This window comes from Poecilia mexicana, unplaced genomic scaffold (assembly GCF_051168715.1).
Source record: "Poecilia mexicana isolate PSO_F unplaced genomic scaffold, ASM5116871v1 scaffold_13, whole genome shotgun sequence".
Taxonomy (NCBI): domain Eukaryota; kingdom Metazoa; phylum Chordata; class Actinopteri; order Cyprinodontiformes; family Poeciliidae; genus Poecilia; species Poecilia mexicana.
In genome coordinates, this window is record NW_028263382.1 from 9,505,551 (window position 1) to 9,793,908 (window position 288,358).

General features: G+C 39.8%; 2 protein-coding genes across 3 annotated transcripts in view; one reads left to right on the forward strand and one right to left on the reverse strand.

Annotated features, from left to right (window-relative positions):
* Positions 1-90,307: 90,307 nt before the first annotated feature.
* nectin1b (nectin cell adhesion molecule 1b) lies at positions 90,308-201,231 on the reverse strand. 2 transcript variants are annotated; one of them, XM_014982723.2, is made up of 7 exons: positions 200,074-201,231; positions 126,930-127,298; positions 123,040-123,339; positions 122,097-122,214; positions 114,201-114,352; positions 98,008-98,037; positions 90,308-96,761 (listed from the first exon to the last, which is right to left on the reverse strand). In XM_014982723.2, the coding sequence occupies exons 1-7, from the start codon at positions 200,123-200,125 to the stop codon at positions 96,256-96,258; spliced, it is 1,527 nt and encodes a 508-aa protein (XP_014838209.2). In that variant the 5' UTR covers positions 200,126-201,231; the 3' UTR covers positions 90,308-96,255. The 2 variants fall into 2 exon arrangements, with proteins under 2 accessions (XP_014838209.2, XP_014838210.2); XM_014982724.2 differs by lacking the exon at positions 98,008-98,037 and having other exon boundaries at positions 200,074-201,227.
* An 85,290-nt stretch (positions 201,232-286,521) lies between these two features.
* Positions 286,522-288,358, forward strand: part of ttc36 (tetratricopeptide repeat domain 36) — a 2,909-nt gene continuing 1,072 nt past the window's right edge. The window contains exons 1-2 of the mRNA XM_014982725.2: positions 286,522-286,695; positions 286,907-287,095. Coding sequence (XP_014838211.2) covers positions 286,590-286,695; positions 286,907-287,095 — 295 coding nt within the window. The 5' untranslated portion in view covers positions 286,522-286,589. The remainder of the gene's footprint in view (positions 286,696-286,906; positions 287,096-288,358) is intronic.

The window sequence follows — 288,358 nt, forward strand, 5'->3', positions numbered from 1 at the left end:
AAAATTGATGTGGTTTCACGTTTTCCAATGGCTTACCCAATAACGTAGCAATAAGGAGTGCAGTGTTGTCTGCAACATCTGTGGTATAAAAATAGATAATAATAATACAAAAACGGATGCAGATGATTTTATAGGTGGCTTGATTGTTTGTAATTAGCCCTAATCTATCTTGGAGAAGGTTCAGTTTGAAGTTGCAGGTTGTAAATAAATAAATCTGTTCCATGTAAACCTGCTGACTGACATGTTTTCTTGATGTTGTGCTTTTTTATTACTTAAAAGCAGCTCAGAGAGACGATTCTATTCTTGTTCTTCATGCACGTCGAATAATTTTTAAATGATCTCACTTTTGTTTTGGCGTTTCATTATTGACAGAGCAGAGAGGAAGTTTGAATCAGTGACTCACATGGCAAGTCATTTCTGTAAGCAGAAAACAAAGCGTCTCCTGGCAACCAAATACCGTCTTCAAGGAGAACAACTCTATTCTTTTGCAATTGTTTTTCTCTTTTTGTAGAGGAGAATTAGATGCAGGTAAGTATCAGATTTCAAACCACAAGGCTGGAGGACCCGTCATGCTGTGGGCCTGTCCCCCCCCAAGGTCCTAACTTTGTTGGACAGCATAGTTTGATAAATTCTTTGAAATTCCACTTTAAAATGGAATTCTTTAAAAACAAAAATCTGGTGGATTTCACCTGCACAATGAAAATGCGTTGCCCCTCGGTATTTTTCACAAGGTAACAGCAACAAAAATATATGGACAAGTCGATACAGAAATGCCTCACTGGACACAAAATTACACTTCCATGACCATTTCAAACCACACACCTAAATCCAGAAGAAAACCTGCAGAGTTTTGGCTTTTTCATTGCAGCAGTGAAATCTCAGCAGAAAACGTCCCACCTTAGGAGTTAACAAAATCCCCTGTGGCACATTTGTTGGATCTATCAGTACCAGTACAGTAATCCATGACTTCCTTTTTCCACAGGGTAAAATATGGAATTACTCTGAGAGCAATTTCTCCAAGCCTTTCTTCAAAATGGGAAAGAGAAAAGAACATGCCATCCAAGTTTATCTTCAGATGTCAGAAAAATACCTGCTTAACTGTGCTTATTGACACTTTAAACGTGACGTCACTCGCTTCAAAACTCGGCTCGCTCCGCCATGACGGAAACAACCGACATGGCGGTTGTAAAGCCCTTCAACAAAACGACCATGTGGTGGCCTAATAACACTTTTATTAAGTTGATTTTTCAGTAAAACTGGTCTTGGGGCGCTGCATGGTGAGCTGCACGAACAGACAAGGATAGAAAACCAAGCTGTGATTTTACTGCGTGACTTTTAACGAGGAAAGATGGAAAGCATCCGTCAATCATCATGACTGGCAGCACACAGTGACCACGGATCTGCAGCGAACTCTTTTTACAAGGTAGGAAGACTAACGTTCATATACTTCATAAGTATTATTAGAAAGATATTAAATATTGCATTATCGAGAAGGTGCGTGTCTAATTATTACTAACCATGGAGACGATGCCGCACTGTCATGTAGCCGGAGAAAACCTGGTTAGCATCTCAGTTTTTTTAAACCTTTTTAATGCTCCTCTGGCCCAAAGGGAAATGCCGTTTATGACAGTGATATAAATAATGTGGTGTGAATTCAGGCAAAGTTGATAATTTGATGAACACGTCAGGAGGGTCGGTTTCTAAGCTAGCTGTTTCTAGCTTCTGTACCGCCGTCTATGAGCCCCAACCAGGTGTGTTACGTTCAAAGGCAAAATAAAATGACTGGAACATGTAGAAGCCATGAATAAACCGACAAAAACAACTTCAGAAGCTCAGTTCACTTCATGGCGCTTCGACTGAATAATGACGGAGTTACAAAGGGTCAATAGCTGTTGCCAGTTTACTGTTAGGCAATCATTTCAGTTTAAAACAGGAACCTTGTTAGCATGCTTGCTTAGCATCATTAACTCTTTAGGTTATTTCAACAGGATGAAGAATCTGACCAATGCAACATAAAAAGGTTCTCTGATGGCCGTCACAGTCATCGGACCTGAATCCAACAGAGAACCTGAAGAGAAGAGAGCAAAAAAGTGTTTCCAGGTCTATAAAATCTCAGGAACAGTCAAAGACCTTCATGGTTAAATACTCCAACCCAGTGAAACGTTCTGCCCAATTTCCAAAAGGGTTTAAAATTATTGGCTGCATGTTTGTCATTCATGATTCTGATAAAAAAAATAAATGAATACAAAAATAAAAATAATTGGAAAAATAAAAATAAATAAAATTAATAGCTTGGTGTGAAATGCTCTTTTGCTTCTAAAAACATGGACAAAACTGGAATTATTATTTTTTTTACATTATATATATGTCAATGTGATTATGCTTCTAAAATAAAAGTTGGATTTATTTTAAGACTTTTTACACATCTATGCTACAAATATGAAAACAAGTGGGAGGATGGTGTAACAGATCATCATGGTTGACAATGTTAGGCGTCTCAAAATGTATCTCCTGACTCGGTCTAATTCCTGATGAGTTTTAATATGGTTTGTTTTTTTGCATAAAAACCTGCCAATAATCTCAACAGTAAACTGTGTAACTTTATAGGTGAAGCGGCTGGACGCACTAACAGATCAACATAGTTTTAAAAAAACTCATGAAGATTTTTTTTTTCTTTTGTCATCCTGATGTAATCCTGTTATGTTCAGTATGATTTTATTTTTATTTGGAATACATAAAAAAATTAAATCTCAAAATATTTTACTCCTTTTGTTAATTTCTTGATTTATTTCATCTTGCTGCTCCGGTTTGCTTCATAAATAAACCAAATTTTTATGATTCTGTACTGATTCATGCATCAGTAGTTAGTCTGTTTGTACAAAACAAGCCTCTCTAGTTATATTTTGAAGCTTGGTTCCTATGTGTATTCTTTTTTTAAATCTACAAATGGGAAACATCTCCGCTCCAAACACTTGACTGGTTGCCATAGAAACCAGGGAAACAGGTCTAGCAACAGGATCCTTTGCACTGCTTTACTTCCCTCTTCTGCTGCATGTTTGTGAAGATGTGAAGTGATGCTGAGGAGCAGGTTCACGCTCGGCTCTCTCCTGTGGGGTTCAGATGACATATCAGGGCATAATCGCGTAGATGAGGGCATGTTTTGCTCCATTACTAATCAGGGTTCACAAGAGGTCCAATCACTTGAGGAACACGTTTAAAATATTAGTGACTGTTCAGATAAACACTGTTTTACATTAAGTATCTTCAGTGTGAAATATGTTTGTTAGTGCAGCGACTAGTCAGACACGCAAAAACAAAACAAGTATTTTTGGTTTAGTTTACAGTTTAAATATCTCAGTACACTTGAAATGAGACAAAACTTATTTTAAGCAAATATTTCCTTAATATTTAGAAAAAAATACTTGTTCTATTGGCAGATTTTTCCACTTATAAGCAATGGAACTAGAACTTTTTCATTAATAAAGGAATTATTGACTTAGAATAACCTCCTAAATCTTGCTGAACAGTTACTTGTAAGTTAGTTTTGTCTCATTTCAAGTGTTTTAAGACTTTTTTCTCTATAAATCTGTAGTGATGGACTTTGACTTGAACCTTCAGAGCCACATAAAGACAGTTACAAAGTCGGCCTTCTGTCACCTGAAGAACATTTCCAGAAGAGGACAAACGTCTCAGCGAGATCTATATAAACTCATCCAGGCATTTATCTTCAGTCGCATCGATTACTGCAACAGTGTCTTTATAGAACTGCCTAATGCTGCTGCTGATCCAGAACGCTGCTGCTGCCGTTCTGACTAAAACCAGGAAGTTAGAGCACATCAGCCATATCTAAAGTTCCTGTAGCTCAGAGAATAGACTTTAAAATACTGTTAGTTTATAAATCACTGATTGGTTTAGCACCACAATACATTAATGATCAGTTGCTGTTGTCATAGCAACCTTCCAGACCTTTCAGGTCGTCTGGTTCTGGTTCTGCTCTGCATCCCCAGAACCAGAACCAAACGGGGAGATGCAGCATTCAGTTTCTATGCACCACAAATCTGGAACAAACTCACATAAAACTGCAAAACAGCCGAAACACAGAGTTCCTTTAAATCTAAACTAAACCTGCTTAGAGTTGCTTTTGGACCAAAATAAATGAAACATTAATCAACATATTCAAGGCACAAGGACGATTCTAACAAAATGTAATGTTTAAACAAATGTTGACTATATGATGTTTAGTTCACTGCAAAAACACAAAAGTTTGTAGTTTTAGTTTCTAGTGCAAATATCTTAGTAAACTTGAAACATGACAAGCTAACTTAAAGGTAACTTTTCAACAAGACATATTGACTTGATTTAGGTAAATAATTCCTTTATATTAATTAAAGACCTTGTTCCTTGGCAGGATGTTTCATTTATTACAAGACATTTTTCCCATGTTATATCTGCCAATGGACCTAGTGCTTTTTCATCAATATTAAGGAATTATTTACTTAAAATGAGATTCTATAAAAGTTACTTTTAAGTTAGTTGCCCATATTTCCAGTGTACTAAGATATTTGTAATAGAAACTGGACCAAAAATACTTGGCATGATTTTGTGGTTTTGCAGTTCATGCTATGTGCTACACAAACAAACTGATTGATTTATTTTCAAGCTTTATTAAAACTCCTCCTTGTTTCTGCATAAATGGGGAGAAACATTCAAGGTGTGAGGAACCTGCATGGATTAGTGGACAACCTAGCGTCAATAAAACACATGGAAACAGTTAATTAAGAGGCGCAGGGCAGATTAGGATGCAGATATTTCATTATCAACCATCTTCAGAGATCATGTTGAGCCAAACTGCTGTAAACCCCCCCCAAAAAAAACACACGGTCTCTTTGATTCAACGCGATACTTCATATAGAACTGCTGCATCACCCACAGGTTTGGATCTGCAGCCAAGCTTATAATAAGCCTAATCCTACCTGTTAGCCTCGCTATGTGTGCACCTGCAGTACAGACGGCACAATCACAATCATTTCAGTTAATGCCAGAGGGGAGAAGAAGGAGGAAAACACATCTCTCAGCACGCAGGCTGTTCATGTAAGCTAAAGTAGTCTGACTTTGGATGGTACATGACTTTTCTGTTCCTTTTACTGGGTTTTATGATCCAACCAGCACAAAGTGGTTGTAATTGTGAAAAGGAACTGGAAAGTATATGTGATCTTTATGAAAGAGTGGCGAGAAGAAAGCCATTGTTGCTTAAACATTGTAATAAGCCATGGAGGAGACGCAGCGGATGTGGAAACAGGTGATCAGGTCAGACATGACTGAAGTCAAACATTTAGGTTCTCATTGAAAAACACTTCCTGTGGCAGAAATACTCCACCTCGCTTTGAACATGGTGTCCCTACTGGTGAAACAACATGTCTGCATTATGATGGTCTCTTTTTGGCTGACAAAGAAATGCTGTTAGGAAGGGAAGATGGAGGGAGCTAAATATCGGGTAATACTGGAAGAAAATCTGGTAGAGGCTTCAAAAAACCTGAAACTGTTCATTTTCCAGCAGGATAATGAACTGTGTACAAGTAAGAAAGTTTTTGACAATTCTTGAGAAAAAAATGCGATAAACTCCCAATTATTAGCACAAAAAAGCGTGGGTATTTCCACAATAATTGTCAAGAAACTGGAGGGACTGATTGATATAATTTGGCAGTAAACAGATAAAAAGTGCATTGGTTTGATTGACAATATAGTATTTAAGGTAACTTAGTGTTTAGTCTAGACTCTAGAGGGCCACAGAAAAAGCTCTAGGTGGACCGGATTTGGCCCACGAGCCTCGGGTTTGACACATGTGATCTAAATGATTGAAGTGCTCGTTATGCCTTTGCCATTTAAGCTCCACACTGTCATTCACACATATGATTCACATCTTTCTACTGCTGTTCCTTTATGTTTTATAACAGCCTGACAAAAAAAAAATATATCGGCTTCAATCAAACTTTCTGCACAGCAGCAAGAGGGTAAATCAAAAGGCGACCAAGACCAAAGAGGAAAGCAGAAAAGGGAACCTTGTGGATCACATAAAGGGGAGTCAGTGCAAGTGAAAGAGGGCACGAACGGAGGGTTGGAGTGCGTCAGTCTGTGTACCTGGAGGCCAAAGTCTGAGGGGGAAAGGCCTATAATGGCATGCGCTAGTGTGAGCTAGGCTGGATGGTTGCATACTCGACAAGGTCCCCCGGGCCAGTTTGAGCAGAGCTTCGTGGGCTGGGAGACGAGGCCAAAGCTGCAGTATCCAGCTCCGCATACTGGACATCGCAGTCCTTGTGGCCAGAGTTCTGGAGACAAGAGAGGTGAAAGGTGTGTGAGGAGTGAGGCAGCCAAATAACGACAGAGTGAGAGAGACAGACACCCTGACAGAGAGCAATGTTGACTCAAGGTGGGAGTGGGGAATTTCGAAATGTGCCGGCGTGGAACTTATACGAGAAAAGATGTCTGAAAGTTATCAAAAGTGACAAGCCAAGAAGAAGATGGAGACATCACAGAGAAAACATAGCACACAAATCAAAATGGCGTGATAAACAAAAGGGTTAGAGACGGAATAGGCTCTTTGTGCTCAATGACAATGTTGGATTTATGCTCTATGTTTTCCTAGAAAGAAAACAGAAAAGAGATGTTTCAATTAAAGTGTTTTCATAAACGCATAGAGCTGCGTCTGCAGCCTAATGTGCATTTCTCAGGATGTATGCAGTGTTTAAAGTTGATGGCCATGTAAACAACATAAAAGAAAAAAAAAAAATAAACCCTGGAACTAAACAAATGAAACAGACACTGGGTGCATGCAGCTTGAATGATTGAATTATGGTGAATGCATGTCCGCACAATCTTTCAAACCACAAGGACTGTAATTTATGCGATCGCTACAGAATCCAAGAGACCGAGGCTGCTGTGCAAAACATGGAGACATGCCCAGAGGCAATTTAATGGACAGGCTGCTTCCTTTGATATTCTGCAATATCAGCATGCATGTAGACACTTCGAGCAGCTTCTAATCACTGATTGCTAAAAACGAGCTGGATGATTGATTAACAGAGTGAGCTTATGAACATCTGGTCACTGTGCAACAATAAAACAGTTACTCAGATCACTGGTTTATAGAAAAGATGCTTACAAGCAAAATGATGCCATTTCTAAAGGATGGAGCGTTTCTTCATTGCAGTAGCTGTGTGAAATGACACAGCATGTCAAAACACAAATGTTGGGAATCGAGATAAATTTGTGTTTCTTGAGATAAAAGTTTACTGGTGAAACTGGAGGCTCTTTTAGGGGTGCACTGATTTATCAGCGCCGATTCCCTTAACTTTGGGAGATCGGTGATCGGCTGATACTTATGAAGCCGATCGTATCCACTGATCTCATCTAAAAATTAACCTGTGACCTCGTCTGTCAGTCAGTCAGAGGTTTGACTGACAGACCGGCCCACCAGGTCAGGTCTGCACATTTGCACTTAACAAAAGTCGCCCCGCTGTTGCCCACTAAGCGACTCTCTTGCTATACTTGGCAAATTTTCAGACAAAAAAAAAGGTATCAGCCAGAATCAGTCAGGCTTTTTAAAGATCGGTAATCGGTGCACCACTAGTGTCTCTTTGTTGCCTTTTTTCTGAGATCCACCTTTAATAAAACCTTAATCAGGTGAAAGTGACGCGGTACATCTCTCTGAACACACCACCTCTAACGTGGCGGCAGCAGCATCATGCTGTGGGAACTGGGAATCTTCTCAGAGTTCACTGGTTCCAGGACAAGCCTGGAAGAAAAGAGCCATAAGCTGCACAACAACAGAGACCAGCATGACAATTCATCTTCCAGAGGATTATCGCTCTAAACAGCCACAAGTAAAAAAAATGGTTTAGATAATAAAATCAAAGTACCTTCATCCAGCCAGGCTACATGTCTGTTACCAGTAAGAGTAAACATAAATGAACAGATGAAGAAGATAAAACTTAAACTTTCTATCATTATTAATCCTGGATATTGTTTTTTTTTTGTCTGTATAAGCAAAAACAACAACACAAATTTCCTCCATGTTGAAGAAACAACCTTAAACATGCAGCTGGAGCTACAGTGGAATAATTTAGACTAAAACAAATGTTTTAAAATAGCAGTAAACATCTTGGCTAAAGTTATGTTTCTATAGCCAACAGGGGTTATAAATACATTTATATCATTATTACATATTTACATTTTTGTTTTAGACCAAATAATTTAGTTCAGATTTAATTAAGTCCCAAATGGGCAATTAAAATTAAGAGACCACTTAAAATGATAAGTTTCTCTGATTTCACTCTCTATCAGTAAATGTTTGAGTAAAATGAACATTGTTCTTTTAGTCTATAAACTACTGACAACATGTTTCTGAAATTCAAAGCAAAAATTTAGTATTTATCTGCAGAAAATGGGAAATGGTCAAAATACCGAAAAAGATGCAGAGCTTTCAGACCTCAAATAATCCAAAGAAAACAAGTTCATATTCATTCAGAAACAACAATACTAATGTTTTAACTCAGGAAGAGTTCAGAAATCAGTATCTGGTGGAAGAACCAGGAGGTTTTCAACGGGTTCACTGCAGTGGGTTTTTTTCTAGAGCTGTATATGAAAAACTAAGAGAGAAACTATGAAAAAGTAAAAGAGTAAAAGACAATAAGTGTGCCAAAACAATCATCAGATCTAAATCGATACATGGTAGGAAGAGTGCAGCAGTGTGTGTGTGTAATACACAAATCCATATTAAAGCATAATGCTGCAAAATGACATATGCATTATGCATTTTTGGGACCCAAATGTGGACGTAAGGTTTTTCATGTGAGATCCAGTAAAGTTTTTCTCCTCACACTCGTGTGTGTGCGTGCGTGTGTGTGCGTGCGTGTGTGTGCGTGTGTGTGTGCGTGTGTGTGTGCGTGTGTGTGCGCTGCATGTGGAAACTGGCGTTCACTCCTGCTCAGCCAAAGAACATTTTCTCCCAGCGTGTGACAGACTCTGTGAGAGGATAAGTTCTAATGCAGGACATATTTTTGAACCCCAAACTATTAATTCATAATGTATAGAACTACCCAGATTGTTTATGTGCCTCAGGCCTTTTTAACAGCAGCAAATGCACAAACACAGTGTGGGTTGTGTGTGTGTGTTTTGACTTATCCTCCACTCCAAACCCGTTTTAGATGAGACCTGAACACACCTTAGCTTGGCAGGATAACTTTAAGACTGCAGTGTGTGTAGCTTACAGTGTGTGAGAGAGTTTTATCAACAGGTATTTACACTGACAGGATGCACTACTCACAAAAAGTTGGGGATGTTTGGCTTCAGGGTGGATATTCAAGATGAAACTGAAATGCACTTTGACCTTTAACAGTAAACTTAAAGTGACTTTCTCTAAACTTTTGAATTCACATGTCCACCTTTTTCCACAACTCTTTCTTTTCTTTATGTGTCGTCGTCTCAGGCTTTGAAAATCAGCCAACAATTTTAAAACCGTGCCGTGTGAACCAGACTTCATGCATAATTCACAACTTGCCTTTGAACCCTTAACTGGAAAACTGCTCAACATATTTGATTATAAACTTGCTTGGATATTTTGATTATGTCGCTGGACAAAATGTTCCATAATTAGTTTCTGTATTATGTTTTTATGGTGTAAAGCACTTTGAACTGCCTTGTTGCTGAAATGTTGCTGCTGGTTCAATCAGAATAGGTGTATAAACAGTTCTTTAATGCTGCAATATTTAAAAAATATAAAATAATAATGTAATAAAATACTAGAACGCATTTTGCAATATTTTCTGCTGCATATGTAATAAAATTGTTAGATTTTGCGCAAATTATTGCAAAATACAGAGATTACTTTTTTTAACGTAACAATGTTACTTTTTTATGTAACATTGTTACATAATAACATTGTTATTATGTAACAATGTTAGATTATTTTAAGATTGTTACAATAATGTAACAATTAATGTTACATTGTTACATTAACGTAGCCTTCATTTAGAGGAACTCAGCGTTTCGGCTGTTTTGCAGTTTTCTGAGACGTCGTTGTCAAGCTGTAATTGATGCTAAACGTTAAATGGTATTGAGCTTTTTGCTGTGGCATACCCACCACTGATGTTGACTTTTGTTTGACATTAGTCATAAGATAATATCATTGTAGCATGATTTGTTTTTGCTTCATTTTCCATAAATTTGACCAGAGAGTCAAATATTCTGAACTTTTTGTGAGTAGTGTCAGGCCTCCTAAACTAACCAAGCACACCTGCAGATATATATGCACTCAGTCCTATGTTTATAAAACTTTACTGTAGCAGTTCATGACTGTATTATTGTTTCTAACTAGGCTGTGAAGAGTTTTTATTTAAAAAGATGTAAAATTTGAGGGATTAATGTGTTTTCCATAATTTAAAAGCCAGAAAAGTACGCACAGGGTAATTTTTAAAAATTAATTTACTGCATATTTGCTTTGATTTTTCATTTAGGAGATGCTCAAAAGTCTCTTGAGTCGCCTATTTCGACAACAATGTCACGTGATTTAACAGATTTACTTTAGCAACTTGTACTCATTTGAGTAGAGGTAGGCCTGATTTAAATTAATGAATTTTGTGAATCCATTGATCCGGACAACACAATTACAGTTACACCCAAAAAAATAATAATGCACACTTAAGTTATAAATTATAAACTCATAAATTATGCATGAGCAGATGTTTGAAAAGCACCAACAGATGCATGTTTACTTGAGTCTGCAGAGGCCTGTCGGCTGCAAAAGGAGAGTTCTGCCTGCTCAGCTGAACTTTTTCAGTGAAACTTAGTTCTTATGAAAAGAAAATTACAGTGACAGTAACTGAGAGGACCACTCTGGAGCTCTACAGAAGAGCAACACGGACCTGTAGCAACACCAAGGCTAACTGGAACACAGAACGGTTTTGAACATTCAGTGTTTCGTGGAGCATAAAGGTTTTTGAAATGTTGACGGCCTTTTCAAATTCTCTAAATCGAGGAGGTGATCATGTGCTGCTGCTACAGCCATGCTCATCACTAATAAAAAGCTTATCTAGTATCTTATGTGATTTATTTTTGTTCTATAAGAAACTCCCACTTTATTGAGCTATCCACCCATCAGGCTGACACCAGCATAATGCCGTCGCTGAAGGAGAAACAGGTTATCAGAGGTTACATTCCAGTAACACTGTTGCTGGGTACAAAGGCCTTCAGACCATTTCACCAAAATTTTAAAATTGAAGCTTTTTTATGAGGTTCCAGACTCTCTCTGTATTTAGATTTAACAGCTTTACATTTATTGTGTAAATAGCAGCATAGCTGACTGTAGGTTTACCGTTTATCTCCGACTGAAAAGTTTTGAGTTAGTTACATGTTTGTCCAACTTAATTTATTTTACATTTGTTTAACATGACAACTGAATAAATTTAATATATTTACTCTATAAACTTAATTTGATTACTTGGAACAAATGAACTATTTATCTTTTTTAAGTTGGATCACGTTTCGATTTTTTCAGTGTGCACCCCCTTCATGTTTCAGGTTGTGTGTCGTCGGCGTCATTCGGTGAGAGGAATGTTGTTTAAGTCAAAGTGTTCTGGATCAGGAAATATCACAATTCATATTTTATCTTAAAGGAAAACATTGTTTTAATTTTGAATATAGACCTACTAGATGGCTGAAACGCATCCATCTGTGTTTAAACAAGGGCGTTGCTTCATTTGTTGTTTTTAAATTGAGGTTTGCCCTTCAAAATAACAGCAGAAAATAAATTGGGTTTGTTGCTTCGAGGAGAAGTTTATGATTGAACTAATTAATCAGATTAACTGATGAATTAGTATAAGATCTGAGTGGAAACTCTACACTGGATGTGTAAATATGCTGAATGTTTATTTATCATACATTCACCTGAATTTCCAAACTGTTGGACAGTGAAGGATATTTTTATTCAATTTTATTTTATAAAACACGTCATCCATTTAGTTTTTCGCATTCGCCTTAATTTATACAAAATCAAGTAATCTCTGACTTTTTTTTGGTGGAATATATAATTGTGAGTTTATTGCAACTTTTGCATAGAAAAACCAAAACGTTGGGTTTATGTGACTTCCAACTCCCACCTGCAGGTGGCAGTATTTCTTACTTTTACTCCACTGCTGCCTCAGCCTTTCTTATGTGACCAGCAGCAAACCTTAGCTACTTGGGCTAAATTTGAAGAATAAAAATGTTTGTGTCCAGTCTGTGTTTAGGTTTTTCCCATCTTTTTACTTATTTTTATGAAAGGATATTGTAAAATTCCTTGCAAATTTTTCTAAAGCAGCCCCACAAAACCAGTGAATTTGACTGCGAAAACTCACAGAAACAAACAAGAAACCCTGCAAGGACTGATGGCAGTTGTAGTACTAAACTCACTCGGATATTCTCAGGAAAATGAACCGGACGTGAGCTGAAACCATCCGAGCATCACGTAAAAAACATAAAAATGAACGGATGTACGTGCAGAGTTGTACAGCAGATAACAAATCTTCACAGACATTAACTGGTTAAAAATGGAAAACAGTTTTAGGAATGTAATTTTTCTATTTAAAAAATAAAGCCTCTGTTTAGAAATGAACAAAAACTCAGAGGTTAGAAGAACGCTCATTTCAAAAGCAGAAGCCGTCCAGCCTATATGCAAAATATTCTGCAGATAGGCCAGTGGAGAGGAACTCCACTGTTATGGTACCTGTTGTATTCCCATTTGCACTGATAGGTTTTTATTTTCATCTGAGAACAAATTACATGGAAATGATCGAAGCTATTGCAGAATGTTATCTTAATAATTTAAATCTACTTTCCAATCTCACTCTTGCATATTTCCTCTGCACCAACACTCGGCACGCGCCAGGTTTTTAAATATATGGAATATTTGTCATGACGAGAGTGCAATCAGGGGGAAAATTACAGCCACATCGCCTTCAAAACTCTCAGACAGTGTTTTCCCCCCCGAGAGAAAATCATCATTAGTAACACTTGAAGCTCAGCAGTCAATGCGTGTCCCTCACAAATAGCGTTTTAAGAACTTCACTGATATCCTATTCATCTTAAGTGCAGCCCTAAACTACACTTTGAGTGGAATGTTATAGGTGATAAGGAATTAATCTGAGGAAAATCTACCCTCGGTTCCTACGGATTACCTGAACTAAACACCTGCTCCCTCTGAGCGCTGAAAATGAAGACGAGTACTGTACACAGAAAATCAAAACCCACTTGCTCAAGAAAAAAAAAGTTCCTGATTTATTCTTGAGTGTTTTTTATAAAGCATCATCGGGGGGAAAGTGAAATATTTGCACGTTGTAGGTGCAGAAAGCTCGGTCGATGCAGAATGCATTTTTTTATTTTTCTAAGCTGATGTTCAAAAGCTTGATTAAAGGAAATACATTTTGCTGAAACACAAGCAATCAGGTTAAATAATTTATAATGTATTTCAAAAATAACACAAACGGATAAAACAGCGTCACCTTTACTTAAATGAACTTGCAAACCTGAGAGGCAAAGCTGCAGGATAATTAAAATAAATGGTTCAAGGTTCGAGATTAAAGACTCAGTTTAAGAGTCATTATGCAGCTCAGTAAAAATTACACCCACAACTATTTATACATGAATGAATAAATAATCAAGTCCAAGAATAAAACTTTTTTTTTTTTTACGGTGGAGAGTGGAGGATGAGTTCATTCTCACAGCCGGAGGGAAGAAGCTGCTCCTACGTTTGTCAATACAGCAGCAGCAGCAGCAGCAGAATGAGCAAGCTGTGCCTGGAAAGTCTTTATTCTATTAGCATCCACTGTGTTTTTCACAAACGCCTCCATCCACTCACTGGTATTACTGATTTTCCTCCAGGGGAAGCGTTGCATGTTAAATTTTAAAGTTTCACAGACGGAGTTGCTGCTCAACTTCCAGTGTTACTTACTTCATGGTTTCTATTTCTTTTATCCAAGAGAGAAATGCACAAAACATGGCCGCTCCACGTTCAAGCAACTTGGCGATTTGTCGTATTGACTGCAACTACAACACCAGGCAGGAAGATTTAAGCTGATGCCCAGCAACAGATATTTCTAATCCTTTACGTTTTGACCTAAAAACATGCATTAAAAAAGGAAAAAAGGAAAAAAAAAATTATTGGTGGAGAAAGGCTCTAAAAAGAAAGGAGTACAGAGGAAAACTGACTCAAACAGGATATTCCATAGCTGATCAAACATTTATGAAGATTTGACCTAAAAAGTTCAAAAACTACTTAGAAATCTAAAAGTCTTAGATTCAGAACGCCTTAAAGGCTGCTTTGACTTTGAAAGCTGCTGGCTGTTGGGCTGCAGACGCAGGGCCTCTCTCAATGCGTCATTGCTGCTATGGGCGGATAGCAGCAGGAAGACAGTCACCTTACATTTCTGAAGGTATCCTAAAGGTTTGGTGAACAAAAAGTTGGAGATTCAAAAGATTTTTACTTGCCCTGAACTGAAGGATCTAAGGGTGAAATTCTCACCAGTTCTCTTCGCTTTAGTCAAACTCCAGTTCATTTGTTCTTTGATTCTCATGCAGACCACATAAACAAACTCTGGCCTGCCCACAAATCTAGGTCTTGGTTTGGTTGAAGTGAAATCTGGTCGGTTTGAATTCATATGTGAACGGCAAAAGCAGGAAGACTGCGGCATTCTGGGTAATTACAACAAAACAGACATCCTGCAACCGCTAACATTCGACGCCACTCCATTTTTGTTTACATTTTGAGAAGAGGGAAGTTGCCTTTTCTGCAGAGGTTTTTGTGTCGTTTCCTTCAGTGGTTATTGATGCAGCGCCCCCACAGGTGAGAAGGGGAACAGGTTTTTTAAAGGGCTTGGTTTGTTTGACACAGAGCAGTTTGAAAGCGAGCCACAGCAGCTGAAAATGTAACAAATGTAGCAACTTAGGTGAAAACAACCTGAGAGACTGATCAGGAAGAAACCCTCACTGCAGAAACTCTTTCCCATTTTGACTTTCCAACAAAGCACCAAACATTGGACAAAGAAAAATGGCAGAAAGTGATAAGAAAAAAGATTAATCTCGACCCAGTCAATGGGTTTTGACTAGGCCTGTCACGATAACAAATTTTACTGGACGCTAAATTGTCCACAGAAGTTATTGCAATAAATGATAATATTGTTTTGAGACCTTTTTCAAGTCATCTAATGGTAATAACATGATAATAACAATGATAATAATAATAATAATTCAAGAACACATTTAACTGGAACTAGAAAACATTTTAAATATCTAAAATACATAAACAAAACAACAGAAATAACAAATGAAATGAATAATAAAGTCTCTATAAACAAAACTGTCCGTCAAAATAAGGGCTGGTTGAGACCAAAGCACCAGACTGGAGACTTTTGTCTCCCAGTTTGTGGTGGAAAGAGAGAGAAAAAAGAAATTAATTGATTTATTGCGACAGGCCTAGTTTTTACATGACTGTTGACTCTGCATGCTGTCGTGTTAAACGTGTAGGAGGAACAGCATTTTCTCATGGCATCATGTCTCCAGTGCTACTAAACTAAGGCTGATGCGCAATACTTAATCCATAAAACCTGTATTTGCATTTCTTTATTTCTCCAAACTGATATTCCATAAATACAAATTCATCGCCTAGTACAAGTAATTACGCAACTACTCCAACTTGAAATATGTTTGTTTATCTCTCTGGTGCCCTAAACTGACTTGTACTGTAAACAGATACTTTGATAAATTAACTAAATTGAATATTCACCTCAAAACATGAAACAACTTTTATTCAAAGCTTTGTGTTTATGCCCACTTTCTTCCAGATTCAGTTTTAAATTCACTTACCGGAGCCTGGGTTATTTTTACAGATGTGTTGTGAAAAGATTAAAAATTAAGAAGTCACACAGAATATAATCAGATTTGAAAAAAAAGAGAAAAACTGGAGGCATAAAACGAAACGCAGTTGAGAGCTCGGATTTCTTTTAAATTATTGATTTTGCTTTCGCGTTTCTTTTTTAAAATCATTATGCGACTTTAAAACTCAGGCTTGAAAAGAAAGATTCTCGTTTAGCCTGAAAGGGGGGGAAGTATCCGACGTTGCATGAATGATTTAGGGGAACCAACACTGCCATGATTTCTGAATTCACATCCACAAAGACAATTTTACCCGTTTTGCTCCCGCACTTGAGTGGATTTCATTAGTATGTAAGGTGGTTTGCTTTCAGCATCAGTATTCTATAGTTTTACAAACTGATGATTTTTTAATGACAGGCAATCGGTGCATTCCTGTTTCAAGCTGTGGAATACAATAAGACGTTTAAAAAGGGAGATTCTTGAGTTTTAAACTTGTCTGTAACTTAAAGTCCTGCTTTTTTTTCTTGCAAATTTATTCCCAATCCTTGGACTTTTTTTTTTAAACATTTTGTCACGATAAAAAAAACACACACAAGCTTTAATGCATTTTGTTGGGATATTTTGTTAAAAACCAACACAAAGAAGTGACAATTTGTGACCGTTTAATGCACATCAGAGTAAATGTAAACATAGGGATGTCAAACACATGACCCGTGGGCCAAATCCGGCCCGCCGAAGCTTTTTATGGGCCCTCTAGATTCATTAAGTGCGCTTAAATATTATGTTTCAATCAAATCAATGCAGTTTTTATTCGTTTAGTGCTAAATTATATCATTCAGTCCCTCCAGTTTCTTGAGAATTATCGTGGAAATTCATGGAAAATTATCAAATCCCCAAACCTTTTTGCGCTAATAATTGGGAGTTTATTAGTGAGTTCTCTCAAAAACTCTTACTTGCACTAAACAGCGGACTCAGCCTCTATTGGATAGTCCATGATCGAAACAACGAGTCGCGTTTACCGTCATAAATAAGTGCAAATATTGCAAATATTTCCAAATTAGTACCACAAACACTTTGATTGTTATTGCAAAAAAAAAATAAAAAAGAAACACAAAATCCTGGAGGAACTGAAAAGATGTTCAATAATATTATTTAATTTAATTTTTGAACAGGTTTTTATCAATACATTCTGGCACAACTGGCCCTTTAAGAGCATTTGATCTCATGATTGGCCCAAAACGAAAATGAGTTTGTCGCCCTGATCTAAACCGTTTCTCGGATTAATTAATACGATGGACGACATGGACTCTGTTTTCTAATTACGTGAGTCATAAAAGCAGCTGGTTGTGGCAACAGGGAAACATTGAGGCAACTTTTACGCAACATTTTAATTTTTTTTGTTTTGTAAAAAAAGTTTAGAAAATATGTTTAGTTTTCCTTCCACCGCACAGTTGAGTGCAGCTTTTTATTGATGCATCTCGTAAAATTCCCCCAGAATATATTAAATCGCGTAACACGGAAAAATGTGCAAAAGTTTAAGAGATAGAAACTGTGGGGACAATTTCATGTCAAAATGCAGTTTTAGAACATCTGACAATTCATATGACATCTGGGTCTTATTACCTTCAGTTTATGTATAAGGAATTCATACATTCCCATCCACTGCAACAGCAGATGTTTGTTGGCATTATGACATCTCTACAGCCAGAATCGGTAATTATAATTCAAAGAAAGAGGCTTGTGTTAACTACCATATGTTTGCTCCAGAAAGCATCCACAAAAAAGCTCTCAGCAAGCAGACGCAGGCCTGAACAGACATGAAGCAAAGCAAGAAAATGTTCTTCATCTGATCCACTGAGGAAGATTCACTCAAGTCTGCAGAAGCACACAAACGAAGCCAAACAATTAATAATGGAGGTGACTGCACACAGACTGCCATTCTGCAGCGAATCTGCACATGCTAGCAAGGCAAAACCCACAGGTAATTACAGGGGATTACATGGTGTGAAGGAGAGGTGAGGCAGGAGGTTCAGAGCAGCGAGGTCAGAACAAAAGATGATGCAGAGAGAGGAAGAAATGAGGCTGCCACGTTTACGTCGAAGATGAGAGAAGCTGATGGAGAAGATGAGGTAAGAAGCTTAGACGAAACCCCCTGCGGATTCACCGGCCAGCGTTCGCTTTTAACACCAAGCAAGCAAAAAAATAAATACAAGCTCCTTAGTGACTTTGTAGAGGCTTTTAACATCGTAAACCAATTACCAACTCCAAGCATAATGACGACAAAAGGTCACCCTTTTGTCTAAAATCGACACCTAATGGCAACAGCCCAGCGGTTCCTGTGGAAATCAGCTCTCACCGGTTTATCAGTGAAGGGGGTCGACTCGGAGGGCGCCATGTCGTAGTACGGGGGCTGCAGAGGCAGCTTCTGCATTTCCTCATCTTTGTCAAGATGAACCACCTGCAAAAAAACAGCAAGAGGTCAGCATGACAAGAGCTCCTCACGCAATTAGCCCTGCAACTTTTTACTGGATGTACAGTAGCTGAAAGAAACAAGACAGCAAGAAAAGATCACGTTAAATTAACCGGTTCTGACTTATTTTGCTCACATGCAGCTTTTTGTGGTTCTAATGAGAAGAAACTGGCACCGTTAATTTAAGATCTGACGAGGATTGCAGCTTGACAGTATATTAAACTTTCGGGTTGCAGTGCTGAACTCTTGCACCAGTTATTTTGTCAAATTAATGACTTCCATATCAGAGAAACGCATGATGCAAATATCTGAAATAGCAGAGCAGCAACGTAAAAGCTGAAAGCAAACGGCACAACATAGCTACAGGGATTTTGTTTCATGCCTTAAGGTGGGATTCGATTGGCAAGCACAGATAGAAACAACTGACCGTTGGCTGACACAGTTTATATCGCTTTGTAAAAGTATTTAAGCCTCTTGCACCGTAATATTTCATCATGTTACAACCACAAACCTCAAACAAAATCTACGCTTTTCAAAAATGTTGGATCTCCAAAGTCTTGTTTGGAGCCATTTGGAGACACAAGAAGAAGAAAAACAAGAAGGTCCTCCTGTCAAATGAGATCAAGATGCACCTTTTTGGACTGCAAATGTTTGCTAGAAGCTGGATATTAATCTAAAAAAAAAACAGTGTCAGCATCATGATGTGGGAAGTTAAACTGGAGGAAAACTTGGTGGAAGTTGCAACCAAGGATTTAACCAACCAGTCAAATTCAGTGTGAATTATTTTGCAGAGAAGAATGGGCCATTTGGCTAAAACTGAATAATCAGAACATGTTTCATATTTTATTTATAAGAAAGAAAGAGTGCAAACCATCCTTCTGTTTCACAACTACTACCTTTATTGTGTTGGTCTGTCACATAAACACCCCAAATATTCACCCCACGTTGTGGTTGTAATGCGAAAGAATGGGAATTAAATATTTTTGCTCGTCACTGTTCCACCTCTAACTAATAAGCTAATCTTTTTAACTTTGAAACAATAAATATAAACTGTTTTCAATTGGGTGTTAAAACAGCAATGTTTAGCGTGTATCGCTTTTCCTGAAACATTTTATTTTTTCAGGAAAAATAAAAAGAAACAGCAGTTAAGAGGAATATGCATGTATCCCAAGGATTGGTTTTCCCTGCTAAGCTTGTAAAATGATGACCCATTTAGTAAAAAAAGCTGTACGTATCTACAGCTAACGAGAAGCATAATGTCTGTCTATACTAACGACCCCGCTGTGTGTTTCTAATGGATAAATATCCACCTGCAGGGTGAAGGCCTCTGGCAGAGACGGGCTTTTAAGGATGTTTGCTCACATTACGTACTCAACACACAGAGATATTAACTGATTTTTGTTTCACTTTCCAATAAAAAGTAAAAAAAAAGTGATTGAAAGTCATCAAAGTAGCCAAAAACAATGAAAAGTGTTTGGTCTCTGCAACAATGTGCTGTTCAATTTAAGGGATCAAAAGGCTGCCCACTGCCGTTTTCCTTCCAGTCAGCAGAAGCAGTTGAACTCCAGTCAATACACTCTTGGGCACTGTGAACCTATTTATGTCAAAAGGTGAAGAATTTAATGCCTCAGTGGACATACAGAGAGCTGAGCACCGGACTTTAGATGTAATAAAATGGTAGAAAGACTTATTCGAACAAAAAGAAGAAGAAGAAAAAAAAATGCTCCAGCCTTGTCGATGGTTGTTCTCTATTTGGCTCTCAGAGCAACAGACATCCAGGCTGGCTGGACGGTTCCTGTGCCTGGTATACATATTTCATTTAGGGCCAGCTGCACAGAAGGCTCTGGTGCTGCAGCATGTTGTCTTCCTAGCATATCTGTGGTATTATTAAGGCACTGCAGAGGTGAGAAAAAGAGCTTTCGTCGATGCACTTTATCTCCTCCTGCATGCTTTGTCTAGTCTGTTTTTCCTGAATGGTTGGTTTTGCCAGCGGCGCAGTAGTTGTTGCGTTTAGTCTGCTTGATCATAAATGTTTGAGCTGCTTCCAGTCGGCTGCAGAGGGACTCTGGGGACATTTAGCAGAAAAATCGTCTCACATGCCTCACAGTTGAGCAAATGCAAAAAAAAAAAAAGGGAAAAAAACGACTTTATAAACATTTTCGTCATCTGTTGAATACAGAGACTTTAACTGCCCAACTTTTAGTTTTTAAACATTTGCACAGCAAAAATACTAAATCTTACCAAGTATTTTTGGTCTAGTTTCTAAAGCTAATATCTTAGTACATTAGAAATAAGACAAAACTCAAGAACAAGTAACATTTCCCCAAGATGTAAGAGGTAGTTTTAAGTAAATATTTCTTCATTTTTTCCATGTCAGAAGTGAAATAATCTGCAAGTGGAACCAGCACTTTTACCAACACTCAAGAATTACTGACTTAAAACAAGCTAGTTTATGTTGCTGTAAAGTTATTTTTGCGTTAGTTTTGTCTTCTTTTGCATTAGAGAAACAACTTCAACTAAATTCAACATGTTTTAATTCAATTTTAGACGTTCAGCAACAAACTACACATTAATCTGATTTTTGTTGAGAATTGATCAGTAATTTATGAAAAAAAAAGTCACACTTCCTAAAAGAAAAGCATATAATTCCTAAATTTTCATCCTCAACAAGAAGAACAGCATATGGCTCACTCTTTCTCCAAAAAGGCTAGCTGGATCTTATGAACTGCCTGTGTTGGTTGTTCATATTCGTCCCTTTTTGAATTGCTGTCAGGGGCCACAGAAAATCCTTCCTAGAGCTACAAATGGCCCCCGGGGCAGCAGTTTAGACGCTGCTGCTCTAAAGCTTTCAGTTTCATATTTTAGAAAATACAGCAGAAGACGGTTTTTCTTCCTTTCTTTTTAAAAAGAAATTCCCCGAGTCCCAGCAACATTAACACATTAAGACACACGACAGCTGAAGGGAATAATCTTGGCTCCCCACATTTACATGGATTCTGTTTTGACGTCTACCCGCCCACGTGAAGCATTGTTGTCTGCCACTTCCTGAAAACACTTTGCTGTGACTCGGTAGTGACTCCTGGTAACGGAGCCATGCGAGCACAGACTGTCTGGAAAGGTGGGGATACGAGAAAATCTTGCTTTATTGCTGCATCCTAAAAAAGATATAAATTACAGTGAATTACTTGATAAAGTTTTGCTAAGGCAAAACCTCTAGAAGTTCAAAAAGTAGAGAGTAATAATTAGAGCTGTGTCATTACAAGCTGCCTGGTGGCTGTGCTGATTATCTCTGTGTCATTTAAGGAGACTGCTCATCATGATGACTGACAGGCTTTCAGGCAGGAACTCGCCAGCTAAGTGGATGAACACACGAATGAAGATAGAGTCATGATTTAGAGTTCAAATTCAAATAATCCCTAAATATTTTGGGACGGCGTGAAATCGACGTTTTCTATGATAAAATCGGGCCCCTGCTACTTTGTGAGACGCTGCTGTGCAGAATCAGTTCTCAGGAAAAAGCAGCACCTGGATTTATTGTAGATTTTCTTGCAAGCATGACAATTGAAAACTTAAAAATATGCATAAACTGCATAATCATTTGGTTAATTTAAATGTTTTTAAAAGGACTTTGTGGAGGGTTTTCCAATTGTTAAGGATGAATTGTTTCCAAAAATAACTGACGTGTGTTTTAGATTTGACCACAACAAATTTAAATAATGATGCAGAATTTTATTTCCTTAATTTTGGGAGTTCTGCGATCGGCTGATTTTATCAACCTCAGAAAAGGTTTGAAAATGAACTGCTGGTTTGACGGACAGACCGGCCCTGCAGGTCACGTCTGCACGTTGGCAGTTTACAACAAGCACCCCCATATTGCCAATTCAGAAACTTTCTTGCTCTGTTGAGCAACATTTCAGCCAACGAAAATTGGAATCGGCCAAAATCGGAACCGGCAGGTCAGGTTTTTTACAGATCGGTAATTGGCCAGACAACTGCAATCAGTGCATCCCTAAATTTAAATAAGCTTGGCATCAAAATGAGGAAATAATTGAACTAATTAGATGAGATGTTTTGGTGCAAGAACACACCTAAAACATGCAGACCACCAACTTTTTAGGACTGGAATTAGCTGCTGCTGGTTTTGTTTCAGTAATGTAATGTCATGATGCTGCCACTTTGCTGCCACCCGAGTCAAACAATGAGGTCATCTGAAGGACTTTGCAGAACCTGGCCTGCTACTGAGGATGTGATTCACTCATTTGGTAAAAATGCTTTGGACCTGGATCCCGTCTGAAAGTTGCTTGAAGCCTGGATTTGAAGAGCCGTGGTTTAGATCAAAGCAAATCCATGTTTCAAACTGGCCCATTGAAAATTGAAAATCTGTGGCAAGACTTCAAAACTCACAGTTCAGACATTGTCTTCTCAGTTTAACTGTGGTTGAGTTATTGTGTAAAGAAATGTCAGAATAAATATCCATCTCCAGATGTGCACAGCTGGTAGAAACAGCTATACATGAACATATTTTCCATTTTCAAGTTATGGCCTTCTTTGTGTTGGTCTGTAAAACATATTGAAGGTGCTGTAGGTTTCTCAAAGTGGGGTCCCGTTTCACCGGGGAACATTTTAAGCACCAGCCTGTGAGGATTTGAACAAAGGGCACTTTGAGAAAACTTCAGGGGAAATTTCGGGTAACCCTGGGAAATGGGATTCAGCTGAAGCCCAGTTGATGCATATTAAAACCTTTTTCAAGAAAATACAAAAGGCAGAGGCTCAACGCTACTTCAGTTTATTCTCACGTAAAGATAAATGCCTCGTTTTTAAAACGGGTCCAGGCTGCAAATGTTCATTTTAAAGTTGGGCAGATAATTAAAAGTCTTACCTGGATGTCGTCGGAGGTCAAGTGTCCCTTCATGTCGCTGTTCTTCTTTTTGGGAGGCGGGGGAGCTGGTTTGTGGGCGGGTGGGAGGTCAGTCCTGTTAAGAGATTGAAAAGACAACATGACACTCAGCACAGTCAGGGTGGGCTGCTCTTCACGTCCCTCACCTTCTACAGCACTCTATAATGAGAAGTCCTGCCTGCACTTGCCTTTTTCACTCTTTCCTTGGATTTTGATAGATCTCGTGTTGGTGGCTTTGTTGCAGCCGCAGCCATCCCTGCCCTTGCAAAGGCTCTCGCTGGAGAGACACTGTGCTAATGAGAGTGGGCTGTAATTGGACACTGAGGTGAGGAGATAGGGATGGAGGGGGTGTAGAGGGCAGGGAGAAGGGCATGTGTGAGTCAGGTCCTCAGGGTTGGACTGAACCTCATCCAGAGTGCCACGTGGACAAACACCCTGCCTACTGTGCAGTGACCATTTGTTTGACATGCCGTTCAGAGCTGGGACACAAAGAGCTCAGCGGGCGCTTTTACCTGAATCACCGGCACCAACACCCTTCATCCTAATGCACTCAACCCTGCCCTCCGAGGCCACACCGGGGAAAACAAACCCGCAACGACTCAAAGCTACATCTGGAGCAAAATATTTACATACAACATGTTGTTTCTCACTGTCTGGCCAAACAAAACAGTTCCTGCTTTAGGTCAGTTAAGATCACCAAATTATTTTCCAGCCACATGGTGCCATATTAAAGCACAGTCTAGTAACTATGCTTCCTTCAGTTGTTATAAATATGCTGCATGTATCAAACACAACATAAAAGAAAGCTAACACCTTGAAAATGGGCTTCTGTGTCTTTCCGACACGCCGCCTTAAGCACATCATCACAGGAATCCTCCTCTATTGACCCTTTATCTTCGTTCTGAGGAGTGAAAAGTAGTTTCTACAGTGGCGTCTGCCAACTGTTGCTGCTGCTAGTCTGAAGGAGCTGAGTGGGGGAGTCGGTGCTTGGCTGCCACTACAGGATTACTCAAATATGAATGGAAGAAAACCAGAGCAACACTCCAGAATGATGCAAAGTTAAAAATATTTTGATTTCACACAATACTGCCCGTCTAAACGCCAAACTAATTAGATATTTTCTTTCTTAAAATTCAAAGTGTTGAAAAAATTTCTTTAGTTTTTGGTGAAACTCTGTTTTTAGTTTTTTTTCCCCACAGTTTCCTCTGGTTTGCTGGGAATGTGGCTTATTCCTCTAGACAGAACTGGTGCAAATGTTTAGGTTTGCCGACGGTCATTAGAGTTGGGACATCTGGACATTTTGTACCCAACTATGAAAAAGGCTTCTGGAGGTTTGTTTGAGTTCCTTTGGATTTCCCATGATGCCACACAAGGAATCAATTTTTTTGAGGTTCTACCATCAAATTCTCAATAACAACAACAACTGTGTCTCAACAGATTGCTTATAGTAATCATAGCGTATGAGATACTAAAACTTATCCCTTCATTTTTCTGGCCTTTAGGTTTGTAATCCTGACAGACAAAGCAGGAAAAGTTTAGTTTGATTCAGAAATGAAAACACGGTTCCATCTCTTTTTAGGCTCCATGTGTAAGCATCTTGTTTAACGCTGTAGGTCACATCCTCTTAAAGTAAATCAACAATAAAAATGTCGTGTCGTGATCTAATAGAAAATTAGATTTGTGGACCTGATGGGCAGCCGTAATTGAAAGCTTTATGTTGAACTGATCTGATGTGAATTTGGATAATTATTTCCGACAGAAAGGTTTGCCGCCATGCAACAGTTACAAAGAAAACCTCTTCCCTCCAACATGCCGGCAGTCAGATGTCATCTGTCGTACTCTGACATGATATCAGCAGTGATCAAAGATAATGAAGTGCAGCACGGATACTAAGCTGTGTACCTACACGCATTATCTCCACCTCCTCCCGCCTCCCATTCGCACTGGTTCACGTCCTTATTGAATAACATGACCTTTCCGCAAGGCCATGCTGGCGTTTTAATGTGCAGAAAATTTGTGCATGAGTGCACCTCTTAACTCTTTCTTTCACGCTCATTATTTCCGGTCCGTATCACCTTGTCTCCAGACGGGGCTGCAGTGCCCCTGCCAGATTCATGTGGCACCATACTCAGCCTGCCTGCCTGCCTGCAGCACTGAGGCACAGCTATCACACAGAAAGGCAGCATTCAGCGTGTTACCTCCTCGACAAGCCAGAACCTACAATTTTCTCTGAGATAGATAAATATCAGGCTTACAGAAATCCATTCTGCACAGATACAGCACCGTGCTCATTAAAAGTATTTTATGTCACTGCTTATGACAGACTGCATATCAGTACCAGGGAGAATTCAAGATGGTTTCACGGCGAACGCCGTAATGATGTTTCGAATAATGCATTTCAACCCCTCTCTCTGTGCAAGCTAACGCTGCGCTTCTGTTACAAATGTGCGCAAAACGTTGTCGATGTGCAGCTAATGGCGCAAAAATACAATTTTGTAATTGCTGTGTTTCCGTTGAATAAGAAATGCAGTTAAACAGAAGCTGCACCATCATCCTCCTACTACTTCCTGTCATCTTCTTCGTGTTTTCCGCTAGTAGTAACATCTGGTTATTGATCACGGCTGGGTTTCTACTGCAGTTTTGTAAAATACACAAATTTTGTTACAGTTGAAAAGCCAAATGATCCTACAGCCAAAATATTTTATCAAAAAAAAGAAAAAACTTTTTTTTTTTCAAAATTGGCATGTTCCCATTAAAAAAAAATATTTTCATAATTCCAGTTTGCACAATAATATGCACAATAGAAATGACAGAGAATATAGATGTTTCACTAATCTTGACACAGTTTTTTTGTATTTTCACACCAGAACCAGAGGTTGGGAGCAACCCACGTTATCCACATATCCAAAAATATCAATAAAAATAAACATATAAATAAACTTCTATGTAAAAACTGGAATAAAAGATGGAATGACAAAGGTTTCACCCTTTATTATTCCGTCTTTTTACATAGATGTAAAGTTATCCGCATATCTAAAAACGTCAATACAAGTAGGTTTATAAATAAACCTCTATGTAAAAAGCCTGAATAAAAGTGTTGAAAAGTAGGTGCAAAAATGCAGAGAAAGCCAAGAAAATTGTGAAAACCTGTCAGCTTTTGAAAGCAATTGTGCCTACCTTCATTAGGGCAAATAAATGCTGTCTGGCCTCATCCTAATTAAAGGCCTATAAAAAGATTTCTTGATACCAAGGGATAATAAAAGAAGCATCTAATGATAAGTAAAGAGCCCTCTCAAGACGATATTGTTGATGCTGTTTGCAGATGTATGTCTGAACTTCTGAACGGTAAAGTTTGAAATAATCTGAAAATGGAAAAATGATTATTTACCACAAATCAGCGATGGACTGATGCTCCTGACAGGGCAGAGGAGTAAAAATAAAACCAAGGACCACACTTCAGCAAGACCTTGAATTAGCAGGTATAATTTATTAAAGGCAAATGACAAGTAATGCACTCAACTGTCAGCCGAAGAAACTCTTAACTGGTTTCAGAGGAAGAAAATAAATCTGATCCAGCCAACCGTATGAGTAAAAATCTATGCAAAAAACCTGAGAGCAAAGAAGAGGCTCCAAGATTTAATCACAGTTTGAATGAAAAGATATAAAAATAAAAATGATCAACAAAGGATTGTATTGTAATAAATGAACAACACGTTATTCTATTGTATTACTCATAACTTGAGTTGTGGACACAGTTGTGTTGATCTTTTTCAAAGTGCTGATTACTTGGGTTGTTAACGACATCTGCTGTGAATCGCATGGAAATACCCTCAGCAGAAATACGGTGGCTGAGAAAAACATCGATCGGTTCCATACCGCTCTCCCCTGCTGTAAACTCAAGACGTGCCGTCTCTCTAATCCAGACACATTTCTCACTCCGACTCGTGAAAAAGTAAAACCGCGGTGTCCGCAGGTGTGGACAAATTCATTCAAACAAGGTGAATCCTGCAATGTTTATGAACGTAAATTTCCATTTCAGCCTGCAATTTTTCGCACTGCAAAAATTGCAGGCTGATCCGATACCTACATCGGATCTTGTGGAAACTCCGGCAATTGCGTTTCATTGCAAGGGAGTCAGGACAAATATGCAGTTTGCAGGGGGCCCCCACATGCAGAGTGGTTTATTAAATTTGACCAAACACAAGGATATTGACTCATCTCATGGCTGCATCCCTACAGCGGTCACGTCGGCCGCGACATACCTCCCATTCTCGATTGAATCCTGCAACATTTGTTATCATGTTACACACAAGCAGCAGCAGCAGTAGTGCGTAGCACAGGATGCTGCTCCCGTTTGACACGTTGCTTGGGAGGAGGGAGCAGAAAGCAGCGTTTGATGAAGTGGTGTGTGTGCTGAGAGTACAAATACATAGTAAGACTGGAGCACAGGCGAGCAGATGCCAAGACAAACACACAGCCTCTGTTTGCTATGCAAGTAAACTTCAAGTTTCTACATGTACGCTGCTTGATTACCTTAACGTATTTGTATAACCAATACAGCCATAGGAAAAGAGACATGAAGCAAAGCAAACTGCGTTTTAGGAAACATTGTGTTTTCTTTCAAAAGTTTTTTTTTAAACCAAAGTTCATCTACTGCATGTTTATACATATTCATCAAACTTCGAGCATGTTTCACAAAGCAAAGTGTCTTTTAAAAAATTAGTGGAAGTGTTAACATTGACTTTCCGTTATCATTATCCACAGTATTCATCAAATAAATGAAATCATATCTTAGCATAATTTTACGCCGTTTGTTGTCTCAGTCTTTGATTGGCTCATTAATAATCTGCAGTTTATTGAGTAAATTAAAGCCATGTCAGTAAAACAAAGTTGAAATAATAGTTGAAACTATTGTTTAATAAAATCAGGGTCTTCATCAAGTCACTGGCTTAACTTAACTTCTGATATGTGTTTATATTACTTACAGCAAGAAGTGCAATATAAATATGATGATAACACAACAAGCACATCCTTTTTCATGTACAAAATTTATAAAACAGAATTTAGACATTGTCTCATTAATCTAACAAATCTGGGTATTTTTTATTCTTTGCTATGATGTTCACAGATAAAGAACATCATAGCTGCAGTGACCGTCTGTCAGTGACAAATGTCTTTAACGTCAGCTGACACTGCAGTCAGTAAACATTATGATGTTTGAGGCAAAGAGGTACGTTTATGAATGTTTTCTGTAGGTTTTGTTCACACATGATTAACTAGGTCTGCTTTGAAACAATCAATCAAATTATCAATGAGTCCTATTAAAACATAAACATGCTAGCTTAGCCTAGCCGTTTACCAAACTTCTCCACATGAAAACATCAGCAGATTGGATTTGTTGAAATTTAACAGCATGTTTGGAAAATGCTATGAATGTTTTTGGTGATGTCAGAACATAATGACTTTCTTAATGTAGCAACATTTCTTACAGAAACTCCAGTTTCGACAGTTAAAAAGATTGGAGACGTCATTGTCCTGAAAGTTAGCGGTCAGTTTTTTGTATCTGCTCAACCCCCAGTCGGTCATGACAGATGGCCTCTCGTACCTCTCCATGACCTGCTGGAGATTTTTTTCTATTAAAAGGGGAGTTTTTCCTTTCCACTGTCGCTACAGGCATCCTCGGTATGAGGGATTGCTGTAAAGTCAAACAATTGCCTGTTGTTGCTCTGTGCTTGTTCAGGAAGAGGGAATGCTGAAAGCTAAGCTAATTTAAATGTTTAACTGAACCTAATGCTCTGTTTGATAGAAAAGATAAATTAGCATGTACTTATGACTGAATAAAAATTACTTTTTTGTAGTTTACCTTTACATGACATTGTGAATTAATGCATTATAAATAATTCAAACTGTATTGAATTTAACATCTACAAATGTTTCTAAGTGACTCACATTGGTATCAGTAATAAGAGGTTAGCATACAGTAGTGAATTTTCACACATGATACAACATATGCAAACTGTGAATTGAGAAAATGTGCATATGTGAACACAGAAATAATTACAGCAGGTCTTACAGGTATACATTTTTACCCATTAATTACTTGCTTTAGAGGGTAAAAAAGCTTAGCAGAGTGCATTTATTAAGTTACTTAGAAAATGCTTGCTTCACAGGCAGTCCCCCATAAAAGGTATAATAGGTACATTGTGTTGGTAGCTGCAGCATAGGGGCTTTAAAATAGTGAGATTTCTCAGAGGAAGTAGATTAAGCTTTAATTTAAGTAACCTGGTTTCATATATCTGCATAATTTCATGTCTTGCCACCAGAAATAATTGAACCACACTCTCTGTTAAACTGGACATAATTTCTTACTTTTGGATTTTTATACAATTAGCTTTGAATAACTTATATATATATATATATATATATATATATATATATATATATATATATATATATATATATATATATATATATATATATATAAAAACAATTGCTAGATTTGTTTTTCCCTTTAAACCCAAACGGTTTGTTTAATGTTTGGCCCCCAATTCTAAGTTACAAAGAGATCCACAATTTGTTCAACATGTTGGCCTAAATATGTTGTAATTTTCCAATGAACTAAAAAACATTTTGGGAGGTCGCCATTTTATTTTATTTTTTTAATCTGCGCAATCCATGCTGGGTTGATGACGCATTTTCGCGCGTCATGTACTGAAACGAACAGATTAAACGCAGGAAGACCAACTTTAACAGAGTTGTTGTTTATTATATTGCGTTTGACTGGTGCAAAATTGTATCGCTGTTGGTTGTAATAAAAAATAATCATATTAATATTGCACAGTGGGCGATGAACACAAATTCCGAAGGAACTACAGTTGCGATCTCAACTCCAGACGAGGGAGCCATTTTGACGAGCGAAACTGATGAAGGACCTAACGGATGGTCGCTAGCCCCGCAAGCTAAAAACAAATCCCGTACCGACAATTTTTATCCACAAAGCGCCAAACCCTGCCGCCGGCTAGCAAGTGAAAGACTATTGCTAATCAGAACATCCGGTACAGAGTGTTAACAGGACCGGACACACAGCACGTCAACTACTTACCGGATCACACAGTCCGAGGAGCGGTAGGTGTTATTGATGGTTTAATTTATAAAGCTGAAGTTAGCAGCAGCAGAAAAACACCAGCGTCTTCGGTCAACTCTTTCCTCTTCCTTCAGTTTGGTTATCCTCATCTTCATTTACCCTCGTGATTTCTACATTACCATCCATTTCAATACGCTATGGTTCAAATTGAAAAGGCTTTTAATGACGTTACTCATCGTCGCATAAATCATTTACCCAGAATGCACTGCAGCGTAAACAACATGGCGACGTCCATGTGAGAATATTTTAATTTATAAATGCGTAACAGCCTACAGTATAGTTTTTACATCTAAAATATTTCTCAAAGTCTATTGTTACAACTAATTGTGGATCCTTTTAAGAGATAGGACTATAAGAATTTCATCGCTGTTCACACACTGCCATCTTGAGTTACACATCAGCCCGATGAGAACATTCTCCACTGGATGAAATAAGAAACATTAAGGTCATAGATATATAGCTGTATAATACTATACATGTCAGATTTTTGTGTTAATTACTTATTTAGATTAGTTATCATTAGCTTTTTACCTGCTACGTTGTTAGCACAAACAAGTTATAACTATGTTAAACTTTGAACCAAGATACAGGTCATAAAGACAGGCAATATTCATGTTAAATGATTAATGTCATTTTAAAATCTAAATTCAGTTATTTATCAGCATTTTGTTAATATAAAGTTGTTTTATTCTGTTAATCCTGATTGAAAATAAGTAATGTAAGCTTTACTTATTTGGTGTTTGAGTCCATGGCCTGTTCTTTTTCTCTTTGGCATCTCTTGATGTTTATTTTAAAAACATAACCCCTGTTTGCTGTGTCAAATCTGTAACCCAACCCAGTTTTGTTAAGTTCACCCATGGGGTTAGTCCATATTTGACCCAAAACTGGATTAACAACACAACTGGGATGTTTCCTGGGCTGCAGTTGGTAGCTCTGGAGCAAAAGGGTTTGAATCCCAGCCTGGGATCTTTACGTGTGGAGTTTTCATGTTCACACCATGCATGCATTAATTTTCTCTGGGTCTTCCTCCCACATTTCAGAAGCATGGTCACTCTAAATTTCTTCGTGTGAGTTTGTGCGTGTTGGTTGTTTGTCCTTTGTGACTCATGTCATGCGACGGACTGGCAACTATAATAGCTTGATGAGTTGTTTTATACCCAACTGGCAATTTGAAGGTACAACTTTATTCATAGGGGAAAAAAGATACAAGAGTTTTTTTTTTTTATGTAAAGTATTGTGCTTTTATATATGAGAACTTCAATATTCTAATAATATATTAGAATTTAGATTCCAATTTAACAGTGACTTTTCAAATAATTAAAGTAGCTCTTTTATCTTGAAAACTATGCAGGCCATTAGTAATGTCATGCTGGTATGTATGTGACGCCTGATGGATGCAGAGACCATCACGATGTGATGAGAAGTCGGCTTCTCACCAACAGACTTCATCATGTATTAGTGGTTTTTCTTCAGGACTCCAGAAGGTTCTACAATTTATCTTGGCTAGGCTTTGAAAGTGCTGTGTGCATCTGGACAAACAGTTCTGGTGTCATTTCCTGAAAGTGCTCGAGTTGCTCTCGCAGTTTGGAAATCACAATTCAGTTTATGTCATTTACCAAAGGCACTGCATGTCACCTTCACTTTCCACACGTTTGCTATTTCTTCCAAATAGGTATATTTGGAGTGGCCTGTGTTACTTTTTCTTCCCATTGCTGTTTTCTACTGTCACCACCTGTTCTGCAGTTTATTTACCACAACGTCCAATTAGTTGGCCATCACTACCTTAACCCAGTGTTAATAGTCTGTAAGTCTCAGGACCTTTAATGTGGAAAAATCCCAGTTTTTCCAGTTAAAACAAGAAATCGAGAACATAACCAGTGAGCTTTGACAGATTGATGGTGTTGCTACAGATATTTATGTGGTTTCTACTGTGACTTGGGGTTTCTTGGAATGAAAATGTATCCAAATGCAAAACCGAATTTCTTAATCCCAACTGCAGATTTCCCCTTTTGGCATTTTAAGCTAATGTAAACATTTTATTTGCATATATTTGTGTGCAATTACTGATTATTACTTTTTTATATTTAGCAGAAAACATAACATCACAAATAAGAAACTATTAATAGAAGCTTCTTCTATGTTCATACTCTAAATAACTATTTGGACTGTTCTCAGTAGAAACATCTCACGGATGACATTTTTAGCCCGACACATTTCTCTCTCCAACGGTTTCATTACACCAATCATGTTTAAGCTCATGTGTCTGTTTGTTCATGACGTTGGCTCTGTCAGTCATTAGTCAGAAACAATGATGCTCTCCTCGGCTTGATCACCTCATGTGCATCTCAGCTGTGTGATCGCGCAGGCTTCTTCAGAGCCCAACGCGATGCTGGCAGCATGGGGGCGTCGGCTGTGTGAGACGCAGACACAAACTAGAGCTGACAGGCGCTGCAAGCCTAAGGGGAGCAGAAAGCAGTGGGCAGAGAACCATAAGCTACTCTCTGGCTTTGCACTTTGTTTCCTACTCAGATATCCACCTTGAAGACCTCGCTCCTCCTCGCTCGGTTGGCTACAAAAGGCTCAGGGCAGCTTAAGGGGAGATTTGAAGGGGATAGCAATGAGAAAACATAACTAATCCTTAAACTGAGAGGAAAGATTTACAGCAAAGGAAACAACTTTTTACAGTGCAATCAGAAAAAAGTGACTTTCCTATTAGAAGTTGTTGTGCTGGTGAGACTCATTTTTTGTGTTCAATCAGGGTTAAGATGTCCCTCAGCTTTACAGTAAGAAAACACTCTTCCCCTCTTCAGTTTGGTGAGAGATTGTAAAGTGTTGCATCCCCAGAAGCATTTGGATTAAGGAGCCGCCTAAAAACTGCAGCCCAACCCGCAGAAAACAACCTGAAGTGCTGGAGCTGATCCTTGGCACTCCTATTGATTTCTGTTGATCACAATCTTATTTGGCAATTTAAATGCTAATGATACTTTTAATTGCAAGACGGGATAAATGTGATTTGATCTTTAGGAGGCAATTACTTTCATGCTTTGTCTAGCTCCAATCTTTTTCAGAAGGCGGACAACAATTACTCTGCACAACTCAGATTTCCTTCTTTGCTTGCAAAAGAAGAAAGAGGGGGAAAGAATGAAACAAGCAAAGTGTTTCTTTTGTGTTCTTTGACAAGTTTATCAAAAAATTTTCTTTTGCTGAGGAGAGAAGCTTAGCTTCCAAAAACACTTTACAGCCATACATCCACTCGGTTCCAGTGTGTTTTCAACATAAGACATTGTACACATACGTACTCCGATATACAAAAAAAAAAGACGAGGATTGCCCTAGACACTTGAAACGCATGTAGCACATTCTATACAGCAAAAACAAAGCACCAGTTTTATTTACTGACATTAGAAATAAAAGTTTTCAGTTGACACCCAGTACATTAACAATTCAAAGACTCACATGAGAGACAATCCTACTTTGGTTACAGCTTAAAGCAAGAGGATGTGCAACAATAATTGACCATTTAGCACATTTAAAAGGTCTTCACATAGTAAAGATGACCATCTTACAAATCAAAATGTACACAAGAACAAGTTATATCTCTTGGATTTACTTCTTCCAGAATTATATGTTTTTAAAGGTACTGCTAAATAACACAACTACTGTCCATCAGTGACTTCAAATGCCTTCCAAAATAATAGCAATGCTCTATAACCCTTTAGTTATTTTCATTGTGGTTGAATGTACTTAATACCTCCCGTCACACTATTGCATATCTGCCTTATACTGTTGTCAGTATGCCATCTGATACCATAGAGTACATAATTTGATTTCCAGTTAAACTCTCAGATTATTTACTAAACATAGGCACCACTGGTACTAAATTTAAGTAAATGCTACACAAATATAGTAGCAGTCTTTTGATAACTAGAACTAAACTCATTATAAGCCACGCAGATGCTCTGTCTGCGCTGGTGAACATTCACTCAACTAACTTGGCCCTGTCTTCTGAGGCATTATTTAAGCCACTGAGAACTGTAATATTAGACAATCTTGTGACGGTAATATTGTCACTAATTATTGTGATGATGATATTAGTTGCATGGGCCACATAGGGGAACGTTGCCTTGCAGGGAAAAAGGGATTTTTTTCCATAAAGTTTGCAGTTAAACTCCATCAAACAAACTGAAATGTGAATTGGTGAAACTTGGTAATGATAGCCAATGACGCTGCATCTAAACAATATTGTCTGATATTAATATTGCACCAATTGATATCATGGTTATGATATATTAGTGAGATATCATGCAGCTTTACTGCAGGCAAATCTGGATAAAGCACTGAACTTTAATCTCAATAGGGTCTGTAGAGTTTGGTGGATTAATTCAAGACATTGATAATATTGATACCAGGTCAGTATCAGATTGATATTAGCATGGTACTTTAGTTTCAGATTCCCTCAACTCTACCTCAGAAAATAAATTTTGATTTGTTCTCTGATAATGTTTTGCATTTGTTTGTGTGGGGAAAATGCACAAAAACCATTTTAATATGGTATTAAAGTATTTTGTAGATACTTATAAACTTTGTTCAATTTCTGTTGAAGGTTTGAACAAAAAAGTAAAAAGGAAAAACCACAAGAATACCTAAAGGTCAGAGGCTTGATGATATACTTAAATAATTAAAAGTATCAGTATCGGTATCGTTGGACTTACTTGGTGTTGAATTGATACAAAAATGTGCGATACTGCACAAGAAAGCAGAAAAAAAATGATAAAGTGACTCCACGCCAAAAAACCCCCCACTAAGTTTTCTGCCCTTCATCTGTATGCCAGCATATGTAGCAAGATAAGAAACAGTGTGACAGTAGCTTTATGGTTTTACTCTTACGCAGTTGACAGCATGGTGGAGGTTGGCATCAAAGTAGTTTATACCAGCGAGTATTTACAACAACAAGGAACCAAGCTGTACATCATTTTTTACCCACTTTGCTATAATTGGCTGTGCTTTTCGGCATTTTGGAGGTCATACATCAAGCTCCGGCAAAACGGAGCGATGAACACATTATTGGGAGAACATCGCCTCTGACAGTGCCTATCTATTTTGATAATCAGTTGACTATTGTGCCAGTGTAGCCTCTAAAAGGAGCCCGGTGATTTATTAGGATTGACCAATTTTGAGTCACATCATGTGCTTCTTTGTGAGGGCAAACAGAGGCGTGACTGGCGGTGCAGTCAGGCATGTTATCAAATGCCCAAGCTTGATTAACAGCTCATCAACATGCAGAATTAAACAGTCTGGCTAAACGCTTCCCCTATACCCCGACATTACACACTCGCATAAAACTATGAATCTCTTTACAGTGATCCTGCAGCTAAACAAACGCAACGCAGTCCCTTCCTGCACCTTATCAGCATTTATATCATTAGATATTTCAATTAGAAGAAGTGAACAGGTTTCTAATATGACACTGAACACGACTGACAACAACACACACAGAGCGTTTCACCACATTTCACTACATGAAGCAATCCATGCCAAAATTAGTGAGACACAGCAACGGTCACAGTACTGAGAAAACGATAAATCTTGTCATGCAGATTCGATGGGAGTCGTGCACACAAAACGGGAGAAAAACGAGCAGGAGGCAGAGGGAAAAGGTGGACAGTTAAGGATAATATTGTGTCTTATCTTATGTGTCACAAAGCTTTAAAGAGACAGTTCACATATTCCATTTTTTGCATAATATCAACAATAGTTCCCAAACCTGCAGTAGAAACATGTAATATCGCAGTGAGTTTGTTGGGAGAAATGTTTAGGCTAACAGACTGACTCCTATTTAGCTAATTTAAGCTACTTTAAACAGCTCAAACTAAAAGTATTTGCTATCAAAGTATACAGCCTACAATATTAAACATCTGCATGTTTGGAAAGACGGTTGTCCATCAGTGGACTGATAATTAGCAGTTAATAAGAACTGTTCATCCTTTTTCCTCTAAACTAAACTGTCTGCGCTTGGTAACTTAGACCTTGTTCAGCTGAGGTTTTATTTTATATTTTAAGATCCTAAATTACAGAGATTGTTACTTTGAAAACATTCCATTCAACTGATACAAATTTTCCATGGTATGATGCAAATTAGCAACATTAGGCATAGCTGTAGTACCTAAACAAATTCAGCAGTTTTATGCTGTCTATGCTTTGAATTTGTATTACAACATACGTTTATGTTCAAACCTTTTCCATTGCATCTTAGTACTCAAAATCGCAAGCTGATACAGTTTCTACTCTGACTGCTAGATGGCAGTAAAAGGCTTCAAATACAGTTCTCTCTATGTGCAGGATCTCCATTAGCATGCACCTTAGTATCAAATTTTCAACAATATTCTGCTTGGGGCCATTTTCATGTGATCTTATTAGATATAAAGTATTTTGTAAAAGAATGAATGCTTAACGTCTGTATCCAACGCATGAAATCAAATCAGCTTGAGGTTTGAGACCAAAATTAGCCAAAATGTGAAATCTGTCTTTCTTTTCTTTTCAACAGAGGTACTGCGATATGTCACGTTTCTAGTACAGGTACCTCACTTTAAAATACAAGCTGTCCCTTTAAAGTCTCAACTTTGATTAAGAATTTTACATCTACTTTAAAATCTCCACTCATCCTGTTTGTTCCTATTCAGCTCCGTGAATCTGATCAAGTGGAGCTGGACGCTTCATCTTTTTAATTTTGATGAGGTTTAATTAATCTTGGAGCTGCTTTTAATCAAGCTTCATTTTCTTGCATAATTGTTTATCAAAAGGCATTGCCGTTATTTCATGGAGCTGTATATTTTCTGTTTTTTCCTTTCTCCTGCGTCAAATGGAGACGCATGAGTTCAGAAGTCTTTATAGATGCATCAAAACAAATCTCTTATTAACACATCAAGTCCAGTGCTTCTGAGTCGTGATCGATGAAAGTTTGCAGCTTTCAGCGCTCACAATGGCGTGCTCAAATACGTCACTTGCAGACCGCCGTTACATGCAGGCAGCAGAATAGAGGATCCAGGAGGGCAGGGGTCGGCAGGGGACAGACTGGGGTCAGGTGCCTCTACTTTCCTTGTGGGGGACTCTGGCTTCTCTGGAGCCTGTGTCACACAACTATCAGCAACAGCAGCAACAGCAATGCTGAGGGAGTGGAGTGGGAAACAAAGAGCAGTTACTTCAGCGTCAGAGCGAGACAGAAAGATAGATTAGCAAGGAGGGAGAAAGAGACAGAAAGCAATGGGGGCGGTAAGAGTCTGTGTGATTCATCTCTCTTGAAAAAAAAAAGAGCTGCTGAGAGGTAGAGAAGTGGGGTTTCTGGGTCATTGTGGGTTCAGAGTTGGACATGCAGCCTTTTTGGTCTCCAGGTTTCAGGTGGAAACCAAAAAGCTGCCAGAGTGGCTTGTGACTGCCAGGACGGCTTCTAATATTCTCCACAATCTCGACTTCCAGGCTCATAAAGGCTCTCCTGTCCCCTCAGCTCGGTGCTGCACCGCCCCAATCGTGAAGCTTAGGCAATTTTACCAGTCCATTCCCACATCAGAGTAATTTTCAAGGGAACTGGGTTTGCATCTTGAAAATGCACTATTTGCCCAAGTGCATCATGAAAAAAACTTGGCAACCTCTAAGCTATCGGTCTTGCTTGTGCATCTCTTTCTTTCTTCAGCTAGTCGTTCCCAGGGTTTACACACTTTGAGATAACTGAAAAAGTTAATTTAGATTTTTGCAGCTCTGTTGCTCGTTGTTCTCTCTGTTGCACCCAGTGGTCTGTTTTCCTCCCCCCTGTGGACGGGCAGCAGCTGGCAATGTTCAAAACTGTCATGGCCCCTTGGTTTGCAGGCACAACAAAATTACCTAGCTGGCTGGAGGTGGAATTGCAGAAGTAAACAACAGTGTTCCCTCAATCTGCCTTCAACAGCAGTTTCATAAGAGTAATTGATTCTGCAAAGGAAATCAGTTTTTCTTTCCTTTTCTGCAGAAAATGTAAACTTTTACAACATTTAATTTACTGGGTTGGGTCAAATCAATATTTAAATCGGTATGCACCGCATCGTTGGTAATGCTAACAGCATGGATTTTATCCATGCTCGTTTTCAGATCGCTCATCTGCTGAAATAGATTTCAAATAAAATTTATTTGCAAAATGTAATGATGTGCATGCAGATAAAATTTACTCCCAGTCCAGCAATAAACTAAAAAGCTATGAGAAGTCAGCTTGTCGTGTGATGGTATAATAAGCATCCGATGCAAGCTAACCTCTCTTAAGAAGAGACTGCAGAGTCTGTTACTGCAATCAGTCCTGATTAAAACAATGGTGTTTCAGGCCCACATTATAATCAGGAAGCTTCTTAGAAGATATGATCATTGATTCTATCTGCCCTTGAAAATGAAAATGATTTTTTTTTCACTCGTTTCTGAGCACGACTGTAATTACATTACGTTTCACCCCGAGATGCAAAGGAAATGAGATTATTGACTTCTAGAATAAATGAGACAGAGGCGGGGAAACGCATTGGAATCATGTTCTGTCTGACAATAGTTCAGATGAAAAGGAGTTTTACCTTCGTCACCCGACAAAGAGTGCCCACCTAATCTTACAACCTGTCCGGCGTAACCCCCCCAACCCCCTCCCAGTAATATTCTCCAGTTCTGGCTTTGGTACTCACAGGTCATTATCTGTCTCTGTGCGGGTCTTCTGCTGCCGCCGATGGACCATGAAAACAGTAACAGCCACACCAATGATGAGTCCAATGGCAACAACACCTCCAAGGATCCCGATAACACCACCTGGGGGACCCTGAGGCATTGGCTTCTCTGCAGACAAGAGAAGAAATGACAGTGTCAGCCTGGGTGTTCTTTGAGTAATTGATGGTGCTAGGTTGTACTTGGCAGAAAGGAGGCAGGAAAAGAAGCTGGCGGTGGGGAGGAAGTGGTGGGATTAATGCCACATACTGCGCCTTGCAAAAGTATTCACATCCTTTTAGATGAGGAGTGTCCAAAGTGTAGCACCTGGACCGTTGCTGAAGTAAAGAAACTGTTGGGTACAACAAAAATATAACATTTTTTAAACCAGGTTTCTGCATTTATTTTAGTTTTCTAGTAAATAGAACCACAGAGGGGCCATTATCCCATTATTGTTGCTGAGCTAAAATTGGAAAAGGAAAATAAATCAACGTCAAAATGTCAGAAATTGTGTATCACTTTAAACAGTTGTGAAATACAGATACAATTTTACAAATAACTTTTCTACAAAAATCGATTTTATTCATTTCAATGCTGCTGTTGAGCAGATAAAATAGAATTTTAACTTTATTATAGAAAAAATATGGTTTTCAACTTAATTTTGGGCACTACTCCTTTATATATTTGAACAATTGGAAGTGGAAGAAAATTCATGGTTTCATATATTTTTTTTTTCCATTAAAAATCTGAACAGTGTGATGTACATTTGTGTCTAAATTTGACTCCAGTGAAGTTAAATGAGTTCAGATTTTTAGAAAGAAGTAAACAGCCATTCTGAAACACCTGAACACCTGTGCAATGCCATAGACCTTGAAGGATATTTTACAAAAAACATTTTTTATAGAATTTCAGCCCTGCAAACCTGTTGAAACCATGTCAACATGGAAACAGAAGTGCATTTTAAAAGAACGAAACAATGGCGTGTCCCGAAAGGAAAATCTCTCTGCAAGCCATTTGACACAGCTTTTTCCGGCTTCAGTCTTTGTGTCATGAAAACACATCCAAATACTATTTTCAGACAATTATTTCAGTGTGAAAACCATTGTCCTGCCTTTCCCTGGCGTTGCATGAATACCACATAGCTGTGGTCATTCAGCAGCTGCTGTCGCTGCTGCATTTTTAATGCGCGCTCCATCAACTGTTCCAAAGAAGCCTGAATTGGCTCAGGCTTGACAGTGAACCCAAAATGGACTCTTAAGTGCATCACAAAGCTATTATATTTTGAACTTCCTGCCATCCCTGAGGTACAAATGCAACATGTATTTCCAGCATTGCACTTGAACAATGGGCCTCATTCTGCTGAATGAGAAACATGTAAATGTTGGACTGTCACTTTAGCTGATTGATGGGGGAGGCAGAGGGGTCCAAACCAATGTGGTAAACATTGCAGATTGTTGATGTTGCTCTGCGCACCTTGTTTCCCGTGTTTGTACTGTTGATAAAGTAGAACATATTCATTTTGGCACAGGAACTGCAATTATACTCCAAAGATTGATGCAGTTTGTTTTGCAGAAGCTGAGCTCGTCCAGGACTTCATCTTCACATTACATTTTGATGTATAAAGGTTTCTAAAGAGCCTATCAAACTTAATGACCCACATTAGGGTTGGGAAATATTAGAACATGTTGACATTCTAATCCTGTGTAACATGAAACTGTACTCTCATGGCTATTTACAGTCACTGGATCTTAATCATGTTTAGCTTTCTAGGATGTGGTGGAAGATTGAAATCAAACCTGCACAGTGTAACAAGATCATATCACACAAGATCTCAAGATATTAAAATACCAGAATGTTTCTCATTGAAGTGACTGCGATCTTGTGAGCACTAGCATGCCTTTGATTGATGAAATTGAAATAGAAAATGCCAGAACTACTCTTAAATAGCTTGTTTGCCACCATTTTGGGTTTGCAGTAAACAACAACAAAGTGACAGAAAAGACACAAATGCTATGCTGCGTTCACACCAAACCCATCCGACGCTTCATGTTTGACACGTGTGCACTCTGAATGCAAACCTTGACATTTTGCTCTACACCCCATGTTTCGCACATCTGGTTTACATTCATAGTCGATGTGGAGGCGTGTCGCGGGCACGTCAGGCACGCTCCATTCAGAAATCGCTCTCGCCGTTGTTTTCCGCTGCTGGCCTATTTGTTGGACGCTCCAGATCGCATATATATCCTACATATATTCTTCACTAAGAGCTATGCTTTAACATAAAGAAGCATCAGTTCAGCTGTTATTGTGATTTTATACAAAATGCTGGAAAGATCTGGAAAATGTTGGTAGTTGTTTCAACTAACTATGCAGGAAGAAATTGCACAAAACACTGTTGATTTCACCAACTCAAGTGCTATAACTCCAAATAGTGATGAATGTGATTAGCACAAATATTAAAAAAAGAAGATCTGTTGTCTCTTCGATAAAAGGCTAAATTACAGAAGGCCTCGCGGGAATCTCTGTTGTTTTTCAGCCGATGTCAGGTGCTACAAAAATAGAACAGTCGTCGCCTCTTAGAGCCATAATTAATTTTCTTTCCTTCAGGAAAACAGCTCTGGTGTCTGTTTTCTTTGACAAGAGCAGTTGAAGCTGCCAGGGAACAATCATCGGCTCGGAGAAAATTCTCACTATCCTCCAATTTGAAGAGGAAAGCCTATCTGCTGCCCTCATGATGTCTCCATTATTAGCTGCACGCCCCTCCCCGTAGCGACAGGACAAGGCCTCGCTCCCAGGGGGCCTCTTCTCGACGGCCTCCGCTCGGTTGATTCACCACTCATAATGATGGATACACAGAGGACTACTTCACACACAGCCGAACAATGGCAGGCGCGTTAGCCCACCTTGTATCCAGCAGCACTCACTGCCACAGCCAGTGACTATATATCATGTCTATCAGATTGTCATGCTACGGTTGCCTTGGCTGATCTAATTTTCTGTCATATTGTTCCTGAAAGGAACATCATGTCAAACCTTGCAGTGGAAGAAAGTAAATAGTTATTTTTGTAGCTACAAAAATACAAAAAAAAACTTTTTTCTTTAGTTATTTCAGTAAAAAGAAAAGGCAGTGGAGTGATTTGGAAGAGCGAGTGTGAATGTGATGTTGCAGCAAGGGAACAGATAAGCCAGAACTCCCACTGTTGTCTCATCGCGCTACATCATGAAAGCCAGTGGGCTGAATTTCATGCCACTAATGCAAATGCCAGACACAATAGTGTGTTGTATAACACTAATACACAGAGGAGAGGACTGGATCAGAATGCAATTTCCCTCGTTGTGGCGCCGTAGGCACGGGATTTACACTGTCACCTCCTTACACATGAAGTTGGGGGAGCCATCTGCTGCACAGCCTGAGCTCCTTGGCTGCTTCCTATGTAGCTGGAGAAACATCAAAAATTCAAGCTTTTATTTTCTGGACATGAATTCCACATTAAAGCATCTCACTCATCAAGGTTTCTTTTGTTATTTTTTTCACGTTTGACCACCAACTAACTAAATGTCACAGCTTTAGGTGTGGATAGTGAAAGATTTGTGTGCAGGAGTAAACATGAGAGCGCATGCACCACTGCGGCGCTACTGAACCTGATTGTTCCATAGAGTACAGCTTCCTTATAAAATGACAGCCAAAAGTTTGCATACACAGTTTCCAATAATGAAAGTTACATTTGTGCTTCTCATTTTACATTTGAGCTAAAATATTTTTATGGTGGACTGATGGTGAAAATATATTCAAGATATGAGATTTGAGTACACAAGTTTAGTTTTTCAGTGTGATACTCTGGAGTTAAGTGATAGAAAACACAAAAATAAACAGAAATTGATTTTCCAATATGATTGCAAACATACATCTGAACTTACGTTGGAATATTTCAAGCATGCTAATAAAGTTGCATTCACAGCTGAACTCAATTTGATTGGTTTTTTTTTTTTTTTTTTTTTTTTTGCAAAATTTGTTACATTTTTAGCTGGTGCAGTTCGCTTAAAACTTAAAAAAGCTATATATATATATATATATATATATATATATATAAAAACACACCAAAACCGTTTGAAAATCCTGTTTACTCCTTCACCTGTGGTGGCGCTGCACCAAAAATGGAACCAAAAGCAAAAACCACTGAAGAAGACACTGAGCGCAACTTCCTGCAACGCAAACAGAGATGGAGTGGATTTTGGTGGTACATTTTTCAGACTTTTGATTTGAGCTTCACACAGAATACTAAAAAATATACTAAATTTTATTTTGTAATTTGAAAATATTTAATGGAGACTCTTTTTTCTGCTATTGATAAGAAAGTGAATTTAGGAAAACAAGAGCTACGGTACGCATTTTGTCAAATCAAAGTTGTAAAATCAAACACAACTTTGACAGTCTTGAATTTTGAAAGTTGTCAACTTCCATAAAATCTGACCAAAACATTGTTTAAAGGCAGCTCTTCAAATGCTGAATGTCTCACGGCTGCCACTGAAAGGCTGCTATTGATTTACAATAAGTGTAAAGCACCCGTCCATGGAGCCACTCTCTCCCTCTCTCTCTCTCCCTGTGTGTGTGCCGCCTGTCCAGCACTGTGTCAAATCTAAGATGACAAACCTGACCTTGGGTTTTTGTAGCTCCAGCTCCCTCTGATGTGGTGGCAACCTTCATTGTCACTTCTACTCCCCAGTGTTCATTCAGCTGTACCAGATGTATGTGCTTTGTTGTTTTTTTCCCCGCTGCTCCGCAGGATTCAGACTCAGAGTAGCGTCACCGGCCTTCATGCGGTCCTTTGTCAGCTCCCATAGCCTTTGTAGTATCCGACTCACATCAGCTGGTGGCTAACGAGGAATCAGATTTCCCTGACTATTCATCAAGACAACATCAGGTGTGCTTCCAGTCTGTGATTTTCTGTCAAGATTTTTTATTCTGACTATAAATATGTTGTCCTGCGAAGCAAGTTCTGCTCCTTCATTTTTATATTTCATCACGTCATAATTGGAGTAGAATGTAGTGAATTATTGTGAAGGGAAACAAAAGTGACACGTGGTTTTCAGAACTGCTTACAAATGAATATCTTATAGAGTTTGTATAAACATGCAGCTCAGGAAAAAAAATGATCAGCTTCTCTGATTTTACTCTTTATAGGTAAATGTTTGAGTAAAATGAACATTGTTCTTTTATTTTATATGAACTACCGACAACATGTCTTCAAAATGCCAAGCAAAAATTTAGGATTTATTTGCAGAAAATGAGAAATGGTCAAAATACCGAAACAGATGCAGTGCTTTCAGACCTCAAATAATACAAAGAAACTAAGTTCATATTCATTCAGAAACAACACAACTAATGTTTTAACTCAGGAACAGTTCAGAAATCAGTATCTGGTGGAAGAACCAGGAGGTTTTCAATGGGTTCAGTGCAGCAGCCTCTTCATTTCTTCCAGAGTTGTATTTTGAAAGAGCTTCTATAAAAAAAAAAAACAACTTAAAAACCTTGGATTTAGATTTGGACCATTTTAACACAAATATTCCAGTTTTTCTACTGTAGGTTTAATAACTCAAGCAGGTTTTTCTCCAGCATTGTCCTGCATTTACTGACATCCATTCATCTGATCATCTAAGAAAAGCCTCCTCACAGCAGGATTTGCTGCCCCCTGGTGGTGGGGACTAATGTGCTACTGTGCCAATAGCTGAGCTAATTTTTCATTTAGCATTTTGCTAACTTTGAAAATGTTCAGCACACTTTGCTTCCCTAAGTAATTTGTTTCCAGATAAACTCAAAAGTGTCGATTTACTTTGAATAAGCTGCTTGTAAACACCCACTTCAAAATAAGAGCAGGAATATAAACAGTTAACTACTTGTTGATAAACCAGAACTTCAATTGAAAGTTTACAAAACGGCCAAATAAATTAGCGTTTTAGCTTTTATCTGAATATATAAATTTAAGGGAAGCTAACTGCATTAAAGATTTTCAAAGTTGGAAAAAATGCTAAAATACCAAGCAAACAATTATGTCCACTGCTAACGCATTAGCGGATTAGTGGAAGTGTTACTACCACTGGGTGTCACATCAGAGGGCTTTCAGATTCTTATTTTAAAGAACCATGTGTAATTTTCCTTTCACTTCATCAGTACGCACTTCTTTGTGTCAGTCGGTCGAACAAAATTGTGCAAAAATAAATTTGTGTTTTGTACGTGAAAAACATCCAGGGTTATAAACACTTTTGATGTTTTTCATTCCCCAGCAGTGATTATAAACTGTGATGCAGATCACAATCTCAGTTACGGACCTTTTTAAGTAAACGTGCTCCACATGCAGTCTGACGCAGAGATCCGCTGTCACGGCCGTCCACGAGTTAAATCACAAGCAAACTGAGAGGCAGATAAAACACGTGTGCTCTCTTTTTACCAGCTCTCCATAGGACATGTTAGTCACACATTCCAAAGCAGGAAGAGTTGAGGTGGGAGGTCAAAGGTTGGGCCCCTTCCAGCTGGAGGACGCCAGAGCAGCTCCAAGCCCGATCTGCCACAGAACGCGCCGTCGCGGGGGCTAAATGGAAGCAGCTTTATTGTAAGGCGTCTCTGCCACATACCTGCTGTGGCGCAATGTGCTTCATCAAGCCCTGCTCAGTGAAGACAATTCACAGCCTAATCACGTCATTAAATGTAAAGTGACCCCTGGCAATCAGGTAGACGACAGTAAAAAGGCAGCGTGTTATATTTGAGACGCCGCACTGATGGTATTAGGAGGACATTTGTACGGTGGAGTTTTGCTAAAATGTTCCAGGCATAAATCTGATCATATTCCAGGAATGTGCTGTGGCTCCTGGCGCTTTTCGCCGATCCCATCAGAAATTGTAATTGCCATGTCCTCCACGGGGAGCAGAAAACTTTCCAGCAATACTGGGGACTTTTCAAGTGGACAGATTGAGAGTCTGGCTTCTAACCTTTGCCAGCTTCACACCGGCAAAGCCAGTCTGAGACGACCACCTGCTCCCAGCGACCACACCGACTGGTTGCCAGTAAACCAGCAAAGTGTAAGAGTCAAGCTCGCCTTTATCTCTCAGCCCGTCATTGTTGCAGCCACCTTATGCAGAAGCAAATCCCCAAGCTGTTAGTAATTTAACAGGAAGTTTTTCCACTTTGGGTAAAATCAGCAGACTTAATAAAGAGAAAGAAATGTGGTTTATGGGAGTTCATAAATCCGTATTTCATGCTGGTAACTCCAAGCGGGGCATGCTGCTTCGTCTCCTTTTCCTCCCCCACGCTGAGCTGGTAATCTCGTTAAAGTTCAGCGTTTTCAGAGCTCTCCCCTGTGGGAGCGGCCGATCTTGATGTCGCCTTCGTTTCCCAAGCAGGTTGCCGTCGTCGTTTGCCTGAATTCACACCGACAGTCTGCCGCTTCAGAAGTCCTGGACAAACCGGGCCGAGGCTGATGGGGGTTCGAAGTCTCCCCACAGAGGGCAGCACTTCATTAAACACAAATTGTCAACACATGCGTGTCTAAAGATGGAAGCAGACTCTTTCCACTGTGCGCCTGCTGTGCTGCCTGGAAAACATGTGACCTCGCAGCCATTTTTATTTTACTCCACGTTATGCTTTAGTTTTACATTTCCTAATTGACACTTGGCGCAGTAATGGATGGATACTGCTGTCATGGCTGAATACGTGTCTGCTGAGGCATTCTGCCTCTTTATAGCCACTTCCATTTCTGTGTAAACATGTTGTGACTCGGTGATACATCAGGCCAATCTGGGGAAGTAATCACCAGCCTTCAATAATTAAGAAAAAAATCACTTAGCTCGCTCCTATGCTGATGGCTGGTGCACCGCCGCGTCCGGCGAGGCAGACGAATCGACGGCAAGCGAACACCAAAGCCCTGCCATCAGTGAATATGAGATTGCAGGATGCCACGCTGGTGCTGATGCTGACACTGTCATGAGGTATTACCTCTTGTGACAGCCCAAATAACAACAGCTCTAATTAAAGGATGATTGGAAGGGGTGGACCACTACCTCCTAAAGGGGGAATAAACTGCAACATTGCTGCAGGAAGTGAATTGCAATCTTTTATTAACTCCAGGATGCCTGTAGCCATGTCAGGAGGTAATAGCTTATTTTTAAAGCTGCATAACTTTTCATTCTTCCTGCTCAATGGCCTGTACACTCAAGCATTTTAATTAGAAGCATATATAAACATATAGCAATTATTACATTGTCCGAGAGGTGGCTGGTTTTGTAGACATGAGTAGATTTGGTGTGTTCATGAAATGAAGGGATTCCTTCAGTTCCCACAATCAGAATGAAAACTAATAAGAACGAGCTGGACGTCCAGACTCGTTTCTTCTCCATCAGTCACCACAAGACAACAGCAAGTTTGATGAGCCAACAGGGCGCCGAGCCGCGTCTCTTCTGCACCGCTCACCTGTTAGTGCAACACAATGGGGGAGTCTGGCCGATGTTTGTCCTTGGAAATGGTTTCTCTGATTCTAAATCTTATCAGCTGGATCGAATGCAACAGTTTGATGTGGACACCAATCATAAAAATGTGTTTTGCGCGCTTTTGCCTCGCAGACATCCGTATATGTCAACTTCCGCGCAGTGAAGTACGTCTGAGTATGTGGAGGCCTTTAGAGTTTACAACCTGTATTTATGTAGCCGACATGTTTGAGACTCTTATTCTGAAGTAATAGAGGAAGTGAAAGATGTTCTGTTGTATTGGCAGAGCTTGCTAAAAAAGAAAACCTGACAGAGTGACAGATGAGCTACTAACGATTTGTAAATACAGTAAAAATACCTGTTAGCCACTAATGCTGCTAACATAATCTTCCCATTGAGTTGATGCATGTATAGTTTAAAATTAATAAAACAAATATGTGGTCCTGTGTTAAGCCGATAAAGGGAGAGAAATTTGTTTTTTTAGCACTGAGAGAAGTACAAAATAGAGAAATAGAATATTCTTCCCTGCTTACAGGTGAAAATATAGTTTATTTGTAGATTTTTTTTGCTATGAGAAAATTTCTCCCCAAATAGTTGCCAAAATCAACAACACTCAAAACATTTTGCATCGACTCATCTCATGAGATAGATGTATATTTACGCCCCAGCTGATCTGAGACTGCTTTCCAGCATCACTAAAAGAAGAGAGCTAAGAGCTGCTGATGCAGTTTGCTAGTGGCCACTCTCATGCTTCTCAGCTCTTTCATCCCCCAGCTGAGCTCCTGTATGAGCTGAATGATAATTTACTGACTGGTCGCCGGTCCAAACTGGAGGATCTGCACCGTATCCCTGCGCTTCTTTTCCCTGCAAGCGCCATGAGGTCACGGCTGTGATTTCCCTCGCCTAATTAAAAGCTGACAGAGCAACGAACTCACTCCGTCTGGATGTTTTCAAAAGTCGGCTTTCAATTTAACTAATACATCGTCTGGGGACTCTGTAGATCGCGTCCCGCTGGCTGTTCTCTTTTAACCGCCCCGGCTGCAAAGAGGGTGTTTCAGCTCACCGTAAATGTAGTCAGATTATCACTGATACACTGTATCTGTGGTCCAACACTCCACTGTTTGTTTTCTCCTTGGAAAATGATCAATGATGCCTGATGCACAGTGGCAGACGTCAGGATTTCAGATTTTTCAGCTCGCTTCTCTCTGACATTTCAAGCTTTTATGCTCACACCACCAAATCTTTCGGCTTCAGTGCAGCGGTCATCAGCTTTTATGTTTTTAACTTTTTTTAATGATTTTCTTTTCCAGGAGTTTCATTGAAAATATTAACAAAATACAGAAAAAGGAACTACATGCAAAGCATTTGATTTATTTTTCCCTGTCTGCAAAACTGACACCTAAAAAAAGAGAAACAGATTAAAATAACTAAAAAAAAAAAACTGCCGTTTATGCTGAAAAAAATGGAGCTTTCGCATTTAATTACATTAAATATTAATCATGTAAAATAATGAATTGGCTGCTCTGGATGCAGATTATAACGCACTGATACTGAGAATAGTTGCTCATGAAACTGACATTAGGCTGATTCTCTTCGTAACGCGGGCAGATGAGTGGTTGCTAAGGTTATTAACACATAAAAACAATCCACTTCATTACTCAAAATCATTATCCTTCTCATAATTAAACATTACCTTAATTGATTTACATATAAATGTTGAATCGCGTTGGTCACACTGTCACTGATGTCACTTTGTAAACTGTATCCCATTTGATTTTACTGGGATTTTATTTGACGGATCTACTGGAAGAAAATGTCTTTGGATGCTTTTACTATTATGTTGCTGTTCTAGTTTCATGCTTTTGGACATTGTTGCTCTCGAAGGTGAGCCTCTACGCAGGTCTCAGGTGTTTGGCATCAGTGGGTTTTCTTTCAGTATTGATCTGAATTTTGTTGCATCCACCTCTCCACTTAGGAAGCATGTAAATGATTTTATTGAAGGGTACAAGATGGAGGTGATGAAGTTTAAAATCCCCCAAACATGTCTGTGCGATCAGAAATGTTAATTTTATTACTATTTTTTCACTATATGTACAATGAGGGCATCAATAAATACCAGTAAATTAGAAAATAAATGTGGTTACTGTGTTCAAGTTAGTGATATAAATCATACAGATGCAATGTTTCTGAAGAGCAGTCACAGTCGTAAATATCATTATGACAATAGTACCACAAAATATTGCGATAAAATTTTAAGTTCCACCTTTAGTAACAGAGTAAAGTATAAATATCCGGCCTAAAAGAAGGACTCTAGTTGTAAAACAGTAAATAAACATCATTCTGGGACACATTTTAAGCTTTGCCGTAGAGAGGAGAAAGTCTGCAAATGTTGCTTCCATATTTAAACAAACTTATCTCCACCAAAGTGAGGTCCAAACAACAACACGCCTCAGGACTCTTCCACAGCTTTCAAACAAAACAGAAGCTTCTTGGAAAACCACTCCAGAGATGACCATCCCACAGATAACCATCTTGTCTATCTTTGTAAGTTTAGAGTTGAAACACAAACAGAAAAGAAAAAAAAAGGTACGAGGAGACCTCTCTGCTTGTTTGGTTTGGAAGTGGAGGGAACATATTTGGAACGGATTCTTCCTCGACTCAAATTGAAGTTTTGATCTTCAATTTAAGAGCGAAAATAGCATCTTTCACCCGAGCTCATAAAGGCTCTGGAGGCGTCACATGACACGAAGTGTAACATATTTCCTGAATTATTCACAGGCTAACACATTAATGATGTTGCCCTGGAAAGATTCCCCTCCAATTCTATTTATAGGAGTTTTACATTTTCTGTTATCTGTGCAGAAGCTTATCTCATTGCAAAAGATCTTTATCCACCTGAAAGCCGGAAAATAAGTGAAATTCACTCATTAATTTACTGACGTCTTTAGAAGCCACACATTTATTGAAGAAGGCATTTTAATTTGTCTGTCTGGTGGGAAAATACCATTTGCAATGGCAGGAAAATGAATGTAAATTTTGTTGGAAGTTAGTTTGCTTGTTGCTGCATTTTCTCTAATGGTGACCTAAAAATGTCTGTCAGATCAAATGTGGTAAATATGAAACCATCTGCTCGCGCTAATTATGATCAGCAAAATTTTCAGAGTTACTGATGGAATTAAAAAAATATGCATGTGTATAGAAGAGAAAATACTGATTGAGATGATGAAATAAAAGTATATATAACTCAAATTTGGTTCTACCAATATCTGCCTCTTCTTTGTTTTCTTCTCTTTGTGCCTCTTTTCTACATCTGTGCCCCTCTGGAGCCTAATTTAACATTTTCTGCTAAGATGTCAGTGCAGCGTTTGTCAAAGTTTGGTTTTCCACTGCAGGAACCTGCTCTGTTGTATCCAAAGGATCCTGGGCCAAATCAGATTACCAGGGAATCTGCCCCCAACAACAACGATAGGTTGGTGGCGTTTTAGTTTGGCTTTATGGGAAGAAGGTAAACACTTCCTAACGGTTGATTGTTCCCTGTGCTATGTTTCACTTAGCATAAATTAATATTTTATGCTATATTTAAAATGTGACATTTTAGCTTTAAACATGGTTTCCTCTAATAAGAATTAGCTGTTAACATTCCTAAATTCGGCTAACTTTGGAGGAAATATGAAAACAATCAAAGTTGAATCTTGCAGTTTCAGTTGTCAATGGAGGAGATAATAAATACACAACAATTTAACAATTTTTAAAGCCTTTTCTCTTTCTCACCATGTATCCTGGCCTGAACAGGAGGAGATAAAAATTCTGTGTAAAACTGAGTTTTGTGACATCTTTGAAGCATGTCACCATTCTGAATAGTGCGTCTATATCAGTTTCACTGTTTTCTACTATAATGATTAAATTTACATCCTCATTGTGTTTATGTTTTTATTTTTCACATTTAGACATGATATATGCAGAAAATTAATTTAAATTAGTGTTTCAAAGAAATTAGTGTTGCCAGATTAATCACAGGCCAAGCTGTCAGTTTCACCATTAGCTTCCACCGTTGAGTAGCTAGCAGGGTACCAAAGCTCCTTTTCTCTGCTCTGCAGAACTTTGCATCACCTACATTTATTCTGAGTTTGTTACGCCTTTTCATAAAGTTTGCAGTTAGCTTTCAGTCTAAATCATTGATTATAGTTTTATTTCACAACGGTAACATTTGTCTCATTCTCTGTTACACATTAAGTGGATGAAAAAGACGTTTTGGTTCCAAAATAGCTAAATTCCTGTGCTAAAAGGTGCAAATTAAACGGTTTCAGGAAAGTCTGGAGCTATAAAGCAAATTAGGTTACATAATTAATATGTTTAGCGCCACTTTTTGAACAGAAGTTTTACCATCGATAAAAAACAAAAAACCAAAATCATCCTGGCTCCACAGGAATCTGTACTGCAAGTGCCAGCAGACTGTAATGCAGAAGTACAGGTTTAGAAATTTATGTCCAGCAGTCCTAGCAAGAGAGTAAGATGAGATTTGCCTTCATGAAGTCTGTAGAAAGAAGTCGGTCATGCTCACACGCAAGTCAAAAATAAAAACGGGGAGTTTGTAGCAAGAGATTCTCAAAAGTAAGAGCTGAAGATTAAAGGCAATCCATCTGTATGCATAAAAAAACATGCACAATCAATTTGCAGGCTAAATATTGAACCGCAATAATTCCTCCTGTACATAGAGACTCCCTGCTGTTTGATGGGGATGCAGCTTCTGCAAACTGGCACTAATGTGGAGCTCATTTTGGGTTATGCAAAGCCAGGTTGCTAGAAGGACGCCACGGTGGGCTGTTTCCACCGCACTTGATATTTCGGTGGAAACACGATGTGGCACTGTTAGTGGAAGGGGCAATCAATACGCTGATGAAATGCCTTCATCCTGGATCCCATGCTCTATAGAGAGAATAATACATCATGTGGGGGCGCAATGATTTCTCAGGCAATAAAAGAAAATAAATCAAACTTGAACAACAGCGGGGGAAAAGAAAAATGTGTTGCCAATAAGTTTTTTATTATCTTCCACCTCCAACTCTGAGAAAGCTGCCGTGTTTATAAAGAAATGAGAAAAGCAACACAAGTGAATCTGACAGGTTGGAGCAGTGGAGCAAAGCCAGTTACAGACATTTAAAAACTCTGCTGACACAGCAAAGAGTGACCATTGAGACATTAGCATTAGCCATCACCGCAAACCACGATTTTATGGCTTAAATGTTCAATGAAGAGGAGAGCTATTCGCGAAGATTTCTGCCATGAAGGGCGGCCAAATAAGGTCACTCACTCAACTTAACCGGGGATTCAGGTTTCCAAGTTTTCCTTTTATTTAAAATTAAAGAGGCATCCGTTTTTCCACGATTGTTTGACGGCTTGTGGTGAATGCGAGGATAAACGTAACCTTCCTTCTGACGTTTGCCACAGGGTCTGGAGTTAAAAGGAGGCGGTGTATCCTCTTCACCACATATATAGGAGAAAATTCCCTTAGAGAAGCCGCCTGACCTCAGATCTGCCACAGACCATGTAACAGGGGTGACTATTGTGATTCTGCACGCATACCATCACCCACTCAACAAAGTCGGAGGCAGCTTTGCTTCCGTAGCTGCAGCAGCTCGGACTGACAGCCGACTTTCAAAGGCTGCTGCTCTCATCGAGCTGCTGAAACTAGTTACAGTGCGTCCACCGCTAAATACTGCAGGGGAATCTCAGGACTCTGCTGTGGCCACTGAAAATGATGTGCGGTGGGGCGATCAGAGCAGGGGAAGAGAGCGAGGTGGAGGGGGAGCAGAAGGGGACGAGGAAAATTAGACCGTGCCCCACGATCAAGGTTGTGCAAGTTCTTGGAAGGAAGGGAAGCGGAGTCCAAGGAAAATCATCGTTGCAAGAACTCCTACCTCAAGCTGAGCTGAAATTAAAGAATGCTACAGGGGTTAGAGGAGGTATTGTTTTGGCATAGATGCAGTTAAATTTAGAAAATAAGCAGAATCATGTGCACACATTTGGAGAAACTACCAGGTTTAAACATTTACATATTTGCATTCTTTGAGCGCAGTTTGTTGCTCTTGGAAACCGCCAACTTGCGGCAGGAGGAGAGAGGAGAGAAGGGGGGAAAGGAAAAGATGTCAGCAAGGCCCCAGTAAAAACATACTTCATTATTCTCCGAGCGCCACCGACTCATGCAGCTCGTCCCCGAATCCAAAACAAACACGTCTAACTTTATCCCCAACCTGATAGCAGAGGAGTCGTTCTATGACTTATGACTCCTCTCATCCTATTGTGCATTTAGATAAACTGATCCTCTACTGTTATTAACAAAACATTTTGATAGTTACTTTACATGTTGGGACTTCAAGTTTGCATGGGGCTGAAACCAGGATTTGATTTGTGGGCCCATTTACCAGCAGGCGCCTCACAGCCACTAACATCTGCAGAAAATTATGCAAAACTGTCTGTTCTCACTTTGTGTTCAATTAACACATTAAAAGATTAATACGAATTTCTAAAATTTTCTGCTTTCAGGAATATGATTAAAACATTTCAATCTGTTTCACAGTGGGGAATAAATTGTGCAAATGTTTTTTCTTTTTTTTTAATCTAACTTGCTAACAGTCAGTCAATCTAAAACTGAAAGGTTCAAGAAAAACAGTTAAAGGTTGTGTTCACAATGAATATGGTAAAGTTTCCAGTTATGTCCCTAGATTTATTTATGCTACATTTAGCAAGCTAATTGCTAATTTAATATTTAAATTAATCAACAATTCTCTTGAATTTGCTTTTCAGACAACATAAAATGATTATAAAGTAGGCTTCTTCTTAATTAACCTGATCATAAATATGAAGTCTTGAGATTAATCTTGTGAAGGGCGTAAGCCTTTTCGGGGCCCCTTGCTGGCCCACTTAATCTTTGGACCGGCCCTGGCTTTGTCTGCATCTGGGAAGTAAAACAGATCAGAACAACTTGGATTACATCTTTACTCTGAAAAGAAAGAGTACTTCATTCTGATAGCGAACTAATTATCCAAAGTAGGAGCAATCAGACATCTCTGGAGAAAAGAAGTGAACGTGTGCTCTAATTTCATAAGACTTGAGACTGAATTAATTACAGATCAAAGTGCTGCCAGTCAGCATCACATCACACTGTGAGAGGAGATGATGAACACAACTGCTACAGTGGGCCTTTGACTTGTTACCATGCGAGAATCAGGGGGTAACTGATCTGGAGACAACTTGCTAAAAGACCCCATCCGCAAAACTGCTTCCATGTGGCGGTTTCCAGCGCCATTTACGACCAAATGTTTCTTTGTTCAGTTCCAGTGGAGCTGCAATAGTGTAATTTCAAGGAGCATTGGAGGCAAAGACCCGGGTGGGCAGCTAGTTTCTTAAAAACCAGATGCACACATTATCCGTTCATTTCGGAGGAATATTTAGTTTGAGCTTGTGAGATTTCAGATTTGTTTTCGTAACGGTTCTATAAATAGTTGAAATCAAGCACAAAGAAATGCTGTTTTCACACTTTGAGTTGGATGATTCATCTCTGCGTTTTTGAGTTTAAACAGACCCAAATGTCTGATTTGCATGCTGCAACATGCAACAATACTTCTTAAAGCAGTGCAACAATTCAGAATCAATACAATTTATCACATTGCGTCTCACAAAGAGAGTTGCTTGTGCCAAATGGCAGTTTTCATATCGACTTGTGTTATGACTGAGTGTGTGCTTTTGGCAGCAGTTTGTTTGGATTGTTGATAGTTGGTTTATTATGCCCCAGAGCCTGAAAGCTTCATTGTGTTATTGGCTGAACAAATCTATGTTACAGACATTTGAGGCTTAAGCAAAACCAAATTATTTTCCTCACTCCTCTGTCATGTCTGTAGCGTCTGGTCAATTTTACAAATTTTAATCTTCAGCGATCTCAGAAAATCAGATCGCTGCGGCAGTCCTGGAGCTTTTGTGTCCACAAGCCTCTTTCATGAAAAACATTACACAAAAATCAAACCTCAGAAAGCTCTCAAAGAAATGCTTTTTTTTTTTGTTCAGTAGAAGGTTTTTCTTTTGTGTGTGCAGCACATTTATGGGTTTTCCAGATGTGGTGGCATTCATCACCTGGTATGCCTGAATAAAAAAAGAGTCTCTCAAAGGGGACATGTGTTGGCGTGTTGGCTGCTTTTAGGGGGGCCTGGTTTACAGTAAACCAACATGTTTTCAAAACCTTACCAACAATCAAAACCCAATCCCAAGCAAATGGTTAGTGAAACTGAAAAGAGACATCTGAAAACCGCAGAAAAGTTTAAACTCACACAGAGAGATAGGCTTTTATGGCTTAAAGAAGCATGATACTTTCCCATTTTGAAATGGGATACAAAAGGAATTCAGCAAACATATGAATTTCTGAATATCTGAGCACAAAATCTGAAAAATCAAAGCCATTATGTGCATTTGTGGTCATTTTAACATTTCTGATCAGACATGTCAAAAAAACATGGAAAGGTTGACAGAAATCTGGGTGTTAGGACCAATAATTGGTAGACTTTCTACCATTATTTCACCTAATTTTCAGTCATGTCGCTTTGCATTTACTATGTAGGAAAAACCATGACACAAAAACAATATTGTCCAAGGTACTCAGTCCCTTCTGCAGAAATCTCTCAAAAAACACCATCAGTTCTCCCATCAGCGCTGAATGCAGAAGGAATCACACAGCCTGAACCCAAATCTGTGTGCTCTTGATTGATTACTGTGAGTTTGCCCGACCACAACATTCCCTGCACTTCCTGTTTGATCAGTTTGTTGCCTGTTTAGGTCAATTCCCTTCTGTTGACAGGCAGCGATCATTTTCTTCTCATTGCTTCCAGTGACTTTTGGGTCAGTGCCGGTATCGACACCATCCTGAACAAACCTTTGCATTCCGAACATATTTTACGCTAAAACTGACTTTACTCAACACGTTTCTTTTCTGTTTTCATTTTTGTCTTTTCAAAATAACATATTTGCTGTGCGCTACCAATACTAATGTCAAAACTCTTAGTTTACATGTTGTTTTTTTAAGCTGATACTTGAAAACTTTCCACTGCTCCTCCTGGCTATACAACTCAAGGGACTGCTGACTTTCAGAGTGCACCTTGCAGATTAATCCCATCAACAAAAGGAAAGATAGAGGAGCTACAGTATGTTCCAATTAGCTTCACCGCTCAGTGTCTACTGATCTCTTCCAAACAACTTGACTGCTCCACCTGGATTATCTGCTGGATGTTAGACTGCGTGAGCTTGATTGTGTGAACCTGCGTGCACAATGTGCATGCAAGTGTGTGATTTAATTAAAGTTTGAGGCAGAGTGGGAAAAGTTTGATTCAGCATTGGCAGAGTGAAAAATTGTCTCGTTTTCTTGTCTTGGTTTCTGTGTCGGCTCTTATCGCCCTTTAAGCTCGGCCACTGCACAGGTTATCTCCAAATTACAAACAGAACTCATTTATTCTTCAATTGAATTAGGTCCTGGAGAGAGGACTTGCACTACCATCTCTTCTTTATGAAATAGCCCCAACAACGCTGGCTTTCCACCGACACAATGATTAAACCGCAGCGCAGCCTGGATCAAATACCTCAATCAGAAAGTGCTGCTTGTTCTCTTCCTTTGTCTCACTAACAATTCCCCTTCCCCTTGGTCTCTCTTCCCTCTTAAATCCCAGCAACAATGACACGAGGCTTCTGCAGAATGTATGCCTGGCAACACAAAGCACAGCTTAACCGAAACACCACCAGGTGTAAAAAATAAAACATGCACCTCCTACCATATCAAATTCAACAACCCACAAAATTAATTAAAAAGTTTTCTGTAATTGTTCCAAAGCTTCATGGGAATGATTGCAAATACAACATCACCACCTGACACCTTAACTTTTTACTAATTGTAAAAATTATTCTACTCTATTCTGAGTGATTTATTTACTACACACAGTAGCACTGTTCCCAGTTTTGAGTCAAAACAGTTTTCTTTGGGAAGGAATATTGTAGTTCTATTGCTAAAATGTTGCTAATCCAGTGTTTTATGAGTATTCAATCCCATGGTTGAAGTTACCCTGGCAACAATCACAACCTCTTGTAAGGTTGGGTACCACAAGCTTTGCTTGTCTGTTTTTGTCTCCCACTCCTCAAACGTTAATTTATTGGTACTTTTAATCCAGACTGACGTCTAATCTCATTTTAGCTGAGCACTTTGGGTTAGGATTATGTTAAATGACAAATCATCATCCTACTGTTAGCGTGTCTTCAGTCAGAGGGCTCTTCAGCTCAATCGTTGCATGACTGACTGCTACAGGACATTCTTCCTGTCTACAGCGTCCACAACTCTTCAGACGTTTGGATAATATGATATGACACCATTTAACTTTCCTTTGGGATCAGTTAATTAGTTTTTAATTGAATTAAACTGAAATCTGTCTCATAATAAGTTTCTAATGAATAACAATGTAGGCACTGTGTAAAGCTTAAAATTCCCAAGAAGTTAGTCTCTTACTTGCAAAATGAAAGATGTTTGAAAGACAAAACTGATATAAAAAACTAGATTTCACTTTCTAGACACAAATGCAGCTCACATCGTGTCAATCATTCTTCCTGAGCAGACATCTTGATTAAAACATTAAAGAGCAAATAAAAATCTGTCCTTTCCTGAGATTTATAAAAGCATTTTAGAGGACATAAATAATTCTGGATCACATTTCTGGCTGCTGTAGTATTAATGTTTGATGTTTCTCGTATACCTCTAAATGCAAGTGGAACTGAACAGTCTTGTTTTCCTACAATGCTGAAACATCTGGTTCCCCACTGCACTCACACACGTTACAAATGCAGATATGCTACGCTGTAGCATCCATCCGTTTGTGAAAAACAAAACAAAAATAAAAACATTGATTATCAGGTTCTCTCTTCATTCTCTTAGAAAACTGAAAGCCACAGCTGTGACAGATTTCTAAGTTTGACAAAGCTGTGGAAAAAAATCGGCGAGTTGCAAGTTCAAGCCCTCGGATCTAGAGGGTGATTGTATGAGAAGATGTAAGTGAAAGAGGAATGATCACAAAAGATGACGCCAAGTTAATTTGGATTCAGAAAGGGCATTTTCTGGTATTGCGGTTGTTGGAGCAGAAACAAAAATGACAGCAATTAACTAAAAACGAAACACAGAAGCACTAAACTGTCTTGAAATATTAGTGAATACTTTCCTTCGGCTCTTTTTTTAATCTATTCATTACTATTTAAGAAAAACATATTTTCTTCCTTTCTGTACTTCTTGTATCGTTACATTCGCACGTGATAAAATCTTAAATGGTGGAGAGCTGCAGGTGATATTATGGTGATTATTTGCTCCTATCAAACTGTTGTGTGTTTGCTGTACATTTTTATTGCACACAAAGACAGGCCAATGTAAGTAACTAGGGCACAACATTGTTTCTGAAAGACACAATCTTTTGGGCACTTGTTGAAAAACTGCCATACTGGAGTAACAGTGTTGACAGTGGTAGGGTTGCTGGTTTGAATTCCCATTTTATCTGTCTCAGTCGTTGTCTTTGGTGCATGGTAGCTATCAAACTGCCCCAGGGAAGCCATGGCTACAGCGTAGTAGCATTCCCTTAAAATACTTTTATAAATCACTGAATGTCTGAGCAGCAAAGTCCGTTAAAGACCCGTTGTTGTTGTATCCACCTTCCAGACCAATCAGGCCATCTGTTTCAGAACCAAACACACAGAAGCAGCATTCAGTTGTATACTACTGTAATCTGGAACCAAGTTCCAGAAAAATGCAAAAATGCTGAAACACTGAGCTGCCTTCAATGAATAAGAACTGAAAAATCATAAACTGTAGTCTCTCTTTCAACCTGCTATTGTTTCCTCTTACAGTGTGATATCTATTTCTTGCTTGTTATTTTGTTTTCCTTGCTATACAAATAAAACTGCCTTGCCTAACCTTGATGTTCTACAAAATGTGATTAATTTCCTCGTGTTTAGTGCTACGTGACGCACAACTATTTGGAATGAATCCCAACGCGTGCAGCATCTTTAGATCCAGTAGTGACTCATATAGATTAGCAGCAAAATCATAAGTAAACACAAAGTGTCAAACCAATGAGAAGAATGAGAAGCTGCAACCCTATAACCCTCTAAATTTTCACAATTTTAGTAAGAAACCAAGCTTACTAAGACTGAGACTAATAGGATACTTAAACAGTTATCCTCCATTGTCCTTTTGTTGTTCTTGGAGCTGAAATAATGAAGTCAAACCAACATTAACAGCAGAAGCGACAGAACAGAGAGACTGAGGCACAAACAGCTTGCATGGTGTTACATGAAATAAAAAACTCCTCTAGCATAGAGGATTCTACACTGAATCTGCTTTTAGAGAATGAAGAAATGATCACCATAGGAGTTGCATCAAAGCAGAAAAAGAGGAAAATATGAAGCAGGACTTGATCCAGAGGTGTGAAGGACAGTTTGAGAGAGCGTCCCCAGCCAAGGCCAACGCCCTTTTGCACAATTTCAAATGGATCTGGATCAGCAGTCAAATTTTAAATGCTATTTCAAACTCTGCAGCAAATCTCCATTTTTCAGCCGTCCTCACTGCACTTTACTGAACTTGGACTTGAGACGTGATGCTTTCCTTAATGTAATACACAGTTGCACTTTACCCATCTGCTGGCTCAGCAACTGGCTGAAAGAAAGAATACACTTTCCACTGACTACCAAAAAGACATTTTGGTTGTTCAGAAATATTTTCTGGTCTCAAAAATAGACTTTAATTAGGATGTTTCTCAATAATCAGCCAAATGTAGCCTGACTATCTGCATGAAGGGGCCAACTAATTAACCTTTTAGCAACTTTTAAAAAAATACTATTAAATTTAAAGAGTCTCCTGTGGTTAATTGTACTAAAATAAAAATAAACTTGAACTTCAAGCAGTTTTAAGCCTGACCTTTCCCCATCCATCCATCCATCCATCCATCCATCCATCCATCCATCCATCCATCCATCCATCCATCCATCCATCCATCCATCCATCCATCCATCCATCCATCCATCCATCCATCCATCCATCCATCCATCCATCCATCCATGCAAATTAAAATATTTTGACCACTAAAGGCTCATTTTTCACCATCTGAATAGTAACTTTAAGTTCTGTTTTATTCTGTACTATTCACTGAGGAAAGTATTTTCCATCCCTTTGGAAATGTTGTTTTCTTCACCATCTTGTCATTCACATTTCGTCTTTCTGCTCTTCTGCACACAGCAGGTAGCCTGGTTGCGGTTTTATTAGGATCAGGCTGGAGGATCCTGTTATTTGGGGCAACTGGAAGTGCTGCTGTTAAAATCAGTTTGAAGGCAACAGAAAATGAAAAGCAAAGCAAAACTCCCCCACACTTCCCTTTTCTTGAACTCGCCATTTTTGTTTTTTTTTGCCACATTTTCTCCCTCACCAGTATGAAAACGACAAAGCAAAGACATTCGGAACCTCAAGATCCCAGTGGCGAAATGCTGCAGAGTCAAAGTTGCAACATGGAAAGATAAATCTTTGTGGGTTCATCAGCTTAAGCAATCCCATCCACATTAACGCATTGTCGTCTTGCCAATAAGGCAAACATCGCTTCACCTCCTCCCATGTAATTATAATATTAGGGGAGCTTTAACGCAACTTGGCTTGTTAGCCAGAAAAGCTGCGGTTCCCGAGCCCGGCCCACTGTGGTTTAGCTCAACCAATAATGCTGTTTGTGCCTCACAAGAAATGTTTGTGCAGTTGAAAACCCCGCTGACCTGATTGTTCAATGTGGAGCATATACTGCTTTTATAAATATTGCTTTAGATTTATTCCTACAGCACTTCTTGCTTAAGAGACCTCTTGTCTTTGATGACTGCCTCGCTCCCCTCCTCGGCTCTCTCCCTCTGCTCCTACATCTGCTTTCATTTTTCTCGCAGTGTATGACAAACAGCAAAGAAATTTCAGGCTGTGGTCATCCTAAGCCAGTCGCCCCTCCTCCTGCTTTCTCTTGGCAGGATGGCTCGTGTCTCACATTTAATCATGAATGCTTCGCCAGGCAGCTGGGCCTGAGGGAGACTCAGAGGGGGAACGGTGGAAACCTGATCTGGTAAAGCAGGCCGTGTACAGTGAAACCTTTTCATAAAGACTCAGGACTCGGGCCCTAACACAGCCATTATTGGAGTTTTATCAGGGACCAAAAAAAAAACAACCAAAAACGAATGTCCAACATGTTTCAAGTCAAACTGGCAAATGGTGGCAACGGAAAAAGCACAAGGTTTAAGCAAAGCAGCCGGACCACATTAAATAGCAAATTAATTGAACAGATGGAAAAATGAAATCCCCCTCTCTGGGCATGCAGTTCCCATTTTTTGCTTTATTTCTTGCATCAGGAAAGTGACTCTTTTCCACCGAATGAAAATAAAAACATTGCCAGGACATATGGCATCTATTTAGCTTTCCAAATTGAAAGTGCCACCAGTGGCCAGCCCCACATCACAGTGTCAAACATTTTCATTCTCATCCATCCCTGTATAATTTCATCCTCAAAGAAAAAGCTTTAAGGGAAGAGATAATTGAGTGGCACATGAACCTAATCTTTTCTGCAGAGTCTCCTGAGGGCCCTGGGAGTGACAAAACTCTTCATCTCGCAAGTCTCAAAGGAGGAAAATTCTCTTAATCTCACACTGGACTCAAATCAGAACACTGGCGGATAAAATCTACCTTCATTTGGTCCATTTGCTCTCTGACAAGAGCAAATTACCCCAACGGTGCTTCTAAAGTCAAAACCATATGGTTGAAATGGTTTGAAGGTTGCAATGAACCCTTCTGTATCATTGTAACATTGATAGATGCAAGAGAAAAATTAAGTCCATATTTAGTCAAGAGAGATGAAGTACACAGCTAATGAAGTTAGATATATTTAATTAGAACACCTTCCAAGCAGCTTTCACAAAGTTAAATCATAGCAAGTTAGAAAAAAGTGATTACAAAATACAGTCCAGTAAAGTCAAATAAGGTACACCAATCGTCTTCTGCTGCTTCTTAAACAAATCCATTGACTCCACAGTGTTTTAAATTCAAGGACAAAAAATTGAGAGTGCCATGTCTCCGTCACCTTTAGCTTTAGCATTGATTCCAGGACAGATAAAAAAAAGAAATCCCAAAGCAGCTGACCCCAGGGTCCTGACGATGACTTACAGCTGTAGAAGTTCAAAAATGTATAAAGGTTCACGACCAAGAAAAGCCAAACCAGAACCTTTAACTGTATTCTGTTCTCAGCAGGGAGCTCAGAGCAATCACTATTGATGTGCTACGGTAGCGCTTGGAGGATCAAATCAAAAGGCTGCTTTTAGGACGGGCTGTGCACAATTTGGGGAAGTTTTACTGAGGCAAGTAGAAGAGAATCACAGTCATTTTTGGGAATGGAAAAAAGAAAAGGATGAGCAACTATTTCAGTTTCAATATGCAGGATTGCAGCGCTCAATCTTCTAATAGTTCTCAACAGATAAAATTAGATCAAATATTATCCCTTCAGAAATCAGTTTCAGTGCTCCACAATCTGAAAGACCAAAGTCGTCAGCAGCCGTTCAACTGGATGAAATTACCAGGCAGGTTTAAGCATTTCAAACTGCACTGACATAGTAAAAAAGTTGAAAATCATCAGCACTGCAGAGATGAAAGAAATGATTGAAAAATTCTAAAAGGAAAGCAAATGAAACACAAATAAATGAGGGCTAAGGTGACAACTCGCTAGAACTGCATGGTTAAATTATTATTTAACCATGCAGTTAAATAATAATTTTAAATTATGCTGAAGCCTGAAAGTGTGCCTTTTCCAATCCAAAACCATAAAACGGCCTTTCACCAAAGGCCATAGAAGACATAAAACACAAAACGTCTCCATTGAAAGGAAAATATAATAATTACTGCCCAATGTGTTCAATCACCAGGGGGACGACAGCTCAAGAGGAGGTGGATTGGGCCTGTAACCAATCGATTAGAGCCACATGTACTTGATGCTAACGTCCTAGCAAAGGCGTATTTTTATAGCATTTTGGACAATACACATCAACAATAACGTTATCAGGTCTCGGAATGATCAAAAAAATAATCGAGCAAACAGATCTGAGAGTATTAAAGACTTTACATATGTTCTATATTGGTTATTGTATATATTCGTCCCATTTCTTCCAATGTCTCTTACCAAATTCCCCCTGCAGTCGTAGACTAAAAGTGATACGTTCCATCAGTTTAATGGAACGGAGATAATGAGGCTCATGGTGGGAGGGTCTTTGCACAGCCAGCATTTTGTTATGGTCTTTTTAGCAGACAGTAGGCAAATGTTCAAGAGAAAAGTAGTGAGATGGTCTGGAAGATAGCCCAAAAACATTGATGTGAATGAGTAGTCGATGTTAAAGGCTAATATTTCATAGATTATTTTCTTTACTGCCACCCAGAAGGGTCGTGTAGATGGACAGGTCCAGTAGCACTGAATTTAGACTTTTGTTTCAGTATTATGAAGAAGCAGATGATGATCTTCCAACCGGAGAGATGTTAGTTGATGTTGGAGTTAGAACGGTGTTGTATGCAACTCTGAGCTCAAACGGTTGAGCATTTCATGGATGCATATCAGCCAAACTACTACTTTGTGCTGCACTGACAGGTGTGTGGAAGCTGCCCTGGCAGAAAGGAAACACTTCTAAGTGCCCAGCTAGCTCATTAAACTTGCTAGTAACCATTCAGGTTGTGGGAAATTAAGAAATTTGCATTAAGAAATGTAGGCAATCAGTTCACTCGACTGGGAAATGTGGGAGTCTTTACTCGTCTCGCCTGGTGACCGTGCAGCTTACCACAATCAGCTTGTGAATGTGTGAATGAATTGTAGTGCAATAAGCTTTGGAGTCCTCTGACTTGATTAATCGCCATGTTGTTACAATAAGCATCAAAGTATCCATCGAAAAGATTTCTCCCAATATAGCTTTGGTTGAATTACGCATCGCAAAAGCATGCGACAGGGTATAATCCTTTACATTTTCATTTTTGCTGGTTCTTACCATTTACAGCCACAAATTTCTTGGAATTATTTTTCTCAAATTCAGCACCCTGTGTCATTCAGGCTGCAGAAATTCAAATTGAGCCTTGTCCAGTGAAACTAATTGCCACCGCTGGGCTCTAATGTTTGCCTGTCATGACTTAGAAGAGACATCTGTAGTAAGTATGTCATTACGCGCTCCTACACCCACAGCTGACAAAACCATTCCACGGGAGACCTCTGAGCAGACGCTGTGTGTGGGAATCATGCCGGCCCGACCCGGTTCAAGGTAAGGCTTTTATTCTTTCAAATATTTTCAGGCAGGTACAGAAAGCTGCGCCGATGAAGGACAAGGTGTGATCCACATTTCAGCATCAGTCTAATAAGACAGCAACCAGAAACGCAGGCTGCCATCATCATGAAGGACCTTCATAATTACAGTGAAGTGTAAAGTTTTAATAAAGAGAAAGCCTGAGAAAGATAAGCATGTGGCTGATAAAAGAAATATCTGGAGGCAAAAAAATAAAAAATAAAAAAATGCACAGAGCAGAATCAATACATACTTGTGAGGAGGATCATTAATTCTCTGAAGCTCTCTGATAGATTCAAGTACTGCTATCATGCTCCTGTGCTCACTATACAGCTAAACATCCACTTTAAGGACGGATGAACAGCTCATTGTAAAAGTGATGAGAGTTTATTTTGACTTTTCGAGATGTTACAAGTTTGTTGCATGTTTTTCGTTTTACGTGTGTAACCCATCTGTGTTCGGCTCTGGTCCAGTAGGCTGACTTCACGACAAACACATTCAAGCTCAAAAGAGGAAATCGAGCCGCTTCTGCCCCAAAACATTAAATAAGTTACAATAAATAACCCTAAACAAACCACAAAGCAACGGATCCCAATGAGCAGTTGTACAATTAAACGTAGCTAAAATGAGTAACGCTAATAATGATAACAGTTTAAAAACATAAAACTACTCATGAAACACTGCATATGATCAAATTTGTCTAAATATAATATTTGTGAACGCAGAGCTGATTCTGATACAGACCACAGTTACCGACGGCAACTGAAAGGGTGGGATGGGGGGAGCTGTCAGTTACCGGTTGCTACGGTAACCACCAACTGTCAAGAGCAGAGTAACCAAACTGGAAACACCAATAAATGTTTGGAGAAACAGCTGGTTGACTGAACAAAATAAACTCAAAGAACAAACAAACTTCGCGTCTATAATATTGTTAAAATATTATATTTTACATATCTTAAACGTGTAGTGTGGATATTTCTACAGCATTTCTGAGTCAATATTCAGTAGATCCACAGATTTATCTTGGGGTATTTTATCAGCTTCACACATCTGGAACATGAGCCTTTAAAGTTTTGTCCAGTATCCTTCGAACTCAGGCAGATTGGATGGAAAACATCTGCGGACGGCAATTCTGAGGTCTTGCCACTGATTCTCAGTTGGGTTTAGAGCTATACTTTGCCTGGACGATTCCAACGCATAAAGGTGCATTGATCTATGCAGCTGAATTTTAGCTCTGGCTGTATGTTTGGGGTCGTTGTCCTGCTGAAAAATGAGCCATGAGCCTTAAGTGTTTTAAAGGTTTTCTGCTCTGCATCCCCAGAACCAGAACCAAACATGGAGAAGCAGCATTCAGCTTCTATGCACCACAAATCTGGACAAAACTTGGAGTTGGCTTTGATTAGTGATAGGTGAAACATTGATGAACATTTTTATGTGTATTTGCTTCAAGATTCTGATGATGGCATTTGACAAAATGTTATGTTTACTGCTTGTTTCATAATTAATGAATGTGTTATTTTTTTTAGGAGACAATAGCGAGACACTGACTTTCTCACTATTGCTCTCTAACAAACCCCTGAGTTGTATTTTTAATAATTAAATGGCTTCAATTAAATCTATTTTAGCCATTACAGTAAAATATGGGGAATATAAACGCATGACACACTTTTATTAATTTTTAATGAAACATTCGGAAAACTATCAATCACTTTCATTCCCCTTCTTAGCTCACAACTTTCTTGTTGCTCTGTCATGGAAAATATTAATAAAACAAGCTAAAGGTTATTTCTAATGTGGCAAAAATGTTTAATGTTTCAGGGGGAAAACGCTCCTCCAGCAGCAGCTGAACAGAAAAAAATCACTGGTCTTTTAATTAAAAAAAAGAAAAAAAATCAATTATTCAATCAGTAAACAGGTTGTGATGAAAACAGCCAAACAGCAGGAATAAACACATTGTTCTGATTAGAGAAAGGGACTTTCCCCTGTGTGTTTAGATGCATAAAAATACTTTTTGTTTGTGCTTTTTTTTAAAGAAATAATTCTGTCAGCTGCAGAGAGAGAGAGAGAAAAAAATCTAGTTTTAACATCAGTTTCTTTTTTGTACTTTTTTCTCCTGAAACAAATGGGCATTGTGCAGGAATGACTCAACTGGGCAAGATTTCCACCAAATGATTGCTGCTCTCCTTCATTCTGCACTCTCTAAACTGAGCGTGCTCTTTATTTATGCTTTGTCTGAGCACTCCCAGCCTGATGAACACAGGCACTGAGTGACAATGCCAACAAATTAAGAAATACAAACCCCTTCTCCCAGTTGCTCTGCTCCCTTTAAAGCAAAAACTGTATTCTCGTTCCCCCACCGCAACCCATCTCATCAATCAGAGGGAGCATCGGGCGAAACGTTCGAACCCAATCCAGCTCCTGCTCTCTGCTGTTTCCACAGCCTGCTGACACTTTACCAGATCTGGGAAAGACTGCCCTCTTCCTCTGCAACTCCTCCTAATACATTTAGGAATATTAATCTGGAGTTGCTTAAACAACTGCAATCAAAAGGGCCATTGTGCCCTTAAAAGAAAGACACAATTATTTTAGCTGGAATCAAATTTCCTCATAGTTTTATTTCTTACCGGGCTCCATTTCCATCTTAGATTTATTTTCCAATCATTGGAAAAGACCAAATAATGTGAGCATAGTCTTTTGTTTTTGCCCGAATCGCTCAAGCAGAACATGATCTGCGGAGAATAATCAGGAGAGAATATTGATATAATAGAAATGCTGTAAAAGCCAGGTCTCTGTCCCACAGGATCACCTCATTCTGACATATAAACCTGCAGCAAAATCATTATGAAGCAAAGGCCCTTGTCTTCCATCACGGCTCTCCCGCGTCAGGCCGTAATGTACCCTGCAAACTTTCAATACCTTTGTAGCATCTGCTTTTTTTTTTTCTTCTTCTCTTTTTGTGGCAAGTCATGAATTCAATAGAGAAAGGTCTCTCTCTAACACAATGCATCACCTGATTGATGGCCATTTCTGAAAGAACTGCCAGAACAAAACAAGACCCTCAACTCCAATTCCCTCTGAGGCGATGAGTTTTGTCGGGTGTCAAAATGAACAAAAATAGCGAGCAGAAGCTGATTCATTCTGACCTGAAAATAGATGATGGATGAAAACCGCAGGAGAAACACAGAGCGGCACTGCCTTGTGAGGATGAAAAAAATATCACCTGGCAGACGAACAGGTACTTAATTATGAGGTACACAAAGTCGCATCAAGCTGCTTGACAATAATGTTTCCCCGAAACACTAATAGAACTGTCTTAGCTCAAATAGGCTCTTCTACTCTGATACAACATTGTGTCACTCAGATGATAAAATGGCAAATGAGACCAATAATATGTAAATTTATTACAGAGACAGACAAATTTGGGGGCACCTCTCAAAAATCCTTAGAATAAATGCATCTTTTAATGCAATAACATAAATAAATATAAAAGAAAAAACTTATTTTGAGTACATTTATTCGTCCATTCATCTATTGTCTCTACCCGTATTTCCGTACAGGGTCACAAAGGAGCTGATGCTCCTTTCGGTCATTGGTCGAAAGGCAGGATACACCCTGGACAACCATGCACACACTCTCATGCCTAAAGGTAATATGGAGACACCAGTTTATCTAGCAGTCATGACTTTTGGACTGCAAAGTTTATGCAGAAAGATCCCAGGCTGGGATTTGACCATCTTGCTGCAAGGCAAGCATGCTACCAACCGCACCAATGTGAAGTCTGAAAAATTTCACTTATTAAAAAAATAAACTTTGTATTTTTGCCAAAAAACAACTCTACGTCCAAGGATTAGGAGCAAGGAGTCCTTACAATCCTTTCCAGTCACAAAAGCTAGTTAAGATACCATAAGTTAGCGCTTTTGCTAACTTTGAAAACGTTTGGTGCACTTAGCTTCCCCTAAATCAATTTGTCTAGATAAATTCTAAAGTAATAATTTACTTTCCTGTTTGCAAACTTTTGATTACTAAGAATTCTTATTGTCCTCTTAATTTAGAACATGTGAAGATTGTTTACACACCAATTCTGTTTCCTCTCTTCTCTTTCTCTCTTTTTGTCCCCAATAATTTATTTTACATAAGAAATACACAGGAACAAAATTAAACACAAAACGTAAAAGAACAAAACAAAAGCATGAAGTCAATACCTAAGAGGACAATAGAACATGTTAACTATAATGTCAAAATGTAATTGGTGCTCAAGGGTTAGCGCTTTAGCATTAGCTTCCAGTGAATATCCTGTTGGTGTAGCGCTTTAGCATTAGCTTCCAGTGAATACCCTGTTGGTGTAACCCCTTAGCATTAGCTTCCAGTGAATACCCTGTTGGTGTAGCGCTTTAGCATTAGCTTCCAGTGAATACCCTGTTGGTGTCGCGCTTTAGCATTAGCTTCCAGTGAATACCCTGTTGGTATAGTGCTTTAGCATTAGCTTCCAGTGAATGCCCTGTTGGTGTAGCGCTTTAGTATTAGCTTCCAGTGAATACCCTGTTGGTGTAGCGCTTTAGCATTAGCTTCCAGTGAATATCCTGTTGGTGTAGCGCTTTAGCATTAGCTTCCAGTGAATACCCTGTTGGTGTAGCGCTTTAGCATTAGCTTCCAGTGAATACCCTGTTGGTGTAGCGCTTTAGCATTAGCTTCCAGTGAATACCCTGTTGGTGTAGCGCTTTAGCATTAGCTTCCAGTGAATACCCTGTTGGTGTAGCGCTTTAGCATTAGCTTCCAGTGAATACCCTGTTGGTGTAGCGCTTTAGCATTAGCTTCCAGTGAATACCCTGTTGGTGTACCCCTTAGCATTAGCTTCCAGTGAATACCCTGTTGGTGTCGCGTTTAGCATTAGCTTCCAGTGAATACCCTGTTGGTGTAGCGCTTTAGCATTAGCTTCCAGTGAATACCCTGTTGGTGTAGCGCTTTAGCATTAGCTTCCAGTGAATACCCTGTTGGTGTAACCCCTTAGCATTAGCTTCCAGTGAATACCCTGTTGGTGTAGCGCTTTAGCATTAGCTTCCAGTGAATACCCTGTTGGTGTACCCCTTAGCATTAGCTTCCAGTGAATACCCTGTTGGTGTCGCGCTTTAGCATTAGCTTCCAGTGAATACCCTGTTGGTGTAGCGCTTTAGCATTAGCTTCCAGTGAATACCCTGTTGGTGTACCCCTTAGCATTAGCTTCCAGTGAATACCCTGTTGGTGTAACCCCTTAGCATTAGCTTCCAGTGAATACCCTGTTGGTGTAGCGCTTTAGCATTAGCTTCCAGTGAATACCCTGTTGGTGTACCCCTTAGCATTAGCTTCCAGTGAATACCCTGTTGGTGTCGCGCTTTAGCATTAGCTTCCAGTGAATACCCTCTTGGGGTAGCACTTTACTGCTACTTAGCAAAAATAGATGGTTAAGAGCCAAAAAACCTTAAAGACAGTTTAAGAAGATAGCTCAAGTTTTATGAGCAAACTGGAATGTTTGTTATTAAAATGCTCATCTGAGAAAACCTCACAGTTCTACATGTTTAGGTATGTGAGAACAAGACATTTTTTTTCTTTTTTTTTCTCTTGCATTCCTCCCAAACAACTTCTAGGCTTGTATTTTGTGTTTAATGGCCTTTATGGTGAGTTAGAAAACCCAAGATGCTGCTGTTGCAGTTTTTCAATAGTTAGGGATGGAAAATTATACCCTCATTTTTCATAATCATTAAAAAATTACAACAATTACTCATCCTGTTACAAGGCAGCTGTGATAAGCTACTTTTTATTGTTACCTGTCATGTTACTCATGTTACTTGCCACTGCAATGAACAAAGACATGGAATTAAATCTTTAGTCAATTTCACCCATCACTGCAAACGGTGAGTTTTGCAGAGTTTAAATCATCCTCCACACTGTGAGGTGGCGAAATAAATGTGGTCTCTGAACAAACAGCTTTGTGGCCGGTGGCAAAAAAAAATGTACCTGTGTCTTGCAGATCTTCAATCAGCTTTAATGGCAAAGAAACCTGAGCAAATGCAAAACTACTTTCCCCCCCAAATTTAAGACTAAAAAAAGCAATAAACCAACATTCCCCCTAACCTTCATACTTCAGTGCCCCACCTTTGGTAGCAACAAATGCTATCAAGCGCTTACAATACTCTTTTGTTTACTCTGCAGCATTGTCTAAATTTCAGCCACACTGGATGAATTTTCAGCATGGCTGTCATGTTCATGCTGCAGAATCAATGAGATTTAAGTACAGGCTTTGATTTGGCCACTCAAAACTGGGGGAGCACTGATCGTCCCCAGTTACGCCAATTCTGGGTGATCAGCAATCCACCAATACTTAAATGTGAAAATAATCTTATCCAGATTTATTTCATCTACCTTTGCAAAGAGCCAAAATCAGCCACGTTCTCCTTTTGCTCTGCTGTGGTAGAGGACTGACTGTGCCAGGAAAAAAACAAAAATCGGTATCAACAGGCCAGCTTTTTAAAGATCGGTGATCGGCCAGAAAACTGCAGTTGGTGCACTCCTAATCAAAACCTTATTTGTTTGAGTCACTAAGAGGTGAACTTGCTGGTGTTTTATGAGTCAATAGCCTGGTATTTGTTTGAGCTAAAGGTCACGACCTCATGGTCAAGGTTCACTCAATAACCTGAGGTGTTCCAGGTTGCAAAGCAGACCCAGAAAACTTTCTGTTCACATAGTGTGAAAAAAATTGTATGTTGTGAATACAAGGGGAATTCAGAAATCAGACAGGACCGTACTGAACGAGCTTTCTAAAGAGGTGCACCCAAAAGAGAAGAGATTATAGGTTACACAAATATTAATTTAACCACTTCAAACAAAAGAAACAGCAGAAGAGGAGAGTAAGTGCTGCAGCAGTCAAAGTACAGGCTTCAGAAACGGCATGGAGGGCAAAGTGAAGTTGATCCTGAAGTAAATACGGTTTTTATTCTATATGTTTGCCCTTGAACATGTCGAAGGAATAATTTATTAACACAGACTTTGATCTGATTTTCAAATTATCTTCCCTCAGGGGTTGAACAAATAAAAGTTTACTAAAACATGTTCCAAGTCAGGTTAGCCACAAAGAATTTACCTGAACTCCATCTCCAACAAGTCAAAACACCATTTTTACTGCTGCCCTGAAGGGTATAGTTATGGAGTCACACCATCTGTGAGGAGGTTGTTTAGCTGATGCACTGTTGTGTCCCACCACTTTTTTGTGTCTGTGAGAATGGACATTTATTGAACACAACAATTTATCTGTCATTGCAGGGTGCAAGCCTCCTTCCATGTTTTCTTTTCGAGATAAAACCGCAAAAGTAGACAGCCCTTCTTGAAACTATGGGCTTCTTTGAAAAAGCTTGAATAGCAAATGAAAAGAATGTTCTCTGCTTTAAAACATGCAATTTGTTGCTTTAGATGAAATAAGTAAAGATGGCGGTTTGGAGTGACTCAAACATGAGTCAGTGGAATCTAAATTGTTTACGGGGAGCAGAAACAAGAAGCACGTGTTTGGTACGATGCACAAACCTGCACAAAGTCCAGAAGCAACCCGGAGAATTCAGAAACTAACGGAAGCAAAAAGGACACACTGTACTTCTGTTTTTACATATTGAACAGTGTAAAGGGTATTTATTATTTTCCATGTAAACTTATCCTGTTCTAATAGTGTATACACGTATTATAAAACACTTATTATCTCCATTATTTCCCATGTTAGTGGGTGGGAAGTAGCTTTGGACTGCAAGTGAAGATGTCCTCAGAGTTGATGTGTTAGAAGGAGAAAAATTCAGCTTAAGAAACTGAGTGAGTTTGACAAGAGTCAAATTGTGATGGCTAGAAGACTGGATCAGAGTCTTGTGGGATGTTTCCCGTCTTAAATGGGGGATATTTTGTAAAGTCAACCTTTTCTAAGTTTTACCTCATGTTATAATGTTATTCCCTCATCAAAACCAGACATGGGGTGTTTGATGTTTTTCAGCCATGTTTGAGAAATCCTTAAATAATCAGGGATGCCTAAATGCTTTGTCCCATAAAGCTCGGAGCTGCAGTTTCCAGCTGAGTTTCTGAATCTCTCAGCTCCTCTAGACTAGCGGCAGCAGCAATTTGCAAACACCTTGAGGAAATGCAAGACTGCTGAGCTCATTATACAAACTATTTCCCAGTCCAACGTTCTTACAACCTAAGAACAGTTGTAGACGACATAATGATGTAAGGTTGTCATTTCCTGCTGAAAGCGGTGTGCCAGAAAGCAGGAGCTTCTTAAAGAGACAGAGACTAATTTCTAGGAGTCAAATTGCAAAGTAAACTTATTTTGGATATGTATATATATATATATAGCATTTTTACATCAACTGAAGGTAACATAGTCACTGGATTATCCTGTAAAAATACATAATATTGCCCCTTTAAATAGCCAGTACAGTATTTATCAAAGTCATCCAACAAAGGGAAAGTTCAGAACTCAGCTGGACTGTGTGGTTTGATGTAACAGATGAGCTTCTGTAGCTCAGATTGTTGTTGGACCAGTCGGGGTTCACATCCTGACCCTGTTTCAATTCATTTTGCTGTTCCAGAGGCCAATAAAGAAGGTGGCCTGGTCTAATCAGTCACATTGCTTATCTAAGGAACTCACAGCAGCAGGATGCTCTGCAGAGGAACGGCAGCATCACGCTGCCTCCACCAGCGTGATGCTTGAGGCAATGTTGTGCTGGGAAACGAAGGTCCTGCCATCCAAGTAGATATTACTTTGACACATCCCACCTGCTGGAGCATCGTTGCAGATAATGAACGTCCTTTCATGGACAGGCTGCAGCCTCTTCTGGTTGGATAATTTGCCCGGCTACAAAGCGAAAATGCTAAGCTTGTTAGAGGATTGCATTGCCCTTATAAATAGGACAATAATAATAGTCTTGCTCTCCGAATCCCAAAGCACTGAATCAAATCAAGATATTTTCAGAAATGAAGTTTGCCACAAATGTATTTTAAGAATATATTTGAAACACAGAGTATGGCTCTTTAAGATGTTATTTCATTTCTATGAGATTCTGTTTTTTTAAGACATTGTAAATATTGGTGAGCATGAACCTGGTTTATTTTTGAAAAGAAAATGAAAAGCAAACCCACATGAGTTGCGTTTTGGGATGCTTTTCATACACAGCAGACAGATGCGTTGCAGTGATTGTTCTGTAATGTATTTTACTGGCGCTACAACCACCTGCAATGCTGCAGTTTGGGGCCCCAGGGCCACTTACAGGAAAACACCTTTCAAACCTCTCATTGAAATGGTTCCAGATGAACAGCGATGCAGTGTGGCCTCTAAACTCTTCCTATAAACAATGCAAGACACACAGTTAATTGATTTTACTACAAAAGTGCTGTAAAAGATTACATATTGTCACACTTAAATGTTTCATATTATCAAACAAATCAGACTCAGATAAGAAGAAATACAAAAAAAAAGGTTTTTAAATGATGGGTTTTGATTGTTGGACACAAATTATACCAGAATCACATCTAAAGTCTCACTGAACTCCAGGACTTTTGGGAGAATTGTCTTTTTCAAGGTGTCCAGTTAAAACTGACAGCAATTCAGAAAAAAACACAGTCAAACATGGTGGTGGTAGTATGGTGATCTGGGGGTCTTTTACTTTACTATTCTGCTTTCTACTACAAAATCCTTCAGGAGACGGGCTGGCTATTGGTTTGTTATTCTGCAGGACAATGATTCAAAGAACAGCAACAAGTCCACAAAATGAAGGTTATGGAGTGGCCCAGTCAAAGTCTTGACATGAATCAGATTCAAATTTTGCAATGTGACAAAAATAAAGAACAGACCAAAGGGTGGCACAAGCAGGTATTGGGTTTCATTTATTTTTTTAGGTAGAACATGTTCGTTTGCATAACACATTAATTAAATTCTCTTAGAAAACTGAAGGCTAATTTTATTCAGTTTAGTTTTTCTCTAATTACAGTGTAGTTTAATGCAGGTATTATACACAATTCTGTATTTTTGAGCTTTATTCCATGGTATGATGTTACAGAAACATACCTGGAGTGTTTCATTCATTCATACATGTTTGTAAAACCCTTGAACCTGATGGAGGCCATGGAGAAGCATTGTGAGATCGGAGGTTCTTAAAGAGACAGAGTCCAATTTCCAGGCGTCAGGTACGGATATTATGAAGTCAAATCTCTTTTAAGTAATTTTTGATATGTACAATATTTCCATGACAACTTGAAGTTACTTGAATGTGCTACAAAACTGCACTAAAAATACACAATACAACAAAACAACAGCAGGAGATAAAACAAAATCTACAAATACTTTTTCACAGAATTTTACGTCATCTTATTAATGAAAGAAAGTAAAAGTACAAGAAATGCCTGACAAAGATGGTAGTGGAAAAGGAAACCTGATCCGTAGGTAAGGACTTGGCATAGCTGACATTTCTTTTATGTTCAAAGTGGGAGTTTGCTTTTCTTTAGCATGTTCTTGTCAAAGAACAATTGCTTGTGAAGCAATCAGCCGAACTGCTGCTGAATGCCGACTATTCAAACAGGAAGCTTTTACCCCACAGGTCCATTCATTAGAAGAAGGAAAACCTGTTAAATCAACACAATTGTCTCATGTTACCTATTGACAAGACACTTCAAGGCAGGAAGTCTTTCTGTCGATAGGTTGAGTGAGTCATTCTTATCTTTTTGTTCTGCTTTTAGACGGCTTCGGGACGGACATGCAAGACCGCGCACCAAAGTTTCCGAGTGTCACTGGGCTTACTGTGATTAAACGAGCTTTTCAATGCCATCTATAATTATATCAACACAAATATGTGTGGGAAATGCGCACGGAAATAAGTGTTATTGTGAGCTGATGAGAGATTTCCAATTAGCCACGTTTACAGGAACAAACTCAAACCTCTAAGTTCCCTGATGGTCTTAAACCGTTCATGTTGTGGCAAAGTACAAAGGCTGTGAAAGTAATCTGATGAAACTTCAGAGAGTGTGGATAATACAACACAGACACCACAATCCACTCATTTCCAAGTTATAAATAAATAGCGACAAGAAGGAAAATTAATCAGAACTTCTCTTTAAGGCTGCGTCTTTGGCCGGCGTCTCAGCAAAACAAGATGTCAAAGCCTTTTGGAGAAAGGCTCAAGCGATTATCAGCCTTTATGACTGTCATGGAAAGACAGACATGAAGGAATATGTCATCAGACATGGTTAGCATTTAATTATGCTGAAGCGGATCTGACTTTGATCGGCAAATTAAATCTTAAAACAATAAATGAAAATCCAATCCGTCATAAACCACAAACACGAAAAACAACAAATGCTTGGTAATTATTTCTATTTTAGGAAATTACTTTGCAAAGCCAAACTACTTTCTAAAATACTTATATTCTCTCTGATGCTTTTAAAATGACTTGGCGACGTAGATTCACCAACTTTAACGCACATCGCCTCTTTAAAGTATTTACAGCCCATACATTTTCCCTTATTTCACCAACTTGTAGCTTTAATGTATTTTTCTGGTATTTTATAAGACAGAGCAACACAGCATGCTTTTGGTGATTTTCAACATTTATTTAAAACAAAAGTCTAAAAAGTTTTAATTTGACCCTTTTTACGGTACTGCCCAATTTGCAGTACTGTAACTCTGCGACATTATCTGAAAAATCCTAACAGTTTCTGAAAGGTTGCGCTTTCCAACCAATATTAGGTTATTACGGTAATTTCACTTCCAGTACAGCAGGGATTGAAATTAATCTGAGGGGAAGTCTTTTAATAGACGGTAAATTGGGAGAATAACTGCTAGATATTGAAAATGCTGGTTGTTATGGATAAATGGGAACATATGTATTTACTCACAGGATATTTAAAGAACTTTGTGCAATGAAAAAAAGAAATAATATCCAGGTGGAAATTTGAAATTTAGATCTCAAAGGGTTAATCTGATACCACTAAATACAATCCAGTGAAATTAATTGGCAATAGAAGCCTGAAAACCACTAAATAGAGTCAAATTGATCATGGTGAACCAATTATTGAAATAATTGTCAACTAATATAGTAATCAACTAACCGTTAACTGGAGACTCAAACAGGCAGTCAGAGAAGTATTTAAAACAAAAACGTACAAAATATGTAGAAACATTTTGCATCTGAGATAAAAAAAGAAACTCCTTCTGTCTGTAAATATGTTATACCCTGAACTCTTCCAGTGGCGTAGTTTACGCTTCAAATTTTATTCAAGAAAATCTCCTGTTAATCACTTTTTGCTATCCTATTATAAATTGGTTAATCCAAACATTTACCAACAGCTCAGCCCTGTACTGAATTTAATTTGAGCAGAAAGCGCTAAGCTTTTCACATGAAAGGGTATAATAATTGTCAATTAATTTGGTAATCGATTAATCATTAGCTGGAGTATTTAGACTCAAAAACGGCCCTTTGCTGAACGAACGACAAAATCCCAGCTAGTAGTTAACATGACACAGTTTAATCTGGAAAGCTGTTTTTAGCTGCAGATGATCTACAAATGAGCAAATGTTCACTAAATTAATGATATTTTACTTTCTAATTTAAAAAATGAATGTAATTATTTTATAGCATTTTTTATTAACATATTTCTAATATAGTATGAAACAAGCTTAAAAGGTTAAATGAAAAATACAATTAATTGAATAATCGTCAGTGAAATTGATTACTAAAATAATTGTTATGCCAGTTAAAACCAGATATTCCAATCTCCAAAAAAATCCAACATCCAAAACTGAAAGGAGTAAAACAAACAACGACTGATCAAAGATCCTAAGTGGACATCCTGGACCAAGAGACTTTTTTTTTTAGTTTATAAAAACCTTTGAATCATATGAATACATTATTTTTTCTTCTCCTAATTATGCACTACTTTGGTGATCTATCACATTAAATATCAACACACTGAGGTTTAAAGTTTTAACATGACAAAACTTTGCAAGACGTTACTCACGAGTCAGCCTTTCTGCTAACATGTTAACCTTTTATTTAGAATCGAACCACAACTTTAAATTCCCCGCAGAAGCGCACACAGCTTTCCAAGCAACACTTAGGGCTTCCAGGATTCCTTGTGCGAAGAGCTTTAATTGGCTTCTTGTGTTTTTGTTCATATGGGCTTCTGTTGCTGGAAAAGATTAATGACGACAAGGACGCCGTCAAAGAAGCAGGAGGAAGATTAAGTAGTTTCCTTTATGCTAACACTCATCAAGTAACGTCTGTAGGAAAACAAACAAAGACTGCACAGGTGGCGCAGTATTTGATTAACAGAATCAAAGAATAAGTACACAGATGAAACAGAGCATAAAAATTAATATTTATTCATTTATTTTTACAAATGATCATATTTTCTACTTAAGAATATATTGATATATATATTTTTTGTATTATTAATGGCAACACAGAAAAAACGAGCATGGAGAGACTGTGGAAATGTTATATATCCTTACATAACCATAAAAGGAGAGCAATCGATTAGTGTGTGACATTTTCACTAACTGCTGTGAGTCTCCAGTCACATCGAGTGCTGTGAGTGTACGGCAGAAATTAAAACGATAACTGATAAGTGTTACCTTTGCATGAACTGAAAGTCTGGCTGATTTCTCCAGCAGCTTCCAGCCTGCCAGTTTGCAGCTGTTCGCTGCTTGATAAGGGAAACAGGATAAGGCTTTAGTTTGTGCATGTTGCTGCTTGGAAAAGCAATTTTTAGAAACGTAATTTACAGATTTTTTTTCTGTAATTTTGCTGGGAAAGAACATATCTCCAGTCATGTGGTCAAATTTTATGACTTCGAAATCATCATAGGTGATGATTTTACATTTATGATTTGTTAGCTGTGATTTTAAGGGTCAGAAGGTTATCCAACTTCTTTTATAAAAAACAGAAAGCCAAAAATTAGTCAAAAAATATATATTTAAACTAAAACAGAAAAATAGACCCATAAAAATAAGACGTCTTCATTAACACATGCTGACTCTGCATGTTTTTATTGTACTGATCCTCCCGCAGCAACACTTTCCCACATCAAGTGAGAGCAATCAATAAGTGTGTGACATTTTCACTAACCGCGGTGAATCGCTGTTGTCCAATCACACTGAGTGCTATGAGGCTACACTAGAAATTAAAATAATTGATAAGCGTTACCTTTGCCTAAACTGGACGTCTGGCTGCGTCAGACAGCTGGAAACAGCAGGAGGCTAATAAACTGATCTTAGCTGGTTTGCTGGTCGAGCCCCCTGACAGGGTGGGCTCATCTGTCACAGGTGCAGCTGAATAAAAAGGGGCATCATAAAAGTTAATTTGAATCCAATAGGTGTGGACACCATATCTGAGGTGCTTAAACGAAAATATAGCAGAAATTTGAAGGTTCAATGCTACTTTACACCAGGCATTTTCCTTGGCACTGATTGGCTGAAGCGCCAAGATGTCAGTGCTAAGACGGTTTCCACTGTGTGTATTAATGCATATTAAAGGGTATTTGGAGGTTGAACTACTAAAACAGGCAGTTACAGCTGCTTTTAGAGGGGATCTCAAGTATTCATAGATTTCATCCCCCTGCAAAAACCAGTGGTCCAATCTGGTGAATATTTATGACGAATTTGTGCCACTTCCATACGGTCCAGATGGACGGATATCTGATAGTTCTCAAAGTGTCTGCAGTTTGAAAGGTCGTGTTGCTTTTTATCCAATTCTTACATGATTAACGTGAGACATGCGTCGTAATTCTGCACCAGAAGAAGCCAGGCTCTGTAAATCCTGACAAAAGCAGTGGCTGAAGTAGGCAGATCTGTTTTTCATGTTTGGATTTTGTGACAGCTCTGTTGGCTCCCATTGCTTAAAAACCTTAGAAGTGATCCAAAATGGCGGCGGCTGTTACTCCCAGCCGAAACAATATGCAAGCCGCTTTGGGGTCATGTACAGACGTTTCATTGTAATCGCATGAATTTAATAAAATTAACATCGATGCAAATGAATAGATAAATAAATTGGATTTATACGGATCTGAACTGAGCATTAAGACTCGCTGTATGAAAGTGGCTCTTTGCATTGGAAAGGTTGCAGACCTCCTGGCTTACACCTGGTCAGAAACACTGACCTCCTCCACCAGGAGGGTAAACCACAGACGGCTGCATCCAAGCAAATTACTGAAAAATCTGGATTCCCGCCAAACTCCACAGAGGTGTAGAAAAGGTGGCCATCCTCTGACATCTTATTAAAAAGACTTTAAATCCTAACAGCTCTGGTTTTAGTTTATGTGAATATTTAACCTACTTATGACTTGCAAATTAATTTGTCCACTAGCTTCGTGGTGTGTTAGTAATCATGTGTCAGCTCATTAGACTGACTTTTCTCTCGCTTGGTTCAGCATTTCTAATATACAGTTGCACTATAATCAGTGGAAGTCTGCTTATGCATTTGCAGCAAATTATCACTTAACCTTCAAACACCAGAGCTGAAGGGGCCCGTGGTACCAGAGTGACATTCTCTGAGCGATCAAGCAGTGTTAAAAGTAGAACTCTGGACTCAATTAAACATTGTCAGATGATCTCTGGCGCCCCGAGATAATTGAGCGGTTCGGTTCTGCTGCAGATACCTGCTCATGTCTCTCCCAGAGCACAATCAGATCCCGCTTCTTTTCAATTCTGCTGTTGAATCTTTGTCTCTGTCTCTCAGTAGCTGTGTTTGTTTCTATTGCAAATGTGTGCAAAAGTTTTCCAATATTCTGCTAATGTCGAAATCGCAGTGTTTCGATTACACAAAAAACACTCTTGAAATCGCGCGTGAAAAAGCTTGTTCTCACGATAAATCTTTAAAAAAACATGTCACATCATCCTCCTCCTTCCACTTCCTGTCGTCTTTTTCATCTTTTCCAACAGTAGTAACAGTTGATCACATGACTCATGATACGAAAACATCAAAAAACCTGTTGAGTTTCCATTAAGCAATTTTTTAAAATTTCAATTTGCACAGTTGTATAGTCAATGAAAACTGGCTGTTGGAACAGACTCCGTTTTCAAATGATGCATTTTGACAAACTCGACTGTCTGGGAGACAAAACATTTTTAATCATCCAAACATCCAGACAGACGAGTTTGGGCACAGAAAATGTGACCTAGTGCTGTTTCAAGGTTTCATTTCATCCACTGCCTTCCAGTTGAGTCAGGGGAGTCTGAGTGCCATAAGCGGCGGTCAGTCCTGATGTCTCCGCTGATGAGGATCGTTTCTGACAAAGGGTCATTGGCTCTGCGTGACGACGGATGTGCCTGCATGCCCTGATGGGCTGCCTCTTCTCTCACAGTTGGTCTAAATGTAGACTGGCACTGACACTAATGTACACTGATGAAGCTGTGAGAGTCAATAGACGGGGAGGAGAGCGTGAGGGGAGGGGTGGGAGACTCTGGATTCTTAATTTACTCCATTTGTCCCATTTGTCAGATGCTGGACCTCTGTGGTAGCTAAACGGATGGATCGGCCTGCATGTCTGGCAGAAGGAATTGAGTCATTGTGAACAAGTGAAGGACATTTTTGCAGAGCTGTTGTATGAGATTTGCTTTTTGTTTTCTCTCCGTGAAGCAGCATGTCCAGGTCGGATGACCTCCAAACACGGTTTAATGTCGACTGCCTGAACTCAGCAGCTTCCTCCTGCACATGCTGCGGTGCCCCTGGGCAAGGCACCACCCAAGCAGCCGGTATAGGATTGTGTGTGTTTGTGCGTGCAAATACGACTCTACTGTGGCTAGAAATTCAGTTAAATCAGCTTATTTACCCCACAGATGGTTTTTACAAACTTTTTATAGGCCTTCCAGCTAGTTTGCTGTTTGCCTTTTCTCTTAAACTGCAGTTTGCCTTAGTAATAATACAAGGGTTGTCTATTAAAAACCCATATGAAGCTAAGGAAAGAGAAAAAAAATCACACATGCTTGTAAAACTATCTGGAAAAACGACATTATTAAAATCACAAAACAAAACAAAGCTAAAACTACACTCAGTGCATCGCTGCTGCTGAATAATAGATTTTCTATAAAGAGACACAAATGATGCAAACAGGAGTTGTGGTATAGAGTTTTCTACTTTGGAAGGAAAAGATGTCTGGGCAAATAAATGTGTTACTCAGTGGGATTGTAAAATGACCTGAATGGAGCTGCAGAACGTAACAACAACAAGTGGAAGTTCATTCAAACATCCAAATATACACGTTAATCAGTAAATAATAAGTCACCAAAACTCAAGGACAAAGATTTTCAAGGACTATGAGAGTGATTTTATAAACTTAATTATTTTTGATGAAGAATGTGTGATTCCTGATTTTAAAGAAACTCCACAGATTATACTTTAAAGTATTCGTGTCACCGTTGCTTCTTTTCTAAACTGTTCCAGATCAATGGGGAGAAATTCACAATGTTCTGCTGCGTCATAAACGGGTTTGTTACTTTCCCAGTAATGAAGTTTCAATAATCTGAGTGCTCTGAAGTGACTGGTTGGTACAAAACTCCAGCAAACTATTTTGAGAAGCTCGTAGAAGAAAACCCAAAACACTTAACACAAGTCATACAATTAAAGAAAAAGAAAATAAATTATTTTGGTTATTCCAACTGACTGAAAACAAAATGAGTTTGGCCCGATTTAACTTCAGACAGTGAGAAAAAAGAAAAGTGTGTGCTGTTTTATTAGATGTATGTAAACTTCTGGTTTCCTAAGCCCAGGGAATGTGAGCATATTTAATGCTAATGATATTATATTAAGCTATAACAGGGGCATATTATGCCTATATGCATTAGCCTCAAGCATCGAGTCTATTAACGTGCAACTGTGGATTTAAACAGGAATGTCAGTCACATCCTGTTTTATCCTTAATATTTAATCTTTAAGAAGATTTTTCACTTCGTTTTTTCAGACGGTACACAAAACTAAGAGGAAGTTCAAAACAACTTTGCTTGTGTCTAATTCGAGACAAGTTGAAGTGTGAATGCAAAACAAATGTGCTTATTCTCACAAGATGAAGAGAGTAAATTCATGCACACAAACTAATTCGGTGCTTTTAGTGAATCCAGAGGTGAGTCAGGCTGACTGGAGAGAAATAATTGGTCAGTGAAGAAAAGTCGTTTCCTCTTTACTCAAATCAACACAAACTAAGTAAAAAGAAGCCACTGTTTCCAGTAGGAGTGTCAGCACTTTCCCCCCAGTAGGATTGGGCCCCGTCCTGGGCTCCGGGGTGGACGGGTTTAATTGGAGAACGCCAACGCGCAGCTGGATAGCGGAGCGCCTCCTGCCCTGCCTGGCTCTGAAAACGAGAGGCCATAAAAATCGCTGCTGCTGTCCCCATGCAGCCGCTGCAGGCGTCCCTGGAGAAGCCAGCAAATTTATTCATGGGATCTGAGCTGTTTGTTTGCGAACCGTCTCATTTGCAAAATAACAGACAATCATAATTTCCACGCGTTGATCCTGGGTTAATCCAAATAATTGACAATTCATCGTAAGTTCACGTTTTCTGGCAACACAATCGACTCGTTCTGTCTATCAGCAGGGCATAAACTGAGCGTCCAATTGATCAAGTTGTGTGGATGCAAAACGCTTTATAAGCAACGGCAAATTAAGCAGAAAGTGGCAGTAAAACTTCTAGGATAACAGACTGGAAATTGGAAAGCAGGCAGTCTGATAGTAAACCGCACTGAGCAATAATTAATAGATAAAACTAACAACCAGAACACAATTACTTTTTTCACATCTTGTCATGTGAAAACCACAACTTTGATGTCATGTATTGGGATTTTATGTGACACAGCAACACAATGTAAAGCCTAATTCTGAAGTGAAAGAAAAATAATGTAAAGTTTTAAACACTTGGTGCAAATAAAACGTTTGAATTAAACCCAATTTTAACTGATATGCTATTTAATAATCCAGATAAACTAAATGGAAAATCAAGGAGAACATTGAAGAAGAAAATCTGGAGGATTTGCAGAGATCCGTCGATCAGGTGGGCAACACAGGATGCATCCATAAAGCAGGTCTGGATGCTCAATTTAGACATTAATATTTGATTTCTATTTTTTTTTATGGGGTCGTTCATACAATTAAATCGCAATGAGACTGCATGTGCAGAAGAAGAACGCTGACGTTACACAGCAGTGCATTGTTTACAGAAGTTTACTCAGCAATGAGAGCCAACGGTATCGTCACAGAGACAAATCCAAAGAAATTTGGCCTCTGTCTCTTTAAGAAGCTCCACCTTCAGCACGTCATAAAAATGCTTCTCATGATGCCATATACAATTTTCTAAATAGGAATTGACAGATAATTATTTTGTATAATGAACTCAGCAGAAGCACCTTTTCACCATTTGCTTGGTAATTGCTGCTGCCGCTAGTCTGGAGGAGCTGACAGGAAAGGAACAGGGAGAGGTGCTGATTTAAGGATTTCTCATGAAATAATCAAAGCAATATTCCAGGTATGGTTTTAATAACATCAGAGAGGAATTTATCTACAATTTTTGCAGATAAATTTGTTTGGATTTGAAGTCAGAGCTACGAGTGGTGATGCACTTCATCGACAAACTTCTTTCATCATTTCAGAAATATCGTTTTAAAGACTGATTTACAGCGTGTGGCTTCTTCTGGTGAAGAAATACGACCCATGTCTCACTTCAATGACATAAAAGTTGTATAAAATGTGACATGACTGTTTGGACTTCAGACACTTTGAAAGGAAACAGATATGCATCTGAATTAGTACCACATATGGAAGTGGCACAGATTAGACTTTTTTTGTGGGGTGAAAAGATCGGAACCGAGTCGTTCAGATTGCGGTGGAAAAGTGGGTCGCATTTGGGAAAAAAAAGTGGACTTGGGTTGCAGTTGATGTGCATTTCACAAGCCTTTCTAGAACGACAGCAGGAGGAAACCCAGCGTACTCTTTAAGACTCTGCAAGAACATTGAAGAACTTTCATGACTAAAACGTTCAATGTTTTGGACTCAGAGCAAAATGGTATGAGAGGTTATAAAAGAAAACTGCACTTCTACTCAGGAATCTCATATCCAGTGTAAGACACGGTGGTGGAAACCTCATGCTGATCCTTTTCCTCAGCAGGGAACGTGGATGGGAAGACACATGAAGCTAAAAACACGGAAATCCGGGAGGAAAAGTGGTTTGAAACTGGAGCAGGGACAACAACCCCAAACATCCAGCCAGAGCCGGACAGTTTGGATCAAAGCGTGTTCATGCCTCATGGAAGCATGAAGCATGAAAAATGTAGATATATGACAAAAACATGGAAAAGCTCAAGGAGGTATAAAATACGTCTGCCAGGCATCATAAATAGTAGCAATGAGCCGTAGGGCCGAGCGCAGACATTCATCAGGGTCCTGACTCTGAATCAGTCACGGTTTTACTCAGGGTTGTCTCGGACTTTTACTTCCTGTGTCAAAGTTTTTGTATCACCTGCAAACTGGAGAGCCTCTAGAAAGCATCCACAGCTTTGCTTTTTCCAAGTTTTGTGTTACAGCCAACAGCAAGTTTTAATAATTTAATCTCTTTCCTCAAAGTTCTGCTCACAAATACTCCATTATAATAATCTGGGGGAAAAAAGCTGTTGAGATTCTGATAAATTTATTAAAAATAGAAAACTGATTTTTCTGTATTCTTCCTCAGACTTGTGCCTCATGACGGGTCTTTTAATTTCATGCCTGGTGTTTGCACTCTGACATCAGACCTTATGTAGACAGAGCGTCCAGAACAAGTCCAATCAGCTGAATTCACTACAGGTGACTCCGTTTAGCCGGAGAGACATCTCCAGGATGATCAGTGGAAACAAATCAATTTGAGCTGTGAATCCTTGCTGAAGTGTGATTTCTACTTCCAGTAAATTTATATCCAACTGTTTGTGTCTGCACAGAGGAACAGCTGGCAGCCCTGTTGCCGTGCAGCAGTCCTGGAATAGAATCACGATCTGGGCTCTTTCTGCTTGGAGTTTGCATGTTTGCTCCTGCTTGTCTTGTGTGTTTCTGTGTTGCCCTCTAATGAACTGAACCCAGTGGCAGACTCGCCACACACACCTGGAACAGGATCCAGAATACACACCTGAGACAGTGAAGAAGAAGAAACTGCACCATAGATCTACCTCCCCAGATCGTCCGCTTACACTTTGGAAGATATCTAGATGTGCATCTTCTAGATTAGCAGGTTATTGGAATTTTTTTTGTCGTGAATTTCTTCAGAATGTAGACGATCTCAGTTTTTATCCCATAATTGTGGAAAACTGCATCATTTTTGTGCAAATTTCCAACTTTAGTATCAACCTGCAGACACGTACTTCTCCTCTGTGGTATTGTTTTTTTTTTACCAAGTTCATTTTAATTAGAAGTCTTGTTTTATGTTTTGTATCGAAGGTATGTGTATACAGCATAATTTTGCTTTGCTTTGCATTCATCTTAAAATAAAAGGACATCTGGGAAACACAAACAGTTGCTCACATGCAGAGACGTGTGATTTTTAAGTCAGCAATTTGTTTTACGTCCAGAAAGGTGATGGAAAGCAAAGGTTAACGTCTCTAGATTGTTTCTCTGATTAATTTGAGCAGCTTCCCAGTTCGCTTTGTTTTTTTAAAAGCTATTTTAAGACCTCTGGGGGGATGCTGCATCCCAGGGGAGACAATCAAACACTACTGGGACCATGGAAGGTTAACCATCAGCTGCTCTGATTTAGGAGGAGGTGGAGGGAGGAGGAGGGATGCTGACTCCGCTTCTGCGCATGTCCTCCATCCGTCTGCACTGGAGTTTCACTCTGGCTGCAGCGAGGAACTTCATCAAAATCACACACATTCCTCACTGAAAAGATAAATTAAGCAAGCTCACTTCATTTTAGTTCCCTGATTATTTGAAGCAGTCATATTTACAGGCAGTGAAAAGGAAAAAAAGAAAACCTGAGAGGATGTCAGGTACCAAACAGCTCAAACCGTAGCGAGAGCTCTCAGCCAGGTGTGAGTGATGCTGATGGCGTTTCAGAAACACCTGGGATCCGTTCGCTTGGCTTTGCTGTGATCGTTCAGTCAGACGCAGCTGAAGAAGATGGAGGGAACACTGTGAGCCTCGTTCACAAAGCAAAAACAGACTTTCTCTCTGTTTTGTTTTAATTTCGCAGGTCATGGCAGAAATTTGTCTCTGGATTCTGAATCTGGATGGCATTCTGAGCTAAATGTGTCAGCATTGGTTGCCCGTTGTTGCCTGGGAGACTAAATGTGAAAAGTCAAAAGCAGCAAACTGAGAGTCAAGCTGATTGATTTGATTCAGCTTGGGACTTCAGATTTAGGATTTAGAGGTTTAAGGTTCTTAAAGGGGCGGTATGATTTATTTTCCAGGGACATAGTGTTATTTTATAGTTATGTTACCTTCACTTCCTGAAAAATTGCTGTAAATATCAAATATGATGTAAAAGAAATCTGACACTTTCCAACCCTCCACCTTCGTCATCATAATGCTTCTCATTTTGCTGCAATATTCAATATTACAATATTCTTGGACAGAAAAATATTTTACACAATAAGCTCAGTAATTTACACAATAATTTTATGATTATATGATAAAAAATTACATGATCAAATTTTCTAAGAAACTGAATTTTGGGGTTTCAGTCGCTGAAAGCCAAGATTCATGTTCTAATGTATCTACAGGTAATAAATCTGCACAAGAGTTTCGATTTTTTTGAGCTAAACTACTGAAACAAATGACCTGTGATGGTAATCTAACTCAGATTACCATCAGATTACACTTGGTTCACCAAGTGTGGAAATATTATATCTTAATATTTATGCATAGACTGAAACATCTCCACTATATTAACAAGTTTGCTTACATGAATGGTTGTAGGTAACAAAACAAAATGATTACCAGTTAAAGTTCATCCAATTGCAGGTTTTCTTTTTATTACAAGTGTTTTATTAATTTGAGAAGTGACTGTGTTGAGCCCTCGGGGGGAAGCAGGCTGCAAACTTTTCTTTTCTGACATTTCAAAACACATCAAACTTCCTCAATTTTAGAACGACATATTTTATCCTTTAGCATATCTCCACTGCATTAACTTCTGGGACCTCTTGGGGGAAACGTATTAGCAAACCTTTTATGATGGCTGAGTCGATTAAAGGCTGTCGTCTGCGTCTCTGTGCGAGCGACTTTTATTAGACCCAAGTCGACAATCCCCGAGGTGGAAACGTGTGATAATGTCTCCCGCGAGAGGAGAGGCGTAAACTCATTGGTTTACAGTACGATCGTTTATTATGGGCGACCCCGACGCGACCTCGTAACGCACACACTGAAAACAAGAGCAGAAAAAGGAGGCAGCTTCATTTCTAGACACTGTGAACAATCTGTTTGTGCAGAAGGAAAGGTTATTATACTGCGAACAAGCTGCGGCGGAACGACACACTTTTCACGCAGACAGGAAGGTTTTTTAGTCTTTTGACAACAGAGGGAAGATTTATTAAAAAAACATGTGAGACTCGGAGTAGATAAAGCAGTTATTGGAATGAGTTGCAGAGTGGTACAGAGAGCTGCACCCTACTGATCAATGCATGAAACACTCCACTGTTATCCAGCTCAATGAATCGGATATGCAAATACACTGTGTCCATTAACCATTCAATCACTGTAATGTAATGACTCGTATTATTGGCTGTGGGTGTGCACCTCAGAAGTCATTTGGATTGATTTTTTTTTCCTTCTTCCAATACTCGTCCTACTGGAGCCTGAACGATTCACAGCAGCATGAAGTTTCCCGCAAGGCAACAATATGTCTGAGATGTGTTTTATCCAGAGTCAATGGGCGGTTCTGACCCGCAAAATGAACCGACTCCTGACAGAAACAAAACTTATGAAAGTCACGGGGCTGAACGTTTACTCGCCTTTAAACCTGAACTTGAACCTGTCGCTACCGTGAAGAAGAAAAAATAAAGATTTTCTGCTCTCTGCAGTCTGATACCACAAGTTTTACTCTCCGATTTTGACACAATCTAATTTTTTTGAATTTTGTAGCCAAAGAGGAGCACATTTTGAAAACAAAAAGCTTCCCCGTTGTGTCCCGGAGGTAGTTTTATAGAGGGAAAGTGGTAGGATTCCTCTCACAGCTCTACAAAGCGGAACGGAATGGATAGATAAATAAAAAAAAAAGAAAAAGCTGGACAGCCATGCATGTTAAAAGCCTAAGTGCCATCAAAGCCCCTTGGGCTACAAAGGGCTCTTTTAGCAAATGGATGGCAACAGCTGCAAACTCTGGGCTGTTCTTAATGTGCACAGTGCAGATGTCTGCATTCGAGTCCCACAGTCTGAGACAGATCTGCCTAGCGCTACACTAGGCCTCTCTCATCATATCGCCGCAGCTTCATTAGGCTCTGAACTGCGTATCAACAGCTGTCTGACAGTTTTCGCTCTCCAATTAAAGCCAAAAAAGTTACACTGATCCCCATCAAAGCCTTGCGTCAGATACTGTGGGCATCCCTTTATCTCTGATGTGTTATACGAACACATCCCGAGTCTTTCAGCTCCTTTCTTGGTTACATAAACTGTGAAGATGGAAACAACAACAACAAAAAAAAACAAGACTACTGGAAAAATAACTTGTTAACTCTCTGTATCATGTTAATCCAGGACATTTTGTGGGTTAAAGTGATGACTCCAGCTGCAATTCATGCCTTTGAACCTCCTTCAAATATTTAAATTGTTCTTTTTTTCTTCACAATCTACCAAAACTGCCGTTTTTTTTTCCTACCACACTTTTAAATTCAGTGGGCAGCTGTCTAAAAACCATTTTCTTGTGCTTCTTGTGGATTTGTATGTTATAAATGCACACAGACCACTGAAGTGGACACTAATGCATCATAAAATACTCTATCAACTACTGGCCATCAGCTGCTGATGCAAGAAATTATTTTTGTTAAATCCAATATGGCCGACCCGGTCCCTCCTTCTACTGTAGACGACTCTTGCAGGTAAAAAAAAAAAAGTGACATCATATAACCCCTAAAGAGCAATACTACTGATGGATTTTTGTATTTGGAGAAAATTTCAATTGATCACCTAAAAAAAATAAAAAAAATAAAATTAACAAAATTTTATTCCCTACCTTTTTTTATGCCTTAAGAAAATAAAAAAAAAATTGGAAAAAAATCTTGACACATATCTAAGCCCGTCAGCATCTTTAGCCAAATGTAATCGTTTGGATCAACTTCTCTGTTCGACTGACCGGCACGTGGCTCTGCAATGTGATCACAATGCCCTTTCAGTTTTGTTCAACCAAATTTATTTACAGAACAAATGTTTTGGGTGTGACAGTTTACAGGCACAGTAAAAAAAAAGTAATCCAACTGAAGCACCTGCATGAGACACAGAGACATTACGGTTATCGGGAAAAGGCTGCAGTTACCAAAAATAAATTAATTAAAAAAAAGCCGGAAATGTGCTGCAAACATGGACCATGTTCGGTCAGATGACACATTTATCCAATCAGTGGACTGGGACAGGTTGACTATTGAACTCATTTAATGCTCAAAACAAATACAAGTTACTTTACTGGGTCATCACAATTGAACAAGAGATTTTTTTTATTCTTATATCTGTAACACCCTCAGAAATATACATTCACATGGCTGCATACAAACAGATTTATTTATTTTTTTGTACTTTTTGAGATTCTTTCAGCGACACCATTTTGACAGACTGTATGCATTACCCCCTTTGTATGACAGTGAAGTCACTATTGGCATGTTAAAAAGGTACTAGAGGAGCGGTTTTTAGTCGAGACTTTGGGAAAAAGCTATCCATCAACTTCATCTATCCATCACCGAGTCTCCATGTTTGCAGTCAAATAAGGTTTATTTTACACAACAGGCTCCCTATTAAACCCAGACTATAATCTCAACTTTATGTACAATATTTACAGTGGAATGTTAAACATACAGAATACAAAAAGTAGGATTAGGATGGAATGAAGTTACAGTCACTATTATAAAATAGAAAGTCAGAACACCTCAGTAATATGAATGTTAATATTTAGCAATATACATTTTAACCCCAAAGTATTTATCTTTTTGTTGTTGTCTGAGAAGCAGTAGTGGCAGTGGTTTCATAACAGAAGCAGAAAACAAAGTCAGATGAAACCATAAGTTTGTGCTTTCAAATGGGGGCGATGTTCATTAATTCATACATGCAAGTTTCGTTTCTTTTTACTGGATTAGAGTCGCTGTTGTTGTGCTTAAAAGCTTAGAAGAACGTCGGCAATCTGATCTGAGGCTGCAGGATTTATATTTCTGCCTGATTCAGAAATTCAACATTGAGTGCTGTGTTAATTTGTTAGATGTTTTTTGTGTGATCCAGTATGCAGTGTTAGTAAAGTGCTGGGATGAAGACTAACTAGGTTCCACTGCATGTAAACGATCATTTGTGTTAAACGGAGATTTTTGTTTTGTTCCGGACAAAAAAAAAACCCCGAGTGTGTTTTAATTAGATGTTATTTGGATAGACACAATTGTGAAGAAGAAGAAAAATTCCAACATACACTTTTATTTTCAAATACAAATTTTGAAAGGTGTGCATTTGTTTTAACTTCCTTTACTCTGAAACCCCGAAAGAAAATCTAGTGTTGCACTTAAAAAAATCCTGAAGCTTTGGGATGTTGGTTAGATAATGTTAGTGGACAAATGTTAAACTTAATCAGTTTGTTTTAAAGTTTCAGAAATGTTAGCTTAAGATTTTTTGAAACTCTATTAAAAACCACTAAAAAAGGTTTAATCATAAAAAACAACATGAATTTAAGACCAACATGCAGCGTAAAAAAATAACAAAATAATAAATTAATACCTTAAATAAGGTGAAATGCTGTTTGACTTCAGTGCTTTTACACCCAGTCAGAAAAGGCTTTGTTATATTATTGGCGGTTTGGGACGACGGGTTTTTAGCCAGCTGTAAATATTGCAGCTGTCCAACCAAACCTTGAGTAAATACACACTTTCCCACGATGATGATGCTAGAATGTGTTGACTTTAATTGCCTTCCTATAAGCTCTTATCAGGAAAAAGTAAGAAATGTGTTTATTGTAAATCAAGATGAATGGATAAAAGCACAAATTGAAAATGTAACTAGTTAGCAGGAAGCTGCTGTGAAAAATCTGGACACCTATTAAGGTCTAAATTTCAGCTGAACTTACAAATCCTTAAAGATTCTGCAGAAACACTGAGAAGTGCGTCATCGTGAAGTATCCACAAATTAGAAATCTAATGTATGAAAATGTTTGCAGGTGGTTATAATTTATTTAATTTGGGGGTATCAGTGTAAAAGAAGATGATGCACCAAACCTCACAGGTTGATTTGAACATTTTTCTTCTACTTCACATTTCTGAATCTTTTTTTTTTTTTTTGTCTATTATATAAAACCTCAATAAAGCACACAATTTGAAAAAAAAACAAACAAAAGAAGTATGAATACTTTTACAAGAATTGTGTCCAATAGTTTCTTTTAATTCATCTATTTGGGGAATGAAGAGCTTAAATAAACAGGAAGTGGTTGCCGTGACTACCTCACCCCTCCTTCCTTTGATAGGCACTGAATAAAAAGAACAAAAAACATAAAACGTGCTTTGTTTTCTTACAACGCTGTGGTTCAAACTATTTCTGACTAAACAAGAAAGCATTTCCCCTGCCTGTGTGAGAAAACCAAACTTTTTTTTGTCCACAGTGACAGAAGAAACTGGCTACTGTCGCTCGGTTTATTTTGAGTCATGTACTGTCTCTTTAAAACTGAAATAAGGCCATTGAAAAATGGATCAGAGGAGGACTTCTAATAAGAACAACAGAAACCTCACTGTTCAATGCTTGTTTGTGTATATTATACAATATAGATTGAGGCTCATGATTAACATGCTCATCTAAAAGCATACAGTAGACAAGCATGGACTGAAAAACATTCACATCTGCAAGAAAATCCTCTCACAGGGGCGTTTTTTTGTGTTCTTTATCATTTCAACATATATTTATATAGGTATTTTTGTATTAACTGCAATATTGTCGCTGGGTACGGCGTACCGATGAAATCATAGCTCTGCCAATACAGACGACAATACAAAAAAAAGGAGGATATTGTCGTCTTTCTAAGCTGCAAATGAGGACAAAAACACACTGGGATTGACTGGGAAAAAGAAAAAAAATACCAACAAATGCACTTCCACTCCCACACACAAAAAACATGCATAAAATAAGGCTTAATACAGTATTTATAGTGTTCAGAGCCAGTCAGATATGTTGTTTACATCCACAGATTTACTGCAGTGCCTCTCTTATCTCTGATTTTTCACATTGAGATTTTTTTTTTTTGAAGCAAATATATTTTGCTGATCGTGTAATGGAGCTCCGAGCCGAGGAGGAGAGAAAGTCTTTCTGCTATACTAGCATCCACTGGCACTTGCTAACAGCATTTTTAAAAACAGATACAGGTATATACTGTATAACGGTGGCATAAAGAGTCAGTGCGTCCCCATATGCAGAAATAAATCTTGACATTAAAGAAAAAAAAAAAGAATTCATTACTGCAAAATCACCCCCCAAAAATAGCTGGAATTCATTCAGAAAGAAACATCACTAAAGCAGCAGCCAAGTTCTTACGCTGCTTTCTTGCTTCGCAGCAAGATCCCTTTTACTTGTTAAAATATTTTCTCTGTTAGCGTAAATAAAAGCATCAGTTGACATTTCCCCTCCGATCCGAGTCCTCTGAGTCCACGGACGACTCCTGGTGGAAAATGAGGTTGATGTTAGCCAGTTCTTGGGTAAACAGTCTCAACTGGAGAGGCAGAATCATTACTGAGAAATTCCTCAGACACTTTTTCGCTGACATCCATTTTGAGGAAAAAGGGGGTCGGAACCAAACGTAATTATGACAGCTCAACACACGCATAAAAACAGGAAAGGAAAAACACCCAGGCGTTTCATTAAAGTGGTAAGATTTTTGAGCGCATGTACACAGGTCAAACTGTTCAAGTCAAGTGACAATCATGACATTTCCGAGCACTATTAGTGATCCTGTGAGACTCAGCGGATGTCTTTTCCACATAATTACCCACAAAAACATTCGTACCTTTTGAACTTTTACACATTTTGTCTCATTATGACCACAAAATTCAATGTTATGGGATAAATCCACACAAACGAGGGCAAAACGGTGGAGTAGATGGAAAACGATGCGCAATCTCACAAATCTAGAAAATGTGGGTTTGTTCATTTTCCAATTAAAGAATGAAGGCATCTGTAATTTTTACCATAAGCAACATAATCTATAAAAAAATGCACACAATCACATTGTATTATTTTTAAGTAGTTTGAATTTTACTGCATGAAACACGTATTTGATCACCGACCAATAAGCAGGAATTAAGCCGGTAGTTCGTCATTAAGAAGCTCTCCTATCTTCCACTCCTTGCTTGCCCACAAAACCAATCAGACTCCAACCTCTCCACTAGGGGGAACGTTTTTAAATCCGCTCCCCCCCCCCATATATTCGACTTTTTACAGCAGCCTGAACGGCCAAATCCCAATTGTTCTCAAAGCGTTTGCAGTCTAAACGCTCATGTTGGATTTTATTCAACTATTACATCACTGATGTGAGACATGCATCGTAACTCTGCACCAGCAGAAACCAGGCGCAATAAATCTGGACGTAAACAATGACTGCAAATTATTATTCAGAAAATTCTGGACTTACAGAGCATCACATCACAATCCCACCTGTCCTGGTTCCGACTGCGCGCCTAAACGTACTTCTCTACTGAGGCTGCAGTCAGTGCTCAACAAAAGGCCTGTGCTAAGCTAAGCTTTCTCTTTACTGGCTACCTTTTTGTTGTGATCTTTTGACGGTACCGCCAACTCCCAGGTTCACTGCCAAAACACACAATCTTATAACGTATTTTTTGTCTAGTTTCTAGTGAAAACATCGTATTTGTACTGGACATGAGACTAAAAATACTTGGTAAGATTTGGAGTTTTTGCAGTGAAACTGATCCAGGAACTGTAGCATCCATTATTACAGCGCGATGCTACGTGGAGTCGACTTTCAGTCTATTTGGGGTCTGATTGCTACTAAATAGTAGTATGAACATCATGACCTGCTGTAGGAATGTGTCCACAGAGACCAAAGGGACAAAGTGTTGGTCCAATCTCATTTGGAGTGGGGCTCCATGCAGGATTTCACCAGTGATGATGAGAAAGTTCAGGAATCGGCTCAAAACTACCGGATAATCTGGTCAGTAACCTGGTCCTGAACTACGCAGAACAATTCTACCAAATACTTCTTTCATGCCAAATTACATATTTTTTTGATCAAACAATGTGATTTTCTGGATTTGTACTCATTTAACATGATGGAAACGTTAGCAATACAAAATATATATCATTGAATGTTATTATGTTACCACCATGTGTCTGTATGGCTCAGTAGACTGACACCCTTTTATTAAAAATAAAAAACAGCAAATAAAGTCCAAGATGGGGCTTGAGAAGCATCAACAATGTCTTTGGAGAAGGACAATAACGCGCTTTCGCCATAAATGTTGCACGTCTGTACAGCAAGTTTTCTTTTTTTTTATCTTTTCTTTTTTTCCTGAAACATTTGACCATAAACTTTTAAACACTTTAAGCTCCACCTGTAAAATATGTCAGACACATAACTCTCATTTCTCTGCAGATCATACAAAAAGAGAATATAAAAATGACAAATTTGCAATTGCTAATGACAAAAATAAACAAACCAAACCAAAGGAAAATAAAAAAAACCATACATCCAGTGTAGGACTTTCACGAATGTGCTCAGCAAAACCTCAACCTGTTCTTTTTTTTATACATTTAATACATTTATAACATGAAAAATAAAATACACAACAGTATTGACCAATCACCTTTCTGGCCTTGGAGCCACATTGAGTCCATTTACATACCTTAGTTTGTATTCTTTGCCCATTAACGTGATGAGAGCGACACCAATGCTGTCATGTTGAGAAGTCGTGTCCTGGACTTTAAATAGACCCTTGATTTTTCTAACAGTGATTAGTTGGATGGAGTCTGATGCGGGGAGGGGGGGTGAGCTGGAAATGCCACTGCGGGAGGTGCAGGTTGATGGATGTGAGGGTGGGGAGGTGAAGGGTGAGGTGGGATGCAGGTGAGGGACGACAGGTTGCTTGGCGGTTGCATGCCTCTACACGTACCACTCTTTCTTAGAAATGACAGAGCCGTCGGTTTGAGAGATCATATCGTCGGCAATTTCAGGTTCTGGGTCGTACTGGAAGGCCAGAGTCCGCTCCCCGTAATCCCGGCTCTCCCCCTCATCCACAGTGAAGTACGGTCTCTTCAGGTCCTCGGATTCGGTGTCGAAATTCCGATCGCTCGCCTCGAACCCCCCGGTGTTGCTGATCTGGGTGGGCTTCTTCTCGTCGTCCGAGTCGTCCGGGTACTGGAGGTTCTTGGGGATGGGGGGGTGCGCGGGCATGGCGCCCGCCTTGCTGTACCCGTTCCCAAAGACGTGCTTCTTGGTGCTGTAGTCCCCCTTGAAGGTGCGCTGGCGGCGACGCAGGAACACGAAGAGCAGTATTGCCGCCACGATCACCAGGATTACTCCCCCCACAGCGCCCCCGATGGCGGCACCTGCATTGTGCTGCTCCGGAGGGATGCCGTTGCCCCTGGGTGTCGGGTTGATAGGGAGGTCTGGGTAGGAAAAGACAGATGGAAGGGAGTGTGTCAGTGCTCTGGTGGGAGGAGGTGCAACTGTGCAGGTGCATTTTTTTTTTTCAAAACAAAAAAAAGGAGAGATGATGTAAGGGAGACGAGGACGGAAAAGCAAAAGGGAAAGGAAGGACCCCCACCGGACGCCCACAGCCAAGCCCACCCAGTCCCACTGGAGCCCCCAGTGTTGAGGACGACGACATGCAGTTCAGACACGGACAGACCGACACCGACCCCCGGCGGACCGGACAGAGACATGTTCAGCAGCATGCATCAACCAGAAATTTTAACCATTCATTTAGAAAGCAGCAGCAGGAGTGTTTTTACGGCGCTATGAAGGTAATCGCCTCTTGTTTTGCTACTTGAACGTTTCAGATCAAACTAATTCAAATAGACAAAGACAAACACACCAATTTATGGTTTAATTGCTCCCTAAATCTAGCAACTAACCGTCCCACCTTTGGGGCAAACAACTCTTTTCCAGGTGTAATGTCACACCAAAGCATCTGAATTTAATTTCAGCCAGGACTTTGACTAACCAAAGTCTTCATTTCCATGCTTTTGGCCTTCCGGCGTTGGATAAGGATGTACTTTTGAGTCAAAGTTCAGTGATTTGCAGTTGAAATCAAACCAAAACACAATCAGGCAATACTTACATGATGACCTAAAATTAGGCACCGATCTTATCTATCTTAAAAGTTAATTCATGATTAAACAAGTCGATTTTCACACAGTCAGTTTGGTTTCAGCAGCTTTTTCCCTAAAAAAAAAACCCTTTTTTTCTTTTTTTTAAAGCACAGCTCAATTTGTTGGATTTAAAACATCAAAGTGACCAAAACATAATCAAAAAAGGGAGTTTTTAAAACACTTTTTCATCTTTTGAATGAATCAGCTTAAAATAAACATAGTGGAAGGCAGACAACAGAGGAGTCCGACATGAAGTAGCTCCACAAGACGTCTTCATCAGCTGTGCAGAGGTAATGAAATGAGAGAGCGCCGCCTGGGATGATTATCAGCAGCCAAGCATACGCAGACACAAAGCACCGAGAGAGCAGATAAACACGGAGCTCATCCACCGGAGCAGCCGAGCGACACACCGAAGAGACGGCATCACTTTAAAAGAGGAAATGTGTCGTTTTTATAGAAAGGACCACAAAGAAAGAAGGGAAATAACATGAAAGATATGCGTTAATATAGAACGCAACATAATATGGCACTATTAACTTACAGCTGGCTGCATATGACGCAGCATTCATGTCTGAGGGTAAAGTGAGACATCGTAGTCAGTCCATTTCTTTTCACAGAACAAAACTTCATGGGAAAAACCAGCATTTACTACTCAGATAATTCGATCAAAGAAAAGGGAAGCTTTTTGTTCGAGAAGCTTTCCCGCTTTTGATATGATTACTAGTTTGGCCTTTGCTTTGATATCTGCTTTATTGCCGCTCTATTATGAGACGTCTTAATGTAATTGGGATTAGATTTTAACACCGTCCATATGTTCATCTGGAGCAGATAAACATGAGCGCTGACGCCTTGAACGCAGCTCGTTTGCCTTCTGCATCGGCGTCGCCTTCAAGCTGAGTCAAGGGAAACAAAACCCATCAGCACAAGCTTGAAAAACTATTCACACCTCTCAGACGACCGAAAAACTCACTGGATTTTTGCAGGAGTTTGTGTGAAAGAACATGATCCACAGGTTCAATGCGACTGTATAAACAGATACCCCTAAATAAAACCAAATACAACCAACGACATTAAATCAACACAACGCAGAAACGACGGTTTGTCTCGGTCAGCTTTTTAAATCTTGGTGCAGAAATATTTGCCATTTCGTCTTTGCAAAGCAACTGCATCTGGTTTTCGGCGGGATTTAACTAGGCCATTCGAACATTAGATCATCAACCTCTGCTTTAGCCTCAAGTGCTAACCACATTTTCTGGAGAATTGACTTCTAATCAGCTCCTTCTGTCTTCCTGTTTTCTTTTCCCCATAGAAAAACAATAATAAATCCCACAGCATGATGTCGTCACTTCTGGGAAATAGTGTGTTCACTGTGGTATCTAGTGTTGGTCTCCACATGTAGAAACTTTGATTTTGCCCTCATTTGCTGTCCGACATGATTGCTAAGAAGCCAACATGGCGGCAGGTGATGTTATGGTCTTCTTATGAGAGGAAGTAACTTGTGCTGCACTATTTTTTAGAAAACTTAGCATTGCGGTATTGTTGCTGAAAACTGAAATGACAAAATCAATCAAATACTCCTCATCAACTAAACCTCAGTCAACTAACTTCTGCATTCATGGAGTCCTTGAAAGTTGGAAAAACGTACATTTTAAATAAAGCACGCATGTGACATGAAAAGAAACCTGAAACAGTCGACGGGTGCGAATATGAATGCAAGGCATCGCAACAGTGATGCTACGGTGCAAGTCAGCCAAATCAAACCGAACATCACACGGACAAACGGGATGCATTTTAATCTAAAAACATACTAATTTCAAACACAAAAGAAAATCTTTTCAAATGATCAACCTGAAGCCTTGAATCAAATCAGTTACGCTTGATAAGAACCGCTCTTTATTAGAAACGATGAATCTGAGCATAATGCGGCTATGAAAGGATGGGACTGGGTAAAGTTAAGAAGCGACTGAAGCCTTCTTCTCTGCTGTAATTAGAACGGCACTCTATCAGTCCAAAAAGGAGGAACCTCCCGAATGCCGCCGCCTTTCTCCCGAGGCCCGGCTGCAAAGCTCTCCGATTTCTAAAGAGGCGCCGGGCACGGTCTCAAATATCAGCTCAGGTTTTAATCTGACCACCTAATGGGATTATTCAGACACAGGCCTTCATTACACACATCAATGGGAGAGCAGAGCCAGGTCACCCCTGCTGGAGAACGCATCCTTCCTCCAGGCCCGAAGAGGGGCGGAAATCCAGACGATTGAGGAAGTGAAAGCAAAGGGAAAACATTCAGCTGTAATCCTCTTCACTGCCCCTCGCTGACCTCCTCGGCTAAGATCTGGTTTTGCTCTTTTAAATCCTCATTTCAATCTTAATTAGGGCAATTTTCACCCAGGTGGCTAAAATGAGACATTTAGTTTCATTAAAGGGGGTAAAAGACTGTTGAGGTCCAGATCAGAGGCAGTTAAAGGTCCCAACGTCAGCCTTCGAGGTGCTCGCTGTTATCTCCACCCCGAGAAAGGATCAGCTCTATTTCTTCACCACTAACGACGGAAGGAGAGGTTTCATGTAAACACAATAATTATAATATCTCAACAGCAGGTAGGCTTTAGATACTGAACAGGAAACTGGAAGGAAGGGAAGATGGAGGCCCAAAAGAGGGAAAGATAGGAAGTAGAAAACAAAAAAGAAAGGAAGGACATGAACTAAGCAAAAAGGAAAGAAGGAAGATAGTTAAATGCAAGGAGGAAAATATAGGAAACAAAATGGAGAGAAGACTAAAAATAGACAACTAAAGGGGTGCAGGGCACAAGGAAGGAAAGAAAAGAGAGAGGATGGACAAAAGTAACAAACAAAGAAGGAAGGAAAATTACAGAAGAGACTGGAAGAAGGAAGGAAAGAAGAAAATATTTTCCACAGTCCACATTTGCCGTTATGTGGTAACCTTGTAATAAACTTATAAAGTGCGGACTTGAACCAACTCTAAACACTCACAGATTTTTGTGGTGGCCTCCCACCTAAGAAGAACCTGTCCTGGCAAACACAGCTAATGCAAAAAGCTGTGAGGATGCTTTACCCCGATAACCCCGGTGCTATAATTGGAGTACTTTAAAACCTGAGAAAAACACCATCTATTGCTCATCGGGTGCAGCAGCAGAGGAACAGAGCTGTTATTCTGCAACACAGAGAAACTCACAATCTGCCTCTTCTCAGAATGTTACCAAGTCCGCTTCTTCCCCCGTTCTCACCCCCCGCCCCCCACAAGGTCACTTCAGCGGCTTTGCAAACATGAAGATATCACAAGAAAATAACTCTCTACCAGAGCAGCAGAGTCTTGTGTGAACGCAAGAGGAATCTGAGTAGCCATGGTGCAAACTAATCACGTTTCAGAAACAATATTTTCACCAAAACGTGTCTGAAATGCAGGCGATTTAAAAGGCTGCAGGAGAAGGAGAAGGGAGCAAAGACGAGTTCCTCTTTGCTCACCTTCACTACCAGCAACACCTGCCAAGCGGCAGATAAAGACGACCCCAGCAGCAGCTATGATACTGTTCCAGCAAACAAAAACGGGGGGCGTCTATTAGCGGCACAGCGGAAATATGTAGATAGTGGCAGAAACTTTGACTTGCAACGTATAAGACGTGCAGCTAAGATTAATAGGAGGAAGCAAGTTCTGTGATGGGCTATAATTCAGCCCAAAGGCCTAATAGATGCATGCAGGTCAGGAATAACAGGAAATTCTTTGCTTGTTGTAATGCCGCATCCCCATCGTTTAGGATTAATCATACAGCTCTGAACGTTTGACATGATAGAAAGGATGATTTACTGGGTCCAAAGGTTTTAGTGGCAAAATCTGCTTCCTTTACAGATCCATCTGAGGCCGCCGTGTTCACAAAATTATTCATACCGCTTTGCTACAACAACTAACTATGTGTTTTATAGGGATTTTCCTTTATAGACCAACCAACAAAAGCAGCCTAAAATTATGAACTGAAGAGAAAATTTGTGGTTGTGAATCTTTAAACAAACACTTTGCAGAAGTGTCTTTTCCTCCTTTTGTTATAACTGCACATTTTTTGGGACGTGCCACTATGACCTTCCCTGAATTTCTGCCTATTCGTCTCAAGGACAGTCAAATGGAAAGTCTTGCCAGAGAGATTCTGGTCTTTAATTCCAGTTTCAACACAGATGATTGAAATTAATGAGTTATTTCTTGAATTCATCATCAAATTCTGCAAAGTCAAAGGAAGCCATTGATTTGCTTTAAGAGTGCTGAACCTGAGAAACGTATAAAGCTTGCAGTAAAGAGTAACTAAACCCCAAATCAGCTTTTTATTTGGCAGATAAACTGTGTAAATTGAGCCTTATGGGTGCTATCTTTATGCTACCAGTCTCTAATAACAAGACAAAGTTGATAGATTTGTCTCTAGTCTTCTTGGGTTGAGCTTCAATTAACCCCTTCCTCTAAGCCTCACACTTGGCCACGCCCCCAAGCATCTCTTGACTCCGCCCACTTTGGTGCAATTTTTCAAAAATTGTCTGGGATCTTCGCAGAACAGATTATCATATTCTGAGATCAAATTACATACAGTTGGACTCTTTTTGTTATTAAATGTGTGACTTCTCGAGACTTTAATGCAGTAAATCCAAATGCAGGTTACATTTCTCAGGGTTTTCTTTGGTAAAATGGGTGAAGTATTGATTTTTAATTCACGTTAATGAGCCATTTTGAGTGGGGTCACATAAAATCCCATCATAAATAATAATTTGAAGTTTGTGGCTAAAAATCTGGAAAAGTTTAAGGAGCGTGACTAGCTGTGCCAGGCGTTGTAAAGCAGACGAATCGTTAAAAGAGGAAAACGGTAAACAAGTGCAACCCCAATAAAAACAAAAAGGAAAGAAGGAGATCTTGTAGTGGAAATGATTTGCGGCTTCTGAAAAGCAGCAGACTAGATATAGAGCAAAGGTTTGTATTTCAGTGGAAGCCACAGCATAAAACAAACAGCAGGAGTGCCGAATGTTCAAAGATGCTGAAGGAAAGGAGCGTCTGACGCAGAAGGGCCTTTCAGAGCGAGAAAGGAGCTGTTTCCCAACTCTGTCCTGCAGGTTTCTAGGTGTGCTGCAGTCGTGTCTACACACGACAAAAAGGCAGAACAGAAGGAGCTGAACATTCCTGAGACTTAGCAACAATCTCTTGGACAAGGTTATGACAGAGGCTGGGAAAATGAAAAGGATTTCAAAGCGCGGTACAGGGAGTGGTGTGATAATGTGACTAATCGAGGAACAAGCAGCAGACAACAGAGGATCAAAAGGAAACGCAGGAAGAAGTTGGGGAGCGTTGACAGGCGGGAAAAAGGAAGATGGAGAGGAGCGCTTTGGAGAAGTCGGCGACGGTGACAACAGCAAATAAAGAGTGGCATAATGAGCGAATGACGACGGGGACAATCGGAGAAGACGCATTAATTCAGTGGATCCAGAGATCCTCATTACTTCCCCTGTCTGAATTTGCCAGTAGTTGTGAAGTCATGGAAATGTAATTCTGCCACAACGAATAAAAGCTCGTCACTGACGGGAATTAAACATGCTTCATGGGGAGTCGCAGCTGAGGCAAATCTCGCCACTGACTTCTTTCTTCCACATCCACGCTTCCTTTCCTCGCCATTTGTCAAAAATACTTCTCATTTCACTATCACTTATGGAGCAGAACCCACCTCATATGCAGGTAAATGCCACTTGCTGCACTAAAACCTTCAAACCCATAACTCAAATTGAATTTCTTTCTTCCAAACGGCCAGTGGATCAGAAGTGGGGAGAGGGAGCGTGCTGGAGGAGATAACGCAGCGAAACGCTCCCATCAAAACACCAGTGACATCATCTCTGCTTCGCATGTGTGAACATGCGGCAACCTGCAGGATCGATCCTGTCGGAGGAACACAGCAGGGTGCTGCGTGCGTTCTGTCGAAACTGCTCTTCCTGCGCCGCGCAGACGGAAGGAAACCCTTAAACTCGTTCGCATGTCGTCGTGTTTCAGCTACAAAACTCAACGTATTGAGGCTTTATGTGAAATTGAACATAAAACATTTAATGTTTTAGGTAAGTGTCTGAAAAAATGTAAAATACATAACTGAAGTAGGTAGTATATGTTTTTTTTTTTACATGTTTCTTAAACATGTCCTGACAGTATGTGCTCTTTTACCTCCACCCTGTGGTCCTACTGCCATCTACAGAAATTCACAGAAACAACCAATCAGAGTCAGGGGGAGGGTCCGAGCACCGTCAATCACGCTTGTGTACGCGGCAGCTGTAGTATCGGCAGAGAAACATCTTGGAGTTGCAGGAAAACCGTTTATCTGCCACCATGTGTGACCTTGCTAACTAGCTTTGTACGCAGCACTTTATCTGCCTGTTTCAAAAGTTCAAACACTAAATACAATTTTGCATTAATACACACAGTGGAAACTGTCTTGGGACCAGCCTGAAGCCAACATCTACAATCCTCATCTCAACTGAAGGGGTTGCAGCCAATCAGTGGTAAGAAAAAATAACCATACCGCCCCCAAATCAGCTGCTTTGCACCTTTCAAATATTTTAAATATGCTCAACGGAAAAAGCCTTGAGCCGGATCAATTTTCTGCAAATAATTTGTTATGTTCCACAGAAAATCTACAAATTTGTTAAAAATAATCTTGCTGCAGAGATCCGTAGCTCTGACTCGACACAGATTAATAAATCTGTGGCAAACAGGAATGCAGGTTGTTGGTTTAATCAGCTGAGACCAAAAGGAGAACTAACCGATCTGAACATACTTCACCTGCTGAGAAACATGGAGGGAAGCTGCAGAGTTACAGTGAAGCTGGATGGGATGTAATGTTCCCTCTTTGTGTTGGTGTGAAACATGACAACTCAATACGTTTGTGGTTGCAACGTGATAAAATGTGAAGGGTGTGAATACTTCTGGAGACATAACGCTCTCTCTGGTCTCACAATGCGGTGATTCACAGCAGGAATAAACAAAGTTACAGCCATTTTCACAAAGCTGGGAGATCATAAACACAAACGCCACATTAAGGTTGGAAACCCTTCTTTGTGTGTGGTTTTTTTTCTGAGCTCTTGCAGATAATCACTTTGTGCTACAGGGGCCTTTTTCTAATCACTTTAAATGCACTTTTAATGAGCGATGAATATTTACAGCAGCATCTTAACACCAGTGCTCCTTTAAAAACATGTTTGCTCATAATGCAGCATTATTAAACCGTCTCTCCTTTTATTGCCGGCCTGCATGCGGCTCCGGAGCCGAGCGGAAAGGCTGTTATTGGGTCAGCGGCTCGCAGCAAACGGATCCGCACATTAGGACGCGTTGAGCCGGAAAAGGTCAGGGCTCTGTTTGTTTACCGCAACTGTCCTGCTCTCAACTTCTTCTCTAATTGTTTTTATGTATATATTTTTTATTTCTGCTGCCTGGTTGTTACGTTGGGAACGTAGCGAGCGAATCGGCGAGCAGCGTTGGAGCCAGCGGTCAGACTCTGGGACAGCATGTGACCTACTTCATCAGGCTCTCAGGGAGGCGTGGCAGATCCAACACCACACGGCTGGACAGCGAGGAGGACGAGGAGGAGGAGGAAGGAGGATGAGGAGGAGAGATGGGCCGAAGGGGGCTCAGCCAATCCCCCCCCACCGCTCCATCTGTCTGCCACATCCCTCTCCTCTGCATATCCTCCGGAGAGCAGAAACAGCAAGCCATGCAGAAACAAATGTTAAGATAAATCACTTCGATCTCAGCTGCTCTTCTCTCACATGCTCTCCCCGGTGACATTTGCATTTCAAGTGTCCAGTCAGGTCGTTACGTCGTCTTCTTCTCCAAATAATGAAATAAAACCCGTCCGTTCCGGAGAAAAAGGGAGCATCCCTCTCCTCCATTTTACGCAGCGCTTACTCTGGCACGGAACAACGCCGCTTAGGGTTTATGGGCCGGCCTGCGCTGCCCGAGCAACGGGAGCAGTCCGTGCTAATGTCTCATTTGGATAATGAGGTGTGATCTTGGCAGGATCTGAGATGCAGGCAACCCCCGCGCCAGCAGCCGAAGACGTGGGGGCGAGGAAGTCGCTTCATCATCCTAAAGATGCAAAAGCCTGCAGGTTTGAAGATGTCAAAGCAGAAAGTTCAAGGGTGAGGAGAAACACGCAGGAGGAGGTGGAGGTGTGTGTGTGTGTGTGTGGGGTCCTCAAATGTCTGACATAGCTCAGCTTCAAATGAGAGTGTAATAATACACAAGACACACATGTGGCCTTTGGGTCTATGAATAATGCAGGCGGCGATGTGAGACGGCGATGCCGCAATATGGTATAGAGCGCAGATTGAGATGGATGACAGGGAAAGACAAACAAATTTCACATTGCAAAGGGAACCCTGTGCAAAGCTGAGATCGTAACGTCTCTCATCTCTGTTTGGGAACAGAAAGAGACAAATGGCTGAGCAGAGAAGCACCGCTGTTAGATGTCAGTAATATATGGTGCGTTACTCGTTTCATTCAAGGATCTTCTTGCCGTTGTCTTTATAACGCAGAGAGATGGATGTAACGTCACTTTGAGACAAGCAACTTGGACCATAGTAAAATCTACGCAGACCTGCTGTAAAGGGTCTAACAGGTCTGCCAACCTCAAACTCCAAGGTTGGTTGCTGGGATTTTATGGGATAAGTCAACACACAGTGTGAAAGTAATTCAAATCACAAATTAAACGTGTAAAACAGGGTGCTGGGTATCTGCAGGTTTCATTAAGTCAAATTTAAGACTTTTAAAGACATTTTTAATGCTAGCCTGAATAAAATTTAAGACTTTAAAAACTATAAATAGAGGAGTCCTGCTGACTCATATGGGCAGTGAGCCACTAGCAAAAATGAACAACATCCAGCCGAACGATGAGACATTTGCCCTTACCCACGATAGCTGCAAAAAAGCTAGCTAGCTAGCTAGCTAGCGGGAATATAACAGCAACAAAGACGTCTGTGTGTGAGCCAAACTTCTGCCTGACCGAAAAGTCCCACAAGCAAAAGCAAAACATAGGATCGAATCTTCACCATGACATTTAAGACCTTTGATTTGCATATTTAACCAACTTACATTTCTTAAAACTAAATTAAGGACATTTTAAGAGCTTAATTTTACATACATGAGTTTAAGACTTTTTAACATTTTTTACACTCCGGTATGGAGAAAAAAAAAACATTCCCACATCATGATACTGCCACTACCATGTTTTACTGTGGGAATGTGCTGCGTTAGTTTTATTGCACATAAGCCTGAAAGTTCAACTTTGGTTGAACTTGTGGAAAAATCCTAACTGGACTTTCTATGGTTTTCCTACAACTGTGATGCAGCTCCTTAGGTTTGCAAAGTGTTTAACAAGCAGCTAGGCTAACCTTTCTTTCATTTAAGCCTGGGATCGGGGGAACTCCTCCAAGTATTCAAGTTTACACTAAAATTTAAAATATCTACATCAAATGTAGCTTCTCAAACTGAAATGATAAGCTAAAGGCCAAAGTGAGGAGATTGTTTTACAGCGAGACGTTTCCTTCTGCACAAACGCTTGAATATAAGTTTTATGTGATTCAAAATGACAGTATTCTTAGGGGAAGTTGCGTTCTGCTACCAGAGCAGAGTTTTAGCAACTTGAAGAATCGATGCAGAAGTGCCCTCAAGTCGTTCTGGGGCTTGCAGCAGCAAGTTAGATTTCAGTGATGCTGCAGCCAGTATGATAAAATCTTTATCTGATGGACCAGATTTGATCAGATTTTATCAGTCAAATCCCTAAAACGAACCTTCAAAGCGACAGCGTGAATATTCTCTGGAGGATTTATGCCAGGTGCTTTTTTAGCGTCATCATTTTCTCCTGCTGTTGCTTCATCACACCATTTCTGGATGTGATATTTACACTGAGACGTGACATTTTGAGCATTTGGATACAGCTACTGTTCTACATTTGCACCATTTGTCTCCATCACAGATTTTAGTGCGAGTTTATCTTCTAGGTAATTCCTTTTTTTGTGTGTGTTTGTTTTTCACCCCCTCTCATCATCTCTGTGCTTTATCCCCTTAATATCAGTGAAATGTAGGAATTAAAGGATGGAGAAAGCGACAGCCAGCGAGCAGCGGCGGTTGACACAGGCTGTTACGTAAAGTCATGTAAACAGCCTTCTGCCCTCTTTTCCACCTCTGCTCCGCTCCCAGATGCTGTTTGCCTCGGAGCTTATTTCTGCCTTCCATCTTTCGCTACTCGACTAAATTCGAAAAAAATCAGATTCACTGGAGCATCTCGCGCGATCACGTGTTTTATTTACTTATATTTCCACAGAACGCTTCCCAACTTATTTGGTTCATTTTCACCACATGTCGGAGGTTTTATTTTATTTTTTTTTACCATTTTCTCTGGTAACTTGGTTTTCCCCAACAGAAGCTGACTGTTCAGGCAGGCGTGAACAGAAGTTGGCAACGATAGTCCTGTGTTTTCCGAGGCGTCCGTCCTCCTGCCTTCTCTCTAAACTTACGAGAGCGCTCCATCCAGTCTAACCCGTGTGGTGAGGCCCTGCAGCACAACTGGCATAAAAAGAGAAGTACAGCTGATCCATGAGTGGGGGGTGATCTCTGAAAGGTTCACAAACATGATGCCCCCTGACAGATCCGACATCCTTCCAGCTGATCCTGAATAAATGCGCCGTCTTCGTACGGTTTTCTCACACAAACCGGCTCTTATGTGTGAGAGCATAAATCTCAAACTTGGTAAACAAATATATCCAAGAATATGGAAAGCAAAAACTTTCCCACATGTCAATTTACTGTTAACTGCCAAGAATTAAGAAAAAAACAAACCACACATCTGCTTTCTCAGAGGCGATAATGACATAATTGTAAGGCCGTCCCGACAAAACGGCCATTCATCACGCCGCATTATGAGCTGGGAAGAAATTTAAGGTGGCGACATTGATTTGTTTCAAACACAAAAACAGAGCGCGGTGGTGGAAAGCTGATTATCCTAATGAAAGACTGATTTAGCTCTCGTGAGCTGGAGGACGATCTCTGAGGTTTAACCGCTTCACTCAGCCCCTCTTCCTGCGGCTTCCTCCGCCTGCTTGACTGGCATTCCTATTAGACGCTTTGAAACGCTGCCGAGAGTGATTGGTCAAAAAACAACCTCCGTAGTGGCGCTGGTTTAATTGTCTTTACTTTTCAGTGCGGCCTCTGATGCCTGTTGGTAATTAGCTGATTAATCATTTCTGACGACTCGTCAACTTTATCTCTGGAGATTTCTGAACTGCATGTAAATGAGGCGGGAAGCATCACGTGACGCCTCCTCTTCCGCCTTTTCTTCCCTGAGAGCGAGGACAGATTAAAAACCGAGAAGTGCTTCATTAGATTCTGACACCATATCTGCAGAACACGTGTCGTCGTCACCCGTGCGACTTACTATTGTCGCCGCCATCCGAGCTGCGAGCGCCATCCCTAAGCTAATTGAAACAAGGCGCGCCGTGGCCCCCGCCGGTATCTGCAGCGCCGCAGCACCTGCAAATCCGCCAGTAAAAGAAGCTTGATTAAAATGCGCTTTCCTTTAAGAGCTCCATCAGCGCTGCATCCCACAGTGAGAAAATAGCTTTTTTCTCCCATACAAACAAGTTGTCAAGGACGTTTTATCTGCCTGACACAGGTGGCGGGGGCTGGCTAACCGACAGGTGCGCCGCGCATTAGCCTGTCAATCTAAAAAATTAACTTGGAAATGAAAACAAAAAAAAAAAAAAAAAAAGAGCCGCCACCAAAATCATGCACATCCCAGCGAAAAGTCGAGCTGGAGGGAAGTTTTGAATCTTGATTGCTCGGGCTTCACTTTTGTCGTTACTTTGTTAAAGTTGACTGGAGGCTAAAGAGACCATCTGGCTGAGTTATTGATTCTCAAACAACTCCGCCGAGAGCCTCTAAATCTCAAAAACCTTAAAATTAGACTTTAACAAGAAGAAAAATGCGTGTTTTATATTTTCCAACCCTCCAGCTCCTTGAATTATTGAACACATGCATGGAGGCTGTGGTCTCGTCACCTTCCTACGCTGCAAAGGACAGTTGGGTGGCGATACCTAGACCTCACTGTGTGCAGACTCCAACACCATGTCAGCCTGCAGGTTAATGACTCATCAGCAGGTTTGTTCAGCTCCAGTTATGCACAGCACATGTCAAGTTGGCACAAGTCCGTTGAATTTCAGTAGAAAGCCTTTTGTTAAACCTGAATTTTGCCTGAAACGGATCTTCATTCCTTCGGTTTCTTCAAACCGATTTGAGGAAAATTCACATTAAGCACAAAAGGCACAAGAATGAAACCGACAGTCATATTTAATAAATAACTGAATAAGTGCTTAGATGAGATTTACTGAAAATAACAACCCTTAAGCAGGTATCAGCCAAATTTAAATTAAGTTTATATTTTTGTGTTAATATCAGTTTAATTAAAAGTCATGGCAAATATAAGAAACAATTATACTTCAATTAATGAGATTCATGTGTGAAAATATAGTTGTAATGAGTTAGAACTGTTTTTAAATAAAAAAAAATATTGTATAAAAATAATTTCCTAAACAAATACAACAAGGTTTAGCTTGAGTTTCTTGGAGTTAAGTTTTAGAAAAATATACAGAGAAGATTGTGCTGTTTTCATTTCCATAATGCTTTATATATAAAAAATGAAGGTAAAAACAACTTATGCTTCCACCAACATTTTTTCAGTCTGCACATTGACAGGAATATAAATATTGTTTATCTATTTCTGTGAGTTGTTTCTTTGTTTCATTTTCCATTTGTTTTTTCAGCAATGTGTGGTTTTGACTTTTGGATGGAAAGGTTAAAAACGACTAAGATAAATATCTGTTCTTTTCTCATCATGAATTTCATGTGTTCATTAGTGGTAAGCATAAAAAAAAAATCATAATTAACACAAATACATGGTTGAAAACATCAGCTTGTGTAATAAATCTATTTAATATGTTTCCTTTTGTGAACAGTTATTGGAGTAGACGAACTTTGATAAAATATTCAAATTTATTAAATATGACTGCATAAAGGGATTTATTCTGCACCAGCATAAAGACAAAACTGCACTGCCCCAGTCAGTTTGAATCAAAAGCGCTGAACTATGCCGCTTCAGATCATCCAAAGCCATTTTTGAGCTGCTCTGCAATTTGATGGGGCGCCACGCTGGAGCTGAGCCTCTGAACTGTGCATTAGGAGGAGAGGCTGGCTGTTCTCGCTTTAACTTGACAGGGTTACTATGGGAACCGGCAACGTGCTTTTAAGGCTTGTAAGGCACCCTTTGGGAAATTCAGTGCTCCTGGCCATGTAACAGTATAGAACAACACTTGGAGCTTGTTTCCAGCCAGCTTATTACTTCAGAGGGTACAAAAAGACGACCAGGTGCTGTGTGATGTTTAATATTCAGGACAGGTTTCGCAGTGAATGTAATTCCAGATATCAAGGATGGAGCTTTTCTTTTTTCTTTTGTGGAAATAAAAGCAGCCTTCAGACTGTCAGACTGAAAATATGACATGCTGAAACATAAGAAATGATATATTAAAATGACACTAAATCATGCAGATTCAATTGTGGAGGCCACACCCCTTTTTGGGATACTTCCAAAAAGAGGTGTGGCCTAGATTAAAGTTATGTCCCCGAGTGCGTGCCTGTCTTAAACTTGTGAATGTGAGTAAAAATGATTATAACAGCATTTTATTTGCTAATTTAGGAACTTCGTGTAGCTAAAGTTTATGTAGTAATAACTGCATATCATTGGGTCTGCAGCACATCTGTCCATTTTGGCTCCTGTCTCTTTAAAAGCCACACCATTTGGGTGCAGCCTGATTCCGACAGAGTGCATTTGTTGCTCAGTATTTGTTTGACAACAAGTCAAACAAGCCTCTGGCAACAATTATGCAAATCTTCCACTGATTTTATAAAGTTAAGGACAACAAGCCTCAACAAGTAGCTCTGAAGAAATGTCTTTTGTTGTTTTGTACTTTGAAGAAACCTAAAGGTTGCAGGAAAAGGGATCCTAATGCATCATTTCATGGTTCCTAATTATGTGCAATTCACTACCTGAGATTATTCATCACAGAAAGTTGCCACTGTCGTTTCCTCCTGCTAAGAACAAGGAGTGATTTCACAGATTCATTATTCCTTTTGTTTCACCTGCTGCTTAAGAAATCTGCAAGCCTTTAAATGGTTGCAAACCTAAAACACGTCGTTTTTTTTTTTAAAACTAGACAAACTGAAACTGAGCACACTCCAATCATGTACCCACGCATTGTTCACTTTGCTCACACAATAAAAATTATGCAGACAAATGAGGAGGATAAACAAAGACTACTGGGACCGCAGCATTGTGGTTTGTTAATTTAAGCGATCAATGAAAAAAGGAGAAATGGAAAATTACTTTGGTGCATTTGCTTTGCGCAGTTCTTTATGCTAAACACCCGATGCAAGCTGGTCCACAGTGATTTAGAGTTTCTAAAGGTTCTTTAAGAGCTTCTGAGATATATATTATTACACTCTGCAAACAATGTTGCCACATCCTGTGAAAAATGTTTTGTTTTTATTCCTGAGCCTTATTGCTGCAAGAGAAACAAGACATGGAAGGAGAGGATGCAGAAGCAAATGCCACTGTAAGGAACAGCTGTTCATTTCACACCAAGCACAGCAATTCCAGAGACACGAGTTAACATGCAAAGCAATGCAAGTTAGAACACGCCAGATTCCCTGAAACCAAGCAGCTTATAGAGAGAGAGAGAGAGAAAAGTCCTTCCAGTCCAACCAGACCAAAACTGAAACAGTCCCCCAGAGCCACGCACACAGCTGCTACCAATCAGAGGAAGATCCCCTCATCTTTAGGATGTATAGCGGGATCTGGTTTGTAATGGATAGCAGAGGCTTTGTCGGTCTCCTAAGGGTTAGAACCACGAGGAACCACAGAGTCTGTGTGCCTGCAATTATGTGGAAGGGTAGAAAACCGAATCAGTTTTGCTCAGCATTTTGTTTTCCCCCCAGAAGAGACAAAAGAAGCAGAAGAGGCACGAGCAGTTTGAGCAAGTTATGATCAATACAGTGCCCTCACCTAAAACCCCCCAATTTCCTGTGGGTTTATTCTGGGCGCTGATAATAGACCTGTGTTCGTTTGCTCCCCCACGTGTTTGGATGTGTGATGGGAGTTGTTCTAACAAGCTGTGTGGAACTCTGATACTCAGACACCGAGACGCACAGATGATTTGTGACAATCAACTGGTCTGTTCATGTGTGCAGCTGCAATGCCTTGCAGAAGTATTCCTGCGTCTCGATGTTTTTCTCGCCCGTTTTGCCACCGCAGACCACAGTGTATTTTGAGGGGATTTCTTTTAATAGATCAACACAAAGTAGTGCGTAATTAAAGAAAACCTGGTTTTCATTTACCGTTGCACAAACAAAAATCTGTTAAGTGTGGCTTGCATTAGTATTTACTCCTTTTAACCCCTCTGCTCCCCAATTAGATTTATATCAAGACTTTGAGTGGGCCATTGTCAGACATTACATGCTTTGATGAATGCTTCTGTTAGTTGTAACAGAAACCTCTGTCCCAGCGTCTGCAGCAGCTTTTCTGCCTTTGTCTCGACCGTTCTTCACATCCCTTCTGACCAACGTTCTGGTCGTTCCCACAGCAAGGCGCCGCCGCCGCCGCCAACGTTTTCCTTGATGTGGGCTGTTCAGTTATTGGCAGAGCTCGCTCTCTGATGCAAATAAGAGTTTTGCATGTGGGCCAAAAAGTTTAACTCTGTTCTTAACCTCACCAGATAACCTTCTTCTACCAGACTTCAAACAGAACTCAAAGGCTATAAATCTGTGAGATCTGTGGAGTAATAAACTATTGTTCTAATAAAGGTAGCATTAGTTTTCCAAAAACCTAATTTTGTCACAGAAAAGCTGCATTTTGGCATCAAATTAATCAAATTAAGGAAGTGGTGTGTTTAAGGCTGGGTCATGCAGTTCGGCCCTCTACTTTAGGTAAAACAAAATGTGATATGGCCCTAAAGTTACAGTAACTCGATTCAAAATGTCACATAAAATGATTTTTAATTGTACAGTACAAGCAGATTTGAAAGAAGCAGGATGATTAAAATTAAAATAATAAACTTTATTTTTTGAGTATATTTGTTGTAGCATTAAGAAAATGTGAGCAAAAAGTGAGGGACTGGCATTGTTAGCTCAGTGATAGAAGGTTAAGAATAATATATTTACTTATGGCTGTTTTTTATTTTGATAATTATAAAGTAAATTGTAGAAGTGATGTCATACTTTTTGACAAAAAGAAAGTACCAGTTTGTTTATTTGTCAGCTCAGTTCAATTAATTTATTTAATGAGGAGGAAAAATGTTTGTGCATAATTTGCAGTTTTGCATTGTTACCATTCAGTTTGCCTATATTTTCAGAAATATTAGATTTTTATGCTACTTGAAAACTAAAGTGGACTTCTGATGACCACAGTGGCTCCCGGTTCATTTGAGTTTGGAACCTCTGGTTTAGGTGCATCAGAGTGAATAAAAATGTTTATTTTGAAAACATTCAAGGGGTGTGAATACTTTTGTAAACCACTGTGTGGTTGTCTGATGGATACTGTATTGATCAAGCCATGCCGGAGTTACCGAAGAGACAGAGAGAGCGGAAACGGGAGCCGTGTTTTCTCCTACCGGTGATGTTGACGTCCACGACTCCGGTGCGCGTCCCGATGCTGTTGATGGCGACACAGACGTAGGTTCCGGCCAGGTCGTAGGTCACGGGCCCCTTGAAGAACAGGGTGTTGTTTTTGATCTCCACGTTGCTGGGTAGTGAGCCGTTCAGACTGTCGAAAAGAATAAAGTAAAAAAAAAAAGAGGCAATGATGCAGACCACATAAAAAGAGGGAATTACTCCAAGCCACAAAAAGAAACACACAGAGAAAAAAATATCTTCAAGACGTAAAAAAAAAAATGTGGAGTGGTGAACAACCCTGCATGTGGGGGTGAGTTAAATACCAGGAATATTTGACAGCGCTGTATTTCAGATGTCATCCATCAAGTCCTAACAAAATTATGAGGACAGGGAATCCCACCAGGTCCTAACAGGTAAGATATAGCTGATGCTGGAGGACAGGCTGTTCCGGCGTGAGGAATACAAAACAGACAGGAAAGGAAAAGAGGGGGTCTGCTTTCTCATCTGCAGCCCAGCTCACATGGCTGAACTTAAAACTCAAGGGAGCTGTCGGAAGAGGCAGCTGATCAAGCGATAAATACAGACTCCACCAAATGCCGGGCTTTTATTGAAGACTGCCCGTTCCTCCTGCCTAAAGGTGTTTGCCTTTATGGTTCACTATCTCTGCTGCGCTCAGACTCGCCCGTGTCCTTTTGATCAGGCCAGCCCACTTTAAGGTCACAGATCATGAGCGCGGGAACCCGTCCACTCTATTATCCGGGCCGACTTTTCACAGCGCCCGCAGGCTCAAAAGAGGTTTCCACTTTCAGGACAATTAGTCGTTTCCCGTCGCCTTCCACCCGATCGGCTCCATCGGCTGCCCTGAATGGACTCGGCTTAAGAAGAGCTACAATTGCGATAGCGCTGAATAGTTCTCCAGCCTGACTGTGGTGACAATGAGGACGGCGGCTGCAAAGACACACTGTCATCGCTCCCGGGTCACAGGGAGAGAGAGAGAGACTCCGAGAGGCGCTGCTGTGCGAGGACATTAAAAACAATATGGCGCTCCATTTACTGAAGTGAGAGAAAAACAGGATGAGATTACAGAGAGAAAACAAAATTAGGCCTCATGCTAACAATGGTCACAAATCAGGCACTTGAGCTGTGCTTTCAACGAGGCTCTTAAATGACAGGGCAGGGAGCGTAATTAACGTATCGCTACAGGAAATACAACAAGATCCAGATCAGGACGGTTTAAAATGAGGCCAAAAACGAGTTCCTTCACCTGTTTCATGCTGAAAACCTTAGACACATTCTGACACAACTGTAAAGTTCCCCGTTCTCTGTTTTACCTTCTTAAAAGCTAATTAGTGCAGTTTACTAGAAATATATATATTTTTTATATTTTGTTTGGATGGATGGATGGATGGATGGATGGATGGAGAAACGAAAGGATGGAAGGATAATGGCTAGAAGGACATATGAATGAACCAATAAAAACATGTTGAATGGTTGGACAGCGGGATGGAAAGTTGAATGGATGGATGAAGAAAAGGATGTATGTATTTATGAGATGATGTGGATGATGGATGGATGATGGATTGGTAAATGGATGGATGGAATATCAATAAAAATGGTTGGACGGATGGATGAATGAAAAGATAGGTGGAAAAATGCATGGATGGATGGAATGAGGAAGAAAGGGACAGAAAGATGGATGGATGGATTGATGGACCAATGAAAATGGCTGGATGGATGAAGAGAGGGATGGATGGATGGATAAACAAGAATGGGAATAAAACTGGAATACTATAAATACAAAGTTCAGACTTTACCCGACTGTGTGGGACCTTTGTGGTTCGAATGTACTTCTGAGCACAAAGCAATAGAAAAATCTGAGCTTGAGAAGATTTTCCATTGGTCACCTTAGTGAGGCAATTGCAGCGGGACGGCAAACAACCCTCAATACAGTATGTCACGATTCAATAATCAGTTAACTTGTGAACCTCCATCAAATGCTGAGTTCTGCAAAGCTCAATTGATTTGCTGTAGAAATGAAAGGCTTGCAAACTGCGATTCACCACTAGTTCTGCCATGACCAGCAATGCCTGCATGAGTGAATGCGTGTGTGTGTGCGTGTGCGTGCGTGTGTGTGTGACTGAGTGTGTGGGCATGAATGGAGCCTGAGGGGCTGCAAAATAAAAGACTAACAAACAGCTTGAGAGCGATACAGATTCTTTGATGACTGGCTGGGCTCCTCATGTATGCAGTGTCTGTGTACAGATGTTGGTGTGAGGAGGCTGCAGCAGCCTCACATCTCTGTGTCAGTACAAACTGCATCATTATTTTAGGTGGAAAAACTGAGGGAAAATATACTCTGTAATTAAAGGTAGAAGTCCTTTACATGGAGCGTTGCCTCGTTCTCTCACAGAATTTGGGCTCCTATCAGTAGGAGTGTCACGGTACACCTAGCTAACGACATGAAGCGACACACCGGGTCCTTCAAAGCAAAACGGCAAAAGATTTTGGCGATATTTGTGGGAAGACAAAACCTAATGAAGTCCAGTTGTTTCAGATTTCACACTAGAGAGGATAAAATTCAAACTGTTTGCACTGTTACAAAGCTATAAAGGGGATGCTACGCTTAGCTACGTTAGCAGCTAACAGTTAGGCCATGGGTAATATCCTAACAATGCATATATTTATACCTTCTTTTATTGTTCTACTGAACACCAGAAAACAGTGGGGGCTTTTTAATCGATAATTTAGCTGGATTTAGCTGATAAACAGTCCTAATTAGCTAAATCTGTCAACACAACAAGGCAACTCAAGAGCTACTTCCTTTCTTACTTCAAAATAAAAGTCTCAAACAAAGCAACAACATGGTGCAAGTGTCCATCTCTAAATAGAATCAAAAGAACAAATCCTAACTCATCCTTTATCCCTTTGAGTCCTAAGTTTCAAATCTCCACCTGGATATTTTTGATTATTTTAATTGTATGAAGTTCTTTAAATGTCCAGTGAATAAATATATATTTCCCATTTATCCATAACAACTGGAACTTTCAGTATCCAGAAGTTATTTTCGCAATTTACTATTTATCTATTAAGAGTTCCCCTCGTATTAATTTCACTTCCTGCTACGGCGGGAGTGAAATTACCGTAATAACCTGATATTGGATGGAAAGCGCAGCATCTCCCCTTTCAGAAACCGTTGTAATTTTTCAGACAGCGCAAAGTGTTGCGGAGTTACGGCTCTGCAAATCTGACTGTGTCACGCTGACACGTTCGGTCTAGGCAGGTTAACTTGTGTATAAAACCATCCTAATGATTTTATACACAACAGAAAAATGCAGAAGTTACATAAAAATCTGCTGACTGGAAGTTTATTCTTTAGCTTCGCTCACATTTGTTGTCCTCCTCTCGTGTGAACTCTGGATTAAATAAATTGTAGTTAAATTCAGAAGCAGAATACCAGCCTGTGGAAAAACACAGAGCACTCGTAACATCACTTTGAAAGCTGAATTAGGATTTCTGTTTTCCAACAAAGCAAATCTTAAAAGACGCTAAGAAGTACATATTTTAAATCTGACACGTCCATTAAATCTTTTGATGCAAATCGAGGGACAATTGTGGCATTTGGGTTGCAGTGCTGCTTGTGGTTGTAAAGAGGCCAACTGTGAGGATATCCAAAAAGCAAAAGCATTGAGTTCTTCATCTGAGATTCTGCAAAGTATCAAGGAAAAGCTATAAAAAGCACATATTAATAAGCCAAGTTGAGTCGATCTGCCAAACCTACTGCCACGAGACGAGTTGCAAAATAATCTCAAATGTCTTTGTGGGCAGGAGGAAAGCCAGGGGCCTCAAAATACTGTTCAGAAAGGACAGAAATAAGTGAGGTATTTATTGGGCTTGATAACAATCTGAGGACTTCATGGCATCTGTTGAGAGAAAAGTTTAATCTAACTCAATATCTCTATAGTCTGAACCTAAGTTAAAAAGGTTTGCACGGACTTTAAGTGGGAAAAAATGGTTGTTTGGCAAACAAGAGCCTCTAAAGATGCATTGGTGGGTCACCAAATTCTTCATTCACTTACAACTGCCTAAACAAAGGGATCTTAAAAGCCTTTGTGGCCTCCATGAAAGCAGAACTGGCTGTACTTTTTCAAACAAGCTGAGGTTTGAATATCCCTTTAAAAGACTATTAAGTATCTGTGAATTTCAGCCACTGCTACTGGCGACTGAAGAAATTAACAAACAGTTGTCTTATTGTGGCCTTTAATCAACATGACTAATAGAATCTCATTTTCAGAACAGAGATAAGCAAGCCAGCTAATTAGAGCCGAGTTTGAAGTAATCACACTGTGAAATGCATTAATAACAAAATACAGATTTCTTGATTCATGCAGGGCTTTGTCTTTGAGAAACCGAAAATGCCTTTAAGGATGCGGCGGGGTTTTCTTGTCTGCTGGAAAATAGCTTTTTAATGAAAGGGGAAGGGAAAAAAAGAGAAAATTATAAAGTCTGAAATCTTATCACACAAGTAATTTAGGTGTAAGTGATAATAATGAACTCTTGAGCCTCATTTTCTCATCTTGTGCCCACTTAGAAAACTAAAGGACGCCCTAAGAAGAAAACATTTTCAAAACAAACGATAAAGTTCAAACAGAACAGATCTTTCCGCCCGCTAACCATTATTCTCAGCTGCAAGAGCTGCGTGTATTTTAAGGTTCAGAAAAAAAATTATGAGGGAAAAAATATCTGCAGATGGTAAAAATAACAACTGCAACTGGGGCAGTAATGAAAGAAACTCAAATCTACAACTGGAAGTCTGGCGAAAACGTGAGTATTTGTAGCAGTGGTAATTAGATTTGGCTACACCTTCTTCCTGTTGGACGCGTTTATGATGCCGTCCTGCTCCATCGTCCCCTCGCAGCCTGGCGCTGACCTCCACAGCCGAGCCCAGGGGAACCTTCACAACAGATTTGGCTTCTCGTTTTCTGTGCGGCAATGGCCGTCCTCTCCGATCCGTCAGCCCTGTGCCCTCGTCTTTCCAGATCACATCTCCTCCTCCTACTCTTCCCTTCCCATCTCCCCTTGCTTCAGATAAATAAAAAAATGCATCAGCTTGCTTTCTTATTTTGTGCGTACATCTGGGTTTCTTCTCTGAAAGATGTATGAATGCACAAGAAGAAAAAGTGTCGGGCGGGCGGGGGGGGAAATCTGTATGTCTTATTAAAATCTCATTGTTGCTGGAGGAATAGATACAATGAGGCCACAATGGTCTATTAATTCACCTCCGATCCAGGAATGCTCACCCTCACCCTCATGAAGCAATTAAAGGAAATATCGCAACGTTCATCTCTCGGTTTCGACACATAATGAGGGAATATAAAAATCTAAGTAAATTCATTTTAAAATCCAGCTCTAATTAGTTTTATTTTTACGTTACGTATCGATTAGCTTGATTAACACAAGCCACAGTAAAGACATCATTTCATTTACAATTTCAATGCTTCCTTTCTTTTTGTAAGATGGAAACAACAAACTTAATGACGCACAAAATCATTGGAGTTGCAATTGATTCATCTTCATAAAGCAATTAAAGGAAACATTGCAACATTGATCTCTCGGTTTCAAAACGTAATGTGGGAATATAAAGATCAAAATGCATTAATTTTAAAATCCAACTCAAAGTTGTTGTTTTTTTTGCTGTAACATATTAATTAGCTTGATTAACACAGCTAAGCTTTTTTTTTTTAGGATGGAAACAACTTCAATGAACAAGTTGGGATTTATTGTAACTTTACCCTAAAAGACACACAAATTTAAACATACAAGCTCAGAACCCAGGCTGATATTTGCAAAAAATATAATTTAGCTGTTTGCAGGAACTGAAAGCTTTTTTTTCCCTAGTCATCCATAAGCTTTGGGAAGAAATCTGGCAGGAGATCTGGCCACTTTTCTTGGCAGAATTGGGTAGAGCTCATTTAAATCACTTTGGTTTCCTGGCACAGGGAGAGCTTTTAAATCATATCCATAAACTGAAACTGTTGTTTGTTTGTGATTATAATAACCTGTTGCAGCAACAAGTTGTGTTCACTTTCACAAGCCAAAGATTAAAGGGTTTTTTAAACTATTTAGTTAATTATTTACTCAACTCTTGGGGATAATAAATCACCATCTCAGTTCATACTGATGTTAGTAAGTTTTGTTTCTGCTTCTTCAGGTTTACATACAAGCTTTTGCATTTAGTTAAAATGTTTCTGGTCCTTTTAACCGACTTCCTGACCTCTAAAAGTGACAATTTGGGTCAGAAAAGTCCTGTTTGGTGTTCTAATGGAAAATGATACCAGGCCTGAATCAAACATGTTTTTTAGAGTGGAAAAAACAGGCAACATTTCGCCCTGAAAATATTGCTAGTTCAAGAAACCAAGAAGTCTAAGGGTGTTTTTGAATCGATTAGAGACCATTTGTTACTTTTTCAGCCGGCACGGTTCTCTTTGTCACTCCACTGTGTGAAACAAACCAAACTGTTTGAAAAACCTGTTCCCCTCCTCGCCTGTGGTGGCGCTGCACCAAGAACCACCGAAGGGAACGACAAAAAAAAAATCACTGAAGAAGACAGGAGTGCAACTTCCTTCTTCAAGAAATGTTATAACAAAAGGAGCTGCGTCAGATTCAAGAGGTTGATTGCAGACATTTCTTGCCTAGAATCACTTTGATTTGATCACTAGATTTGGTTGTATTTACCCAGAATGCCCTGCGCTGTAGTCTGCTTCCTGCTTTTGGAGCAATCTTAGGTCTAATTAACCTTCGCATATGCATTTGAACCTCACCAGAGTTTACTCAAACTGAACGGAGACCTGGTTTTTAGGCGGACCAGAGTTCAGAGTTCGATTGAGCTTTCACACCTCCCTAAAAGAACCGGACTTTCTAGGCAAATGAACTACAGTTTGACTAAAGCGGACTAAGCAGAGCTGGTTGAACGCACCCTAAACTTCTGCTCAGAAGAGTTGTCAAATGTCAAGCCACAAGTTTGCGTAATAATCCTGTTCATGTTTTGCTAAATGACATATTTCCCAAATAAGTTGAAACGTGTGCACTCAACATTTATCTAGAAATAACTGATGCTGTATTGTTGTTATTATTTATTATTTCAGATTAAAAAGCATTGATGGTCCAAAATCAACATCTGCTCTCACCCAGTCATGCTCCAATGGTGAGAATGTCTAAATTTACCTGCATTGTTTGCATACCTTTCGGATTATATTTCCTACTTATCAGTTCTGGAATCTCATTCTGAGAGGTTATTCTGAATTTCACCCTCGTCTGTACCTTTTCTTCCTTTAGTATTCGCTCTGATCATCACCGAATCAGAAATACTGATCTCAGCTGGTATGATGGTTTAATCTACGACTTCTCGGCTTCAGTAGTCGAGGACGAGCCGCTGCCTCCATACCCTGCTGAGAACACAACCGCGGCAACAATAACGCTCTCTCACCTGCATGCTGGCCCAAAGACTTAAAAGCAAAAGAAGCAAACATAAAGTATAAAGTGTGCACCGTTTGCATTTATCTCTCAGTATCTGTGACCGGCAGGTAGATAGGGGGGTGTTGTCGCTGTAATAGGCCCATTGTACTCTGCCTGGGGTTTTATCTTCATTACACGTTTTACAACAAAACACGAGGCTGCTGCTTCTATCTCGGATGATTGGTTTCTCGTGTATAAAAATGTCGGGAAAGTGCGTTTTAGCTCAGCTCTGTGAAATGACCCTCCTGTGCCTCAGCAACACCTCGGCAACAAGATGTTGTTTCCCCCCACAAATCTAAGGAGAGAGAAACAGCGCGCAGTCACGCTACATCTTGTTTTCGGAGCCTTTAAGGGCTTCGGTGACGGGTTTGAGTCAGACTCACAGTTTCCACTGGTAGATCGTCACAGGGGGGTTGGCGTCGGCCCTGCAGGTCAGCTGAACATTCTGACGGTTCAGGTACCAGTTTCCATCAAACCCTTCAATCTTCACCTCGGGTTCATCTGCAAGGAAGGCACAGTGATGTCAGCTCAACGCCTCCAGAACGTGATAATAAAACGTTGTGTCACTGCTGCAACCCTGCTGAATCGCAATAAAACTTCTTTATGGTTCCGACCAAATGATACGCTATGTTAAAAGACATATAACCGTTTTTTTTTTTCATTTTCTGGCATTTAATCAGACTAAACTTTTCCTGCTTTAAGACAGTTATGATCATTCAAACAATATTCATTTGCTTAATGTGAGATTAATGACAGAGAAACCAGATTGGTGAAGACACACAATTGTTTTGGTGACATTTCTGTTGTTTCCTCCTGATTCTTTCCATGATGTCACACAAGAAAGCAGCGCTGCCTCTAAATACACCCACAGGTGTGTTTCCAGTTAACTGCAATGGTAATCTTAGGCGAATTAATCAGAAGCACACAAAATCACAAGATCAACTGTGCCTAAAGGCAAAGTAATCCCAGGCATGCTGCTGGTAACTGACCAGAAACAGGAAAAGCTCAGCCTGAATTGATGTCAGACATTAATTGGAAAAAAGTTTGGCGTCTTTTCATACAGTGCATGTAAACAACTGAAATAGGATCGTGTCAAGTTTGCTAAAAGAATGAAATCTTCCAATCATAATAGCAGAAAAGTTCAGGAAACTGTCAGCGCCAGACTGATGACAAGCCTGGTGTTTCAGTCTAGATTCTTCCCTGCATGAATGTTTAATCTACCAGTTTTGACTTGAAATATAAAACATTTCAGCTTGTTTGCCGTGCACTTCAGAAGCTGCAGCGACGTAAACTTTTGGTTGGGAGAAAAGCGCAAAACTTCCTTACACTGCACGTTGAGCACCACGCTGTCTGTGATCCTCTCGCCCCGGTACGTCACGATGCAGGTGAGCTTCTGTTTGTGCGTCTCGCGGCTCGGGACCACCACGTAGCTGCTCCGCACCGTCACCGTGCCGTTCGGGTTGCGGGTCTCCTGCAAGGTGGCTTCGCCCTTCAACAATGTGCTCCACTTGATGGTGCTCGGAGGCTTCCCGTTGGCCGAAGTGCAGGTGGCGACGGTCATGTTGCGCTTCTTACCCCTGGCCACGATCGTCGGGCTCGTTAGGGTCATCCGAGTCATCGGTCGAGCTGAATGAGAGGGAAACAAATGACACGACCGCCATGTTGGAAGATAAGATACAGACTAACTGATGACTGGTCTTGGTGGACTGGTAGATTTGGCATCGCTACAAGGACTGAGAAAGGACTACAAAACTTTTTTTTTTTTTGTGAAAGCATACATGTTTAATACCACTTGGATCCAAAGGATGCAAATATTATAAGTTTGATCTGTTTTTAATTCACAAAATCAACTAAATTTCTATTTGACTAGCTGTTAGCCTTTGACCTCACCAATTTTTTTTCATTTAAAAAATAACAATAAAAGACTTTGGACTGAAAGTAAATGCAATGAAATACACTTTAAAGAAAACTACTTTCCTGAAAAAGTAAAGGTGTATATTCTCTTAGCAGTTGTGCTAACCTCTCATAATTAGCAGGGTTAGCAGGTCAATTAGCCAGGTAAAATTGTTAGCATTTTAAGGTATAGACACCTTGTCGACCTATTTTGTCTTCATTGACAAAAACTAATCTGTAGCATACAGCGTGACATCTGTAATACAAATACAGTGGACCTGCACCCATTAGAGGTTCAGTATTCACAATTTACATGTTTTTCTGTAGACCATAACTCTAGATTATTTGCAAAAACTCTGCTTCTTTGTGGAAATATCAATATATTCTAAATAAATGCAGGTTGGGAAGCTGAAACAGCTACACACATTTCTACTTGACACGTTGTTGGCTGGCATTTGTTGTTTGAACTATTAAAATAAGTAGTTATGAACATTTTAAGAGAGGGTCTCAATCATTTGCTGATTTTAGCTATTCACAGGCAGCTGTGGTCTCTGACCCTCACAAATACCAGGAGTCCGCTAGCAGTTAATAAACTTTCATGGCAGGGAGGTTACGGGAAAATTAGTTTTAATTTGGGTAATCATAGTACTTAACGAGGAATAACAATAGGGTTAGCATTAGCACATCTAGGCTTCACATAGCTGTAACTCTGATCAGTGGATCTTTATTAAACAATCTCAGTGAGGAAGAAGAGTGACTACTTCATCTACAATCAAGTATGAAGTAGATGAAACTAAAGGGCTGGGATGAAAATAGTGTTAAATCCAGCCTCTTTCCCTCCTCAAAGGCAAAGGAGTTGTCAAAGCTAGATTTGCCTACCCAAATGCACAGTCATCCAATTTCAGTCCTTTGTGGGTTGCCAATTAGCAATCTACTTTCGGCACATCAAAAGGCAGGCTGGAGTTTAAGCGAATGCATAACTGAAAGCGAGCAACGAAGAAGCCCCTTTGAACACTGATGGTTGGTTATCTGCATGCAGGTTCCTGACGGTTACGACGCAGCCTGAAGAGTCCTGGGGAGGCAGAGCGGCGTAAAATGTGAACTAAGAGCTGACAAGAAGCGCTCAGGCAACAGGGACTACTCAAGTCAAGTGTTTTTTCTCCTTTTTACTGGGATTCAATAGAAAACACACCAGCACTTCATTACTAATTAACTCTCTAATCTGAGTTAGCCAACAACCTTTTCAAAACTGCTTCTTTTCAAGATAAGCTTCATCTCCAGCGCTGCTTTTTCCTTGCTGGACGGGACAGTTCAAACCAAATTACACTCTCTGAAGTGGCCTTATTGATTCCTGTCCCACCTTTCATTTTTAGTGACTATTCTCTGCTGCGGTTTCCTGTTTTATAATCTGGTTTCGGTGTTAATGTGCCGATCATCACATTAGAAGTGTGACTTTCACAACAAGTACAGTGAGTTCTGCAGAGGAATGAGGGCCTTGCAGACCGACTGGGTCATAGGCAGCTGGAAATTTGTTTCAAATGCTCTGGCCTTCACTGTACATAACACAGTTACAGTACTTCATGATTTGCTACAACTTTTCCACATTTTGTCTTGTAGTAACAAGAATTTTCAATGTATTCTCTTGAGGTTTTATGGGACAAACCAAAACAAAGTAGACAATTTCAGATCAGACAAATACTGTTAACAACCATCTAAAGGTTTCACAATAAATCCCTATTTACTGTGTAATTCAACTATGACCTCTATTTAATATCTTCTGGAGACAATTGGTTGCCTGTATATATCCTTTTTTGAATAAAGAAAATTAAAATTAAGGTTTTTTCTTCTCAGTAATGTACCACATTGTGTTGATCTGACATAAATTCTCATTACATTTCATTAGTTCCCTTCAACGTTTCTTTTATGCACTTTATGGAGTATCGCAGTAGAAGCTGTTGATGGAAACAGCAAAAATAATAATAATAAAGAACTCCTTTAGGTGGTTGTAGCCTTTTCCAAGAATGAGTTAATGTGCAAAAAGTGTTTGCCAAATAAACTTTCCCATGTGCTGGTGGGTCTGTGGCTTACCAGAGGCACAAAACTCAGAGAGATTTCAAAGTCCAAACCTCCAGAACGAAGGGGAGAACTCTCTCCATTTTTCTGAGATGAGTGATCCGTGCTAGTTTGCAACCTCTGCATCTTATTTATTATTGCAATGCGATGAAATTACGCTCTGCTTCGTCTGGTTGACTCCCTCTGAACCAGCAGATAGAAACGCGCCACATTCATATTTTCTTTGCAAAATTTCAAAAGTTTGCTTAAAATTTGCCTGACATTTGGGTGGAAACATAGTTACTGGTGGTTATTTTACAAAATGTGAGAAAGTTCAATGGGTGGGAAAATTTCTGAGATGCCAAAACAGTGGAGGAGCATCTGGTAAAATATAATCAGACTTCCTTTAAGGCAGAGATTTCTGTAAAGGAAATCTCTGGATTTGACACTATTATCTGATTCAGAAAAATGTGTTCAGTTTCTGTCTTAAGTCAAACAGAAACCTCATTTGTTTACAGATTTCAGATCACCTCAGATAAGCAAAAAAAAAAAAACGTTTGAAGAAGTACCTTCTTAACTGATGTTGAGATGTTTAACCTGTTTCATTTCCTGGATTAAAACGTCTGATTCAGAATTACAGTTGCACAATTATGTTCTGGTAAATCTGCATTTGTTCAACAACTTGTCAAAGCTTGTAGTAGCAGTCAGGCTGCGGTTTGAATGCGTTTCCTTTTTCCAAATGTATTCCATCAGATTCAAGGAGTTAGGTTTTTTTTGGTGATGATTTTCTTGTCTAAATTTGAGAGATTAACGCTGGAAGAGATCACTGAACTCTCAGCAAATTAAGAAAATGTGAATTTAACCAAAGCAAACAGTCATAGAGAAAACATCTACATCAATTAGCCAACTCAGGCAAAGAGAAAATAAACAACACATCCCCTCTGAACTAAGTTTAGCTAAGGGGCAAAGAGTTAGCAATATTCTTTGCTTATTCACCTTATTATTGTGCGTTATTGATGTCTTTCCTTGAGCAAAAAAAATGCTCTCGATCCTTTTAAACAGGTCTTTTTTTTAATAAAGAAACCTATCTTTGAACAGAAAACACTTTATTCAGAACCACTTTTTTAATTCAGCAACTATTTCTATGGAAGTTAACACCAGATGAGGCCTTGGTTGAAGAAAAAGAACCGACTGAAACAAAAACAGTGGCTGCAGTTGGATTCAATTCAAAATCAAGCCGACTGGCGATGGGGCTCTTAATGCCTCCTTACCGAACACGGTGAGGTTGACCATGTTCTCCCTGTTGCCCGCCGGAAACGTGGTGTACTCGCAGATGTAGGCCGCCTCGTCGGACAGCTGCAGGTTGGAGAACACGATGGTGGTGTCCTCCATCTGGTGGCGCTGGAGAGCGGCCGCCTGCTTGAAGCCCACCCGCTCCTTGAAGGGCGACAGGATGGACACGCCCAGGGTGGGGTTGGCGGTGGCGACGTTCTGCTTGGTGCCGTTGGACAGCTTCTGCCAGGTGACCTGGGAGATCTTCACCGGCGGATTGCTGTTGACGAAGATGCAGCGCAGTTCCACTTGTGTGCCCACAAAGCCGGACTTAGTGGAGTCCATCTGTACGCTCTGTCCATGTACGGCTGCACAAAGAGAGAGGAAGAAAGAGAGGAGAGAGAAAAAAATTAATTACGATTAACAAGAGTCCAAGGCCAAGCACCAGCTCTTCAGTCAATAGCAAGTACATGCACTGAAAGTCAAAGAGTCAATTCAGCCTCCTGGAAACTACATCCACAGTCCACCTCGTGGATTCAACCACACACTCCTCTGTGCCAGATATATCTATTCCCTATACCTGTGTGAAAAAAAGTTGGGGACATGCTATTATCATAATGGGCACATCCATACAGCCTCGTCTTTGTCTGCGAGGCTCCTGCTTCTGATGAGATGGGCGGGTCGAGCAAGAACCAATGCATCGCTAATGAACAAGTACAAGGGCAGGGAGTTGGAGCCAAGTCATCGAGCGCCGCGCTCCCCTCCATCCCGCCCAGCAACGCGCCGGGTAGCCCATTGTAATTTTAATTACTTTTTACACACAAATACCTCAATGATTGCCTGGAGCTCCTATTAAAAGACACAATGTGGAGTCCGTGCAAAACAATGAGAAGGCACGCATTAGCTACAATAAAAACTCCACAATCACACACCTCTTCCTTTCTGGGTTTGCCCAAAGGGAGGTTGGTAGCAAAAAGGAAAACAATCAGTTAGCGAGGATGGATGATTAACCTCATCTGTTCTTCAGAGTTTATTGCACGCGGTTCCCGCTCTGCCTTTGTTGGGACCCTTGCTTTTAAAAAATGTGTAGAAATAAAAATGTAATAGCGTAGGTTTTTATTACAGCAGAAACGTTTTGGGAAATTAAATCCTTAATTTGAGTGTATTTATTAAGTGGCGGGTGGGGAATATTAATTGAATAATTGTTATTCTTCTATTGGCACCTGCAACAATTATTGCAATGCAATAAATACAACTGAAGCCTTTGTTGTTCTATGTAAATGTTTCAGGACACAGAGGTCAATTTCTCTTGGCGAACCTTAAAAATATGAAAGACATGAAAGCTTTCCGTTCAAATACAGCAAACGCAGTCTGATCTTCGAAAGTGAGGAAATACAAGAACATCCTAAAATAACTGGAGATGAAATAAAAATGAATGAAAACTTAAGGTTATTGTGCCAACGGGAAGAGTTATCAGGATGATAAGAGTGAAAATCTCCAAACCTCAGAAAACTGCAGGTTTTCTTTAAAGAAAGATGATTTATTTTATGTATCAGGGTGTTTATTCAACAAATACTAAACCAAACGATCTTAAAGCTGCTCTTGCATTGTTTTTTATGTTTGTGGTAATTAAATTAATACTAGCTCAATTAATCAGAATATAGGTCGAGCTTAACTGTCAAGAATTCAACATGCAAAAATGAGCAAACCTTCATCAGTGCAGAAGGAGCGTCTGCATAGCATAACATGAAGATAAATGCCATTATTGGGTTATTGCTGTAACATTTACAAAGCATATAAGTTTCATAGATTTTCTAGGAAATTTTCTCCTGGAGTCTAGTTTAGTAGAAAATTCAACTGCATACACTGCAAAAACTAGATGTGTTAAAAAATGGTGTGTATTAAAACAGTACAGTGATGTATAGATAGATACATATAGGTTAGATAAAGTAAGTTTACTGTGTGTGATTAGGGAAAGAAAAAGGCTCAACAGCAGACTTTTTGTTGGCACTAAAGGACTTTATTCAACAAACGCTGAACAGGAAGAAGAAGGGCAGAGAGAGAAGGGGAAGACGTGACTGGGAATCGAACCCAGGACTGTTTGTACATGGTGCATCTCCTCTACGACTTCTGTCCTTGCTATTATAAATGGAAACCAAATATCTTGGATTTCAGTCATTAATAAGGCAAAAGAAGCTGTTTAGAGTGACTTCCTCTGCTGTTTATATTGTGGATCATTTTAAATCTGGACTCTGTAGTGAGTGAAATCAGAGCAGATGAGCCATTAGACGGCCTTTGCCTCTTGTTGCCTTCAACACGTCTTTGTTTTCCCAGGCTCTGATTTACGTCCCTTTCCAGGTGAGCTCTGGTGATGTCCCATTTCCTCATCCGCAGCCCCCGGCCCGGCTTGTATTTACAGCCATCCGCAGCTATAATTATCTCCTATGGATAGACAAGGACCCACAGGAAGACAGGCTGGGATTTTCTCTGTTAATCACCATGGCCTCATAAAGCCACGAGTCGTGAACCGAGAGAAAATATGTCTGGGAGTGACAGAGCCGAGGCCCGAACACACAGGCCGCAAACAGAGTGGCTCTTTAACAGGGAGCAACGGCGCCGCAGTGATGGATAATCGCTACCTCCTGTTTCCACAGGGTGGGGGGATTTTAAATGTATATAAAAGAGATCCATTGCTCTAAAACAATATCCGGTTTTGTCAATCTGAGAAGAATACAAAGGAAAGCGGAGGAAACTATCTCAAGTAGACGCAGCAGTTGTTATGTTAAGATTTCGACTTGTAAAAACCGCAGGTAGTCAGCCGAAGGACATCAAGGGACAACGTAGCCTGGAAAGAGAGGAAATGATGCAGACTCTGGGTGGAAAACTATTAAGATAAACAGAGTTGTTTTTTTTTTTACCGTCTTTCACAGTGGGCGTATAACCCTCATGGTGATTTGAGCGCTGGAGAGCAGCGCATTATGAGAGAGAGGCAATTTCAATCTATTGTTATATGCTTTCAGTCAAACCCAGCCTATGCAGCCGACTTCAAATCATATAAAACAAACTGACAACCTTTTGAAGTTGCTGAGCACACATCATCTTTCATTTCCGTCTGAACACATCAGAAAAGGGCTTCTGATGACAGATTGATTCACTAATACAGTTTGACAGAAAGGACTGGCAACCTTGTCATGTGTACCTTAAGAACCACCTGTGTCCTCATGCAGCCCAAGGCAATGCTTTACTCCCATTTGATCACGGCTTAGATTACCAGTTACGGCAACTACAGTGTGATATTTTCCGAAACAGCAAACACAATTTACTTTTGGGCGACACTAGTTAAAGTTTAATCTTAAGTCGGAGCGAAGCGGGGGAGCTGTAAAAACCCATAAGTGTGTGCCGGGTCTTATCTAAGCCGCTTCGCTGAGAAAACAATAACGGCACACAAAACCCGCAGCTCCTCCCTCCTCGTTCTGCCGGTCCTTCGTTTGGGTCTGATGCCACCATCTTACACTGCTGTAAAAATTGTTTTTGACACTATTGCATATTTTAGATAAAACAAACGCAAGACAGAGAGATAAGACCACAACTGTCCACAAATCGGAGGTGCCAGTTAAAATATTCCAAACACCCAATATACCTTAATAAGCGTTAATACACACAGTGGAAACAGTCTTAGTGCTACAAAAGCTACTATCCACAGTCTTTGTTTGGGGTGCAGCCAATTAAGCCTGTTGCAATAGGTAATAAATCAATTAATCGCATGATAAATTAAAACGAGCTCGTTTGTTTTTCTCATGTCTTTCTTCCTTCCAAACACTGGATGACAAAAAGCTTCAGTTTGGTGCTCTGGTCTCAAATGTCCCCTTTTTTTGAAGCACAGTTTTGTTTACAGAGACTTTGTTTACTTATTTAGGTTATTTAAAATGTATTCCAGTGTTAAATGTTTGTTATAAATCCAAGTTGACTGATCTTTGAGATGCTTTACTTGAAAATAGTCTCAAAACAATAATATTAACGCCAACGGAAACGTTTTTCACCCATCGGAGAAGATTTTATGAGGGATCAATAATTTTTGGGGAATTACTGACAAATATTAATGTATTTGTTTCTTATTCAAAGCATATTCTATAGCTTTTCATTTTGTTTATTCATTTGATTTGTTTTACAGGTAGAACAGTAATCGAGTCTGGGTGCAGTGGGATCAATCAGGGGGATGATTACTTTTTTATTTTTTTAAATAGTGCAAAGTGTTTTTTTGGATTAATAAATAAAATCATCTTTTGAATACTATTTTGCATTAATTTAGGCTTTTTTCTAGTATTAAAATATTTCCGATTGATTCTGATTCCACAAGTGTGGTCAGAAAACGCCAAAACAGAGGATCTGTGCAAAGGCACAAAATAAAACAATGAGATCATACAAATGGAAACCAAACAAAGGAGAACAAATGCAACCAGCCACACGGTCCAAAACCCTTTAATCAAAGTCTAGGGACGCCCATTGAGACCCTGCTTCGAGAACCATGTCCTCCTCGGCCAATAACTTAGTAGAACTGTAATTACAGACTGCATTACGCCATTTCAAACCCATAAAAGAGCACATGCAAACCATGCAAGAGGTATTAATGTGATAGATTTCAGGAGGCTTGTAGGAACCAGTGGTGCAGAAAGAGAGGTGGAGCACACCAAGAGGGAGATAGGCAAAGTAGCAGAGATGCAAACCTGCAGAAAGGGAGAGTGGAACAAAGAGAAAGGTGGAGCTTTTGGGAGATTTGTAGGTGCGCTGCGGGTCTGAGCCTGGATGGCATTATCATTTGTGGAGCTGGAGCTTTGTTCTTGCACTGACAAGAGGGTGACTGGGGGGACAGTCATGCTCTAATACACCTGAGGCAACTCTCTGTCTGGCTAAAGAGTTGCCAGACAGAGAGCGAGTGAGGCAAGTAGAGAGAAAAGGAAGGCTATTTCTGAAAAGAAAAGCAACAGGACAAACAAACGGAGGTAAAAGTATGGCGGAAATTGAAACAAAAAAAAGACTCGATTCACACCAGGTGAGCTGACTTGGATCAGAGGGGACATTAGGGGGCACTATTAAAACAGCTGCTGTGCCGTCTGGCCCTGCACTGATAGCAACAGACTCCAAAGGCCTCGGCACAGCGCTGTGCACAAAACGGCTGAACTGTAATAAAGCCTGGCTTGTCAGGCAGAGAGGAAAGCATGTGCTTTGTGTTGTTTGCATATGGCACTTTGGGACCTAACAGCTTTCAGCTTTCTTACGGCATGTGGACAGCGTCCAGGAAAATACAGAGCAGCAACGCGGCTTCCACTGGAACGGGTCCCGATCACTAAAACCGCAAAAGCTAGATTGTACTGAAATTAGCCACTTTCAGATATTTTATGAGACTGCTGGGAAAAGAAAGATGAATAATAAAACAACATTGATTTCTCCCCGTAACAAATCAAAATGAAAGTGCAATCACATTAACATTTCATATCTGCATTTTGTTTCTACTGCTGTGAAAACAAAAACATGAAACTCGTTTATTTCAGTCTGTGCTGTTTCCAATCACAGCAGCGTAAAACTCTAAGCTGAAAACCGAAATCTGAGGAAGCCTCCTTCCCACAAATTTGGGATCTCATGGAACAACTCATGTGTAACCCAGTAAGGGTGGATTATACTACAATATTAAGGTGTATTGGAGTATCTAAAATTATCAACAGGATTGTTTTGAATGCTGCCTGCTGCACATTTATTGACTGTCATGCAAAGATACATTTAAAAATGTTTGTTTTCCACCTTTGCCAGTTTGGAAAACCATTTCCTATCAGCTGGTTGCCATTTTCTCCCTACCAATTACTGCGTCAGTCCCAACTAAAATAACTCAGAACCATTTCCTGATTGTATATTTTATTTGTTTGAGTTACATAATTACATTTCAGTATGATTCACTGTGAGTAGAATAAAAAATACCATCAAATTCTTGGTTGTCAAAACAAATAAGAAGTACGTTTCTCTCATCGTCTGAAAAGTAGCTTTGTGACTCAAACATCCACCAGCGAGAAGTTATGGAGAGTTGTTGGGTTTATTCAAGGGTCATCATCTTTCATATATTTTCTATTCTTTATGGGTAAAAATTGTGTGTATTTGTGGTTGAAAGATTAGCCTCACTGTGGTTAGCGCTTTAGCTTTTTTTGCTAACTTTGAAACGTTTAGCGCTCTTAGCTTCTCCCTAATATTTCCATATTAATTTAAAAGCACTAACTTACTCGTTGTTTCTGTTTTGAAGCCTGTTTACCCATTGATTCCACAACGATAATCCAAGTTTCAGAAAGATTTCCCTATGAATGACTTCCAACTGGAGGAAGGGGAAGATTAAACAAGGAGCTATCATCGGTGTCTTCTTTTTAAAGCCCCGCCGCACATGTTAGGCACTCTAAAAGGCAGTGAGGCATCATGAGGCATCTCCAGGAAACTTCAAAACCTCAAGAATGTGTAAAGTTATGGCAATAAACCGCATTTTGTTTAGACCTTAATGTCTTTTTCCCCCCGACAGTTTCAGGGGGAGGAGACGAAAACGTGTTTCACTTTTCAGTGGATGGAGCACTAAGCTCCCACTTCCTGATACCAGGAAGAGTTTCTGCGTCCTAATCTTCCACGCTGCAAAAAAAGAAAACATCTTGCAAAGTGTAACTTTAAGGCATAATCCCCTCATCATCATCTGTCAAGCTTTGGTTACTTCATTGTTACTTAAGTTGGGTGTTGAAAGATAAAACGTGGCCTGAGTCTGTGGGGATAATGACTGTTTAATGTAGTCACAGTTCCCACAGCGATGGCACAGGCCTCTGTTCCCCCCATTCATGACCACACATGAGATGCTTATGGGTACGAGGTGAGGAGGCGGGGAGGGGGTCCAAATTCACTGTTTCATACACAAAACCTCTCATTAGTCGCTTGTTTATACCCCTGATGGAACCATTTGAATGTCCTTTTGTTCTTGTTTGTTGCAGTAATTTAGAGCTCATCCTGTGGCATTGTGTTTACATTATATATGGCAATAAAAAAAGAAAAAAAAAAGATTTTCATAACACTTTGTCCAATAAATTACTCTTTAGTGTTGCTGAAGGTTATTTAATTGAAGTTCAAGCTTTCGCTGTCCTCGCAGGAGCTCCCATATCCTGCTTTTAATGGCGGTGGCTGTTCAGTTTTTTTTGTGCGGAACGTAATGTGGCAGAGAATTTGTTTTAATCTACACTCAGTCACTATTAGACGGCGCTTGGGCCAGGCCTCTTTGGGTAAATAACAGTGTACCTGCCAAAGCAGCTCTCTTTACCCTCTGTCTCTCTGAGCAAACATTCAAATGCAGCGGCAAGCGAAACCTCGCCGGAACAGATGGTTAGTAGACCTGCTCCTAATTTCCCACTATCTGGTTCAAATTCGAAATGCTATTTTGTACAACACGCCCGTTCGCTGCGGACAATGTAACATCTGCTCCGCTGTAAACATTAATGATTATCTGGAATATTTATTACGTTAGGCAACCTCCCAATCTGGGAAGGCTCCATGAAAAGCGGCTGTGAATTTCATTGAGTTGATGGCAATGGCTTAATTTCACAGAGCGACAAAAACGTAAGAGATTGAACAGTAGTACAGCGTTTTCTCTTTTATTCCCCCTTCCTCCTTCCCACATGGGAACTATAAAATTACAACTTTCAGGTTGGCAGCGATTCCCACCCAATGTCACAGCATCTGCTGTTTCTGAGGCAACACGAGGTTCAGAGCACAAGTCCACACACATTTTGCCCCTGGAGCCAGTGTTCAGGTGTTTGAAATGTCAGGGGGATTGCATTAGTTTCCCTGCAAGAGAGCTTTTCATCTTAGTTCAGCAAGATAATGATTCATCCTCAAATTAAACACACTCAATACCCCCACTGTTCGGATCCTGAGAACCAAATCGAGCTGACAAAGTGGAGTTCATTACGCCCGCTTTCGGGAACCACTTATTTGCCTTTCTGAATCTACTATGTCTTGTATTTACCAGTAAATCAAAAGAAAGTCACATTAATGAGATGAGACGATACACAATGTCACGTTCACAAGGAACGACACCGGACAAATTTTTCAGTTTCATAAATACAGTAAAAGTTTCACTAATCACAAACTATTTGAAGGATCTTTAATGATTGAAACCCACACTAACAACGCTTAAAGCTGAATATTTTAACAGTTAAAACATGAAGTATAACTCAATACCCACTAATGCGCAGAACTGGAACTATATTAGCGCTACAGCAGCAGCTAGCATGTGCAGTTTTTCTTATCTGCACATGTAGGAGTTCAGCCAATCGAAACAAAGCAAAACTGACAATCTTCACTGATTGGCTGCTTTACAAACGCCAGCCAATAGTGGCTCAAGTAGCTTTACACATATATTCCAGCTTCCCGAGCTGCTTTTTCTTTCAAATGTTTTTAATACGTCCACCTATGGGCAAACTGTCCAAGAATACCGAACCGCAAACAGACGGGGGTCCACTTTATATTCCAGAGGTGGCAGAAAACTTCAGACTTTCTCATGAGAAGCCAAGAGATAAGTCATTAAAGTTAAGTTCTTTCTTTTAAGAGAATTGGAAATAGACTGGAAAAAGGTGAATTTCTTGTGGTTTTATCAGGGGTTTTTGATATTTTATAAGTCAAACCGTCCAAACAGGGTAAGAATTTGAATCAGCTGAGCTTCCCTGTAATGTAGCTTATAGCCAATTCCTCAAAGGGAACATGCATCTAAGTGACTTACTGGAATTATTACCATTTTAATATCATGATCTGGTGAACTGGCATGTTTTTACACTTCAAATGTTTTTGTTATTCTAACCTAATGAAAAAACACCCTAGAAGGAATCAAGCATTTTTAGTTGTCTTTGAATGGGGCAATGACAAATAGAGTAGGGCAAAAAAAAAAAAAGGCTTTTGCCCTACAGAGACACAGAGAGAGAGGGAAGCAGGGAGGGAGAAATGCCTCATATTGAGTGTAAACACAGCATCAGCAGGCTCTGACCCTCCTCCATCGCCCTGCAGCTTAACTAAACAAGGCCACCATAGTTTCGGTTCTACGACACAAAATAAACAAGGCTGACGTTACCTGACCAAACGGAGAGATGACATCACCCGCTGATACCCGAGAGCAAGCAAATGTCAGTAAACAGAGATCTGGGTATGAGTGAAAGGCAGGGATAGTCCCCCACCTGGCCAATGAGTGACTGTAATCCTTACGGTTGTGTATGTGTGTGTGTGTGTGACTGAAAATCAGAGGGAAAAAGCCAGAAACTGAACCAGGTGATGTGAGCTGAAGGAATAAAACGTCGGTGCGGCGTGAGAGCAATAACGGCCATGTAATAACACGTTTTATCAGACCGATCCAGAGCCAAAACACCAGGGAGCACTTACACAGATGAGACGATTAGTCAACAAAGCATCACGGCCGCCGAATGGGTTCAACGCACACGTTGATGTGCGCTGGTTATTTTTCAATAATGCAAAAGTTTCCCCGGGCTTTCAAACGGGGAGCGTCTGCAGGATGTCTTAATAGCAAAGGGACCGATCAATAAATAAAAAATAAAAAGACGAGGGCCACAGGCGCTCATCGCTGTGATGCATTATGGCTCCAGACAGGACGAACCCTGTTGGCAGCAGGTGAAGGCGCGGAGTGGCGAGGAGTTAACGGGCGGGGTTACATAAATATGATGCAGAGGATTTTCGGGGGGAGTTAAGGAGGAGGAGTTAGCAGCGAGAGTGGCACACGGAGGGTCAGCTGTGGAGAGCAGATTACAGCACTCAGGATATTAAAGTAGAGGAGAGACGTTGCTGCAGGCAACAAACCTCCTGTGGATGTTTCTGTATTAGCACAGGGTGACAAAGAGGCCATGTCCACATGCGCTTTGGACACAGGTGAGAGAACGCCAGAGTAATGCAGTTGCAAAATAAAGGTGCAGTCCTTGGAGAGGCAAAAAAGAAATTTCAGATCTTTGCCAGTCAGAAATAGTCTTAAAGATAAACTTATTGTTATATAAGAAAAGGCCAAAAATGTAACATTTTTCCATTTATTTTACAGGCATATTGTAATTTTTTTCCACCTGATGTTAGCTTTGAAACACTTTTCATTCTCCTAAGTTGCAGAGGTATTCATACCTATTTAACTTGTTTATAATTTGCCACCTTATCCCACAAAATAATCATGCATTTTATGTATGTGAAAGACCAATAATTGTTAGTTACTATGTACTTACTTTATATTGGTTCATCCATAAAATCTTATTTAAATACCTTGAAGTTTATGGGTGGAATGTCACAAAATATAAAAACTCTGACCATTATTTCTGAAAACCAATCGTTTCATCCTAAATCATGGCTGATTGTAACAGCTGTCGATTTGGTTGCATTATTTGGCATCAATGCCGTTTTTTAATGTCCTATTTTTCACAAGTACGAACCATCTTAAGTGAATAAGTGCCGGACAATGAAGCGCGGAGGATTATCCATAGAAACGCTGGTGGGGTGTATCGGAACGGGGGCTGGCTGCGTCTTGAGCCAGAACCACAGCAGTACCCTATACCTCCGCTAAGCACTCAGTAAATACGCCATGAAATGCATGTAAAGTCCTGCCAAAAAGTGCTGAGAAAGAGTCTGGCCCTGGACAGTCATGCATGACAAATCCCTCTCTCACACCATCTGTTCCATTGTCCACAAGTAAAGATAAGTCTTGCATAGAGTACAAACACTGGATATTTCCATATGATTATGCCAAGCACTTGTGTTGGATACATAATAAACATTAAGATTTCAAAAAAATCAAACAACTATTCAGCTGAAACTGGATGATCAATCATTGGCTGTACATTTCACGGCAGACACGGGTAATTGATGCAGAGTAAAAACCGCAAAAAATGAGAGTAAATCTGTAAACAGCATGCAAGGTGACCTTTACAAATACTCGGTGAGAGCGCAGAGTATCGTTTTTGGTGTCTGACCCCTATCAACCTTTACTGGTGGAGGTTTTTTTTCCTCTAGAAAGGCCAGCGGATATCTCACAGGCATGCAGAATGGAGAGTGGAAGGCTGGATAAATAGCTCCACTATAAGCATGGTGGAAAGCACTGCTGCATGACCGCTGCTTTATTAAACCGTAGAAGAGACTAAACAATCAATATTTGATTAAAAAAATTCAGCTCTGAGGTATGGCCTCAATAGATTTCTTTGAATTAATGAATGTTGCACATATCATACAGTTAAATGAATGCATGGAGGGAAAAGAAGCGCAGAAATGGCTTTCATCAAAGTGCATCTATAACTGTAGCTCGATAGAAAAGGGAATGCAGAGGCAAGAGTTATTTTTCTCCAGCATGGCGCGGGGCATTGGTACAGCAGATCCATTAACATACAGGGGAGGGAATTCACACTCCAGCTGGAGTGGGCAGTGGGCTGAAGCCCCTGTCTGCTATCAATTAACAAGCACACTTAGTATGTGTCTGAGTCATGATCACCAGGGGCCGCAGAGAGCACTGCACATTTCTGCAAAAGGAATACCACAAAAGCTGCTCTTTAACTTTTTTTAACCATACTCTATTTCACGTCAGACTTCGTACAAACGACTCGTCTATCCTGGTAAAACCTAAATTATGTGCATGCCTACAAAGGGTTAAACAGACAAACACGATTAGGAATTTTGCCCTGAAGTCTCATCATTAAGGCATGGATTAGTATCCTGATGTCACCACTGGAGGAATGAATGTGTGTCTTTGCTTAAGCTGATAATGTTAGATATGCTACCCTTACTCGACCCCCCCTTAACGTGTTATCTTATCTTGTTATGTAAATTATTTTTCACATTGGTAATGCATGTACATTTTAATAAGCGTTACCCGCAGTGGTTTAACTGTGACATTTGCTCTGCAGTCACTAAAAGATTTTTTTCCCCACCATCATTATGCAATGAATCCTCTATACTCTTAACTCCAAAGAGGAAACTAAATCAAAGAACTTACAGCGGTAAGTTCTGCAAACCCTGTTTTTGGTTTTTGTTAGTTTGTAAGTTCTGCAAACCCTGTTTTTGGTTTTTGTTAGGCAAATAAATGAGCTATAACATCGACCATTTCAGAACTTTTTCCACCTTTAATCTGCATACGACTCAATTAAGGAACAAACTGAATATTTTAGTGAAAAAAACAAAATAATTACAGATCTACAGAGAGCTTCCAGTGACAGATGGAAAGGGAAAGGCTTGAGCATTCTGTTCCAAAGAATCAGAAGGACTATCTAAAGGTATCAGTCAGGAGACAAAAAAAACAAAAAGTTGAAGGAGAGATGAGAAGAAACATTGTAAGCTAAGCAGATTTAGCATATAATGTGGCTTTAGTCAAAGTGGAAAGAATTATAATTCCATTCCAACATGAATGTTGTTTTGTCAACATTCAGTAATGGTGGGAAAAACACAATTTTGTAATTGCAGTGTCTCCATTAAATAAGAAAAACAGTTGAAATCACACATAATTTTACTGACTTCAGGCAATAAGTCAATAAAACATGCCTCGCCATTACCCTCTACTTCCTGTTGTCGTCTTCTTTGTGGTTTGCGCAGTGGAAACAGCTGGTTGTTGATCATGTGACTAGTGTGATGCAAAGAAAAGCAAGATATGCCATGATGATGGGCTTCAACCTAAGCAGAGTGAACGCTTTAATGCTGTTTTTATTTTCCCTACAATATTCTGGTTTGGATTTATGTTGAATTGAACACGTTACAGGTCAAATTATGACAGTACAAACAGTTTCAGTCCATTCTTTTCACCATAAAACCCACATATTTTGATAAGAGTGTGTAAACTTTTCGCATCGACGACAAATAAACTGTAAATAGACGCAAGAGTTTGCAGCAAATGCAAAATGGCTGCCTGGGAACAACACGAACTTCAGGATGAATTCTGGACTCTTGTCTTTGTCACAGTTCCCCGTGCTTTTAATGTGTGTTTGGATCATAAGCGTTTATGAAATCCAGCGGTTCTCGGCAGAACTCCGAGACCCGGGTTGAACCATTTCCGTAACCACGACCACAGCCCGTTCTTTCCGAGGGGAGCCAGGCTCCATGTTCCACATACATAGGAGGGTTGGAATGCTCACCACATCTCAGGATTACGGTCATATTCTGCTGCATGTGCTTTCCAGCTGGGATCAAGTATTGTCTTTCCCACCAGCCTTTGAGCTTCATCCCATAAAACACATTCTTACAGCTCTATATGCTTCCACGCTTTCTGTACATCAAGCGTATACATGACATCACGCAGCGCGACTCTGGCACTTTTTAAATGGCTGTTGTACGCAAAACAACCGGCAACTAGAGAACAATCGTGGAAGTAAGAGACTTAATAATAATGTTAGCAAGAATAATTTCATGGAGGATTATTTTCCGGCTTCTGTAACTCCCTGTCGTCTTATTGTGACATTATTGATGGAGAGCTTTAAAAGAGCGAATGGAATAACAGCACTGCACAGTTTGCAACTGGTCTTTTAGGAGAGAAGCAATTGGCATGGCATCGTGAACCACAAAGCCACAGTGAAGTGGCGGCGGAGGGGGGGGAGGCTGGAAACCGAGTAGGGTGGTACGAGTTACTCCAGCCTCCATTAGTCCTTAGATGTCAAACAATGTATTTGGAAATGGAAAGCTAGAATAGAGAAGCAATTTAGCAAAAACACAAAAAGAAAGAAAAACCAGTCGATCCCAAAACATGGCTACAAAGAGAAGCAGCTCGGATTAACTGTTTCGATTCAAAACAGCGACAGGTTTGTTTTTTAAGCCTTATTCGAAAGCTTCACCCTGGGTGGTCTTGACGTAAAACAGAAGTTGGGAATGTGGTGGTTACTGATGTCAACGTTTACAGAGGTTTTTTAAAAAAACACACCTAAGTTTTTCATCATGTCTCAGTTTCACTTCCCTTAAATGAGATACCAGAGAAAGTGCTGGGCTGACTGGAGATTTATCTGGCTGGATGGAGCGCAGTAGTGCTGCCCTTCGCCACATGTTGCTCTGAATTCTGCATGAGTTCCTACAGGCGTAACAGTAAAAATGCTGGTCAGAACTGGAGCAACTTTTTTGTTTTTTTAATTAGACCTTTGTTTTGCAAGAGCTAATTCACCCACTGCTACAATTACAGTGGCTCACCACAGAGAGCTTTTAAATCTCTCTGCAGGGTGTCGGTTTGTTAAATCTCCAAGCTATTGCACTCAGACAACAGTTTTTCTGATCTGTTCCTGAAAATAAGCTGCAAGCTAAAAAACAACAAAAAGTGGTTATCTGCCCTTTAAATAAAAGTAATTTCAGAACATTGCACATTTCTGCGCTTAACTGAACAGCGTGATACAATAAAACCATTCTGTTATCACACCCAGGGAACCTTAAACATGACATTACCTAGCCGGGAAAATAATATTTACTTCTTTTCCTTCCTGTAAATGCAGTGCGTGTGTTTGAAAGTTCAAGAGTGACAATAAACACCCCCATTCACTACAGGCGCAGACGAAACGCATGTCCGATAATTGGGATTAGCAGCCTTTTACTAGACATCCGTGCATTAAAATGTGTAAATGAATACCAAATCGCACCGCAAGAAAACACTGGAGATAATTATGTGGCTCAATGCAATCTGACTGTGGTCAAATTGTAACTGTGTGACTGCTGTGTGACTACTCGTCTGACAGCTTGAGCTAATAGCTGCAATCAAACCAGCGCCGTAATTACCCTCCATGTAAAAAAAAAAAGATATTCTGTAGTTGAACCTCACAGATTAAGACTTGAAACGCAGGAGAAGGCGCTGTGAAGTTAGCCGGCGAGAATGGAACAAATTATCACTCGTGGGGCTTTGACGAAACAAAGAAGGAAAAGTACGGCTGACAGACGCTGATACCGTGCGCCTATTGATCAGCGGCAGGAAGAAGTAAGCAGGCAGTCGCGGGGAGATTCAGCAGCTCATTCAGGCCTTTTATAGTGCCGGCCACATTTATTGGCTGTTCTTGTAAAGATGGGTAGAAAGTCTTTAAAATAAACCCATTCAGTCTTTAATTGTATTAGCAGTAGCTCACAGCGACAGTTTTAGTAAAATTTGACCTTTAATTTGAGTTTATTTATTCAGTGGTGGAGAATTCCCAAGTTATGACTTTTTCTGTTAAATCACATGTGGCACAACTGTTTGGCCACTAACAGAGCCTTTAAAATACAACGGAAGCAATACCTTTGTTTTTATTGTCACTTGTTTGGGCCAGCACCAATATTTATCTTGCCACCGTATGGCGTCTAAACGCAATACAGGTGTTTCTACACCTGGTAGTCCGGTAGGTTCGGTTCTGTTGGGGACCAACATTGAAACATTTGTTTCACTTTCAGCTGGTGTGGTTTGCTTTCTCAACGCACTTTAGTTTGGTGGCGCTGCACCAAGAACCACTGAAGGAAACTACACGAAGAAGACATGAGCGCAACAAAAATGTCAGACTTTGGCAAAAGACCAGGAGCCGTTTCTCCCACTAGCGCTAGACATGCATGTTTGTTTTGGTTGTATTTACCCAGAATGCCCTGCAGTATGGTATAGTCTGCTTTTGGAACAGCCTTGGTGTTCATGTAGGGATTTGAACCAGAGTTTACTTCATCCGAACCGAGAGCTTGCTTTTTTGGTCCATACTGCGCATTCACACCTCCCCAAACGAACTGGACTTTCTCAGTAAACGAACTAAAGTTACCATAACAACTATAAGACGCTACCTTCAATGCAATCAGACATACATTTTCATTGTTCGGTTTGCTAAACACTACTGGGACTTGTACCTATGTTCAATATTTATCTAATATGTGGGTCCTCACTGGGTTATTCAACAGGATGGTGATTCAAGAGTATAATCAAATCAACCCAGTTAGCTAATAGTGTTAGTGTACCAAGAGTGATGCCAATATAATGAAAAGAACAAGGATCTTTAAAAAAATCTAATTAAAGTAAATAAGTGATTACTTTGGACAGTGTAGAGAGGAACTGTCTGTTTGTAATACTGTCCTATTATACAAACCCCTTTAAGCAGGATGGCCATATTTGTGTGAATTATGATTTTAGTCAATTTTTTCTAAACATTGGAGTCTGAAAAATGTGCTTACACTAAAGTCTGGATTTTCATAGCCACTGCAATAAAAGTTTAATTTATTTTCAGGTTTCTGTGCAGACTGACTAAGTGACAGTTTGTAAGTCAGAGCTGGAGTTCTACAGCCACCAGCAACTTGCATTGTTTGATACCTAAACATTTCTAAAGTGCTGACCATCGCTGAATCTCCCTACACAACAGCATCTTGCAGCAGCTCAGGCGTATATGATGCACACAGTTGTTGTTGTTTTCTTCCCTTCCTGCTTCGGGAGTATTGTTTAAAGCTCTTACCCTCGAGTTGCCCTCCCTCGCTGTGTATAGACTGTGGCCTGCTCATTGTTTGACAGGATTGACAAGCTCCCTGGCAGAGCTGATTAAAAGCTTTAAGGTCAGAGAAGTGGGACAGATATCGAGCGAACACCTGTCTCCTCGCTGTGAGCCAGTCCCCTATTGGGTGTGTCCTCCACTGGCATTGGATCAATGGCTCCATTAAGACTCAACCTGGACTACTCCTTTTTTTCCCACCCCCGACAGCGCTGCTTTGGCTTGCAAATACCTCATAGGTAATTCTTCTTGCTTTCGATTACATCACATCAGGAAATTGTTGCTTTTGCTGACACAAAAAAAAAAAAAAAGGGAGCTTGAAACTGATATTTGAATACACAAAACTCAGGAGAAAAATCTTTAAGTTCCAAACTTTGCATACATTTCCTTAGTATTTGGTAGTTTCCTGTATCATTTGACTGTGTTGTCCTTAATCCACTTTGTAACCAGTTTAATTTAGTTGTAAGCAAAATTTTTTAAAATCCCATTTTGCTGATGTGTTGAGATGTTTCCTGAATATTTACAGAAAATTCTTGCCTTATGTGTTTCACACAATCCCTATAGCAACAAAACACCAACACAACAACTCTATACATCACAGATGAAAAGGTGAATTCATGTAATGATGCTCATTATCAACAAACCCTTTAATTTTCGTTTCAGCAGATCACACGACACGTCCCAAAGGGGCATTTTCAAACTGCCGTTTAATTTTGTCTCTTGGACGTTGACTTCCTTTCAGTCCACGTTTCACTGTGGATAACGAAACTGACCAGTTTCAGCAAACATCTCCACATCTTGTTTTGAGGTTGATTTTTTTAAATCTTGATCAATCTTGAGCTTGATCATTTTCATTTTGGCGATTATTATTTTTTGGAAGGGAATTTACTTTATAATCAATGTTATGTTATGGTTTTGACTGAGTGTGGTTTTGTTTTATTTCTATTAATTTTTTTATGTTTTTGATGAGAGCAAACTTACTTTGCTATTCTAATATCAATATATTAGTAAAAATGGACTCAAAATGACAATGATATTATTTATCTCAATTTTTGAGACATTTTACCATCCATGAAAGTTCGTTATGACAAGCTTTGAAAAATAATGAATAGCCTTAGCAAGTAAAATTAAAGCTGACAATCCAAGTGGACCTGAAACAGGAAATATTTAGTCAAATTTAATGTCTGACAGTGAGGGAAAAAAATCCTTAAATCCCTATTTTTGTTATAGCTTCAGACCAAATTTCATCCACTTTCTGTTAAAAATAACTACGGAAGAGGCTGCCCACTGAAGATTTGCCAAAGGATTACAGATCATTAAAGGGATGTTTGAAGTTCACTTGAAGCCTCTCCAAACATGTTATCCGAATCACAAAATGAATAGTGTCTCAGCCACATTTTTTAATCTCTGAAATAAGAGTGTCTGAAGAAGCAGGAAGGGCGCAGGCGGTGTGCAGAGTCAGAATCCAGAAATGGACATTTCATTTTACTTTGGCCCGAATTTGGAGATTAGTAAGTTTAGATACCTTCTCCTCCGATGCCTAACCAATTTCTTCCCCGCTGCTTCTCACTCTCGGGTTTGCAGAGGAGAAATGTTCTACTTTCACACCGTATCTCACAGTAATCTAAAAAAAAAAAGAAAAGAAACCTAATGCCACAGCTAGAGCTCATTGGTCGGCTGACTTTTACCAAAAAGATATCTCGAACTACGTGTCACACACACCGCTATCCGTGCTTTCGCGTGACTTTCTGAATCCGACCCCTCCTCCCCAATTCGGTCACCTGCATGATTTTCTAGATCAGAGTCAGTGAGCACAGCGGCAATCTACGCTTCGTTGTTATCAGAGCAAGATGGTTTATGTCTTCTTCACATTTCCCCCGAGAAAACAAAATCACAGACTAAACCGACTTAAAAAAGAGGCACAACGTCAAACAAAGACTGTCGGAGTGAGACAAGCTCATTTCCACGTTCTTACAGTTTTATGTCATAATTTCATTGTTCGTTAAAAAGACTGATAAGGAACTGTCGGTGTGTTTAATTAAAACAGATAAAACAGGAATCCTTCAGTGATTGACTGTAAAGACACCTTTTGTCTCGGTGAATAGCAGCCAATAACCATATGCTGCTGAAGCGTGCATGCTTTTCCTCTTTGTGTTATATATCACATCTAGATCTTTAATGAAGTTGTGGAGACACTGAGAGGTGACAGAAGCATTTCAAGCTGCTGTGAAAGTGACTTTGCCAGCTCCATTTGCAGCTGCTCTTTGACCGCTGAAAGGAATTGGAAGCATGAACATCCTTATGCATGGCATAAAGTTGTGACTTTGGGAAGAAGACTCAGAGAGAGCTGATTTCTTCTTTTTTTTGTTTGCCAGTTATTTCAAAAGTTTTTCAAGCGAAATTATTGTAAGAAAAGCTTAGAAAGAATTTCAAATGTATTTTAAAACAAAAAATGTTTTGCAGTTTTAAATTAAATAATAACCATTCCCCTTTATTTCATATGCAGCAAACATTTACTAAAATCCACATCCATCTTGTAGCTTGTCTACTGCAGCAAACACTTTCAGTCACCAGGATTGTGAATGATTTTTTTTCTTTCTTTTCAGCCATGCTGCATTAGATAGTGAACATCTGTTGCTGGGAAATGATAGCTTGGATGAAAATTTCCCATCCTCGCTGTGCCCTTCACAGATCGCAAGTGTTCCCTCCACTCCTACACTAACAGATTCGTGCACTCAAAGGGCCGGTCGGAAATGTTTGAGCACAAATGAGCCCAGCGCGGGTGTCTGGACGACTGACAAGGCAGTGTTTGTGCGCTTGTGGTGTTGTGTTGTGAATAGATGCTGGAATGGGACTCGACACATGTAGCGACACGAGTCACGGCGAAACCCGGAGTGAAATAAAGGCCAGTCAGCTGTGGCAGGTGTGTCCCTAGTGAGCTTGACCATGTATTTAATCTTGATTTAAGTTATTTATAATTGTCGAGTGCATAGTGCATTAGCTGCCAGGCATATCAGAGCGGCAATTACATTGAGTATCTTTTTAGAATGACAGATGAAACACTTTTCTGTGTCCCTTCCACGGCTTGTGTCAATTACAGATACTTGAGGCTTTCTTTCAGCAGCGCCATCCTTCTTGTGGATTCGCTCACCTAGAAACAGGTTGTGCTGAATTTAAGGGTGTTTTCAAACTTCATAGTCCGGTAGACTCGGTTTGATTGGGGACCAAAACTGCCACATTTGTTACATTTTCAGCTGGTGTGGTTCTCTTTCACACTGCTCTGGGTCAAACCAACCAAACCCTTTGAAACACCTGTTCCCCTTCTCGCCTGTGGTGGCGCTGCACCAAGAACCACTGAAGGAAACAACACAAAAACATCTGAAGAAGCCATGAATGCAACTTCCCTCTTTATGAAATGTAAACAAAAATGGAGTAGCAACAGATTTTAGTCGTTGTAGGATTTTTCTTTTGTCTTCAGTAAGAGCTGTTGTTCCCAGAGTCATGCATTTGTTTTGGTTATATTTACCCAGAATGCCCGGCGCTGGACTCTGCTTCCTGCTTTTTGAGCAGTCTCCGGTCCATTTGGTGTTTATATATGCATTCGAACCGCATCAGGGTTCAGTTCAACTGAACAGAGACCAGGTTTCTGTTACAGGGGGACCAGAGTTCACTTTTGTGGTCCGTGTCAGAGTTCGATTGAGCATTTCTCCAAACGAACCGGACATTCTAGACAAACGAACTACAGTTTGATTAAAGCGGACAAAACGGAGCTGGTGTGGATGCAGAACATATGCTTCTCAAGGTTGGTATTTTGTTTTTTTAACTTAACCTTGCACATATTCCACATTTCAACAGAGGTGCACCAAGTAGAGAACGTTTATCTAGAGAGATCAGATGATCCGTCCTATTTCTTTTTCTGCAGTCGGATCCCTTGAAATCACCAGTTGAGATTATAAAGGCTGGCAGTAAAAACCAACCTGTGTTTGCACTGCCAGCCAGCAGTGCCAAAGTCTGACTAGTGTTTGTGATTGAAAACAGGATCTATACGGGCAGATGTGTGGTCCGTCAGGGTGCGTTCAGGAACGTGAAGTCACGGGACGACATGGCAGAAAACAAACGGCTCAACAAGCTCATGCACCTCCTGCTTCAACATCGCAGCCATATAGGAGCTCAGATTTTTATCGCTCTCCCACAAACTAAGAAAAACAGATGCAATACTGTGCAACATAAACACAATGATTACAACGTTTTAGTTGTTTAGACTGGTCTCTGAAAAACCACCTCCTGTTCCTCGACTTAAGCTGTTCTCCCTGGATAAACAAACAGTTGGTGCTACTGTATCACCACTTCGTTCCCCTGGACCTGGGCCAGCACTTTGGCAGTCAAAAGAGAAGGAACTGATTATAAATGAACCACTAACTGCAGACCAGCACTGCAAACGCTCTGGAGGAGAGGAGGAGGACTGGAGGACGTGAAAACTAAAAGGAGGGAGAACATCCAGGAGTTTAGAAGAATCTTTCCAAATGGTGATTCAAAGTGTGACACTGGACTGCATCCATGGATAAAGAAAAGAAAAGCACTGTAGTACTTCAGTGAAAAAAAGGTGGAGTGAAGAAGTGCTGAGCTGCAAACAGACACAGTGTGATGAAGGTGTGAATGTCATCTTCTGTTTACACCTGGAATTACTCAATGCCTAAGGTGATCTCATCTCCAGCAGGAAGCTCTAAGTAAAGGTGTGAGCACAAGAAGAACTCCTTCCTCTGGTAACGTGCCGACCGGCAGAGAAACCCCCAGAGACCCAAACAGTCTCTGTCCAGATGCGCCGGTATCAGCCAGAACCAACCCGGCTTGCCTGGATCCGTCTCTTTGTTAGTGAGTCACCCAAGACGCATGTTAATGGCGTGAGTGGGCGACTGAAGATTGTTGGGGTTTGTTAAATTATAGAGAACACGCCGCCTTGCATGAGTTTTCAAAGCCCTTGAACTTTTGTATGTGATGGATGGAGACAAAGTAGTGCAGAACTGTGAAGAGGAGTGAAAATAATACATAATTCTCAGATTTTTTTTTTAAAGTGTGGCAGTTGGATGCCTCTCCTTGCTGAAAGTAACAGTGAAACCTGATTCTGCCTGTCTCTGTTGTTGACCACTAATCCTTACTTTCTTCTTCTGCTTCTCTCCAATTTGGATTATTTGCTGTTATTTGGTTTTCCTTCGACAGAAAAGTCCATCCAAGTGGCCAAATATTTTTCTTTGAAAATATCGAACATCATTAACAACCAAACATTACAGCAAAACCTTCGTTTGTGATTTTACATGGAACAAAATCATGTTGTGATGATTGTTATGATTAGGCCTGTTGCAATAAAAAATAAATCAATCAATTGCATGGTAATTTAAAACCATTTATCGTTTTTTTTTCTCTCTTTCTACTAAAAACTGGATGAGAAACTCTTCAGTTTGGTGCTTTGGTCTCGACTAACTTTATTTGCAATTCATTTTATTTGTTATTTCTGTTTGTTTTGGATATTTAGAGCATGTTCTTGAATTATTATGCTATTATTACCATTCCATCACTTGACAATGGTCTCACAATAATATTGTCATTTATCACAATAACTTTTGCAACAATTTATCGTCCAACAAAATTTGTTGTCGTGACAAACACGAAATATGTACAATATTCATTCAAACAATTCAGACAGATCTTGGAAAAAAAAAAAGCCCCAGACTGACGACGGCTCGTCTTGTGCTGAAATATCTCTGCAGAGACGGGGCCTTTGCTTCTTTTATCTATTCCAGCCTGGCTGCGCCGTATCCTCACGTGCAACACAGCGACACAGCCGACCCTTCATACATAATAGATGGAGCCGTGTCCATGGAGCCGCACATGCTTGAGGCAAAGGAGGCTTTTCTTTTTTTTTTTTCTCAATATTTTCACGGGCTTGAATGTTTTAGGATAATTAGTTCCCTTTCCGTTTATGTTGTTCCTAATCATGCTAATATGAAGGATGGGGATGAAAGCATTTTACACGATCCAATATGTGAAGTTGAATAATAAATAAAGCAAAATCTGACTGGTTTTAATTGCATCTCTTCTTTGAATTTTCTATTGGCGGTAATTGTTAGAAGGAGAAAGAAAGCGACAGCTGGCAGAAGATTTGTCCGTTGAACAGGAGCAGGAGAAATATTTCACCTTCAAATTTATAAATCATGACCCAGTCTGAATTAACCGCACTTTGTTAAAATATCACCTTGTTGCTGCTAATCAGACAAGATTAAGCAACAAACTGTCATACTGCAGATGAATGTGGATTTAAATGTATTTTTTTTTTCTTCGTTCCACCGATGATCAAAGACTTTCATTTGCAGAGAGGTGGGAACATCGCTGATGTGCAGCAATTAATAAAGTATTGTCTTCCTTTCCCCCAAACACTGAGCAATTATTATGCTTATGGTAATTTTGCTTATAGTTTTGTAATGCAATCCACTTTCTGAATACAAATGTCTCCTTTTAATCCTGTTGTTGTGGAGACAGGGAACAAAAACAGGAATAAAAAAAAACTGTTAAATATTAATACAGCCATTTTCTGGCTACAAGCAGATCTCGCTTGGCTGCACTAAAATGAAACTTGTTGTGACCTAGTTAAAGGAGAGCCCCGTGACAAGGCCGCGCCCGTCCTCTATCCGTTAGACCAGCCAAGCAGAAAGAGCCACATCCAGCAGCGGGATGCGCTCCGATCCTTATTGACCGTTTGTTAGGGGGATCCGAGGGCGGCCGGGTCTGTGTCCGACTCCTCGGCCGATTAGGCGGATGAAGGACAAAAACCGTGGCTGCTCCTTCGCCGCTTTGTTAACGTTCAGCCACTCCCCTGCAGGACGAGCAGGCCCGTGCAGGCCGAGGTGACGCTCCTTCCCTTCCTGCAGCTCAGCTGGCTCGACCGCGCTTGGCCGGTGAACTGTGACGAGACACAACTCCAAGGTTGTTAGTACTCTCTTGGTTTTTTTCTTTTTTTCTTTTCCTTGTTATAATAAACCGCAGAAACCAATCAGACTGGAAGTGTGAGACAATGCTGAACTCTGCTGATGGCTCTCGACTTTCAGCTGCGCTCTGTGATTCGCTCCAGTGAGCACCTGAAGGATCCTCTCTGTCTGCCTGTCAGGATGTAAGAGTTGCAGCTCACGCCGCCAGCTGCTTGTGTGTCAATTCAAGAAGAGCACAAACAACGTCACATACCTGCCCAGACATGATTTACCATGCACACCTTAAAATGAGTCAGAGCTGTGATTGCAGACAACAAAGCACTCAAACTCTAGGGAACTTGTTCCACAAATCAATCCAAACAAGGGGGTTCGGGCCGATCCGTGTGTGCAAGGAGATTGCTTTTCTGTTAGACTTATTATTCAGATCACTTCTATGGGCCATTTCACTCCAAACTAGACCATTTGCAGGTCTCAAAACGCACTACAGAGCTTTCTGCTGGTAGTTTGGTGATAATTCTCCCCTCTAAACTGAGACATTTTAAAAGGGGGTCCTTTGTGTTGCGAGGGTTGTTGGTTTGTCCTGCTTTTTCAACTCTTTACACCAAGAGCTGCATGTCGCCGTACATAAAGAGCTCCTTCAGGTTTTCTGAAATAGAGCCCCACAGTGATTCTAAATGCTCACACCGCCCGAGTCTACAAAGGCAAGCATGAGAAAATTGTACATTTATGCAGAAAGGTTGACAAAATCCCCGCAAGGAGAAGCCGTCACAGCCCCAGCAGTTTGAGAGCAGCTTTAAATAGAGATCAATTCCCACACCGTCTTCATGTTACAGCATGAACAACAGATTTCTCTCTTTGCTCTAAAGTTCTTCTCAACCTGCCTTTTTAAAAAACAAAAACAAAAAAAAAACACTTCTTTTGTTGATGGGAAATGGCACCTAATAGCTGTAAACAAGATAAAATCATATGGCACAGGAACTGTTGCTATGCAGACTCACATCCCCGTTTGAGTATCGGATGTCCGCACCGGATTCACAGGAAATATTCACACGTTCAAGTTTGTCACACTTCACTTAATCAAATCAAGTGAGATAAGGAGGAAGCAGGCGTTGTCGTAAAAGGTGCGAGACAGGACAAATCACAGTCATAAATTAAAAAAGAAATTACGTCTAAACATAAATATTATTGTCTGTTGTAGCTGCTTGATGCATCATCCACCTCGAACTGGTCTTTTACATCCACTGGAGAAGTGCTGGATTTCTTTAAAGTTTATTAAATTTATTTTTTGGCTCTTTTGTTGGGAGATTATTTATTAAACTGAGCATGTCTGTCTGTCAGGGGATTAGCAGTCAGTCAGTCTGCACTGCTTCTTGGTCTGGCAACATAAACCAATTAGAGAAAGAGCCACAAAGACAATTAGCAAAGGGGATGGACTGCAGAGGATTGGGTAACAATTGGGTGGTCAGTAAATGTGTATGGTTCTGTTTTAAAAAGAAGCAATACAAAAGCAGCAGCCTTCTCATAATTCTAATTATGAAGACTTTTTCTCCTTCTCTTAGTCTTCCTCACTCTGCTTGGTGATACTACAAACAAAATCTGTTTCTTTTTCTACCCCAAAATTGGGATTAAAAAAAAAAAAAGTCAGAATCCTTTATTTCAGTGGCCCTAAAGCTCTTCCCGACAGAATCATCCTTATCTAATCTTGTTTTGTCACTTTTTAAATATTGCTCTGACCGTATAGAGTCAGGTTTAAAGGAGCATGTATCCAGGTAGCATGCACTGAGCCAGCAGGCTGAAATAAAAAAAGCAAGGATGTACTAAGCTAATTTATTTCCAGCTAACATGTAGCATGCTACCACGTACCAAGCTAATATGTACCAAGCTAATAGTTTTTGAGCTAACATGTCCCAAGCCAGCATGTACCAAATGAACAAATCTATCTACACAAAAAATATATATCTAGCAAAGCTCCTTTTTGCTTCTTTTCTCTGTCGAGAAACAGTTCAGATTTCCTGTCACATTTACATTTTTAAACTTTTCTGCTTCTAAGTAAGCTATATTTAAAGTTTTACTTGGACACATCGTCAAATTTCAGCTGTAAAACGAATTGAAAATGACCGTAGTTAAGAGAGGTGCTAATATGATTTTGGCAGCTGAAAAGGAAAATCTGAGGAATCTTGACTTTCTAAAGCCTTCCAAGTAACTCCCAAGACATTAATTTCCAACTCATAAAGCATGAAAGCCTTTCTTATTAAATGCTATACAGATGATTAGAATGCCAAAATTATTATTGCATTTTAATCAACAGAGGCCTTAAATGAGTTAGTGAGGCAGCGCTAAAAGATTCTCGAGTATGGGCTCCGACACGGTTTTCACAAGTGAACTCTGGGAGATGCAGTGCGGTTCTGAGCTCGCTTTGGCTCGGTGGATGCCCCTAAAAGTAAAAGTGAGCCATCAATTATGTAAAGCTGCGGTGTTTGGAATCCATCCTGCATCTGAGGCAGCAATTTGACACAGACTGAGCTGACATTTTTATTTTAGTCGCAGTGACACTTAAAGTAATTAGACAAGTTTCTGACAAGCACTTGCCTGACACTTCAGTGCCTCCACATATTTCAACCTTTTTGGAGCAGCGAGCTGTAAACTGAGGTGCACTCATTGTGGGGGGGGGGGGGGTCTTTTTGTTTACTTTTCGCTCACATAACTGTTGCAGTTTGTCTTTGGAAATAAAACAAATGTCCTTGACCAAGCTACTGTCTGAAATAAAAAAAAAAAAACATGACATTTCTGAAGAAAAACGAACTTAGATTGCATAAAATACTTTCAGTATTTATTGTCTTTCATTTGTTAGTTAGAAAAATCTTAATGGAACAAAAAAAAACCCTTAAGATAAAACACAAACAAGATGAAATATCTAACAATAAGGGTCCCCTCTGTTTAGAATTCATTGACCCATTTGTCCTCCTCCTTACTCTAATGAATAAATACAACAGGGAAGCACATTTAAATTTTATCCTGCCAAAATATTCAATATGTACGACACAGTGAGAGCCAGAATAAAACAGCGCTTCAGCATTGTTGCATGCTAAGACGTGCGTTTGGGTGTGTGTCCTTGCATTGAGACAACAATGTCCTTGACTGACATTGCTGAGACAACTGCCCTGAGACTTTCTGCACATGTTTACACTGGCTGTGGCCTTCCCTGCATGGATCATCTGCAATCTAAAACTGCCGAGATAAAATCAGTCAATTTTACGATATTTTGCTAACCTAGTCCTTGGTACAAAGTCTGTTCCAGGCCTGGTTTACTTTAATGTAACATGGTTTTAACCAGAACAGAAGGAACAAAAATTTACTAATGTCTTTTGTTAAGAATACCAAAGAGTTACTCATAAGATTTTTATTCAATTATCCATTTTCTATCCCCACTTTATCCTTGCAAAGTTACAGAGGGAAAGCAATAGGTGGGACATAAACCCTGGTCAGTTACAATCATGGCTTCCCTTCACAGTTTTACACTTTTCTAGTTTTGGAGTAGCCTGGTAAAAACAAGCCCCTCATTCTGTCCATTGCTTGTTTGCTGGAGGCACAGACTTTCCTGAAGTTTTAAATTTTATTGCCTTTGCCAAATAAGGCAAACTAAAATTCTAAAAAAGTTCAGAAAATCAACGTTAACATTCACAACTTCCCCTTTTGGTTTGCTGATAGGCTTGGTTGAAATTCTACCAGAGAAATCCAGTTCAATAGGAGAAAACCCAAGTGGATTAGCGAAGGGAGATGAGAATCAAGTATAATTCTGCGGGAAGACAATGGCAAGGCTAGCTTTGGTGGAAACAAACGTCCAAATTGAAACAGTCTGGCATAGGATGTTTCACAACAAGCATCTATCAGTGATCTTAATTTAAGTGATTTTTCTAATAATCTACTCTGAGTCTAATGTAAATAAATGTGGCTTAGTCACTCCGATAATTAAAATCTACCAGGAGGTTGCTTGGAGTTTTCTTTGGGTGGGTCATAATCTTTCATATTTTATGAAAGCCAATTGGTTTAAAAATCAGCTTTGAGAAATTGGCACCAGCTTGTGGTAATTGCAGTGCTATTTGCTTACTGCTATTAGTCAGAAAAAGGGCTAACAATATCAGTCATTAATGGAAACTATTCACATGAACATATAATGACAACATTTACCTGCTCCTGTAGGAGACATTGAGTGAAATCTGATCAGCAGCTTGCATAACCCAAAAAAGGCTCCTTATATTATTTCTATCTAGCTAAAACTAACTTCTGACAGCGCAAACCACGTATTTCTGTTAAAGAAACAAGTCAGCAGCAGTTTTTAGTGTGCAAGGCCACCAAGAGGAAATAAAAACAACAACACAAATGATCACTGAAAACCCCACGTTGCTCTCTCTCTAATTTTTAACGAAGGAAAATGTATCTATGTTTTAATTTCCTCTCACCTCTAGGTGATAGATTGAGGTGAGTAAAGAGAGGGCATGATGACAGAGTGAAGGAGTTTAAAAAAGAGAGAGAGAGACAGAGAGAGATGCAAAAACAGACAAACAGTGGGACGAGAACGTAAAAAGACAGAGTCGAGCGCTCCCATTCCTCTGAGAATCACTAAATCAGACAGCGCTTCTATTTGCTTTTATGCGTTTAGCTAGGTACTGCGCTCTTCCCTGTGAATGTACAACGCCCACACTGTAAACAATAAAGTTCCAGATGAAGGAATTGCTGTGCAGCACAGCGAACGTTTGAGGGGGAACTTTACAAAGTCGTTTCAAAAAGACTTCGCAGACAGTTTATCAGCAGAAGCGGGAGTATGTGTTTTTATTTCAGTCAAGGAAGAACCGTGTTGTGTTCTGGTTTAATTTTAGTCTTGCCGTTGAAAGTGAGCCGGCAGAGCTACTGGAATCAATAGGAGGGATTAAAAGAAAAAGAAAAAAAACAGGCAAAGGAGGAGAGGAGAGCACAACAGGGCAAGTGCATTTTAGGACAGTGGAGCAGATTTCCCCAGGTAGTTTCTTAAAAGCACACTGAAGCCATGTTGCAGTGGCTCCTGTGATTCATGACACCTAAAAGGTCAGCGGACGGTAAATTTTTCATGAAGAAGAGACACAATCCTCACACATGCCCCTTCAGGAACCCGGGAACACCGCCGCACTGCTATAGCAGCAAACATAAGCCTATAATATGTGTTTCTGACTTTTGAGGGGATGAGGGAGGGGAGACGGAGAAAAGGGGGCCGGGGAGCTTTAAGGAGAGGACGGAGAGCAGAGAAACAGCTGGGATGCCAGATCAAATGGGCGTGCGGGAGTGAGACGGCGTGTTTTTGCCTCAGCTCAACGACGGGGGGAGAGCCAAGCGTGTAGTGCATCAAATTTTCATACGAGCATCAGTGCACAGCTTAGAACCGCATTATAGAACCAAAGCAGCAGAAAACATCCTGGAGGAGCAGCCGCATAACACCGCCATGTATTTATAGAGCCATGATGAGACCGCATTTGACTGATTTAATTATACTAATTAAAGGACAGTGAAGGACCATCATGCAAAATATATTAATTTGCATGCAATTATTTTGAAATGTGCCACATTACGTTCAGATTAAAGTCTACATCCTACTGTCTTCATGCACATTTTAAGAATTAATAGACAATGGAGGAGAAAAATTAACACAAGCACCAGCTTACCATGAAAGTTTTACTTCGGTGTTACGCCATATGCCATTTTATTCTCAAATGTTGTGTAAACAGGTGTTGGGAGGTATCCATAGCAATCAGGGCCCAAATGTTCTCACAAAGCATCGAGTCATGGCAGAGAGGGCTGTTGATGGTAAACAAGGCCTGCTCCTGCAGCTGTGCAGTGGTGGTCCTTGCAGAGTCTGGGAGGAAGTTGATTTTGAATTTTCCTGATCTAAATAAGACAAAACATGTGCAAAATACAGGAACAAAATGTCCTGTGTGACAGGGTCCCTGAACCACCAAGGCTTGGACAAATAGTGAGTCTATTTAATGGTATCTTGTAATAGTGCAAGGCCGTAAAAAATGGATAAATAGCTTGCTATAGACCATTTGTTGCATAATGATGTTAAACACATTTATGTGGCTCCATCTTTTCCGACATGAGCTGCTGGAAAAAACAAATGGAAAATGGATGTGTTTGACATTTAACTGCTGAACCCTTCCTATTTATGCTAATGTAAACTCGCACTGGAACTTTCTGCAAATGTAGAAAAAACACTTCCTCTACACTTTATCAGACTAGATTGTCCCCAACTGGACAATCTAGTCTGAATTATGTACTTCCTTAAGCTCTTACTTTCTCTTTCACCTGCTTACCTCCCATTCACATGGAGAAATCATTTTTGGTGATTAAACCTGAGAACTTGGGATAAACAGACACAAGAAATTTCTTGGTACTCCTCTTCAAGATGTGGAAAGCCTTCACAGCTTTCACTGGTGGAAAAACAGGATGTGATTTTGTTAAAAATATCTGGCGGTGCCCTTAACAACCCCTACCACATAACGTGATGCTAGGCTTGGCGAGGGGCAACATTTATCTTGCCAACACAGAAAAAAAAGACATCTTAGGACCACAAATTCTCCATAGCAGCCATTAAACATACCATGTAAAGAAAAAAATGTTTTTTTTCTTATCACAAATGTTCATTAATGGTTCGCCAGACACAAAGTCAACCTTGTTCTTAAATGTAAATCCTACAGGAAGATTATGACTAAGGATACACGATATATCAGCACCAACATCGGTATCGGTCAGTATTATAACAGATCTGTATCGGTTTCATAAATAAAACATTAACAGCTGATATTCATTTTCATCTTATTGCCTGTTTCTGGACAGGGAGTGGGGATGGTCGGTCATTTGGTAAATGTGTGGTTATATGACAGTGATGGTGATGCAGCAAAGGATTGTGGGTAGTCTAACTGAAGCACAGACACAGGTAAAACATAACATATGAGTAAATCGGTAGAATTCATGAGCTCAAACTTCGTAAATGAGTGCTAGCTGCGAAGCGCCTGATTCCTGTTTGTTTTTCTCTTGAGCCAAATCTGTTAAGCACTTGTCAGAAAATGTGACCGCTTTTGACTACAGATGACAAAATGTACAAAGCTAAATATGCACTCTTCAAACTGGAGGTGAAATATTATCTGGTATAAACAAAAAAAAAACTAATTCAACAAACTTTTTCTGCTTTTTTTCCCCCCCTACAGCTCTTCTTTGTATGAGTTTTCCACAGAGTGCAAGAGGCATTCATTGAGTTCTCAGAGGGTTTTTTTAGACTATAATGCAAGGCTGAAAGGGTGCGCAGTCATCGGCGGGTTAAAGCTGCATTCAGCCTGATAAACGAGGACGCGTCATGTTAATACTTGGGTCATGTTCGACAACACACCTGCTTCCCAGCCTTGGCACCTGTTTCATAGAAGCAGCAGGCAGATGTGCCATTGAGAAGAAACAGAGCGCTTTAAGGTGGGTGTAAAAAGCATGAGCAAACAGCACACGGTATAATAATTTTCAAAGACATAAAGCAAACTCGCTGAGTCGTAGCAAGACTGTTTAATGACAGCAAAGACAAGGACATCTGTCCAGTTGTTCTTTTATTTCTGCTTTTATCTCTCACCGTTCATTAGCTTACAAAAACCCGCATGAAATGAGGCGGTCTTTGATTGAGTCACTAAAGCGAGAACAAGAACTTTATGACTGCTGAATAAGCTGGAATAAAAAAATATGTGTTTCAATAAATAGAAATGATTGCAATAAAGTTTATTAACAAAGTGAAATAATGATTTATAAACGAGACAAGGAACACCCGTCTAACAGCAGACATTTTCTAAGTAAGGGGTGTTGAACGTCAGTCCTGCAACTTTCACATGCGCCGCTGTTCACATGGTTGAAATAACTCCACAGAGTACAGTCAAGTGCAACAGAGTCCTGCTAATGACCCAATTATTTGATTCAGGTGTATTAAGGCCGAGACACATGTACAGGACACCAGCCCTCGAGGACTGGACTTTGACAGCCCTTTTTTATATTTTTTCTGTGAGGCAATTAAGTTAGAGGCCAGGTACATCCTGGACAGCTCTCCAATCCATTACTGGTCCAACACAACCACAAACACACATGCTTGCACCCAAGAACAATTAGAGGTTAGTTGACCTAACACACACGTTTCTGGAAGAAGCCAGAGAGCCTGGAGCACAGAAATAAAAAAAAAAAAATTAAAAAAAATCACACTCTGCAGATGAAGACCAGGCAGTGCGATGGATCCCCGCATCTCCGAGTATTTTTATGCCGAATGTAACTCCAAATTATTCCTGGAAAGTTGGCCTATTTGTATATTTTTTCATAGAGTGAATCTGAAATATTCAAAACAAAATACCACTTAACATTTAATTGGCCGGCGTTTGAAAAGCAGCCAATCAGAGAGCGGTATTTATTCTCCTTGGCGCTGATTGGCTGTACCTCAGAGTGGAGATGTTAGTTTCTGAGACAGTCTCCATCATTCATATGTTATGCACATCAAGGTTTATGTGGTGTTTGAACTATTAAAGTAGGCAGTCATGAGTGTTTTTAGAAGAGGTCTCAAGTATTTGTGTATTTTAGATACTCATGTGCAGTTGTGGTCTCTAAATAAGGTTAAAAATGTCTGTTAAGATTAAATAAGAAATGTACTTCAATGGACTTTTCATCTGTATGAACAACAAAAAAACTTTAAACCTGCAGTAGGCAACTTTTATGAAAATATGTATTTTTCCCTCAGTGTGCTAATAATGGAAAAACAACTTACCACTGCAGGAAAACTGCTTATCAGTGGCTATGCTAACTAGCCTTAGCATCCAGAACAGGCTCCGCTGTGGGGAGGGGGCAGACAAGCTTCACTTTTTTCTCTCTCATATTATATTGTCACGTCAAATACTGTATTTTCTGGACTGACATCTCACTTTTTCTCATAGTTTGACTTATATATGTTTTTGTTTCCTCTTCATGATGCAGTTTTTGACTGGCGCGATCAATACTTCATACTATACAGCATATAAAAAGCATTTTTCGATAAATTTATTGTTATCTGGAGCGTTAAGAACATGATGTGAACAATATGGCCATGTGGGTGGAATAACAATGACTAAATAAAGCAATTTTAAATGATACATTCAAACTGGCCTGACGGTTAGCTCATAATAACACAACATGAATAAACGGAGCATTTTCTTTAGACTCAATATACCTGATGGATGCATGAACTCCGGTTAAATTAGATACTGTTAATGTTACTCCACTTTATTTTAGCATCCATCACCTTCTAAATCATTTATTGTTATAACATATTCTTGTGAAACTTGTTAAATAATAAAAATGCTATTTTCTCACGAGCAGTTTAAGCCCCGTCTTTGTGGCTACGCTCCATTATTTCGCTTGCTTTGTTTTCCTTCACCTGGAAGGACCGTAATGACTTTCAGCGGGATTACTACTCAGAGCAGGCCCCGCTTCCTCATGACAGTGAATCAGAAATAAGGATGCATCACTGCCCTCTCCATAATGCATCACTTTTGTGACAGACTTAGCCATGGCAGGGTCCACTTGTGCAAAGTCGGCCTCAGTAATCCTCAGATTTCACAGTGTCTAAATAACAGCGTCAACAACTTCTCCCACAAAACAAACAAATCCCTAATGGCAATAGACACTGTACAAATAACCCCCACCCCCAACCCAAAAACACACACACACACGCACACACACACACACACACCAGTCCAAGCCACCTGTGGAGGACTTTAACGGCTTTTCTGGATTACGTCTCCCTTCCAGAGACCGGTTAAACTGCTCAGGCCGGAGCTGATGTCAGCCATGGTGCTCTTTCTCTCTCTCTCTCTTCCTTTTTTTGGTTCAGTGCAGACATGTGGGCAAGTTGGGTGTGGCCGCCCCCGCCGCAGCTTACTCTCTGGCCAGAGTCACGTATAATTTCTACACATTTTCTAACCACGACACAGCCAATACGAGACGCCTGGAAACCCCACGGGAGCAGCTGCCAGCTCAAGACGTCTCCGTCGCCGCTTGGTGCAAACAAGATTCAGGGTTTGACAGCCACTCAGTAGCTGCCTGTGCCTTTAGGGCGGTCAGAACCACACATGGAGACCCAACAACTGCACCAAGGTCAACCACGCGTTTTCTCGGCCTTATTGACGCCTATATTTTTGCACATTTTGTCACTTTACAATCCCTTTCCTCCCTTCCTGTTTTAGTCACCAGACCAAAACAGAGTAGCTGTAAGGTGGAAGATAAAGGATAGGCGGCACAATTTCAAACCTGTCAACACATGATTATCTATTGAAACTGATGGGGATGTATTAATTACGTAGCAGTCGCACATAAAAGCCATAAAAGCAATATAAATATTGGATATTAATATTGGTTCACATTTTCATATTATTGCATCCTTATCATAATGTGCGAATGGCTAATAATCAATAAATCGAACTAAAAACAGTGAAGCTATGCCAGAGATCCAGTCAGAGATCATTAAAAGCAAAGGTTAGATTTTTGAAAACTATTTCAAAATATTACCTACTACAGATATGAATCTTTCAGTGTCTAGCGATTTGATTTGATCCAGTTTTTAGGGTTGCGATTTGATTCAGAAACCAGTTTTTCTGTTTAAATTGTGTGAGTGACGAGAAGAGAAGACAGTGCAAACAAATGGATAACTTATTTAAAACAATCCTATAAGGTTCCATGTTGTATCAAATCAGTTTATATTGACACAAATATGGGTTTGGGAATAAATTATTTAAGTCAAGTTATTATGTTACCTTACCTTTAAGGCTTTTTCTTATTAAAAATAATATTAAAAAATTATTCAAAGACTACACAACGGACAAGTGGACATGCATTGCGAGTATTTATACTGGATACTGGAAATGGAGAAATGGAGTATACTGGATATATGCAGTATACTTGCAAATAGGAGCAGCAAAGACGTGCAACTTAAACTTATTTTATAATAAACTGTTGAGCATTTTGAGTCAATTCAGAATTTATAATTTTTATAGAACTGATTTATTTCCTTCACTTCTACGAACTACTTTGTGTTGGTACGTCATGTAAAGTCCCAATACATTGTAGTTTGTAGCTGTAAAATTAAAAAAATATCTAAAAAGAGTGCTAATACTGAAGCGACTCTCCGTTTTGCAGAGTGAAGCTTCAGATGCGTGACAGTTCTCCAGAGTCCAACTATCTTCCCTGATCTCTCCAAGACGTCAAGCTACGTGTAAACTGTACATGTTGATGAACACCAAGAATGATTCACAAACAGAAAAGTCACATGGCAACCGCCAAACAACAGCCCCATTCAGTGGGCTGAGCCCATGGTATTACATGCCCTTGTTTCAACAGTGGCTAAGACACAGATTGTCGTTGTAGGTGCAGGCAGGGACTTGTCCTGCCTGTCAGAGCTCAAACCTGAACTTCCTGGAGAAAAATGTGAGTGCGTGCACGGGTGCACGGCTGCGCACTGAGGGCTGAAGAGAAGGCAGAGCTGTCATCTGATAAATGCGTTTTATGATTATTTATTTAAAAACCCTGGTGACACTTTGGCAGCACTGTGTTCTTGAGCAGGGAAGGGCAAACAAAGGGGAAAAATATGGCAGAACACCCGAGAGACGGCAAGGAGGAACCGTTAAGATCTTTCTGCAGTGCAGATTTACTCGGATCTGTGACTTACAATCCCCTATAACTACCAGCATAAGTTGCAATTACAATAATCTCCCAATTTAAGCATGCACTTTTGGGTGGTCTGTGATGGTTTGTGTGTCTAATTGGTTCACTAACAGGAATACAGCCAAGCGGAGCGAGAGATGAACGTGCTACATCTGAACTTGCTATGTGCTGCCTTATGTTGCACCTCATTTTCTGCAAAGCCTTCCCATTGCACGGCTGCCTCTTTATGGACTCCAAATTAACTATTAGGGTGTTTAAGCATGTGATCCAAGACAGCTTCTACATTTCAAACAAATACACACCCCCTTTTTTTGCAGGTTTTATGTTACTGCAGACTGAACATCTTTGCATTCACAACCAGGTAAAGGAAACAGTCTCTGCATACATATTAGCTGAAAGGGTTTGAACATTTCTTTCCATTCCTTTTCCTTCTTTTAAGATTAATGTTTTAATGAAAAACCTTGAAGAAAAAAAACATTTTGGAAGCAAAAGTATGTAATTAAAACATTTTTTGTGACATTCACTCATTCCGGATGTTAAAAAAAGCAAAGCACTCCAAAAACCATAAGTTAGCCAGAGAACACCAATTAAGAAATGGTCTTGATCCAATAGTTACCTACTGGCTTGAGCAAAGATCAAAAAACTGTTTAAGTGGAGGTAAACGAAGCATCCAACCAATTAGGTTATTTCTAGATTTCTCATGTGCATTAGTCTGCCAAGTCCAAATGACCATTGAAGACTATAAATCAAATAAACTCAAGTGTAAAATGTATTTTACTTCAACAATCAAAAGCGGGAAAAAACTTTAAAACAAAAACAAAGCAACATTTTTAACATTTTTGCTATTCCCCCATATTTATGGGGGTTAGGGACAATAGCTGACATTGGCGAACATCTCCAAAAAACATCCAGAACAACCTATTCAGTCACCAAAAATACCTCGACGTGCATTAATACGCTCAGAGGAACCTAATTAGCAGCATTGTGTCAATGTACTTCAGCCTTCCAGCTGCATTTTCTTTAGAATATTTTAGATATCCTCTACAAAAAAAACTCCCTGAAAAGCTGGATTCTTCACAAATAATTTGGAGTTGTAGTTCACACACACACACACACGCACACACACACACACACACACACACACACACACACACACACACACACACACACACACACACACACACACACACACACACACACAAAAGAAATCCAGAAATAGGCTGTGGTCTACTGTGCTACATTTCATGATACATAGGAAGTGCTGGTGAGCACTCTGCAGTGCTCCCTCCCTCTGTCTTACTGCCATTATGAATACCAATGATTTTTCACTGACCTGCTAGGGTTACCAATGTATTTCAAGATTTTAACAAGTTGAAGGTCCAAAATGAAAGCGATTTTCCATCATGTTGTCCCAATGGTCACTTTGAGAAGTCCAAGAAAGTGTTGCCTCGCATGTTGCTATGCAATGCAAGGTAAAAGCAGGGTATACATGTTTTTTTCTTTACTAACAAAGTAATTGTGCTTGGAAATACTTGTGTTGCCATGAAAAATGAATGGCACTGGAATTATGATGGAATCTGAAGGACACTAAACGAGAGCCACCGATCTGATGAACGCACCGAAAACATCCAGTTAATTTAGTTTAGAGTAATAGTTCAGCAATTCATCAGGGTGACCTGGCAATGCGAATGCAAAACCTGAGCAAAATACCTCTAGTAGTGATAAATCCCACAGAACGTTTCCTAGCACGTAGCCCGTCTGAAGTATGGCGCTGCCCTTTAAACCATCATAAAAACGCTTCTCTTTGGTATATTCGGGTCACATATTCAAACGTGACATTTACATCAGCCATGCTTAATTCCTTTTGTCCCTTTTGAGCTGTTTTGCCTGAACACAAAAGGTCTCCTCCCCTCTGTTGTCACCAATCAGAACAGGCCCAAAGTCTCCAGAAAGAATCAACCCCGCGTTTGCCGTCAACACAAATTAGTGAGTAATTACCACAGAAATACCCATTCAGTATTGTTTCCCTCCCGAGTCTTCCCCCTGTGCCTCGCCATCTGCATTACTTCAATAATATTTATCGTGTTATCCCAAACCATCTTCCATTCCCACAATGCCGTGTCTCGATAAGTCCCAGAACCAAAAAGCACGGCTAATTTCCCAAACGTCCATTCCGGTTTATTGTCTCATATTCTATACCGCGCTGCTCTTCCTGTGGGCAAATGACCTCTTTTTTCTTTACCGCCCCAACAATCCCGTCGTAACGCTTTGCCAACACTTCTGAGCTCCATTAGCATCTGGCATTCCTCCGCTAATTGCATGAAACTAGGTCTGCAACCTCTTTTACACCCAATCAGTGGGGGGGCAGAAGGGTTCCCTCTCTTGATTATACGCCACAGAAGCCGGGTGAGAGCGTTGCCGATGATTAGACGAGTAGCTGGTGTGGGCGTCGCGAGGTGGGGCTCCTCTTACGCCTCGCCGTGCCACTCTGTTTGTCGTCACGGCGGGAAGGGGTTGGAGGGGCGGCTGGTGACGAGGCCAATTATTTTCACCTATCTGCTGCTCCCTGCCAGCGGACATGTAATCTTAAACGCTCTCAGTGATCCCTGCGCAGGCTTCGGGCCCTTGGAGAATACGGTCTCCAAGATGAAGCTGTCACAGGAAACAGCTTGTGCTCAGCAGCAGGTGATTCGGCTGCGTCTCACCTGCCCTTATTAGGCTTCCAATGATGGTAATTTAGGCAAAGAAAGTTGTCGCTTTCTGAAAGAGAATGCATGCTTCGTTTTATGAAAAGGATTTAAATTAATCATCTCTCCAATTGTTCAGTTTCTTTAAATGTGAATGAAACGCAGGGCAGCAGCGTATGAAAAAGTGAACGAGGAAGTGAGGTCTCTGAGGAAGCAGGGTGGAATTTCAGCTCTGCAATAAAGAACGAGGCAGACGGAGGGATAAAGTTACACCAGGCAGATCAGGTGATCTGGGTTCAGGCGGCACAGGCTGCAGCTGGGAAAAGTTGGGAATTTGACTTAAATAACCTAGTCTGGAAAAATGCAGAAAAAGAAAATAGAATGGAAGAGTGTTTCTACTTTTGTAGGCTTCCATCCATCCATACATCCATTTTCAAGCCTTTCACTCCCCTAGTCTTTCATTCATTCATTTCTTCACCCATCCTTTTTTCAATCAGTTCATCCTTCCTTCAATCCATTTGGTTTTCCATTGATCTGCTCACTTGTTCATCCATCTCTTCTTCTTTTTCAACACATTCATTCCCAGGTATTACATTTTTTTATTTGCTAATCAGTTCCTTTCACCTTCATTGATTTCTTCTGTCCATCCATTCACTTTTTCATCCATCCATTCTACCTTCTATCCATTTTTAAGTTCATTTAGTCTTCCATCCATCCATCCATCCATCCATCCATCCATCCATCCATCCATCCATCCATCCATCCATCCATCCATCCATCCATCCATCCATCCATCCATCCATCCATCCATCCATCCATCCATCCATCGCTTTTCTGGAAAATATACCTTTGTGTAGGAGCTCTGGTATTAAAAAAGGAGGTTGGGGAACAAAACAGCTGAATTGAACCCAAAGGAGAAAGCTAAGCCCCTTTTTGATGAGCAACCCTTTCTTGTGGTGAACTGGATAAGAACAGCCTTTTATGTTAGTTTCTCAACATTTTTATAGCAAGATCACAGTATCCAGTTTTCAAGTGCATTAACCCCGAAGTTCACAAAGTTAGATAGAAGTAGCTAATGATGAAGTAAATGTCAGACATTTGGTCTCCTAAAAGATAAAGTTGACACTCCGTTCCTGCTCTGGAGATACTGAGGCTTTTTTTTTTCTTTCTCCCAGAGATATCGGATGTCTTCGCTGCATACTAAAATCCATATCTTTAATGGCAAATGTGAAGGACCCTTTTGAGTAGAAATGGAGTTGACTTATACCCTGAGATGGTATCAAAATGCTGCTGCTAAAAAGGGCACCGCCGTGTTGTCAAAGAAGAAAAAGTCAGAGTAGTCTGACATTCCACCGACGCACATGCAAGTCTGTCTTTTCAAAACGTAGTTAAACCAATTCAAGTCTTAGTGAAAGGAATGCGGTGAGTTAAAACAACCTGCTTTGTGAATGCAAGCCTCTGGATAGGAAGATATTTAGCTCTGGCTGCCATTTTTATCTGTTCGAGAAAAAGCTTTGTCCTTTGATTCTATGAGTGGCGCAAAGTGGTCATTCTCAGACCAGATAAGATCGGTCAACAAGAAGCTGCAGTTCATTCAATTTTAGTTGGAAACAACAATATAATCAGAAATGACAAACACTAGCCAGAAAAGGCTGTGCTTATTTCACAGAGTTTGTTTGCATTTTGTTTGTATTAGAGACGTACCAATCAACTAGAAGGAGATGGAAATCAGTCAATTATACTTTGATCAGCTCTGATAAGACTCTTAGTAAGTTGACACCGCCCATGTCTTTTTAGTTTAACTTTTTTTTTCCTTTTTTGGATGAAATATAACTTAAAATGAGCAGATAAGACATCAAACAAAACCATACATTGGTACCGATCAGTAAAAGCCTAGTATGTACATTGTTGAATCATAGCAGTTACAAAAAATATATTTTTAAATGTTTTAGTAACAACAAAATGCAACCTAATGCTTTGGAAACATGTCACTGTTTCCAAGTTTTTTGAGTTCCTTTGGTGGAACTTTAGAAAAATGCTAAAATTAAGATTAAGTGATTAATCCAAGGTAAAAACCAAGATGAATAAATTCATCTAAGATGTCTAAAAATCCTCTGAAGAAATACTAATTACTAATATTTAAATAAATAAAAACAAATAAAAAAAACAATACTATGTGTGTGCCATCTGTACTTTTACACAACAGCAGCCATTGTGGAGTTTGAGCCCAGGGTCGATAACCTTTTCTTTTTCTGGAGTATTTCTGTTTTTTTTCCTCAAGAATTCGGAGTGAACATAAACCAGGTAATAAACAAAGAACATTTGTCATATCAACAAACAGAAAACCACTGCATTGTTTATGAAATGACTGTCATTATGGGGAAACGTGAAAAGTCTGTGTTTATTTGAACTTGTCATAAAATGTTTTTGAGGCCCTGTGGCTGTGTGGATAATGGAGCAGCTTTTAGAGTGTTTGGAAATGTTGAGAGGAATGTAGCAGAATCCCATTTAGCTGTAGCTAAGAAATGCCTGTTGACAGAGGAGATTAGATTATCTATAATCATTCATTAAGTTTTGAGAAAGACTCAGGTTTTGGTTAAGTGTTATCTACATGTTATTCACCACCTGCAGGTCATCATTTGTCTCCTTTTTCACCTTTTGACCAGACCTTTTTTCCTTCTGGTGACACCTCTAAGTCATATACTCCTGGTTTCAAACTCCAGTTGAGTTTTGCATCAGTCGCTCAGAGAATTTTTCTCAACAAACCACCAACTCTTAACACACATAAATTTGTAAAATGTGATTTTCAGATATCCCACTGACCCTTGTTCAAGAAATACCAGACATCCACAAACACGCCGGCTCCATGTGGATATTCTGTCACATTTGATAGTGCCACCCTGCACGTCCTTTGCTCTTTGCTTTTATGTGTATTCTTTCGGCTGATGGATTCAAAGAGGCACATCCTAGCAGAGCTACCTCAGATCTATAAATACCCCGCATTTCAGTTTCACTCATTTCACTAGAGGCAAATAAAGGCAGTGTTTTTCGTCTCGCTAATGGATCCCACACAAAGGGGCTGACTGGACATCAAAGTTGAGTCCAAAGTGCTTTGAAATTAACCCATTAATAAAATAGCTTGCAGGCCGCATGTTTGTAAAACACTGGGAAAGTAAACGGATTCACTTTTGATCAGTTAAAAGAATGTCTGATCATCAGGACCCAACAGAGGTTTTTGGTGTGTCCAAAAAGCAAACTTGCCAAACATCTTGGAGACTTTGCACAACGTTTCTGAAACACAAAGGCTGGTGAACACTCTGGTTTTAATGGCATTTTTGTTTCTTTAATTGAAAAATGTGCTTTTATCATTCTTCACAAACCACTTCATATTGGGAGAAGAATTAAAAAAAAATCTAACTTTTCCAAGACTATTTGGATCATTAATTTTGTTTAATTATGTCAAACATTTCAGAAACACGAAGACTGTCATGTGAAAACTCTTGTAAAAATGGTATAACTGGTTTAGTTCCTCTAACCTTAACATTAAAAGGAGAAAATGTTTTTACTGTTCTTCACAGAAGTGTTCAAAAACATTAACTTTACTGATGATACACTTTGAGAGGACACAGTAAGACATATAGTAGTGATAACATCAACAATGCTACTGATAAATTCACAGTAGAGAAGGTTTACTTAACATTTTGTTCATTAACTATCGTTAGTCTTTCAGTGCTAATTGGCTAGCACAAGCTAATTGACCAAATATTCGGTTAGTCATTAATTTTGTTTGATTAAATTAGTTTTAATAGCTGCTATGATATTATGAGGTTAATTTGACTAAAATAGTAACTTTTTAAAACAGCCACTCTTTGTTAGCTTTAATCCAATTTACCAAGTTTCAGTTTAAACCGAACACATCTTGGTTAAAAAGCATCACCAAACTATGTTTTGTTATAAATCGACCCACGTCTGGATCGATCTATATTTGACCCATGAACAGGTTACAACAAAAACCGAAGCTAGTTTCTTTTTAGCTCAGCAAGCGTCTGAGTGTGAAAACTATAAGTCTAATCCTGTAAGCTTACGGTCTCCAGATGATACAGTGTACTGCACAAGCATGAACAGTACTGATACAAATAAAAAAGCCAGCTTTGACACACCTAAGCAAGAAAGACAACTTTGCAAGGGCTGCGTAATCCGACTACAGCAAGGAGACGTGTCTTGGTATCGACACAGCGACAACAGATGTGACTGCAGATATGAGACTACTTTATATTCAGCGTTTTAACAAAAGGGTGTAGAGGAGCAGTTTTCCTTCAGGGCATCAGAGAAAAATGGAAACAAGGTAAACTGAAACACTGTGGTGAATAATGTAATCTTCTTTCTCTTGAGGCATTTGACAAATGCTCTGATCGAGTGACTTGGAAAAAGGGACACACAATGGTTCAGTTTCGAGCTCAAGGACACTTCAGCAGTCGGGGCCAAAATGTTGGCACTTTCTAATAAAGCCGCGTTCCTTGACTGTCATTTTGAAAATGATGACTCCAACCAATTCAAAGATAGAAAAAAAACCCAGTGAGTGTTAAATAAACAATTAATTGTTTCCCACTGAGGTGAATCTGGAAGTGGAAAAGTTACCCAAAGGGGCTTGAAGAGTCAAGCTGTAATCTACATTTCAGTTTGGGCCTTTAAGTCGAGTCAAGCCTCTTCTGTATGGAAAACAGCCCTGTCAGGACCTGTGTGGAGGGCCCCCTCTTTGTGTCACTGTCATTTAGCATCTGTGCTGGCCTGTCAAGCAGGATGCCACCCTCACACTGGCTGCTGGCCCCCGTATCAGACAGGATGCTGAACAAAGGCTCCGGGATGATAGATGGTGTTATACAACGACCCAGTGTTTTTGTCAGGGAGCGGGGGAGGCAATGGTGGTAGATGTGGGGGTTCGGGCCTGACATCTATTGATGGATATGATTCTGAAAAGGCGTCAGTGTGTCAGATGAAGCTATCACAGAGAGCAGCAGGGGGGTACGTGAAGAGGAATATCGCCAAATATGTGAGAGTGGCCAAGTTTAAAAGTAATTGTGACATTTTAAATTGAGTAACCGCTGCTTTTGCTCTCCTTAATTTTCCATATTATGAAAGGGAATGAAGCCACAGTCGTGAAAGTTTATGTTTGCTGGAATCTAACCCAACAATGGAGCACAAAGAATAGCTCGGCTTGCAAAAACAGGAAACAATAGATGGATGCAAAGAGGAATATAAGGTTTTTTCCCACAGAATAAAACAGTCTGTTAACACCAACATCTGGCTTGTGTTGTCACCACTAAGAGACACTAAATCACTACATTGATTCGGGACTAAAATCCACATTTAGTCCCCAGATCAAACGGCTCTGCAGCGGCAGCGGGTATTTATTGGCTGCTGCTCTGATCAGCGGTGATAGAGGCATGACACATTGGTGCACAACCCACGTTTAAAGACTGAGGCAGCCCACACGGAGGCTTTGAACCTGACAGGAGCGGTGGCGAGAAAAAAACGTAACGCCAACAAATCCGTTTGACTTGTCTCAGCAGCAGATAGAAGCCCTGCTCTGCAGCCTGGGCTCCTGCTGTCACCGGATAAACTATTTTTTCCCCCCTCAAAGTTGTACGAAACAGAAATTTTTCGGTCAACAGCTGTCATGTGGTCACAGCCTGCATGACAGTTGTATGCAGTCCCCTAGAGATGTAGTCTGCAGGCTTGTCCCTGGGAGCGCGGGTGCCCATCACTGCTGATGCCGGCACATGCATCTACTGACAGCAGGAACGGAGTTAAATCACTCGCTGGCTCAAGTCTACACATGCTTAAAGAAAACCTCACAAGTAATTCAGAGTAAAAGCGTGCGGCTGCAATGTGACAGAGGGAGCACAGTGATCAGTCACACTGCTTTGCAAAAGCAAACACGGCACAAACTTGGTTGATGACAGTGGGATTTTAGATGATAGACAAACACAAAGTAGAGTATAACTGAAAACTTTTACATGATTTTCCACATTTCGCTTTTACAAATAAAGTGTGGCATTCATTTGTGCCTTCTAAATCAGTAAGTATGTAGATTTAATAGGTTCCATTTGTGAGGTGAAGCATTTACAGCTGTTTTGGGATGTGCCACCGTCAACTTTACACACAGAGGCGAAAGTTTGTGTACATTTTTCTACACCAAATTTGAAACTAAGTGGATAGAAGGCGTCAGTTTTCATGTTTTACTACAGATTTGCATTTGGGCTTTGGTTTATAGTTTGACTGGGAGATTTACCACATTTCTCCACAAACAGCAATCTTAAGCTTGCACGCGCGTGCACACGAGTGTGATTGACGGCACTAAGGCCCACCTCCTGGCTCTGATTGGCTGATTCTGACTAGAAGTGGTGCATTTCTGCAGCTGGCTGTAGGACCACAGGGAGAAGGCAGAGGATGTTTTGTTTTCATAGATTATCTGTCTCATCTTATGCTGTTCACAACATAATTACAGCTTTAGCAAATATGTAAAAAATATAAATTTTTATAAAAGTTGCCTACTGCAGCTCTTATTATTATATATGGGGTATAATTTTTCCTTTGACGCCTCATGTTGGTCTGTCACAACCAAGTCAAAAAGATGAAGCGGTTCCAATGCACTGAACAAAACCAGAAACACATACAGATTCTCCAAATCTGTCCTAATAATGAAAGCTTTTAGCACAACATTGTGCTCAGAAACAAAGGGCAGTTTCATATCTGGATAGCCCCCTCTGAATCCCCTGCTGTTTGGATGAGACAACAGCCCTCAACACAAACTCATCAGCTCCATCCATGCTGTGCCACGCCCTCCGCTGAAATGTTGCCCCCGCTCTTCTTTTGCTTTTCCCCCCTCCTTCTGTTCCAACTATAAAATATTGTGTCTTCTCAGTGAGCTCTGATACCCAGAGGGTTCATGCGTGAGTCATGGCCACTGGCTGGGCTGATACACAATGACAGACCGGGCCTTGGGCAGACAGAACAAATGCCATCACGTTACAGTCAGCTTGCAGCACTGCAGCAAAAAGACACAGCCATTAACTATCCCGGGGATGCATTCAGGAGAGGGACCTTAAGCACAGCAGCACACACATGCACATGAAGTTGGAGGAATGAAATACTGAACAATTTCACTACCAGGTTAAACATTTCTGATGTTTTTAAAAGGTTTAAAATCCAGTTTAAAATGAGCTATGTGTGCCAAACGTTGGTTCTGTTTGATCCCTGGAAACCAAAAAAAAAACTTATCCCTTTTGGTTGCAGACAAAGGCAATACGCTGCCAAGAGCTGATATAAAAGGAAATCTGCCTGGCATTTTGATGTACATCTCTAGCCTTGCTCTGTCAAAGGCAGTGCTGTCTGAGTTACAACGGGAACAGACCGAATCAGCGCAGGAGAAAAAATAAGCACTCACTGCTTTAAACTAAATAAGTTGAGAACCCTTGTGAGTTTTTAAACATCCTCAGAACAATAGTGTGAACTGAAGTTGGTATACAATGTGAAATCAAGTTAAATGCAACATGGAAAAAAAGAGAAAAAAAGTCACCAGAAACAAGTTTTGACACGATGTAATAACACAGATGGAGCATAGCTGAAACAAACTCAAGGTGTTCTGAGATTCCTCTTTGGCTGCGCTGTTATTCTGCCGCTGTCATCTTGCTGAAGTTAGCCCTCGGAGACAGCCAGCAGGATTCGGTGACTGCTTTAGTCAAAACAAAAGGAAAACTGTTTGAGCTATGTCATGACCACTTTGCCATTTCCTTCCATAAATAAAAATCTTCACGTCATCCGAGACCTCAGAACTTTCAACATCCTTGTTTATTTCACTTTCTTGCCATTTTGGAAGGAGGGAGATATACTGTGCCTTGCAAAAGCAGTTGTACTTCTTGAACTTTTGTTTATTTTGCCTCGGTGCAATGACAGACGAGCATAGAGTTGAGCACAATTGTGAAGTAGAAATAAAATCTCATGGTTTAATTTTTTTCTTGCCACTGAAAATCTTAAAAGTGTGGCAAGCATTTGTTTTCAACCACCTTTACTCCAAGCAATGCTGTGCAGATATCACTGAGCCGGTAAGTGGTGTCCATTGTGAGGTTTTTGAAAACTTTAGTGAAAAAACAGCAACATGAAGACCAAGGAACTCAGCAGAGAAGTCAGGGAGAAAGTTGTGAACAAACTGAAGGGAGGGTTTGGTACTAAATATACAATATCCCAAGCTTTTGAAAACTCTGTGAGCAATCCTTTATCTGAAAATAGAAAAAGTATTGCACAACTCCAACCCACAAAGGAGATGGCAGTACACTTAAACTGAAAGGCTGGGCAAGCAGAGCATTAATCAGAGAAATAACCACACCTGATAGTCGGGTGTCAGTTTGAAAACTGTAACATTTGTTACATTTTCTGTTGGTGCAGATAGTTTTCACACTGCACTGTATCAAACGAACCAAACCTTAGACCTGTTTGCCCAGTCGTCTATGGTGGCGCTGCACCAAGAACCACTGAAGGAAACGACACAAAACTCTCTGAAGAAGTCAATGAGCGCAACTTCCTTCTTCAGGAAACGTAGACAAAGGTGGAGTCGGATGTTGGGATTTCTCTTTTGTCTTTGGTAAAAGACCACAAACCATTTCTCCCGCTACTGCTACACTTCTAGACTCACTTGTTTGTTTTGGTTGTATTTACCCAGAATTCCCTGCTGTGTTGTCATCCACTTCCTACTTTTGTAGTGGTCTCCCCTCCACTTGGCATTCACATATGAATCGAACCGCTGCAAAATTCAAGCCAACCGGACCAAGACAAAGGTTTTAGGCGGAACAGAGTTTGCTTTTTCGGTCCGCATCAGAGTTTGATTGCACATTCACACTTCCCCAAATGAACCAGACTTTCCATCCAAACCAACTGGAGTTTGTTTAAAGAGGACTAAACAGGGATGGTGCAAATGTCCCTAGACTCCAACATTAACTTTGGAGGACCTACAGAGAGCCACAGCTCAGGTGGGGAAATCTGTTGGCAGAAGAACTATTAGCCATGCACAAAATTGGCCTCTACAGAGAAATCTAACTTTGTGAGCTTACCACAGGTCAATTAGGGAGATAGTCTTAATGCAAAGCTGTACTGAAACTCATTAAAGCTGCTGAATACTTAAAACTGGGATGGAGGTTCACCTTAGAGCAGAATGATGACCTTAAAGTGTTCAAAGAGACAATGGAATGGCTAAGATAAAAGTAACGTGATGTTTTAGAAGTTGGGAATGAAATCAAAGTAGGAATCTATATCAATACTTAAAATCTGATGTTATTAAAAACTCTCTACAAATGGGCTGACCTTGAGATATTTTATAAAAGAAGAAAGAGCTAAAATTTCTGTCTGTATTTCTGGTGTGGATCATTAGAGGTAAGATACTCCAAAAGACCTACAGCCATATTGACTTTGAAAAGTTATAATTTTCAATTTGCTGCTTTGCTTCGACCCATAACAAATCCTAATAAAATACATTGAGGTCCGTGACAAAATATGAAAAGTGAATGATTTGGAAACGTGTGTGCACTTTCCACCTGAAACAGATTCCATCAGACTCTTGAATAGATCAACCTGCTGTGAAAAGCAGGGGTCAAAGAGCAGCAACAAAAGTGAGGCAAAGTGAACTTTGGGGTGACACACCTGGCAACAGAGGCAGACTTCTCGATGAGACTGATTAACCTCGTGAACATCTGCTCCTGTGAAACAGCAAGGCTGCTGGAGTTAATGTGCCAGGGAAGGAAGCAGGTCAGCTGCAGGATCTGAAAGTTCAGAGGGGATCTACCAGACTCTCACAGCGGTAGCACATGGCACGGGAGGCGGCCCGTCTTCGATCACCCTCACCTGCGGCGACTCAAAAAAAGACAGTGAGGCGTTTGTGCAAACGTGTCAACCGCAAGGCTGCAGCTTGTAAATAAGACATTAACCTCTGTGTTTACAAAGGAGCCATGTGTTTTTCTTACTGCAAAGTGCTTTTCCCCGACACTGCCGTGGCACGCAGCTTTCTCCGAGGCAAGAGTGGGGGTGGAAAGGCGAAGACTAATAAAGCATCTCGGTTCCTTTCCAGGGAAACAAATATTAAATCTTTCCGTTTTCAAAGAAGGAGTCCATTTTCATTTCTCAACTTGCTCCTTTTCTTCTCTGACGGACTTGAGCGGATATGAGAAGAAAAATTTCGGTTTGGCGTATTTGTGCCAGAGAAATCAATCAATTAGCTATAAGCGCTGGGATAAGTCAGTCTCTCATTATGTGCAGGGAGGCTTCACACTGATGCGGCGCAGTGCACTTACTCGTGCAGACAATGGGGTCAGCACGTGACCCCCTCCCAGCTCTGGCGACAAACGCATCCCTTCTGCAGGGGCTCTGGGCAACTCATTGAGGACCATCTGACTGAATCTTTTAACGCGCTGTCGTCCTGACACATTGTGTTAGACAATCAGAGCGCTTCTTGTTGCTAAAAATATTTCTGCACATGCAAGATGCTCCAGAGAACTGGAAATTACAGTACTAACCCACAGATGTGCACGCATACGTTTGTGTATATGTGTCGGAGGCGAATTTGCATGAAAGAGAAGCCTGCACAATCTCCATTGTAATGCATGAGTTGTGGTCATGCTGCCTGAGCTCATTCACTCTCTTTGACATATTCATTTCCTCCAATATTTAAAACATATAATAGAAAGGAAGGAGCGTAAACAGCTTTTAACTAATAAATCACTGAGTTTGTGCCTGCAGAAAGGTTACACATTTCTAATGGGATTCTTTTTAGTCATCTTTGTGGGATTTTCCCCTGCTAACCCTGTGATTTATAAGCACATCAGTTGGCTCTTCAGTTTTGAAGCCTTGTTGATTCATATGAGGCTGACAGCTCTGACAGTCTCCATAAATATTAATCATATATTTAAGGTGGAAGCCAGGGCGCTGAATAATCTGGAAGACGAAACAAGCCAAGAATATTAATTAACTAAATCTAATGAATCCTCTAAATTAACTAGCTAAAAAAGTCTTCCCTGCTGCCTATCGCTGCATTTCCAAGAAAAAAAAAAAAAAAAAAGAAACACAGTGATGTTCATTTTCAACTTCAGGAATTGTACAAAGGCAAAGCATAAGGATTAATTAACAGCGTAGGATTTAAATTTTTAATTATACCTTAATTTAACCAGAGAAATCAGACGGGAACCGAATTTGACTTACAATAAAACTTGGCAAGCTGAGAAGCAGTCGACACATTCAGCCCCGAAACTTGTGGGATCACGTTTTAGGCTCAGCAAAGACAGAGAAATAGTCGACAATTGTGTGGATTAAAATAAACTTGCATCATCATGAAACAGCAAAGCCAGTAATCCTCTCATTATTCATAAAAGTCTACTTTCACATCCACCACATAAAATTCAATACCGTCGCTACATGATGAGCCAAACAAATGAGTCCACACATGAAGCACAAAGGGCTCATTCATGCCTGGGAGATCCTGTTCTCTATCCCTTAAAAAACACCCTCAATTCAAAGTATGACACAGCCTCTAATGGTAGTTTTCATTGATTCACTACTAAGATTTTGACAGATTTGTAAGACTACAGCTTTGTTTGAGGTGTGTGGGAAAGCCGAGCATCAAAGGCACATAAAAAAAATCCTTTCAATCATGGATTAAATTTATGTTACATGTATATTTAAGCTAGATTTTTTTTTTCATGCATTTTTCAGATAAGGGGACAGTTTGTAATATTGCAGTAAAGGTTTATGAGTAACAAGTAGAATATTATAGAGGTTTGAGTGAACCACTGGATTCACATTACAGTGTCAGTATGATGCAAACAGGAAGTTCGTCGGTGGCGAACCGCCTCCGACCTCCATTTCCGTGTAAATAAGCCCAATCTTCTCTGTTGATAACTTTCAAATGCATTCTGACTGCAGGATTTTTTAAAAATATCATTCTTATGCACAGCAATGCCAGAAGTTGGCACACTAATGCGCTAATTCCTGAACTAATTTTTTTGTTTAGTGTTTTTGCCAACTCTGAAAACATTAGCTTAGCTCCCCCTACATTAATACTTCCAGATAAATTCTTTAGCACTAACTTACATGGCTGTTTTCTAAACTTTCAGCTGAATAAAATTCAATGTCTGTGTTGAAGTTTTGGCTTTCGACTGCTGTGACGTCTTCAAGCAGTTAAACGTTTATGTTCATGCTCTTATTTTGAAGGGGGGGGGGGCAGTTCCATTTATTCTCCTCTTGTTCTCCCTCTTTTTCCACAACAACTTTACATGCAGGAACAAAATGAAACACAGACAGTAGAGAACTAGACATAAATACCATATCAAGGGCTGTTATAGAACATATACATATTATGTAAAAATTAAATTGGTGTTTGTAGTCTTTCAAGCGCAGATATTATTTGAACTGAAGTTGATGCTTTATAATTAGCTTTTCCTAAAGCTTTGTGTGGTGTTGGCCCTTTAAAAGCACCTAGTAACTGCTCACCCTCCAAACACCAGACATCAATCGCCATATTATCTTTATGCAGCCTGGAAAATAATTTATTTTTCCCCCATAAAAACCTCAGCTTCAATGTTTCTTAACATTCACCTGAGGACTTTTCTTCATGAATGTTAGAGATTCTCTGGGTTCATAGTACATAAAACACACTTTTGCTGAAGGGATTAGTGCTTAGACTGTCCCATTTACTAGATCTGCCAAGAATACTGCCGAACAAATGGCTGACTATGAGGTTTCTCTAAGAGCACAGTGTTTAATCAGCTGCTAATACAACGCTGTGCCTTTTCCTTTGTTCTAAAATAAAACCACTTCCTGTTGGTATTTAAAGGTCCAGTTTTATTGAGGACATCTTACCACTTCTATTAACTGTAGTGATTATGTTTGAACTTCTGGTCCACTGAGGATGCCAAAATCCATTTCAACTTTTTCTAAAACAAAGAAAATGTCTTGAAGCTGACAATGTTTGCAAATAAAATTGTGACTTTTTTTCTTAAGTTGACTAACTGTAAATGCAGAGACCTTCAAGGTCAGCAATTTATGCATGCACTGTTGCAAATCATTCGGTTGTGCAAAGGTCTTTAGGTCAACAATTCAACCAAATAATTTGCACGCACATACTTCTAGTGCGATTGTAACTTTCATGAATGTTTTGTTGTTTTTACCTTGCATGGGAATGCTCTTACTCTTCATTTGTGAGTGAAAACGCATCAGGAGACGTAGCAGGGTTCACTACTCAGACGTCGGCGAGTCAATTATCTTGTACAATCAAACACAGCACACCACTGAAGTGCGTCTGCCTGAACTAACAACAAAGTCCTAATCTACTTAGTAAGTAGCTGTATTCTCTGAAGGTGGCAACTCCCTGCCTCAGGGATTCTCTGAGCTCAAAGCGTGAAAAACGGTTGTGGATGTCAAGATTCCCCTGACACTCATTCACTGATGATCAATTTCCTATTCTCCATCTCTGGCCTGCCCTCGTACATCAGCATCAAGCAGACACAAGTAAATACAGTATGTGGCTTAATGCGTTTTCCTCTCCGGGGATTTTGCAGACCAAAGTGGCTTCGGGGGGGTAAATAAATAAATATTCCATTGAGTGGTTGAGTTGATTGCCTTCCTGCTGAATAGTGAAGAACCCTTCCTTCCACTGCTGTCCAAGAGAAACATTTACTTTTGTTGCGCCGGCTAATACAAGCACCCTTAACCAACTCGGATTCTGACAAGAACCTGCAGGTGGATGATGTCAAATCCAGCAATTATACAGACAGTTTTTTTCATTAATTGCTAACTTGGTGTTTACAATTTTTGCTTACATGAATACAACAGTGTTTTAGGGATTTTCTTGGGTTATCTGTATACAGAGATAGACTATTGGTTTGCCTTGTAAAACTACCACTTTGCCTGATTATGTGAATCTAAGTACCTGTTTGAGAGGCCTGTTGCTAAGCAAGTTAACCAATCAGCGTTAGGTTGAAAAGATGCCTTTAAAATGAAATGAAACAAAACGTCCAGCTTGCAATACATGATAATGGGTTCCTGAGAATTAGATGAGGTTTTAGCAATACTTAGCAACAGCCCTTACATATTGTTCAGATGATTTTTTTGCACAAAATATTCAAAGTGTTCCCACACAAACATTTTTTAAATGTCGGAGGAATCTTCAGTGCTTATGTAACCAAGTGAGGCAAATAATAAGTTTTAATCTGCTTTCTTGCTTTAAAGTAAGAGTGCCAGAGGTGCTTGGACCCACCTCTGAGAGGTGTGTCCTCTAAGCTCAGTATTAGTGTACTAAGCTTACACTAATAGCTTAAACTCACATTAAATGAAGTCACATGCCAATATAAACGTGACAGCACTTGTATGCAAAATAGACGTCACTTTGACAAGAAATACTTCCAAAATATCGGCAGATCTCGTGCTGCGAAACCTCATTGCAGCCCTGTGACATCCCTTGCTTTGTTGCTGAAGTAAAAAATTGGCCCACAAGTGGTTTTTAATGTGTAATAACTTCTCAAAAATAAATCTCAAAGTTGAATTTAAGGCTTTTTTTGAGACCATAAATGATTTAACTTACCTGATCACTTACACTTTACTAACATAGGCGTGTTAAAACACTTGTTTGGCTAAGTTGGTTTTTCCAGTCCTGACATGTGACTGCAGTGATTAACACAAGGTTACATAACTTCAACACCTTCTAAACATTAAAACTTAATCATGGTACATTTAAATCAAATGCCAAATTCCTCATGTCCAAGCCAAAGCTTGTTTATTACAGGCTTTCTCAAAACGAAGAAGGTGATAGTGGATAATTAACAAGTACACACCGATTTTAATTTCCCAGAGGCACAACAGGTCTGAGCAGCACGACTGTTTCAGGGGCTTTTAAGACTCCACAGAAACTCTGGTTTATATATGAAATATCACAAGATCTTTCTGGCTTTACCACACGCCATTGGTCCCAATCCCTACCTTGTGAGTTTACAGTATTACTGCTGGAGACCACGGTGTTTTGGGGATATCTGCGTTGGATATCTGCCTGGATGAAGAGGGGAGCCATCTGCCAACTCTCCATCTTAGCCCACTAGTTGTAGCCTTTGCAACTTGTAATCACTTGTTAAATGTAAGAAAAATACTGCACAGTTATTCACTTCACGTAACTCTCTCAAACTTCTTCAAGCTATGATAATTTCTAGCTCCAAAGGAAACAGATCAACATTGCATTTCCCTGATAGAATCTGACTGAAGGACAGTTCAGTCCCTGAGCCCATATTTATCAAACCATATTTGTGCTGTCCCTTTGGCAGTGACAGCAGAGACCCAGAAAATACCCTTCAAACCATCTTGAGGTGAAAACGTTGGCCAAACCGCCTGGATGAAAGTAAACTTGGTAACCATTTTATTGGAAGGCATCATACGATTTGATTAATCTCTCCAAGCACATAATCCAGTGCACCATCCGAAGTGTGCAGCCCTCTTCACCCCACCTCTGCACAGCAGATGCTGGCTAAGCTGTGATCGGACCAAGGGCGCCGTGGCGAACACAACACACCCGGCTCGCAACATCACGACCTTGACTGAAGTGCAAGCTGACAGACGGATCTCGCCATTTTTTTTTTTTTTTTTCAAAGTACCAAAAAGGGCTTGGTCCAATTACAGGTATTGGGTACATTGTCTTGTTAACTTCAGCTCTGACTGTACATTCAGGCAGCTCAGAGATCAAGTGCTCACTGGAGTCTAAATTGACAGGGCTACCTTTTCCGCTGTCACTGCCTCCTGTATTACTCCATCACCGGTGGGTGATGGAGGAACATAAAACGCTGTCGGAGACATCTATGCAGATGTTGACGGCATCAAAGTCAGCGTATTCTGACAACCTGACTTCTGTTAGGCAGTCTAGTAAAAAAAAACACACTATAAGCACAGAAACACACAGAAAAGGTGGACACCTGCCATCATAGTTTAGACTGGCTTCCATGACAGGTTGACTATATTAGCAGTTCATTCATCACACAAAAATAGCAGCCTTCTCCCGTTTCTTAGCTATTCAGTGCGAAGCTGAGGTAAGCTCTCCAACCAGTGTCCCAGATGATATACTGTCATGAACCTTTTGGAAAAAGGTTTATATTTAATACCATCCAAATGTGCTTACTGGGAACATTTTGTACAGCTGAAATCTACAAACATTCGTGACCTCTTCTGAAAATGCTTACACCTGCCCATTTTAATCATGCAAACAACAAATTTACCTCCAATTCACCAATATGTGAAGTGGAAGCCATCTTAGCACTAGCGGAGAAGCTAACATTCAGCTTCTTTATTATTATTTCAAGTCTTTGGAATAAAGCCAATCAACGACAAGTAAAATGAATGTCGCTCCAATAGCGTGAGCAGCAGCATTGCTTTTCAGTTTCTCAAACTTTCTTCATATGAAAAATACGTGAATAGGAAAATTTTCCACAATCAATTTGAAGTAACATTCCATTGAGAAATCTGAGTCTCGTGTTGCGAGCTTAATGTACACTGCTAGTAATATTTTTTTTTTGTATTTAGGAGGAACATACTCATTGCTTTTCTGTACTAAATAAAAGCAGGTATATCTTTTTCATTCATAAAAATTATACATTTATATTCTGCTAACCTCAACTTTGGAATCAATGGTATTTATTTGTTGTCAGAACAGAAGGAAAGTGAAACGCAAACCTCTAATTAGAACATTTAAATTGATCAGTAGCCAAAACATTTCCTGAATGAGCACCACTAAGCTGCACGCTTTCTCTTAATGTGTCACAGGTGATTGGAATAGCTATTAATTTACAAGTCGTAATGTTGGCACTTCGGTGACACAGACAGGACAGGAGCTGCATCGATCCAAACTCCACCTGATTACTAATAAGGTACCGACCTATAAATGGCACTTCAGAAATGACAGCTACCAATATTGACCTTTAAAAGAGGAGTAAATACAAAAAGTGTTTCCCAAAGCCCGGCGCTGCTCGTGTGCCAAGAGGTCAATACCCAGACTCCATTAGAGACATTTAAGGAAAACATTCTCGCGGAGTAAAATACCACATTTAGCTATTTGCTCAAATAATCACGCAAAGCAGGAATGGAATATCTGGCTGCCTCAACAACACACAATACAGGCTTGATGAAAGTGTGGTGACCTAACTGTGCAGTCCAAGGCAATGAAATACGCCTGAGTGTTAATTGGAAACCTAGCTTCCCCGCTCAGGCGTGTCATTGAAAAGGAAATGGGCACGAGCAGCAAAATATACAAAGGCATTCGAAAGGATAAAGGAACACAGCTCAGCGTGATTGGAGCAGGCAGATGAGATGACGCTAAATATACATCTGGCAACACTGTAATCTTAACACAGACAAATAGCCTTTTGTCTAAAACTGTTCTGTTGGCAAAAACCAACGGTGTAATTGGTTGCATTAAGGAAGCTCCGTTTTGTCCTTGGGAGTCGCCAAGAAGTTTCACTGACATACAGACAATGAAATTATTGCTGACAATAAAACTTTTCAGTTTTTTGGTGCAGGAATTCGCAGCTTGCTCCCAGTGTTATTAAATGTCATGTCAGGCTACAGTAAGGGACGGAATTTGGAAAATCTGTCAGGGCTCCTGGATAAAATAATAACAACAATAAAAAAAAGATGTGTGTGTTTCAGCTGCACTAGTGCAAAGTCAACACTACAGCTCTAGGACCCCTACAACTGTCCAACACCCTCCCCCCATCCCCTGACCTCCATTTCCCTGTTGGTCAGTTCACAGCAAATCCGTAAAGCCTCCCAGCATCTCCATGGCGACAGGCCTCAGCCGAGCAGATGGCCTCAGTGTGCTGCGCGGCAATTAAAGAGGGAGTGACGAGCGGGGAAAAAGAAAGTGGGTCAGGATCGGGGGGGAGCAGGGCCGGCAACGCGGCGCTGCCTCGGCCTCGAGCCCGCGCGCAGCCGTGTGCATTTGTGCTCACAGTCATGCGCGCGCACATGCCCACACACACACACACACACACACACACACACACACACACACACACACACACACACACACGTGCGTTTATGCCTCAGTGCATCCTTTCCCGAGTCTTCCCAGCAAAAATAAACACACACACACCCGACGGCAGTCACAAAGCATCAGTAGTGTGAGAATGAAAAGAGAGGATGGGGGAGACAGCAAAGTGCGGCGCACAACAAACTGACCTGGAATCCGGTCAGAAAAACTTCCTCCAGAATCACACGAGCATAACAGCAAACAACCCAATGGGATTAACCCTTCAACTCCCCAGCACTGACATCAGCAGTCATTCCCCTCATTTGCACGACCGTCTCGTGAGCATCACCAACTCGAACAGGAGTTGTCTCTTTAAATCTCACAAACAGCAGAGATGTAGCACATCCTTGGCAATGCAGTTTCATGCCGCTACATTTTTCTTTCCTTTGGTACCCGTAAGGCCGCAGTTGTGCAAGGTCAGGCACTTTTACCTTTCCAACAAAGTGTAAGTCATTTATATTAAAAAAAACCATCAAACATTATGACAACCTTCTTGATTTTTGGTATATTTCAGCTACTCGCATTCAGGCATGACAGGTTCTATTCGGCCTTTACCTGCCAGCAAAGGAATGCCAATGTTCTTAAAAGTTGTGCTTCCCACATTTTATATTATACCATTCCTAAGTTTTTATAGAAATGACACACCAAAGTGACCAAGTTTTCTTCAACAGCAGAGGCCTGTGCTGCCACTTGTTGCTGAGCATTTCTGGGTATCTTGCTAGTTATACTTTCACCTCTTTAAAAAAAAAAAAAAAGACTAATTTGGCTGCACATTGCCAGTCAGCTGGTTAAAACAACATGGGAAAGTCAAGATGAGGAAAGCTAAACAAACACAAATGTCATTTTGATTAGGAGTTGCAGTTTTCTAACTGATCACCAATCGTTTAAAAGCTTGACCTGTCGATTCCGATTCTGACAGATACCAATTTTTTGGTCTGAAAAGTTGCTAAATACAGCGAGAAAGTCACCAAAGTTGCCAGCAGTGACTATTGTTAACGGCACAAGTGCAGACATGACCTGGTGGGCGGGTCTGTCAGTCAATCCCTCACGGCAGAAAAAAAGGGGACGGTGGTTGATTTTCAAACGTTTGAAGCCGATCACCGATCTCCCAAGATTAAGGAACTGCCTATTAAAACACATGTAAATAGATCCATCTATTCTTATTTGCATACGTAAAAGAAGTTCCAAAACAGTGAGTCCAGTCCAGAGGCCAATATCCTCCTAAATCCAGATCTAGGTACCCAGTTACGTCCCGACTTCAACTAACTTGATTTAAAATGGAGCATAACACTCAGAATAAGGAATCCTTTAATTAATATGACAAGAAGATCTTCCCATTTCATTCCAAATTCCCTTATTTAATGCATAATAGCATTCTCACAATTATTCAATGAGCCATTAATTTGCTTGAAGATAGATTTAATAGAGAACGTGGGGAGGTTTTAAAGAGTTCAGGGGCCTCCCGTGTGGAAACAAAAAAGACCTAATGAGCTGTAAAAAATTGAATGAACTTTTACTTGCTTGAGTCTTTTCTTCCAGTGAGCAGGCCCCAAATGTGCCTAAACAGAACGTCAGCCAAAAACACTATTTCAAGTCAAAGCAGACTCACCCCTGGAACATAGCCTTATTCAAGAACAGCGTGACTGCTGTTCACTCCCATCCCCGCAAGGTCTGCATGTAAATCTCAAGTTCGTTTTTTTCTTTCTTTTTTATGTTTTGGCTGTTATTTTCCTCGCCATTTCACCCCCATGCATCTTGGAAAGGACGATGCAATACTTAGGTCTATTCAGCAAAAAGATCTGAAACTCAACCCTGAGGGATGTGAGTCTGCAGGCTGTAAAAGAGCAGGGACTTCATCAGTTTCTGACACATTTTCAACGCTTTTGTTCGTATTTCTGAGCGTCATCGGCCTGACCAAAACGCTCCTGAGTCCTGGGAACAATTTAGAGCAGCATATCCAATCTTCAGAGGTAAATATTTGTATGTTACCTATGTGAAGAGAGAAGAAAACCGAGGTAGAAAAGCAGACTCCAGAAACGGCTGCCAGACCGTGAGTGGGTGCTTGCTCGTTTATTACAGGGCAAAAAAAAAAAAACAACCTTAGGGGGGCAGAAGGACGGGGGGTGGTTTCTCAGCTCTCCCCAACTTTCTGCCTCTCTGGCCTGACGTGACATTTGGCAAGTTGAATGGTGGAGCTTACAACTGCTGTGAATTACAAAATGGCCCCTTGTGATTCCTTTACTGGTATCAAAGCCCTTTTCCAGATTGCTGATTGGTTCATTCTGCTCACTAACCCCAAAGCCAAGAAGGCTGCTGCCAGAGTGGAGGCCCCCATGTGGAAACCCCTGGCAGAAGTTGTTGAGCTGGAAGACGTAATGTGAAGAGGAGACGCAGACCGAAGGGGACCGGGGGGTCGGAGGAGGCATTTCATACGCATCCAGTCTGGATTTGAAATATTTACCTTCAGGGAAAAGCAGCAAAGTAGCCAAGACAAAATGTCAATGCCAGCTGGTAATAAGATTGTGGTCAACTATAACCTAGATCTGTCTTTGACCTTCAACAAAGATTTTATTATCCAACACCCAAGCATGACTGTCTCCTCCCAAGTGCAACTCAGGGAATTTCCTTGATGTGCAACCAGGAAGTGTGTGCACCCGAATGCAAAACCTGTTTGTCCAGATCTGAACAGAGACGTCCAACTGGATCTGGATTAGAGAAATTTGGAATCCAAGTCAACATCTTAAATTTATTGTAGCGTTCTTCAAATCTTTCCTGAAGCATTTTGCTTTCAAGCACGGCAAATTGTCCTAAGAGGCAACAGCAATGAAAGGATGTAGTGGGTCAGCATGTCAAATTAAAATCCTAACAAATTACTAGCCATATAATTTAAAAGAAAGCAAATTTTGAGTGGTCATAATGCTATGCATGATCCCTGTCTATTCAATATTTGGCGATAAACAGTGAATTAGTCTCAACTCTGACATTCTTTTGCTGGAGTAGAAAAAATGTGTCCTTGCAAAAGATAAAATATAACAAACATAACAAATTGTGAACTGCTTTGAAATATTAACATTTTACTTGAAGCACTGATTGCATTACGACTCAAGGCTGCGCCCGGGTCAGGATGATGTCTGCTGGAACCGTCTGCTTTCCAGACTGTCAGTCTCTAAAACAATTTAGCACTAAACTGCAGCAGAACTGGTTGATTCTGCTTTTACATGTAAGTGGGCATATTTTCTACTAAGGTCTGTGTTACACAGTGCTTATTGTGCTTCTATTTTAAATGTGAGAAATACAAAATGTCTTCTTTCACCTTGTTTTGCATAGTATGCTGGATGCTTGGTGCATACAAGCTGAAACATTAAAAAAAGTTGCCGAGTAGATGCAGGAAGATACCTTGAACTGATTGTTGCACTATTTTTAACTCCAAAGTGGATCTATATGAAGATTCAAATAACTAAATAACAAGCAAGCGAGAAAGCAGAAACATCAACGTACAGGCTGGGAGTCGGACGTTTATTTTCTTTCTTAAAAGTCGGAGGTCATTCTAAGTACGAAACGACATTAGAAGAGGATATCAGACACAGTTCAATGGAAGCCAAAGGCAATAGTAAATTATTCAAGCTTCACTGGGAAATTGAAACATCTTGTTCCGTGGACCAATGTGACAGCGTGTCAGACAGACTGGCGGGAGAATGACAAGGGTGACAAATCCACGGTGGAAGAAATTTTACCTGGATATGAGCTCTGGGTGCCAGTCTGCTGAACGGCTCCCCGTATTGGGCAGAGAGCGTCACGGTCTGCCACATTACCAAAGTGATGGGATGAGTTCTGCACAGCAGGCCACCTCCACACTCATCTCCATTTGTCTTAGAGCAAAGTTTGAGAACAAAAATACATTAAAAAAAGATCAAAGTTTTCCAACGTGAGGTGCTTTTATAAATTCATACACCACTAACGGAGGAAACCGGGTGTGAGGTGGAAGAACAGGATATGTATTGATATGTAAACAACTCAACTCTTATTTATACTGAGAAATTGTGTGTAAAGTTGATCCAAACAAGGAGCAGCGAGACACACAGAGAGAAATATGAGCTGACCTGTTATCACTCATATTTTTATAGTTTGCCTGCACAGGGCGGGGGCACTAAGGAGCTTTGCACCGAGCTGCAGCTCGCTGGAAGCTTAGCTATATGTCAGGGAGAATAAATAAACCTGTGTTTGTGTTTTATAAGAAACCCCCCCTCCCATGTCCCCCAAGTCTTTCATTCAACCACTACCGCTGCTGAAGCACCCCCGTCACCCACTCCCGTTTACAACCACGCTGTTGCTTTGAAGCGCAGTCAGCTCCCGGAGAGATATCGGTGCGGAATATTAAATGAGCGAACACCATCGCTCATTAAAAAAGGAAACATTTCATGAAACAAACCCCCTTTTGTATCAAGTGCTATCCAAGCCAACACTCGGCGTGCGCCATCCTCAAAGGGAGAGCGAGGAAACCGGAGAGAGGAGACGGGGGGGAGAAGAAAGATAGAAGGTGGTAGGTGCACAACCAAGATTTATAGAAAGTAAACGAGGGAAATGAAAGGATTTTTTTTTTTGAAGGAGATAAGCTCTGAGACTTGGGAGAGCTTCAGTTATGTGGCACCATGATGGAAATTTCAGGAACACTTTAACTGGAAACATTTTTCGTAGCCGCAGACTAAAACGCTGCAAAATTTTAGAAATGCTCAAATTTTGTCCTGCAAGTTATGATTAAATTTGAGCTCAACTTCAGATGAGAAGATGTCCAGCGATGGAGTCTGAAGGCTTGCAATGATATTGATTAGTATGAATTTTTAAAAATATTTTCCCTAAAATTTTGGACATAAATAGTGCAGTTAGGATTTATCAAACAACCAGCTTCAATTTACAAAAGTGAAACATGTCAAGAAGATCCAGGATGATATCAATTTATGGTTTAATTTGACTGAAAATTTGAGTGGCATTCCAGTTGTGAGTTTGAATCTTTGACATATAAAAAGAAACATGAAAGTTTATGTATCTGAAAAAAAATCTAAAAATGTATTAGTGTAGATCATCAGTCAAAACCACCCAATGGAAAATTGGCCAATTTATGTAAATAAATTAAAGTAAACTTCCTATTAATTATGTAAAAAAAAAAACTGTAATTTGATTCACTTGTTTCAAAAATGTGCTGTTAATAAATAAAACTTCTTGTATATCCATACATCTATTGTTACCAGATTGCAAATATTTATTTCATTGTTCATCTTAGACTTCTATAAAAAAATGCATCAAAGCAAATTTGATGTGGAATGTAATGACAATATCTTATTGCATTTCATATCTACAGCAAAGTACATTTAAATACACATCATTTACATGTAAATTTATCCTCTGTAATCATTTAAACCAGAACAATAAATAACGTGTGTATACATTTTCCTGTCACACCGAGTTGGTCTTTGTTTGTTCCATTATGTTTACAGTTCACTTGCTCATGTTTTATTTACTGTCATGTTAGATTAGCGAAGCTCTGACACAATGAGCGCATCGCAGTGAGCGCAGGGCAAGCTCACTTTCTGAAGCAACTGCTTCATGCAATGCAGGAAAGGTACAGATGTTTTATAATCTAATCTAATTATAATCCAAAGATGAGCAAATTCATAAAAACTACTAAGTAATTCAGTTTATGTTATTCTACTTAAATCCAGTTATGTACAGGCTTTTCAATCTAATGGATATCTAGCAAAAATGAATGCATTCCAATTCAGTTTAGTCACTGAGAAAGCACTGTGTTTGTAGAGCTGCATCCAGCTGATGAGATGTGCTGCTTCATGACATTGTGACCTTGAGAAATGGAGATAAACTATAACTTTGAGACGTCCAATTTTTCTATGCAGAAGTTACATAAATAAAAACTATTTTCCACAAAATGTAATCAGTGTATTATATTCTAGTCAAGGTTTTAACTTTGACCATTTTTTAATGATTTTTCTTCTACATTTTAACACCAAAAAGCATTTAGAAATATATTTTTTGTCTTTTCACAAACAGGATAATAGCTTTAATAAATTCTAACTGAATTCTAAAAGAAATCTGAGGAGAATTAAAGTTTAGAGCAGATATGGTCCTCTGAAACTAACTTGTGTGCCTTACAGCTAATAGTTAGCGAATCATAGCGATTTTCTCACATTGCTTGAAATTCTTCATATATTGTCTGATTTTTTTTATCTTTTCATTACAGGTTGTGAAAAACATTTTATTTTTACTCGAATTACTTTTGGGAAACGCTGGCGCAAATGCTGAGTTTAGCATCATGAGCGCAGGAATGGCATTCCTGGATTTTCTGCTATGTGATCACTAGCCAATAACGTGTCAAGTAGCATGGCGGTTTTTCCCCAATATGTATATTGTGTGTGATATTACAATAGCGAGTTTGCAATGCATTTTCCAGGCTTATAACAAATATACACACAAACTAGCTTTTTTTAAATGTTGCATGTTTCTTCAATGCTAATGTAACCAAGACAAGCTGCTCTGTCATTTTGATATTACCCCTAAATGAAAGACAAAACTAGCTTGAAAGAAATTCATTTTTATCAACCTCAGTTTATAAAGCAGCGGTAATGCATCTTGTTTTAACAAGACTTGGCTACTTATAGTGGTGCTGCTGCTGCCAAAAATACATTAACACACTGAAAACATTTAAAGTCTGCTTGATGCTATACCATTGTGTAAAGGATTTAGATTTCCAGCTGTAATCCAATATACAATAATATCCTGCTGAAATACATTACAACAGATTGACTGTAAAATAACTCCGCTGCCACTAATTTCCTGTTATTTCACCCTAGAATAATTTAATATCAAAAACCATAAAACAGAGGCAAAGTACAGAGTGGCTATTGTTCCCAGGAAGCATCTTGTATCTAATGTTTAATTTACAGCCTGTGCTGGTCTACTTTGTCAGCCAGCTGAGCTGATTTATCAGTTTGACTGAAGAGAGTTGAGGCAGAGCTGCAGGCCAGCTCTCGTCAACACACTGCAAAAGTCAGCATAAAATCTAACGGAGACAAACAACGGAAAAAGAAACAAAAAATAAATAAATCACGGCAAAGAGACACCAACTGGTTCGTCTGGTTTTAAAATGAAGAAGCTGCGAGAGAGACGGAGGGCTGCCCAGGACGTGAAGAACCGATCACACCGAGTTAACAGAACGTGCAATGTTTCCTGTCACGCTAATTACAAATTTAATGCCTTTGGCTCGGCTCAAAACAGAGCAGAGAAGACCGTACAGGATCCATTTCCCCCCCTCTATAGTCAGACACTGCGGGATGTCCTCAAAATGCTTCCTGGTACCTCTTTGCTCCTTAATGGGGGAACATCGGCCCGGTTCGTCGCTGTAAACTGACTTTTTCAGGCTGTCACAGGGAAAGGTGGGAGCTGCAATTACTAGATCCCCAGTACTTTAAAGGCATACAGCTTCAGAGCGAGAAGGCTGGGAATTATCCTCTCTCTCGATCCCTGATCAGCTCGTGACTAAATGTCCTAGTTGTAAACTCTGAGACAATGAGCAAAGAGTGGTACACCCCTATGGCTTCTTCTCCTTAAAGCAGCCAAGCAGAAAATACAAGACGACTGCATGGAAAAAGAAAGAAAAAAAAAACGATGCAGTGAAAGGCTGCGTTCTTCTTGCACGGCAGCTTGGAAAAATAAAGAGATGGATGCGGCTTTTCTGAAAAGGAAGAAAATGCTTTTAGTGGAAATGACCAAGCAGTAACTATAGTAACTGAAGAGAGGAACTGAACAAGTTAATGGTAAGACGACGAGTTGATCCGATGAGAACGGCACCAACTGTGACGAGCCCTCCAACACGCAATATTTACATTCCCATCAGAGATCTGCATTTGATCAAGTCTGATCAAGACATCAAACTATCTGACTGATGGGAAGAACGAGACAAAGCGAGAACAGTTAGTCGATCCATTTCCAGTTCTCAAGAGCAGAACAAGAATTTAACCGTTTAATCTCCTGACAAGGATCAGCTAAATAAGGAAGAGACTCGATCAGAAAGGCTCTGGGCTGTATTTGAGCCCTTCCATTGATTTTCTTTGCTGATGCTGCGATTTGAATTGAAACACAGGAGAAATTCTAAGGATTCAGGGTGTAGGATTGCGGCTGTAACTTGCTGATAGATGCGTTGTTCCTTCCTGATCCGACATGATGGCTGTCTGAGGTGATGGAAAGGGAGCAGGAGAGGACGTCGGACAGACCGAAAGCCAAACGCAAATGCCGGATTTGATACCAAACTCTATGTAGTGACTAAAAGGTTTGGTAACCTTAGAAGGCCGGGAGAAAGTTTACTGCTGATACTCGATGAAACTTCCCCAGTACCCTAAAATAGCTACGCCCAGTACAAGTGATCGGATTCGTGCCACTTCGTTGTCATTCATAGAAACAACAGCCAGCTAAATAAACCTCAAAAGAGCTTTAAAATGCCAGGTTTTTTGTGAGGAACACCATGGTGAGTCATTCAAACACATTAAATGGGACATAAATTCTGTCCAAACCGACTGGGGGGACAAAACGGGTCGTTTCCAGGGAGAACTTCAACAGTAAAATATGAGTTATAATCTGGTTGCATTTGTGCACACACAGTTCTCACAATAACAAATTTTGCTGGACAATATATTGTCCCAGAAATGATTGCGATAGATGATAATGTTGCCATTTTGTGACCATTTTCAACTGATATAATAATAATAATAATAATAACACCCTCTCAAAGACATAAAGAAAACTTTAGAGAACATTAAACACTGGATCTGGCAAACCTTTTAGATATCCTAAAGAAATAAACAAAGCAACCGAAACTACAATAATCAAAGTCGCCGTATGAAGTCTCTGTAACCAGGAATGTGTTTTCAAATATATTAATCATCCAGCTTAGACCGGGAAAACAGGAAATATTCCCAGTTTGGGGGGAAAAAGTGCAAACTAACAACTTCTTACTGGGTGTCAAATGTTTACAGCGTTTTCAAAATGCTGTATTTCGACATCTCGCTAACGATTGTTGTCCAAATGGAAATTATCCAGCTAATCTTTATTCATGTTAATTAAGTGACTTATTGCTTGTTGTGACAGGCTTACGACACACCCTTAAACCAAAACAAGCGTCCAATTGAAGCATTCAGTTTTCTTTGGTAAGAGTTAGCTAAAATCACACACATTAATATTTTATCACACCTTCTCCAAATGCCCCAGATTTTGAAGACATCTTTTGCCAACAGGCCCCATTTCAGGACCTACATCCTACATTTAGGATTTAGTTGTAGACTAAATGATTCGTCTCAAAATGTGACTGTATTTATTCTGGTGAAGCTTTATGTTTCTTTTGTGAAACAAAATGATGCTGGAAAATAAAATCTTTCTTCAGCTTCAGCTGCCTGAAGGTTTGGGGCATAAAGTGACTTTTTTTAGTTCAATCAACTAAGCCCAAAGCATGATGCTGCCACCACCATGTTTCACTGTGAACATAGTGTTTCAGAATGAAATTTCTTGGTTTACATGCGAAATGTTGGGTGATTTTTATCTATTTTTAAATAACCCCAGACCCTGATAATGCCACTACTGTATTTCACTGATTATGATGTCAAACACACATTTCAAACATTTTTGAAATGTGTGTTTTTCTAAGCTGACTTTGACAGGAGAAGAAAACCGTCTTAGTTTAACATTCATTCAATCCTCCACATGCAAGGAATGCTCCATTTTGTGATAACCTTTCCATTATTTAGGCCCAGTGCTCCTCGCCATGCTTTATTCATCTATTTTGTGATACGCAGTCTTCATGCAGAGACCACAGGGGTAAGCGATGATGAGAATCATGAACTCAAAAAGAAAAGAAAAGAAAAGAGGTCCCTCTTTGATCAACTAATTCAGTGTATAGAATAAAACTTAAAAGAGAGGAAACACAGCTCCTGTAATTAATGAACAGCCACTCTATGTCTACAATCACCACAGACAGAATAAAGGAAATCGGAGCTTTACAGAGACACTTCATGCAGTGTTCTGAGGGGGATTTGCCAAAGAGCTGACAGTAGAACCACAATGAGCTAAATGCTGTGCGAGATGAAGTTTGAGTGGCCAAGTGCCTCCATTAGCTCCAGCAGCAAAAGCGAAGCTTAATCTTCTGTCAGCTTCCCTCCAGCTAGTCTCCCAGGACTCACAGCACTCTCACCCATCCATCACCTCAGCGGGGACCAAAGGGAGTCTCCCCAAAGGGCCGAGGATCAAAGCAATTTGCATTCAAACTAAAAGCCATCAAGGCCCCACAATCCGCAGAGAGACACTTTATTTTATGATATCATCCAAGAGGAAAACAAAAACGCCACGGAGAACCAATTAGAATTTCCTCCGCAAAGAGGATAAAACATAAACAAAGTGAAAACGCTAATTATAATGTGACTTATGACTCCATGACATGCATGCAGGTGACAAATTAAAGGGGAACCCTGAGCACATGATTGGAGAAACAACAAGTGCAGATGGATGCATGCAGGTGTGCCGCACGCTGCAATTACACAATTAACTTCCACTCATGCGAAGAAAAATACAAAACGGGCCAAGTTCGTATCACGTTAGAGAGTGGAAATGTGACTGAAGTGTGTGGGCTGACATGGGAGTTAAAGTTAAAAAGTCAACTGGAATGACTTTACTTTCTAAACACAACTGTATGGTTGAACTATGATGAAATCTGAGGGAAATACCACAGAAAATGAAGCATAGAATATTAAAAACATGTGAAAACTGCAAAGTTCTGGGATCTTGTGTGATGGAAAATGAAGTGGCTCATAAATGTAAAGTGATTGAAGTACAGAGATCCACAGGTCAGGTTGGAGAATCTCAACCATCCTTACTGTAAAACATGGTAGTGGCAGAGTCATGCCATGGGGATGTTAAATGAAAAATAACCTCATGACAAGAACAAAAGACCTGGCTCAACATCCCAAACCATAAGGCCAGAACTACAATGGAATGGTTCAGATCAAAGCTCATTCATGTGATCAACTGGCCCAGTCAAAGTCTAAAGTCTGTGGTAAGGCTTGAAAATGTCTCCTTTCAGCCCGGCTGAGGATGAATTATTTTGCAAAGCAAAGTTAGTAAAAATCTCAGCGTCTATGTGTGCAAAGTCAGCAAAGACATCCTGCAAAAGATCTGCAACAGAACTTTATTAAATGTGCTGAACTTTGTGAAGGTAGCAAAATGTGAGCCAGTTCAAGGGGTGTGAATACTATAGTATGGGGATTACATGAGCGAATCAAAGAGAGACGCTGTTTTGCTAGTTTTTCACAGGTGGGTAAACACACCAGCCGCCCGAAACGGTTAGTTAATAAATAACAGGGAAGGATAATAAATGTGGCAGGACTCGACATGAGGCTCTCATTTGGTGGCTCCAGATGAGGCGGTGCCCATTTTGCTGGCAAATTTCAGGTCCAAGTTCTTTTAAGCGTCCATCTTTAAGCACGGATGAAACACTTTCCAAATCCTGATGGGAACGGCCTCCTTCCCAGCAAAGAGGCACGAGGTCTCCTCGAAGGGTTTGATACGGAAAAAAGATACGGAAAACATGTTGGGCCTTTTTATTTTTATAGTGACCGTATCCCAACCCAACCAGGGGAGATTTGTTCAGATGTGCTGGACAGAACCTTCATCAAAGAAAAAAAAAGTAAGGAGAGAACTTATCTAGGAGAAGTACACATGAGTGTTCCCAACACTTGGAGAACTAAAGAAGCCCTACATTGGTTCAGCACTCATCACCAAACATCTATTTTTTCCCTTTTCCAAAAAGAGCTTTTAACTGTCCTCAAAGTCCCTCTGCTCTCAATCGATCCATCCAACTGTACTGTGTGACATTCCCAACACAAAAGTGCTTTATACGCTTCAAATGAGATTACAAAAAACAAACAGTTGCTGCAGCACAGCATGTGACCATTTGTCACAAGTCAAAGTTAAGTGCTGTGTGTCAGGCTTTCAACAACAAGCCCAGAAATCAAGCTGCCCGATTCTTCATCGCTTCCGACAACAGAGCAGTGGCTCGGCAAATCCAGCAGGAAACATCAGACGCCGACTTACAGCTTTTATGGGACATCGCATGGGAATCGAAACGAGCAAACAGTTTAGGGGTTAGTGACATGAAAATAAATGCAGATGTGTGATGAAGCTTCCAGCTAGACGAACTCATTTGAGAGAGAAAGAGAGAGAGAGCAGGAGACGTGTTGAACAAACTGCAGCAGTCTGCAGCAAACTCAGTTCACAACGTGACGAGCCACAGATAAATCCCTTTTCATACTGAACAACAGCATATTCATGGCCATCCCTAACAGCTATATCGAACTGTAAAAGCCACAGATGTTATCACTGTTATGGCTGATGACCGATATTTACCAATATTTTATGTATATTTTTCTAGCTTTTCTAATCTTCTCTCCTAATCCTCCAGAAACAAATAGCAACAAGGTGAACATGAATATCGCTTGTTAATAAACATGCAAATCCAACTGATACCAATGTTAAAAAATTACTAATATCGCCAACAACTATTTTTTTAGTCCTGATAGTAAAAATGCGCTACATTTATTAGCTAACTACCAAAAGACGGCTATAAATAAAAATCTTGTTGCTTTTTCACATGTCCGTATCACTACCACAAACTTTAATTTGTTTAACTGGCATTCCCTGAGATAGACCAACATAAATCAATGCCTAATTTTGAATTAGAGGGAAAAAATTTATTGTTTTATAAATGTCCTACCTTCTTATGGAGTCATTTAAATTCTTGCATAACAAAACGTAAGTTTGTTGGAGAACAACAGCAGCATCTTGAAGACCAGATGGGTTAATGTTGACTTTTGGCAGAAGCTTTGGATGTCTCCAAAAGTCCTCTGCTCAGCTGACATCAATTATTAACTTTTACTTTGGCTCTTTCTGACAAAATACGGTAAATTAAATGTCAACATTCATATCCACACACCATGTTACATAAGAGTGTCATACTCTCATGATGCCATTAAAGCTTCATAATAGGGGACAGTGCTGTGACCATCACATTGTAAAAAATGGTGACAGCATTTTGTTGGTGGTAACATCAAGCATCATGCCTGCATGCTGCTGCCACCACCGTGTTGCTTTTTTTTTTTTTTTTTTTTAAAGGGATTGGAACCAAAAACGTTTTACAGGCTGAAAAAGAGTTAAGACTCTAATCATCCAGCCAGAGATAAAACGAATGGTTTAGATTAAAGCTTTTCCTGTGATGGAATGGCTCAGTCAAAGTCCAGACCTAAATCCAATAGAGGCTCTATTTATTTAACGATCTATCAGATCTGACTGAGCTTGATCTTTTTGGCAAAGAAGAATGTGGGGGGAATCAGTTTCCAGATGTTGAAAGCTGGTAGAGACATACCCCAAAACCCTTCCAACTTCAGCCAGAGGGAATGCTGTCTCTACAAGGAGCTGACTTCAGGAGGACAAACACAAATGTTTGGTTTTCAAATCATTTTACAGAAATAAATTAGAAAAGAGTTCTAATTTATTTCTGTAAAATGATTTGAAAACCAAACATTATTTGCATTCCAATTCACAGCTCTCCACTCGTTTCAGTCCCACTGAAATACATTAAAGTTTGACAAAATGAGAAAACGCTGAAGCGGTATGAATACTTCAGCAATTCACTTTGATTTCCCAAATGTGAAGCCTTTCTAATATGAATAATATAAGTCAGAGAATACTTTTACACCACTGCTCATACCTACATCAATATAGGCTGGAAGACCAGCATGACCCTCCAAAGGAGCCAAGTCATAAAAAATAGACACCTGGTTGCTAACTCAATTCACATCCAATTAAATATCAGCCTGGAATCCTGGAGAGACCGAGCACTGATATAAGAATGCAGACCGGAGCTGCTGCTGTTATTCACAGATCTATTATGCTCACTGTTCCTTCCATTTGACAGTCTGTTTGGCAGGCAGCTCTGAACATTTCTCCGTTTACGAATTTGGACCTGTTTTGTTTTCCACAAATGGCTATTACCATGACAAGCACAAATGTCTCCCAACCCGTGGATGACTGCAGCAGGCTTCTCTGTGCTGCTATACATTCACTTGTCTCGACCTTCTCTCACTTGTTTGTGCTTTGGTTAAAAAAAGAGGGGAGGGGGGGAGCCTGAAACATGCTGTATATCAATTAGGCCATCAAAGACAGGCGGGCATTTATGGTATCGCCCTTTAACCTCAGGGTGAAAGACCGAATTCTTGTGTTTGCATGTCAAAAGAAACGGGTCCTACCAACTCATGTAGCCAAAGAAATTAAAGTCTCTTCTCTCCCCAAAGATATCTGCAGACATTAATTATTTAGCTGCTTTGGTATCAAATAAAGAGAAGGATATAAACATGAAGCGTATTTATACAGCGTCTTAATTATGCCTCAATACCGGCTCCTGCTTTACTTGAATAGGAAATTTCCAGGATGCTTGGAGGGCACTTTTTGAGACATTTCCTGCACACTTGATTGAACAGCTTCAAACGATTTCCACCACGAATCCCAAGAGACCCAGCTAATCCTGATCTTCTCCACAAGCAAGGGGATCATCTCAATATAAATCAGACAGCGCGTTTGATCAAAGTATTCAATCAGACTTAAACACATGACCCCACAAGAAGCCTCGCCGCCAACAAGGTCAGAATCTCGATTGTTCTCAAGCTACAGAAAAGGGAGCTGAACGAGGTAAAATATCCCAAAAGGAAAAATTTATTAGACATACAACGGGGATAATGGAAACCTCACGTACAAACAGCAGCCAGTCGGGGGGAAATCAACCCATCAGTGTCGATCAAAACATCATCTGATATTTCTTGACCACACTTGACCTTCTTCCTTTTCTTACTTGAAATTGAAGCTCCAGAAATGTAAGCAAACTGGTAAAACTTTCGACTAAGCCTTAAATGCCCCCTTAAGCATAATGGACCACAAACACGTACGCACATGTCTCCTCGTGGGCCTGTTTTGTTTTCCAATTAGAGCCTGTCAATACAACCTGAATAATGACACTCCTTCCAATGAGTCTGATGGGCCTATTAGGCATGTGTGGAAATAATCAGAGTCACTTTGTGCAGCATTAATGTCAAGATGATCAATGTCAAAATATCACTTTAGTCATCCACTTATCAGCTATCGCCCCTTCAAACACACATAAATGCTCTACAACAAAGGCATCTTAGAGGGAATTAAATATTAGTCATTAAAATCTTGTAAATGTGAATAAAGTATATGTAAAACACAGTGTTCAGTAAATTATCAAATTCAAACTTGAGCAATTGTATTTAGGTGATGAAGCCTGACTAAATATTTTTGATAAATTTAAGGAAGATGTCATAATTCATTTGCTAAGGATTGTGCAAATGTTTAAATAGGTTATATATGAATATGAAATCTCAGAAAAAGTTCTGTTATTTTTGTTGGAGCAAGGGTTTAACTTTGTATCCAACAAAGTTTTAGCTAGCTTAGTGACAGAAAGTGCTAATGCAAAACTCACACTGGCTAGCAAGCTAAGCTTCTTAATCCTGAGGGTGTTTTTAATATGTTTATATGAGCTGTATGAACTAATATATCAATTAAGTAAAAGTTAAGGACTAAAGATTTGTGGCCGAGAAGAATTCTGTGTTTGAGCAAGGATTTGAGTTTTTATTTATCTAGTTTAGCAACAGGGCTAATGCTAAAGTCAATCTCCCAAGCTAGCTGAGCTTCTTAACTGTAAGGCAGTCATTGCTAATGAACAGGACATTTTATTATGACACCTTCTTAAAAGAGATTTAAAGTTGATATAATTACAAACTAATTTTTAAAGACAGAAGGCAAACCAGAAGAGCACATTTAGCTGAACATTAATTTAAATTTACATTGTTTTTGGAATTTAACTGATTTCTCTAAATGTGTTTAGAAATTATATTTCTATAATTTCTACTCAGAACTTTTATTTAAAATCGATTCAATTTAAATGTATGGAATGTGCTACAACAAATCAACTGGTTTATCACTTTGTTTTATCAGTTGTTTTCTCCAGAACTGGCATAAATCAGACTGGAAGACAAACGTCATTCTTTTCCTGAAAACAGTGTTGCCACCCATCATGGGGCTGGGTGAAAATTTGCATTTGGATTTGGTATTATATCTATAACCTGTATTTTGGAACATGTTTTTTTTTTTTTTTTTTTTGTGGTCCCTAGAGAAAAAAGCAGCCATTTGGCAGACAAGAGAAAACTTAAAGATAAATGGAAATCATTGTTTGAATAGTTCCATCTTCATCTGTAGCGTGAGTTTGTTAGATTATTCATTTTTTTAAGTATTTCCCACAGTTCATTTATTTATTATCTCCTATTTTTGTGTGCCATCTTTAAATCCCCTTCACTCACTCCTGGCTCTGCTTCCCACCTCCCTCTATGTGACAGCAGCATCATAAAACACCTGAAACGTATTCTGCCTTTTGGGCTTTGACAGGTCACCTCAGGACTATTACTGCCCCCCATTTGACCCCCATTTAAAAACTTTGTGGATACGCCCCTGCCCTAACAAAATCCAACATATCACAAATTAAACCCCCTCCCCTCAAAGATTCACCTCATTTGATCTAATTTTGATTGTTTGCGTTTAACTGCAGAATAGGAGGCAAGAATAACACGTTTCAATTATCATTCCACTGCACTGCGTGTCGCCCAGTGGCCATTAAAATGAATTATTGGGAAACTTAAGGATGCCTTGGCCTGCATGACTCGCACATATCGCCATCTGCCTGCTGTCCTGGTAAGTTCATTATTTGGCAGCCCAATAAGTATTCTGCAGCCGTTTTTATTTTGAAGAGGGCTGATTTCTGAGACAGAGAGAGACAAAAAAAAAAAAAAAAAAAAACACTTTCCAATTTTCACCTCACTAGTCTTAAACACCTTGTTGCCAAAACATGCAATCACATCGATTCGCACCTCCAATATATTGGAGTGATTAAGAACAATCATCCTGCACACACGCACACTGAGACGGGAGGTCATGGTGAAACAAGGCAGAAGATTCCCTGCTGGTGTCTGTGGATTACTGCGGCTTACCTTGGACCTGCAGCCACAACAGGAATGCCAACATCCCCGCGAACAGCTCCATGGCACCTCAACTATCCCGGTGGGTCTCTTCTGATAACCTGAGAGCGGGTGGACGGGACTCACTCGAGGCGACAAAGAACACGCATGCAACTTCTGCAAATCCCACTTCGGCCGCAGACTGGTCTACCTCTCCCTCACTGGGCTACAGGAGACTTTCGCAAAACTACGTTTTCGGCGGCGCGACTCTCCGTGCCAAAGCATCAATTTCACGTCTGCGACGAATTCCCCCCCGCTGGGTTGGCTCTGGAGAGTTTGCTCTGGATGGGGTCCCCGGAATGAGATCCAAGCTGATACAGAGTTCCAGTTAAGAAAATATCAGGCGACGACAGAAAGCGCTGTTGAGTTCTCCTCAGAGGGACTCTTGTAGTTTAACCATCCAGCCTTTGTTGCTCCATCCACCGCTGCGGCTGCTCAACTCTCTCTCTCTCTCTCTCTCTCTCTCTCTCTCTCTCCTTCTCTCTCTCTCCGCCTTCCTGTATTGTGGATCAGAGGTAAAGTGGGCGGGAGGATCTCGATCGATGCTGCGTTGGGAAGTTTCCAACACTGGGAAGGCAACTCCAAGTATGTGGCCGTTTATTAAAAATAATAATAACTTCCTTAGAAAACTGACAGTGCGCCTAACGGATCACGCTTTCCAGTTTCAGTTCCGCAAGTTACAAATTCCTCCGGTCTGCAGCAGACTGAGCAGACTGGGGAGGGAGAGAGCAGCACAGCACAGCCGGCCGATGAAGTTGCAGTGACTCTAGAGATCTCTATGCGCGCTCTTCCGCACTTCTCCCGGAATATTTTGGGGACATGAAATGCAGCGTTGCTGGTCCCGCTTTGCGCAGCGCCCCGCAGATCTGCCACCACAATGTGTTGCCGACTATCGCTGACGCTTTGTTAGGGATCGGGTGACGTTGGTGCTGGGGAGGAGCCTGAACTGTCCTGCAAAAATATTACAGCGAGCAACGGAGCCCTAACTTCAGGCTGCACATTTAGTGTAACAGCAAAGGGACATACTGAGTGGACGAGTAGGAATTAATAACATTGTAAAGTGAAGATGTTAGCTGTTGTGGTTTTTGTTGAGGGGTTTGGGGCAGAGGGGTCTGGCACACACCCAGGGCAGCACATTCTAGGGGGGTCACAAGCACCCAAAATGAATTTGATATTGTTTACTTGCCCACTGGGGACTGAATGTCCCTGATTTGACTTCTTAGGAAGTAGAGAAAGGATCCATGTTAATTTACCCGTTCATCATTTCATGCCTTTTAGTTCTGGTTATTTTACACCTTTTTTAGGCCTGAAAATTAACCATCAGTCACATAACATTTCATACCGACCATGCATGCATTGATACCTGCCTTGGAAACTTTTCATAACCCCCAACAACCACAGTTTAAAGTTATTCTGTAATTTTACTACTACACTCTTCCAATTTATGTAGCTGCAATCTAAGGTAATGTTAAATAAATCTAATAATATTAACAAGGACACTTTGATTTTTGTGTTTTTTGTTTTATTTTCTGGCATATTTTCTGAAATTGGCTAGCCTACACAGAGAAAAAGCTAAATAAATTGAAATTGAATGGAATTCAAAGTTTCTAGATAAAATGTACAAATTAAATATGAGATTTCAGAATTTTAATTATTTTTATCTGAATAAATTAGTAAACTAAAGTCTTTTACAATGAGTGAAAAATACACATTTAAAATCGGAAAGTATGAAATGGAAAACGGGTGATTGTGCAAAAATTGTGAGAAAAAGACTTCATTTTGGGAGGTTTGTGTAAAAAGAAAAATCAAAGTTGCAGATGTCCTAAGATGAACGTAACAGTGTCGGTTTTTGACATGGACATTATGACGGAAATAATTGGGTATGAAACGATCAAAATTACAAAAGGTGTAAAGAGGGGAAAGCGCAAAATAATCACATTTTGCGCTGCATGAACTTTCAAATATTTCTGTTTTAATGCTTTTTTCTTGTCAGATTAGCACTATGTTTGATTAAAAAGCATTAAATTACACCAAGTAATTAATTATTCTCCACCGATTACATATTGTTTAAATCTTACGTTTGAGGTGGGATTTTGGGGGTTAATGACCCAGAGTGAGGGCCTCGCCCAGGGCCACATTTACGCAGAAACCACCACTGCTTAAGAGGCTAAAATCCCCTAAACATACATAGAACCACGTCTCTTAGCTTGTGGTTTAGTTTCTCAATTAAAAAACAAACAAAAAAAAAACAAAAAAACTGAGAAATGCAAATCAAAACCAAAGGTAAAAATCTGCTGTTCAGAAAGTTTAACTTGCAAATGTGACCAGAGAAAACATTTGCTTCTGTATTTTACGATTTTGTGGATTTCTCACAGTCTTAAAAGGAATCACAATTCAGATTGAAGGCACATCCTTCACACTTTTTTGCCCTGTTGAAATCTCACACAAAGCTTGTTTACCAATATTTTTTAGAGCCTCTACACCACCTCATATTTTGCAAACTTCCCTTTCCGATTCAATAGAACATTCACATTGACAGCTCCATGAATCATTACACCACTTACTGCAAATCAATTAAGTAATTGACAAAGTGTACATTTTTGTGTGAGCAGGGACGCACCACAGATCCCCTCAATGGCGCCTGCAGCAACCACAGCCAGAGTTCATGTGAACCACAAGCTGAATAAATAAGTCGGGCGGGGGGGGCTGAGTTCTGATCCGACCCGTTACATATTCGAAGGGAAGTAAGAGTTTTGTAAATTAAATGCAGAGGAAGAGATGACTGCTCTTATAATGATTTTCCTGCCAGAGAAATGAGTCATTATGAGCGTGTGTGCATGGGTGGAGATATATTTTACCTCTTGAGCCATCTGACTAAATGTATGTCTCCCACATTTCCTTATTTTCCTCATATTCCCACTCGGGCATTTCATCGTGTTCTCCTGACGCATCCGGACAGGATCAAGGCGGTAAAGTTGGGAGGTAAATGAATGTGATAACACTTCCCTCTTGTGGACAGTGGTTCTTGTGATAACTACAGATGGCCAGGGTTAACATGCTTAATGTTCAAGCTAGTTCTAAAAACATTCAGAAGACTTGAACTGCTTCACATTATTTTACGTCACAACCGCAAACTTTTTATGTGACAGGTTAGTAATTACACATTTTATTTATAACTGCCTTTAGAGACTTTCAAGATTGCTTTGCATCAACAACATAGCATATTGTGTACAAAGGATTAAAAAGTGCTGCAAACAGAGCACAACATATGAAATACAGAAGTGTTTGTGGTGTTTTTCCTGAAGATCTGTTTTTTAATCACTCAACTTTTCAGCGCCACTTTTATGTTTTTCTTAGCATGCTTTCGCTTCTGCACGGCCAACACACACCATAAATCTGTAACTTAAATGTGTATTTGTTTATTAAGAATGAGAATGCTTAATAAACAAGCATTCTTGTTTATTAAGAATGCTTGTTTATTAAATTTTAAATTTTAAATTTTAAATTTTAAATATTTTAAATTGCTTCCTGTACTGTAACAGAAATCACAAGATTTACAGAGTCTCTTCATTATTTAACAAGGACAAGTGCATAAAACACACCAAACGTGTGTGTCAGGGCATCTCAAATGATTCAAACCATCCTCTTTATATACATGTCTGCATGTGTGACATGTTTGTAATGGGTGTATTGCAGGCTTGCAGAAACATCTGCAAGTAGACAAATCTCATCTTGGCTATTTTCAGACTACGTCAGGAAATATAAGGCTAAAGGAAAGACTGAATTACAAACAGCATTACAAAAAACTAAATGAATGAATGACAAGTTATGATCAATAGATAAGTAACACATAAAATTATGATGAAGAGCAAACAGTTTTTCCGATATTTAATATTACATTTAAGATTTAATTGAAAGTGCGAAGAACAACCTTCATATTATGATTGTTGTGTTAGCAAAGCTACAATCTTGGTGTTGAGCTGGGTTTGTTTTGCTTTTTAACTTGGCCAATTAAACTTTGGCCCTCCAAGGAAATCCCCAACTCGATCTGTGGGAAGGGGAGGACAGTGGCGTTGTTAACGAATGTGAATTTTGGGCCAATATGAAGTATTTCAATTTTATTTTGATTAAGTTTGAGGAGCTGATGAGAGAACCAAACTGCCAAGAAGGGAGAAGGAAGACAAATTGTCTGGTGGAGATGTAGAGTTGGGTGTCATCAGCGTAGCGATGGAAATTGGTTCCCAGGAGCGAGAAGGTAAATAATAAAGAGTGGCCCCAGGAAAGTGCCTTGGGGCATACCACTACTGTCTGGGTTTGGGATTGGGAATACTTTAGAAATGGGATGTTGGAAATTGGTCAAATTATTAACATCAATGGGGACTAAACCAAATTTCTTAAGTATTGATAAAATGAGATTTAAATAATGCAGGGACAGAACCAGAGGTGAAGGAGGAATGGATGATGTCAGTAATGAGAGGCAAGACTGAGGGAAAACAAAGTTTGTAGGCAGAGGGACCAAAGTAGAGGTGGAGGTGTAGATTTATAGACTGAGGATATTTCACTGATGGATGGCAGTGAAATATGCCATCCATATTTGCAACCAGTTGTGTTGCAAGGATAAGACAGTTGCAAGTGAATCTTTTCAATTTTTGAGGTAAACAAAAGTTCATAAATTTATTGCAGAGGGTATTCATGAGGGGAAAAGTGTCAGAGGGCTGGAGAGCATTACTAAATGTAGAAAACAAGGTGCATGAATTCTCATTAGATTGAATCAGGGAGGCATAATAAACAGGTTTGGCACTGAAAGTCGTGTTTTTGTATTTCAACAGGTGATTGTGATTTATGTGCTTGTGAATAGTAAGTCCAGTTTCCCTCGTGAGCCACTCCAGACGGCGGCCCTCACATTTGTAGTTCTGGTGTGTACCAGGGGGCAGAGTGAGAGCGGGCGACATGTCCAGAAGGCTTTGCAATCTTTTAATGTAATGAGATACCTGTTCATCACAGGTAGTTACGTTTTCTCTGAGGGGGACGGTTGTTAATAGCAGAAGAGAGAGTCGGGAGATCAATGTTCTAAATGTGATGGAATAATTTTGAAGAGTGCAAAGTTAGCCTGGAAGGAAACGAGACAAAATAAGAACAAAGGGATTACACCAGCACAAGAAACTAGATCTAGGATATGTGCTTTTGAGTGTGTATGGGAGTCTACATATTGCTTCAAACCATGGCTGTCCAAACCGAATGTGAAGTCCTTTCTGAGAGAGTTGACAGTATTGTCCAAGTGAATATTAAAGTTACCAAGGAAAATGACATTTGAAGACAGGGAGCATAAGGTGCTCCCTTTTTTAAAAATTCATTTAAAAACTCACGTTTGGATGGCCGGCAGCAAAAATACAGAGAAAAGTACCATGAACTTTCAGTGCAATGGATTCAAATGTCTGGTGAGGAGAGTCATGGAGAGAGGACACCTTCTACTTCTTCTTGTGGTAAATTATCACCAGGTCACCTTCATGTCCGGAGGCGCGAGCTTGTACACAAACCCGGGTGGAGTGCTGAGGTTGAGCTTCTCGAACTCTGCAGGTTGCTGTCAAGTCCTGGTCAAGCAGAGAAAATCTAATTTATAGTCGTTCACAAGACCATAAGTGGACCCTTGTTGGAGAGAGAGTGCATGCTAAGCAGACCCAGAGAGGCTGCAGTCAGTGGATCCATTATTAGTCTGCCTGGAAAGGCTAGCTAGCATGGTGCGGTCAACAGTCCAGTCAGCCGTCCGACTGATTTTCTGGTGGGGCGACGACAGGAAATCTGTAAGTACGGAATATGGTTTGTGCTGTAGATGTTAAATCTCTTGGCTTGTCTCTACATCTGCTCAGCCTTGGTGGATTTGCAGCTGTGCCATCTTCTTTACATGACTGATTAAACTGTGTTCTGTGAGATGTTGAAATCCCGGGAACTTGTTTATAAACTAAACCTTTAAACTTCGTCATAATTTTATTTCCGCCCTATCTGGTAAGCACATTGGTTTTCACAGTCCTAGTTTATCAATGTTTTCTAATGAATATTAATTATGACATCTGAAAGTAACTGGTTATACCTTCTCATAGGGACATCAAACAAATCACAACCTGCTTTTCAAAACGTTTTTTAAATGCCAAAAATGTATAAAGTTTACTAAAATGTGTTAGATTGTTTGTCTTTCATACAGATCCCACTCAATGCTCTGAAACGCGACAAATGAGGTATACATCCTTTTGCAAGGTGGTGCATATATTTAGATAATTAAACCTAAAAATCTAATTTTTCCACAAAAACCCCACATACTAACCTGATGATAAATGGCAAAAATAACATTCTCTTACAAAAAAGAATGAGTAAGGTGGTCTGAAAAACAGACAGGAAAAACAGCGTGAACAGCAGTACCCCATCGGTGAGTTATGTGCCACACCAGCAATCCAGCTAAATGCATTTTGGACAAATATTCACACAAGAAGCACAGAGATAAACTCAAGACTTGACATTCTGTTTTGTCGAATGCAAGGTGTTGAGGAGAAACATTTCCAAAAGCTTCTCCCAAAGAAATGGTTTAAACAAATGTAATCACGTCAACAGAATGTCGTTCGCAGCCAAAATGTATTACCGTCTATTGACAAGGCGCATAGAGGAAATGGAAATCCACGGATGTCACGGAAGATAGCAAGACTGTTTTCCACAGCTCAGAATGAAATATACAGTATAAATTAATACCGTCAATTTCCTTTTGCTGCTTTTTATTATTTGGAAGATAATCATTTTATGTTGCAAACCTTGAAAGGTCAGAGCTGCAGCAACGCCGAGAGACAGGGAACGGTAAATCGAAAAGACATGGAGAATTTGAATGTGAAGAGGAAGGGAAGATAGAATCCTCTCCTCCAAGGTCAACTTCCTGAAGTGTGCCCCCGAGCGAAGCCCTCCATGAGGGCCAGGTGCTCCGGGATACAACTGGAGAGCGTGTAGCAGCATGAGTCAAATATCCGCTGAGGAAGGAGGAGAAAAACAGCTTCCATGCTTGACCAAACTTCCTGTGAAAGATAATAGGTTAACAAACTTTGGGTGTGCCCCTTGCCTTGTGTGCTTTAACTCTGATGCCCCCTTCATCGAGCGGCTGAGGTGATTGATTTACAGGCAGGCTGATGAAATTTGATACAGACTGAACTACTGACAGTGCCAGAGCTCCAGGCTCAGACCTGTGCTGCTGTGGATCTGAAGGAGCCTTCCTGCATAACAATGTCCATCTGGAGATGGACAAGGAAAGGAAACAGTTTAAACGACAACAAACAAATATTGGTCTGATTTTTATTGGGCCAGATGATTATTTCGTTTGAAACAAGCACAAAACCCGACTACAATTAAACTTTTTTTGTTTCGTATTTTTACAGTAAGAATAAAGGTGTACCATTTCAAATAAACAATGACTAATATCACAGAGTCCTGAGAGAATTTAGTAGAGTATTAGCACCCTCAAACTCTCATGGATGAAATTCGGATTATTCTCAAAAGTGTAATATGTTGTTGGTTTGTATTATTCCATCTGTCTTCTGTTGTTTTTGCACTATTCTGACTGATGGGTACAGTTTGTTGAACTGTAGGTTTTCTAGCTGGAATAACAATATCTAGCGTAGCTATCCGAACCTTTAGCAGTACCATAGATACCAATATATTACAAACGCCCCAGAGTTACCTGTGGAGGTTAGTTTTCATCTGTAGTCCCTCAAGCTGCTTGGAAACAGACGCCAGGACGTTAAAGCTCAGGAAAAATGGTCCTGCCAAATCACAGACGATGCAGAGCATACCAACAAATTAGCTACAAAGTGGCTAAAAGACGACTCAGTCGTTATTCTGGAGCGTTTATCACAATGTCCTGATCTCAGTCTAACAGAAAATGTTTGGAAAGGCAGACAGTAGCAAAAAAAAGAAAAAGAAGCCTATCTTTTTATGCATCATGTGTAAATATCTGCTTTCAACTGTTAATGAAACAATGAGATATGTGTTACTTGTTACAGAAAATATTTTATGAGAATGTTCACTCATAGCTTACGCAGTAAGACAATGGCATTACAAAAAGTGAGATTGACTTAAGCTGAAAGGAGGCTAATTAAAGACAAAGGAGCTGTCAGATAACATCGAAATGCTCTTTTTTTCTCTAACATATTGATGTCAAAGCCTCCACCAGTTTGACAATAGAGTTCAATGTCAGGATAATTCAAGTTAGAACAAACACAGTGTCAGAAAAGTGTTGATGTTATTGTGAAAACAATATAATGAGCCTGATAATTAAGGAAAAAAATGACACTTATTTTATAGAAAAGTAGTAATATTAGTGGTAATTTAATAATTATTCTGCCAGGTAAGTTGGTTTAGAACAAATACTTATTTTCATCAAAGACCTGTTCAGGAAGAAAACAGAATAACAGAAAACAAAAATCATACAACCATAACCACACCGACTGAATGTACATGTGATGAACCAAGTATTTTTAAAAGCAGCTACGTCGATCACATGCTGCAGATTTTTCCTGAGTTGATAAAAGTGGATATTGAACTTGAGGTTGTGAGCTTTAATGTTCTTTGCAGGTTGTTCCAATTATTGGGTGCAGCGAAATTAAATGAGGATTGACCTAATCATGTACGGACTGTTGGGACGATCATACTGATGAAGTTATTAGAGCGTAGAATGCAGGTGTTGTTGGAAATATTGATGAGTGAGTGAAGGTATGAAGGAGCTTCATCAATTATAGTTTTGTAGATAAATTTGTGCAAATGGAGTGATGGGCAGATTACAAAATGAGTCGCAGAGTGGTGAAGTAGAGTTTTAGATGCAGACAGAAAACAGTCAAGGATTTGGAGGATTGTCATTTTGACCAGACTGGGCTTTGCAGAGTGACGCTGCAGAGCTGCTTCTCAAGACACTGAAGGCATCAAGGAAACGAGAGACGACTCTGACGTGTTTCACAGTAAATTCTGTTACCGAGCATCAGGAATAAGTGTGAAGGCATTGGTTTTAGGTCTTTAGGCACATAAATTAAATGACTCGGATGCAGATCTGACGGCTCAAAAGGAGGGCTGAAAGAAAAACAATAGAATGGCCAGCAGGAGACCTGACCTGAATCACACTGAAAGGCTTTTAAAAGAGCCGTTGGATCATTACAGAACCAGCAGCCCTGCAGCTTTACAAGAACTTCACCGTGTACACTGAAAGGACGACAGAAACCGCCAGCATTCTGGTAAATGAAATGAAATGAAATCTAAGTGTTAATCTCTTGTAAAAAGGCGCGCAGACGTTCCCTCAGCACATTCTAGGTCGTTCTGTACTCTTTTCTTTGTGGGATTTTGAGCAGAAAACCCTGTGAAGATCTGCAGAAAGTGTCCTGATCAGATGACTGAATTCCCTACAACAGGTCGCCGTCCTGCAAGTTTATGATGCGTCCTTGTTCCAACACACCTGATTTAAATTGACAAATTACCTCCTCAACATGTCTTGAAGTTCTCCAGAGGCCAGGTAATAAACCAATCATTTGACTCAGGTGTGCTGACCCGGGGTGACATCTAGAACGTGTCGGACAGCGGCCCTGGAGGCCCAACTGCCACTGCCCTGAGCTGACTCTTATTGATGCCGAGGAGCAGCAGCTGTTCTCCAAGCTGTCCCCAGAAAAACAACAAAAGTAGCCCACATTTACTGCTTGTTTCAGGCACAATCTATCTACGATTATCAATAGGACACAGATTTAACCAAAAACAAAGCCTTTCAGCACCTTCCTTCCCACATAGTCGCTACAGGATGATCCAACATGCAAGTTTTTGAGCTGAATGCATCAAATGAACACCAGGAAACAAGAAAAAGAAAGCTCTGCTGGACCTCTGCTAACTGAGTCCCCTCAGTGCTTAATAATGTGCAATTATACTTTAATAAAGAAATTATGGATATTTTAAAACAGCATCTTGATTCAGAGGGGTCGATAATTATCTTAGTAATTTAGGCAAAGGAGATCTTCAAATTTGGTTCAGACAGGGACACAGATTATTACAAATACTTTGCAGCGATAAGAACTGGAACAAAAGTAATAAATTCTGCAGCTCCCGGAAATCTGTGCAGCTCATTATTGGACTCGATGCTGGAGTCGGATCCCCGCAAGAATTAGCTTAAACATGCACAAATAACTCGTCTGTCCCGATATTAATCACGCAGCACACTTCAGATAGGTCTGTGGCGACCCATTCAACCTGCCAAAGAGACACAAACCAGCTCAGCAAGGAAAACACTCACAGTGCTCTTTATACAGTGAACACACTCAGATAAAGGTCCCAGATTGAGAAGGGCAGCTTCTCCGTACACTGCTTTTTCAACAGTGAACCTTCTTTCTCTTCAGATACAAGTTAAAGAAGCAAACTTGGCTCTCCGGGTTTTTCTAGCATAAATCCCAATTAGAAAACAGTAAATCCTGGAGCATTAAAGTCTCAGTGGGTCCTGAGAAAGGCTCATAAAATGTAGACATGCAAGTTTTCCCAACAGCTTTGACGGATGATCGCTCCGTGTTGAACAAATCATACGGACAGAACCTCTGGAGCTAAAGATGAAAACTTTAAACACGATCATTTATGAGGTAAATGCATAATTCGTCTGACCTTTGCCCTCTCTGCCTAGAATGTGTCCTCCTGCAAGGCGGCTATGCAAATTTAACCACCAGTTCAGCAATCGGCCTTGTGAAATATGCAATGCATCATTTGTTGGGTTTAATGACCATATTTGGTGACATTTCCTAAACTGTCCTGTCCAGGATAAATAATTCCGCAATAAAGTGAAATGAATCGGAAATAAGTTTAACCTTTAATAGGGTTCTGGGTGCCTGTATGCAGCTGTACTTTCTGCCTGATCGGAGACAAAAACCTCTAAACAACCAAAGCCGAGACTATTTAACATTTTTACGAGACATCTCTGGTCTCTGACGCTAATGCTCCGGGAGCAGCGGACTGTCTTCAATGCCCACACTCTGGAATGGCATTTGTTTTACAATAAAATCCCTTCTCTTGGCTGGTTGGACTTCCGTGAAACCACTCAGGGATTTATCTTTAGAGAAGTTCATGCAAATCAGCTTTACTTAGTCAAGTTACTTGTCATTTGGCTTTTTATGGAGTCCAAGGTGGCAGCAACGTGCGATAAAACTGTGATTGGATAAATAAAAATATCCAATCACAGTAACACAGATGAGGATTTTTTTCTTATACAAGCACAAAAAGACGTGTGCAAACACTTAAACTAAGATTCTCTGGTCAGCTATGACCAAAACTTAAAACAATATTCTTGGAGGAAACCTAATATTTCACATCGTTGCAAGCATAATCCCAGTGGTGCAACGTGGTGATGGCAGCATCATTCTGTTGGAATGTACTGTAACAGGAACAGAAGCCGGTTAGATGAATTGTGTGAAATAAAGGACAATCCTGTGAAGAGACCAGTTGAAGAACGAGTTGAGGGATGGTTCATACTCCAGCAGGGCAAGGTAACCGAATGTACAGTTAAATGCATTTTCTGTGTCAGAAAATGTCTTGACCTAAATCCAGTTAAGCATCTGTAGCCAAATCTGAAGACTGACATTTAGACATGAAAGAAAATTCAGTTTCAACAAGGAAAAAAAAGAAAAACAAATGGAGGCGATGAAAAACTGTTCCAAGTGTTATTTTAGAAAAATCTGGTTCTAAAAAGGGTCAATATGTATGTATGCACATCACACTTTGATTTTTATTTATAAATGCATTGCAACCCATATTTGTGGACCTTTTTCCTTTCATTTCATTGCTGTACACTATTCTTGTCTGAGGTTTACAGCTGTAAACAAACAAAAGAGAAAAAAGTTCATACACTCTCCTGTTGAAAGGCTCTGCAAACAGATATGACATGTAAATGCTAAATCATCAAAATGTGTGTATTCAGCTGTTTTTCCTGTCCTTTTGTGTTTGAATCTTGATCTTTTCCAGTCACACACACACATACGAATACACACAAAGTGATGTGAATTTACGTCAGCCCACGTTACTGGGTAGATAAGGAAGATTTCAAATAATTGGTCTCTTTAGGAAGCCTTTTAAAAAATGCCACCAGCTCCAACAAAGAGCAAACCAATCTCTGGGAATGTAGGCAGTTACATTGTTTCTGCTCGCGTTTACTAGCCCGCAAATGTCAAAACAATATATTCCACTATATATGCAAAATAAGGACAGGATTATGGTATTTTCATCTTGACAGAGAGGTAATAATTTCGCCTTTGTCATTCTAAATATTACGTAAGCTAAAGAAATGCGAATGCAATGCATTTCTTGTGCACAAGACTCTCCCCTTACATATTGTTTTTGATTTCCAACATCAAAAGCTGCACGAATCCTTTCCTCCGCGGGTTCACCGTCTCGGCGCTCTCGCTGAAACCGTGCAGAAGTGTGTGGTTGCATTATCTCTGCCAATGTGGATCCAGCAGATACATCTCAGCACAAAAAAAAAAGAAAAAGAAAAAGACACTTTTGCAGCGGCAGCAGGATAAAATCTCAACTCTGGGGATAATGAGATGGATCACATGCATGGCAGCACTTGCTAAGTTACATGGTTTTAACCATCTATCAGCTCGCTCATTTTAAAGCCACTTCACCCTGCTGCAGCCCCGATAGGCTGATTCCACTTTGACTGGCTGTCTGCCTGTTAAAATGTGAACGTTGCTGCCCTCAGATTGAAGCTATCAGGCTTCCCACATAGGTTAACTAAATTACCATTCAGATAGCGTTATAAGGCAACACTAAATCACTCGCGCTTCCATGATTACAGCACCGTCCTGATGCCAATAAGCCACATTTATTTCACTCTTCGCTGCTAAAAATAGGAAAGGTTTAATAGAAGCGTTGCTCCGAAAGTAGCGGCTGATAGGTTATTGTCATTTATGTCCATGTGAGCATGCCAAGGATGATTTGCCTTCAATCCAATCACTTTCATTTGGAAATAGAAACGGCCTCATTTGCTGACGGTTCAGATTTTGCACCTTTCCAATGTGTGATGACAATTCTTCATGTCTAAAGCTTGACGTTTTCTTAGTATTTTGATAAAAATGTGTTCTGACGAACTGAGGACTGCAGAGGAGAGGATACATATAGCCAGCATTCAAAGCCACGGTTTAGCAGATGCTGCTGTGAAAATGTATTTGTCCACAAACCAATTTCAAAAAGTTGATTTAACATAAAAAGGGAGGTGAGGGGGGGCTTTTCAAACTGGTTTGATTGTGTTTTCACACCTGACAGTCCGGTAGACCCGATACAATTGGAGACCAAAAATGCAACATTTCACACGGAGCTGTTAAACAAACTGAACCGTTTGAAAAACCTGGTTGGGTTGTAAGATTTCCCTTTTGTCTCTTTTGTCACCATTTCTACTGCTAGCGCTGGACACACAGGTTGGCTTTGGTTGGGTTTACCCAGAATGCCCTGCACTAGAGTTAGTTCAATTGCACATTCACACCTCTCCAAACAAACCAGGCTTTCTAGGCAAAGAAGCTAGAGTTTGATTAAAGCGGATTAAACTGGGCTGGAGTGAATGAACCCAAGAACTACAACCGAATAACTGGCTGTGAAGGTCTTTTTTAGACTAACTCAGAAACTTTTCAGACATGCAGCAACATCTGAATTGGTGCTCTTCAAAACCTTTTCTCTTTTGTTAAGTCATTCAGAAGTCCAGTTTTCAATCATTTGGCTCATCATCCTCCTTCACAGCCCAGGTGAGCTTCAGCTGGAGGTCACAAAATGATCGTCAGATATTCTCTTTCAAGACTTTCTGCCAGAAATCAGAATTTATGGATCCATATGTCCAATTACAGGAAATCACATCTGGATCGATTCACTACAGCCACCATGCTCGACTGTTTGATGTTATTGTCCTGAAAGTTTGTATTAAATTTACGCAAGGTGTAAAAGATCCACACCTTTCAAGAATCTCGACTTTTGTCTCGTCACTTCAGGGAAATTTTTCTAAGTCTCTGGGACTAGATATCACCATGTCTTAGAAAATGAGGTTTTCTATTTTTAATACATTTCTTTAAAATGAAAATAAAAACGGAACTTTATCCAACATTGGGGTATTTTTTGTGAGCAGAGGCAAAAGAAAAATTCAACACTATTTGGAATAATGCTGGAAAATAGCAAAATGTGGAAAACGTGAATGCTTTCCAGACACACTGTAGATGGCCATGGGAGTCGCGCTGGTGAATCCGTCAACATGAAAACTATTTGTTGTGCACTCAAAAAAATCTGACCTTTAGGAAAGAATGGCAAATAGAAAGCCATTACTAAAAGAAAACATTTTAAAGCCCATTTAAAGTGTCATAAGTCATGGGAACAACAACAAAGATGTGGAAAAAAAAGGTTTTCTTGTCAGTTGAGACCAAAACTGAATTTATTTCTCAACAAAGCCACATTTAAAATTCACATTTAAAATAAACTACAGATGGATTGAAGACGCCGTGTTGGGATTTGAACCCAGGATGCTACCAGCTGTGCCACCAAACGTCCCTGCTAATAAAACCCACACCTCTAAAATATCTGAGGAACTGAAGGTCAAAGAAGTTGCAACACAGACCACATTGGCTGCGTCATCCGGACTTTGCGGAGAACACCCAAAGGTGACACGACCATCTGCAGCCTTGTTGCTGCGTCTCAATCCTCCACTCAGGACGCTTGATGATTCAGCGTCGAGTTAACCAAATTACTTGTTGAAGTAATCACGTTGTCTATCATTTCCCTTGTCGTCTCAGCCAGGATCATTAAACCCGGCCTTCTGTTGGGGGAACGATCCCAGAACGCCGCACACTCAACGCGCGGCTTGTAAATAACAAATAAGAGAAGAATGTGTTTACTGTTTATGGCAGGTTGCCATTTCTGTTATTTTGACGTGCAAGCGCGCGATCGCATGCTGATACTTGCAAATAGAAGTGATAAACCAATAAAGAAGGGGAAAGAAATGGGTGATGACAAGCGAGGGGAATGGGTTTTTACGGAACGTTTTTATTTTCTTGGACTATGTAAATAAATGCAAAGCAAAATGCAGGAAAACCTAGATTGGACCATTTGAAATGCAGACTGCATCGTGCCCCGGCGATTCCCGACTACAGCCTGCGGCGTCGGATTCCGCTTCTGTATTTCAAAGGAATGCATCATTAGAAGAGTTAGCTGAGAGACACATGCTTTCTGTTGGTGCCTATTAACTTCCATTTACATTTCATTATTTATTTACCAGCAGCTTATTCGCATGAATTTATCACAAAGGAGTGACACTAAAGGCTTTGTCTTGATAAAAAAAAATGAAAGAAAAATGCCACTTCAAAATAAATGCAGGGTATTAAAATGATCTTTTAAGCCAGTGAAGGTTTGTTTATATGACTGAGTTGAAAACATCTGGTTGCAAAATTGAAGATGATGGAAAAAAGAGAGAATTCTTTTATAAATGATCATGTTGATGGATGTGGTCAAAAGTGTTACGTTAGTTATTTTTTGATTGAAGTGTGGAATAAAATGTCGAAGTATTTATTTCATTATGAAGCCGTTTCCAAACAGCTTTTTTTTTTTTTTTTGCTTTGCTTGTTTGTGGATCTAAGATGTGTTTCAGAAAACGTGGCAGAAGGAAGTGTTTGTTGTGAGTGAAAATAAAAATAAATAGAAATCAGTAACTGTCCCTTTAACCCGCATGTTTGTCACATTACATATGTCTTTGCAATTCATTCAGATTTGATGGTCTAAAATATTGATCAATGTGGCATAGAAGTAAAATCTTAAATAGTGCAGATCTTGGTCTGGACTTTGACTAGGCTGTTCAGAAACGTGGATATGCTTTGACCTATTGCATTGCAGCTCGGGCTCAGTGGTGTGCACAGACATTTTGGGGGTCAGAAGCTCAAGTGGAAACATTTTGGACTGTATTTTAAACATCCTGGTGTTGGTGATCAAAGAAGACATAATGAGGAAGATGGCACTGACTTATCATGGTAAACTTAAACAAAATGGAAGTGAAGTTTTACATTTTGTATCTCAGGCTTTAGAGGTAAATACATTCGTTTTGTTTGTTAACTGGATCGTTAGCCGTCCAGAAGGGCTTTTTGTTTTCATCCAGGGAACAAAAGCAGGTGTTCTAGCGACACCTACTGTCCATGTTGTGCATGTTCCAGTTCAGGCTGTGTGTTAGTGTTGTCTTTCTACTGGGAGGAAAACCCTGGAGCCTGTTGCAGCATAAACCAGGTTATCTTTTGACACTGACTTGTATTTAGCACCATCCATCTTCCCATCAGGTCTCATGGATTGTTACAAACTATAAACAGGATTTCTATGCATTTCAATTAACAGTCACATTATTTTTGCCACTCTTTCATTAAAGCTAGCTTGGTGGACTGCACAGCCAATTGTTACCCCACCTGAGTAGCAAATCACTGCAGCTCCTCCAGAGTTACCATGGTTACTTTGGCTTTTTCTCTGGATGTTCCTCTCCTGGCCTGAACTGTCAGTTTAGGTGAGCGGCCATGTTTAAAACAGCACCATTCCCTTTATGTTTTTCTTTCTTAAAATCAAATCTTCCATGACATGTTCAAAGTAAAGGATATTTTTTACATAAAATTATATTTAAGGGTATGCTATGTACAGTTTCTCTCTTGAGTAACAACTGACAAAGCATAAAGACAGAAGTTAGGTTTTGCCGAGACATCATTATCTGAGGCTGAAGTTTAGTGCTCTACATACAGCCTATCAGAACTCCCAAGTGGTTAAATGCATACCAGCTGAATTAATTAGACAATAAGACCAGGTGCCCCTGCTAAGTCAGCCTCTCCAAACACCTGCCATGCTATAACTGAATCTTTATCACTGTAAACAGAACATCTGACTATTAAAGTATCAGTTTAACATTGTTATTTGGTCAATGCTTCAATACTTGAACTGAGCAGATGTACAGCGTCTCTTGATTGTGCTTCTCATGCCTTTTGATATTTTTAAAACCTCCAAAAAATCCTTTTCAGAAAGGTTTTGTCGAGGATAATGTCACATATCTTTGAGTATCAGATGCATAAAAAGGCAAACCTGGAGCGTTATTTACTTGTATGTAAGCCAGGTACACAATAGAGGGTAAAATATATCAATCACAAGCAGCAGTGAGTCCTCACGTCATAGTATTTGTTGGAAAAATGTATAAGATCACACACACACACACACACACACACACACCCGCACACACACACACACACACACACACACACACACACACACACACACACACACACACACACACACACACACACACACACACACACACACACACACACACACACACACGCACAGCAAGATTCATAAGGCCAGCAGTGCTAGTTGGAGTTAATATGGCTTTCTGCAGCCTGTGATGTGCAGTGTGAAGGAAAGTATCTATCTATCTATCTATCTATCTATCTATCTATCTATCTATCTATCTATCTATCTATCTATCTATCTATCTATCTATCTATCTATCTATCTATCTATCTATCTATCTATCTATCTATCTATCTATCTATCTATCTATCTATCTATCTATCTATCTATCTATGAGGCGAGAACTGTGACTAAGTCTTTGGTTTTGCTCTCCTGCACCGTTCTAAACCCATAATTCAGTCCTTAAACGCCCCGGCGACGACTTTAACAAGGTTACAGTTGCTCCATGTTTGACACAAAAAGCAACACAGAACCTAATATTTCCATATTATCCTTCTAAAGCTGGGAACGTATCGCCAATAGACTTACAACAACTTTGGTGTGATGTGGAGTTGATGAGCTGCTTCACGCCACAGTTGGCCTTGATTATTATTATATGTGTGGCATGCACACGGTTTATTCCATAACCCTGCTTCAACGTTGCTTCCAGCTATGGCTTTTAGTATTAAATACAGTTTTCTGCCGGCACTATGCATGCATCGCTGTGCTCTGTCTTTATTCCCAGTAGTTCTGCAATCATTTCTTTCCCCTTTATATTATAATCACATTCTTGCTTTCATAGCAAAAACACAATACAAAAAGCATGTATGATACAGCGCAGGATGGAGGAACATTTGATCGTTCCCATGCTCACATTTACAAGTCAAGTTGAAAGCATGAGTGTTTAAACAGCAGTAATGGTTTCTCCACATATGTAGAGATTCACAACTGTTCTGTCATTTCAACTTGGACTAAACGAATGCAGCATGTTGTCTTCTATAGACGTTTTAATGTATTCGTACATCCCTTCATATTTGAATGACATAGAAATTGTCCATGTAAAACACGCCGAGGAATTCCATCTGTGTTAATTTGAATCTACCGTGTCATCATACGCCGAAGCCAAAGCTTCCTCAAACATGTCATAGTACAATAGTTACAGCAGGAGACAGTTGGCATCATTCTAATCAATGTTGAGCATCAATCAGAGACGGCTTTTGACATTTTAAATGAGACCTTCTGCTGATTCAAACGCATAGCAGGAAGACGAGCCTTACCTGCTCTCCATAAATACAATTCAGTGCTTTTAATAGCGTGGCAGGAGACGGAAAGTAATTTCGCTTCTTGTATTCTCGCGAATTTCAATATAGTAATCTCCGGTGCCATCAATATTAACAATTATAAAAGCCATCAAATGTGTCTCCAGATCCAATCCATAGCTCTTATATTAAGCTTTTGGGAAATGCACCAGCAGACAGGAAAGATATTTTATCGTGTCATTTAAGGAAGATTCTAATCTGTGGGAACTCAACAGATTTAGGAGCAGTGAAAGTTGCTTTTTGCCCACCGAAGCGAATCATTTAAGTTTTATTACAAACCAGCAGAGGAGAAACATTTTCCCGTCTTCAGGGCCTTGCAGAAGTGCTGAAACAAATTAGAATGCTGGTAGATCAACACAAATATGTGCATCATTGTGAAGTGCGATTCAGAGCCACAGAGGGCTGTGCAGTCTATCTCTACACACCAGGTATTTAGCCTACCTGTTTCACTCAGGTAGGCTAAATACCTGTTACACTTTCTTTAGGTAGTGGCAGTATCATGGTACGGGGGATGCTTCCTTCTGTAGGAACAGGGAATCTGGTCGGAGGTGATTGGATGCCTAACTTTCACAATTTCAAATATAATGTTCATCTCTCCACAGTTCTGCACTGCCTTTTGTTTTACATCACATAAAATCCCACTAAAACACACTACAGTTTGTGGTTGTACTTCTGCAAAGGATATTGTTTCCTGTGCTGTACAACTAATACAGAATTCAAAGGTTACACGTTTATATTTCGTGGTATTTCATGCACAGAAGTTCATAAAAGCAACTTTGTAAAGCCGAGTCTGAGGACTTTTAACTGCTGAGCAAGTCAGAGAAAGAATACCAAAGTGCTGCAAGCGAGGTATTATATCTGCAGATCTTTAATTTCAGTCTCTGGGTTTCAAAGGCCTGAACTGAGAAAATGAGAGAGTTGGTGAGTGGACAGTGGGCTATCAGCGAGAGGGTGGGCAGTGACATGGGGCTCATCACAGGGGCCATTATCGAGACACATACAAGACAAAATTACTCCGTCTGTGCGAATGAATTCCAGCTGCAGGCAACACTGAGATCTATTATAAATATTGTGGGCAAAGATGAGAAAACTGTGTCATGGCACTTAAAGGATTATCCTTCCTAACCTGTGGCAAAACAGCAGAAAAACGGAGAGATGTAAAACATATAGGAGGAGCGCCTTTCTCTTTGTAAAAGATCAAGAGCAAAAACAACAAAAAAAAAACAGCGTTTGATTCGCTCGGATGGAAAACTACTAAAGTTCAAGTTGTTTATTTTTACACTATCACAGCGGGGGGCGCGGGATCACCTCGAGATCAATCTCCTTTCATGCCTGTGTGAGAGAGACATCTGCTTTTCAATTAGATATTTAACAAGCCTGTGAGGTGGGGCCGGCTCAGAGCCGAGGCGGTGTCAGCGGGCCCGCAATAATCATGTGGCTAATGTGGCTATCGAGCGACACGTGGCTGGAGAGCCTCGCCTGCTGCAGCATCTGAAGATAGCTCCGCGCAGCCTGTTCCCTCTGATAAGCTGCAATCTGATTGAAGCATGCTGCTGGAATATAAGTCGACTAACGGAAAATAAACCTCAGTCAACAGCCGCAGATTAATAAATCTGCACCTGCGATCACACAAACATGATCCTGTCATGTTGATCTCATATTCCCGTTTGAAATCCTGACTGTTCAGCAGCCTATCTCTGCTGGCTCTTTGCCTGCATGAGTTTGAATAATACCCTCTGAGCATGCCGGGGGGGAGGAGGAGGTTATCAGCTTCCACCTCCTGGTAACAAGCTGTCTTATAAAGTTGTTGTCAAAAAAGAATATAAAAAAAAACACTATTTTTTTAAGTGTAGAAAGCTACATTTGACAATGCAAAGATAGCTGTAATGCATAAAAAAGTGAGGATGTGCTGGAGCTGATAAGGATGACAGATGGAGAAATTGATTGCTGCCTGTTTTCCTCTGCATGTGGATTTTGCTGATCGGACCAAAATCTGCTGAAGGACGGCGTCGAAGGGATGCAGTTGACACATAACATCCTGTATTTATAACAGCCGGAAAAGCATTTTTCAAGCGACACTTTGGGGACGAGACGGAAGCTGATGACCGGGTGACAAAACTCCAGTTATCTCTGCAAACTTTGCAGCCTTTCCTGCGATTATCTCAGAGGAACACGGCTTGGATGATCAATTCTCTGTTCCACGGGATTAAAGCAGAATGCGTCCTGATAAAGCTAATTGATAACAAAACTCCCCTCGCCTTGTATGTGTCTCAGATATACCTATTCATATCTTTTGAACTTTTTTCACATTTTGATCCAGAAACTTTGTGGTATTTTAGACAGATTTTGTGTGATGGAGCAACAGAAAGTAGTGCAGGAAATATACACCTAGAAGCAGATGAGGATATGTGGTTGAATTATTTTTCTTTCAAAATGAAAATGAAACTTTCTATGAGGGCTGCATTGTGGTAACCTACTGATTATTTGACAGCTAATCAAGTTTAAAGAGTAGGCACATTCTAACTGCTTTAGCTTATTGTTTTTTAATTATTAGAAATACATCAAAAACATAAATAATCAAACCATTCAATTTCTTATTTAAATAAATATTTCATTTCTGTTAGTAAACAGTTGATCACTGGTAGCAATGGAGGCATCTGCAGCTAAATAAACTTCTAGAATCAACATGTGATTCAGTGTAACAAAGCTAACCTGTCGACTAGTTTTTGGATTAACTGACTAATATTTGGACAACAAAAGGTGCTTAAAAGAAGATTTTTACAAAATTTGAACCAGGTGAAGCTAAAACTAACACACGAGGAGTTCTAGGTAGAACGTATCTACAGGCAGATTGTTTTTCTTAAATGCAAGATCTATATTTTTTTCCATACAGTTTTGGCTTAATGACTTTGAATATCTTGCTCCTTTTGTTTTTTGAAGCTGTGTACTCTAGTTGACGATTAATCAATTACTAAATTAGTTGGCGATTATTTAGTTTTGCAATAATTGTAGGTTTAGCAAAGCATTGACTCAGGGGACATGCACGCCACACTCTTTAGATTTTTATTTGCAAAAATAAATGATTTTCCTTTCATCTTAAAATCATGCACTTTACAAATTTCAAAATATACTATCATAAACAATTCTTCTCTGTTTTCTGTTATTCTGGGTTAAGTTTATGTCTTTTAAGCCTCATGGTACATTTTCTGCTTCATGAAGCTCTTACTGCTGAAACTGTAGAGAACTTTGTCTTAAAGTGCAGCTCCACGTTGCAAACTCTGAAACTTTTGTTCTTTTCCTTTGTGTGATCAATAGAAGATTTCCACCTAAATCGTAGAGGTAATTGAGTAAATTATTTGTGATGGACCATGCTGTGCATCAAGCAGCTGGCGTTGTCGTAATAAAGGAAAATTCAAACATTTCTGCACCAAAGACCAAACGCAGACTCCTGCTGAAGCACAAACAATGGCATCATTTCCAGATTCGAAAAGTGGATGAATTTAATTATCTTGCAGAACTGAAGACGCACTGAAAGCGATGTTCCTGCGTTAAGGTCAAAATGTCTCACGCTCTGTCTGGAAATACTCAGGTGGCATATGCAAAACGCTTAAACATAGCAAATGAATATGCATACATGCTGGATAAATAAAGTGCATCGCTGCATGCATTTTGGAGCCGCCGGGCTGCATGATGCATGCTGGTCCCAGGCTGCCGTTGATGCTGATTTGACCCGACACCGTTCCCACTGTCCCCGAGGAACCCGGAAGAAGACAGCGCAATGACTCCATCAAACAAGATCTCAGACAGCATTTTTCTTTTTCTTGGAAGAAGGAAAATGACTTGAAAACAAAATTTGCTTCATGACTTGTTTTGTTGTTCAGCCACACAGAAAAACCACTCTAAAAAAAGGCATGACTCATCCATTATGATCTAAATGTAGTAAAATGTTCATCTCACTGTGGATATTTTGTCTCTCATAATGCAAACTACAACACATAGCAAAGCATTCATTCTTATGTTACAGCTATAATCTTCAATGTATTTAACTGAGTTTAGACCAGAATGACGTAATACATAATTTTTTACAAAAAAATCATTTTCTTTGTAAGAAATGCATGATGAATGTCTCTGTTTTTATTGCTTTGGCTCTATAAATAAAATGTACTTACTTGTAGTTGCTTCGTTGTTATTCAACACAGCATCAGAAGAAAATGAGCTGGGTAAACTATAAAAATGTTATATTTATGCTGTCTGGTAAATAAGAACCAGACAGTATAAATATAACATCAAACTTTCGCAATTTGTGGAAGAAATGCAACACTTCAAGATTTTTCTTTGGTAAAAACTTAAAAAAACAAACAAAATTTTTTCTTTTCTTCACTATTGAGAGGTTTATGTTGGTCTTTTCGCAATCCAAGTAAAACAAAACAACTGTTTTGGTTCTAATGTTACAAGATGTGAAAAACGGTTATGCTCGAACGGTTATGAATACTTTTCTGAGGCTTTGGTGATAAGCCAGATGCTGCTGAAGATGTTTGTTCAGCGTCGCTCCACTAAAGTGGTGTGCATCATCGCTTTGCCGCCCAGTCTGCATGTTTACGTCAGGCAGAGAACCTGAGGAATCAAGCAAGCATCACAAGCTTTGGCGACGCTATCTGTTTGGCGGAGGGGCCCGAGAGAGGCGTGATAACGCCGGACCCCGTGCATAAAACGGGCTTAGTCTTCTAGAAACGTTCTTTAATCAGCCTGATGCGCTTAGTGAGCACAGACGGTGGGAATTGAAGTGAGGAAACTCAGGTCAGATAATGAGACTTACATCTGTACTACAGAGAATGGGATTTCCTTGAAGCCAGAAGAGGAGGGAGAAAAGCTCATTATCCTTATCACTTGTCAGAGGAGAGATATCGATATTATGCATATTTTGTGAGGCTCTAATCGGAAATTAGTCCGATCTCTCTCTTTTTTTTTGCTATTTTTTTCTTCGTTTTGTGTTCACTTTTATAGCCCATGCCTGCACACGTACATAAAGCCGCTGCTCATCTCCTGACTTCCATCAGCGGGTTTCTTTCTCGCAGTCTTTTCACTGCTTTCTGAGAAAGCTGACGGCTAATTGAACAGATGGATGATAATCATGTGTGTTGCAAACTCTCCCTGGAGACGGCCCTCCGCCTCTCATAAGGAACAGCCCAGTTTCTTCTTTTTTTTTTTTTTAACATCCTTCCACGGCAACACACAAAATAAAATGTGATGTGTGTGGGCAGACAGGGGAAAACAGTTTATCAAGCCACCAACAGAAACTGCAGCATTCTGTAATTATAGTTGACATTGATTAGCACTTAGACTAATCGCCGTAGCGGTTCAGTGTGATTTCCACACATTTTTGCTGCAATCTTGGAAAAGAAAAAAAAAAAAGTATTTTCCGCAAATTTAATCACAGTCATAGACTTCTCTGTTAATTTTGCACTTCGTTAATGTAATCAGAGAAAAACTGTCGCTGGAGTTTGTGTTTTTCCTGAAGCGATGACAGGTACAATGCCACGTAAAAACATTCACAAACTTCTGTTACGTGGCAACTGCAGATTTCAATTAATTTCATTGGGATTGACTCAATTGACTTCAAACCATTCTCCTCTCCATACGCGGTTTGATAAATTGCACCATCACTTCCCCTTGTCCCAGTCTAATTATCCTCTCCTCCTCCAGATGCTGCAGAACCACAAACTCAGAAACTCCTGTCAATCGAACCGTTTCTCATTGTAAACAGAGTTAAAAAAACCAAAAAAAAAAAACTCTTTTGTATTTTATATTCAGCGTCCTGTTTGTGATTCTGCATATCTGTCAGGAAGTCACAGTAAAACTGCATCTAAATAAAATCCAGTCCAATCAAGAGCTTCAATGTCACCTCTCTGCTGAAATGTTTGGTCTGTGAAGTTTGTGTCAAAGTGGCTAAATTTGTGTTTGTTTACTTCTTGTCATCTTTCTGTCGTTGGTCGTAACGCTTTCATTTAAACATTGCTGTCTCTGCTTTGCTCTCTATCCAAGTTGGTTTGTGGTAACATTATGTTGCAGTTTACATCCAAGAATTTTTATTTGTTTTTAAGCGAGCTAAACCTAAACCGTTTGATAAATATGAATGTTGTTTTATGACAAGGTGCGTTTCTGGTAAATGTTTATTTCTTTTATATTCACCATAGTTTGTCTGTTGAGACGCTACGGCCCAAACAGGTGTGTGGGAGGGGCCGCCCCGCACTTCCTGGTTACTTGTGCGTGATGTCATCGATTGCATCACCAGGTACTACCAAATGGAGGGTTTTCTTTTTTTTTTGTATTGTACTCTTTTTCTATTAAATGTTTAATTTTTGCAGATAATTTAGTTATTTATAAAAATAGGTGAGTTTGAAAATGAGATTAATAATCTTAATTTTTGTTTCTTTGTTTAGATGTTGTTTGGTTTCACCTGTTTAGTCTAGTGAAGTGCAGACGATAGCACTTCACTATGTTACCATTCTGTATAAAACCAGTAAGATTTTTGGCTACTCAAGATGGATGTCAGAAAACAAAAACGTTAAACAATAAAATCAACCAGGAGAACTTTTCATGGTTTTTGGCCCTCTGGCGACATTACAAGGTTTGTTCTGTGTCGTGCTGTGGAGAGGCAAATTTTAAGCAGGTATAGAGAAGCCAGTCCAAGTTTATTAGGTGATAAATGGATGCAGCTAAAACATTGCTGGCTTTTAAAGAACGAGCGAACATTTCTCTCTCCTAGGGACGTGCTGCAGAATCAAGAGTTTGAAAACAAATGTTAGAAATGTAAAAAACTCCAAAATAATTTTAATTCTAATTCATAGCAAGCCAGTAATTTCTGTTAATCTGGAATGAAATAGCAATAATAGACATTTGTGTGGGTTTGTGGTTGTGATACGAGAAAAAGCACCTGGATCAGAGTCTGTTTGTTTATTTTATCTTATTTTTTTTAGGGAGTCAGAATTATTCCAGCCAACAGGCTGCCTGCAGGTTTTTCCATTCATCCCTCAAAGAAAAACACCAAGAGCTTGCAGGCTAGCTGCCCAAGGGCCCAAATCCATTCTTTGGCTCAGACTTTCAACGTGGGAATCTGCCGGGAGGAAACCTTATGGTCACCGGACCCAGTGGCTACTGGAAATAAAATGTAAATACATCACATCTTACAAGAACTGCTATATGAAAATACCTGAAAAACCATTACAAACCTTTATATCTTTCTGACAATAGATGAATCTCTTTGCATTTTCATTTACAGCAAACTCCAGATTAGCATCTGGGAGGATGAAGCAATCTGCTAGTCTAACGAAGACGTCTGAAAGCCACTCAGTGCTCAGATATCAAAGTGGTCCATGCAAACGCTGGCATCTAAATTTTGTGGCTTCATCAATAGTGAAACATATGCATATTTACACAGGAAATCAAAGAATGCAGAAAAGCAAAACTATCACATTGTTCTAAATGAAAGTTATTTTACTGGCTTTGCTTTCACAACACTTAGTCTGGCCAGAAACGACACGTTTCATTCTCAGTACGTTTCACACAGGAAGATAATTGGCAGCGCACGCATCCTGCTTCCAAGGATTATAGAAAGTATCATCAGCTTTATTGCTAATTCCCTCTGAATGTAAACATGGCAATGATTTTAAAGATTAAAATTGCATTGCGGACATTATATATTTTGGGCTGGGGATTCCTCAGATGGTGGAAACCTGTTTCAGTCTGGAGTAGCCATTAGCTTCAGCTTCCATGAAAATCTAATCTGGATTTATACTAAATGAAGACGCTTAGATAGATAATGACTGCAGGTAACATTAATTGTTTAAACCTGTTTAACGGAGCTTCACTTCCAAAATCCTTAACCGTCCCTTCAGGCTAAGAGCTTTAGAAGAGCTGCACCACGGTTGACTTCCGAATAACAGCAGACGTTCCTGCACTGGGATTCTGTCAGCAGGTCGTTGAGCCAAAATGCCTTCAGACAGAATCAGCACAGATCATGCAAAGTAATTAGAAAACTGCCAAATTACTGAAAGAGTTTGAGTGATGTGATCATATTCCACCTCTGGAACTCAACCACAAGATCTCAATCACAAAAATCTCCTTTCAGCTTTTTTTTACATTTATGTGTGAAGGATAATGAAGGCCTTAAATTATCAACACATAAAGATTTAAACAATTCAAACACAGCTTAAAATCAATGATGTGTGGGTAATGCATGCCTCTAAACACCAGAGCGAGGACCGGAGGATGCATGCTGGTCTTTAACAAAGAGCTGCATTTCAACGTTTTGCTTTCTTCCATTAAAGCAGAAGCAGACGGAGCGGAGCGCCGGAGTGAATGTTGATAAAACAGCAGAGATGGAGTTGTGATTCAGCTGAAGTCTTGTCAGATTCAAACGTTGTATTCCTGTTAGCGTTACATAAGAGACGTCGGGGCTGGCTTTGTAAACTCTCCCCCACGATGTTACAAGCTACTCATGCATGTTTTACATGCTCTTATGCTGCCGTGTGATTGGTCGACAGAACCTCTGGGAGGCTGAGAAGCAACCTCCCTTGTCGAGGTCAATGCAATTGCTCTCCTTTTTACCATATAAAGCTGCAACGCAGCAACGTTTAGCTTTAATGTGAGCCTGTGTTTGCGGGGGCAAAGAAGGATATTCACGACTCAGAGTGCTTCATATATACGGGAGCTTCCCCATTACCCACCGCAGTGCCAAACCTTTATTTTTATTAAGTGAAGAAAAGAAACAGAATCCCAGTTTGCTTGAAGTAGAGGCACAGCTTCCCTCCTCCGTCCATTATAATAGTTTCCCACTCATGTGCTCTTGCAGTGCACAGTGAGCCAGCTGCAGTCAAGTCGCCTCTTTTGACATAAAAGAAGCACAAAAGAGGAATATTAAGGTTTTGGTGCTTGAGCGTATCCACGCAGCCACTGCATCATTTGTCATGCAGCAAGGCTGTCCTTGTGCCGTCCAGATCGCAGAGAGAGTACACGCGCGAAAATGTATCTCCTCTCAGTTGTGATTATAATTTGGATTTGTTGTGAGTAGTGATGCGGCAGACTGTGACTTTTCTCGGAGCGGAGTGTGAGCTGGAAGTCAGAAACTCTTGGTGTGATTTTTATAATGTCAGGCATGCCTGAAACACTCAGTTTCTCACGTTTAAAACCCTTTATTTGGAGAAACAGACAAAGTAGATGTTGTATAACATCCCGTCTGATCTATATCTCTCGCTGTTAGTTTTTTTTTTTGATCAGTGAGTACATGTGAAGTGTTTTCATAAAGAAACAATACTGGGATTCAGAATGGTTTTGTGGGAAATCTGTTGCACAGTCCAGCTAAAATCCTTTTAAACCAACACCACCAAAAACAACCATGATGGTCTTGGGTGTTTGAGATTTGTATCATGCACATCTCAAACAGATTTGACAAGGAATTTGTTTCTGGTCAGAAATGAGACAGATGTCAAAATATAATAAAATTTTAAAATTTCTTCACTTACATTTTAATTTTCCATACTTTTTTAAGCTTTACATCATATTATAATGTTATTTTCTCATCAAAAACATACAGAAAGTGTTTCTTTGATTCTTCCATGCTTGTTTGAGAAATCCTTAAATATCCCGTGGCAACCATTGAAGCATGTCTGAACGTCTGCTTCTATCTGCTGCCTATCTAATCAAAACTCCACCATGAAGATGCTGCCTCTGGCTGAGCTTCCACTCCACTGCTCCTCCAGACTAGCGGCAGCAGCAATTAGCAAACCCCTAGTCTTTAACTGGTTCTTAAAGAGACAGAGCCCCAATTTCAAGGTATCAAATTGTACATTTCTTTGAAATTATGTTTGATATATATACACAAAGAGTGTTTTTATAACAACTGAATGTAACATAGTGACTTGATTGTGCCATAAAATGGCAACATGTCCCTGGTCAACACATAATACAGGGGGAAAATCTTTCATGGCGTTCCAGCAGTCAAACGCTTCACATTATTGCTGACTAGCATCTTTGGTTTTTCCGCTGGTAATTTGACAATGTATCTTTAATGAAGTTGAGACTCTGGTTGGCCTAATTCAAAAAGTTACAATATAGGTCAGGTTATGTTTGGGTTTGAATAATTAATATGAGAAAATATAACATATCTGCAGTAAAAGGAATAACTTTGACATGTTCTGCACTGTTGTAACAAGCAAAATGCCCTTTTATTGGCATCATCTTGTGCTGATAGAAGGGAACGCGCTGCATGTCGTGTTTGAGTGTTTGTGTGACCGCAGCTCCCCCTCCTCAACAGACAGCGGAGTAATTTTATGCTCTAATTCTCTCCTTTAAATTACGCAGGAGGCATAAAATATGAAAAAGAGAGATATTTTGAGAGGTCACGTGATTCCCAGCATAAATACTTTAGCATGCTCTGGAAATTAAGCATTTTATTATTTGTCGTGTGCACAAATATTGTTCAGCTGTGAGTTGATTAAATATGAGAAGTAGTCTCTAATGTCTTCTTGATCCTTTATTTACCCGTGAAATAGGATGCGATGCAGCCTTTTAATAATCTGCCAAACGGTTCTGCAATAATCCAGGTGTGAGTCAATACGCCGTCCCCTGCTGCGAGTCTTCCTCGCAAAAACCAATCAATCATAACAAAAGAGTAAAGGTTCGCCTCTTTTCAGGGCGGGCTCCGTCAGTTTAGTTGTTACGCCCGAGTTTGTGTTCAGATTCGACTCTTTGAAACCATTAAAAATCGTCAGGCAACTATTTATTTTTATGTTTCTCACCTTAAATCGACCCTGTTATTGCAATTTGCAGTTCATGGTCTTTTTTTAATCTAAAGGTATGATCAAACATCTCCCCCCTCGTAATGTGTGTGTGTGTTTGTGTGTGTGTGTGTGTCACATGAAGGTGTTTTGACATTTCAGTTTTTGATAGAGCTCAGAGAGTCTCACATTTTCATCCTGCATTACAAGCAGCGGGTTGTTGGGAATAAATTAATTGCTGTCAAATCTGCGCCATCTTTGCCTTACCTACCGACATTTATGAGCTGTTATTTCTCCCATGTATTAGTAAATTGCATGCATGCAATTCATTTCCCCAAGGCACCTCGTCGTATTTCTCATCTGAGTGGAGTGACTGGGGCAGGGAGCTATATGGGAGATATATTAGTGTCCAGAAGCTGAGCACCAGGAGGGTCGGGCCTGTCTGGGTGATTTATTCCAAATCCAAAAGCCCTGTAGGTGCGTGTTGTCAATCCCAGTGGCATCACCTTTGGGTCACATCAAAGCAGCTGAGACAGAGAAAACAGATTCAGTTGTTTACACATTCAGCCGCCTGCTCTGTTCTTTCTTGGGGAGAGGAACCAAAGCGTAAACTGAAGGTGCTGCTGTGGCATTAAATATGAAGAGGCGTTGAAGCTGCTGGTTAAATCTGATGGCGCTCGCCATCCAACATGCGGCATTGTGTTGACATCAATCAATAATGAGGGAGTTTTTCCCACTGCTGCAGTTTTAAAGTCACAGTGCAGTGGAAAAGTAGCTACTCTTTAACAGGTTTATTCTGGATTTTTTTCCACATGCTTCAAATAGAACTCATTTCAAAACTAAAAAAAAACAAAAAACATTTGATTTTCAAAAGGGAGAAAATATATAATAATAGGACACAGACAACTATTTGATGAAAACTTTATTTCTGCTGTTTACCAGAAAATCTAAAGAACAAGATCTACTGCCAAGTCGTACTGGGTGAAATTTACAAGTCAAAAATTAACAGCAATATTTTTGGGTTATTTAGCCATTCATAAGAGAAAATAAAATGGGGGTTCATTTTTCAAAGTCATAATTTCACCATGTCATTTAGTTTGACACTGTCACAGTTTCAAAATAAATATTTAGTTGGAAAGCTAATTATTTAGGTAGCAAAGCTCAAAATATGTAATCTATAATTACCTAGTTGGAACAAAATATTTAATTCACTAACTAAATAGCACATTTGTAACTAAATATTTAGGTTTACAAACTAAATATATAATCTTAAATAGGCTGGTCATACTTAAAAATTCCCCAATGTGGCTTAATTGAAACAAGTCTGTAAAAAAGAACAGACAAAATAATTTGTCTGTGAAAATTACATTATAGAAGTAATTTTCATCTTTTACCTTTTTCCTAAATAAAATCTTTATTTCACAATTCCTTGTTGCATTTAGTGAGGTTATACTTGATTTAAAAACTAACTCGATCCGTGTGACAAGACGTGTAGCCAAATCAGAAAACAATCATTCGGTGGAGCTTTGCACAGAGCTAGTCATCCTTAACCAGGCAGAAAAGTCATTTTTAACATAACTTTCACACATGTCCTGTAACTAAGCAGGATCTTGTTTGTAATTTCAATAAAAAGCAACAGGATAAGCAGGAAAGAACCTGTCACAACCTAACAATGCAAAACAGAATGTCAGGTTAGCCTAAAAGTCACGGCGCGCTGCTGAATCCTGCTGTTTGCATGCTTGAGTCATCACTTTTTCTGCTGCCGTGTTACCCAGAGGTCCATCCGCGTATTAATCATTGCAAACAATACCAACCATTACCTTTTAATTACTGTCACGGAAGCCTTAATACATAAACACTTCAACAAAAACAGCAGCATTAAATTACTCTCCCACTTTTTTTTTTTTTGTTGCTCATGCTTGTATTACAAGTAATTATAAAGCCCCCAAAAAACATCAGTTCAGTAATAAACATGGGAATGCTTTCCTAGAACGTTCACCTCTCTCTATAAGTCCTAAATTACTTTAAGCCGAGCTTTGCCAGGTATAGTTTAACTCACCGCAAAACAATAGAAAAACAAGTCTACTGCAGCTGTTATATTGTGATTTTTAAACAGTCTGGGGCAATAATAATAATAATAATAATAATAATAATAATAATAATAATAATTGTAATAGTTACCTGCAGTAAGACATATGTTGGTGCTCTCCCTGTCCACAGAGTTGCTGATAATTAACTATGCGGCTGAGAACCATGTAGTCCATGTTTACCTGCATAGGAGGTCGAGGTCAATGCGTTCAGCACCAGTTAAAAGCAATTATAATTTACAACTGAAGTTCTCAAAATGAGTGAACAAGCACAGAGGTGGTTGAGGCCATCGTTTTCATAAAGAGGGGTTTGCCATGGTTAGCTTACTTGATTTAGATGCCACTTATTTCCAGCATTTCTGAAAAAACTTACATTTTAAACAAAGGAAGCTGGATAAATTGTACACTAATTGCTGGTGATTGGCTGGGATAAGATTAGTTTGACTCCTTCCAGTGTATTTTTGGAAGAGTCTTGGTCAAACTCTTCAGAACCTCAATCTTTAACTACACATCTCTCTTAAAGGGAGATGAGGTTTTAGTATTTCTTTTAGAGATTGAGGTTTTATGAATGAAGGAGTTGCTGAAGTCCTGGTAAAATCTTCCCCCTGTCTCAACTTCAGCCGTTGAGTCGAGTCCACACTGGAAGATCTGAGCATTTTTGGACAGGTGCCGTCTCACAAACCGGTAAAAGCCAAGTTTGTGAGACGGCAAAATCTTTTCAGAATAAATGTATACAATTTAAAACTCAAACAAATAAAAGGCGGATAACTCCTTCTTGGTCGATGAATTGGGGGCATTCTCTGTGAAAAGATCTGAGCCAAAGAAGAAAGTTCTTGAGATGCAATTTGAGATTTTCACCTATGCTATTCATACGGAAAACTGGAAAAATTGTGGCTAAAAGTGTCTGAAACAAGTTTCCCCCACAGGTTGGTTGAAGTCAGCCTTGTCCAAATCGAAAGGCATCTGATCAGGATGTCTCTCTCTGGATGTTTTCCAGGCCTGTCCCACTCAGAGACCCTGGACAGACCCAGAACCACTGGAGAGACTTTTTTCCTCCCTTTTGACCTGGGAGCTATCATTGCTGGGAAGAAGGACGTCTGGACTCTGTGACATAATCATGGATAAGCAGTAAATAGTGAGGTGACGACTGTAATTATGATAAACAAACCTAATGTTAGTAAAGTCAAAAAACTGCATTTTGAGATGTAAACATGTGAAAAGACAAATTAAACAAACAAAAAAACAGACAACAGGAATCAGACTAAAATTAGCTTCCTCGTAATCTCCACCCTCATTTCAGTCATCTTTTCATTTCTTCTGATCGGTACTTCTGGTGCGTCAGTCATGCAGCCGTAACATGACTGATAGTGTGAAGCTGTAGAGTCAGTGTGTGTCTCAGATCCCGTCGGTAAAGAGGCGCCCAGGGCACTGAGAAGTGACGCACAGGACTCTTGACCAGGCATGAGGACAAGGCTGGGAATTGGAATGTGCCTTCACACCAAACTCGTGATTTACACAAGAGGAGGAAGTACTTCAAAAAAAGAACACAAGGATTTATCGAAATCTCACCGAAAATAATCCCAAATGAGTCGACTTGCCATCGTTGTCAAATAATCACGGTTTGTGTTTTCGCTCATCAGTGACTAATGCCACTGCCAGTTGATTTACAATTTGCCCAAAGTTTCCGCGCAATTTCTTTTCAACAGTGAAAGCCCAGAGCCAATATCATCCCCACATTCACATCCATACTGTAATCCCAGTAGGGAGGATTCATCCTGGTACGGTTTAATCATTTAGACAGGCAAGTCCTCCATGCATTATAAATAGAACAGAGCTCTCAGCCTCGCAGCATCGGACTGCGTCTTGCCACTCGCTACAGGTTTAAGCTTTTAAATGTAGCACTGGCGGAAACACAGCAACACAATTAACAGGATTAGACGAGGTTTGTTTTAAATCACAGGATGATCATGGTTGATTTGACAGTTTGCCTGTTGTTTTGTCCTGTCAATCTCAATACTTTAGTCAAAATGAAACGAAAGTTCTGCAAATCAAAGCAGATCTCCATCTGCTTTTTGGTGCAAACTTTGTGTTTGCTCTGATTTGACCATCAATTTGATCCACTTCTACTCACAATGACATGAAGACCATTAAATATTAAAATCGCTCTAGATGCTGTTGGCAGTCTTCCTGGCAAAGCTGCCACTTTTCAGCCCTTGAGTACAAGTGACTGCCTTTGATGCACATCATTACCATCTTTCAAACTTTCTTGTGGTTCAGAGAGAGAAAAAAAAAATCAACTCCAAACCAACCCCTCCTACGTTGGGTGAGAACTCTTATCTTAACACGTTTTTCTATAAATGAGGGGAGAAAAAAAAAATCAGCTTTTAATCTTCAAACATATTCCATCCACATGGTTTTGTAGCCAGGACCATCCTTCTTCATCAGACCTTCAGACCCCTGAAAGATGGCTTTGTGCTCTACTCTGTGATTTAAACTTTGATACAGAGTCAAACTGATTGCACTATAAGAAACCAAAGGTTATTATCCAGATGGACTAGATAGAAAAATTGTTCTCCATTATGTGAGGTGAGAAAAGGTTGATTAAAATGAGTTTCGAGTTAATTCTGCTTCCAATTTTCCAACCTTGCTTGACCTGACCACTTATTGCCCAGTGTCTAAAAAGACTTAAAAAGCTGAAGCACCATTTCTTCCTGAGATTATTCACCAAACTGGATCATGATTAATGTATGTGCAATCTGATGAGTCAGACGTATTCAGCTTCCTCTCAGGACTGACTTGTACTGAAATGACATGCAGTCTTTGCCAAACTACAGATTAACTTCACAAGGTCAAACCTAAAAAAATGTAAATAGTAAAATAAGCAGTGGTGGGCACAATTATGCTAATGCACTAATAGCGTAGCTCATTTTTTATTTGGCACTTTAGCATTTTTTGCTAACTTTGAAAACATTTTAGGCACTCAGCTTTGGCTAAATAAATATTTCTGGATAAATCCTGAAGCAATAATTTACTTAGCTTTTTATGTAAACTGAATAAAGCTCGACATCGACTGAAAGAATTCTGCAAGTAGTTCAGCATCTCTGTTCATGCTCTTATTTTGAAGTGGGTGAAGCAGGTCCATTATTTCCTGTGGTACATAGCAGCAGATGACTTCAAATGGGCTCTTTGCACCTCAGCTTCCGCGTTCGGGGAAAAGCTGCTCTATTGTTTCCGATCCAATAAAAATATCACTTTATACCAGTGCTTGGCCAATGTTTGTACATCGATCCGAAGCCCCAACAAGTCAGCTGGAGAGAGGCTTTAAGATGTTCGCCTCGTTATACATTCACTGACACGAAGGTGAGTTTTACTTAAACTTTGTGGCTAACATTAACGTTAGCTTATGCTAGTAGGCAATATTCTCGGACATTGTTCTTGTAAAATGTGCTATTTAAGTATCTAAACATTCTAACGGACAATGTATTTATCTTATTTTCAAGTATATTGTGTGTTTATTGTCGTTAGTGTCACAGACTAACGGGGAGGTTACGGTTCGGGCTTTTTACTTCCGAAGCCTGACGGAGCTCAACAAGCCTCATAGCTTGACAGTAGCGCAGCTCTGGTGTCAGAGATCTGGTTCAGCTGTTCAGGTTAAAAGTTGTTGCTTTTAGAAAATATGACCATGTCTTTTAAGGTCTCCGTGTTATTTCGTTTTATTACCTTTGCATGTTTCTTGTGAAGAGCTCAGATAGGACGGTGTTTACAGCAGTGTGTACAGGCGGATCAGTTGCTCGGCTGTCTGGCTCTGGTCTGCTCTCTCGTTCCCATAAACTCTTTCAGGCTGAATATAGAAGTGATTCCATGGAAATAACCCAGGGAGGCTCCTTTATTTATCATCCGTATCCCCGGTAGTTTTAGGCTGATCCGGAGTGAAGTGAAGGCTGGAAACTTTGTGTTGTGCAGCGTTAGCTTTAACTGGTAGTGGCAAATATTTACAAGCCATCTTCTTAATTCAGGATCGTTTGGAAATTAATGAAAACTTTAAAGCCCATTATATTAGGAAGACAACAACGTTCATAGTATTGCGTTTTTTGCATCTGAAATACGACTTAGTCTTTTAGCCTTTTCTACCAGTCATGGTAACTCAAAGCGGAAACAAGTGAGCCGCATTAGCTCCTGGAGATGTGACATCAACGAGAGCCCATACGCTCCTCTGTTAGCCTCCATGTTTACTTCTGCAAACACTGAGCACTTCTTCTTTTCATGGCAGTTGGCAGAACACTGAGAACGCTGATGCTATTGCGCCCTCTACTGCGCATGCGGGACACTTTCAGGTCGTTTGCCAGTTCACACTGCAGAACGCATACAGGTCGCATTTACTGGCAGTGTGAACGGCCCCGGCAAAAAAATCGGAATTGCCAAAAAATCGGAATTGGGTCACTTCAGGCTGCAGTGTGAACGCACCCAAAAAAAATTTAGCAGGAAACAAGAAGAGATTTCTTCTTCTTCTTCTTCTTCTTCTTCTTCTTCTTCTTCTTCTTCTCCTTCTTCTTCTTCCAATATAGCTGTTATGTAGCAAGAATGTATTGTATCCAAGTGTTATTGTTTGCCTTTTAAATAAATACATTTTTATGAATTATCCAAAACAGTTTGGGACAGAGTGTACCTCAAGTCTAATGCATTTATAAAATCTTATTGGTGCCTAACAGCAAACTTGTGCAGACGGATTGAGATCTGCTCGGAAATGTTCTTCTCTCTGGATACTTTGTGGTATGTTTCTAATTACTCCTACTATTATTTTTTCGCTTTGTCACACTTAACTTACCGTAACCACAATAATTACAATTTAGCTTCTTTAAAGTAAAAACACAACATTCTCTCTGATGATGAAAAACATTTTACATTGATACAGCGGTTGACCATGCAGCTAAAACAAACACCTTTTTGTATTCAGTGCAAACAAGATGGATATAGAACCTTAAGCCCAGTCCAAACAAAGAACAAATACTGCAGCATGTACAAACAGGTTTTATCTATGTGGTAAAAAAAGAAGTTTATCTGTTTTCTTTCACTGCATTTTGCCTTGGTGATAGAATCTTTTTATTTCCAAAATGTAGATAAAGTAGATGCAGGCAACTTCTGTCAACAAAAACCAATTAGAAAATGTAATTAAGTTTCTATTTAATGTTACCTTATCATATGTTTTGGTCCAAAATGTGTATCATTTCCTTTTTATTCTTCACATTTTTTTTTCCTTTTTCATGCTTGAGATAAATAACAGCCAAAACACATTAGAGAGATTTTCCATCGTGAGTAATGCAGAGGAAGTGCTGCCCCTAGCAATGTCAGAGTAAGTTACAGTCATCCAGGAATAGGTACTGAGGATAGGAGGTGAACATGTCGCCCCGACTTAGGTCAAGCCAACAGGAGCTTTGCAGGGAGAACAAAAGCAGCTCAACTGCTTCCTTCAGCTGGAGAGAAAGCTTTGTTTTCATGCAGCAGCCAACAGTTTCAGCTCACAGGCTCTCCAATCAGATCAAGGTTTCAAAATGTTATCGCTAAGCACAGCGAAACAGCAGAGGTTATTAATATTTCTTTGATGGGGAAGAATGGGTGATATTATTTCCAGACAAAGCTCAATTACTTTATCTTCTTGTCACTAAAGGTTATAGAACTGTAAGGTAAATAATTTACTTTCCCACACATTCATTTTTACAGGCTGTGCAGTTGCAGCATAATTCCCCAAACAAGCTCATCCTACAACGTGATGGAGGTTCGGAGAAAACAACTGTTCAAATGCCCAGATCAAACACAGATACCTGCAAAAAGGATTCTGCGGGTCCAATTTGTGTCCAGTTTCTTCTGATGGTGAGAGAGAACAAACAGCAACGAGTCAGAAAGCCAAAGACTCAAAGGCTTCATGTTGGATTTCCCTTTATGTTCCAGAGCCATTTCTTATTGGATCTTAGTATATGTATGGACAGAAGTTTAAACACCAAACCTTTCTTGTTTTAGGTCAGTTGCCAAATGTATTTCTATTTGCTGGATGCCAAAAAAAACCCTGGAAGAATAATTCAGAGGTTTACTTATTGATATCTTCAAAATCAGAAGTTAAGATGAATTTCCTCAGTATTTGGTAGCTCCGTCAGATTTGTAGGCTGCTTCACTCACACAACTTTAGTTGTATGCTGAGGGTTATTTGGAAGATTCTTTTGCGCCTGAACTTTAACTTCCTGGTTGACATCTTTAGGTGTTGCTTCCTCCTACAGCAACAGACCCACAACATGATGCTGCCACCCTCCTGCTTCACAGATGGGACGGTGTGTCCATTGGGACTGCAGCATGTTTGTCTCTGGGACACAGTTCCCATCTCCGTTTCCCATCATGTCTATATTTACATATAATAATTGAACAGATGAGTGTGGGACTATGAGGTATCAGTAAATTGTTCCAAGAATGAACCAGACTTATAAATCTCTTCCAGATGTCTTGGTTGATTATTTATGTCAAACCAGAAAGCAGTGTGTTCCCAGTGTGGCCTGAAAATCCGTCCATAGGTGAGCCTACAAGTAACTCAAATTTTAACAGCTACGTTTCTGAAATTTCTGGGAATTTAATGCTTAAAGTTGCTCCTTTATCTCTAAAGCAATATACTGCATTGTGCCTTAAAGCTCAGAAGACTTAGTGTAAAGTCTTGCGAGGTATTGCACATATTCCTACAGGTGCTGCTGTCTTGTTCAACTTAAATAAACCTACATAGGCAAGTTACTTACAACAACAACAACAAAAATCTGGGTTTAAACTTCTTCAACCACAGAAGCTGTAGTCCTCCTGGCTGTATGATAACTTTCAGACCCCAGGGGCCTTCAAGTCTTAAAAACCTCTTTCTTTTGCCTGAAGGCTTCGATTACAGTTATGGCTGCTTTGGTTGGCACCTTAACAGATCTTATTAACCCTCGGGCTACAAATCCTGGAACCTGCATCTGAAATGGAAACCCATTCAGATTACATTCCTACTGATTCAATCAAGAGGGAATCCTCCCAGAGGGGTCAGTTGAAGATCTTCTGACAGGGGTCCCGTACTTTGTTCACCCTCACCAATCTTTTAGGTTTCCCAGGTCTCTCTGGATCAAACCCTCTACCTCCACTGGTCAGGTTACGACTCCGTCTCTCTGTTCAAGACAAAGAACTCTATTTCCAATGAAGTTGGATCGTTGACCTTTAGTCCAAAGTGCCCTGGTGCCAATATAGCATGCTAAGCATTCCTTGATAGTTAATGCTAAGAATAAACCCAATCCTGAGTTGTGCTTGCTGCTGCTCTCAACACATTTATAAGAAATTGTTTCAGCCACAATAGAAAGAGCAAAGAGTGAAGGAGTAGACATTAGTACAAAGACTTCTCAGGTAAGGAGAGATAAGAACTTGCTGAGAAAAAGATTTCTGTTCCAGGGAGAAACCAGGGCAGTATCAGGACAGATATTTTTATCTAAAATGTAGGTAGCAGAAGGAGAAGGCCATTTCTGATTTACATTTATTCGTTCTTCTTAATTTCACATTCCACGTTTATGCATGAAATTAAATTATGAGGCTTATTACCCTGTTGCTTTGTTACTTCCATTCTATTTTCTGTGCCAAATAATTATTTGCTTACACCTGTTGTGTTTTACTAACATTCAGTGTTAGCATTTGGTGCTTAACGATCTGGCTACATACCCATGGATGTTTGAGGGTAAATGTATCGACTCAACCAGAGTTTGGCTGGTAACTTTATTAGATTTTATTAGTGTATGGTTACAGCCTACTGGAGTAAATAGACAACACTGAAATACAGGGTGAATTTATGAACATTTTCTTCATTTGCTATTAATATATTATGGTTATGGAGGCCCTGGCTTCAAAATAAAGCACTTCCTGTTATTGTTATTCAGTCATTTGGTGTTCAGAAAAAGAAACCCTTGAAAATCCACATAATGTGCTTTACAGCATAGGATAGCAGGCACTAGTTACATCATTACAAATATACTGATGGACACTCAAAATAAAAGCAAATCCCATTTGATGAATTCAGAAATTGAAAATCACTGATGTTAAATTCTTTCTACATTTTTTTCTTTTAACATAAGTGCATACTTAGTGTGGTGTATATTTTACCTCAGATTTAAAAGTAATTTATAGTCAAAGGATTTTTGACATTAAAAAGCCATTTTCAGTCAAAGAAAATGGCTTTTTAATGTAATGTTGAATTGAGCAGATGTTTTGAGTAGCTAAACTCCCTACAAACACTGTTTGCAATGTAAAAATGTTTATTTTATTTGGTAGACATTGACACTTGACCCTCAAAAGAAACTTAAAACCATCTTGTTTGATGCCACTGTACAATCAGGCTGCTAAAAATCAGCTATAAAAAATACATTGGAGATGTTAGTTTTTTTATGAACTACCCTGCTGAGTTTTTCATATTTTCAGGGACTCAAAATTGCAATAATACATAACATATAAAATGAGAAATTCCTTCTTTGTGACATATTCCCACCACTGCTGGCAGGCCCAGTTATGTGATATAAAAAGTCTTTGTTACCAGACCAATCAGTGTTTTTACAAGCAGACAATCTGATGTCCTAATAAAACAGAAATCAAATCTATTTGTAGCGTACAATCAGCGTCAAGAAAACTGAGCTTATCCATCGTTTTTTGCACTTTGTTTAGAGGCAGTAGAAGCTGGTTAATCGAGGGGCTTCTGCTATGGCTGGCAGGAGAACATTAAATCACCCAAAGGAGAACTGCAAAGGGAAGAAATACCAAGCCTTCTTTACTTTTTCATAATGTTGTCGAATGTAATCTTCCAGCTGTAAGTTATTCAGCCAGAGAGTAAAAAGCTGCATGATAACGCACCCGGAGCCCTTTTCGCCCCTCAGTGTCTCTGACAGCGCAGATGCTCAGACAGGCTGGGACTGGTCATACAGTGTCACTCACAATCAGTCGCAGAGTGCCAAAGTGCATTCATCCAGAAAATGCCAGATTTCACAATAATCAGTTTTTTTCTCATTCTTCCTCTGTCTCCTCATACCTCGGCTATCTCAGATTCTGAAGACAGGCTATTGGAAATCTTGACCTTCCGGATGACAGTTATCGCTGCTCAGAGATTTGTGTGTGTGTGTGTTGTGATTTTGTAACGTGCAAATCTTTGACCGTTGCAGGTTGAACGCAAACTTGTAACCATCTTCAGACACTCACACCCAGTGATTCTCGCTCAGAATTTAAATAATAACAATAACCTCTGGCTATGCTCCTTTATTCATTTTGCAGTTTTCTGTTATAAAACCTGCCTTTCAGTAAGTTTTATTTTTCAACATGTTTTCTGTTTCTGTTGTCTGGGTCTTATAAAACTATTCACACTACTTGAACTCTTCTACAGTTACAGTGAATTTTATGTGACAGATTAAAATAAAGTAAAACCTAATATTGAAGTGAATGCAAAATGAAATAGGTTTTTCTTAGGTAATCTTTTTTTCTCTCTCTTTTTTCAAATAAAATATGTAAAAACTTGAGTCAACACTTTCTGGAACCACCTGCAACTTTTGAAGCAAAGCATTCCCATAGCATGATGCTGCCTCCACCCTGTGCCAAGTCCTTTGTACTATGTCTCTTCTGGCTCTGCACAACTAGAGAAATATTCAAAATATTGCACATTTTTCTTCATTATTTGATGGAGAGAATCTGTGAAGAGCAATTTTTAGGTCTGTACTTTGACTGGTCCAGTTCCACCTCATAGTTATTCTTTTACCTGAACCATTTAATTTATTGTTTGCATCTTTAATGTAATTTTCCTCCACCTGTTTTTAAATACCTTTGCAGCTTTTTCTTTCTTTTTTATGAGTCCTGTCCAGTAGTGTTGCACTCAGAACTGTCAAGGAGAACTTGATAGATTTTTATAAACAATTTTATTAGTTGATTTAGAAAAAGGGAGAATTGTGGGGCAGAAATTAAAGAAAAAAAAAAGAATATAGGAGAGACAAAATGGTAGAGAAAACAAGACAAAACCCAAAGTCTGCTCCTACAACTGCAGAAAGAGCGAGAGAGAAAAAAAAGGGAACTGTAAAACCATAACAAACATCTGCATATATAAGAATAAACTCACTGAAAAGTACACAGTGCTAATTAATAAGGATGCATTTAATGGCAACTACAGTCAAATGTAGAATGTATATGAAAGCCCCTCCAGGTTGTTTGATCATCCTTGTTTAAATATGGTTTCTCCATAAGAACGTTCCAGGAGCCACAGGCTGGCCCCCCAGGACCCGAGGCAGAGATGGGGGGAGACATCTAAAGATCTGTGGCTGAGCCGCAGGGAAGACCACCGCAGGGACAACTACACCACCTCCTCCTGCAGATAGCAGCAGAGCAGAGCCCCAGGGAGACCACTGAGCAGACACGGTGAAGAAGCCCCACGGCGCTGCAGTGACCACGCCAGATCCAGCCCCTTTCGCATCTTCTAAGAGATTTCCTTCCACGCAATTTTACATCAATTCTGAGCAGCTCGCCTGTCTCCATGAACAACAGCGTCCATAAATCACGATGCTGCTGGACTTTCCTCTTTACATGACGTTTTGCATGTTGGCTAAAAGTGCAGTTTGTGTCTCACCTGACCCCATCTCTATTGTCCACACGTTCGCTATTCCTTCTGCGTAGTTCCTGACATCCTTTCAACAATCAAAGCCAGATTTGTGGCGTGAAATACTAACAGCTGTCCTGTTGATACCTGGAAGCACCCGAGCTGTAGATTCCTGCATCTCATCCAAAGTTATCAGACTCCCTTGACTGTTTCTCTTATTAATGCTCTCCTCACCCAGCCTGTCATTCCAGTTGGACATTTATGTCTCAGTAGGTTTGCAGTTGTTCTATACTCTTTTTGTTATCAGATGATGGATTGAGCAAAGCTCTGTGAGATGCTCCACAACTTTATCTCTGAACAGATAATTAAATCAGACACAGGTTGATTTTATTTACTTCTTAGGTAACCATGAATCATTTTCATTTTGCTTAAAGGCATTATCTCACTTCCAGACAAAATTGCTTGAAATAAAAATGATGTTTATATCAAACACGACTTCATAATTTTTGGCCTTGAAAATGGGCCTCTGTCTCTTTAAGAAGCTTCTACTTTTTCCAACACTCTACCTTCAGCACCTCATTATAACAATGCTTCTCATTGTGCCGTTTACATTTGTTCTTAGCAGCATTGGGCTGATAATTAGTTTCTGTGATAAGCCACACAGATCCACTAGGTATTGCTGCCACTAGTCTGGAGGATTTTCAATGGGAATTTGGAGGGGTTTGTGAAAATAGGGAGTCCTTTGTGAGCAAACCTACCTTAAGTTGATTTGCTAACCGCCAATAAAACCCAAAAGAGGTAGAAGAGAGCAAGTGTTTAGGCACCACCGAATAGCAGGCATGGGAAATTCAAAGATTCCTCAAACATGCATGAAAGAATCAAACCAACACTCCAAGTATGTTTTTGATGAGGAAATAACTTACAAAGCTAAGAAAGAAGTGGACTGTACATAGTATTCCCATTTAACAAAAATGCTATAATGAGGGGTTGAGAAAATAGACCCAATGGAAAGCAAGAATTGTGAATTATAACAAACAAAAAAAGAAACATGGAGATTCAGGAAGACACTCAAAGAACGCTAGAATACACAACAGAGAGCAAGTTTTTTAAAGGGATCTCACAATGAACTGACAGATCTGGGGCACTGATTAGTGAAAATTGATGTCAGGTGAGACCAATTAACCGAATGCTATGCATCTGAGTAGAGACACAAACTGGGAGAATTGAGGGAGAAACGTTGGAAGTATTACACAGGGAAATAACTGAACATGATGATCCCGGAAAGGGTAAGAAATGAATAAGCACAAAACAAAACATAAAAAGTAAAGAACAAGCTGTCCACAAATTAATCAAAACACGAAACAAAAAGAGTTTTTGGCATGTACTTGACTTTGTGTTATTCACATAAAGTCCCAATAAAAAACCCCGAAGCGTCTGCTTGTTATGTGGAAATGTGGATCAAGTCAGCGGATAAGAATGCTTTTACAAGACATTATTTGCTCGCAGATGAACTGCAGATCATCTGGTGAGTGTAGAAGTTTATATGTAAAATCATGTTTGCAGGGGTGGCAACCATTCCTTTGAAGAAGTATAAAAGAAGAGGGCATTCTTTATTGTGATTATGGGTATGACAGTGATGCTACAAGGCATCATCGTCTGAATGCATCAGCATCACAGGACTTTCAAATCTCTTGCATTATGCAAAGCTTTGAGGCACTGTTGCTAGCTAGCAGCTTTTTTTAAAGATAAGAACACAATACAAAGCCCCCCAAAAAAGTAAATAACTTGCAATATTTGTCTCTTGGCAGCAATATTTTAAAATTTAAAGGTTTATTGACTCAACTGGAACTGCACAGAGTTATTTGCTTCAGCTAATGCACTGTTTGAAACAGAAGATAATGAGGAGTTTTCATGTTTTGGCACGGCCAAATCAACAGGAGGATTGTGCGTTCCTCAGAAAGAGATAATTTCCTTCCGCAGAATGCATTCAAATGTGGAGCAGCAGAAACCAAGCAGATTGTAGATGATGTCTGCAGCCAGGCGTAGCAACGTCAGCCTTCCCGTCATGCTCAGCTGGACGTTCATGATGCACAATCCTCTGCCTGATGTCAGGAAGTAACCCTGTAGCAGGTACAGTGCACCCAAGACAGCCCTAATGATGCCTGCTCAAATTTGGTGCTGAATATCTGATGGAAAAATAGGAATGAAAAGCCAAGTCTCTGCCTGGAACCCAGGATTTGATCAGCATATTAATGCAGAATAGTGATTATACTCTGCTGGCAATACCTCAAGGCTGGACATTTAATGAAAGACTGACCTTCCAGCCAAAGCAGAATAGCATTACCCAAAATGGGAAGTTCACTATCAGCATTAAATCTTTAAATAAAATCTTCTTCATTTACATAATTAGAATTTTGATCTCCAATGAAGGCTGTCCACGTGCTGGGCCGTTTGGTAATATGTGCTGCAGGACATCAGGAACTTTCACAGAGGACAAACGAGACATATTTTAAAAGGGAGATGAGGCAAACGGCTGTATATATATATATATATATATATATATATATATATATATATATATATATATATGCAGAAAATAACGTAACACACATGTTCACTCAGGAGGAGACACCTTTCTGCTGAGAGCTTCTGATTTAATAGAGCTGCTGCGGAGAATTTACCGTCGGCCACTTGCAGTGTATAACTCCTGTATAACTTCACTGCTCTTATCTACCCTTGTAATGGACGCTGATTGGGGATAATGACATTGTTTGATGAGGCAGCCAAGAGCTGAGGCAGCAGTCAAACCATAAAGTGTATCCTTTGCACAATTCTCATAAATGTGCCGTTTATTTATTTGACCATTTATTCAGTTACTTTTATTTAGAGATGTGGAGATATTTGACCAATTTCAGATCCAACTTTGATCTCCTGATAGGGATTTAGCTGATTCCAGTTTGCATTGCACTCTTTCATTGCTCAATGAAAGAACTAAGTCTATGTCCAACCCTGTGCATGAAAGAGCGATTGCTGTAAAGCATTGTTTTACATTTTTAAAACAAAGAAAGATTATGCGAAGCTGACATTTCAACCTGTCTGTAGGGGGAAGAAGACAAGCTCTGCACATTATCCTGATTGCACCATCCCCACAGTGAGACACGATGACGGGCCTTCTTCAGCTGGCCCGAGTTGATAGGAAGATGGATGCAACTACATACCTGGCAACCCTGGTAAAAACCTGTTTCCTTTTCTAGGCATGAAAACTACACAACCAGAGATTTCTTTTGCAGATTTGTTTCTTTTTTTTGCTTATTTATTAGTTAAATGTATGTTGGTACTTTATGAGTCATCCACAGACTTCATAAACATGACAGGACCTCACGTGCAGGATTATGATTGCAATATGACACCTTGTTGTCAAAAGTATTTGCTCAATCATCCAAACCAGTTAAATCTGGTGTAAAATAAATCAGGACATAGGCACAGTCTTGAGACATCCTTTAAAAAGTTTTTTTGCTGCCTATTTTCTAACTCAAGCTCTAAAAATACCTTAAAATCCATTAATACACAGAGTTGAAACTGTGTTAGTACTATCTTAGAAGCTAACACCAACAGTTCACAAATAGGTGAGTTTCCCACAAATAATTTTGAGTTATGTTTAAAAAAAAATCCATGAATTATGAATCTCGGAGGCAGGAGTCCACTATAGACTGCTTCTACGAACACGTTGGAAAGACTGTGTCGCTGTCAGGAGCTCAGTGGATTCCACCTCCTGATGTGGCAGGATGTAAGAAGTGCAACGACCCCCTTAACCGTTAGCGGTATTATAACACAGTGGAAGTGATTGGGAGCAACGCCAACCAGCCATGAAGTGGAAGGCCATGAGAAATGGATGAGCAAAGTGAAATTTTGATCTCCAAGCTTCACCTGGCCTTCAGAGTGGCTCAGGAACAGGAAGAGTGTCAAGGAGTTGGCTTCAATGGCTGAGCCACTGCATCCAAACTGAACGCCACCAGCTGCACAGCACACTGCCGCTGGATTCTGGCGCAGAGCAGATGTGTTCTCATGCCTGTCTGCCAATCATACGGATGAGTCTGGGTTTGGCAGTTTCCAGGAGAAGAGCACCTGTGTGACTGTGCTTTGTCAAGCATTTGGTGCTGAAGGGATTATGGTGTCTGTCAGGACTTGGGTTCCCCCCCTGAGTCACAGTGAAGTTAACTCTTAAATGGTCCCACGTACTCTCCTGTGTACTGCGGGTGATCCAAGAGCCGTGTGGACTCCAGGCGCACTGATGGACGGTTGAGATTTCACTGACTTCCTACATTTCTCCTGATAAATTTATTAACTTCCCAAAATGCCACTTAGCTCGACTTCCACTCACCCAGGGTTTGCGGTATTGTTCATGTTTTTCATTCTCTGAAAGTCCCAACATTCCCACACAGGTTCCTAGATTTTGTAACCTCTTTTATCAGATGCAGTTCAAAATTTAACTCCATTTTATCCACAAGATTCCACCAGTTTCCAACCTCATCACCCCAGTGTTGCTTTCAAAACACCAATCAGAAGTTAACTGTGTAGCAGACATGCACTGTCATAAAAGTCGATCTCTGCACTGCCGAGTCTTTGAGTCCAGATTGAGTCTTACTCAAGAATGTGCAGACCTCCATAGAGTGAAGTTTGTTCAAGTAACTCTTCAGCAAACTGAGACATTTTGGACAACTTGACACTTTGAGAACACTGAAGGTTTATCAGTTTGAGGTCAGGGCTCCATACCAGCCATGTTTCTCAACACCAGATGGATTACAGTGGAGACAGGTTTCTTGTCTAACATCAGCTCCTGATCGGACGAATCCTCTGATATTCCCTTTTCCAGATGAGTTAAGAGTGTTTTATATGAAAAGGATGGGAAAATTTCTCTTTTCTAGTCAACGGGTAACATTGAGACACTCGTTGACAAAGGGAAACACCTTCATACATGATATAGATTTGGGCTTAAGTGTCCTGTCCAATTGGCACGTGACAAAGGATGAACCCACAACTGTTGAGTGGAAAGACGACGACTCTTCCCACTGAGTCGTAGTTCCTCCTCAGTCTACTGAGGATGAACCTTTGCATTATAAAAGAGGGATCTCATTACAATTCAGGAGTGAAAAAGTAAGTGATCCATTACTTTTGGCAATATAGTGTACTCCCTCCCTGCTGCATGGTCCGCAAACTTGCGTCAATCACAAACCATCTTTTCTGGTGAAAATAAAAACAAAATCTGCCATTCTTATTCAGAAGGATATTGTTTAGGTGAGTGAATAAATATTTATTAACCATGAACTGGAACAGCAAATGTGTGTGGGTACCCTTAATATGTAAATGTGTCTTCACAGGCAGTCAAAAAGCAGGAAGTGCGGTAAACCATGGTGAAATGAAAGCAGCAGGGCGATGTAAAAGCTCTCTTTGTGCTGCACTCTGAATCAGAGTTGGCCCACCTTTCCAAAGATGTAAACGAAATTAATTAACTGCTGACAGACAGCCATATGGTTTGTAAATAACAAGCTGCCATACAATATATCATCCTATTAAAGGTGAGGACTATGTAGGACAGGTGTTATTAAGAATCATTAAAATTAATGTGGATCAGCCCAGACTGATTTTTAATGAAATGTTGTTTGCTTTGTAAATAACTGGAGCAGTGTCCTGTTTCCCCCTTTATTTTCTTGCTGGAAAAAAAAACAACTTGAAAATGGTGGGAAAACACGGCAGGTGTCTCAAATATCGCTAATGTTGCAGAGTTACCAAATTGAAGCAAAAAGGCTGAATTGTCAGTGCAACACAGCAAGCAAGAAGTGTGGTGAGAAGTAGCATTATTTGGATCCTGAAATCACAAAAAAACATGGCTGGAAAGGGGAAAAAAAGGCTTGTTCCTAATATTCTAGTTCATAACCATAAACTGAAAATATCCCACTGACAGCAGAGAGGGTAATGATGTGATATAAAATGAAATTCTTTAAACTGGGTACAAATCCAATTCCATTCCTTCGCTGTTATCACAAGTTTGTCACATTTGTGCATCATGTCCCAATACTCTTTAATCCCTTGTGACAAGTTCTGCAAATGTACTTTTTTTTAACATTCCCTCTCATTTCTTCAAAGAGCCACACAGTCGGAGTCAGGAACACAAACTCCGTCTCTCGTGTGCTGATATTAGATGGCGGCTTCATCTCTGGTTAGGAAATCCCTCACCGACGCCGCAGCGGCGAGGAAAAGACAAATCTTGAAGTTTGTTTTTCTGTCCTGATTTAGCTCTGGAAAAACTTAAGGAAAGTTTTAGCCTTTGATTGGACCGTAATGGGTAGCTCTTCCCCTGGAAAGCCCCACTGCGCTGGCGGCCTGCGGCTAAGCTGTCCAGCCGGCAGCAGAAGGTTTGCGAGCCGATGATGGAGCGTTGCAGGGAGGAATTTGATGAAGCACTCCGAGAGGCTGATTCGACATACAGCTGATGGCTTAACTCACCTCAGGCGTGTAAGCTATTGCTTTACTGTTTAGCAACAACACTTTACCTCTCATAGCTCTTTGGAAGGAGACATTTAGCGTGAACCAGCTACGAAGGTAATAACTGCATAGAATCACCTGCTTTATGAGCTTATCCAGTCACAATGAGCCCTGATGATGATTCCTCCGTACTGGGGTGGGCAGTAAGTGTGGAGAATGACTTGGCAGCGTCAGACTACGTGGAGGCTTGTGCTTCGCTGCTTGGGTTTTATGTTTGAGTGAATGGCGGATAGCGAAAATGGACTGCAAGCAGAATGGCTGTTCAGAACTGCAAAAACTGGTCTCACAAGTCGTTCATCATCCAACAGCTTAAGACGTGCAAAAATAAAAACGCGAAATATGATCAAGTTTCAGGTGGCGACACAACGTTGGCAATGAAAGAACATTACTGATTGTTTTTTAACAAAACTGCAATTTGTGAAGAGGATGAAAAATGATTCATGCCTTGTAGCATTTCTTTGCAAATAAAGACCGAGCAAGTAGCACAACATGCATTAGTTTTAACTCCCCCCGACATCTAGGCCTAGTTAAATCAGACTGGAAGGTTAGTGTTGGTGAACATTTGCTCAACAGGGTTTAGGTCTGAACTTTAACTAGATCATTTTAGCTTATTAACATGCCTATGGCTGTATGTTCCTGAGGTGAACCTCAGCCTAAATGTTATCCTACAGAATTGCTCTGTTTTTAGCTCCATTTATGATCCCTGACCAGGTCACCAGCCTCTGCTAACAGAAAAAGCATTTCCACAGTATGATGATGCCATCACAGTGTTTTATGGTGTTATTAGAGAGCTTTCTTCCACATGATTGGGGTGGTGTGTGTGTTGTAGTAGTAAAGCTGGCGCCCCCTGCAGATGAGCCATCATCCATCAACGCAGGGCTTTGACTCATGACCTTGGGACCTTTGTTGCGTGTTGCTACCCCTTCTCACTCTCTGCCAGTTTCCTTCTGATTACTGTGAATAATACCAACCCATATCACAATAATTTTGAAGAAATAAAATACAATTTTAATAAAATACATTTTTTTTATTACATATTTTCCCATATGTTCCACGCACGGCTTGTGGTCAGTCAAGGACGGGACGTTTTCCGTGAATATCTGCAGGTCCTCCAGAGTTCTCATGGATTAACGTGAACTACAGTGACCCAGAGCCTGTTTGTTGTTATTTGCCTATTTTTCTGTGGAATGTAACTCCAAATTATTCATAGAAAATGTAGAGCATCGTTTGAGAGAGAATCCACAGCTGCATTCCCCTTTAACCTGAAACATCATTGCTACTATATGTGTAAACATTTTGCTGTTGCTACACTTGATGCTCCAATCTCACATGTTTCACTGATGTTGTCTGGATTATCTGCTATCATGTGTAGCACCACATGATATGAAGTTTAGCTGCTTTGTCATTTATAGTGCCAAAAGTAGCACTGTAGCAGTGGAGCATCTTCAGATCCTGCCTGTGAACATCAAACTTTAACAATCATGGTCACACATTCTGATTTTTTTTACTCTGTCTTGTCCCTTACCATAGCTTTAGGGATTAAAATCTATCATTTCCCCCCTGTTGGTGTAGTTGGTTAAATGTTTGCAGTTATTTTTCCAGCTTATTTTTTATGGATCTCACACCCCCTCCTGAAGGACCACACTCTGAAAAGCCTAGATGTAGAGCATATTGAAACATGAGGATGTGCAATTTTTGTATTCATGTACTGTATTTCAATTACAGTGCATCCTCGCCCATTTGTGGTTCAGTTTTTGCCTGTTCACCTATTCACAGATATTTCCCTGGAGCATATTTAAATATTGGATGGAAAATGCAGCCTGGGAAGCTGAAATACTTTGGGCAAAGCTTGTTGACATACTGGCATGTGTAAAGCAGCCAATCCGGGCACGTCACTGATTTTCTTTGGCGCTGATTGGCTGCACCCACGAGAGGAAAGTTATGGAAAATTTGCATCTGTTGTAATGCTAAGATGGTTTCCATTGCCTGTATTAATGCATATTAACTCTTTCATGCATGAATTATGATCCTTTGTGTCAGGATTTTTTTCAAAATGTTTTTGTGATTTTCTTAAGGCATAAAAAATGGTAGGAAAAAATGTAAAAATTGTATTTTTTTTAGGTGATCAATTATAATTTTCTCCAAATACAAGCTTGTTATTTGAAAAATACATCAGTAGTATTGTTCTTTAGGGGTTTTCTGATGTCACAATAATTTTTTTACCTGCAAGAGTCGTCTACAGTAGAAGGAGGGACCGGGTTGGTTGGCAGGCTTTTTTGTCTGTCGGCCATATTGGATTTAACAAAAATTATTTCTTGCATTTGCAGCTGATGGCCAGTAGTTGATAGAGTATTTTATGATTCATTAGCGTCCACTTCAGGTGGTCTGTGTGCATTTATAACATAAAAAACCCCACAAGAAACACAAGAAAATGGCTTTTAGACAGCTGTCCACTGTAGTGACCACTATGCATGAAAGGGTTAAGTTTTATTTGGAGCTTGTAATACTACAAAAGGCCGTTATAAGTTATTTTAGCTATAACAATTACAGGAGACGGGGGCCAGTATGTGTATCCTGCATTGTAAAACTGACTTTTATGGCTGTAATGTGACAAAATGTGAAAAAGCTCAACGGCCATGAAGGTTTTTGCAAGGGGCCGTACACACCAAGCTGTGTTGTGTGGTTTACATTCATCACCTCCAACACCTCCTCAGCCTGCTGCCAGCTCAGAGCTCCGTCCATGATGCAGCTCAACGGTGTGACTGCCACAGCTGCTTTTGGCCCCGGAGCCATTGCCAGTGATTTATAATCAGGCTGTATTTTGTCTCGGCCGGCTGCACCCCACTAGCCACGGTGTCGCCCTAGCAGAGGCCGCCTCGCCGTATCTGCGGTTCAGAGGAAAGTGGTACCTGTGAAGTGATATCTCAGACGCTCGGATTCGTGAGAGAACGCCCCGGTCTGGTCGTGTGTCGGGTCTGCTTCTGCAACAACGGGCGAAATGAGGGTGATGAGGCAGAACCAGCACAAAATATCTCCACTGTGAGGCAGTTAAAGTTTTGCAATTACTCACTGGAGAGGTTTACTTGGATTTCAAGTATTTTAAGGCATTTTACTAGACTAACAAAAGTCAATCGTGGGTGGAAGTCTTTCTTACTGATACACTAAAATATACACGTCGCATTTTTTAAATTAAATGGCTTAAAATATTAAAATATTTTAATATTAAAATAAAAAAAATGCATTGCCTGAATATCAGCAACTTCTTCTTAGATGTTTACAAGCCAAGTGGAGAAAAACAGATAAAAACAAAATTGATGTACATCAGAAGTCAGACAGATGTTTCTCTTGATTGCATTTTTTTAATGATTACCATCACTTATTTTTATAGCTTGTTTTTTCACTTTTTACAACTTTTTATGAGTAGTTTGCTGGGTTGAAAGCATGAAATTCTTTTTAAAACTGGATTGGCATCTTCTAAATTCATTTAAACAGCATAAAGTCTGTCCATGTTTGCCAGGCTGACCGGCCCGTGCTTACGTCAGACGAAAAAAAAGCCAATCGGACAGAAAAACAAGGCAGAAAAGCCGCCGTCAAAAAGGCTCGCAGTAATCACTCGAGGCAACATCTCTGGATTTAACTTTGTAGTTTTGGTTTATCTTCTTGGCACGTGGAGCTCGTGCCATGCAACCAGAAGATTTCACATGCAGACAGCTCAGAATCACAACTGAAAGTTTCTCCTGTATTTTATCCCTCAGGTTTCTACAGAAGAATATCTGCTGCCATGTGCAGCTTTATTTGTTGCACCTTGTTGCCTCATTTCAAATGTGTTGCCTTGCATGAGTCTAAATCCACATGTGCAGACTTCTACTGGAAACAAAAACAGCTCTTCCCAGGTGGGAAATATTGCAATACAATAAGGAGATAATCAAAATAAATTGTCTAGTTGCTTTCAGTCCAATTGATTCCAGGTTGGTAAATTACCACACAAAGACATAGCAGCAGATATAAACCATAAATACCTAATTTAAAAGATCTTTTTTCTATGTGTACAGATTTAGCTTCTGCTCATTCCCTTTGTATATATAAAGCCCTTCATAATCCAGCTCAACCATATATCAGAGATTTGATGGTTCCACATAACGGAGCACTTCAAAGTCAGACTGCAGGTTTCCTGCTGGTTCAGAGTTTTCAAAAGTAGAATGGGAAGCAGATCTTCCTGTGGAACCAGCTCTGAGCTTTAGTCCGTGAGGCAGACACCCTGGCTACATCTTAAGGTGTTTTCTCACCTCATAGTTCAGGAGATTTGGTTCGACTGGGAAGAAAAACTACAACATTTGTTAAATTTTCAGCTTTCATGCTGTCAAACAAACCAAACAAATGTAAACAAAGATGGAGTCAGATTTTAGCGGTTGGAGGATTTTTCTTTTCTCTTTGGGAAAAGACCACAAGCCACTTCTCCCACTGTAATGCTTGTTTTGGATATATTTACCCAGAATGCCCTGCGCTGTGGTCCGCTTCCTTCTTTTGGAGAGGTCTCCGATCCGACTGGTATTGACAAATGCATTCGAACTGTTCCAGAGCTCATTTCAACCAAAGGTTTGCAGATGCCACTTTGGCCCACATCAGAGTTTGGCTACGTATTCACACCTCACCAAACAAACTGAACTTTCCAGGCAAACAGACTAGAGTTTGATTAAAGTGGACTAAACAGGGCTGGTGTGAATGGACCCCAAGACTAGGCTTACAATCTTAAAACCATCCTAAGGTCTGTTCTCCTCATAGCTACACGTTCCCGGGGGTTCTGTTTAGCTGTAACACCTTCCTTTCTACAGGTTGCACACTTGGCCCTTTGTCTGTGTTTTACCCTGCTAAATAATGAAGCTATACTCTGTCACATAAATTTTACTGCTGTAAAATAAAAATAAATAAATAAATAGGTAGTTCTGGGCAAAAAAATGGAACCATGTAAAAATGTAAATAGACTTCCTGGAAACCTGTGTGCTGTTTCCTCCTGTGTGGCTAATCGCCGGAGGGCGTGGCTCCTCTGGCTGGGTGCCTCACTGCTAGCTGCTGCCTGTGATCTCATCACCCCAACAAATGCTACAGGCTCTTGGCATTGTGTTCTCAGTGCTAGCCAACGGTACATTTCTACAGTGGTTTTAGATCGACTCGAATGAAACCCTGCGGTAAGCTGAGATCGCCTGTTAGTCAGTTTTAAGCTCCTCTCAGGAAGATTACCCATGTCGAGCTGTGTGCTCTGTACTGACTTGAAATACTGGTTTTCTGAGTCTTTTTGGTATAAATTTGCAAGCGAGATTTGTCAGACTGTCATGGATCTTAACAAACCGTGACCTGTGCATTCATAATATGCACATGATGATGAAAATACCTTCACTTGCTGTGAGCTTTCCGTTTCCTTCAGCAGACCCCTCCCGTTTGGCTGGCATGAACATGCTGATTTTCGCATTTCTAATATAAAAGCATTAAAAACCTCAACTCCTAGGAGTCTCCAATGCAGAGCAGCATAAATCATGTCATGCTAATGTACTGTAGATTTGATTATGCTAAATTTAATGTGCCACAGGCATTTAAACCTCACTTCTGCTCTCCGTGAGCACACTGAAGGCGCATCGCGAAATGAAGTTCATCAAAACAAAGAAAAAAACACAAGAATATTTGATAAAACTAAGGGGAAAATAAATATGCTTCTGAAAATCACAAAAGAGGAGTTCTTCAATGAAAAGTGCTGGATCATTATGTGTATTTTAACGAGGGGAGCTCTCTGGTTTCTGGAATCTTGTCAAAAAAATTCTCACGGACAAAAATTTGCAGCTGTGCAAGTCAGCCCGGTCTTTAATGATGTGGATTTAAATAGATTTGCATGCATGTAAATCAAAGTATTCGTACTTCAGGATTTTTTTTCAGTTTGTCTCTGTGAAGTCGGAGACTTCCATGCATTTCATTGAGATTTAATTTGACAGGATAATGGCAGCACATCAGATCCACATGTGTGTAATTTAATCTCAGTCTAATCGGAGTTGAAAGTCTCAGAGGTTTGAAGACCAAACAGTTTGGTGAGAAAATGATTTCCTTTTTTCTGTGACGCTTTAACTGTCTCACATATTTCTGCTCAATCTGTTAAAACTGGAATGAATCCACAAAAGCAGATCAGTTAAAAAATGCCCATCCAGTGGAACTGGCAGAGAGCATTAGTTGATTGTTGCACTCCAACCATCTTGCTTTTATGAAGATTAAATTTGCAGATGAAACAAAGTTGGACTTGGAGTTTTAGATTCCATTTTTTTATATTTTGGGCTTCATTGTATTCCTGAGTTAACTCCTTTCCACTGCCTTCCTCAGCCTCCTGCTCTCCTGTTCTTAATCTGTTTGTTAACTCAGCTGTGTGACGTTCCACTAATCAGCCTCTCCTTTCAGTCAATCACTGGTCAGATCCTCAGTTTGTGCTGACAGCCTGGTGTTTACTCCAAGTAAACACCTGTGATGGTTCTTTCTGTTTTTAAAGTTGCCTCAAAAGATGTAAGGGAGTAGAGTTAAGATGTGGTGAAGGCGTTCTGCTTAAATACAACAAAAAGCCTTCAGATCAACAGGCTGCATTTAGAGAAATGTTATGAACACAGCAATCCTATGGTGATGCATGGTAGTGGTAGCATTATACAGTGGGCTTAGGTTTTGTTTTTAGCACAGACAGTGTTAACGTGAACACACTATCTGGGTTCCTATTACAAATGTGCAAAAAACTTTGTGTAGTTTCTGATAATGTTGAAAAAACAACATTTTGCAATTACTGTGTTTCCATTAACTAAGAAACAATTAAAATCACATGACAATGTTTGTTCATGAGAAATCTTTAAAAGTCGTACCGCCCAGTCATCCTCCTACCGCTTCCTGTCGTCTTCTTCGTCTTTTCTGCCAGTGGTTGTTGATTATGTGACTCGTGTGACACAAAAAGAGCGTTGCTGTTGCATTTCTGCTAAATATACAACTTTTTATACGGTCAAAAAAAATCACCTCAACCAAGAATTAAAACATTTCATTGATATTGTGTCTCCATGAAGCAAATTTATTCTCATAATTCCAGTTTGTGCCGTTTTATGGGTAAAGGAAACACAGCCAGAGTACTCCTGTAAGACAACCTGTTAGATGTATTGTAAGACTGAAGGTTCGCCTTGCAGCAGGACAACAAACTACAGCCTGACCAATGGAACGGCTAACAATGCTAATGCATTAAAATGGCCTAGTCAATGTCCAGACTTGGCTCTAGTTGAAAATCTACAGTAAAACTTTAAATTAGCTGTTCAAGGATGAAAACAGTTTGTAAAGAATGGGTTTGATTCCAGTTGTATAAACTGCCACTACAGACACACCCCATAATAACTTGGTTAACCCTTTACTGTCACCCTTAAAATGCTTACATGTAAGTCAATGGGTCTGTGAGGACACCAGTGTCATAAGACAACACAAAGCATCAGCTTAAAGAGTTCAATGCAAAAGCAGAAAGCCTTCAGAGATGTAAAACATGGAAACCCAGTTGTACTTTTTCCTTCCATTTCACAATTATTCACCACTTTTTGTTGAGATTCTAAAATAAGGAGAAAATGTTTTTGATTATAATTTGATGAAAGAAAGCACTGAATAAGGCTTTTACCAAGACATACTGGGAAATCACACATACTTGGTAAAGGTTGGAAAAAAAAGAGTTCAATTTGGCTTGAAAGATGATTATTCTTCTTTAATATCCTGATTCCAATTTTGAAGGCTCCTTAGGATGTGTGTGCAAACAAGATTGTCTTTCACACCATCAGTAAAGCTGGAATAACTTTTAAAACCTGAAGACACACGTTACTCGATTAAACATAAAAAATCCACCCAAGCATTTCCATTCTTGTCCTCTTGAAAGAGCCTCAGAAGTGAAGTCGCCATGCTCCTGTTTGACAACCTGCAGGGGTTCATCAACTTTTGAAAATATGCTGCGAGTTTAAAAAAGTTACCAATGTTGTTATTTCAAAAGCAGACGGTCAGAAAAATATCAGGGAGAAGTTTAGAATAGATTTATGCCTTCGCACCTCAAACGGAGCACGATTTGGGTAATAACAATGATCTTGGGGGGGGGAAAAAAAACTTACTATAATAATACAAGAACAGAAAAGAAAAACCGTTTGTCCCTGTGGCAAGTAAACCTTGCAGTAAGTAGTACTTTGAAAGTTTTATAATACCAGCTCTCTCAGGCTGTGTCACATTCCTACTTTGAGTTGAACAGTGAACACAGCGTTGTGACAACACTTCTTTTTCTCACCACAGCAAAATTCACAAAGATGCTCCGTGATTACAGGTTCTGGCTGTATAGGTCAATGCTTTTCAAACCATGAGTGGCTTCCTGTGGATCAGCACTCTGCAAAGGAAGTAAAGCAATATAGCATTCATCCTCGCAAATGTGTATAAAGGGACCACGGCCTGCTGTGCTCAACAAAAGACCAAAGCTGAGTTTTTTATTTATTTTTATTTTATACCCATATCTGGATATCCTACATCAACGTTGGTTGTTATTCCCGTTAACAAAGCTCAAAATGCAGTGCTTTTCTTTTCCCTTTTTATAATGACTTAATTTACCTGAAATGTAAATATGTGAACTTCAAACGTTCCCAGAGATTTGAAATCGTTTGTGCTGACGTGCAGGAACCTGCAACAACTGAGGCAACGCAGTGAGAAGCCAATCACTTCTTCGCCACACAGGCAGTTAACGCGTTCAGAATAAATTCAGTAGACTCAGCTAAATGCTAAAAGTCAGAACAACGTGGCTGCTTTGATGTAAAAGCACTGATTTGTACTGATGTAGCAGGATTTCAACTCGTCCTGCAGAATCCAGACGCACCGTCACAGTGGGAGTCACACAAGGGCAATGAACAACCAAGAAGAACAGAATGAGTTTAGTTTGTTGTATGAAGCTATTTATTCCATTGCACATCAGTTTACCCTGCAACATTTTCAAATTTGATTTCACAGTATTCTTTCACTGTAAGGATACTGTAGCTGCCGTCGTTCATGGGAGTGAGAGCATCATTCAGTCATCGTCCATTTGGAAGATTTATCCGTGTCGAAGCTTTATCCACCTGACTGTTGATTCAGTATTTTAACATAATGTTTCTCCCCTACATATATGCTATTTATATATGATGAAGTGTACCAGTTCCTCGAACCGTAATGGAGCCCGACAACATGATGATGCCACCCACATGTTTCACAGTTTTTCCTCCAAATGTAGCAATGGTCACTGTGGCCAAACAAACAGTTTCACTTTAGCTTCATCCGCCACAGGACTTGTCTCCAAAAATTGTCCCCATGTGCAAACCGGAATTTGACGTTTTTGTGTCTTTTGGATTAATGGCTTCTTCTTTGATCAGCGGCTTGTTGGTATCGGGATCGTTTTATTGTGGATGATTCAGCAGCATCGTTACAAGGTTCTTAATCTGCACGATTTGGACCAAATGTCATAAGGTGTGGTTGGTGGTGAGGTTGAACGCAGGCTGAACTCAGGTTGTAGTGAAAAGATGGATTTAATGCTGACAATAATGCACAAAGACAGTCCAGGACAGGCAGCACGGGAGAGAACTAAAGCACACGGCTAGTACCGGTAGCCCTGTCGCGAAGACCGACACGGAGCTTAGTTGACCAGGACTTAACAGTACCACTGGAAAACTCGACAGAAACCGACGCACGTAAGTCAACATTAGACAAGGACCCGACAACAGGTGGGTTTAAATACACAGGGAGGGTAATCAGGTAAGTAGACACATCTGAGGAGCAATCAACAGGGAAGACAGACTCACAGGGGAAAACTAAAACAGAAAAACCTCAAAAATAACCACACAGAAAACACAGATCATAACACCAAATACATTAATTTCTTGGACACAGACCCTGTAACCTTATTATTATTTGTAATATGATGGTTGGACATTCCCATTATGTCTACACTTGCAAATAGTTATTTTTAACAGATGAATGCAGAACCTTCAAACATCTGGAAATTGTTCCCTCAGATGAACCAGACCCCTACAGCCCCACAATTATCCTCCTCATATTTTGGTTGATTTTTTTTTTTTTTTTTACTTATTGTGTCAAGCCAGACGGCTTACGCCAAACCTGTGTTCCAGGTGTGGCGTAAGCTAAATCTGCAGGTCTGCCTCCAGTTAACTGAAATATGTAAGTTAACCTTCAAAGATTTCTACATAATTAATGATGCACGTCTGTTTTTATTGTGCATTGTGCGTATGTAAACCTCTGGTTTTTACTAAAAGTTAATTGATTATCTGAAAAATGTAAGTGTAAGAAAAGCAAAAAGAAATCAGTATAATTACCCCACTCTGGAGAAAGAATGATGCAACATTTTTAGACTTTATGCGAACATAAACTTCAGACCCGAACTGCATTCCAGCAGAATCAGTCGTCTTCATTGTGCAGATTTCGAAAGATGGATGCAGAAATCTCAAAGAGAAATTGTTTTCTCTGTAGTTACCTTCAGAAAGCTCCAGGGTCAGCTGCTGCTGAGTAAACAAGTGTTGGAAATGATCAAGGAATCAAAGCGTCTTCCAGTTTGTGGAAACCATCAGAGGGGTTGGATCTGGAGTGTTGGGGGGGAGGGACTCCAAAAACTCTCTTGGAAGCCTGTAATTTTTAAAACGCTGATGAGGAGTTCCTGCTTCTACGGTTACAAATGGCCTGGGATATCAAAACGAACACCTCCATCCTAAAAAGCTATTTACTGTATGCTGATGTGAAAGAATCCCAAAAGTGAAATAAATGTATTCCCTATTTCTCACAATAACAACGCAGCAGCATTAATGAGCGAAGCCTCAGGTGCTTCCATTTTCCTGCTTCCAGGTGGAAATGACAGTGGGCCTCGCTGAACAGGAAATATGTTTTATTACTCTCCTGTAGTGTATATTTTTTATTGCTCAACACAATCTCTCAAAGTCTGTTTAAAGCAGGTAATCTTTTCCCAAGTGACACTGAATCACATTACAGTGCCTGTTGGAAGTACTCGCCCCCTTGGATGTTTTATACTTGTATTGGTTTTACAAATCAGTTTTGATCGACAAAATTTGGCTTTTTTGACAAGAAAAATGTACAAAAAACCCTTTAATGTCAAAATGAACATTGATTTCTACAAAAAAAATGACAAATAAATTATGAACATAAAATAAGTGACAGCATAAATACCCTCTAAGTAGTGACTTGAGAGTAGTGCATATTTATGCAGTCACTTATTTTGATACATATTTTTGTTTACTTGTCATTATTTTTGCAGAAATGAGTTTCCACTGTACACTGAGGAATTTGTTTTTGTACTTTTTTTTGTCAAAAACGTTAAACTTCGTTGGACATGATTGGCAATAAAAAGGGTAAGACCTCCCAGGGCGTGAATACTTTTTATGGATTCTTTATTTTATTTGCTGAAGAGACTAGAGCTTTTCTAATTAAAATATGTGTGTTTGCTCTTCTCATGAGAGCAAACATGAGTATTAACACACTCACTTTAACTGACAGTTTTGCATTGTTGGATTATTTTGTGCGGTTTTTAGTTTACAGTAATTGTGGCTTTTGCCTGTCAGCTGGATCAACAAACTCTCAAAGGATTCAGTTCACCAACCCAGACAGTGTCAGTTCGCATAAAGACACTATAAAAAGAAATCCAACTCCATCTGAGCGAGCACTTAGAGAAAACTCAGTTAAAATAATACGCCACTGGGAGAGCTGTCTTCTTTAAAGAGGCTCCTCATTTTTTAAGATCTGGCTGTCCCTTTATTAGTTATCATTTTGCATACCACTTACCAGATTTGGCTGCTAGCTGCATGCTTAAGTATCTATATATTCTATTAGTTGGATCCGTCATCCTGCCTATTCTGTATATTTGCATCAAAGCAAAAAACAAAAAATAAAACATGTTGTGATCCATCCATCCGTCTTGGCAGAACCAGGTCCAGGAGGGAAGCCAAGACATTCCTCTGCCCTGCATCCATTTCCAGCTCATTCTAAGAGGTTTCGGGGTGCTGTGGTGGCGGACGGGTTAAGTACAACCCAGTTATGGAGGTCTTAGTCCTCGACGAGGCTGTCGAAGGTTCGATTCCCAGCCTGGTGACTCTTGCCACATGTCTTCTCCCTTCTCTCATTACCCACCTTCCTGTCAATTCACTATCAAATAAAGGCCACTAGAGCCAATAAAACCTTAAAAAAGGAGTTATTTTGGCCAGAAGGGATAAATGTATGTTCAGGATTTGCCTCTGGGTCTCCTAGTAACAGGACATGAAAAGACAGAACAACATTTTGAATCAATGTTATTTTTTTCTCTAGTTCAAAAGCCTTTAGTTAATTCTCTGCACCACTTTTTTTCAAAATCACACAAAAACGACGAATATGTTGAGTTGCACTCAACATTTGAAGATCCATTTTGGCAGCAAATACCTTGCCCTAAAAATTTCTTAAAAGTGTTCATCTCCACTACCAGCTTTAAAATAATTCTAAGAGTTGCAAATGGCTAAGTGGCTAAACTTTGAACGACCCAGAGTAGTAGAAGAAACTCCAGCCCCTCCAGCGGTTGGTTTTCAGAGTCCAGGTTGTGTGTGGATTGGGTCCAACTACATGTTGTTAGTTTCAGACTCACACATCATCTCTGTCACCAACAATTTAGCTGGAATCCCACACAACTTTCTTGTAATCTAAGGATTTAACAGACCCAGGCACCTACACATGTAACCTTGTGCAGTTACTGACACAAGGTGTCAGTAACTGCATTTCCATTACAAATGTGCACAAAGCTTTGTCGCTATTCTGCTAATGTAAAAAACCCCCCACAAATGTGCAACTGAACTGTGCGAAGCTAAGAGACATCTGGTAGAGCCAGCAGCACGTTGTCCACATAAACCAGAAACAAACCATCATCCTCCTATTACTTCCTGTAAATTTGTTTGTTGTTTTCACCAGTAGTAACATCCAGCTGTTGATCACGTGACTCATGTGATGCGGAAAAAGTGTTTCCATTGCAGCTGAAAAACAACCTCATTCTAGCACAAAAACCTTTCATCAAAGAACTTATTTTTGAGATTGGTGTGTTTCCAATAAACACATTTGTTTTTGGAATTTCAATTTGCGCAATTCTATTGTTAATGGAAAAGAAACCAATGGCTCCCAGTGCTTACTACAGCCCCTGTCACCAAAAACCTCCCCCCTGTAGTATGAATAAATGCAACACAATGCTTTCTCCGATGCATCCAAAACACAGATAGACAGTTGGGATCAGTTTCCTAAAGTTTAGAGATTAATCCAGGCACAAAGTTATCCATGTATGAAATTAAATTGCTCACCTTAAGATCCTACATACTGCGGTATATTCTCGTCATATGTCTTGGTTAAGCTGGTTTTGGACATTTTCCAACAAGGATGTACTGCTAACTGTAGCTGCCTCCAAAAACATCCATTACCGACTGACCTTCTCTAAACATTGGAAGAAAGTGACGGCTTGTAAATCTCTGATCCATCAGATCTACGTCTTTAAATTTGCTTGACATGTCATTTTAAGTGTTGACTCGATAAATTTGTTTACGGCAGCTAACCTAATCATGATTTCCATCAATATCAAAGAGTTTTCTATCCAACTGTCTATTCAACAAGCAAGTTGCGAGGCCTTGTGAGAATACCAGCCCTGCAAGAGCTAAAGAAGGCTGTTGAGTTTCAGCAAAACAACCACTGAATTCTGATCGCTTTCAAAAGAAACCCTGAATGCAGGTTGTTTCTTTTTCCTCCCTTCCTCTTTCCTTTGCAGAGCGGCGCGTAGGCAGCTCTGCTCCTGCTCTACCTAAGAAGAGGTTACTGTATATAATTGCCTGACTACAGGCGAGTGCTCTTGATGTCTTCTTGGAATGCACATGGCAGTGTGTTTGCTGTCTTTTCTAGCACATTCACCCGCGACAGTTATATCCAAGATGCTCGCAGAGGTTCTGACACTGTTTGTGCTATCATACAAATCAGTGACCCAATTACAATCTAAAGTCATTGGAGTTTTCTAGAAACAGACTGATGTATGAGAAGATTAAATACTTGGTGATGATGGCTAACCTTCTCTAAGGCGTCTCTGTAAGGTGCAAATATGGTTGGTTGTTTAAAGTAGGGCAGTTTCTTTCACTTTTTAATGCTACGACTGTCTGTTTTATCAAGTTTATCGAGAACCAGGAAACAAAGAACCTTGAAGGTGTAAAATTTGTGGCTTTTTTTTAAACTGAAGATGTAATTGTAGATCTTTTCTCTAAGGCAAATGGAGCTTTATGAGTCACTGTCTGAAACAGGAAGGTACCATTAATTGTGGATAATAATGTAGTTTCTGCGACTGCGCCTTCTTAAAGCTTGTTGCTGTCTCTTTATCAAGAATAGTCATTGGCAATCTAGAACATTTCACAATCTCATACATGGATTTTGCATCACTCACTATGTTTTAACTGTACTAATTAATGTTACAGCTTACGTTCATACTTGTCTTCAGTTCCCTCTCTGCTGTGTCATTTGCAATGATGAATTAAATACTTTTCTGAGAACTAAAGCCAAGAGGCACCGCGTGCTGTGTGACTCTTAACCACCTGATATGATTTTGTCCTGATGTAGAAGCTGGGACTTGAGACCAAAAGATTCAAGATCGATAATCACAAGAGTATCTGCTGGAAATCCTGCCAACATGAACACAAGCTGGTTCGGTAGTAAACTCAGAGCTCAAAGAAGTGCACATTTTTCATCTCAGGAGGTGGTTTATCACTTTTGGGAACTGGAAGCAGACAAGCCAAACCACAGAGAGCTTTTCATTCCCTTCATTTGTCTCCTAGCTTCTCCTCTCAGACTCTCAGGATAAGTCATCATGTAAATATTCACTAAACTGACATTTGCATGACACACTTTACTGTGTTATCCTTTGACCATTTTTGTTCAGCAACTTCTGGCTGCTTTGTACTTGCAACCTTTCTTTCTCCCTGATATCTTTATATTAATAAATATGGTTATCATAAGCTACAAGCCTGAACACAACTAAAGGTTTGTCAAATATTACCATATAAGCTCTAAAATAACAAGAAAAAAGGATGAGACAATACAATAATGCTATAATTTACAAAAAGCCAACTTGCAAACATCAAAGTACACTGAAGGTACTTTTTTTCCATCTCTCTTGACCCAGATTTTTTTTTATTTTTTTTTATTTTTCGCATTTGCCCACTTTGATATAGCTCAAGGACAAAAGAGCCATCCTGGAAAAAAATTGCAGTTTTGTAGAAAACATTCAAGCGCACCATTCTCATTGCTCTTTTATCTGTTTGCTTGTGTCATAAGCCAAAAACGGAAGATGATTTGGGGGGGAGAAATGGAAGATATTAGATTTGTCATGTACATTTTCATCAGATGATTATGGCATATTAAAAAGAGAGGTAGGGACCAAGTCTGCTTTTGCACCTGCTTTCTTACAAAGTTTTTAATCAGAGAAAAGGGGAGCTGGTTCAGATAAGAAGCACCAGGAACATGAAAGAAACGGGAACCCGGAGCAATCCACTGCAAAACTCGATTAGCAAAACACATTAGGTCACGCACGGCTACCATTATTTAACTTTTAGATGAAAGGATCTGGGTACTTTACGCAGATCCAGCAACTTTATGTTTTTCGCTCCGCTTTCTCGATTACGGCCAGACATTCAGATTTTACCTCTCCGATGTGACTCTGAAAATAAGAGCTGACATAGGTGAGAACGAAAAAATGAGAAAATTAGAAAAACACTGAGGCATGCACTTTCATCATGGAGACGCTGCTTTTATCTCAGGTAAGAGGATGTTTATGCTAGCTGTGCCTAAAACCACTTTTTTTTTTATCCTATTAGCACAGATGGAAATTTTCCAAAGCGAGATGTTGAGAGAGGGCTCCGACAGAAAGACGACAAAACGGCGCACATCAAAAGGAGGGAAATGACAACTTATTTTGAAGAATCATCCAGGTAACAGCTTGCCGCTGCAAGGAGGCATCTGAGGGAAGCCGGTTTGCATGCAGAACACACACGGTGAGACTTTTTACGGTCAGAACCACTCGAGTTCGCTCGCTCTGTCTAAGCAGAAAGACTTCTCCACTGTAGCTTGTAGGGATTGTCTTTCGGAGGAGAATTTATCTTTGTTGACAGGTGACAACAGACTCTACAAAAATCTTTTGATTCATGTAATATTTTGATTGATTTCCAGTCCTGCCTCGAAAATAAATGGACTAGAGGTGGGCCAGCGTTGCAGGTGACAGTCTATTGCATCAGACGGACTGCCTGGCGATGGGTTCTCTCTCTTCATGGTTTGTATGCATCGTTGCGATGATAAGTTTTGGTCCTGCCCTTTGTTGTTCCGCCCTCTGGACCATCTTTCAAGCAAGTAACAGTACAGCCCAGACCTTAATCTTTCCCGCACATTTGTCTTTCTTTCTTAAAAGAGAACCACGTTTTCTGTTTGATGCGCCACATGGTCTGCAGGATGTGGCAAATGAGAGAGGAGCTGAGCATCACAGATGAAGCCTCACTATTGTTCAGTTTTCCAAATTAATTACTCAAGTTCTCTGACAAGCTTTGCGGAAAAAAAAATAAAAAAAGAGACGTGAGTGAAATATCACTGTACCATTGTGGACTTCTTGGTTTGGCAAGTACAAAGGGATAAAACTGTTTCAAATAACCTTTATTTTTCACTGTCAAAACTAAGACAAGTCCTTTGAAGTGTAAAATTTCCCTTAGAGTGTAAACAACTCTCTCCCATCCATGACGTTTACCTCTCCTCTTTGTGCTGGCAATTTTCTACATGAATAAAGAAGCGGCTCCTTTCCCCCACTGGCTAGACCCCGACTGGAGTGCAATCTGTTATAATATCAACTCAAGCCCCCATTGGCAAGCATCATTAGTCTCCTCTCTTTCTTGCATATTCAGTGTTGGCACAAATTGTGTGGGAATACTCGGCACTCCCATTCATCGGGAATTTGAAGACACAGTTCCTTGCAAAGACATTGTTTTTTTTGGGTTTTTTTACATTTTGCCACAATACAACCACCCACTTCAATGATTTTTATTGGGATTTGTCTGACAAACCTACACAAAGTTAGTTTTTAAACTTGTCTTTTCTCCTTATCTTTCGACCTTAGTGGGACTTGGTTTTTAAATTGCATGTAATTGTACTCTAAGGAGTTGTCTTTTTGTGTGTGTGTGTTCAGCGCTTTGTGTCAGCTGCAGCTCTGTTAAAGTGCTTTTACAAATAAAGATGGAATGGAAAAAGGACGCACAGCAGTGGCTATACACATAAAAATCTAAAAGCCAGTTTTCTGAAGGAGCTTCTATGCAGACTGAGATATTTTCTATTTTTTTTCTCCTTATATATCACACAAGGTCAATGAGATTTGATGAAAACACATGCATGTGCTTTCACCAAGTATATTAAACTGCAATGGTAGTCGGAATATTGAGGTGTGTAATATTCATGTATGGCACATTGATTCAGCCCATACTTTGATCTATTCGCAGAAGCCTGTGGTCGTGAAAGCAGGTAGATCTTAAAAGGAAGGATTGAACCTTGGGCTTCCCCTCATCTGACCTCAGTCTGTTCTTTAGGTAAGACTTGAACCAGTCAAGTTCTGATCCAGAGAGTCCAACAGAAATATCCAGTTGTTTCAGTAAAATGTCGTGGTCAACAGTGCCAAACGCTGCGCTGAGGTCCAACAGAACCAGCTCTGTGGCTCTTCCACAGTCTGCATTTATGTGGACACCACTGACCGCTCTGACGAGGGCGGTCTCAGCGCTGCGGTGAGCGTGGAAACCGGACTGAGGGACATCAAAGTGGTTGGTATGTTTACAGGAAATACTCGATGTGGAGGTTTCCACACTTACCGGATGATTTCATCGTTTCACAAAGTACATTTTATTTCTGAACTCTGTGTTTCTTTCTTAGTGTTGTAAGTCAAGCTCTTTTTTCTTTTCCTTCAGTCTAGCAGGATGCAGCATATTAAACCTCAGCTCCTCGTCCTCTCCATCCTAATGCCGCTGCTGGCTTCACACTTCGCTCTGCACTGTAGGTACGAAGGCTGGCTTAAAATTTTCTCACACATCCCTGTCATAAAAGATTGAGCATGTGGGAGTCATTGAAATGTATTCATGCTCACAATGTAGAGGAAGCACGGGGCCACAGTAATGGTTGTCAGGGGCTGGTATGCCTCAGTGAACTGAAGACGACATTTTCTGTCTCACTGGCTGCAGGGATGTTGGAGTTATATAACCCTACAGGAGGCCACAGATGAGAGCGTCACGTGTGACTCCTAATAAAATGCAACATTTAGTTTGTGTGTGCCGTGCAGAGCGTCACGTAGTCCAAGTGGTTTTCAGAAACAAATTGTCTTTCTGTTGCTCTGGATGATTGAATCTTGTAAAAATAATGTCTTTTTGTTTGGTTTTGCTTCATTGGTCTTAGTGCCTTCTTATTTGTAAAGCTATATGGTGAGATATTTAAAACCTCAGAGAATGTTTTGTCATCTGATTATTTCACCAAACTTTCACACAGGTGTTCACATTCAGTTCAACAGGCGTCACCTTAAATGGTAAATAAAACTTCTGTCACTCAGTTTCTGCAGCTCCTTTTATTTATGCATAATTTTGCTCCCAATATCTGCTTTACGTGTTATTTTGCATTGGTTTATATCATAAAATCTCAAGAAAATTTAATGAAGTGTATTGTTGATTATATGTGAAAAGGTGAAGGGATATGAATAGTTTTGCAAAGCACATAAATTTCAATAACGGGCCTGTAAGGTGCTTAGTCACAGAGCAGCATTTTAGCTTGAAGAATCAGGATCTTTCCAGTATAATGAGGCGAAGAGCGACCAATGAATATATAAACCTTTCTTCTAATCTGCACTAAATTGAGCATATTTTTGAAAAACCTCCAGCAAAAGGATGAAAAGAAGTAATCAAACCACTGTTGGAATATTACATTAGGTGTTTTTTTTAAATATGGGATTCGTTTTCTCACCCTTCCAGCTTCTGTTTCTTAATAGTGACAAACCGTTTAGATTTGGTCCGGAGTTGAGTAGATATACTTCACTGAATCAAAGTAACAAGCTCTCGTTTAAAAGTGCTTGTTATTGCTATTGACAGGCTCAGATGGTTATTTGGCTGAATATAACGACAGAACTGAGACATCCAGTGCAGCCATTTTTCATCCGACATTATCTTCTCCCAGCACACTTCCACCAAGCTGACTTTTACAGATATATTTACACATGTGAAGCAGCAAATGGCTTTCAACTCAGCATGTGTTCAAATTAGATATGAAAATGTCCTTATAAGCCTCATAAAACATTAATTTTCTGCACATTTCTAGATATGCAAGAATAAAGTGACAAGATATGTTTCATGCTATGTTGGTATTGCATGGTTTCTCCTTTTCTTTTTCTTTTTTAGGTAAAGCTCCGTCTTTATAGCACCATCATAGTATTGCATATCTGCCATGCATTTCGGTGCCATCTGAAGATATGTGTCTCTATGTAAGTAGCATTTCAGCACTGAATTTCTACAAATCTGGCCATGCAGCATACATGAAGCGATATCCAGCTAAGACGGACTGCCTCTGAGTTTATGGACATGCTGAACATTTCTGCTGCAGAAGCACAGCTCAGAGTTTCCATGTGTTCCACATTTGGGCTTCACCACTATCAAACGTACATCAGTACTACACATGTTTTGTAGCAATGACCGGATTAAACCTTAGCCTAAGCTAATGCTGTTGGAAATGCCTACCCAGCACTAAAGAGCAGTCAGTCCCCTCAGCATGTCGATAGAGAGAGAATACAGCAGCAGACATTGGCCTGTTTTCTAGTAATTCAGCTAATAATTATTAAACCACTTGGGGGCACACTAATAGACTGTGCATAGGTTGGTGAACTTTCATCCCAAGAAGTTAGGCAACCATCAATTTGGGGAAAAGCTGAGCATCTTCTGCATTGTAACTTATTTTAATGTTTGTTATAATGTGAGGTAAGCATGTGAATAAATTAATATTTATTTAATAAATGTTTCAGGCTGTAAAATGTATCCATTTATAGAACAGCCACTTAGCATATGGTAAGTCGCCAGGCTAGCTATTATTAGCTAACTAGCATTAGCACAACAATGTAGAACTCTGGATTTCATTACTTTCAAACACAGTGGAAATTTGTACACTGAAAGAGACTGCATAGTACTTTGTGTATGTAAAATATTTTATGATACAATTGCCAGAAGAACTTTGTTTGCTGCAGTAACCAGTAAAATATTAAGGATATATGCAGGATAGCCATATTGCATGTTGTAAACCTCTAATTTTATAGCTTCAAAGTAATTTTTGTAACTTTTTCCAGCTCCAAATTTGGACATTTTGTCAGTATAATATACAGTTTAATTGCAACATTCAAACACAAAATGTAAGTTTTATTATTAAAATCCTAGATTTGTTGCACTGCTATCTTAAAATCTAAAAATGATGCTACACAAAGCACACTTTCTTTAAAAAAAAAAAAGTCTCTGCTTCTCTTTCGCTTTTCAACTAAGCCATCGTCTCTGAGATACGTGCAGTTACAGTTTAAATGATCTGACTTCCAGGCAGGAAACAGGCTTAATCAGACAAGACACAGCTGTGACTGTCAGTGTTAATAAGAGCAAGAATATTATGTGAAAAAAAAAAAGAAATATGATTTTATTCTCGCTTCTTTTTAAGGAGAGCTTGTTCAGGTTTGATTGGGAAATATGAAACCCGGAAAAAAAGGGGTGCATGATGTAAAAGTGAGGTAAACCCACTGCAAACACCTGAAATTAACAGATTCGAGTTTGTTCATGGATGTGTGACTGCAGGAATCCTTCCCTGTTTTGTCTTAGCAGAAAACTTTCAGGCCTCTTCATATGGCGTAGTTTCTCTCAGATCTGTTTTCTTTTTTAAATTGAACTCTAAAATAACTTTTGAACTACCAGTTATTTTAAGGGTGAGCTGTGATAAGATGTGATATGATGCAATTTTTCATGAGTAAGGATTCCATGGCTGGCATGGAAAGGCTTCAGAAGCTGAGTCCAAATGAGATCAAAGAACTTGCTTTGACTCTGAACTTGTATCTTTTTGCATTTCAGCTCAAAATGTAGAGCAGATCTTGAGTCTTAAGAGTCAAGTTAAATATTTTTGCTGTGATTTACTCGTGCGTGTTGCTAACATTTACTTCAATAAACCAAACACACAAAAAACAATGTTTTAAAAAGTAATTAATTAAAAGAGAAGGTAATTGTTAAAACAACAAAGCATATGGAGCATGTTTATCATCTTTAACAAAACCTAATTAAAAAAGGCAATTTAAAAACATTAATATCACGCAGCTGTGCTTAAAAATAGAAATTATGAGATCATAAACGCATTGAAAGGTGATTCCAGACAGTTCTGTCTCACTGAGACAATAAAGAAGAGTAGAATCAGTTCTCTTTGTGCTTCAGTGATTAAATGTGTTTGTCTGCTGTGAAGAATGAATGAATCATAAGTGACTCACTTAGATGTTATATTTAGCGCTTCCCCATGTCGATTTGATGGTTATCAACTTCGAAGCCTAACAGTTTGATATTTGTATGTCTCTAAAAGGAAACCAGCTTTTTTTTTTGCCATTTATTTCATGTTTCTGCTGTTTACTCAGACTTCACAAGCTGCGTTTAGTTTTCTACGAGACAAATTCAAGAAAAAATAAAATAAAAAAAATAAAAAAATCGACTCCACCAGTCTAAGTGGTTCGAAAGCACAATATTGCACAAAGCCAGAAGTACAACATGATCCAAATCAATGCAATCGCTGCTGGTGCTCGGGTCGCACTCGTCCCACTCAGTTTGCCAGGGTTCAAAATGTACTACAGAAATCAAATGAAAAGCTAAGCATGTTGTGGGGATCTATGAAGAGTAAACAGCTGAATCCAAAACCAGACTTGACAGAAGAGCTTGAAGTGAGGCGACTGCCAGATGAGAGGGTCACGATACGATATCCATTAACACTCCTGCTAACGGCTGGACAGACTCTTGACATGAAATACAAACAAAAAGCTACAGAGCAGCTTCGTTTTTAGGCAGAGAGAACCACTTCTTCTCAGAGAAAGAAAATATTTTTTTATGTTTTCAATGCATTCTTGTACTTTTATATGCCTTGCAAGAGAGTTTGCATCCTTCGGATGATTTTGTCACATGGCCCACAAACGTCAGTGTATTTTATTTGGGTTTTATAGATTAGAAAGTAGTCCATATTTGAGTAGTTGAGGGTTTTAAAGTTACTTTACAAATAAAGACAAGAAAAAAAAAACTTCTTCCTGCAGGAACATTTTTTAAGAGTGTTACACGAAACAGTGTTTTTGGGGACTTGAAACTCTTTTATTCTTGGAAGCTGGAAGTGGGTTCCAAAGTGAAAATGTTGCCCTTGCAAATTAATGTGAAAACATTGGCATGATAATCCAGGCGTGTCCAAAGTCAGCAGACCTCTGCAGAACGTCGACATGCTGAGGAGACGGTAACTTCCTCCTCTGCATGTCGATGTTCTGCAGAGGCCTGCTAACGAGCCATCATTTGATTCAGGTGTGTTGACCCAGCGGGCCGGCGAGGCCTGACTCTGGACACCCCGGTGTTAGACCGACCTCTAACCTCACCTGACCTGTGACCCCAAATGGACCATTACTAAACAACAACAGGTTACATGTTCAACTTCATTAATCAACCATTCTTGTTGTTTGTCGCTAACACTGTGCTCATGTCCCATACTCCAGGTTTAACTCCACTTACAGGTCTGCAGGAGTAGAAATACTGCTCTGGGATTTTCTCTGTTTGCTTCTGGATGAAAACATTTCATTAAATGCTCCCGTGTGGATGGGAGTGTTTGTGAAACTGACTTCTTAGCTGCTTCATCAACTAATGCTCTTTGTGTTCCTGTCACTTTAGGTCAGGGGTGTCAAACACATTTTCGTTTTGGCCCAAATCAAGATCATGAAAGCTCTTAGATTGCTGGTTGTGCCAGAATGAATTGATCAAACCAATTCACAAACTGGTAAAATATCAGTGAATTCATAAAAATACATGGTATTATTGAACATATTTTCAGTCCCTCCAGGATTTCGTGATTCTTTTTGTGATTTTTTTTTTTTTTTTGCAATAAAACTCAAAATGTTTGTGGTGCTAAATCAGAAATATTTTTGATCTTTGCTCTTATTTATGATAGTAAATGTGTCTTTTTATCACTGGCTGTTTAGATCATGGACTACAATGAAGCTGTTGGAACAAGTAAAGTTTTTGATAACCACTAATAAACTCCCAATTATGCATTAGCACAAAAACAGTGAGGGGTTTGTTGATTTTGCATGAATTTCCACAATAATTCTCAAGAAACTGGCGGGACTGACTGATATAATCTGGCAGTATACAGATAAAAACTGCAATGACTTTGTGCTGTCCTCTTTCAACTTTTGGATGATGTGTTTATGTACAAAACCTTTTTGTGGTATTTTACAACCTAACTCTACTTTAACTGACTTTCTGCTGGGTTCCTTGATCTTGCTGTGATCTTTGGTAACTAATGTTCCCTTTAGTTGCATTTCTAGCTGGAGGAATTAGTGCATAGAAAAATGAGCAACTAGCTGATTTCTAAAGGCATCTGAATGTGCTGAGTCTTATTTAGGATTAAGCACCACTTGGTTTTGTTCTATAACACAAAAATATGCCAGAGTGTGAAAAACTTCAAAGAGGTATTAATATATTTTGCAAGACACTGTAAAATTTTCAGCGTGTCCTAACAGACCTCTCTTTGCTCTTGCAAACATTTTACAGCTTTCCTTATCTGTACATTAACCGACGGCAACAATTAAAACGTAATCAAATTAAACAGAAATTGCAATAGATACAAGCTAATTGAACGAATGAAGGATGACACTTGAATTCATTACTGTAATTTGCGTGATTTTGTATCTGACATTTCATTCACTGACAATTAAAGTGACAATTAAATTACCCCTCTAATCGTCTCTGTGCAGAGCGAATGTATAACATGGAAATTAGGGGGAAAGTAAAGTTAAGGCAATTTTCCAATGGAGCTTAAATCACCGTGGGTTTCAGGGCCCGGAGCTTCCTGTTAAACCAACTTGTGTGCCAAACTTTCCCCCTGATGACTCCACTAAAGTGTCTGAAAAGAAGAGCTATTGATTTGTGTTTGCCATCCAAACAAATTTAAATCTTTTATTAGCTCGGCGACACAGAGCCAAATGTAAATTAGACTTCTGAACTTCGATCGTGTCAAGATGCTGCCGAAAATGTTCCAGCGGTGGCTTCTAGTGGAAACACGATTGACGTCTACGATGAAAAAAGTCTGATTACCGAAACAGGAAGCAGCGCAAAAGGGTGATGCAGCCTGACACACTAATGCAAATCTAATGTCTCTAAAAGCTAAACTGCTGTTTATCTCCACTGTTTTTTGAGCATATTTGCAGGAAATACATTAGATGCACTGCAGAGTTTCAGCATTACCTCACATAAATATGGCTTTTAGCGGTTATCTGTTCATGAATTGCTGCCAGAAGCTCTCCCTTCTTGCCTTGTTTGCTGAGTTAATATGTTTTCAGTGACTGGCTGTCCAAGCCTGTTGACTCGTGTATCTAAAACGGCAGGAATACGGCACAAACAAACCACAGCACCAAAGCTGTGAAAACACAAAAGTGGAGACAAAAAAAATACCTCCAGGCTGTGATGTCAAAACGACAACATACTTTTCCACCTACTTGTATTCCAAAAAAAATGCACGAGTGAAATTCAAGCCCTCGTGGCATGTGGCGTGTATTTAAAAAATACATTTCCGTCTCAGCGTTTCAACACCCCCAGATTTAACTTCAGGTTGGAGGAGACTGCCAGCCCGGCATGGAGACAACTTCTGTCCACAAACTGACAAGACGCAACTCGCGAATAAATGTTACCCGACAAACTATTAAAGCGCTTTACAAGCGTGTGTCGCTTTGACACGAAAAACAACCGGGCCCCGTTACTCGGCCCATTTAATCAAATCGCAAACCCTGTGAGGTTTAATAAATGTTCCTGCCAACTTTCATAAATGGAAGATCAATTGTAATTGATTTTATGGCCTGATACATTCATTAAAGTGACATCCATTTATTCACGTTCTTACCTGTTTTGCCATCAGCGCCTGTTTGCACAGAAAAAGCTGACAAGCTCATACTTTATTCAAACTGTGACTTTCGGATTTTTGTCATGCAGAAATAATTGCTACACCACCAACACGGATTTAACACATCCAAAGTAACTCTTAATTTCTCTCACTGGTCAGCTGATGAGACATCTCTATGATTTTAACTACATGATATGAGCTGGTAGTTAATTTGTAACAGCCTGATGAGAAATGCCATTTCCCCCTTAAAAGATGAATAAATTAGTTTTGGGATAGCAGCTCCTGTAGCATGAAACGGCACACTGAGAGCCGCCCCTCTTCAGAGCTGAGCACAAGACAATTAGAAATTAGCTCCGCTCGCCAACTGTGCTGGAAAAGATTCTCGAATGAGCCATGAGGGGGACTTCTTGTGAGGTTGTAAATGTTGCTTTTTTAATAAGATTCAACTATCTGCATGCATAAAAACACCTACAGTGCCTGGCAAAAGCATTCCCCCTGTTTGACAACCACAAACTTCAAAGTGTTTACTGGGAATTTCACTCTGTATCTGCATTACTTCTGTCATCTGTTGCACAGCAGTGATGCTGCAAAGTTGGTTCATGGAGGAGTTTACCAGTTTTGCCTAAGGATGATTATTTTTCTTTCCCAGTTGGAAAAGTGGAATCAGCTTGGATCTTCTGATTTGATTGCGATCAATCAACCTGTGGCTATTTACTGAAGTCATCAAGAAAACATGAAAGGTTACATTTGGAAAGGTTAAAATCAATCTAGATGATGTGATCAAGTTGTGGCACAACGTGGGCCGCTTTCTCTGAGAGCTTTGTTGTTTATGTATTCCAGAATAACCCCAGAAGCAAGCACACTGTACTGTTTGCCAGTTGTGGAACTGATAAATCAAGCTAATGAATAAAACAAGCTTGCGGCAGCATGGAAGTGAGCCCCTGTGACATATTTCAAAAGTTAATGGAGCCTCACAATGACCACAGGCCGCCATCATTGCCTGGTCAGAAAGAAACCCTGGGCACTGAGCATCAGCTGTTGCACACAGGGTAAACTTAATTCAACCTTTTCCCTGGAAAAAGGAGAAACTAAAGTTAAATACACTAAGAAAGTGTTCATTTTAATGATCTTCTATAGACAATCTATAAAATTTTATTGGCATGTAGGCACAAGCTCCTTACCAATATTGTTGACATTGTGTGTATTGATTGTATTTTAAGTGTGTAAATTGGCTTCCTCCTTGTTTACCCATATGTTTAATCAATTAAATTTACCTGTTCAAATGTTAACTCTTTAATTCATTACACTTTGTAAAATGACCTCCAGCTAGTTCAGTAAAAAAGCAGCAGATACATTTGATTTTGGCTGAACTGTGTTCTTGGTTATCTCAATGCTGTTTGGGAACAAAACCGGATTGTTAAAAAACAGATTTTGTCCTGAACCTTAACTAGTAGGAACCGACTTTGATAGCTAACTAAATCACCTCCTTCCAAATTCAGAGGAGGTGAAATTCAAACAAAAATTCAGAATTTGATACTCTATAAATACTCTTACAGAGTCTCTATAAGAGGTAGATGCTCTCCTGTCCACCTTGACAGGTAGCTAGTTGTTTTCAAGCTAGCAAGTTACAGAGGTAGCTAGCTTGATAGCATGAAAGCTACTTCAACATAAGCTATTTATTGAGGTAAATATCTTATAGATAGATAGATGACTAAAAACCAAGAAAAACTGCCAAATGGATTTATAGACTTATTTAAAAGTTTAGTAGTTATGCCTCCATCTTTATTTTTCCAAACATAAGTTTCAACTATTTTACAAATTGCAATATTTGGTTTCAATTTGACGGGTTCTTTCCCCATGCAGAGAAGCCTGACTGACTTGAATGATTAATTTTCGATTTTGGAAACCTAATTTCAATCAGGTCTACTGGACAAATATTGACTTCCATCAAAGATAAAATCAAACAAATAGGAAGACAAATGAAGAAAATAAATCAGGGAGGCACAAAAATAGAAAACACTGTCATTTAGGTTTTTTTTTTATTAAATCTTGATTGTTCTTCTTAACATCCAGGCAAAATCTCCATCTACTTCCAGCTTTTTCTTTTATGACATAGTCTCATAACATGATTTTCTGAGGCATGGCCAGATAAGGCAAATTTAAAACGAGCACGGACTCCTCTGCTCCAGATGAAAAAAAACTGAGCTTTTCAAGATCAAATCAGGACGCATAGCAAAAGCCGAGGCTTCGCTCGTTTTCAGTTTCTTGACAGCGTAGCTTTCCCTGCTCTCTCCATGACAACTTGTGTTTTCTCTCTCTCTCCAGATCCACAAACGACACCTCAGCAAACACTGTGAAACAGATGCTTTCTCCTCACTGAGGTTCTCTGACCTCTAAAAGGAGAACTCGTAACAGGATGGCAGCGTGATTCGGGGAAGAAATTGAAAGTAAATACACATTTGTTATTCTCATAATCCCACCTCGCCGGCTCATGTGAAAGTCAGAGCTGATTGGTACTGCAAGCGATTCAAACGTGTGTTTAATTGCAGCGGCGCTATAACATCCTCGGTATCATCCCTCCTCGTGTCTCGATGACAAAACGGTTTGTCAGGTTTGTTCAGAATTGCTCTTGTGAGAATTTAGCAGATGGGACGTCCAAAGGCAACCCAAATTACTTGAGCAACGTTGAGAAAAACAAGTGGTTTGATGAAGCGAGCTGCTTGTTAGGGAAATTACGTCGCAGCCAAGCTTAAAACACCGGGCTTTACCGTGTCGGATCCTCTTCCTCCTGTGAGGGTTAATGACGTGGGATGTTTCACAGCTCTGTCAATTAATTACAGCTTGACTGAGGTCACTGCCTCCAACCTTTAGCTGCAGCTACACCTCGTAACAAACAGCTGTATTTACACGAAGGCTGCAAGTGGGCGGCTGTAAAGAGAGGAGCAGAAAGAAAACGGCTCTGCCTCCAGATATGGATCGTCTAAGTCACACCAAAAGACCAGTTCATATATTATAAGACTGTCCTAATAACACCTTGTCAGCCTTTCAGCAGAAAACACATAATTGCAAGAATTGAATAAATCTGATGGACCCTTCATGTACTTTAAAGCTCTGAAAAAGAAGAATCAAATGCAGTATGTTCCTGACAGCAATGAACTGGAGTCTTGATGTTGTTGTACTGCTGATGGCCAAAGAGAAGCATCATGTTTTATTCAGTTGCCACGCATGAGCTGCACAGACCGAATGCCTTGAAGTGACCAACTGTGAGCCGGAAACCTCTGTTGTCTTTGGGCTCCACCCTTTGGTCAGTGAGCAGAACTGCAGCAACAAGCGTCGCCATGAACGCTTGGAGGTGAAAATCAGAGGCCGTTGTCATTTTCGTGATTTCTTCCTCCTTCCACTTATTTGAACGCACAAAATAAAAAGTGAGCAATATCTCCTAGTAATAAGTTTCAAAAGGTGGAATGAATGCAGATTGTTTCACAGTCATACTTACATTTTTACACTCTGTAAACTGACAGACAGGAAGTAATCTACAAGTCACACAATGCTGCTCCCGATTAGATCTCACACATCACTCCAAGGGACTTTTCATTTTCCAAATGAGTAATCCCGCCTTCACAAATGATGTAGCCGCATGACATCAAGTGTTAAATAAGCTTCGGACCGAGGCTATCCATTCTGTTTTGTGGCTGCACCGTAATGTGTACTCCACCATAAAAATCTTATTTTCTATTCAATTCGGTTAAACGATCTCCAGGGATATATTCATGTGCATATCTGACTTTCTAATAGAGGACTTTAAAGACATGCAGATGGCTCCTCACAAAGGCAGCCTCGGCGTGCTCAAGCGCATCCTGCCATGACAACAGTTGTCTCCAAAAATGCATCAGAAATGCAATGCGGGGTGGAGGCTTTCCGCGGGAAAAAAATTGAAGCATTACGCCTTTTCATACTTCTTTTCTTTCCCTGATGGAACTGGGATGATGTAATATGCCGAAGATAAACATTGTTGTCAAACTGTATTTCATTATTTTCGTGATTATTCTTGGCGGCTGATTCGTCATGCAGAAGAGACACAATTACGAGAGGCCGCTCTGTTATTGAATGCAAGCAAAGAAAACAAAAAACAGAAAAAAACAACCCGCCGCTTGAATATTCAGATGCCTTATAGGTGTTTAAATTACCACAGTTTATTTTAGTCTACTTCCAACAAGTTCTGCTTCAGCAATTGTTCTATTCTTCAAAAGAGACAACGCTGGTTGTGCTCCATCAATATTGCAGAAGGAAAATATTTGCATTATGAGTGATTTTGTTAATTTAGCGAAGCAATTATTGTTGTTCTTTATGAGTAGGATGTTACAAACCAATGACAGAGCAAGAAAAAAAAGACAAGTTAAAAATAACAGCAACGTTAAGGATGACAGCTGATTACGCTGGGTTATAAAAAACTCCTTTTTTCGAAGTTGTCTGTTTTTTCAAATGAATTAGGAATGTTTTGCAGATTCTCTTGAAACCGATCCAGATGTGAGAACTAGTGATGCATTTTGATGCTCATGTTGCTTCCATAGTTCAAAAAGTTGACCTGATTGAGCAAAACCAATGTGATTTTTTTTTTTATTCAGCTCATCAAAGTTACCTTAAAACAGTTGAAAAATCCCAGACAATGTTTTGGCCGTTGACCAGTGTTAGTAAAAACGCTGTTAAATAAAAAAAATAAGAAAGTATGTATTTATTTTTCCCAGTTTTCAAAACTTGACAACAAGATTCCTCTTTGATGGTTTTTGTTATGCAGAAAAATCCAGTTTAATTCTTTATATAAACGATGTCAGGGGACAAGAAGGTGCTTTGTTCAAACGAGATCAGAAATTTAACACTGAACATCACCCTAAAGTGGAAAACATGGCGGTGGAAGCATTATGATGTGGGCAGGCTTTTCTCTGTCAGGGTTTTATGAAAGATGTTGAGGTGGACAGAGCTAAACTTTAGGCAGTCCTGGAAGAAAACGGGTTGAAGGAGACAAAATATCTGAGACGTGGAGCGGAGATTCAGCTTCCAGCAGCACAATAACTGAACATCGAGCCAAGGAAGAAATCAGGGGGTGTAAATACTCACTGCAAGCCACTGTCTCAGTCACTTCCACCGTTTGGGACTGTTATTAACTCTTAGGTTAAGTATTACCTAAAAGGAGAAGCTGCTCAGCTCACTGTTCTTTGTTTCTAAGAGCTGGGTGTTGTTTTTGTGCCTGATTCGAGTAGAGCTGCAGACTTTTAAGTAAAAAGAGGCATATCACCGTTCCCCAGTGATTTATTGCTGAGGGGATTTTTATGCCCCTTTAGCCCCTTTGGTTTTACCACGGAAGGACAAATATTACTTTGAACCTCAGAGATTCAATGCTTTTTTTTGAATGCAGCTGTGGCTACAGCAGACTGTAGAGCGAATAGATTCTGCACACAGCCACTGCAGTGCAGACATAGATATGACACATCTCTAAATATCTGCAGTGTTTAATTGAGTTAATTTACATCCCTTCCTTTGCATGTCTTGCATCTGTTCAGAGTCAGCTTCTGTTTTGAAGTTAAATGGTGCGTTTCCCTTTTGCAGACTACACACACACAAGTAGACCGCACCTTTAATTTGCAGGGCAACACTATATTGATTGCTTGAAGCAGTCAAGCTGCATCGCTATAAGACCTCCCTCAAACAACACACACCTAAACACAATCACATTTACTTCAACATCCACCGAGCGCTCCCCGCAGGCCTGGAACGTACATTAGCCTGGGGAAATATAGAAGTTTGGCTCACCTCACTCACTTCTGTTGTGCTCCAAAGTTTCACTGAGTTGTTTTCCTTTTCAGCAGCTGAAAGGGGCACAACACCTCTAACAAAGCAACCTGCTTCACTTGAAATCCTCAGTTTTTTTGCCCGAGTTAAAACCATAAATCATCCTGGGCTCGTTATGACAGTTCCAGCTCCGCTTCACCACATTACTTTGGGAAAGCATTACAGTTGCATGCCAGGGTATCCCCCAGTCCTTAGACTGCAATTTGGTTAGTTTTGTTAGTTTTGCTTTCTCTCTTTGCCTCAGTTGATACAATCATGGTTTTAATCATGGCTGGCGACTGCAAGCAAAGATACAGCACAGGAACTGGCAGACTCTAATTTTGTTGTCAAATTCTCTGAGGCGATGCAGCGCCTGGAACGTAATGGTTTTATATTTTCTGTCTTGTTCTACATTCTTTATGCTGGTTCTTCATTTCCTTCCTGCATGTGAGACATATTTGTTGCCTGTTGTTTACTTTCTTACTGGATTAAAGTAAGTCATTCATTTGAATCATCTGTCACTGCAGTTGTTTTGACAAACGTAGTTAGAAGAGTGCGATGATGTGTTTCTCTCTTTTACATTCTTTGAAGTAAATTTGTCTGCACTGACATGATTTATTTAAAAACAGGATAAACTAAAGTGTTAGTTTAATAAATAAGCATATTAACTGGATTAAATGTGATTTGAATTGAAATGTTGTTTGTATTTAATGATCCGTGTTATTTAACTGTTATGTGGCTCTTATTTGACTTCACCTACATGAACTGACTAGAATCAAATTGAGTTGGTTCAAGTTAAACAGACCTGAACTGAGATAATTGAATTGAACTAAATTCAATTAAACAACTGAATAATTAAAAATGAACGAATAAACATGAAACTCAAATGTGTTGAATTTAGTTGAGTGAAGCTGAACTTTGTTTAGTTGAATAAAATTGAGCTGAACTATTTTTAACTCAGTTGAACTGAACAGAAGTCGACTGAAATGAGGCTTATTAAGACTGAAGTGGGTAGAATTAAATAAATTTGCTTAACTTAATTTATTTGAGGTAAACTGAGTTGAACTGAAATGTGATAAGCTGAACTAAGTCAAGTGGAAAAGAACTGACCTGAGCTGAAATAAACTGAACTGATTCATTAAAATCTATTGAACCAAACAGCTGAACTGAGCTGGAGAGAGCTGAGTTTAATTAAATGAAACTGAAATGATCTGATTTAAATTTAACTAAACAAACTAAAGAACTTCAGATGAGAATGTTTTAATTAAACTGAACTGAGTTTGCAGTGCAATAGACTGATTATCAATCCAACAGTCTATCAATGGCCCCTGGAGGCAGATATGAAGTTTGCCTATGATTGGATGGATGAATTCAGATGGATAGAGTTGAACTTGAAAGAATTAGACTCAGTTAGATTATTTAAAATGTGAATTTGAGCTAAACTGAACTGAGTTGGGCTGCAGTGAATTGAACTTGAACAAAAGATCATTGCTATCTAACAACTTTTTCTACATTTAGCTTGGATGTACTGCTAGCTAACTGAAGAGTGTCCATATTCTGAGATTGGTTTAACACTTAGCGCAATAAAACATATCTCTACTAGCCATAAAATGCTAAAAATACTAAACATACTTTGCTTTTGTAATTTGAAATTAGTCGTCTATCTCGACATTGGATGCCTTCACATTGACATTTGTTTCTTGTTGTGTAATTAGCAGAACGGGGCTAGCTAAAATTGACTTTAAACTACATTTTGTTTAATGTAAGCACATTAGAATGAGAGCTTTCACTTAAAACTCGCCACTAAGGACATATATTATTTACTTAACATTGGTCCTCCCTGCACTCACTCCCCGACTCTCAGTAGACTGGATTACTTTTTAATCGCGTTCCCAGGGCCCAAGCAGAGCATGCATCCGTGTTTTGTCATCATGTAGCAGCAGGTCAGGTATCAGCACACAGACCCGTTTACCTCGGTGCTGCAGACGGATTAGTGTGAGCGTGAGCTTTGATGTCAAATTTATGGACAGTGGAGAAAAACACCTAAGCGCCTCTCAGAATGATCTGTTTGTTTATGAGATGTTATAAGGCAAGAGGAAACCCAAGGGAGAGGGAAAATTATGAAAACATGCAGAAAGGGCTGCTGGTGAAATTCCTTTTGTTTACGATTGTTGTTTATTTTCATGTTTTATTCATTCAGGTTTTGTGGGTCATTTGTACTAAAGAAGTAACAGAACTCTCTTTGCGTGGTTTAGGGAAAGCCGAACTGTTGTATGAAACACATTCTGCTGTCTGAACGCCTAATGAGTAATAATGTTGTTGTCATGCACGGTTTGCACTTAAGCAAATACTGCTTCATTATTTATCCACTGTTGTTGCAGTCAGATTTAATCTTGTCCCTGTAATTGCTTAAAGGAAAAAACAAAGGGTGTGTTTACAGCCCTGCGTTTGCGGGTTTTACAGCAGCACTACCACTTAAGGTCACTTACTTGTTCTCCTCTTTCTTCTTTTTCTTTTTTGGTTTTTTCTTATCAGGCGTTTTGGCCTGAAGCTGAGGCGGCTCGTCTCCCTCAGGTCCTGCTTCTGGAGCCTGAAAACACTGCCAACGAGCTTCTTTATTGACATAATCAGGTTGAGTGGTGCTGATGTGGTGACATTTGCTGTAATAGGAGACTGATAATCCTCACACAATTGCTTTCCTTCTTTTGGATTACAGGGGGAGGCCATGGGGGACACGGTCCGCTTCTGCAGGCAATCTACTGCCCACCAAGTGACCATGAACAGGTTAGCCTCACCTCACTCTTTAACTTGCATTACCCTGTGGAAAATAGGAGTCCTGCAAGATCAAACCGTCTGCGGTAAAATGGGGAAGGGGAATGAGAGGACAAGCACAGACAGAAGCTGCAAGAGCTCTCTCAAGTGGTGAAAAAGGAAACTTCTCCATGTCCTTGAATTGTATTTTCATTTATGCTATTCATGGAAATGAGCGTTCTATCGGAAATCATTGCAATGTGAATTCACAAGTTGTTTGAGGTTTGGTCTTAAAATGAGTTTTTGAATCTCAAAGGAACACAAAACTTGAAGCAGAGCACCATGATCCTTTCAACCCGAAGCAATACTGATATAGTTATTACAATTTCATCTGTCCCTGGAAAATAAGAGCACATTTCTACATCCCACTGCTTGTATCATCAGAGGTTTACATACAGTGTTTTGTAAAAAAAAAAAAAGGATTTGAACTTTGTACCTTTTGTTCCACATTACAATCACAAGCTCCGATGTGTTTTAATAGGATATTGTGTAACAGCATATATAGTTCTAATATTTTCCTCCAAAGAATTGGAAACTGTGTGAATCGTTTGTACTAAATTAAATCCAATGTAGATTTAATTTACATTGGCAAATAATTAGTCTCAGCATCAATGCAGCTGTTTTCAGGAGGTTTGGTAAATAATTTTAGTACGCAAACAACACCATGGAGACCAAATAACACACCAGAGATATAACACACATTTAAAGGAGCAGTGGAGGAGCTGGAACTCAGGTGGAAGAATCTGATGAGAGGAAAATGTGTACAATCGATCCAATATCGCTAGTACTTTTTATTATTTTATTATTTGACCTTTAGGCGTTTCCTTCACGTTTTCTTTGAGTTATTTTGCTAAAACCTAAGACTGAATTTGGACAAAGTTAATAGGCGTCTATAAAATACTTCAAATAACAAATTAACATCTAAGTTGAGAGAAAATCAAAACTACTAATTATATTTTTTCGTTAGCATTGAGAAACTTCAGAAATGAAACAAAATGTTAAAAAGGAATTTGAAACTAAAGTATCAATCTTATTATGCTAGTGTTAAACCAATACTGATGCCAATCTGGGATCAATATTATCACTATTTTGGATTGATCCGCCCACTTCTAGCAGACAGAAGCTGTGCACGCCCCAAACCGTGCTGTTATGTAAAGGTGGCAAGGAAAGATAATAATTGTTGAAAGAGCGCCATGAGATTTTCAGTTTGCCAGAAGACATCCAGAAAGAAATGGCCAACATGTGGAAGTAGCTGCTCTGTGCATGGCAGAAAACTGACACGTCTCACTGACCGCAGCATTCCCACAGTGAAACGTGGTGATGACATCATGCTGGGAGGATCATATCGTTCAGTATTTACATGGGAAGATGGATGGAGCTGCACACAGTGCCAATCTGCCAGGAAGCCAGTTACAGGCATGGAGGAGGTTCACCTTTAGCCTCTGGATGTACAAAGATGGGAGAGATTTACAGAAAAATGTGGACGTAACATGACTAGTTGTAAAAATGTTCAAGTGTTATCAATGTTGTGGTCAATCAAGTCTGCGTACTTTTTCCTCCAGTTAACAGAAACACATGAAAACTTCGTACTCCAGTGTCAGTCAGCTTCGGTTTAGTTTCCATGTGAAACAAGCAGCGAACTCGGTGAGTCAGGCAGCTTCCTGCAGCCTTCAGGCAGCTTCTGGATATTTATTTATTGTATTGGACAAAACCTGAGCACACAGAGTCCCTCTGCATAGCTGTGCATCTACCTGATGGCTTCTGTTTCTGTGCAGTTGCATCATCGATACGTGCTAGAGCGCCATTCTCACTGGCAGCCACCTGAACAATGACAGAACTACTTTAACTGATGAAGAGGCTGTGAAAGCAGTTTGTGTTTGTAGCGTTTTCTGTGCCGAGTCCCACTGAATCTCTCTGTCCAACCGCTGCCTGGTTCTGATGTATTCAAAGTCTTTGCTCTTTCGCTGAATTGTGAATGTATGGATATTTTGACAAGTAACGACACCTACTTACTGACAGCGAACTTAACTTCTGATGAGGTAAAAATATTCCTTTTTCATTCTCCCACAACCCGTTTGCTGCAAAAGTCTCTTTCTTATCCATTGCCCAAGCTGATATGTTTCATTTTACTTTTGTCATCTACCTGAGTCTAAAGTACAACAAAATACCCGTAAAAGAAACGTTTAGCTCCAAACTATCCGAAACTGCATGTTCTGAAACATAGTATTGTCAAACAAATTTAGATTAGACTGCCAGTGCAATAAAATTTGAAAGATATTCCACTTATTCATACTTAGAAAAAGTATGAATAACAGTTAAAAAGTTTGTAGCCGAGTTCCTTAAAGGGAAGCAACTTCTCAATCAAAAGCTGTGACTGTAAATAGGGTTTATTATGTAAAATTGACTTCTTCTTTTTTAGCTTTATATCACTATTATTAATTTATTTATTGCATGAATGTATTAATTGTAACAATAAAAGCAGCCCTGTGTCCAGAAATAGGCCTATCCACTAGCTTAGCAGACAATTAAAGCTACTTTTATGTTTATCTCTTTTTAAAATCTAAGCCTAGGGTTTGCTCTACCTACAACTTCTTTAATACAGTTTTATTTTATTTTAAGTGGCATACAGTGAAAAAGGAATTGCATAAAGTGTTTATAAAAGGTGAGCACATGTTGAGAATACTGCGAATGCCACGAAGACCTATTCTATTTCATGAAAGACAACAGTGTTTCGCCTTTCCTTTGACAGTAAATGTTGCTCTCTGGGAAATGCATATTGTTCTTCTGGCATCAAACGGGAACAGAGCAGGAGCAGAAATAAAAATAGGTGCATTGTATGTTTTAATATTTCATGTGCAGCACTGGTGCAAATTGCCTTTGGTATTGGTTTGGTATTTGCACTGGAAAAGCTTGCAATAAATCTGTGTACTAGCTCAGAGGGTAGCACGGAAAACTCTCTTTCTTATTTACTATTAGCACATTAGCTATTTTTTTCTTTTGGAAAAAAAAATAACATGTTCATGTGGAAATGCTTCTGAAGGTTTTCATCTATCTTCCTTTAACGCCTTTCTAGGAAAACTCTGCAGCGAGAATCCTAACATTTTTATCACTTGGTACAATGATCAGTTTAGATGTGAATAACTTAAGAAACCAAAAGTATAAAAAGACTAGTAACTGCTATTTTCTTTCCATGCTACTCATGTGGTCCGTTAAGGAATTGAACTGCCCTCCTCAACTTTTACACATACTTTAAGGATTTTTATGGGAGGTTGCATTGCTTTTTTTAAATTTTTATTTTCAAAAAAACAAAATCGTAACAAACCTAATGACTTTTTTCTGTTCTTGTTAACTTTAGGAACAACGTGTGAAGCACCAGTCTCACTGCAGTAACTGCGACATAATCGTGGACCAAACTGTACCGTTGTAACCAATAGGAAGATTCGCCTGCAGTAGCCACCCTTCAACATTAGAGGGCAGCACAGCGAAGACTTGTAGGCCAAATATCACAGAATTAAACAAGTTTGCAGCTAAATGAGCCTATGCATTGTTGTTCAGCTCCAGGCACTGCAGCAAACCAGCTTTCTCAACTAGTCAGCTTTCATTATTTATTTTTTTTCTACACCCCATCTATCTAATTACTTTATGTTGTTAATTTAGCTGTGCTCTTGGCCTTATTAGCTGTTATGTTTTCTGTAAATAACAAGCTAAAATATAATACTAATCTGTTAGTTTCTTCTTCCACATGAGAGCTGATATGTTCAGTGCTTTCTAACTTGCATTTTTTTTTTGTTTTTTTTTGCGTTAACCAAATTCAGATGTGCTGGAATCTCAAAGTCCACCTCTGCTTCCGCCCCCTTCTCTGATTGGCTGGCAGCGATGGCACAGTTTAGGGGAGGAAGAATGCCCTGTCCTGCTGTGATTTAAGTGTCATTACTTCCCTCTATTTTTTTTTTTTTTTCCGTAATTCTCTGCCTACTCCACAGACAGCAGGAAGATGGCTTCAGCACATGACAGAGCTGTTCTCCAGGCTATATTCAACCCCACCACCCCCTTTGGAGATGTTCCTGCCCTGAACCAAGAGGAAGAATTAATTGATGATGGTGAGCGTGAGCTTCTGACTTGATGTGTCTCTGCATATCATGTTGCAGCATATTGAATTTATTTGAACACATTCCATTCCAAGAGAGAAAAAAACAAACAAACAGTGTAATCAAAACTTAGTTCTGGGTGACATTTCTGTGTTTTTCTTTGCCACGGTACCTGTCAGCTGAGTGTGAATGCGCTTCCAACCTGTTTATCTCCTCCTGCCAGACAGGGGTTTTGACATGGAGTTGCTGAAGCAAGTGAGAGAGCTGGAGATGCAGGGCGTCTCAGCGGCAGAGGCTGGGGAGTTGCAAGCCGCTCTTCAGCTGTTCAGCCAGGCAGTCCACATCCTGCCTCAGCGAGCCTCTGCCTATAACAACCGGGCCCAGGCCCTGCGGCTGCTGGGGGACACAGCAGGTAAATTCAACAAATCCAGTAATAACCCTTCCCAGAGGCGCTGCATTGTGCCAGCATGTCAGACTGCTGAGTCTGAGGCCAGCGTGACACAATGCAGGAACTCTGCCTGTCTGCTGCTTTTTCTCAGCATTGTTACTTTATAAGCCTGTGTTGGCCTCTTATTATTACTTTATTAAATGCTAAAGATGGCCGGGGTTTTAGGAAGAATTTTACTGTTCATATCACGTTCATCTAACTGCATTTTCACACCTGAAAAGACTCTTTTTATAGATAAAAATTCCAGAATTTTTAGGTGATATGGTTTGCTTTCACACTGCACTGTTCCCCGCCCCGCCTGAGGTGGCGCTGCACCAAGAACCACTAAAAGGAAACGGCATGAGAACCCCTGAAGAAGACATGAGTACACAAATATGGAGTAGTGTCAGATTTTTGAGATCGGAGGATTTTCTGTTTTTGGTTAAAAAAAAAAAAAGACTTTACTACTGCTAGCACTAGATAGATTATTTGCAGATTATCTCTGCCCCCCTTTCATTTTTTGAAAATAATATAATTCTTGCATGTATTCAGCCCATTTACAATGATACATAAAATTTAGTGCAACTAATTAGCTTTAGAGATGAGTAATTAGGGTCCACCTGCATGTCATTTAAGGTCAGTATAAATAAAGCTGGTCTGTGAAAACCTTAGAGCAGAGGTTCCCAAACTGTGGGGTACGCCCCCTAGGGGGGGCGCCATGTCATTGCAGGGGGGGCGCGGGAAGCCGTCTAGATGAAAAAAAACAAAAACAAAACATGAACACTGTATGCGCTGGGTTTTTACCTTAGAATGGCCAACTGTTATTCCTATGTCAATTTGATACAGTAGAGGCTTCCACACTTCCCATATCTGTGTCCTCTGTCACTTTTATCAGCAGTTAAAACTGTTTAATCCGTTGTTAACATGTTGTAACCTGTTTTTCCGAGCCGCCTTTAAACGCAACATGAGCGCTACGACGCTCGCGCTGGGTTTACAGCTGTGAAGGAGACCTGCTGCTGCTGTGCGGAGCTACAGGTGTGTTAGAATCACGGCAGCAAACCAGCAAAACGCAAAGAACTTTTCACAGTTTTTCCCCCAAACTAACCGACTGAGTTGAGTAAAGCTGTTGGATGCAGGTAATGTTAGCTAAAAGATGACTAGCTAATATCAATACAGAACCTTAAGCTTAACAAGTACCTTGTTACCGATGTTGGTGTCTATTTTCAGCTGTACATTCATTTTGCCCCC

Bases quoted from the DNA above. Each gene is read 5' to 3' on its own strand.
- nectin1b (XM_014982723.2), bottom strand. From the start codon at position 200,125: ATGGAGCTGTTCGCGGGGATGTTGGCATTCCTGTTGTGGCTGCAGGTC. The intron at 127,299-200,073 runs GTAAGCCGCAGT...CTCTTTGTGCAG, and splicing joins GTTGTGGCTGCAGGTCCAAG to CCGTACATGGACAGAGCGTA. The intron at 96,762-98,007 runs GTAAGTTAATAG...TTTCCTACCCAG, and splicing joins TGCGTCATATGCAGCCAGCT to ACCTCCCTATCAACCCGACA.